This window comes from Martes martes (assembly GCF_963455335.1).
Source record: "Martes martes genome assembly, chromosome: X".
Classification (NCBI taxonomy): Eukaryota; Metazoa; Chordata; class Mammalia; order Carnivora; family Mustelidae; genus Martes; species Martes martes.
In genome coordinates, this window is record NC_137897.1 from 41167640 (window position 1) to 41455997 (window position 288358).

At 42.4% G+C, this 288358-nt stretch overlaps 2 protein-coding genes and 1 pseudogene across 3 annotated transcripts; all 3 read left to right on the top strand.

Moving 5' to 3' along the window:
• The first annotated feature begins 2184 nt into the window (after nucleotides 1-2184).
• LOC308337131 (P antigen family member 4-like) lies at nucleotides 2185-150475 on the top strand. Its single transcript, XM_080795164.1, has 5 exons — nucleotides 2185-2474; nucleotides 146435-146520; nucleotides 146992-147094; nucleotides 148976-149107; nucleotides 150366-150475. The coding sequence occupies exons 2-5, from the start codon at nucleotides 146443-146445 to the stop codon at nucleotides 150380-150382; spliced, it is 330 nt and encodes a 109-aa protein (XP_080651290.1). The 5' UTR covers nucleotides 2185-2474; nucleotides 146435-146442; the 3' UTR covers nucleotides 150383-150475.
• Nucleotides 116530-117909, top strand: LOC308359944 (elongation factor 1-alpha 1-like; annotated as a pseudogene). Its single transcript has one exon. The product of its transcript is annotated as an elongation factor 1-alpha 1-like (transcript).
• A 46629-nt stretch (nucleotides 150476-197104) lies between the features above and the next one.
• On the top strand, nucleotides 197105-200435 carry USP27X (ubiquitin specific peptidase 27 X-linked). Its single transcript, XM_080831285.1, has one exon. It carries the CDS (start codon nucleotides 197850-197852, stop codon nucleotides 199164-199166), a length of 1317 nt encoding a protein of 438 aa, XP_080687411.1. The 5' UTR covers nucleotides 197105-197849; the 3' UTR covers nucleotides 199167-200435.
• The last annotated feature ends 87923 nt before the right edge of the window (nucleotides 200436-288358 follow it).

Here is a 288358-nt window from a genome sequence, read left to right on the forward strand (position 1 = left end):
CTGGGTGGCTCAGTCAGTTAAGCATCTGCCTTCAGCTCAGGTCATGATCCTAGGATCGAGCCCCACATCAGGCTCCATGCTCAGTGGGGAGCCTGCTTCTTCCTCTCCCCTCTGCTCATGCTCTCTCTCACCAATAAATAGATAACATCTTTAAAAAAAAAAGTTATTTGAACTTATAAAAACTTTGACCTGACTGTTAGTCCAAATGGGGTCCTGGTCCTTCAGCCTCTCTCAGCTGCCCGGAACATTCTTCCTTTCTTCCTGGGGTCAAGGTGCACAGAGGCTCACTCCCCATGGTGCCCACACTGAAGGCACTCTGGACGTCTGCTTCAAGGTGGAAGCAGGAGGGGTTAGCCACCAAGTGAGCATCTGCTCAGGGATGCCCACACAATATCAGGTACATCCTGACTGCTGGAAATCTGGCAGTACCACAGGCACCCACAAACCCTCAGGTGTCCCAGTCTAGTGTAGGAGGCTCACACATATGTACAAGCACAACAAAGAAATGGAAAGGCGCCGTAGTATGTAGGTTTGAGAATGGAACGCTGGATCCAGATGGTCTTGGTTTGAATCCTGGCTCCGTGATTTCCCAGCTGTGTGACCTCTGGCAGGTTGCTAAACCTCTCTGTTTCTCAGATGCCTCATTTGTAAAATGGAGAAAACAACACTATCTACCTCATTAGGTTGTTGTAAGGAGTATAATAGGAGTTAATATGTATGAAGAGTTTAGAACACATCCTGACATATAATAAATGTTCAATAAATGCTTGGTAGTGAAAAAAAATACGAAGCATTGAATTAAAAGTCCAGCCCAGGGACGTTTAAGAAGGGACCCAAGGGAAAGGAAGGCAAAGCTGATAATAGCACTACCCTCCAAAGTTATTTCCTTACAGCTTTTTAAAAAAAGATTTTATTTATTTATTTGACAGAGAGAGATCACAAGTAGGCAGAGAGGCAGGCAGAGAGAGAGACGGAGAAGCAGGCTCCCTGGGGAGCAGAGAACCCGATGCAGGGCTTGATCCCAGGACCCTGAGATCATGACCTGAGCCGAAGGCAGAGGCTTAACCCACTAAGCCACCCAGGCGCCCTCCTTACAGCTTTTTAAAAAAGATTATGTTCATTTATTTGTCAGAGCACAGGCAGAAGAAGAAGCAGACTCCCCGCCGAGCAGGGAGCCCGATGAGGATTCGATCTGGACCTTGGATCATGACTTGAACCAAAGGAAGATGCTTAACCGACTGAGCCACCCAGGCATCCCTCCTTCCATCTTTCCTAAAGTGTGGTCCTATGGCTAAGTCCCCATCCTTGGGCAGGAAACCTGTCCTGTCCCAGGCCAGAGCTAGTCCTCCCCAAGGCTACTCATCTAGGAGAGCCCTGGGAGCAATGTGGAGACAGAACTGAGGCCAACAAAGCCCAGCCCCCATTCTTCCCACAGGTGTCAGACACTAGCCTCTTGGAGCTGCACACTTCTCTCCGCACGCGTGCACCCATTCTACCTGCTGTTCCCTGTTAACTGCGTGTTCTGTAGAAGGTGCTCCCCCTTGTCCCTGCAGGTAAAGGGGCCCATTCATTTTGTATGCTGTCCAGGTCTGGTATAACATGAACCCCAGTCATTAATTCTACTCTGCAAATCATTAGCTATAAATAGTCATTTAGTGTTTTCTCCCGGTAGTTTGTTCACCCCAAACTTGGACACGCAGCTGTGTGCACACGTGTGTTTCTTTGGCACACGATCTTATAAGTAGAATTGCTGAGTCAAAGGAGTCACTCATTCAACGAGCACCTAAAGAGTGCCTAGTAAGTGATGGACACTGCTCTAGGTGCTGGGGAGATATCAAGGAGCTAAAAGGCACACGTTCGTGCTTTGGTGGAGCTGACATTCCAGTGGAGGAAGTTTCCAGTTTTTATCTTGACAGATGTTGCCACAATGCTGTCCACAATTACCAGCATCCTCAGCCCGCTCCTGGAGTGGGAGCTTTGAGGCAGGTGGTTGGATTCCCTGGCCTTTGCCTCTGCAAGATCTTCAGGGTCAGGGCCGGGGACAGTCTATCTGGGGACGTCCGTGGGCAGTGTCTATGTGTCACGGGGAGACCGGAATAGAAGGGTCCACTGCAGAGCGAGGGGGCTGGGGGGGGGGGTTAGGAGGATGGTTCACGCGATATCTGCAAAGAACCTTCCTTGATCACACCACTAGGGGGACTACAGGAGGTAGGGAGGAACAGTCCAGGTTGGAACCGTCCTCCCAGGTAATACCCCTTCAGGAGGTAGAGATGGAACAGTCAGATCTGGGAGGTACCACTGCGTAGGGGGCGTCTATTCTGGAACAAACCATTGTGTGGGCTGGAGAGGCCCTAAGGGCTGCTACCACCCCCGCACAAGGGGATTGCGCACAAGCCCCCGATGGAGGCAGGAGTGGCACTTCCTTGACCGTCCGCAGCCCCCGCTCATTCTCCCGGTTCCCAGCCAAGTCCCAGGTAAGCACCCGTTATACCACCGAGACCCCCACCTTTCCCAGGCTTCCGTCGCAGCTTCTTCGGCCCCGCCCTTCTTGGTTCCTTGACTTTGAATCGGTGGCTTGCGCGTCCAGGGCCTAGCGATTGGATCCCAGGAGAAGGGAGCGGGCCCCAAGGCTCGTTTTGGGATCTCATTGGTCAGCCCGAGCTTTCGCCGATCCCATGGTTATCCGGTGCGCAGAAGGGACGTCAGCGCCGCCCCGGTCGCGCGCCCAGCTCCACTGGGCGCAGGCGCGGTGGATGCTTGACAGGAGTTCGAGGCCTGTGGTAGTGGGGCTTTCGTGATGGTGAGCAGGTTCGAATCCCGTCTCGGTGCATCAGTATGTTAACTTGTCAAAGGGACTGAAGGTGGTACTCCTTAAGCCAAATTCAGAGATTACTGGCTCGTAGCCATGCTCTGCCTCTTAGTGCAACGGTATTGGGAGCTGACTTAGTGTGTTCCCCGCTTATACTAAACTCAGTCACAAGCCCAGCAGGTGCGCGTCCCCCCGCCCCCCCCGCACTCTTTCTTGCAGCGCTTCCATTCATTCGTTCTCTCCACTGCTAAAATTGCATCGTCGGATTTGGGATTTAGGGAAATTTCACAGAACTCACTTTATTAAGCAGAAATCCTGTCTGGTCGACTACCCCTAACTCCAGGAGCACAGAACAGGGCTTCTTGGAAGAGCCCGGTCCCTCAGCAGTTGGTGCTTTTGGGATTAGATATCCCCCCATGTGGGTTTTCTTTTTGCTGTTAATTCCAGAAATACGTTAAGGACCTGAAACCAGGTTTATCTTGAAGCCACGCTTCAATCCAGTTTTATTTTTTAAAAGGATTTTATTTATTTATTTGTCAGAGAGAGAGGGAGAACAAGCAGGGGGAGCAGCCAGACAGAGGGAGAAGCAGGCTCCCCGCAGAGCAAGGAACCCAGTGGGGGGACTTGATCCCAGGACCCTGGGATCATGGCTGGAGCCAAAGGCAGACGCTTAACCCACTGAGCCACCCAGGCATCCCTGCAATCTAGTTTTAAAACTAAATATTAATATTTTTTAGGTGGGCAGCAAAGTTTATTGAGCGATAATATAAAGCTCCGGAAGAAGGAGGGGACCTGAGAGCGTTGCCTACCACATTAATTTTATCTAAAGGCGACAACAAACGCGTGTGTTCACAACATTATATCTCCAGCATTTCCTCTTGTGATGCATAATAAAGTGGGGGAGGCTATATAGTCAGAAATAAAAGTAAAGTGACAGTATGGGACAAAAAAAGCAAACTCTAAAAGTGAACGCGAGCATATGCAAATGAACCTAAATCTTGATCAAATTGATAACTCACAGAGAGAGTATTCTTCCAGATAACTTTCTCTGGCTGTGTTAATATGGGTCATCACACAGAGGAAGGGCTCCATCTGCCCAGCCTTCAGTATACAATTTTGTTTTCTTTCTGTCAAGATTTCTGAATGCTTCCTGTTTGTTTTAATCAGGATGCTGTCATTTACCAGAAGCTCATTTCTCTAGAACAGGGCAGACTGGGAAAAGAGTCTGTTTACATCTGTTACTTGTCTGAAATTGCCTTGGAATACAAGAGTCAGAACTCAAAGAACTTGGCAAGAAGGTGGCTGGAGCTGACTCACTCTCCTCTCAGGTCCCCTCACCATTCCAGCCCTTGAAGTAGACCAGGTCAGGCTAGCTGCTGTGGGCCATGACCCCATTGTGGTGCTTGTCATTAGCTCTTTCTTAGAATTCCACTCTGATCTCTCTTTTTCTATATCAGAGTGACTGCTGGAAAGCCATTATTTATGTAACTGCCTCTGCTTACGACTGTCTGCCCTATGGACTCTAACTGTCTGCCCTATGGCTCTAAGACCCCCACATTGGGGCGCTGGGTGGCTCAGTGGTTAAGCATCTGTTTTCAGCTCAGGTCATGATCTCAGGGTCCTGGGATCGAGCCCTGCATTGGGCTCCAGCCCTGCATTGGGCTCCCTGATCAGTGGGAAGGCTGCTTCTCCCTCTCCTACCCCCCCCCCCGCTTGTGTTCCCTGTCTTGCTGTGTCTCTCTCTGTCAAATAAATAAATAAAATCTTTAAAAATAAAAAAAATGAAATCCCCACATTATACTCCTCTTCTGGAGAATGCATAGGGACGGGACTGTTTACAGCTGTTAATAGCTGCCCAGACAAACCCCAAAGCCAAAAGCCAACACACCCTGCTGGGATTTTGAGTGGATTGTGTTGAATCTATAGACCAGTCTGGGTAGAATTAATATCTTAACAATACTGAGTCTTCTGATCTAAAAACATGGTATACCTGGCTACTTATTTATGTCTTTCATTTTTCTCAGCAATGTTTTGTAGTTTTCTGTGTCTAAGTTTTACACATCTTCTGTCAGAGTTATACCTGAGTATTTCCTATTTTTGATGCTACTGTGAGTAGAATGGTTTTCTTAATTTCACTTTCCAATTTGCCAAAATTTTGTTTAGAATTTTTCATTTTGTTAGCTTTTTTAAAAAGAGCTTCTATTGTATTTGCTACATGGATGGTCATATAGGTGATCATAATAACTTTTTACTTTTTATTTTCCAATATGGATGCCTTTATTTCTTTTTCTTACCTGACCGCAGTGGCTCTGACTTCTAGTACAGTATTGAATAGAAGTGATGAGAGTGGAAATCCCTGTCCTGTTTCTGAGGTCAGAGAGAAAGCATTCAGTCTTTCATCATTAAGTATGGTGTTAGCTGTGATTTTCCACAGATGCCTGTTATCAGGCTGAGTAATGTTTCTTCTGTCCCTTGTTTGCTGAGAGGTTTTATCAGAAATCAATGCTGAAGTTTTTAAAATGCTTTCTTCTACCTCTGTTGAAATGATCACATCATTTTTTTTTCCCTTTTCGTTTGTTAGCATGGCGAAAGAGCATAGGTTTTCAGATGTTAAACCAGCCCTGAACCCCTGGATAAAACCCTAGCTCTCATGATGTGTTATCCTTTTACTATAGTGTTGTATTTGGTATGCTAAAATTTTTAAATTTTGTGTCTGTGATTACAAAAGCATGGGTCTGTAGTTTTCTTGTCTAATGTCTTCGTCTGATTTTTGTGTCAGGGTGTAATGCCAGCCTCATAGAATGAGTTGGGAAGTACTTTCTCCTCTTTGGTTTTAAAGAATCTACGTAGAATTGGTATTTTCCCCCTTAAGTATGTGGTAGAATTTGCCAGTGAAGCCATCTGGTTATTTCTTTTTTAAAGACTTTATTTTTTTTAAGATTATTTATTTATTTATTTGACACAGAGAGAGAGAGAGAGAGAGAGAGAGAGATCACAAGTAGGCAGAGAGGCAGGCAGAGAAAGAGGGGGAAGCAGGCTTCCTGCTGAGCAGAGAGCCCAATGTGGGGCTCGATCCCAGGGCCCTGGGATCATGACCTGAGCCGAAGGCAGAGGCTTAACCCACTGAGCCACCCAGGTGCCCCAAGATTTTATTATTTTTAAGTCATCTCTATACCCCCCCAAGGTGGACCTTGAACTTATGACCCCAAGATCAAGAGTCCCTTGCTCTTCCCCACTGAGCCAGCTGCCCCCTCCCCTTAAGTATTTGGTAGAATTCGCCAATGAAGCTATCTAGTTACCTATTCCTTTTTGAGTGAGCTTGGGTAATTTTTTCTTTTGATGAGATTGTCCATTGTATCTAAATTGTCAGATTTATTAGTGCAAAGTTGTTCATATTTCCTTAATCATCCTTCTAATACCCATAGAACCAATAGTGCTATCATGTCTGTCATTCCTGACAGTGATCATTTGTGCTGTTCTATCTGGTAATTCATCATTGACTTTGGTCTCGTACCTAACTTGCCCCAAAGAAGAGGCTCCACACCCAGTCCTGTAAACTTGCCTGCGGATTAGCTCTCGGGTCACTCTGATCATCTGTCTCTCTGATCATCTTGGCCCTTCGCAGTGTGAATGGAACAACCTACTCTTCTTATGCTTCCTAAATTCCTAAACTCCTTCATCCTTTCATTCCTGCTAGAGTTTGGGCTCTCTTAAAGCAAGAAAAAAGGGTTGGCACCCCCCTCTTTTTTTTGGCATCCCTCTGGGTGCAGTGCGACACAGAGCTGGGTACACAGTAGGTACACAATGCGTAAGTGAGGACTGATCATCTCCGCCTATAATAAACATTTGGGGTTTTATTTTGACATAACTTCATTAACATCCAAGTTGGAGCTTTTCCCTCCATAAAAAGCTTCCTGTTTCACAGCAGCTGCAATTATTCACAAAGACTGTTATGGAGTGTGAACCGATTTAACTGAAGTCATCACGGTTGCTGAGTGAGAACCACAGAGTTAAGGAGAATTTCAGAGATGACACTATTTCACTTTGAGGGGGGTGGATACAGGGTCCAGGACAGAGAACCAGACTTTGCAGCTTTACGTAAGCCCAGCTCCTCTGAGGAAGTAAAAAATTCAGCTTCCCTCCTGACTGTTTGAGCTGGGCATTGGACTGTGTCCCAACCTTCAGAGATCTCTGGTTTCTGAGAAGAGGAGCCTTTTTGGAGAAGGAGAGGAGAAGAGACCTCTGTGACACCTGCTCTTGGATTCAGTCAGGGACCCTCTGATGAACCCTCGGGCTGAGGGCTGGGCTGCTGTTTCAGAGCCCACAGTAAAGCAGGAACTTCTGGTTCTAGTTGCTTCTTGCCAAAGCCTCAAGACACTTGAAAGGGGTGGGAGGCTGGCACGCAAAAAAAAAGAGATTTTGTGCAGCTTAGAGCATAGCATTGAAGGAATTGCAGAATCGGCAGCCACACAGGAAGGGGGTGCTGGTATCCCAGTGACGTCCCTAAAGCCTCGACCCCCTGGCAACATGCCAGGCACCCGTTTGGCATGGTTGTGGGGAGGAAAAGAGGTATCTGTCACCTTCTCCCCTTCCAGCAGGGATAACCCACCGCAGGCCAGCATTCTGAGGTCACCGTTTGATCATTTCCACAACCAGGGCTCTGGGAGGACAGATTTGGTTGGTGCTTTTGAGCCGGTCCTTGAAATGAGTTTGCGCGCAGGGTCTCAAGATGAATAACCAAGCGGTCAAGGGGGGCAGTATTGACTTCCCGGAGGAGGGGTATTGGCTGCACCGGGAGGCGGTAGCCTAGCTAATTCACCGTGAACCATCTCCCTTTCATTCAGTTATTCATTTTTTTAAAAGGGTTTATGCATTTATTTGACACACACACACACCCACAGAGGGCACAAGCAAGGGGAGTGGCAGAGGGAGTGGGAGTAGCAGGCATCCAGCTGAGCAAGGAGCCCAATGCGGGACTCGATCCCCAGACCCTCGGGACCATGACCCGAGCCAAAGGCAGACGCTTAACTGACTGAGCCACCCAGGCGCCCTTTAGTCAGATATTCAGCGCAACACTGAGTTAACTGCTTCTCAGGAATGCTCTTAATCCTCACAACGTCCTTTGAAGGGATGTGGGCCATTATGACCCCCGTTTTATGCATTAGGAACCAGGAGCACACAACACGTGGCCTGCTTCCAGGTCACACACTACCAGTAGAGCCAAGGCTCTAACCTTGCCAATGTGTATCCCGCAGCCACAGTCCTTCATTAATAATAGTAAGAACTAGCTCTTAATGGCACCTGGGCTCTGTGACGTTAGCTAATTCATTCCATCCTCACTGCAACAGTTTCAGGCATGTGCCATGATTTCCCCATTTTACAGAAAGAAACATTGAGGCGAGAAAGGTTAGGTTCCTCACCCCCAAAGTTACATAACACATAAATGGATCGGTATCCTGGCAGTCTAGTGCTGGAGCCCAAGTCCCTAAGCCAGGACCACCCCCCTCCCGCCCCCACCAAGGATGCCTCTCAAGGGTCACATGACAGGAAATGTCCTCAACTGCCTGCCCCGCAGCATAACCTGAGTGTTAAAGCTTGCCTTAGGGGAAGGGACCATGGGATTCCAGCTCTGATGTGTTCTACTGCAAATCGCATTCCTGGTTCTTTCGCAGGATTATAACCCTGCCTTTCTGACTGGGGGTGGGGTGATGGCACGGAGAGTATAACACAAAGGCGCAATAAGAGGCCCCAGCTATTCAAAAACCTCTCTCTCTTCTATCTCCAAATGAATTATTCCTTGTGTTAAAACCTCTTTCCCTAAAGATCATAACTGAAGAAGAAATATGGTGCCAGATTTATTCCCTAGCTGTCTGTGGTCAGCTTGCTGAATTGGCTCTGAGGCGGGGTGGAACACAGCACAGGGCAGTTTGGATGGGGCGAGGGTAATGGGGAAGTTCTGGAAGGAAAAACAGTCAGGAGGCAGTGGGCAGGGTACTGGGTACCGAGCAGGACAAGTGAAGAGGGAGAGGAAGTCTGCTAAAAGAGGAAAGAGGGTCCCCAGAGGAGGACACATAAGAGGTCCCCAATACATAGTGTTTCCTCCATCATCTCCCTGTGGCTATGGACCCTGATCTTAGGAAGCCCTCATGCCCAGGATTTAGCTAAACAACTGGGGAGGAGGGAGACATCGGGGCCACATGCTATCAAAACCCAGCTGGGGAATGAAACAATAAAACCATCTTGTTCCTTTGTGGACAAATTTCAGGCATCATCAGCTGGTGACTTTGGGTTTTTGCAAGGGGAGTGGCAAGTTGGAGCTGGTCTCTGGAGTTTCCTTGGGATCTCACAAATTCCACAGGCAGGAAAAAGCTCACTCTGCTGGATGCCCGGAAGTCTGACTATTCTCAACACCAGAAGTGGCAACAACCTGGACTGTATTTCTGATTTTGTTTGCTGCTGTTTGCAACCATACCTGCATCCCATACTGTTGTGGGTATGGCCTGGGGGCTGCGCGTTTCTGCACATTTCAGTGGCATTTGTTAGCAACAGTAACACTAGGACATGAGCTTTTGCAAGGTGGTAGGTCCTGTTCCGCTTTGTGAGTTGCTTGGGGAGGAGGGTTTCTGTCCTTAGACAGGGATCCCAGAACAACATGCCATTTATAGGCATTCAGCTCCAGATGGAGAGGGAAAGGTGCCATCCCACCTGACCTCCTCTCTGTGGGGCTGCCCTTGAGACCCTGTGCCTGGGGCCCAGTGCCCTCCCCCCACCCCGAGCTCTGGCTGAGCCCCATGCAAATATACACACCACAGCTGGGAGTGGGGCCTCTCAAACTCTCCATCTTCACGTGGAAAGCTGTGTAGCAGAGTTGAGAACTATTTATCTGCCAGAACTTCAGTGGTCTCGGTACTGTTACCATATGAGACCACTGACTACCTTGTTTCTGCTGTTTCTCAACCTCCTGGATGAAATCCATGGACTATCTGTGGAAGCTCAATTTTAAGCCCCCTGGTCTGTTTGTTACATAGGTGATGTAAGTGAATGGTGAATGATGGTGGTTACTCAGTGATTGCCTTTGCTCTGTTACGTTGCCCGCTGCATCCAGCTCTTCATGACCCTCTTTTTTTTTTTTTTAAAGATTTTGTTTATTTATTTGACACAGAGAGAGATCACAAGTAGGCAGAGAGGCAGGCAGAGAGAGAGGGGGAAGCAGGCTCCCTGCTGAGCAGAGAGCCCGATGCGGGCCTCGATCCCAGGACCCTGGGATCATGACCTGAGCCGAAGGCAGAGGCTTAACCCACTGAGCCACCCAGGTGCCCCTCTTCATGACCCTCTTGGAATGCCTTGATTACTGAGGATCTGGGGGCAGGGTACAGCGGAGATGGGAGGGGGAGGAGCTAAGGAACAGATTTGGGGTTCAGAAGAGAACAGTGTGAACCTACTGAACCAACAAAAGTGGAAATTATCCCAAGCCCCAACTCAAGGTTTACTTCAGTTTCATTAAAGCCATAGCAATGTCCCCTAGATTTTACTCTTGCCATGTAAATACAGATTAAACATTTTTTCAGTATGATAGAGTTTAGAACAATGGATTTTTAGGACTTTATCTTGCTTTACCATTCCTGTAACGCACAAGTTTAACTTCCCTTTGGAAATTGCACAATGCTCTTTAAAAATATATATTGTAAGCTTAAATTTTTTTTCCTACTACTTGTGTTACAATTGGCATTCCGTACATGGCACATACTTGAAGTGTAAGTGATTTTTTAAAAAGATTTTATTTATTTGAGAGCGAGCGAGCGTGTGCACAGAGGGAGAAGGAGGGAGAAGCAGACCTCCTGCTGAGCAAGGAGCCCAATGTGGGACTCTATCCCAGGACACTGGATCATGACCTGAGCCAAAGGCAGATGCCTAAGTGAGCCACCCAGGTGCCCCTAAAGTATAGGTGATTTGATGAGTTTTGGCATATACATACACCTGTGAAACCATCTCTACAATCGAGATAGTGAACGTATGCATCTCCCCCAACAATTTCCTCATCCTCCTTTGGAATTCTTCCCTCCCGGCCTTTGCTCCTACTGTCCCATCCCCATGAAACCACTGTCTGCTCTTTGTATTTCCTAGAATTTTATATAAATATAAATGGGATCATACTGTATATATTCTTTCTCATCTGGCTTCATTTGCTCAGCATAATTATTTTTAGATTTATCCTTGTTGTTGCTGTGATGTGCTAATTCCATAGCCCCATCTAGCAAGTCTCAAGTTTCCAATTTTACAGTCTCATTCCTTTGGCTAAAGGCTCTGATAACATTTATAACACACACACCCTTGGGATATGTAAAATTTAGACATTATCAACCATCCAGGTAAAGATCATGTCAGAACTTTGTTTTTGGAGAAGTGGTTTTGTTAGAAGTGTGATAGGGGTAAGGTGAAAAGAACAAGGCTTCTAGGCATATGAGAAGTGTCCCTGAGGGAAACCAGTAAAACAGGGAAGGGAGGCTGACTCCTGAAAACAAATGTTTCCTTCCAGCCTCCCAATGTTGTATGTATTTGCGAAGCACTGTAAAGTGCAATAGAATAAGGTGTGCCCAGAGGCACCTGGGTGGCTCAGTCGGTTAGGTGTCTGCTTTCAGCTCCGGTCATGATCTCAGGGTCCTGGGAGCAAGCCCTGCAAGCAGCTCTCTGCTCAGTGGGGAATCTGCTTCTGCCCCCCTCTGCCCTTCCCCCTACTCGCTCGCTCTCGCTCTCTCTCTCTCTCTCACACAAATAAATAAATAAATAAGATCTTTAAAAAACAAACAAACAGGGGCCCCCAGGTGGCTCAGTTGTTAAGCATCTGCCTTAGGCTCAGGTCATGATCCCAGTATCCTGGGATGGAGCCCGCACATCAGGCTCCCTGCTCAGCGGGAAGCCTGCTTCTCCTTCTCCAACTCCCGGCTGCTTGTGTTCCCTCTCTCGCTGTCTTTCTCTCTATGTCAAATGAATAATTAAATAAAATCTTTAAAAACAAACAAACAAATAAAAAACCAAGGTGTGCCTGTAGAGGGCTGGCCCTGCGGCTTTCCTCAGCTTACTTTAACTTGCCTGTCACAAAATTTTTCCGTAGGCACTCGCCTTCATTTGGTGAATAACTTGCCCAGCCTCGCCACTTCCCCTAGCTTTATAATGCATCTTTTGTATGAATACATATCGCTAAATACACTTGCTGACTCATGCATGCATTTCATGTAAGGTCTCTTTTGAAAGCATAGATTTAACTTCTCTAGACTATAACATAGGGTTGTTTCTTTACTTTCTAAATTAGGTACTTTAGTTAGAATGTTAAGATCTCCATTTTGTAGAACCATAACTATCTTGAAAAACTTTTGCATAACTATTTTCAAATGCTCTGACTAATCCTGAAGAGGTTTCCAACCATTATGAGAGGGGAGAAGCTGATCACTGCTATAAACATGGATTCATGCATCCTAATGGCTGCTTTACCCCTGAGAGGCCAGTTGCAAAACATGTAAGGCAACTCCTGAGCCCCACAGGTATATGGGGGTGAGGGTCGGTAACAAATGCCATAAAAGAGCAACAACAACAAACCCCGATGAGAGTATTAGGAACAGTCATTTTAATTTAATTATATTTTTAAGGATTTTATTTATTTGAGAGCATGCGTGTGCACACACATGCACATGTGCACAAGTGAAAGAGAGAGAGAGAGTGAGCACAAGTAGGGTGAAGGTCAGAGGGGGAAGCTGACTCCCTGCTGAGCAGGGAGCCCGATGTGGGACTCGATCCTGGGACTCTGGGATCCTACTCTGAGCCAAAGGCAGATGCTTAATGACCGAGACTCCCAGGCGCCCCCGGTCATTTTTATTTTAAAGCACTTATACCCTTGATCCGGGTGTCTCAGCCAAGTCTCTATTGACATTTGGGGCCGGATATTTCCCTGTTGTGGGGCCTTGTCCTGTGCTTTGTAGGATGTTAGTAGCATCCCCGACCTCTAGCCACCAGAGGCCAGGAGCACCTCCCCTGGTTGTGAACAATCAAAACTGTCTCTAGATATTGCCAAATGGCACCTGGGGGACAAAATCATCCCCTTGTTGTCCACTGAGAACCACTGCCCTAGAGTAAGAGGTTCTAAAAATTTAAATTGGAAAATAAAAAAAAACAGCTTTACTGAGATGTAATGCACATACCACACAATTCACCTTTGAAAAGTGGTTTTTAAATGTATTTACAAGGTCAAGCAACCGTTACAGCAATCTAATTTTAGACCAATTTTGTCCCCCCTGAAAGAAACTTCATGCCTATTAGAAGTCAGCCCTTATTCCCCACCACCCCAGGCAACCACTAATCTACTTTCTGTCTCTATGGACTTGTCTGTTCTGAACATTTCATATAAATGGGATCATACAACTTGTGATTTTTGTGACTGGTTTCTCTCATAATGCTTTCAAGGTTCACCCACTTTTTAGCATGTACCAGTACTCCATTCTTTTTTAAGGCTGAATAATATTCCATTGCATAGATAAACCACATTTGGTTTATCCATTCATCAGTTATTGGCCATTTGGTGTGCACCTACCTTTGGGCTATTTTTTTTTTTACTATTTTTGGATTTTATTTATATTCAAGTTAGTTAACATTTAGTGTGTTATTAGTTTCAGGGGTAGAATTTAGTGATTCATCATTTGCACAGAACATCCAGCACTCATTACAACAAGTGCCCATCACCCATTTACCCCATCCCCCCACTGACCTCCCCTCCAGCAACCCAGTTTGTTCCCTAGAGTTAAGGGTCTCTTATGGTTTGCCTCTGTCTCAGTTTTTATCTTATTTTATTTCTTCCTTCCCTTCCCTTGTGTTCATCACTTTTATTTCTTAAATTCCACATATGAATGAAATCATATGGTATTTGTCTTTCTCTAACTTATTTTGCTTAACATAATATACTCTAGTTTCATCTACATCACATAAATGGCAAGATTTCATTCTTTTGATGGCTGAGTAATATTCCATTGTATGTGTGTATATGTATTTATATGCATATATATTCCATATACCACCTCTATACATATATACCATATATGTAATGGAATATAATATACACACATACACACTCACACCCCCCACACACACACCACATCTTCTTTATCCATTCATCAGTCAGTGGACATCTGGGCTCCTTCTATAGTTTGGCTATTGTGGACATTGCTGCTATAAACATTGGGGTGCATATGCCCCTTCAGATCACTCTGTTTGTATCCTTTGGATAAATACCTAGTAGTGTAATTGCTGACTTGTAGGGTAACTCTATTTTTAACTTAAAAAAATTTTTTTTGAAAGATTTTATTTATTTGACAGACAGAGATCACAAGCAGGCAGAGAGGCAGGCAGAGAGAGGGAGAAGCAGGCTCCCCACCAAGCAGAGAGCCCGATGAGGGGCTCGATCCCAGAACTCTGGGATCATGACCCGAGCTGAAGGCAGATGCTTCAACCCACTGAGCCACCCAGGCGCCCCTATTTTTAACTTTTTGAGGAATCTCCATACTGTTTTCCAGAGTGGCTGCACCAGCTTGCATTCCCACCAACAGTGGAAGAGGGTTCCCCTTTCTCCGCATCCTGGCCAACATCTGTTGCTTCCTGACTGGTTAATTTTAGCCATTCTGACTGCTCTGAGGTGGCATAGCATTGTGGTTTTGATTTGTATTTCCCTGATGATGAGTGATATGGAACATTTTTTCATGTGTCTGTTGGCCATCTGGATGTCTTCTTTGGAAAAGTGTCTCCACAGAACATTGGTGTGGGGAGAGAGGAGGTGCGGGGCAGGGTTCCTGGGGACACAGCCTGCATTTCTGTGCCTCAGAGATTTCCAAGACCTTTCAACAAATTTTAAAAAATGAATGACTATTAGCTAATCTTACAACTTTAATCAAAAAGGAGGAAAGCAGTCTCTTCCTTTGTGCTGCCTGTGGAGATGGCAGCCCTCTCCTACTTGGTATCATGGCCGCCCTCAGAACCCTTGTGAAGCCCAAGATCATTAAAAAGAGGACCAAGCATGATCTCAGGGTCCTGGGATCGAGCCCTGCATCGGGCTCTCTGCTCAATGGGGAGCCTGCTTCCCCCCCACCTCTGCCTCCCTCTCTGCCTACTTGTGATCTCTCTCTCTCTCTCTCTGTCAAATAAATAAATAAATAAAATCTTTTTAAAAAAGATTTTATTTTTAAGTAATCTCTACATTCAACATGGGGCTCAAACTTACAACAACAACAACAAAAAGAGGACCAAAGAGTTCATCCGGCACCAGTCAGACTGATAGGTCAAAATTAAGCGCAACTGGTGGAAACCCAGAGGCACTGACAATAGGGTGCACAGAAGAATCAAGGGCCTGACCTTGATGCCCAACATCAGTTACAGAAGCAACAAGAAAACAGAGCACACACTGCCCAGTGGCTTCCAGAAGTTCCTAGTCTATCTCAGGTGCTGCTGATGTGCAACAAATCTTACTGTGCTGGGGCTGCTCACAGTGTCTCCTCCAAGAACCACCAAGCCACTGTAGAAAGAGCAGCCCAGCTGTCCATCAGCGTCACCAATCCCAGTGCCACGCTGCGCAGTGAAGAAATGAATATATAGCTCATGTGCGTGTCATATTTATGTTAATAAAACCGTAAAACTACCCAAAAAATGGAGAAAAGCACAAAACAGTTTGGCAATTGCTGTCTGCTTGTTTGTGTCTAGGGCACCTCCATGTTTTGTCTCCCAAATTAAAATCTTATTCTTTATCTCTTCCAGGCCCCATGTTTTGACTTGCATGCAATGTGTTTCTAGTTTGCTATCTCCTGTCCAGGTCCAGTTCTACCATCTGGATCTCTACTTTTACCTCCTCATTCCATGATAATCACAGGTCCCTTAATTGGTTCCTCTGCAGCCTCTTTCTAGTTTCTCCTTCTCTTGCCTATCTAGTCTGTCCCAGCCTGGCTAAACTTTAAAACAGCATTGCTGTGATTTGATCTCCACCTTTTGGTCAACCACAGGAATTCAAGTTAATTCAGTTCAATTCAATTCAGTTCAATTCATTCATTCATTCATTCATTCATTCATTTATCAGATATCTATGAGGCCCGGAATTTACCGTGCTGGGAATGCTGGAGGAGTTCCAGATATGCATTAGAGTCCCTGTCTTTCATTAGGACAGATAAGACAGTTAACAAAATACATCTGAGGTACTATGTGGTAAGAGCCATTGAAATGGTACAAGCACAGGGGCGCCTGGGTGGCTCAGTGGGTTAAAGCCTCTGCCTTCGGCTTGGGTCGTGGTCCCAGGGTCCTGGGATCGAGCCCCGCATCGGGCTCTCTGCTCAGCGGGGAGCCTGCTTCCTCCTCTCTCTCTCTGCCTGCTTCTCTGCCTCCTTGTGATCTCTGTCTGTCAAATAAATAAATAAAACTTAAAAAAAAAAACCATAAAAAAAAAAAGAAATGGTACAAGCACAAAGATAGTTAGAGATCTTTGCTGGTGGGTGAGATTGCGGATGTCTTTCTGAATGGGATGCACTGAAGAATTGGTACGAATTCTTTGCATGGAGATGGTGGTAGCAGGACATCTGGGGAGAGGAGGGCATAAACAAGGGCATGGAAATAGGAAAGCACAGATGATATAAGAGTCAAATAATTGAAGTAGATGAGTAATGAAAGATCAAGTAGTGCAGTCATGTAGACCAGAGAGAGTGGAAGGCTTTGAAAGCCAGGCCAAAGGGTTTGAAGTGTATGTGGTGGACATTGGAAAACAAGTGATCTGGGGTTTCTCTGTTATTACAGCATTCCTGGCTTGTTGTTAGGAGATGCTGTGATGCAGTTGAGAAGGTTCTAAAGAGAGGCTTTGGGAAATCCATGAGCCTCTGTCATGAACTCCCTTCATGATTTTTTCTGGTTGCTTTATCTCTTTGGACTGGGTTTTCCTTGTCAATAAATCTAAGTAGGTGGAACAAAATGATCTTCCCAGCATCTCTGCTCCTGATTGTAAGCATGGACCCAGAAGCCCTGATGCTATTTGAAGAATTAGGGATGTTGGGCTAAGGGCTGTGAAAAAATGGCAAGGCTCATTTGTGGGATTTCCATGGAGAAATGAGTCATACTTGGAAACACTGGAAAATAAGAAAATATTTGTTTATAGTCAGCCCAACTTTCCTCCTGCACATATTTTTTCCTTTAGTGGCTTCCTTCCCAACTTTAATATAGAAGCTTATAAAATTCTTCAGAGATGAAGCACATGTGCTTTGCCTCATCTTCGTATCCCTAGTGCATAGCACAGTGCCTGGCTCATAGCCTCTCAGTAAGACTCTGCTATATGAATAATTTCTTCCAATTTCCATCAAAACCTGCTTTCAGGAAGGAAAAATGTAAGCAAATTCATACTAAGGTATAAATGGCTGATAACCATTTAAATTATGACACCTATACTAATAGAAAATTTTCTTAAAAGGAATGGAATAGCCCTTTGCTAAAAACAAAATCCAGCTTTAATAGTGGCATACATAGACCTGAGGGAGGTTTCAGGATGGTAACATGACGTTCCTAGCTGGGTTCCCAGTCACTAGTACCTTTTTTTTTTTCCAAAAGGGGCCCCTCAATTTCCACCTAGAAGCTAAATCTTGCCTCATTCTCTACAAATGCTATCTGTTCTCAGTGGAAATTTTGGGAGCTCTGCTTGCTTCTTTTCTTTTTTTAAGATTTTATTTATTTATTTGACAGAATGAGAGAGAGCACAAGCAGGGGAAGCAGCAGGCAGAGGGAGAGGGAGAAGCAGACTCCCCGCTGAGCAGGAGCCCAACCTGGGGCCAGGTCCCAGGACCCCGGGATCATGACCTGAGCCGAAGGCAGACACCCAATCGACTGAGCCACCCAGGCGCCTCTCTGCTTGCTTCTAAATTGATTTCTGGGTCTTTTTAGCCCATTTCACTGAACTGGGCTTCTGTTCTGCTTCTTTAGCCTGAGTATCTGTCATGATGGTATATCCCTTCCCCTGGATGATCTCAGATTAGAGCTCTGTGTTTATTTCTTTCCAGTATGTCCTAATACCTTTCCCCAACTGACTACCATGGAATCAAGTTTTGGTTACCATAGCCAGTCCAGTACCCATAGTCTTGCCCCCTGTTGTAAGATGCCCCCAAGTCTGACTGACAACCTGCTTAGACTTCCAAGAGTCACATCCATATGTAGCCTGCTCCTTGAACTCTGCAACTATACCCTGAGAGCTAGGTAGAATGGTTGGCACTTCAAATTGGAGCTTTCTCTGCCACCTCACCCAACTCACCTAACTACTGACCTGGACTGCCCTCTGCCATTTGCTGCCACAACTCCTCGGCATTATATTTGCCTGGCCTCCACATCTGAAGGTGAGCCAGCTCCATTGTGAGAAGGGTTTAGTGAGTCTACTTCTAGGCTCTGGCATGTCTTTTTTTTTTTTTTTAGGATTTTATTTATTTATTTGACAGAGGGAGAGGCAGCGAGAGAGGGAAAAAAACAGGGGGAGGGGGAGAGGGAGAAGCAGGCTCCCTGCTGAGCAGGGAGCCTCATGCAGGACTCGATCCCAGGACCCCGGGACCATCACCCAAGCTAAAGGCTGACGCTTAATCACCAAGCCACCCAGGCGCCCCTCGGCTCTGGCTTGTCTTAATTGAACTAATATTGCCATGCCCTGGAAGATGGCAAACGAGGGCCCATTTATATGAAGCTCCTAATGTCAGACCCTGGAGATAATAGCTTATCCTGCCAGATTATAAAGAAAGCCACACGGCTAACATCTTCCTGTGGGAGTCACCTAGGCAACTGAGACTGCCTTGTTGTCACGAGATAATAATCTTGCATATGGATATTTTTGTCTAGTTAGACACCTTTTACTTGATTCAGATCTGTTTTATATTTCTCTAAAATTCTCTTCCTTGACACCCGGGAAAGTTGACTTAACTTCTGACTCTGATCTTCCATCTGCTTCCCTGTGTTATGTGCTTATTGCATTCAACTTAAGCAGAAATGAGTTTCATTGGCAGAAGGGCCCATTATCTGCACAGGGTAGGTAGATTTCTTTGTGGTATAATTTCAGGCATTCACAGAAAATTTCTACACTCAAACATTACATGAATGCTAACTGTTCCATCATTATTTCCATCTAAGCTCTTTACTTTTTTTTTAAATTATTTTGACAGGCAGAGATCACAAGTAGGCAGAGAGGCAGGCAGAGAGAGAGAGGGAGAAGCAGGCTCCCCGCTGAGCAGAGAGCCTGATGTGGGGCTCAACCCCAGGACCCTGAGATCATGACCTGAGCCGAAGGCGGAGGCTTTAACCCACTGAGCCACCCAGGTGCCCCCCATCTAAGCTCTTTAATGGATGTGGCTCAATTTCTAGCCTATGTTTTCAGAGACTCAGAGCGACTTGATAGAAGGAAACAGAAACAAGGCAAAAACTGTAGTTAGTAATTATTATGACTGCTGGACTTTTGGATCCTCCCTATCACACACTGATGTTTTTAGAGGAATTTATTAGCTTGCACAATTGGGAAATGCAATGTTCTATGCTTTGAGACACAGCTGGATCTAGGGGCTCAAATTGCATTATTAGGGCTCCTCATGTTTTCTTCCTCAGTAGGCAAGAAAGATCTCAAGGGGAACTCTGATTGGCTGACTTGTGTAATGTGATCTCCCTTTATCCAAATATTGTGCCTAAGAGGGAGACTGATGCCGACTGGCCAGCTTAGGTCACAGGAAGCCCAGCCTAATGGTCAGAAGGGGCAGACTTTTTGGGAGGGTCAATAGATTTCTTAAATTTTTTTTTATTTTAAAGTAAGTATAGACTTGCAGGAAATTACAAAAATAGGATAACCTCAGCCTCATCCAGCTTCTCCCAATAGTGACATCTTACCTAGCTATGGTATACTATCAGAACTGGGAAACTGACATTGGTATATTACTGTTAGTTAGAATATAGACCTCATTCAGTTTTTACCATTAAAAAACCCTGCATTTGTGTGTGTGTGTGTGTGTGTGTGTGTGTGTGTGTGTAGTTTTATGCCACTATCACAATCAAGATCCAGAACTGGTCCACCACCCCCTCATGTTACCTCTTTGTATTCACTCTATCACCACCCCTTCTCCAAACTGGCTGTACCATCGTACATTCACACCAGCAATGTATGGAGATCCAGTTTCTTTGTGTCCTCACCAGCGTTTGGTATTTATCACTATTTTTTTATTTCAGCTGTCCTAATAGGTGCCTGGTGATAGCACATGTTGGTCTTAATGTACATTTCTCTAATGGCCAGTGATGTTGAACATTTTTTCAGATACTTGCTTACCATCTATATTTCCTTTTTGGTGAAATGTATGTTCATGTCTTTTGCCATTCCTAGTCGGATTGTTTGCTTTTTATTGTTGTGCTCTGAGAGGTTTTTATATATACTAGATAGAAGGCCTTGGTCGGATATGGGGCCAGCAAATATTTTCTCCCAGTCTGTAACAAGTCTTTTCATCTTTTTTTTTTAAGGTTTTATTTATTTATTCATCAGAGAGAGAGAGCGAGAGAGAGAGAGAGAGAGAGAGAGAGCGCGAGCACAGGCAGACAGAGTAGCAGGCAGAGGCAGAGGGAGAAGCAGGCTCTCTGCCAAGCAAGAAGCCCAATGTGGGACTCGATCCCAGGACGCTGGGATCATGACTTGAGCTGAAGGCAGCTGCTTAACCAACTGAGCCACTCAGGCATCCCCCCCCCCCGCTTTTTTTTAAATTATACTAGGTATTTAGGATAGTTATACTTTATTTATTTTTTAAAAGATTTTATTTATTTATTTGACAGAAAGAGACACAGTGAAAGGGGGAACACAAGTAGAAGGAGTGGGAGAAGCAGGCTTCCCGCCAAGCAGGGAGCCCGATGCGGGGCTGGATCACAGGACCCTAGGATCATGACCTGAGCCAAAGGCAGACACTTAATGACTGAGCCATTCAGGCGCCCCATCTTTCATCTTTTTAACAGAGTCTTTCAGTGGAAACTGTCTTTAATTTTGATAAAGTCCAATCGTCAATTTTTCCTTTTAAGGATTGTGCTTTTGGTGTCAAGTTTAAGAACTCTTATTGAGTCCTAGGTCCCAAAGATTTTGCCTATGTTCTGATTCTAAAATCTTGTTTCTAAAACAGTTTTACATTTTACATTAACTTCATGATCCATTTTCAGTTAATTGTACAAGGTTTGTGGTTCAGGTTAAGATTTTTGTTTGTTTGTTTGTTTTGTTTTACTTGTAGATATCCAGTTGCTCCAGCACCATTTGTTGAAAAGGCTATGGTTGGGGCGCCTGGGTGGTTCAGTAGGTTAAGCCTCTGCCCTCGGCTCGGGTCATGATCTCAGGGTTGGGATCGAACCCCACATCGGGCTCTCTGCTCTGCCGGGAGCCTGCTTCCCCCTCTCTCTCTGCCTGCCTCTCTATCTACTTGTAATCTCTGTCAAATAAATAAATAAAATCTTAAAAAAAAAAAGGAAAGAAAAGGCTATGGTTCCTCCCTTGGATTGCTTTTGCATCTTTGTCAAAACACAGTTGGGTGTTATTTGTGTGGGTCTATTTATGGGTTTTTGATTCTGTTCCATTGATTATATCTATATCTCTGTTAATACAGTAATTACCTTGATTACTATAGCTATGTAGTAAGCACTTCATCAGGTAGAGTGATCCCTCCCAACTTATTCTTTTTAAAAAATCATTTTATTTTTAATTATATATTTTAAAATTAGCTAAAAAAACTAAATTTAAATTAAAAATCAAGTATGTTTTGTTTAAAATTTTATTTTAATATTGCTATCTTAAGGTTTGTGCCTTTCCATATAAATATTATTTTGTTTTATTTTACTTTTAAGATTTAATTATCTGAGAGAGGGAGAGAGAGCATGAGCAGGGAAGGGGCAAAAGGAGAAGGAGAAGTACACTCCCCACTGAGCAGGGAACCCTACACTACATGGGGCTTCATCCTGGGACCCCGGGATCAGGACCTGAGCTGAAGACAGACACTTAACTGAACTTCAGGCACCCCTCCATATAAATTTAGGATAAGCTTGTCTATGTCTACAAAAAACCTTGATAGGAAATACATTAAACCTATAGATTTGTGGAGAATTGGCATCTTTATTATTTTGGATCTTTCAATCTATAAACATGGCATATTTCTCCATTTATCTAGGTCTTTGATTTCTTTCATCAGCATTTTGTAATTTTCAGCATACAGGTCCTATACACACTTGTAGATTTTATAGTTATGTCTTGAACAGCATGGGTTTGAACTGCATGGGTCTATTTATATCTGGATATTTTACAGTACAGTATTGTAAATGTATTTCCTCTTATGGTTTGCTTAAAAACATTTTCTTTTCTCTAGCTTACTTTGTTGTAAGAATACAGTATATGATACATATAACATAACATGCAAAATATGTGTTAATGGACTGTTTATGCTATTGTAAGGCTTCTGGTCAACAGTAGATTATTAGTAGTTACATTTTTGGGGAGTCAAAAGTTATACAGAGATTTTCAACTGCACAGGGGTCAGCACCCCAGCCCCTGCATTGTTCAAGGGTCAACTGTATATCTAAGTATTTCATTTTCTTTGGCACAACCATAAGTGGTACTGTGTTTTAAATTTTGGTTTTCACAAGTTTGTTGTGTGTATATATATATATATATATATATATATATATATATGCAATTGGTTTTTGAGTGTTGACTTTGTATTCTGAAACCTTGCCAAACTCACTTATTAGTTCTGGGAGGAGGTTTTAGAAGGTTTGTTTGTTTGTTTGTTTTGTAGATTTCTTGGGATTACTTATACAGAGCTTTACAAATAGGGATAGTTTTATTTCTTCATTTAAAAAAAAATCTGCATAAGCTGGTGGAGCCATTCTGGAAAACAGTATGCAGGTTCCTCAAAAAGTTGAAAATATAGCTACCCTATGACCCAACAATTACACTGTATTTACCCCAAAGATACAAATACAGTGATCCAAAGGGGCACATGCACCCCAGTGTTTATAGCAGCAACGTCCACAATAGCTAAACTATGGGAAGAGCCCAGATGTCCATCGACAGATGAATGGATAAAGAAGATGTGGTGTATGTGTGTGTGTGTGTGTGTGTGTATGTATATGTATGTATATATATATATATATATATATATATACAATGGAATATTACACAACCATCAAAAATGAAATCTTGCCATTTACAATGACATGGATGGAGCTAGAGGGTATTATGTTGAGCAAAATAAGTCAGTCAGAGAAAGACAATTATCATATGATCTCTCTGATATGCAGAATTTAAGAAATGAGGCAGAGGATGATAGAGGAAGAGAGGGAAAATGAAACAAGAGGAAACCAGAGGAGACTCTTTTTTTTTTATTTGTCAGAGAGAGAGAGAGGGAGAGAGAGCGAGCGAGCACAGGCAGACAGAGTGGCAGGCAGAGGCAGAGGGAGAAGCAGGCTCCCCGCTGAGCAAGGAGCCCGATGTGGGACTCGATCCTAGGACGCTGGGATCATGACCTGAGCCAAAGGCAGCCGCTTAACCAACTGAGCCACCCAGGCGTCCCCAGAGGAGACTCTTAATCTCAGGAAGCAAACTGAGGATTGCTGAAGGGGAGGGGGGTGAAAGAGATGGGGTGGCTGGGCGATGGACATTGGGAAGGGTATTTGTTGTAGTGAGCGCTGGGTGTTGTGTAAGACTGATGAATCACAGACCTGTACCCCTGAAACAAATAATACATTACATGTTAATTAAAAAAATAAAAAAGAAATGCAGTAAAGACAAAAAAATCTGCATTTTAAAATTTATTCTATTTTTTCTTTTGCCTTTTTGTCTTATTCCACTGTTAAGAGCTTTAAGTAGAATGTTGAATAAGAAAGATGGGATAGGGGCGCCTGGGTGGCTCAGTGGGTTAAGCCTCTGCTTTTGGCTCAGGTTATGATCTCAGGGTCCTGGGATCGAGCCCCACATCAGGCTCTCTGCTTGGCGGGGAGCCTGCTTCTCCTTCTCTCTCTGCCTGCCTCTGTGCCTACTTGTGATCTCTCTCTGTCAAATAAATAAATAAAATGTTAAAAAAAAAAAAGAAAGATGGGATACATACATCCTTGCATTGTTCCTCATCTTATGGGAGAAGCAGTCAGTCTTTCTCTATTAAATACAATATTAATTACAAGTTTTTTATAAATACTCTTTATCAAGTCAAGGAAATTTTTCTCTATTCCTAGTTTGATGAGTTTTCTTTTTTTAAAAATCATGAATGGGTTTTGGATTTTGTAGATGCTTTTTCTGCCTCAATATCTCTTCTTAGTGAACTGCTTCTTTTACCATTATGTAATGTCCTTTGTTTCTAGTAATTTTCTTTGCTCTGAAGTCTACTTTTTTTTTAAGATTTATTTATTTGACAGAGAGAGAGAGATCACAAGCAGGCATAGAGAGAGAGGAGGAGGCAGGTTCCCTGCCAAGCAGAGAGCCCAATGCGGGACTCGATCCCAGGACCCTGAGATCATGACCTGAGCCGAAGGCAGAGGCTTAACCCACTGAGCCACCCAGGCGCCCTGAAGTCAACTTTAATATTAATACGGCCACTCCTGCTTTTTAAAAATTAATGTTTGCATTATATTCATATTTCTATCCTTTTACTTTTCACCTACCTATATGATTGTATTTGAAGTGGGTTTCTTTTCCTTTTTTTTCAAAGATTTTATTTATTTATTTGACAGAGTGCGAGAGAGCACAAGCAGGCAGAGCAGCAGAGGGAGAGGGAGAGGCAGGCTCCCCACTGGGCAGGGAGCCCGATGCGGGGCTCGATCCCAGGACCCTGGAATCATGACCTGAGCCAAAGGCAGATGCTTAACCGCCTGAGACACCCAGGTGTCCCTGAAGTGGGTTTCTTACAGACAGTATATGATTAGATTAATTTTAAAAATCTATGCTGCTAATATCTCTTTTAATTGGTATAATTAAACTATTTATATTTAAGTTAATTATTGATATGTTAGGGTACAAGTTTGCCATTTTATTATATTTACATGGTCATAATTATATTAACACTGATTATTGCTTTAACCCCAAACCATGATATAAATCTGTTGGGAAGATGGGAGGAAGGCAAAATATGTGTGCAAAATGCTGGAAGAAAAGAGGTAGATCTTTATCTTCTATAGTAGGAAGTCAACTTATAATAGATAAAATTGAAAATAAGAAATATCAGGGGGTGCCTGGGTGGCCTAGTGGGTTAAAGCCTCTGCCTTCAGCTCAGGTCCTGATCTCAGGGTCCTGGGATCCAGCCCCGCTGGATCCAGCCTCGGGCTCTCTGCTCCGCGGGGAGCCTGCTTCCTCCTCTCTCTCTGCCTGTCTCTCTGCCTAGTTGTGATTTCTCTCTGTCAAATAAAAAAAAAAGAAATATCAGTATAATAATAGCACTGATAAATAGAGGTAAATAATTTAAGGAAATAGTTAAAAGGGTTGAATGTGGTTGCCTCTGGGGAATGAGAATCAGAGATGGGTAAGAGTAGAACAAGACATTGCATTTTGGGGGGCACCTGGGTGGCTCAGTCGGTTAAGTGTCTGCCTTCGGCTCAGGTCATGATCCCAGGGTCCTGGGATCAAGCTCCATTTTGGGCTCCCTGCTTAGCGGAGTGCCTGCTTCTCCCTCTGCCTGCTGCTCCTCTGCCTGTGCGCTCTCTCTCTGACAAACAAATTCTTTAAAGAAAAGACATTGCATTTTTATTTATTTTTTTAAATTAATTAATTTATTTAAGATTTTATTTATTTATTTGACAGAGATCACAAGTAGGCAGAGAGAGGGGGGAAAGCAGACTCCCCGCTGAGCAGAGAGCCTGATGTGAGGCTCTATCCCAGGACCTTGAGATCATGACCTGAGCTGAAGGCAGAGGCTTTAACCCACTGAGCCACCCAGGGACCCCAGATACTGCATTTTTAAAAGCCTTAGAACGTACCACTAGACTTTTAGAACTTTATAACTACATTACTTGATAAAAATATAATTAGTAAACCTAAATTTAAAAATAATAAATTATTTTTAAATACAGTTTTCATTAACCCTGTCTGCCCCTTAGGAATTGTCTAGGTGAACTTTTAAAAATACCAATTTTCAGGGGCGCCTGGGTGGCTCAGTGGTTTAAAGCCTCTGCCTTCGGCTCAGGTCATGATCTCAGGGTCCTGGGATCCAGCCCCGCATCCGCATCCGGCTCTCTGCTCAGCAGGGAGCCTGCTTCCCTTCCTCTCTCTTTGCCTGCCTCTCTGCCTACTTGTGATCTCTGTCAAATAAATAAAATCTTAAAAAAAAAAAAGGTGTGCTTTAAAAAATAAATAAATAAAATAAATAAAAATACCAATTTTCAGGCCCACCTTATACCAATCAAGCTGGGTCTGGGGTTCAGGCATCAACATTCAAAACTCATTTCCCAGATTATCTGAACGTGTATCTGGGGTTGAGGATGGCCTTTGGTTAAATGTTAGACCTTTGGTTAAATGTTAGTGGTAGGGAGAAAGATAAAACATGAAACTCGCATGCCTGGGTGGCTCAGTGGGTTAAAACCTCTGCCTTCGGCTCGGGTCATGGTCCCGGGGTCCTCGGATCGAGCCCCGCATCGGGCTCTCTGCTCAGCAGGGAGCCTGCTTCCCCCTCTCTCTCTGCCTGCCTCTCTGTCTACTTGTGATCTCTGTCTGTCAAATAAATAAATAAAATCTTAAAAAAATATATTTTATTATACAAAGTGGCCCTTGGTACCTTCTCACATCCTCTCTTTGGGCCTCCATCAGCATTTGGTGGTCATAACTAATGGACTTATGTACCAAGATAGAAGATAGTGGATGTGTGTCTGAAGAAGAAGACGGGACAATCAAGAGACCAAAAGAGGGTCTATACTATACAGGTGTCCAGAAGGATGTACATTCAGGAAAGCTGCAAAAGTTAGAAGACACGTCTCTCTCATCCCAAGAGGTAACTACCAAACGTGCCTCTAAAGAGAATCATAGCATTTTTAAAACTGTACAATTTAGTGTGTTCTTTAGTATATTCACAAAAATGTGCAACCATCACTACTAACTAATTCTAGAACATTTTCATCATCTCCCAAAGAAATCCTATACCCATTAGCAGTCATTCCCCATTCTCCCCTCCTCCCAGGCCCTGGTCGTTGCTAACATCTTTTCTGTCACTATGGATTTGCTTATGTTGACCATTTCATTTCAATGGGATTGTACAAAATGTAGCCTTTTGTGCCTGGCTTCCTCCACTTTGCATAATGTTCTCAAGGTTGGACCATGTTATACCAAGTATTAGTGCTTTACTATGGCTGAATAATATTCTGTTGTAGTGGCACGCCACATTTTGTGTATCTGTTCATCAGCAGATGGACAGTTAGGTGATTTCCATTTTTTGGTGACTTAAATAATGCTGCTGTGAACATTTGTGTACAAATCTTTTGTGTGGACATATGTTTTCATTTCTCTCGGGTGTATACCAAAGAGCGGGATGCTGGGTCATATGGCAGTTCAATGTTTAACTTTTTGGGGAACCACTGACCTGTTTTCTACCGTAGCTGCAGCATTTTATACTCCCATCAGCAATGTATGAAAGTTCCCATTTCCCTGCCTGTCAACACTTGTTATTGTCTGTCTTTTAAATTATTGCCATCCTAGTGGGTGTGAAGTGGTATCTCACTGTGGTTTTGATACGCATTTTCCCTGATTCCTAAGGACAGTTGGGCATGTCTTCATGTGCTTCGTGGTCATTTGTAGATCTTCTTTAGAGAAATGTCTATTCAGGTCCTTTGCCAGGTTACCTGCAACCTGCATGGCAGGTCAACGCACAGCCTTTGTTGCAATTTTCCCCAAACCATCAGGAATTCATTAACAGCTGCCAGCTTCCCTCTTGTTGGCTCCAGCTTTCAACTCAGCACTCAACAGCGAAAGCCAAATCTGCTTCCCAAACCAATCACATAAGACCCGGCTTCTTAGTAGCCCTGCTCCAGCTTTTAAAAAAAAATTAATTTATTTGGGGGTGGGGGAGGGGCAGAGCGAGAGAGAGTCCTAAGCAGCCTCTGCACTGAACATGGAGCCCAAGGCAGGACTCTATCTCAGGACCCTGAGATCACGACCTGAGCTGAAACCGAGTCAGACGCTTAACGGACTGCGCCACCCAGGCGCCCCACAGCCCGCTTCCAGCTTTTCCTGCCAACAGCCTCCCATCAGACCCGAGAGACAGCATATGCAAATGGGCAGTGATCAGACCACATATAAAAATAAAACTTGGGGACGCCTGGGTGGCTCTGCCTTCGGCTCAGGTCATGATCTCAGGGTCCTGGGATTGAGTCCCACATCTGGCTCCCTACTCCGCTGGGAGCCTGCTTCTCCCTCAGCCTCTCTCTCTCTCTCTCTGTCTCATGAATAAATAAATAAAATCTTAAAAAAAAATACAACTTGGCTCTACAACCTACAGCAACCTGCCCAGGAAAACAGACCCTTATCAACAATAAACAATCCAGGAAGCCAGCCTGCTATAAATCATACACCTTCTGTTAACAACCAGCCCTAAATGGCCAGGACTTGATTAGTAACTGACAAGCTTCCTTCATTCTCCGGCTTCTAAATTCGTACCAACGGGAGAAAGCGAAGTATGTACCCCGAACCGATCATCTAGGAAGCCCTGCTTCTAGTTAATCTGCCTACAGCTTCCCCATGCCGATGGCCTCCAGTCAGGGCACGCCTGAAGCCTTCTCTCTCTTTTTTACTATAAAGCTTTACCCTCTCTGTCTGCCTTTGAGTCTCTGCTGAAAGGCAAGTGATGGTGTCTGACACCCTTGCTCTCAGAAGCTCAGAATAAATGGCCTTTGCTTTTCTCATTTGGTTTGTCTTCATTTCTTTCCACAGGGCATACCTGACGTCTTTCCTTTTTTTTTTTTTTTTTTTTTTTTACTATAAAACTTTCCCACTCTGCCGCCTGCTTTTGCATCTCTGCCAACCGTAATCGATGATGCCTGACTCCCTTGCTATAGCTAGTTCTAAATAAATTGCTTTTTTTTTTAGTTGTTGTTCTTATTTGGGTGGTTTTTGTTGATTTTCACAGTGGGACTGCCAGATAAAAAATAGGATGCCCTGTGAAATTTGAACTTCAGATAAACAACAAACAATTTTTAGTATGACTATGTCCCAAATATTGCATAATTGTGATTTGCTCAATCTAGAACCCGAAGCATATGTAAAAATGTAACTCCACACAGAATTCTCAGAGAGGAGCATCTTGACACAAGGCAGCCGAATAATTCTGCTTGGCTGAGCCCTTTGGTTTGCTAAATGCCAATTAAATGACACTTCTAGTTTCTGTTGTGTCGTGTTGTGTTGTGTTTCTGTACCAGAAAAGAGCTTCTCCTCCAATCAGTTCATGTTTTGATTTGTCTCTATCAAGCTGGGAGACTTTCAAGTTACTGTCTGGGCTTTAGCCCCAGAAAATACAAGGCATTTTATTCTAGAAGTCCTTTGCTCCATGTGTGTTCGTTAGAGTGGCTTCCGTGGTCCCTGCTGCCGGTCTCCCCGTGCTCTTCTGTGTGAGTCATGTCATTTCAGTTGCCCAAGTCCCTGGAGGTTCACGAAACCTTCATCATGACTTTATTTTTGTCCCGACCAGATGGCTCCAGGTTCCTGTGACTGCAAAGGAGTCTTTCGGATTATCCTGTTTATCTTTTCCAGTGCCCGGGGTAAGGGCAGATCTTCATGAAGCACGTTTGTCAGCAGGAGAAGCCGTTCACCACCACTGCTGCCTGGAAACCATAACCGAAGTTATTAGATTTCATATACGCATTCGTAATCTCCATAGAAAAAGCTGGAGGGGGATAGTTGGCTTGTTTTTTAATGCCCCCTGTGGAAAGGCAGCCCCTGACTGGGCTCCGCAGAGAGGAAGGGGACACTACAGGGGGCGCCAGACACCCCCCCCCCTCCCCGACTAAGCCCTTCTTTGCCTTTAAGGAGGTGGGCATGAAAAAGAGAAGCAGAATATCTTTAATGAGACAAATAAACCTGAAGGTAGGTGCGATGTTTAAAGAAACAATAAATCAAACCTGGCACAGGCACTATTTCACTGTGAAATTAAGGAATTGGTCCACAGGGAACACTTGGCTTTTATTTAAAAAATAATCTCCGCACATTCCCACACAATGGAAGCTCTCTTACGTGGGCCCAGGATAAAGCTGACTATGCCCTGGTCAGCGCAGGTTTTGAAAACTTGAAAAACACGCAGGAAGTCACCCAGTACAAGATTCGGGGGCCTTGATACTTACACAGGTGCACCTGTGCTCACTTGCCCAGCCAAACACATAAATCCAGGAGTTATGAATGACTCTTGCCAGGGGTTTCAGTCACCACAAACGTTTATTGTTCAAGATGCCGAAGGACTCACGATGGACACAGATTGTTAGATGACTGGTTCTCATTCCTAGGTCAGTTCCTCTTAGGGCCCTACCCACGCAGTGCAGAAGCCAAGTGCACTCAGGAACGGCAGGGGGAGCTACTTGGCCTTTATCCCAGAAAAACCAAATTTCCAACTTTGGGGATCTAGCTGGACGACTCTGCGCCTTGTTCTGGCGGGCCTCAGGAAACTCAAAGGCTACCAAAGTAGTATGCTTGCCTCATAAGCCAATCAGAGGCTTCTGCCTACAAAAGCCATTAGGACATAGTGCTGTCTGCGAAGAGTGCTATTATATAAAGGCAAAAACATGCTGGAAATACTGTCCTGTTTTAATCTAGACCTAGGAAAGCTAAGCAAGGCAGTGACAGATGAGTTCTGCGTGTGTTTGGGGGTGGGGTGGGTGGCGTGGGGAGGGAGTTAGGGTACATACAGAGTAAACAAAAGGAGAAGCCAGGAAGAACAAGGAACTTTTATGAAAGGGGGAGCAAAGTGGGTGTTGCAAGAGGGGATGTGAGAGAATGAAGAATAGAAAGGAAATGTCAGGGGCGTCTGGGTTGCAGTTGGCGAAGTGTCTGACTCTTGGTCTCTGCTCAGGTCGATCTCAGGGTCGTGGGATTGAGCCCCATGTCGGGCTCTGTGCTTGGTGGGGTCGGCTTGAGATTTTCTCTCTCTCTCTGTCTCTCTCCCTCCCTCTGTGCCTCCCCCACCTCTCTCTCCTCTCTCTCTAAAATAAAAATAAATCTTTAAAAAAAGGCGATGTCAATGATAGGGAACTGAAATCGCAATGGTAGCAGCTACTATAAATTTCCTGCTTTAAATCTGCTAAGTGCTCTTCACCAAATATCACGAGTAAAGTACACAACCCTGATGTGGGTATGGTCATTCTTATTTTACAGGTGAGGAAAGTGAGGCCCAAAGTGCTTCTGTCACTCAAGGTTTCAATCTAGGGTATTGACCTGTAACACATCATGCTGAGGAACTCGACTGGGCCCCAGAAGGAGCTAAGATGCGGGGTTCCGATGAAACAGAGGTCAGTCTGCCTCTGTTCCTCCACACCTTTAAATCTTTCTGCATTAAGCACCCCTCACCCTCCTTTGCCTTCCCACAATTTATTCATATCATTAAGCTCCACCATGGCCATATTCATTGTTTTTATTTTAAAAGGTTTTATTTATTTATTTGACAGAAAGGGAGAGAGCACAAGCAGGGGGAGCGGCAGAGGGAGAGGGAGAAGCAGGCTCCCCGCTGAGCAGGGGAGCTTGATGCAGGACTCGATCCCACGACCCTGGGATCATGACCCTAGTGGAAGGCAGACGCTTAAGCGACCAAGCCACCCAGGGGCCCCTTACCATGGTCATATTCTTGAAGTATTAGTTCATATGTGTATTTTATCTCCACAACCCCTACTGTTTCCTTAAAGGAAGGGATCTTGTCTTTCCTTCTGTATCTTTCCCAGAGCAGTGAGCTTAACACACACAATGGTTAATTGATTGATTAGGATTCCACCAAGCATTTCATGTAAGCTCCTTTCTACCTGTTACACTTTTTTAAAAAAGATTTTATTTATTGGGGGGCCTGGGCGGCTCAGTCATTAAGCAGAGTCTGCCTTGGGCTCGGATCATGATCCCAGGGTCCTGGGATTGAGCCCTATGTTGGGGTCCCTCCTCAGCAGGGAGCCTGCTTCTCCCTCTCCTGGTTACCCTGCTTGTGTTCTCTCTCTCGGTGTGTCTCTCTGACAAATAAATAAATAAAATCTTAAAAGAAAAAAAGAGTCTTAAAAAAAAAAAAGATTTTTTAAATTTGCCAGAGAGAGAGAGCAAGAACACAAGCAGGGGGAGCTGCAGGCAGAGGGAGAAACAGACTCCCCATTGAGCAGGAAGCCAGTGCAGGGCCCGATGCCACGATCCTGGGATCATGACTTGAGCATGACTTGAGCAGACGCTTAACCCACTGAGCCACCCAGGTGACCCTGTAACACTTCTAGAGTGCCTGATGTGAACACCTTCATCATCAACTTCACCTGGGAAGGCAGCTTTTCTGCAAATGTGCAGAATGCAGTGCTGGGCACTGGCACTTTTGTGATCTTTCTTAATTTTCTCTATGTGTATAGTGTACATCCCCATTTTTCAAGATAAAGAAACTGAGGCCCATAGAGGTTAGAATAGCATGTGTCCAAGTGTTAGAGTAAGCAGTTAGTCATTTTCTTAAGATTTTATTTATTTATGTATTTATTTGTTAGACTGACAGTGAAAAAAAAATCTCCAAGGTATATTGTGAAGTGACATAAGCAAGATTCAGAGTATTATGCAAACTTTATGTAAAGGTGTGTTTGTGTGTACATATCTAGAATACCTCTAGAAAGAGATACAAGACACCAGTAATCTTAGTTGCCTCTATGAAGGGAAGGGAACCAGACAGCATGGGGCATGGTGTGGGAGGGGGATGGTTTGGGATAGGGAAGGACAGTGGTGTTTTGTTATAAAAGCCCCTGGTGGGGCACCTGAGTGGCTCACAGTTGGTTAAGCGGCTCACTTTGGCTCCCCTGCTGAGTGGGGGTCTGCTTGTCCTTCTCCTTCTGCTCTCCCCTCCCCACCCCCAGTCTTGTGCTCTCTCTAATTTTATTTATTTATTTATTGGGGTTGGAAGGGAGAGGGAGAGAATCTCAGACTTCACACTGAGCACAGAGCCAGATGCGAGGCTCGATCTCAGGACCCTGAGATCATGACCTGACCTGAAACCAAGAGTCAGACACGCAAATGACTGAGCTAACCTGGCACCCCAGTTAGTTAGGTTTTAACAAAATGCCTGGAGGCCAGAGAACATGGTCATGCCTGCTCTGGGAAAGTCAGAGACCTGCCCTGGCAGCATTCCAAATACAAAGCCATAAGAAGCTGGATCAAACCAGACAGGCCCATGACAAAGAAAGCCAGACACCCTGACCAAGTAAAGGAGGAAAGGCATGAAACGGGCTCCCAAGAAATCCCATCCCCAAGTAATAATATTCCACCCGCCTTGAACAACTGTAAGTGAAAGATAGAGACTCAAAACCCCAGGGAGCTCACCTTTCCCCTGGAGCTCACCTGCTCTCGCATCTTGAGAGTGTACTCTCTCTTTAATAAGCTTTTCCCACTTGTGCTGCTCAATCACCATGTCTGGTCTTTCCTGGAATTCTTTCTTGCAACAAGAAAGCCTTTGGTGACATGCAGGGATTGGCTGGGTAGAGGCTTCAGGGCCTGGGGATCTATCTCCCCAATCCAACTGGTAACAAAAGAATGACCCAAAGACATATTGTTGATTATTATTGCACTGATTTGCTTGAACACAAAACACGAATAACAGATTGATTTTATCAAACTATGGATTTATCTAGAAGAAAGATGAGAGAGGAAAGAAGGAAAACCACAGCCATATTTGGAAATGGTGAACATTGTTTTCCTCTTGTGGGGTAAGCTGGAAACCAGCAAAAGGTCAACTGGAGGTGTTCTGCCCTTGGGCAGCAGACTGGGTCCTTGAGGGGAGCGGGGAACCAGTGTAGATGTTTATAGATTCCCAGGGGACCTTGGGAATTTAATTCCCAGCAATGTGTGACAGGCTGTGTCTGTGCTACATCTGTCACCGTCTTCTCCGTCTCAGCTCTGCTAACCAGATACCAGCAACTTTCCCAGAATTTTTCATCTACACCTCTCAGTCACTCAGCACTCAGCCGGGTTGACCATGATGGCTGTGGGTTCCTTCTGATGCTGATCATGAGTTAACTTTGGGATCATGGCTACGCAGCAGCATTTGAGAACCTGGACATTAGGGGTGCCTGGGTGGCTCAGTTGTTAAGTGTCTGCCTTCGGCTTGGGTCATCATCCCAGGGTCCTGGGATTGAGCCCCACATCGGGCTCCCTGCTTGGCTGGAAACCTGCTTCTCCCTCTCCCACTCCCCTGCTTGTGTTCCCTCTCTTACTGTCTTTCTGTCAAATAAAGAAATAAAATCTTTTTTTTTTAAGATTTTATTTATTTATTTGACAGGCAGAGATTACAAGTAGGCAGAGAGGAAAGCAGAGAGAGAGGTGGGAGGGAAGCAGGCTCCCTACTGAGCAGAGAGCCCAATGCGGGGCTAGATCCCAGGACCCTGGGATCATGACCTGAGCTGAAGGCAGAGGCTTTAACCCACTGAGCCACCCAGGCGCCCCTAAATAAATAAAATCTTAAAAAACAAAAAGAACCTGGATGTTAGATGGCGAAGGAGAGCAAAAAGCCTAAGGATGATCATAACAATAAGAAATGTTGAAATCTACTGCATGTCCAATTTCTTTGTTTGCCTAAGCCCAACCTGGAGAGCAATTCATGAGGATTAATTTTGTCAATATTGGTTAAGCAAGCAGCTATTTAGTTAATTGATTGTTCCACTTCTAAGGTATTCATTGGGTACAATAAAATGTGTTGCCCATTGCCCAGACTCCACTTTGGCTGGTGAGCAAATAAAACTGCTATCTGATAAGTTTATGCTCATTTATTATACTTTTAATGCTTGTGCTATTTCTTTTGCTGTTTGAGACAGAGTCTAATATAAATTATGGATAACATGATCTAGTTCAGGAACTCCTAGCTAGAGCATAAATCCTTGCACTAATCAGTGAAATAATGTCTTGGATACTCCTGGTAAGGGAATATGTCAAAATAGTAATAAAATGAGAGCACAAGGAAGTTCAGCTTTGAATGCCTGGAAAGGCTGAATGAGTATACTCAAAAAGTATAGGCATATTTTAATAAGGCAAGCATAGGAAATCCATCTGATTACACCAAAAGAACATCCCAGGGTGCACACCGAAGAGGCACAAACATATTGTTTATGGTATCACTGACAATGCCTTTCATGTACTCATGAGTGCATACCCTGGAGTTTAAATGCAGTACGTGTAGTTAAGGGCACCTGGGTGGCTCAGTCGGTTTAGTGTCTGCCTTCGGCTCAGGTCATGACCCCAGGTCCTGGGATCGAGAAGCCCTGCTTCTCCCTCTCCCTCTGCCTGCTGCTCCCTCTGCATGTCCTCTCTCTCTCTTTCAAATAAATAAATGAAATATTTTAAAATGCAGTATTTGTAGTTAAAAGACCTGAAAGGGTCTTTTCTGGTGTAGCTCTAAGGTGTTGTTTTACTGGGGTCTCTTCCCAACAACCCTAGTCACCCAAAGACAAATCATGTAAGGGTCTATCTGGGAATATTCTCTTTGAGAATGCACTTGCACCTGTTGAGCATATGATGTTGTTTTTGACAATATTTGATAAGCTAGAAGTGTTAATAAGGTGGAGCCTGATAGAGGAGGAATCATCATAATCTCATGGGTCCTTCTGGAATCATTTCACGTGAGGGCTTCTAAGGGTTTTGAGATGAAGGTCACATTATCATTAGAACTAATGGCTAGATTTTATGTCAGGGGAAATTAAACTTTTGTGGAAATTGGGATGATTTTGGTTTTAAAAGATCATCAGTCCATTCAGTTCTGTCAAAATTTAATAGGTCAATATGATCAAAGAAGTTTTTATTTTAATGGATGTACCTTACACAATTTTTAAGTATTTCACCTGTAAAGTGAGATTCCCTATCACTGGAGAGTAATGAATATACTGTCCAAGTGGAAAAACAAAATCTATTATTGGTTTCTGTTTGTTTATTTTGGCAATATATATTAGCCTTTTAGTAGGGGAAGACTACAATCCAAACATAAAACTAATAAACTATTACTCAAGTGTTGCAGGAATGGAAAAACTTTTCCTGTACCCTTTTATGTTCAGTGCATGGGGCTTGCAAATTAAACTGACAAAAGACAAATGAGCAAGACAAAACACTGTTTTTTTTTTTTTTTATTTTTTAGACGGGGGGGGGGGGGGGGGGAGGGACAGAGGGAGAGGGAGAAGAAGACTGCGCTGAGCAGGGAGCCTGAAGAACCCCAGGACCCCGGGATCATGACCTGGGCCAAAGGTAGACACTTAACCGACTGAGCCACCCGGGTGCCCCAGAGAGAGAGAATCCAGCATGGAGCCCAGCACAGGGCTCTATCTCACAACCCAGAAATCATGACCTGAGCTGAAATGAAGAGCCAGATGCTTAACCGATGGAGCCACCCAGGTTCCTCAACCAGTTCTTTTTTTTTTTTTTTTTACACACACAGTGTACATACATGCAGAAGTGCTCAGTGCTAAGTAACTCAGAAGGGTAGTTAGAATTGGGAGGCTTATATACCTGACTTAGAGAAAAGGGAGGGGGAAAAAGGCTCTTATGAAAAGAACAAATAGGTTTCTTAGGAAAGACAGGTTTTAGGAGAACAAATGGGAGCTAAGAAAGTTTGTGATGTTTGTTTATGCAGGTGCAAGTGGTCTTTCCTTTTTCTTCATGGCCATGAAACTTCCCTGGAGAGGGGATTTATGGTAGATTTACTCTTGGTCTCTCTCCTGGGAGTAAATCTGAAGCAGGAATTTATGGAAGCCTCAGTTACCAGAAGTTTCTGCCTTGAGTCAGATAATGGAAGCTCTGAGAGAACTTCTTTCTACATCTGTTGATTCTCAATTGCCTTCAGCCAAAAAATAATTTTTATGCCAGAGTTGCAGATTTTGGGGTGGCATATTCTATTCTTCTTCAGTGTTGTTCAAAATTTTGTGATTTGGGCTGAAGGGTAGCAGAATATGGCACCCTAAAATATGCCTCTTTGACATGCAGATTATTTTGAGCTGATTTTTTGTTTTTAAAGAAAAAGAAGACACAGGAGAATCTCTGAAAACAGAGCTGAAGGAAATTTTGGCAGGGAAATTTACATTTGTAAGGGAAATCTCCATTTGTAAGGGTGTCTCCCTCTTTGTACCAGGAAGAGAAGGATGATTTATTTTGGAGAAACTCACTTCAATGGAGAATATGCAGGAAGAGAAGGATGATTTATTTTCAAGAAACTCACTTCAGTTGAGAATATGCCTGACTTAAGTCTGCATAACAACCTTACTGTACTTTTCCTGGGAAGTTTCCATAACTGCTCCTCCCCCTCCAACACCTTTCTTTTGTCATTAGCTGAAGATGGTATTTAAGCTGGTGGCTTGGGCCATTTGGGGGAGTTTTATTGTTTTTCTGGGTATCTCCCATGTATATGTGAGGTATACATGTTATTAAACTTCTGTTTGTTTTTCTCTTGTTAGTCTGTCTTGTATTACAGGGAGGTCTTGGCCAAGAATCTAGAAGGGTAGAGGGAAAATATTTTCCTCCCCTACAGAGCAATTGAATAAAACCCATTTGAAAATGTTCAAATATTTTGTTTTGTTTGAAGGAGGCTCCGCATCCAGCATGGAACCCAGTGCAGGGCTTTTATTCACAACCCTGAGATCAAGACCTGAGCTGAGACCAAGAGTCAGCCACTTAACTGACTGAGCCACCCAGGCACCCCATTCAAATGGTTTTTGAGGCAGGGGATCTGAGCTCTGCTTTTCTTTATAGCTTTTCCTGGGTTATGATAATGACAGGGCAAGACTTGGCCATGTTTCTGGAGTAAAGTTCCTCACCAATATTTTCGTAAAGTTTGAGCCAATTTATCTTTACCATTGTGAATAATTTCACAGATAATACATTAAACGTCTGGAGATGGTCTCTGGGGACATTAAGCAGCCATCTTGGCGACACAAATGCCCATTATTGTGATGAAGGATAGAAGCAGAAAAATGTGCACTTTTAGCCTGAAAGGTTGACCTATAGTCTGCATAGTTTCAATAAGGATCAAATACGTGCTGGTTGCTATATTCTTAAAGGGTCTCATGACTGCTCGTAAATCTCACCAATAGTTAACATCAAACTGAGTGATAAGCACCAGAGAAATCTTGCAAAAGTAGTTTCACCAGTAGAAATATGAAGAAAACATTTATGATCTAATACTCCCCGCATGTCCCCTTCCCCTTGAGCACGAAGCATACAACCACCAGCTTCATCAGCACAAGTGCAGCTCTTTATGCCCATGGGTCCTGTCCCCATGCTACTTCAAGAAATTTACTAAGTTGCACCGTAAGGCATCTCAAGAATTCCTTCTTCACCTTTGAGCTCCATGATCCCACAACAATTCTACATATGAGTTTTGAGATGGCCACTGCTTCTTCTGAGGGGGGAAGGTTATCAAATTTGAATGAGCCTTTCAGGATTCATGAAATTACATCGGGCGAGCCCCTTCCCCCCCATACTGCAACAGTTGGCTCTGTTTCATTATAATGTTAAAGTCTCTGCCCTAGGAGAAGCATAAGCTTTATTAGCATAGGATGGAGGTGTAGGCGTGTTTTCCAAGTATGCTGGCACACTCTTATGCCCACATTTACATGCTCCAAGAGCCAGTATAAACTGGAGGTGTCTTGGGCTTTTCTCTCAGGTAAGGAATGCGGGGTCTTGCTTACTTTTGAAACAGCACTGGCAGTTTTTACCACTGATTTATTGTCTCTGATATAGTTAGACTAGAGACTTGGGAGTTTTCGAATTCTCTTTTTTCCCTTAAAATCCTGAACTACTGACGTTTTGCATTTCTTTGTAATTCTGACACCTCCTAGGAAGTTCTTCAAGAAGCGTGCTTGGACAGATAGGGCATAGGTCATGGAAAACAGCTAGGGGCCCCAAAGACTTCTCTTGTGTCACAAAAGCTATATCTCATCTTTCTTTTTCTGGAGATCCCCAACTCTTTCTGCTTTCAGCAGTCTTATGATGAGCCCCTGATTTTTGAGCAAGTTTGCTTTCATAGGAGGAGCTTAGCCCGGTTAGAAATGCCTGAAGGTGAGCTTGCTGTAAGGCCTGCTCAGAGGAAGGAAAGGACTACTGTCCTATGAAGCCCAAAGCCTGGGCTCTGGGACATTGGCCTTAGACAACTCATCAGCAGCTGAGTTCTAGCAATAGTGCCCAGCTGCAAGATAGGTCTTCAGCAGCTGTCTGAAGACCAGTGTTCTGATCATCAGAATGAATGCAAGTAAATTGGCAGGCATTGATATCATGATAATATTTACCAAACAATCATTTGGTTGTATTCTTTGTGTTTCGGTAATACTAAATCTATCTGGCATTCTTATAACAAACTATAGAAATGATCCCTAGTCTTTATCTGGCTTTCTTATAAATCGAGGAGATGCCACATATACGAACTACATCTACCAACACTATATTATACGTTGTCCTACATTTAACAGAGAATGTTATACACAGGTCCAGACTCTTTTCTATAGACATCTATTTTTTAAAACTGGCCTGCAATACAGCAGTTCATTTTATTTGATTTACTCCTTTTCAAAAATCTCTTCCCTCAGTGACACTGCAGCTGTTCCTTACCATTCTGTTATCATGCCTGTTTCTAAGAGCCCACTTTCAGGTCATTGCTTCTAATGGGCTGTAGGAAGGAACTGGACAAACAAGTGTTAGTTTGTTAGTAAGTGGTGTGTGTGGGGAGGAATTCCAAATCTGAACCAGGGCCCAGGGCAATGAAACAGTTCAGCTCTATAGCATGGGCTGTGTTAATGGGTATCTTTGAGATCCATGGCTTTGCGTGGATGTTTCCTGCCTCCCATTTTTTTTTTTTTTTGGAAGTGCCTGTCAGACTGACACCTCAGGACGATATCACCACAAACATTATTTCCACCAGTCTTGTGCAAGGCACTTGTCTGGGAATATCAAAGAAACACGGGACTCTCTGGATTCTTGGGAACTCAGTCTAATTTGGGATAGTAAATCCTCCTAAGAACAAAGTAACACGTTACACATCGGTCCACTATCGAGTGGTTCAACACTGAAGAAAATCATAAAGATTTCCTGGAAAAGATCTGTGTGGAATCAATTTTCTTTAGGAAAAGTGACAGATACGCGTACAAGAGGGAAAATTTCACCTTATTCCTTTCTAGGTTCTTTGCCTGGACTAATAATTAGATCGACATAAGACAGATTAACAGGAAAAAAACAAATTTCTTAAGTATAAGAAACCATTAAAAATACGAGACCCAAAGGGCTGCCAGGTCACTGAAGCTTATAAAATAGTTTGAGCTGAGGAAACGAGTAGGAGTCTGGGATACAGAGGAGAAAAAGGCCATTCACAGAAAGGCGAGAATAGATGGTTGGAGAACAAAGGTTGCCTTGTTATGTAGACACATTTCTTAGGTAAAAGGTATTGCTGGTAATAGCTCTCTTCCTGGTACAGGCCCACCATCCAATTGTAAATTTAGGCAGTTGAGGAGGAGGTAAAGTGCTTTTCCTGAATCTGCTGGATTTTGATTGCCTTCAACTTAAAATAATCCTTACGCCAAAAAGACATATTTTGGGGTGGCAAAATCTCTCATATGCTTTGGTGAGAGCAGGAGAAGGCTGTTGAAATATAATTTTCAGAGAAAGGTAAAATCATGACTCTCATACAGATTCAAAAGTCAACACATGTTAAGGAATTAATTTTACTCGTATTAAAGAGAACCAGAGCCTTCCAGTAGTTCAAGCAGTAAAACAGACTTTATTCAGGAACTACTGTATTAGGGAAAAAGAGAGCTCAGTATAGAACTGTGCTCAATTCCAAATACAACAAAGGCAGCTGGGTACTTAGAGCCTAGGAGCAGAATGAGGGGATCAGTGGATGGAAAATTACTGAGAGGAGACATCAAAAGGATAGGGAGACTTACTAAATTGAGTTAATAGGATTCTTGCTAAAAGCAGGACAGGATGATGGGCTATTTTTTTTTAATTTATTTATTTGACAAAGATCACAAGTAGGCAGAGAGGCAGGCAGAGAGAAGGAGGATGGGCTATTAAGGGTGGGGAGATTCTTGCTAAAATGATTCAGGATGTTGGCTACAACTGGGCTATGCAGGCCCCCCCCAAGGGTTTAGAGTCAACATCAAGGCCTCACTGAGAAGAGTGCTCAGGGAAACTTGACCAAAGTTCGGCCAAGGAGAGTGTCGGTCACTTCTACCACAAGAGAGAACAGGTGGATGTTATAATTGGTTCAAAGGAAAAGTCAAAACAGTACAGATTTATATGAAGTAAAGGAATGTTGAGGCAAGTTGCAAAGGTCCACAAAAATGGTTTTGCCACAGAAGGAAGGAAGTTAATTAGAATTGCTACCAAACAGGACAGATCTTACATATCTATCAGCTACCTACATCTTACAAAGAATTGCAAAGTAGCTCCAAGACAGAGAATAGGGCAGAATCTGATAGGCTCTAGGCGATACAGAGTTCTCCATTGAAACGCAAATATTTCTCCTTCAGGAGCTTCTGGCAAGATGAATGGAGGGTTAGGAGCAGGGAAGTTAAAAGGAGGAATTTAGGAAGAGTAAGGAAGTCACAAAAGGTTAACCCATTTGGTTGGATTTGAAATGTGATCAGTAGGGGATACAGTGGTTTTTTCAGGGTGAAAGAGAAGATTTAATTTCAGATTCTCTGAATCTTTAATGCATGAAGATCCCGTGTATGCATATTTGGTCCCAATGGCTTTAGGATTCCTATCTGTTGGTTCTAGCTGCTTCTAGCGCCTGTGGCCTCAGAACTTTTCACTGAGCCGGGTAGTCTCTGAAGTTGTTCATTAATGAGGTTTTTGAAAACCTTTGGACAGCTGGGAGACAAAGAAGATGAGAAATTTGTCTTATTCTATTTCTGCGTTGGCTTTGATTTTTAAAATAACTCTGTACTCCTTGTAAAGTTTCCCCTCAGAACAGTTTTTCCTCTGCACATTCTCTTTTTCTTCATCATGTTAATGGCTGCAGCTTTGCTCTGATGAGTCAAAAGAAGGACTAGATCTTCACGCACCACTTGCTGGAATAGGGATCAAATTATGGAGGAAGGGCCCCTAGGGGGGATAGGAAGGTGAGAGGAGGAATGGGGATACAGGTACACGTGGTGAGGGGCAGGGAGTGTAGGAGAGACATAAAAGATGAGAGCTAGGAAGGGCTTATCACAACAAATGGTTTAGTCAGGAAATGGGGGTAAAATTCCATTTCTGCTAGAACATGCCTGTTATGCCCCAATAATGGGTCCATGATTAAAGGAACGAGACTGATACAAAGCGAAGGTCAAGCAAAGCTTTATTTCGCGCCAAGCATCAAGAATCAAACTGACCGGCCAGGGCCTCGCCTCTTACAGAGAGGGCGACCCCGCTCTCCTTTACGGACTAGCTTTTAAGGGCAAAGGCCATGCGGTTGGGCCTGGCCACGCACAGGTGGCCAATGAAATTGTAACACACAGAAAGCTGCACAGTGATGCTAGGTGACCAATTGAATTACAACTTACCCTATAGTAGACATTTGACCTAGCCTATCACCTTGGTTAGGATTGGCGCCCAAAAGGCTCCCAAAGGGCGAGGCCCATACTCCTTGGTAGCTAGGGAGACAGTGTGCAACCCCTCACTGATCGGATGTCTCCACCTGGCCTGACCCACCCTTGTATCTGGGCTTTGTTACCTGCGGCTGGTTTCCGGGACTTGTTTTTAAGTAAGTCCCCTGGGGGAAGGGGAGCAGGGACAGTTTAAGGGTTAAACAACAAGGTTATTGTTTAACCTCAATGGAAGCCTCTGGCTAAAATATAAAAATATAAAATAGGTTCTTACAATGCCCACACTAATTTTGCTCAAAAGGTTTTTGAACGCAGCTTTAAGGGATGAAAAACTTCCTTGCTCCTCTTAGAGTCTCTGGGTAGGTCTGAAAATTAAACTAACAAAAAGATGAACAGGAGGAAAGCATACAAATCTGTTTAATATATGTTTTATGTGATGTGGGAGCTTTTATAAGGCCTGACATAACAGACCCGAGTATTTTTTTTAAACTAAGTTTTCTTTCTTTTCTTTTTTTTTTTTTTAAGATTTTGACAGAAAGATCACAAGTAGGCAGAGAGGCAGGCAGAGAAAGAGGGAAGCAGGCTTCCTGCTGAGCAGAGAGCCCCATGCGGGGCTCCATCCCAGGACCCTGAGATCATGACCTGAGCCCAAGGCAGAGGCTTAACCCACTGAGCCACCCAGGTGCCCCCTGAGTATTTTTATGCTGGGTTTGATAAGGAGTAGATAGTTGTTAGAGGAATATGATAGACAAAGGAGTATGAGGTACATGTAGTAAACTGAGGGAAACTTAGCAAGGTCTGTTCCTTCAGATTCTTCTCAGAATTCCTGTCTCTTCAGACATAAGGATGCTCCTTTCCTCTGGGTATAGTCGGCGCACCTCTCACATGAGGGCCTTATGATCTTCTTTAGGGGGGAAAGATGAGGGAAGTTGCCTCTGCTGTTTTTTTCATACTCCTTCAGCTTAAAATATTCCATATGCCAAGATACCATATTTTGGGGTAGTGTGTCCTGATCTCCATCACAGCCAAGAATCTTTATTCCCTTTTTTATTAAAAAATTTTTTTTATTATAAAAATGGTCTTTATATTTTCTTCTATAGTAGAATTCCCACAGAAACGTTAGGTTTTATGGGATTTGAGGGTATATTTAAGAATATTCACGGAGTCATTTTTCAAATGAGATATAATGGACACAGAACACTGTATATGTTTAAATTGTATAATGTGTTGATTTGATAAATTTATATATAACAATGTGATTACCACTGTAACATTAGCCCACACTTCTGTCATGTCACATAATTATTGAAGGGTCCGTGGACAAAAGGACGAGACCGATACAAAGCGAAAGTTAGGCAGGGCTTTATTTCGCGCCAGCACCGAGAACCAAAACCGACCGGTTGGGCAGCTTCTCACAAAGTGAAAGCGACAGCCCCCCTATCCTCATAGGCCAGTTTTTATAGAGTAAAGGCCATATAGTTGAGCCTGGCCAATGAGAATGTAGCACACAGAGAACGTCATATAATCATGCTAGGTTACACAGAGGTGGCCAATCGGATTACACCTTACCCTATGACAGTCATTTAAATCAGCCTATCACCTTGGCTGGAATTGGTGCCTGAAAGGCGGGGTTCACATTCCTTGGTGGGTAGGGAGGTAATAAGTGCGCTTTTACTGATTGGATGTCTCCACCTGGCCAAACACGTCCTGGTATCTGGGCTCCGTTATCTCTGCCCAGCCTGACATGTCCTGGTACCTGCGCTCTGTTATCGGGGGCTAGCCGGCCATATTTTACCAGTTCTGTTTCTAAGCGCATTCCTCTGGGGGAAGGGGGCAGGGTCAATCTAAGTTCACTACCTAAAATATCGGGATGGCTATTCTACAGGGATGAGGCCAGCACCGATCAAGTAGGCCCTTACAATTATCTTTTTTTTTTTTTTTTTTTGTGGTGAAAACATTTGAGATCCAGTCTCTGGGCAATTTGAAGTATATAATACAGTATTGTTGACTATAATCACTATGCTGTGTATTAGATCTCCAGAACTTATTTATCCTACATAACTGCAGCTTTGTACCCTTTGACCAACTTTTCCCCACTTCGCCCTACCCCGTCAGCCCCAGCAATCACCATTCTACTTTCTGTTCCTATGAGTTTGGCTTTTTATTCTTAATTTTAATTTTTAAAATTTATTTTTTAGTTTTTTAAAGATTAATTTGTTTATTTGAGAGAGAGCGCGAGCACACAGAGGGAGAGGGAGAAGCAGACTCCCCGCTGAGCAGGGAGCCTGAACCGGACTCCATCCCAGGACCGTGGGATCATGACCTGAGCTGAAGGCAGATGCTTAACCAGCTGAGCCACCCAGGTGCCCCCATGCCCCAGCTTTTTAAGATTCTACATATAAGTGACAAAGTAGAATATAGTACTTGTTTTTCCTCTGATTTATCTCACTTAGCATAATATCCTCAAGGTCCATCCCTGTTGTTGCAAATGACAGGCATTTCTTCTTTCTCATGGCTGAATGATACTCCATTGTATGTATACACCATATCTTTTTAATCCATTCATCTGTTGATGGGCACTTAGGTTGTTTCCATATATTGGTTATTATGAATAACGTTGCAGTGAACATGGAAGTTCAGATATCTTTTCAAGATGCTGTTTTTATTTCCTTCAGATATATACCTAGGAGTGGGATTCCTGAATCATACAGTAATTCAATTTTTAATATTCTGAGGACACTCCGTGCTGTTTTTCACAGTGGCTGTACCAACTGACATTCCCACTAAGAGTGCACAAGTGTTCCCTTTCTGCTACATCCTTGCCAACACTTGTTATCTCTTGTCTTTATGATAGCCCTTGTAACAGGTGTAAGGTGTGCCATGAGCACACTGTGAAGGCGCACACGAGAGTTGTGTCTTTCCACAATGTCAGCTTTATTCAATCATAAAGCAAAGTTAATCACAATGATAAAGCAGGTTCAAGATTCCACACTCAATGACATTTCACCATGTGATTCAACTTGGCTTCTTTATTTATTTATTTATTTGACAGACAGAGATCACAAGTAGGCAGAGAGGCAGGCAGAGAGAAGGAGGGGAAGCAGGCTCCCTGCTGAGCAGAGAGCCTGATGCGGGGCTCAATCCCAGGACCCTGGGATCATGACCTGAGCCGAAGGCAGAGGCTTTAACCCACTGAGACACCCAGGCGCCCCTCAACTTGGCTTCTTAAACAGCAGGATAGAAGACAAACCACACAACCAGTAAGATAACAGGTGTAGGAAGTTTAATGAACCAAACGCAGAGTCAGTCTGTGGGCACGCCGTTGAAATAAAGCCTCAGTCTGGGTCAGCTCTTGGCACTTACTGCTACTTACATTCAAGCAGTGAAGGATCTTGGTTCTGTTTGGAGATCAGTTGGTGGCACTTGCCTTTTTTTTAAGTGGTCAGACAGAGAGGGGTCATGTCTGAAGAGTCTGACAGTTTGCTGCCAAAATCCTTCCCTTTTAAAAGGATTTCATTTGTTTTGGGTCCCTGCAGACCTCCTCTGGTTCTGCTCATTATCAGTTCTGGGGTGTTGGCTGATGTTGGTCCTGGCAATACCTCCTAGCAGCAGTACCTTTAACTATTTGTGTCATTGCTTGACACAGGCCCCTGCTTGACATGAGAGGCTCCATTTTGCTCTCTATTAAGGTGATAGTTCATTGTGGTTTTGATTTGCATTTTCCTGATGACCAGATGTTGAGCCTCTTTTCATGTACCTGTTGGCCATTTGGATAGCTTCCTTGGAAAAACACCTATTCTGTTCTTCTGCCATTTTCCACATTGGATTGTTTATTTGCTTTTTGTTATCGAGTTGTATGAGTTCTTTCTATATTTTGGGTATTAACCTCTTTTCAGATATATGGTTTACAAATATTTTCTCCCATATCATAGATTGCCTGGGTCATTTTTAGTTAGATGACATTTCTCCTTTCTTTTTTGTGAACAGAGCAGGGAAAGCAGCATGAACCTCAAATATAAAGCCAGAAGGCTCAAAAACCATATTTGTATCTTTGGCTCCATTTAGGCAATGGTCACAGAGTACCCTTGGTATTCAGATGACACCCAACAAAGACTATGGTAGCTTCAGTTTGAGCTCACGAGTGACAAAGACTCTCTCCTTCACCAACCTTCAGTCAGGCTCCTCTGAGACCTCTTTTCTTTTCTTTTTTTTTAAGATTTTTATTTATTTATTTGACAGACAGAGAGGCAGAGAGAGAGATTGGCAGAGTCACAAGTAGGCAGAGAGAGAGATTGGAGGAAGCAGGCTCCCCGCTGAGCAGAGAGCCCGATGTGGGGCTCGATCCCAGAGCCCTGGGATCATGACCTGAGCTGAAGGCAGAGGCTTTAACCCACTGAGCCACCCAGGCACCCCATGAGACCTCTTTACAACAAGGACTTGTCCTTGGGCCTTGTTGTCAACCTGGCTAGTACAGTTGCAGCAAGAATCCTGCTAAGTCGATTTAGAAAGAATCCTCTCGACCTGTACCCCTGTGGATAAAAATACATTATATGTTTATTAAAATTAAAAAAAAGAAAGAATCCTCTCTCTCTCTCTCTTTTTAAGATTTTACTTATTTATTTAAAGACTTTATTTATTTGAGATAGAGAGAGTGAGAGAGAGAGAGAGCATGAGTGGTGGGCAGAGCAAAGGGAGATGGAGAAGCAGGCTCTCTGCTGAGCAGGGAGCCCGACATGGGGCTCCATCCCAGGACCCTGGGACCATGACCTGAGCTGAGGCAGATGCTTAACTTTCTGAGCCACACAAGTGCCCTTAAAGATTCTAAAGTAATCTCTACACACAATGTAGGGCTCAAACTTAAAACCCTGAGATCAGGAGTGGTATGCTCTACTGACTGAGCCAGCCAGATACCCTGAGAATCCCCACTCTTGGTATCTGATTACCCTGGGTTGCCTTTGGTAAGAATCCTGCTGAATCCCCCTACCCATGATGTTTCCTTTTAGTAATTTTCCATTTACCAACCCCTCATTCTGCTCATTGATTGTAATCTTCCCTTGTCCTTCTTATATTTGGAGTTGAGCCCAATCTCTTCCCTCTATTGTGATAGTCTTGACCCATGAAGGGGTCCAGAATAAGCTACTGTGGCATAAAAATTATTTTGAGAAAAAGGCATTTGAGTTCCTGAAATCTCTTATCTGCCTAAAAGCAGAGCCTCCCCAAAGAGCTCAATTGTCATAAATCCCCTTCCTGGGAGCAACCAGAGATGACTGACTCTTATCACTGGAGAGGAGAAGTCTCCACATCATGCCTGAACAGACATTGTCACAAACTACTGTATCTTCCATCTGTTCTCCTAAGGGCCTATTTATCTTTCCAACAAGTCATTTGTTTTCCTGTAAGTACCCTTATCCCCTACCCCCTCCTCTATAAAGACGGTATAGAAGCACCAAATTTTAAATCCCTCTTCAAGTTGTATTTTTCTGCAGTGTACAAACAGGAGTAAAGATTTGTTTTTACTCTTGCTCGTCTGCTGTAGGAGAGGAAAACAAGATCTCCTTCTGCCCTTCCTAGGGTTATTGGCTGGGGCTCTGCAAATTAGATCGACAAAAGGTTAAAAAGAGAAAAACAAATAGTTTATTAATGTGTGCACTTTAAATACATGGGAATAACTCACTGATGATTAACTCAAGAGAACACATTTTTAGAGAGGTGACAAGATAAAGAAAAAGGTCCTTGGGTTTCTAAGGGTGGCAAATTATGGGAAGGTAAACATATGAAAGAACTAATGGAAGATAAGGGCTAGTTAGAAAACTTTGGTATGTAGACTTTTCTCATGCTCTCTCTGGGCTGAGAAGTCTAGAGTTGTCTTTGGTGATTAACTTCTGTCCTTCCTGGTGGAGAGGAGAAGGGAAACATCTTTACAAATTTATGTCCTAATGGTAGACAAACAGAGGGAGGGCAGAGACCTTTTCTTCTCTCGGCTTCTTCTCAATTGCCTTCAGCTCAAAATAAATCCTATGCCAAAGTTGCATATTTTGGGGAGGTATATTCTGCTACTATTCACTGTATTTTGTCAATTTAATTTATAGGCTCCCAAACGCTGAAAGTAAGAGAGTAGAGGAAGTTTTTCCTCCCTGATGTATCTATTGAAATAGCCCTGAAGAAAGTCTTCTGTACCATGTTAACAAGTGCCAGAATAATTTTTTTTAACAGAAGGAATTTTAAGAGTCTATAAGTTATTTCCTGCCTCGGTTTCTCCCTTTTCCTTAAAAACACCCTTGTGTTATAAAAGCTTATTGTCATCTCTCTGGCATTATGCTACCGAGCACATGAGGTCAGTTACATTGGCTTGCTCATTTTACTGAATGAAATTTTGGTATTTTTTTTAAGCTGTCATTTTTGGTGGCCTTTTCTTACTAAGCCTTCCCAAGCCAGCCACACTGGAGTGTAGAAAAAACACTTTCCACCCATTTTCCTTGCTTTTTTTTTGAGTCAGCAGCAATGGTTGTGGTACACGTGTGAAGTTCCAAACAAGTAGTATCTAGTGAGAAATTAAGTGCAGGGTTATTTCCATGCTGGCTTTGTGGGGGATTCCACTGTGTGCTCGCATTCAAGGGATTTTTTTTCTTTTAAGATTTATTTACTTATTTGAGAGGAGGGAGAGACAGAATCTCAAGCAGGCTCTCCACTGATCGCAGAGCCTGATGTGGGGCTTGATCTCTTCACCCTGAGATCATGACCTGAGCTGAAATCAAGAGTCAGACCCTTAACCAACTGAGCCCCCCACACATCGCTCAAGGGCTATTTTGAGCACCCATTTGCCAGTCCTTGTGTTAGGCACTGGGATTAGAATTGAGGATGAAATCAACATTGTCCTTGACCTTCATAGTACTTACAGTCTGCACTCTATTTATTTATTTCAGAGAGAGAGAGAGAGAGAGCAAGCAAGCATGAATGGGGGGAGGTGCAGAGGGAGAAGCAGACTCCCCGCTGAGCAGAGAACCCAGTGCTGGTCTTCAACCCAGAACTGTGGGATCATGACCTGAACTAAAAGCAGACGCTTAACCAACTGAGCCACCCAGTTGCTCCACAGTCTATAATTTAGACAGAAGCCTGGGCCTCTATTCAGGTCATTTCTCTATGAATAAACATGAATAAAGGTTCCTTATGGCCCTTCTGGAGCCTGTAGGGAAGACAGACCAAGGCCCCCAAAGAAACGATTTCATTAGGGTAAAGTATAAAGAAAAAAGGTATGTAGAGAATTTTTAGACAAAGCTCATAAAGGAGATAACATGCAAGATTGATAAGTTAAAAAAAAAGGGACTATTCTAGAGGGAAAGTCTTAAGTCTTGGAAGAAAGAAACAGCATGGTATGTACAGAGGACTACAAAGAATACAGTACAACCATTAAAATAAATCACAGAGCAGGGAGTTCCTGGAGAACGGTAGTGAAAAGCAGGGAAACCAATGTCCTGGAAATTCTGTGTGTGCCGGGCTTGGTCTTTTGTCTGTAGACAGTAAAAGGTTTTCTGGCTATACTGTGAAGGAGAGATTTAAGGGAACTGTGCTGGTTATCTGCTGTGTATTCCACTAGATCCACTTTCTGTACTTTTTTCCTTTTTTCTCTATGCCCAACAGGCTAAGTCCTTAGAGACCACATTGCTGTGCTCTCAGAGCTCTGGTTATCTGTAACTGCATAACGAACCACCCCAAACCTAGTGACATAAAGCAAGCAAAATCATTTACTATTATCTCTCACAATCTAGGGGTTGACAGAGCTCAGGGAGGCAGTTCTAAGTTGAGGCTCTTTCAGGAAGTTTAAGTCAGACAGCTGACTGGTGCGGGATTCATCTAGAAGGCTTCCTCACTTGTCTGGTGGTTGTGCTGGCTTCCAGTTTGGACCTCTGCAAGGGCTTTTGCCAGAATACAGTCTGTATATGGCCTCTCCACGTGGCTTGGGGTTCCGCACAACATGGCTTCATTCCAAGGGCAAGCATCCCAGGAGAGAGAGCAGGGCAGAAGCTGCATTGCCTTTTATGGCCCAGCCTTAGAAATTATGTAGCATTACTTCTACCACATTCTATTTGTTAAGAGGTGAGTCATTAAGGCCAGCCATTATTTATATTTAAGTGGAGGAGAATTAGACTCCACCCCTTGATGAGGGGACTGTAAATGAATTTGAAAATGGTTTAAAATCACTTTATCGTCTAACTTCTGCTTGATTTTGGACAATGTGTGTGTGTGGCGAGGGTGGTAGTGGGAAGAAGTTTGAGCTCAATTGAAGAAGTGGTAGAAATCGTATTTACCCATGACTCTTCTTGTTCAACTGAAGAGATTCGATCATTTAAGATCCTCTCTTGGGGTGCCTGGGTGGCTCAGTGGGTTAAGCCTCTGCCTTTGACTCAGGCAATGATCTCAGGGTCCAGGGATCGAGCCCCGCATTGGACTCTCTGCTCGGCAGGAGCCTGCTTCCCCCCCTCTCTCTTTGCCTGCCTCTCTGTGTACTTGTGATCTCTGTCTGTCAAATAAATAAAATTAAATTTTAAAAAAAGAGAATGGTCGAGTTTCATTCTTCTACATATAGCTGTCCAGTTTTCCCAGCACCATTTATTGAAGAGACTGTCTTTTTTCCACTGGATATTTTTTCCTGTTTTGTCGAAGATTATTTGACCATAGAGTTGAGGGTCCATATCTGGGCTCTCTACTCTGTTCCACTGGTCCATGTGTCTGTTTTTATGCCAGTACCATGCTGTCTTGGTGATCACAGCTTTGTAGTAAAGCTTGAAATCAGGTAACGTGATGCCGCCAGTTTTCTTTTTGTTTTTCAACATTTCCTTAGCAATTCGGGGTCTCTTCTGATTCCATACAAATTTTAGGATTATTTGCTCCAGCTCTTTGAAAAATACCGGTGGAATTTTGATCGGAATGGCATTAAAAGTATAGATTGCTCTGGGCAGTATAGACATTTTAATGATGTTTATTCTTCCCATCCAAGAGCATGGAATGGTCTTCCATCTTTTTGTGTCTTCTTCAATTTCTTTTAGGAGTGTTCTGTAGTTCCTCGAGTACAGATCCTTAACCTCTTTGGTTAGGTTTATTCCGAGGTATCTTATGGTTTTTGGTGCTATAGTAAATGGAATCGATTCTCTAATTTGTTTTTCTGTATTTTCATTGTTAGTGTATAAGAAAGCCACTGATTTCTGGACATTGACTTTGTATCCTGCCACATTACGGAATTGCTGTATGAGTTCTAGTAGGTTGGGGGTGGAGTCTTTTGGGTTTTCCCGAAAGACTCCATGTCATCTGCGAAGAGAGAGAGTTTGACTTCTTCCTTGCCAATTTGGATACCTTTTATTTCTCTTTCTCTTTCCCACCAGTGCTCATTCTTGTGTCTCTGTCTACTCATTGTCACTACTTACTGTTCTTTGCCTTTGAGGGAGGGAAAAATAACACAGATGATCCTCCACAATCACATTTGTGTCTTTGCAATTTCTAACTCTCATTCTATGGTCCATGAGAGCAATGGTAGCTAAGCAATTTCACAGTGTACTCAGGAGAAGCTACAGGTTGGTCCAAGGTAAACAGCTGAGCAGATAATACAGAGATGGTTACTATCCCCAATCCCTGTATTTTTAATTATGGTAAAATACACATAAGATTTATCATCTCAACCATTTTTAAGTGTACAGTTCATTAAGGACATTCACATTGTTAACAAATCTCCATAACTTTTTCATTTTACCAAACTGAAACTTTATAATCATTGAACACTAATTTCTGATTTACCCCTTCCCCAACCCCTGGAAATCACCACTCTACTTTCTATGAATTTGACTACCTCTAAGTGCCTCATATAAGTGGAATCATATAGTATTTGTCTTTTTGTGACTAGCTTATCACACTTAGCATAATGTCCTCAAGATTCATACATGTCATAGCATATGTGACTTTCCTTTTAAGGTAAATAATATTCCATTGTATGTATATACTACATTTTGTTTCTCCACTCACTCTCAATGGACGCTTTCGTTGTTCCTGCCTTTTGGCTATTGTGGATAATACTGCTAGTCAGTACTTTCATGGGGTCTCTATTGCAAGGTTTGCATATTATGTATTTTTGGTCTGTATTCAGGTGTGGGGTCTCTGATGTATTTGAGGGTTTGTATCCCAAGATATAACTCTGAGGTATTTAGAATCTTTTTCAGTTGGAGTGCCTGGGTGGCTCAGTTGGTTAAGCGTCTGCCTTCGGCTCAGGTCATGATACCAGGGTCCTAGGATTGAGCCCCTTGTCAGATTCCCTGCTCAGTGGGGAGTCTGCTGGTCCCTCTCCCTACTGCCCCTACCTTGTGTTCTCACTCTCTCTCTCTCTCTCAGATAAATAAGTAAAATCATAAAAAAGGAAATAGAATCTTATTCAGGAAATGAGATTTTAAAATACTTTGATTATCTGTGTTCCAAAATTTAAGTCTGGGGTAATTAGGTTTTGTATTCAGTGTATGTGGTCACTGAAATTCCATAAATCATTCCATGATTTAGGTCTGATTTATTTGGGAGGTCTGGGGTCTTAGAACTTTTAGAGAGTCTGTCCAAATTTGGTTCTGAGGTATTTGGTGTTTGAAGCCAGAGTGTTAGGTCCTTGAACTCACTGAGTATCTGTGCTCTGATGTTTGAATCTGAGGTATGTGGGGTTTGTGTTCAGGTTGTACAGTCTCTGAAATCTTTGAAGGTATGTGTTTCAAGATATGAGTCTGAGGCAACCGAGAGCCTGTGTTCAGGGCCTCCTCTCTCCAAACTCTTGAGGTTCTGTCCCATCGTAGGGGTTCAGGTATTTGAGCATTTGCGTTCACTGTGTGAAGTCTTTGAATAATTTGAGGGTTTGTGTCACAAGGTTTGAGTCTGAGGTGTCCATGGGTCTTTGCTCAGATTCTCTGTGTTCCAAGTGTGAGTCTTAGGTATTTGGGTCTGCTTTCAGGGAGCCATGTCCCTAAACTCTTGGAGGCTCTCTTCCAAGGTTTGAATCTGGTGTGTTCAGAATTCTATTTTCAGGGTGGGATGTCTCTAAAGTGTTTTAAGGTCTGTCTTCATGTTTAAGTTGAAGTACTGGGGTGTCTTTGATCAGGGTGTGAGGTCTCTGAACTCTTTGAGGGCCTGTATCTAGTAAAGCAAGAATGAATCTAGATAGGACCCAGTCTTTACCTAAGGGCTGTCCTGTGTGTCTCACATATTTTTCTTTGCTGAATTATGAAAAGCACCTACTAGAAATGTGAGAACGCACCAACTGGAGCAGCACAGAGCCACTCTGAAGCCCTAGCTGCCACCCAGTGGTACAGTCTTAGGGTTCAGTCCATGTGAGAGGCTGCTCTGAGAACTTAAACCACCACTTAATCCTAGAGCCTCTGGCATCTAGGGAGGTTGATTCTGGGGTGGGTCCCAGATAACCAAGAAACTATCTGAGCTCTGCTCTTTAGAAGATTGTGTACTAATGATTCCTAGGGGCATAACCCAAACTAAACCAAGAGAAAAATCAACACACTTAATACCTAACTAAAGCCAGAGCCTAATGTTACACGGAAATGTCTAAATGAATGCAGAGTCTGATAGCCCAAGTGCTTGACATCCAGGAGGTACTCAATATATACAGGATAAATGAATGAATCCAAGGGACAGCAGAGTATGGGAGAAAAGCTTTTATTTGCCAGTAAAGGGCTCTGAACTTACAGTCTAGGTCTGCCTATTATACCATGTGAGACTTTTTATAGGTTAATTCACGCCCCTGAGTTTCAGTGTCTTTTTTACTTGCAAAACAGGCACCCTTATACCTTTCAGATAGGTTTATTGAGAAGCTATGGAAATGGCTTACTTAGACAAATGGAGGACCTAACGACAGTGCCTGGGCCAGAGCAAAGCAGTGCCTAAGGTCACTGTTATGAATAAATTATCACAACCCTTGCCACTAGGCAGTGCTATGCCTTTGGGGGCCGTGAATGTGTGGTGCTCACTCAGTCAGTGGTTTGCACTCCTGTGCTCCTACACTTCCCAGGGCTGGCATTTTCTCTGTTGGCTTTCATCTCCTGGAGCATCACACCAAACTTGACCACATAGTAACCACTCTTTTCCCAGATCAGCTATCATCGTTTCTGCAGTAAATCTCACAGTCAGGACACAGCGCCTATATTGTTTCTAATTTATACAATAATAAAACCAGGTAGGGATGTGAGGTCCATTTAGAGATTTGGAAGGTGAGGTGAGAGAGGCTAATAACTAACTTGCCCCAAGTTACATAGCCCACAAAGGGCAGCAGTTTGTAAGAGCTGCACGAAAACTTGAGCATGTCCATAGTAGGTGTCATCTCAGAAGGGACCACAAAACATGACACAGGAATAAATTCATGTTTCAGCTAGTGTGGAGCCCCAGTTTCAGAGCTACCAAGATTGGATGAATTGAGATCAGTGAGAAATAATGCAGTGTCAAGAGAATAGAGTACATTTATTTTTTTGCTGTTTTCAAGATTTTCTCTTTCGCTTGACTGTCAACATTTTTATTATGCTATGTCTAGGTGTGGACTTCTTTTTTTTTTGTTTTGTTTTGTTTTGTTTTCGTAAGTCTATCCCAGGGCTTCTCAACCTTGGCTGCATATTAGAATGACCTGGGGATCTTTTAATTAATTTATTTATCTTTAGAGAGTGAGGGAGGGAGAGAGAGAGAGAGAGAATGAATGAGAATCTTAAGCAGACTCCACACCTAGCATGGAGCCTGATTCGGGGCTTGATCTTACAACCCTGAGATCATGACCTGAGCCAAAAGCAAGAGTCAGATGCTCAACTGACTAAGCCACCCAGGTGCCCCTAAGTGTGGATTTCTTTGCATTTATTTTATGTGTAGCTTGTTGAGCTTTTTAGATGTGTAGATTAATGGTTTGTAACATATTTAGGAAATTTTTAGTAGTTATTTCTTCAAATAATTTTTCTGTTCATTTCTCCCTCTCCTCTTCTTCTGGTACTCCCATTATGTACATGTTGGTATACTTTGTTGTGTCCCACAGATCTTTGAGGCTATGCTCACTTTTCCTCATCCTTTTATCTTTCCTGTTCCTTGGATTATATAATCTTGAATGCTCTATCCTTGAGTTCACTAATTCTTTTTTTTCTGCCTGCTCAAATGTACTTTGAGCCCCTCTAGTGATTTTTTTAATTTTAGTTGTTATATTTTCAACTCCAGAATTTCCTTTTTTAAAAATAATTTCTGGGTCACCTGAGTGGCTCAGTGGGTTAAAGCCTCTGCCTTCGGCTCAGGTCATGTTCTTGGGGTCTTGGGATCGAGCCCCACATCAGGCTCTCTGCTCATCCTCTCTGCCTACTTGTGATCTCTGTCAGATAAATAAATAAATAAAATCTTTAAAAAAATAATAATTTCTATCTCTGTATTGATGTTCTTTATGTGATGAATCATTGTCATAAAACTTTCCTTTAATTATTTATACATGGTTTCTTTTAATTCTGTAAACATATTTATAATAGCTACGTTGAAGTCTTTGTCTGCTAGCTCCCACATCTGGGTCCCCTTAATGTAGTTTCTGCTGCCTGATTTTTTAAAACTGTACAACTCTCCTGCTTCTTTACATGTCTTATAAATTTCTGTTGAACACTAGGCATTTCAGACAACATACTGTAGCTACTATAGATTCTAATGAACTTCACACTCCCTCTGAGGCTTTTTCATGGTGCTATTTTCTTTTAGTTTATTTGTTTAATGTCTTGCCTGGACTAATTCTATAAAGTATATTTCCCTTATAGTGTGCAGTCTCTGATATCACTTTCCAGTTTTTTCCCCTTGTTTATTTTTAAGCCTAGCTTTCTAGAAGTTACCCCAGGTCAGCATAGCTTAATATTCAATCAAGGATTAGAGGCTGTGCTTATACTCCTTGAGCCAGGGATGGGGATCAGGGCACACTACTCTAAAATATGGCACCGTGGCATGTTGAATATTTTAAATTGAAGGAGTCTGAGAAAATGGCAGAAGCAGGCAGGTCAGTCTGACCTTTCCTTTATATTTTTCTCCTGAAGCAGGTCATCATAAGACTCTCATGTGAGAAGTGCCTTCCCTATACTCAGAGGAAAGTAGCATCGTTCTCTCTGAAGACAAGGGGATGTGGAGAAAAATCTGAAGGATCAGGCTTGCTAAGTTTTCCCTGGCTTACTACACTTATCTCTTACTCCTTGACCTATTGTGTTTTTCCATGGCTGTTCTTTTTTCATCGAACCTAGCATAAAAGTACTCTGGTTTAATGATTTCTTTTTGTTTTCATTTCCTTATGAAGGCCCTCATGTCATGTAAAACTTAAATAAATTTGTATGTGTTTCTCCTGTTAATTTATCCTTGTCAGTCTAATTGTTAGATCCAGTCAGGGACTCTAAGAAGATTGAAGAAGACTTTTTCCTCCCCTTTGCTGATGGATCTGTGAATTTTGTGGGGATGCTTTACATTCTGCCACATGTTCTAGGGGAGACTAGTAGCTCTCAAGGGTATGCTGCCGTTGCTTTTTAATGGGTGTAGCCTGCCACATGGGCACAGCCTCTTGACCTCTGGGGAGAAGTATGATCTTAACAGGGTGCTTTGGAGCTGTCTGTTTCCCTTTCTCACTGTTAAACTTCTGGGTGATTTGCTGCTTCGTCTTTTGGCCCTGGTTTCATGAAACCATTAGCCTTCTCTTAATTGTCTGACAGTAACATTACTATTGCTTTTGACTACACCTTAGGACATGAGTTCCTTCTGTGGGGGAGGAAAATATTTTCATTCTACCCTTTTAAATTCTTGGTTAAGGCCTCTATCATGAAAGAGAGATAAATAAGAGAAAAACAAACAGAAGTTTAGTAATATGTATGTATACCTCATGTAAACATAGGAGATACCCAGGGAAAAATAACTCCTGGAGATGGCTTAGATTTTAGGCCTAAATCCCATTTTTAATTAAAGACAAAATAATGGTGTAGGGAGGCCAGGAAAAGCATGGTAAACATGGATATAGTCTGTTACGCAGATTTAAGTCAGTGCCTTCTCCAGTGATGGGAATCTCTTATGATTTAGAGCCATCCTCTTCCTCATACAGAGATATACCCTTACAAGTAGAGATTTCCTTGCTAAATATAAATGTCCCTCACAAAAGGGTAACTTCTACTCTGTTTCCAGACCTTCCATGTGCCTGCTGTTTCTCAAAATAATCAGCTCAAAATATATATACCAAATATACTAAAAGGCATATTTTGGGGTAGATTTTCTGGTCTCCTGTACTCCACTCTGTTCTAAGTAAAATCAGCCTCTTGGCAGAGCTGTGGAGTTACCGGTCCTCTAGTCTTGCCTCTCCCCTTGGGCAGAACTTCTGTGCTCTTGCACTGAAAATAGGGCTGGGGACAGGGATGGTGGCCTGCTTTTCCTAGAGTGACACCTCTGTCCTGAAAGTGGGTGCAGAAAGGGACTGTAGCTCCTATCTTTTTCTGATTGTCTCTCCCTGCATAGAGCCACCACCCTGTGAGCAGGATCTGAGGGTGGGGTTTGCTATTGGGGCTCCAGTATTGCCTTGCTTGGGATACAGCTTCCTCCACACACCATGGGTGGAGGTGGGAGGGGGAAGGGAGCCCTGGTCTTCTCTGCCATGGACTAGAGCTTCTATAATATAGAACTTGTGGGTGGGAGGTGGGGGCAGATGAGAGATGCCTGCAACCCACCCCTCTTGGGGTACAACTGCAGCCCTAATACTGGGAGCTGTGGGTAAATGGAGCCCACATCTTCTTGGATGCACTTTCTTGGAGGTAGAGCTTCTGTAACATGGAGCTGGGTAGGGGCAGAGTTTGAGGTAGGAAAGCAGTTCTAGCTCAAATGCCAGACTCCTGCTGTTCTAAGTGTTTATTAGATTTTCTTGAATAAATGCTTCTCAATTTGCTATATGATCTTAGGTCATTTGCTTTCCAGAACTTTAAATGGTTGTGTTTTATAATTTTTTACCCATTGATTTTTTTTTTAATGGGGTGAGAGTCCACTGAGCTCTTCACACTGTCCAGAAGTCCCATCTGTCTTACGACTCTTTTTGAAAGTACCACAATCCAAGTAAATTAACAGATAAAATGCAGCAAATAGGGCGCCTGGGTGGCTCAGTGGGTTAAAGCCTCTGCCTTCGGCTCAGGTCATGATCCCAGGGTCCTGGGGTTGAGCCCCACATCAGGCTCTCTGCTCGGCAGGGAGCCTGCTTCCCTTCCTCCCTCTCTCCCTGCCTCTGCCTACTTGTAATCTCTGTCTGTCAAATAAATAAATAAAATCTTTAAAAAAAATAAAAAAATAAAATGCAGCAAATATAATAAAGGCTTGCATTCAGAAAGACTTTTTCCTATAATTGTGTCCATGCCTCAGTGGAACCTGCTGACGAGGATCTCTGTCCCAGAGAGAGCATAGTGACTCATGCTCTCTTTTGTCCTTGGAGGCTTGAAAACCCCTTTTTAAGTTTATTTATTTTTTTAGTAGTCTCTACACCTATTATGAGGCTCAGACTCACGACACTGAAATCAAGAGTCATATGCCTGCCCTTGTTTAAGGCAAGAGCAGCCTTAGAGTTCTCTTGCCTCTGTCCCTGGGTATATTCCTGCTTCTATAGCAACAGCTAGTTACTTGCCCAAGGATAAAGCCATCATAAACTGCAGTCAGTTGTCAAGGACAAAACACTCATGGCATCTGCCAGGAAGACCACCCAGCATGCTGTTTCATCCCTTTCCCTTGCTCATGCCGCACCTCCCCTGCTTAGTCACTCGGCAAACATCTGTGGTGCATCCATGAAGGGTGGCCTTGGGGCACAGCAGGGAAACTCACAAAGTTCTCCTCATGTGGGCTGACAGGCTGTCTCTCTCTTCATTTTTTAAAAGATTTTATTTATTTGAGAGAGAGAGAGAGAGCAAGAGAGAACACGGACGTGGTGAGGGGCAGAGAGAGAATCAGACTCCCTGCTGAGCAGGGAGCATGATGCTATGCAGGGCTCCATCAGAGGACTCTGGGACCATGACCTGAGCCAAAGGCAGACGCTTAACCAACTGAGCCACCCAGGCTGACATGCTGTCTCTCTCTCTTTTTTAAAAGATTTTATTTATTTATTTATTTGACAGAGAGAAAGAGATCACAAGTAGGCAGAGAGGCAGGCAGAGAGAGAGGGGGGAGGCAGACTCCCTGCTGAGCAGACAGCCCGATGCGGGGCTCGATTCCAGGACCATGGGATCACGACCTGAGCCGAAGGCAGAGGCTTAACCCACTGAGCCACCCAGGCGCCCCTGACATGCTGTCTCTTAAAAGGAATGGCTTTTTCTCTACTTTTTGCCTTCCCATTTATCCCTGACCTAAATGACCATTTCCCTTTCCTCTGAAATTCTGCGTTTCCTAAGATGGGGACTGAGCATTCAGCCTTCATCACTGGATGCTCCTGTGGTGAGTGAGCTTGTTTGGTCTTGCTCATTGTTCTCTGCAACTTGATGCCTGTTCTGCAATAAAGGGATCCTATCCTGGTTCTTTACCATTTCTAGAACACCTGTTTATTGTTTGGGAATTTTGTTTGACTGACTATCACATGCGTAACTCTGTCCTAAAACAGCTACTACGGGGGCTTAAGAAAATACCTTGCATTTGTATAGCACTTGTGTATAACATTTGTGTTAACGTGTGTCGTCCTGATGTTTTCACTATAATTCTGTGATTTCCTGAGGGCAAGTAAGAATCGGTATTTTTCCCCATTTTACATAATGGAACATTGATCCCACCAAAGGTAATTTTAGGGACTCATCTAGGGTAAGAATGGATATGAGGTCTCCCACCTCCTAGCCTTCCACAGGACTCTAGAATTAGGAAGTACCCTCCCATCAAAGATCGATCGGTACCTTAGGTTAGAACACGATTTGGTGTGCTGAGAGTTCTCTCAATCATTTGGGATGGGGTGAGAGACATTCAGCTGTCGGCTGAACTCTGCAGGTAACTTGCAGACTTCCATTTCCCTCCTGTATCCTCCTCTACAAAATCAGTAGCTAAGATGCACAAATAGGGTTTCTCTCTAATTGTTATATTTATAATTGCTGGCAGGCATTCCAGCTCCACTGCCCAGCTGTATGGGTCCCCACCTTCTGGACCGGACCAAATTTATCTCCTTTGATCTTGGTTTTCCTATATGTAAAATGGGGGCTAATACCCCTTTCTCATTTATACCTCAACAAGTCATAGGTTATAATATAGATGCCCTAGAATAAGACACGATGACCTGAAGTTAAAAGATCAGGACAAATGGAAGAGCCCACTTTAGCCCCAGCTCTAACAAGGATTATTTTCCAACTACCAAGGAATGGAGTAATTTTTTTTTGAGTAATTTTTTGCCCTGCAGCCTCCTGGAGGACTGATGTCTCATCTGTGAATTTGGTGCATAGTACTTCCAGCCTTATGCTGATCTCAATCTTGTTCCTCCTTCCTTATTGGATTATGCTAATATATTTGTATAGTCTGCTATTTTTAAAGTAGTGCCTTCTATATTATCGCACACAATTCCTAAAATAACTCTTGTGACTTAGGCAGGCCAAGTATTGTTATTTCCATTTCTCTCCTCTCAGCTTCTTCACCCCATCAGCACTAGTCCTTTTCCTGGAGCCTCACTGCATTACCTCCTCCAGGAAGCTTGCCTGATTGGAATCAGGGAGAGCATAGCACTCTGTGTAGAGGTGGGGCCTGAGACATTTGAATGAATGCATCAATTTAGGACTGCCCAGTAGAGTCACTGTCACTTGACAATGAAATATGGAGGTTCTGACCTTTTTTGGGGGGGGGGGATTGTTTTATCTAAGTACAAAATGCTAAGGTTTTAAAACATGACCATATCTGACATTTGGGGAATGGGCACCATAAAATTTTTACCATGTGATTACCTTGTTATTACATTAGCACCATTTTTTTTTATACCAAAGTGGGGAAATGTACAACTGCGAAGCTTTTTATTTCTATATAAAGCCTAGATGCTTTTAGTGGCACTCACTACTTCCTTTAAATGTGCTGAGAGGCTGGAAAGTTTGGAGACCATCTTTCAGCTTTGCTCTGGAGGAACTGTGTGATATTGTCTGAGATTTTGTTTGTTCCCCCCTCACCAGGAGGTTAAAATAATCCTTTTCTGTTTAGTGTCTATAGCCACAAAATGAAAGATGTATTTTGGGAAACTTGGGGGCAAAGGTAATTATTCAGATGATTCAGGCTAAAATCCATCATGCCATGAAGGGGGAAAACAAAGTGTACAGTTGGAGCTGAGCTATCCAGTTTGCGTGTTGGCATCTCTCAAGTTCATGGAATAAATTATTCCTTTGCTTGTGTTAGTAGAGAATTTGGGGGGGGAATCTATTAGTTTGTTAAGACTGCTAACTGAATGCTTTCAGGCTACTGACCTTACAACTGAAGGATAACAGAGACCCAGGGAACCTCTAAATCCTGGGAAATTACTAGGATTCTAAAGTTCTTCTACCTTCCAAGGGCACCCCCTAAATTACATTCAGAGTGAGGCAGGAGAAAAGGAGTGCTCACTTGTTTGAGTACCCAGTATGTGCTGGACACTGCACTGGGTGTTTTATATAACTTCTTTCCCCCTTTAAATTCTCACGACAACACACTGCAATCAGAATTTATAGATGAGAAAATCAAGGCTCAAAGAAATTCAAGTGCCCCAAACAGCTGGCCAACCTAGGATGAGAATCTCTAAAACTTCGCTAGTTCCTCAAATTCTTGAATCATCTACCACAATTACACCTGCTTCTGGAACATTCTAGGTGTAATTCAAGTTAGTTCAGTATCAGTTAGATTCATTATTGAGCACCTACAGTGTGTGGGCATAACACCAGGAGCTGAACACCCTAAGATGAATAAGTCAAGGCCCAAGCTGTTGAGGAATCCGATACGATACCAGGTGAGTCTGATACACATCTTCCTGACAGTAGTACAATGTGAGCAAACTGCTGTGGGATTGCAAAGGAGGTGTGGCTCAGCTGTCTCCTAGGAAAGTCCTTAAGGGCCACCATAGGAGGGAGAGGTCTAAAACTCCAGGGTCACCTGAACCCAGGATCTGTTTTCCTCCTGCACTAAGCCACGTGGTTAGATGGAGAACCCCACGTAAGTTAGTTCATGGCAAGAAGCAATGGTGCAGATCAATAAGAGTCTGGCATTTGAGCAGAGGGGGTCTGGGCTCAGATCCCAGCTCTGTCATTTACGATGTGTGTCATGTGGTGCAAGTTATTTAACCTGAGTCTTGGGGCTTGCTTTTCTAAAAATATTAGGATAAAAATGCCAGTTTCGTGGGATTGTTGTGAAGCAGAATCTCAAGATCCTTTACATTTTGGTTCTACTCTGTCTTCACCAATGTGGAAATATATGTCAATTTTTATCTCTTGTCCTCCAGACAGAGAGCCCTTTGAGGACACAGTGAGAAGCCAGAGCCAGTACACTCTACAATCTCAGGTGAAAAAAGACCAGACCCAGGAGGAAAGCAGGCAGGCAGGCACCATGAAATAAGCCAGAAAAAGATCAGCCCCAGGGTCTGGCCAGGACACTCAGATGTAACATCTCAATGATCTGTTGGAAAACAAACCAAACGGGAATTATATTTACCAGTGATATTATCTGGGTGCTGATGAAGAGGGGCAAACCATAAATATTAAGAAGCCGGGGCTGTGGGTGCCTGGGTGGCTCAGTCAGTTAAGCGTCTGCCTTCAGCTCAGGTCATGATCCCAAGGTCCTGGGATGGAGCCCCACATTGGGCTCCCTGCTCAGCAGGGAGTCTGCTTTTCCCTCTCCCACTGCCCCCTGCGCTCTCTCTCTCTTTCAAATAAATAAATAAATAAATAAATAAATAAATAAATAAATAAAAATCTTTTAAAAAAAGGTAGCCAGGGCTGGGAAGACAGGCAGAAAGGATTTAATAGCCAATCTAGTGAAGAAGGAGGCCAACTCTGAAATGAGGCATGCTCCCCAAAGAGGCAAGCTCCCCATGCTTCTGTGCTCTAGAAGTTAATGAGACAGATTGTCACTAGGCTGTTTTGCAGCTGGGCAAGGAGCTAATGAGACTGCAGATTACCTGTCCTCAGGCCAGCAGTAGCCATGTGTCACCAAGTAGGGAGGCCAGTGCCCCTCTTAGAACCATTCATCTGAAACTGTAGATATGATGTATGTTTGCTTCTCAGCTTCTTATTAGTGACATTGTCTCCCTATCTTGGCCAGGCTGCAATAGGAGACAGTTACCTGATTACCTAGCTAGATAGAGATGCCTCTTGGGAAGGCTGAAGAGGGGTTCATGGATAGAAAATAGAGACATGAGCACATGGGGCACAGTGAGAAGACAGATACTCTCTTGGCTTTGCTGTGTGAACCCTGGGTAACAGGTACATCCTAGATTACTGGATTTGGATGGATGGTGGGGGCAGGAGTGTATGAATACCTGAAATCCTTTAGATGGGGGAATGGGGCAGAGGGGGAGAGAAAATCTTATGTAGGCTTCACACCCAGCACAAGCCCGATGTGGGGCTCGATCTCATGACCCTGAGATCATGACCTGAGCTGAAATCGAGAGCTGGATGCTTAACCGACTGAGCCACCCAGGTGCCCCTGAATATCTGAATGTTTAACAAGCAAATAAAAGTCTGGCTTTATAAGTGACTTTGGCCATAATCACAGTTGTATTTGGGAATCGGGAAGACCACCCTTAGGTTCAGTGACTTGTTAGAAGGAATCACAGAACTCAGCAAAGCTATTATGCTCATGGTTATGGATTATTCTAGTGAAAAGATACAGATTAAAATCAGCAATGGAAAAAGGCTCATAGGACAGAGTCTAGAAGAGACTAGTTGTGAGCTTCCAGTTGTTTTCTCCCAATGGAGTCATATGGACAGTGATTAATTGTCTTCAGCAATGACATGTGACAACATATGTGAGGTATTAGTATTTTCAACTAGGGAAGCTCACCAGAACCTTGGGGCAGGGTTTTCATAGGGTGCCATTCATGTAGCTGTGGACGCCCATGTAATTAACCTTAGTGGCTCAGTCTCCAGCCTCCCAGGGGTCAAGCTGATGCCATATAATTCAAGGCCCCCACCATAAACCACACTGTTATCATAAACCGTTTGGTGTGACCAAGGCCTCAGATAAACAAAGATACTCTTAACAAGCAGGAAGTTCCAAGGGCTTAGAGGCTCTCTCTAAGGAGCTGGGCAAGGGTCAGACCTTTCTTTGGGGTTTTCAAGGTTTGCACAACCCAGATCTGCTGAGTTATCCTTTACTGCACAATGGCAGAAACACAGGAGTGCTAGTCCCCTTCCTTCCAGGAGAACAGCATTGGTTTGGCGTGTGGCTCGAGAGTCTAAAATATGTGTATGACTCTTTTCTGCCCAGCTGAAATCTGATGTGGATGCTGTGTTTGGCCGAGCTTGGTGGTAGTGTTCTGAAGCGGGAAATGCCCTAGATCAGGAGGAGGAAATATGGGTCAGCATCGGAGCTCTGTGCTAATTGACTATGAAGCCACAGAGAAGTCCCTCAACCTACTTGGTTCTAGCATCATCCCCTATCAGACAAGACTGATCTTACTTAATCTACCTCTTGCAGGTAACAACAGCCCATGCTGGGAGGATCAAATTACACAGTAAATGCAAAGTCAACTTGAAAATCTAACACAATACACAAGTGAGATATCTGTGATTAAAAGTGCTTTGCTGTTCAATAGATTTTCAAGCAAAAAAACACAATTCCTGATCCAGAACATTGGTTGGGGCCAGTAGTAATTTAAACAAAAAATTTTTTAGACCTTTTTAAAAAAAGATTTTATTTATTTCTTTGAGAGAGAGAGACAGAGAGAGTGAGAATACTAGTGCGGTGAGGGACAGAGGGAGAAGCAGACTCCCCGCTGAGCAGAGAGCCTGATGCGGGGCTCGATTCTGGGACTCTAGGATCATGACCTGAGCCGAAGGCTGAACCACCCAGGTGCCCCAAGACCTTATTCTCTTAAAAATATGTTTTATCATTTAACTGAGAGAGAGAGAAAGCAGAGAGAAAGCAGGGGGAGAGGGAGAAGCAGACTCCTCACTGAGCAGGGAGCCTGATGCAATACTCTATCCAGGCACCCTGGGATCATGACCTGAGCCCAAGACAGGTGCTTAACTAAGCCACCCGTGCCCTCGACTTTATGTTTTGAACAGTTTTAGTCACAGCAAAGTTGAGCAGAAGGTACAGAGAGTTCCCATATATCCCCTACTTCTATACATGCACAGCCTCTCTCACTTTCAAAATCTGCCACTAGAGTTTGCTCTATTGAGAAACCTACATTTGCTATATTGAGGAACCTACATTTACACATTATCACTCAAAGTCCACAGTTCACATTAAGGTTTACTGATGGTGTTGTACATTCTATGGGTTTGCACAAATGTATCATGACTTGTAACCACCATTATAGTATCATAAAGGGTAGTTTTGGCAACGGTAAATTTTACTTTGTTTACAACTTTAGGGGGCACTATTCACAAAGACTGCAGCATAATCACACTCTTTGGAATTGTGCACTGCGGAAACCCTGATCCTGGGAAGGATCTAAAAGAATCTATTTGGAAGTTTTTAGACCTATGTTTAACCAGGCTGTGCTAAAATCAGATTCTTGTAGGTAAGGTCATTTTTAGATTCCCCTATGTCTAAAGAGTGTGAAAAGCAGTTTACTACAAATTATTTGCTGTAGATAAGAATTATTGGGGCGCCTGGGTGGCTCAGTCATTGGACGTTTGTCTTTGGCTCAGGTCATGATCCCAGCATCCTGGGATCAAGCCCGGAATTTGGCTCCTTGCTCAGCGGGGAGCCTGCTTCTCCCTCTCCCACACCCCCTGCTTGTGTTCCCTTTCTCACTATCTCTATCAAATAAATAAAATCTTAAAAAAGATTATTGATCATTTTCCTGTGGAACTTTTTTTTTTTTAACCAATAGTCTTTCTGACACAGAAGGATGGAAAAACTTTGACTCTTGATGTTTAGAAACTCAAACACTGTGGTTCAGTTGAGAGATGCATTTGAGTGGGGGGCTCTTAGGCCCAAATCATATTATCACAAGTGGCTCCCTATTCCTCCTCCCAGGGTTCTTCTCTCACAGAGTTGACTTAGGGTAAAAAGGACAAGTCTTTCAGTTTTCAGTTATGAATTCGCCTTAGGGTGCACGAGAATGTTTCATTTTCATGATTCTTCTATCTTGTCGCCAATGGTAGCTGAGAGTTGATGACATTGAACGTATTATGCTACCAGATTTGAAGGACAGTGACATTCATGGTGTCATTAATTAAATTGCACTCATTTAACTGATTAGACAAAATGCAAATGTGGAAAAATGCTTTTCAATATTTTTTTCCTTCTTATTTATATCAGCCAGTAGAGATTCTTAGTTAGGACTTCTGCAGAAAGTATTCCATAAGCTGAGCTTTTCCTTCCTCTTGACCACTCACTATGTTAAATATCCTTTCCATTCAAAAGTTAGGGAAGGATAGTTGATTTCAGTCTTACCTTGCCTACACAATCTCCGTTTCTTAGATCATTGCCATTGCTTTCTCTGTGCTTTATACACAGTTTTTGCCATACTGCTCCTCTCACTAGATTAGGGCTACAGAGACTAACAAAAGTGGTGGCTTTTATTTTCTCCCCAAGAAGGCATTGTAAAAGAATATTTTTTCACATAATTTGTAAAAAAAAAAAAACAAACCCCGCAATTGACTTCATTTGCATTACTTAAAGAACTAATAAGACTTTTAGAATGTTTGGTCATGCATGTTAGTAAAGAAGTTTGATCCCTTGGGGAGCCTGGGTGGCTCAGTCGGTTAAGCCTCTGCCTTTTGCTCAGGTCATGATCCCAGGGTCCTGGGATTGAGTCCCATTGAGTCCCTCTTCAGGGTCCCTGCTTGGCGGGGGAGTCTGCTTCTCCCTCTCCCTCTGTCCCTCGTCCTTGCTCGTGCACTCTCTCTCTCTTGCAAATAAATAAATAAAATCTTTAAAAAAAAAAAAAAGGGATGCCTGGGTGGCTCAGTGGGTTAAAGCCTCTGCCTTCGCCTCGGGTCATGATCCCAGGGTCCTGGGATCTAGCCCCGCATCGGGCTCTCTGCTCGGTGGGGAGCCTGCTTCCTCCTCTCTCTCTGCCTGCCTCTCTGCCTGCTTGTGATCTCTGTCTGTCAAATAAATAAATAAAATCTTTAAAAAAATAAAAAAGAAAAAAAGAAAAAAATTTGATCCCTTAATTTTGTTTGTGTATTTCGAGTATTTTTTTCATTACTGATTCCTACAAATATCCCTTCTTCATGCTCTTGCTACTGTTTTTGAAATCACTCCTGCCCCTCTTGCTGGATGTCTTCTTCTTCCCACTCTACTGACCTTGCTAATTTCTAAGAGCCTAGAGTTCTCAATGCAGGACTGAGGAGGGCATAAGAGACCATTGAGGGTAGGATCAATTAGCATACCAGTTGGCATGTCCCTTAGAGGGAGGGTTCAGACAGCTGTTCTGGACTCTTGGTGATCTTCTGCCTCTACATACATGCCTTTATTTTTCCTTTTAATTAATTAATTATTAAAGATTTTATTTATTGATTTTTAGAGAGTGAAAGAGTGAGAGAGGGCATGTGCGAGCATGAAGCAAGCACAGGTGAAGGGGCAGAAGGAGGGACAGAATCCCAAACAGACTCCATGCTGAGTACAGAACACAACACAGAGCTTGATCCCACGACCCTGAGATGACCTAAGCCAAAATCAACAGTTGGACACCTAACCAACTTAGCCACCCAGGTGCCCCTGTTTTTCCTTTTAAAAGCACTGCTTGTCTTCTGCCCACCTCCACCAACTCTCTCACATTCCCAACAACATCAACTATTTGTTTTTAAATATAAATGTTCACCTTCCCATGGATCAAGAAGAGCCAGGAAAAAGCCAAACAGAAGGGGAAGAGGCCTGGAAAGGCACTGAAACCCTAAGGGAGATATTTTTTTTTCCTTTGGGAGAACTGACCTTCCAGAGAAAACAAATTAAATTATCACTCTCATCTTTTTGCTGTGATATCATTAAAGTGACATTATGTACTGATACCCCTCACTTTGTGTTCACGACCTTAAAGCCAAATTAATCTATTGTCACATGGAGTTAGCAAGTTTGTTAATGGCGACTGATCAAAAGCCTGAATTGTTCAAGAAAAGCAGCTTTGGACACACAAACAACAGGAAAAATTACCTAGTGGTGATGGAACATTCCTGCTTGCAAAGGAATAACATTCCCATCGTCTATTTTTGGGAACTTCTGCTCTGCTGTCTGAAGTGAGGTTTAAGTACCTAGAGAGAAGAAAATCCTCAATTAATATGGAGCATGTCCTACACGGTCTCACCAGTGTATTCATTTAGCTAGTGAGCATTTATTAAGTTCTGATTCTGAGTCCAAGCCCTTACCATACATTTTTCCATTCATAGAAGTAACATATGACTTGTGAGTATCTGCTGAGGAGTCATTTATGAAGAGTTTGTGGTCACTGCCTTTGAACAGCTTTTAGTCATGTCACAGAGAAAACGAATCAATAGCCATGTGTGTGACACAGTGTGACCACATGGGGTACTATTATAGAGAAGGAATCCCAAATGTAGCCTTGGGCAATCGAGGAGGGTGAGAAGGTGGCATCTAAGCTGAACTCTGGAGGACTGGACACAAGATATAGGGCTTAGCTTGGTAAAAAAGGTGGTCATTGCCATTCCAGGTGGAGGGAACAGCAGTGCACAGGTCCTGGAAAAGCATTACAAGTATAGATGCAATGCAAAGGCATTGAAAAGTTGTAGGGAAGAGTGGATCTGATCATATTTGCCTTTTAGAAAGCTGTCTCTCGTTTCAGCATGGAAAGTTGACCATGGAAAGGCAAACCTAGAGGTGGAGAAATGAAGTTGGTGGTCTTTATTTCTCCTGTGAAGGATGGTGGTAGCTAGCTGGAAGGTAGTGAAGTCAAAGATGGAGAGAAGTGAACATCTTCAATATATGCAGGTGACCCTTAAACAACACAGGGGTTAGGAGTGGCAATCTCCACCCTCCAGCAGTTGAAAATTTACATACAACTTTTGACTCCCCCCAAACTTACCTACTCATAGCTATTAGTGTAGGTTCCAGTGTTGACTGGATGCCTTATCGATAGCATAAACAGTCGATCAACGCATATTTTGTATGTTACAGGTATTATATACTGTATTCTTATGATAAAGCAAGCTAGAGAAAGGAAAATGTTAAGAAAATCATAAGGAGGAGAAAAACACCTTTACAGCACTGTACTGTATTTATTGAACCCGCGCAGCTCAAACCCGTGTTTAGGAGGCAGAAGAGTCAACCAGATTGGCTGGATGATTAGATGTGGTAGAGGGGCTGATAATGGAAAGACAGAAGTCAAGTGCAGAGCTTCTGGCCTCCAGGAGCTTACAGAATGCTTGAAGGACATAACCTATAAACGGAAACCTTGACCTACCCATTTAGTGTAGTGCAAAGAGCCTGGGCTTTGAAATCAGCCAAATTTGCCTTGAATTTCTGTCATACCATTGATTAGCCACATGACAGAGATAGACCGCTTAAACACACTGCATCTCAGTCTCCTTATTACCTTACAGGTGGTTATGAGCTTTCATATGTGAAAAGCATGTGTTACCTAAGAAATGTTCTATATATATTGGTAAATATTTCTATAAAATAATAATTATAATTATTACTCCACACCAGGAAGATAATACCAGTCATTATGCAAAAACAGTTTAAGACTTTTATGGGTTAATGTACATATTTTGGGGGTCAATATATATATATATATGTTAAAGGATATTTTTGCTCTTAAAAGATTTTGAGGAAGAGAAAACTCATTCTAGTGTGCAATTAGGAAAACAAATAGAAATATGTATCACGTTTCTGAATATCTCAGGGCAATGGGTTCCACACCTCCCCTCAATCAACGTTTTATCCCTATGATGGGCAGGAAGTTCTTCCACATATCTGACTTCAATCCCTCTTGCTTTATTTTTAGTCTGTCTGCTTCTGCCTGATTCTGTTATGTTTCTTCTTGCTGTTCCAAGTGTATCCTCTTGTCAGGGAGTGGGAGCTGCTTATTAATCTTGTCTCAGACATTATTGTGCTGGGGCTTTAACTGTGTTGTTCTGATTTCTTAGCTCTACCTGAAGAATATATTGTCTTATTTTCCTGGAATTGATGTTTCCTTCTCTATACAGCTTGCTCACCAATTTTCTACATAAACGAAATATTTACAGATTCTTTTTTCTTCCCTCTAAATGTTCCCTTCTCTGATGGAAATGTTTTAGAATTAGGTAGTAGCAATGGCTGCACAGCATAGTAAATATACCAAAAGCCGCCAAATTGTGTACTTTAAAATAGCGAATTTTATGTTATGTGAATTATATCTCAGTAAAATAAAATAGAAAATAAAATATTTTGGTTGTTAAAAAAAAATTGTGCTCTTCTTCTGCCATCTTTTTGGTGGCTGTCTTTTTGAATGGCTTGTATTTGTATGCAGAACATTGCCTAAGCCAGCATCATTGCAGTTCCAAGGAAGCCATTTTAGATCCTTGATAATGCAGAAATGTTCATCCCTGCTTTATTTTATTTTTAAAAGATTTTATTTACTTATTTATTTATTTGAGAGAGAGCGAGAGAGAAAGAGAGAGAGAGAGAGCACAAGCAGGAGGAGGGGCAGAGGGAGAGGAAGAAGTAGACTCCTAGTGGAGGAGGGAGCCCTATGCAGGGCTTGATCCCAGGACCCCAGGATCATGACCTGAGCTGAAGGCAGACACTTAACGTACTAAGCCACCCAGGCGCTGTCATCCCCACTTTATAGATGGGAACCTGAGGCAAAGAGAGGCACCTGACTAACCCAGAGTCACCCAGCTGCTAGACACCTGCAAAGAATGGATCAGACAGCACAATTGGGGGCTCCAGGCAAAGTGGACTTGGTGATTTCTGCTTTTAGAGTTTCCCCGAATCCCTTCTTCAAGGGTACCCACAGTCAGCTCTTGCTCTTTTCTAGTTTTCTTTCTTCTGATCAAATTTGCTTCTGAAAAGGATCTAGCCTACTTTCAGTGTATTTCAGAGCAGGTGCTACCATTCTCTAGGAGATTTTCCCTTAAATCCTTATCTGTATTTAGTAACCAGAAGGTATGGTTCCCTATAGGGAAAAGCAGGCACTAACAAGCTGGTAGGCAGCTCAGGGAGGGAATGTTCTGGGTTCTCCCCAGAGTTCTTCCAGTGCTGCCACATCACTCCATCTATTTTGTCTCTACCTAAAGCCAACTGTTTATCTGAGTAATGACTCTGTTCTTCCCCTCTGCTGTCCATGGTATTGGCTCTGAGGCTTCACTGTATGTGAGGCTGTATGGGGCAGACAGACCCAGTGTCTGACCCAAGCCTGTCCACAGACAGCTGGTAGACCCTGGTTGGGTTATTTTGAGCCTCAGTATCCTTATCTACAGTCTGGCCACAACAATCCTTACTTTATAGGATTGAATGGAAGCAAGTGTAGAGTTTCCAGGCCAGCATAGTGCTCGGATTGCTGAGCCTGGTAATTTCTCCTTTCTAGCTGCTTCTAAGTCAAAACCCCTGAGCTTGGCCCATGTTTTCATTGCAGTTTCTATCTTCGGTGCGAGTCCCTGAGGCATAAAAAAAGAAAAAGGAAGTGCTCTTGGGATGGCTGCAATTTGTAATGAGTCAGCATGCCGTAAGAAATCTTATATATGCTGCCTATACTGGGTTGAATTGTGTCCCTGCAAAAGATATATCCAATGGGCGCCTGGGTGGCTCAGTGGGTTGAGCCGCTGCCTTCGGCTCAGGTCATGATCTCAGGGTCCTGGGATCGAGTCCCACGTCGGGCTCTCTGCTCAGCGGGGAGCCTGTTTCCCCCTCTCTCTCTGCCTGCCTCTCTGCCTACTTGTGATCTCTCTCTGTCAAATAAATAAATAAAATCTTTAAAAAAAAAAAAAAAGATATATCCAAGATCTAGCCCCCCACCCCTGCCTAGTACCTGTGAGGGTGAACTTATGTGGACCTAGGCTGTGAAAATTAATAAAAGGAAATCTTGTTTAGAATGGAGTCCGGGGCGGGGGCGCCTGGGTGGGGCAGTGGGTTGAGTCTCTGCCTTTGGCTCAGGTCGTGATCTTGGGGTCCTGGGATCGAGCCCAGCATCAGGCTCTCTGCTCAGCAGGGAACCTGCTTCCATCTCTCTCTAAGCCTGCCTCTCTGCCTACTTGTGATCTCTTTCTCTGTCAGATGAATAAATAAAATCTTACAAAAAAAAAAAAAAAGGAAAAAAAGAATGGAGTCCAGGAGGTCAGCAGGGGGAGCTCTAATATCCTACTACTTGTCAAGTGCAGACCCAACAGGTAGACATGAACCTTGCATGTTACTCCAGCGGAAGGAAGATAGGCTCTCCTCCTCCCTTGGCAACAGCCCAGCAAGTGAGAGACTGTCACAGCTTGGCCCGTGAAAGGCCACTACACTTTGAACTCCCAGTTCATTTCAATGACATTTTTGTTTATAACAACCTATCCAAGTTCCCCCTTTCCTCTGTGAAAGAGTGTTCCTCTACTTTGTTCTGCAGACTTGCCTATGGTTTTGCCGTAGCCTGCTTGTTGCAGATGGCAAGTCTGTGCTATTCCTGAATAAACCTATCTTTTTTTAAAAAAAGACTTTATTTATTTATTTGACAGACAGAGATCACAAGTAGGCAAAGAGGCAGGCAGAGATAGAGAGGGGGAAGCAGGCTCCCTACTGAGCAGAGAGCCCGATGCGGGGCTTGATCCCAGGACCGTGAGATCGTGACCTGAGCCGAAGACAGAGGCTTAACCCACTGAGCCACCCAGGCGCCCCATGAATAAACCCATCTTTCCTGGTAAGATAACTGGTGGTTTTAACTTTAAGGCTAACAGGGACTTCTCGGAGTTTATTAAATTAAAGTGAGATCATCCTGGATTTAGGGAGAGCCCTAAATCCAGTGACTTATGTCCCTTATAAAAGAAAGGAGAAGGAGGTTTGAGACACAGAGACACAGAGGAGAAAGCCTCGTAAACGTGGAGGCAGAGACTGGAGTTATGTTGCTGCAATCCAAGGAAGCTGGGAGAGGCAAGGAAGGATTCTTCCCTACAGGCTTCAGAGGGAGCTTGACCCTGATGACACCTTGATTTCAGACTTCTGGCCTCCAGAATAAATTTCTGTCGTTTCAAGTCACCAAATAACAATTTGTTAATTGGTGACAGCAGCCATAGGAAACTAATACACTGCCTGAAGGAAGGACAATTATTCATTAATGGATATGTCCGGAGAAACTAACATGCATGTTTGCTAGTGCTTTCCCATCTGGGTGCGTTTAGGGCATCAGGAGAGGCAGGAAGCCTCCCAGTAACCATCTGTTCTCTCTCCCCATCTCCGGGCAAAGCTGCCACCTGCACAAGGATGGTCCCAGATTGTACGTGGTGGGGTTACCAACTGTGATGCATTACTTGGGACGCCCCTGTAGACCTCTTCACATGGAGGCAAAATAAACACACAGCTCTATAAATGTTCTCCCAGAAAGGTCTGGCCTGAAGCATGATTGCAATGGTGGTAATTACATCTCCCCAGGAACGCAAATTGCCAGTTACCATGGTGCTAAGCAGTAGCTGATAATTTTCTTCTTTGACCAAAAATGTCTTGAAATTGCCTTTGATGAAATAGGTTCAACATTATTTTCCTTTTGATGCATTGCATCTATCCATTGAAATGGAAGGAAGAAATCCATTACCAGCTTTCCTAGATAGATAGATAGGTGATCTTTATGTTGATCCCTCCGGACTCACAGAAGCCAATGGAAAGGAAAAGTCGTAATACTAAGTGCATATACTTTAAGGGGATGGCAATTAAGAACAAAGCCCTGTTAGCTTGCAGGGACAGCTTTGTGTCTCTGCCTGCAGGGCTGTGGGTATGTGTGTGTGTGCCAGAGGGAAGCTGAGGTGGCCAGTCCTTCTCAACTTCTGTCCAATAGACAGCTGCTTACCCCACTCCTCGCCACTGGAATAAAATCCTTTGACATACATAGCATCCAAAAGTGATAAAATGCACAGTAGACCCAAGAAATGATTTATGACTATGAGGACTCACAGCTAAAATCAACAAAGAAAGAGCTGGGTGGCTGTTAGTGTCACAGAGGTTCATTGTCTAACACACCAAAGACAATAATACTACAGATGCAGGGGTTATTCAAGCCCTCCCATTTGCTGGAAGCCACTTTGGTACCTCCTCCCTCGCCTCCGAAGTTTCCTTGGAGGGAAGAGGGAATGGAATGTGTGCAAGTTTTGACGTTTTGACGGTGAATTCAACCTCCTCTCCTTAGCAGAGCTTAAGGGCCTACTTCCCGGAATGATCCCATCTGATATTTACATAACACTGGATTCAGTCCATCCCTCTCAGAAGAATTTACCAGTCAGGTCTCTGTCCACGAGAGGACAACTGCAGAACACCTAGCTTGTTTTCTCACACAGGACTCTGAGCACTACTCAGCCTGGACATGCTCCCATTCAACACCTTTTAGTGGAACAAATTCATGCTAGGTAATAAGCAGTAAATATATCTATTATCCAATGCCATCTTCCACCAATCCCTGGATGAGTTTTGAAAATCTAATTAAAATGTTTGAATAAGAATTGGGGAGAAGAAACTCAGGATTCTCGTTGAATTCCTACTGGGTAGAATCAAGAAAACCTGAATGCCTTTGGAATTTTAACTTTGTCCATGAAATATAGGACAATCCAGGGTGTGTGTGTGTGTGTGTGTGTGTGTACACATGTGCACTCATACTGGAGGATACAGTGAGCATTTGAGTATTTATGTCTTGTAGTTGCTGATGCAAGATGACTTAAAGACTTGAAAATTTTCAGCCATGCAAGTAATGTATTTGTTTAAGTTGGACAAAACAGGGACAAGAGCCATATGTATGACTGGGAGAATGAGGTGAAGTCTGAAGAAGTTCCTGTGTGTAGCTCTGGGAAATTGATGCTGAGGAGAGCTGGGAATGTGCCTTTGCCTCAGGGCTGTAAATCCCCAAAGAGGAATTTGCAGGGTAATAAGAGAGCACTAACGGAGAGGGAAATAGGCAGAAAGGAGCTGAGGTGTGTATTAGTCAGCTCAGGCTACCATCACAAAATACCACCCAGTCTGTGGTATTTTCTTTTCTGTCTTCTGGAGCCTGAGAAGTCTAAGATCACGTTGTCTGCAGCTTTGGCTGGTGAGACCTCTCTTCCTGGCTTGCAGACGGCCACCTTCTTGCTGTGGGCTCATGTGGTGTCTTCTTTGTGAGTGCAGAGAGAGAGGGAGAGTGTGCTCTCTTGTGTCTCTTCTATTTTTTTTTTAATTTAATTTCAGATTTTAAAATTTTCAATCCAATATAGTTAACATATAGTGTTATATTAATTTCAGGTGTACAGTATAGTGATTCAACAATTGTATATGTTACTCGGTGCTCATCAAGATTAGTGAACTCCTTGGGGCGCCTGGGTGTCTCAGTGGGTTAAAGCCTCTGCCTTCGGCTCAGGTCATGATCTCAGGGTCCTGGGATCGAGCACCGCATCAGGCTCTCTGTTCAGCAGGGAGCCTGCTTCCTCCTCTCTCTCTCTCTGCCTGCCTCTCTGTCTACTTGTGATCTCTGTCTGTCAAATAAATAAATAAAATCTTAAAAAAAAGATAAGTGAACTCCTTAATCCCATCACCTATTTCACTCATCCTACCCCCCTACCCCCACCCCCTGCCACCTTCCCTGGGGTAAGTATCAGTTTGTTTTCAGTTAAGAGTCTGTTCTTTGTTTTGTCCTCCCCCCCATTGTTTATATTGTTTTTTAGATTCCACATATAAGTGAAATCATATGGTATTTTTCTTTCTCTGACTGACTTCTTTTGCTTAACATTATACTGTCTGCCTTCATCCATGTTGTTGCACATGGCAAGATTTCATTCCTTTTATGGCTGAATAATATTCCATTGTGTATATATACCACTTCTTCATTATCCATTCATCAATCAGTGATCACTTGGGCTGCTTCCATAACTTGGCTATTGTAAATAATGCTTCAGTAAACATAGGGGTGCATATATCTTTTTCAAATTAGTGTGTTAGTATTTGTTGGGTAAATACCAGTAGTGTAATTACTGGATCATATAGTAGTTCTATTTTTAATTTTTTGAGGAAACTCCCTACTGTTTTGCAGAGTGGCTGTACCAGTTTGCATTCCCACCAACAATGCATGAGAGTTCCTTTTTCTCTATATCCTTGACAGCACTTGTTTCTTGTATTTTGGATTAGTGTCTCTCCTTTGAAGTGCACTAATCCTATTGGATCAGGGCCCTGCCCTTATGACCTTATTTAACCTTAATGACCTCCTTGAAGGCCTTATCTCCAAATACTGCCACACTGGGGGTTAGGGCTTCAATATATGAGTTTGGGTGGGGCAGAGATGGGGGGAGACATGATTCAGTCCATAGCAGAGAGGAAACTATAGGCAGTGGAACAACTTCCCCAAGATACTGTGGGTATGTTGACTCCATTCCCCAGGGGAAATAAAAGCTCATTAGGCTGGTCCAGTTGCACAACATGCTGTAGAGAGAATCAGTTTCTGGCCATTTGGTGATGTGAGAAAGGGAAGGGCAGACTAAAAGCTCAGGTTGCTTGGGAAATAACATCATTTGGTGAATGCTTTAATCTGGTAACCTCTCTCTGTTTCATGATAGAATACTTGTGCATTTTTACTGGACAGATAGTACCAGGTTAGGAAGGAAGGAACGAACGAATGAATGAATGAATGAACAAAGAAATTAGAGCCAGTAGAACTGTAGAATTGCAGCTATAATCCCCTGGGGGGAGGGGATGGGGAATGAGAGGTAGTGCTTTCTCTTGCTCGTGAAAGCAGTTACTGGCAATTTGTCCTGGCTAGCGGAACATCTGATATCATGACTCCAGGTGACTGTATAATAACCAATCTAGGAATAGAAATGGAACCATTTTTTCTGCCTGAAGAAATTTTTTTTCTGTCCTTTGATGTAAAGGCCAAAGACTATTCACCATGCCACTGAGAATTATAAAATCTTTATGAAATATTTATCAAAGTTTTGAACTGAATGTGCGATAGGCAGGAAAGCTGGGCTAATTTAAATCCCTACTAGACCAGTCTTCATGAGGTAAAATGAGATATAAAAATTATGACTCCTGTGGAAGTCACCACATCCAATGCTGTGAGCTCATAGACAGCCACAGATTTTCATCTCCCTGGTGGCCAAATGGGAATCAGACAGTGGCCAAAGGGAATGCAAAGAAATGCTCCTCTCTTACTATGATTGTGTAGATCTCATGGGCTCTTCAAAATGGCATGTGGGTCAGTGTTTACTGGAGCCTGGACTAGCACATGTTCCTTCTGGCATCTTAAGAGAAATAATCTCCAGGCTTGATAGAAACCCTTGATCTTGCTTTGAAAACTTGGAGGTCAATGAATATTCACATTCCCATCTCATTTTCACCCTGATTTGTTAACCTGATCCTTGCCAAACCAGGCTCAAAAGGAAGCAGTTAGAACCTTGACCTTCTAATTTTAGATAAATACCAATCTCTACATTAAAAACAATACAAATATTTGTGAATTTATCATTGGGACATAGAATTGGTCCAGGTGATCCTCTTCTCTCAGCATTCGTATTTATATATTTATATATTTATATATGAAGTTTAAAATATTTATAAGGGTGTCTATATCTGTATTGATCAGTTGCTGTAACGGACAGAAGGAGGGAAAAAGAGACAAACTTACAGGCTATGTCATATCATGGTAGAATACAAGGCTCGAACATAGGTTCAACCTTACTGAAACCCAGCTGGTCTGACCTTGGGAAGGGCTTCCTCTCATTGAGCCTCAGGGCCTCCATCTGCAAATGCAGAGAATGAATTCATCTTTACTAAAGGCCCATCCAGTCTTTTAAATCTATAATCGGAAGTGTGGTGGTCAGATGCTCTTCCATACTCCACCTGGAGAGTGCATTGTGCTTTTATTTGCCATTTTGGTGATGGGGAATTTGAAGCCAGGCAAAGTTATGAGAGGCTCGGAGCAATTGGAGCTCCTCTCCAATTCAAGGCTCTGGCTTCTGGCTGGCTCTCCACTGTATTAACTGCCTTATAGGTGTGTGTTAACATCATAGCGGCCTATTCAGAATGCCATCCTGAATGACACCACTGACTGGGCCAAAATGTTACAGTATTAAAACATTGTGCAGAGTCTTCTTAATGAGATTTATCCTCCTAGAAAGCAGACATAACAGCAAGCATATAAAACACGTATAGTATCTTTAGTTCCTGACTATTACAAAAAAAGTTTGAAGAAATTTACACTAAGAACAGGAATAACAATCTTAAAAACCCAGGAGGAAAATTCGGGCAGAGAAGTCTCTGAGAAGCATCCCCAAACTACGGGCTAGGGAAAAATAGACCTCTCCCTCTTTCTTTTTCTCTCTTCTTTCTTTTTTCCTTCTCTTTCCCCTCTTGACTTGTATTAAGTTTTCTGTACTATTTTTCTCTTTTCTGTCCTTTTCTTCTTTCCCATTTATCTGGTTTAAGGTAAATTGAGTCAGGTTTCTGAAACTTAAAGCCAAAAGCATCCTAGTAGACACATTTAATTCTCGTGGGAGCTCATTAGGTATGAACTATTATTACCCTCATTTTACAAATGAAGAAACTCGGGCACAGAAAGGTTAAAAATTGCCTGAAGTCACACAACTGATAAATATGTGGAGCTGGGATTTTATTTTATTTTTTTAAAGATTTTATTTATTTATTTGACAGAGATCACAAGTACGCAGAGAGGCAGGTAGGGAGTGGGGGGTGGGGAGCAGGCTCCCTGCTGAGCAGAGAGCCCGATGTGGCCTCGATCCCAGGACCCTGGGACCATGATCGGAGCTGAAAGCAGAGGCTTTAACCCACTGAGCCACTCAGGCGCCCCCGGAGCTGGGATTTTAATCAATAAAGTCTGAATGGTGGGGCACCTGGGTGGCTCAGTTGTTAAGCAGCTGCCTTCAGCTGAGGTCATGATCCCGGGGTCCTGGGATGGAGCCCTGCATTGGGCTCCTTGCTCAGCAGGAAGCCTGCTTCTCCCCCACTCCCCCTGCTTGTGTTTCTTCTCTCGCTGTCTCTGTCAAATAAATAAATAAATAAAATCTTTTAAAAATGATTTTAAAAATAATTAAAAAGAAAGTCTGACAAAATTAACCATTAATTTATGTGCTCATAAGTGTGAAGTCAGATTTTAAACCAGGTCTGCTTGATTCAAACCCCAATGATTTTGACTTCCAGACTCTGCTACCTGTGATAAAAATGATGATAAATATCACAAGTGCCCTCTTTAATCCCCATCACCCATAGAGCCCAGACCCCCCACCTCCCTAGTGCAAGTCTCAGTTTGTATGATAAGAGTCACTTATGGCTTTGTTTCCCTCTCTCCTTTTATTGTGATGAGCCCTGGGTGTTGTATGTAAGCGATGAATCACTGAATTCTACTCTAGAAACCGATATTGCACTGTATGTTAACTAACAAAATTTAAATAAAAAATAAATTTAAAAGACGATGATGAGCATGATAATGACAATAACAGTAATGATTACTGTAGCTGACATTTATTTTTACTTTATTTATTTATTTTTAAAGATTGTATTTATTTATTTGACAGGGAGAGAGAGCGCACAAGCAGGAGGAGTGGCAGAGGGAGAGGGAGAAGTAGGCTCCCCGCTGAGCAGGGAGCCCCATATGAGGCTCAATCCCACTGACATCATGACCTCAGCTAAAGGCAGATGCTTACCGGACTGAGCCACCCAGGCGCCCCTGCAGGTCACACTTATTGAGCTTTTATAGCACATCCGCATTAGTCTAAATATGTCAAATAAATTAACTCATTTAATCTTCACAAAAACCCTGTGAGGTTAGAAATACTATGGGGTGTTTAGAAATACTCAGTTCTATTCATATTCATATACTGAGAAACAGAATATTTGTTTCTAAAAAGTTTTAATTAAGATATAATTCATATACCATAAAATTTACCCTTTTAAAGTGTAAAATTTAGTGATTTTTAGTATATTCATTATGTTGCATGACCATTGCCACTATATAATTGTAGAACATTTTCATCACCCCAAAAAGAAGGCCTGTATGAGTTAGCACTTCTATCCGCCCCTGTCCCCGCTGCCCCACCACCCAGCCCCTAGCAACCGCTCATCTACTTTCTGTCTCTATGGATTTGCCCATTCTGGACATTTCATATAAATGGAATCATACAATATGTGGCCTTTTGTGTCTGGTTTCTTTCACTTGGAATAGAGGAAAAACAGCTACCATTGATTGGTTGCCATGACTACGGTGTCCAAAGCACTGTTATCAGGAGCTTTGTGTGCATTATCTCTAATCCTCCCAATAACCTTGTGGCAGAGTAAAACTATTATCTTCATTTTAATGAGAAGACTGAGTCACAGTGCTGTTCAGTAACCTGAATAGAGTGCAACAGCTCATAAATGGCAGAGTTAAAATGCAAACCTAGGTCTCTCTGTATCCAAATCCCACACCCTTGGCACTCCATCCCTCTGCCTCAAGGCCACATGAAAATGTGGGATAGTAATGTGGTGGTCTTGAAGCTAGGGCAAAGGAGTCAAGTCAGCCTGATGGTGGTGGAAAGTACAGCCCCAAGCTCTCCCGGACTGGTGCCTGTCAGTGGGTGGGGAGAGGGAGCACGCCCTCCTGAGCCTGTGCTATAGACCTCAGCAAACCTGTCTGCTGAGGTTCTGCTTGACCTCTTCTCTCTGGAGCTCCCTTGAGGCCCCAGGTACACCCTTTGGTTTTACTCAGTTTGGATGTGTAGGTTGAAGAGCTTGTATGGTGGAATTTTGGTATTTCTTCATCTGACTTTGGGGTACAGATGGAATCATGATGAAGCAAGTCAACATATCTATGGAGGGAAGAAAAAGAATCAATGAAATTTCTTCAAGCATTCTCCAAAGTATGCAGCTCAAGTACATTTCCTTCTGGGGCTCACTGAATGGGCACCAGCTCCCCTTTTCTGAGTGGGCACCCAAGGCTGACAGCTCATATGTGTTTCCACGTGAGGAGGTCTTGGAGTTGCCATTGGTTTGGTGCACAGAAAGCCATTTATGCTGTTGATCTATACAGACACTTTCTCCCAATGTAAAATTCTTCAAGCTGTGCTCTGGTGGGATCTGGGATAATGCATTTTGAATAGAGAGGATCATGTCCCATTGATAAAGCTGAGATGTGCACCATGCCATGGTGATAAATTATTCTTTTGTTGGCGTTGGAGGATTTCACATAAAAGAAAAAGTGATATCTCACCGAGCGGAATCCTAGAATGTTAGAGCTGGAAGTGACCCCCAAGACTGAGTATTTAGCCTTTCTTGTTAGAGACAAATAAATATACTAAGTCCCAGAAAGGAGTGTGGCACAGAGCCCAGTTGTGTATGGTATCAATGTGGGTACCAATGAAACAGCCCACAGGGATCATGGTGCTCTGGCTGCTTTACTCAATGAGACCTTAACTCAGTGATCCCCAAATTTTAGTGACACACAAACATATCCAATGGTATTTTGTATCATAGACTTGTATCATAGGTTCTTCTGGTTCTTGGTGCTGCCGTTATCACTGGCTTTCTTTTGTTAAAATGTGCTCTTGTGGGGTGGACCCTGGTCACTACCCAGAGCACTGATGATGACTATGATGACAATGACAACATCATTTCAGAAAACCCCAAGTTGCAGAAATGACTCGTGTTCTAGTGGTTTGCAAGGATGCCTCAGGGTACCAGACCCCCCAGCTGCCACCTCTCATTAAAGTCATTCATCTAATGTGCCCCCTTCTCCTCCTGAAGAACCACTGAGTCAATCTGATGGGTGAGGAAACAGAGCAGGTCAGTCAAGCAGAACAAAAATACCCAACACTACGATTACCTCTCCCCATATACCAGCCCCTACAGTTCTTTAATTTACATACTGCACACAAGCAGATGTTTATACTATTGTTTATGAACAATGAAGAATTCAGTGATGTTTTCCATGCTCTATCTATGAAGACACAGAAATGGATACTACCTTTCTAGAAATAGTGCTTTCCAGAAGAGTTTGTTTCAATGATTTGGAAAATAGAGGTCCAAACAGCTCATTTCTTCAGATTGCTGAGCTGATTTGCTCTTGCTGCAACTAGAGGCCTTTAAGAGTCACTGCTGAGTTCTCAGATGAAGTGGGAAGCTGGCAGGAAAGAGGGTGTCTGGAGGGACATCTTTGTCTTTTTGACATTGAGGACAGTGTGTCTCAGGCTCCCCTTTTTAAGTTTTTATCTTGAGATAATTTTAGACTTACAAAAGGACTTTGAAAATGGTACAGAGTAGTTCCCGCGTGCCCTTCACCCAGCTTCCCCTTATGTTAACATCTTATATAAGCGTAGAATATTTATCAAAAGGCATTAACCTTGATACAATACTCTTAACTATAGAATTTATTCAGATCTCATCGGTTTTTCCACTGAAGTCTCTCTTCTGTTCCAGAATTCCACATTGCCTTTGTTGCCTTATTCATGTCATGTCTCCTTAGTCTCCTCCTTAGTCTGGTACAGTTCCTCAGTCTTTCCCTGTTGTTCATGACCTTGACATTTGTGAAGATTAGTGGTCAGGTATTTTGTAGAACATCTGCCAACTTGGGTTTGTCTGATGTTTTTCTCCTGATTAGAATAGAAATTTCTCATGATTAGATAGAAATATATTTAAGTTAGGGGAGCATTTTGGGGTTAAATTTAAGAAAGAGAATTACTTTTCTCTGGCTTCCTTCACCTTCCCTCAGTGTGCTCTGTCTCCATCTCCAGTCCTCCTCTCTCTATCCTCAGTAGCCAAGACTTTAAAAGTACTTGCTCTGTGTCCAACCCAATGGTAGAGGCATGAGCTATGAGGCATGCTATGAGGCATGCTATGCTATGAGGCATAGCAGAATAAAGGTGCTCCCCCCCCCTTTTCTTTCTTTTAAACAAGTGCCCTCAGTCTCCAAGAAGGAATTCCAATCTCTTACATCAAGACTGCAAGGAGGTGGCACAGTGCTCCTTTTGAAATGGTTTGAGAAGAGGGGCAATCCCTTTTGCATCATTACTTATTGTGTGAAAAACAATGATGTCCCATTAGCAAAATACTAAGTCTGCAGTTTTTTCTTTTCTTTCTTTTTTTTTTTTTTTTTTAGTTTTTTCTACTGAAGTCTGAGGGAGCTTCCTGAGCTCTCCACCTGGGTGATGAGATGTTTAGTCTCACAGGTTCTGATATTTCTTTTTTTTGGTGGAGGGAGAAACACTAACTCTTAGTTTTCTAGAATTTCTAGAAAGATGAGAAGTGTTATGAAATCAACAACATTGTAGCTCAGAACATGTTTGTTCCAATTTATGCCAGTGGCCAAAATTATCTTTTTCTGATCAAAGTTTAGGGCTCTTTTAAAATTTTTATTTTTTATTTAAGTATAATTAACATACAGTATTATATTAGCTCCAGATATACAATATAGTGATTTAACAATTCTTTCTTTAAAAAGATTTATTTGTTTATTTGAGAGAGGGAGAGAGAGAGCAGGGGGAGGAACAGAGGAAGAGAGAGAGAGAGAGGGAATCTCAAGCAGAATCCCTTCTGAGCAGGGAACCCAAGGTGGGTGCCATCTCACGATGCTGAGATCATGACCTGAGCGAAAATCAAGAGTTGAATGCTTAACTGACTGAGCCAGCCAGGCACAGAATTCAACAATTCTATACATTATTCAATGCTCATCAATTTAAGTGTGGTCTTAATCCCTTCACCTCCCCTTCACCCATCCCTGCACCTCCCCTCTAGCAGCCACCAGTTTGTTCTCTATATTTAAGAGTCTTTTTTTTTCTGTTCATTTGTTTTGTTTCTTAAATTCCACATACAAGTGAAATCATATGGTATTTGTCTTTCTCTGACTTATTTTACTTAGTATTATACCCTCTAGATCCATCCATGTTGTAAATGACAATATTTCATTCTATTTTATGAATAATATTCCACTGTATACACACACACACACACACACATACACATATATGTACACATACATACCATGTCCTCTTTATCCACTCATCAGTGGACACTTGAGTTGCTTCCATATCTTGGCTATTGTAAATAATGCTGCAATAAATATAGGGGTGCATGTATCTATTCAAATTGGTGTTTTCATTTTCTTTGGGTAAATAGCCAGTACTGGAATTACTGGATCATATGGTAATTCTATTTTTAATTTTTTGAGGAGCCTTTATACTGTTTTCCACAGTGGCTGAATCAGATTGCATTCCCACCAATAGCAACAGTGTACAAGGGTTCCATTTTCTCTACATCCTCTCCAACACTTATTTCTTGTATTTTTGATTTTAGCCATTATGACAGGTGTGAGGTGATATCTCGTTGTGGTTTCGATTTGCATTTCCTTGATGATTAGTGATGTTGAATATCTTTTCATGTTTCTGTTGGCCATCTGTATGCTTTCTTTGGAAAAGTGTTCATTTCCTCTGCCCATTTTTATTTATTTATTTTTTAAAGATTTTAAAAATTTATTTATTTGACAGCTAGAGGTCACAGAGAGAGAGGAGGAAACAGGCTCCCTGCTGAGCAGAGAACCCAATACGGGGCTCGATCCCAGGACCCTGGGATCATGACCTGAGCCGAAGGCAGAGGCTTAACCCACTGAGCCACCCAGCTGCCCCTCCTCTGCCCATTTTTAAATTTGATTATTTGTTTTTCAGGTGTTGAGTTGTATAAGTTCTTTGTTTATTTTGGACATTAATACTTCTCAGATATATCATTTGCAAATATCTTCTCCCATTCAGAGGGTTGTCTTTTTGTTTTGTTGATGGTTTCCTTCACTGTGCAAACCCTTTTTATTTTGGTATAACCCCAGTAGTTTAATTTTGCTTTTGTTTCTCTTGCAAAAGGAGACATATCTAGAAAAATACTTGTACAGCTCATATTAAAGAAATTACTGCCTATGTTTTCTTCTAGGAGTTTTATGGTTTCAGTTCTCACATTTAAGTAAAAGTTTAGGGCTTTTTAAAAATGCTCTATTGAAGGGGTGCCTGGGTGGCTCAGTCCATTGGGCATCTGCCTTCTGCTTAGGTCATGATTGCAGGGTCCAGGATAGAGCCCTATGTTGAGCTCCATGCTCAGCAGGGAGTCTGCTTCTCCTTCTCCCTCTTCTCCACTTGTGCTCTCTCTTTCTCAAGTAAGTAAATAAAAATCTTAAAAAACTAAAATGCTCTATTGAGCATTAAAGTTAGACAAGATGTTGTTCACATTGCTGCTATTTTACAGATGATATCGTTGAGGCCAGAGAGGGAAAAACAACCAATCACTCGACCAATGAATGCTGTATTTCCCATTTTCTAGGTGGTTAGTTTTTTACTGGTTAGTATAAGGGCATATAGATTTATAAGACATGGTCCCTATCCTTAAAAAGTTTAAAAATCTAGGGGCGCCTGGGTGGCTCAGTGGGTTAAAGCCTCTGCCTTCGGCTCAGGTCATGATCCCAGGGTCCTGGGATTGAGCCCCGCATCGGGCTCTCTGCTCAGCGGGGAGCCTGCATCCTCCCTTCTCTCTCTCTGTCTGCCTCTCTGCCTACTTGTGATCTGTCAAATAAATAAATAAAATCTTTAAAAAAAATTTAAAAAAAAGTTTAAAAATCTAGAACGGGAGTGATTACTATTCTGTTTAAAGTGACAATGATGGGGTGCCGGGTGGCTCAGTCGTTTTAACGTCTATCTTTGGCTTAGGTCATGAACCCAGGGTCTTGGGATTAAGCCCCTCATTGGGCAACCTGCTCAGCGGGGGTCTGTTTCTTCTCTCTCTCTCTCTTTCTCGTAAATAAATAAAATCTTCTAAAAAAATAAAGTGACAATGACAAAACAGTGTGTTATGATATTGATGCTAAGTGCCATCATAGTTCACAGATAAGTCCAATAAAAGCTCAAAAAAGCTTTAAAGAGGAAGTAAAAACCAAGTTGGATCTTTAACAACTTCTAGAATTTGGCGAGATAAAAAACCAGATCGTAGAAGGCCTGATTTATTGAGCTAATTTTCCAGTTTCTGCAGCTAGGTCGCAGTGGTGATGGGATTCTAACTAGGGTTTTTTGGAATTCAAATGGCTTATTCTTTGCTATGCCTGGATATTTCTTATTTTCACTCTGAGCTGGCCTTTCAAGTTGGTCTAATTAAGAGGCTACATTTATTTTTCAGAAACTGTATCCAGACCATATAGTGTTTCTGGTGTTCCTGTTTTAGAGTTGGTTTTCAGAAATACACAAAGAAATCAATCAGTCATCCCTTCTCCTTTTACAACCTGTTTGGGGTCCAGTGGTATTTCACCTTTGGATTCCCTACCTTGTTTTTTGTTTTTCTTTTTAAGATTTTATCTATTTGTCAGAGAGAGAGAGAGAGCGCACACACAAGCATGGGGAACGGCAGACAGAGGGAGAAGCAGGCTCCCTGTCAAGCAAGAAGCCCAATGCAGGGATTGATGCCAGGACCCCGGGATCATGATCTGAGCCGAAGGCAGACGCTTAACCGACTGAGCCACCCAGGTGTCCCGGATTCCCCACCTTTTTGACCAGATGTGATCCTAAACATCATCTGAACAGCTCCCCAAATGAAAGTTCATACTCAAAAGATACATTTTCCATAATGCTATAAATATTTGAAATACCTGTGCTTTGGGATTTGAAGGTGGTTTCAAAAAGAGGTGTTCCAGAAATGACAAAACTCATGTGTGAAATGAGTGGGGTGTAAATTGGTATGTGTGTTGGGGGGAAGGTCCTCCAATGTAGTGGATAATAGGAGACTGAGAGAGAGATGTCGAGTTTTCTCCCCAATCTTCTACTTCCTCAGTCCCTTGGCCTAAAACGAGACCAAAGGTTTTTAACCCTTATTGTTTGTTCTGTGAACTCCAATAACCCTCAGCTGCTGTTCTGATTGATGTGGAAAGGCAGGTGGAGAGGAAGTAGAGCCCCCACCCACACAGGCTCTAGCTGTGGGAAATTGGTCCAGGGGCACCTGAAGGGCCCTCAGAAACCTCTTGTAGGACGGAGTTTAAAAACAATTGCTGAGGGGCGCCTGGGTGGCTCAGTGGGTTAAGCCTCTGCCTTCGGCTCAGGCCAAGATCTCAGGGTCCTGGTGATCGAGCCCCGCATCGGGCTCTCCGTTCAGCAGGGAGGCCTGCTTCCTTGCCCCCCGCCTCTGCCTGCCTCTCTGCCTACTTGTGATCTCTCTCTCTGTGTCAAATAAAAAAAAAAATTGCTGAGATAATCCATGAGGTTTCTTAGTGGTTTTTTTCTCCATGAAGGATTCCTTGTATACCAATTCCTACCCTGTTGGACTTCAGTTTCCTTACCTGAAACTGAAGAATCTCTAAGGTCCCTTCAAATTCTAATAATTTGTATTTCTAGTGTCCTCTGATGACCAGGACTTGGCAGCGAGGGTAAGAAACCATGGCTGACAGACCCTCCCATACAGGTCTTCAACTCATTCCTGGTCGGGGCAGAGGGGACATGATCTGTGGAACTGAAATGCCCCAGCTTTCATTCTGGGTCCATTCCTCCCTGCCACTTCCTATGGTAACAAGCAGCAGATGCCACTATGCACAGGTTCCTTCAGCAAGTCCTCTGCCATGTTTTATTGCTTTGGAATTGCTCAACTGATGTGCACGTTGCTTCTTGCCTTCGCTCATTTCACTCATTCACAACAAAGATGGCAATCCTGCCAGGTCAACAGAACATAGTTTAATACATTGCAAATCATGCAACACATTCAACAAGTGTTTGCCTACCACATATTATATATTCAGAAGGCAATGGCCCCAAGAGGAGTTGAAAAAACAAAGTTCTGCCTGCACCATTGAGACAGAACTGGGACTGGACTTGGATCCCCTCAACCCTAACCATCAAATCCAGCATTCCAGGATAGCTGAAACTCTATACCCTTGAGTAGCATATCTTGTAGAAGTGCAGAGACAGGATGCTTATTGAAAGGAGGGACTTGGGATGCCTGGGTGGCTCAGTCCCTTAAGCATCTTCCTTTGGCTCGGGTCATGATCCCCAAGTCTTGGAATTGAGCCCTGCATCGGGCTCCCTGCTCAGCGGGGAGTCTGCATCTCCCTCTGCCCCTCACCCTGCTCGCATGGTCTTTCTCTCTCTCAAATAAATGAAATCTTTAAAAAAAAATAAAAAATAAAAACTTTAAAATCGTGATATTCAATGCTACATTATTAAAAACAAAACAAATGCACCTGTGAAAACAGAAGAGGTACAGCTCAAATCTTTTGGAGTCTGCCCAGAATAACTTTCTGATGCATTCCACATTTTTCTCATCTTATTACTCTTTCTTCCTGGGAATTTATTTTTATATTACCTAAACCTATCTTCAGCAATACTGTCCTGGTCTAAAACCTTCCATAATTCTCCATGGCCATAAGGTAATGTCCAAACATCCTCAGTTGTCCTTTGAGGCCATTTACAATGTGGCCACAACCTGCCTTTCAGTCCAATTCTCCACCCCTCTTCAGGAACAGAGCTCTGACTGTTGCTCTTTCTAAGACACATCTTTGTATATACTTCTGTGTTTAATGCAATTGAGAGATCAAGGGAATTTTAGAGCCAGGACTTTGAGGCTCATCCAACTTGGACGTTTTAAAAAGAAATTGGAGGGCACCTGGGTGGCTCAATTGGTTGGGTGACTACCTTCAGCTCGGGTCATGATTCGGGAGTCCCGGAATCGAGTCCTCTGTCGGGATCCCTGCTCGGCAGGGAGTCTGCTTCTCCTGCTGACCTCTCTCCTCTCATGCGCGCTCTCTCTCTCTCTCAAGTAAATAAATAAAATCTTAAAAGAAAAAAAAAAGAAATTGGACATTTTGAGGAAGAAACAGGTGCCAGACAGTATAACATGCTCCAGGTCAAAGAGCATGTTAGAGGTGATCATGTTACCAAACTAGGCCCTTGGGCTCACTAAAAAATGAAAATGGACAAAAGGCCAAATGGGAGTTTCAGGCAAGGCTTTATTGGGGCTTATGCTGGAGCACAAGGGAAACAGCACAAAGGAAACAATCCTCAGGCTGACTCCCCAAGGAGAGGTCAGGGAGAGTTTTTCAAAGAAACTTATGTGGGAAAAGGGTGGTCTAAGCATGTAGAGGCTGTGATTTATTCGCACCTGTGTACTTAAAAGATCATGCTTCTTCACACATCACATGTTTAATTAACATGTTAAATCTCCACCCTGGGGTGTGGTTTTTAGTATAATAATGAGGGGAAAAGTTGGTGAAAGTTTAGCACCGGGGTCCATCTTGGCACAGACTGGTTTGGTCTTGTCTTTGCCAGTCTTTGTAGTCAAGTCCCTCCTTTCTTTCTTTCTTTTTTTTTTTTTTCCAGATTTTATTTATTTATTTGTCAGAGAGAGAGAAAGAGACAGCACAAGCACAGGGCAGGCAGAGGGAGAAGCAGACTCCCTGCTGAGGAGGGAGCAGGCTGTGGGACTTGATCCCAGGAATGTGGGTTCATGACCTGAGCTGAAGGCAGAGCCACCCAGGCACCCCACGATTTACAAGTTTTTAGTTGAAAAAAAGTACCGATAGGGATGAAGAATTCTATTCCTACTTATTACACTTTTGGGGGATAAATGATGTATTTTATTTATTTATTTTATTTTTTAAGATTCTATTTATTTATTCGTTAGAGAGAGGGCACAAGCAGGGGAAGCTGTGGGCAGAGCAGGCAGAGGGCTTAGAAGCAAGCAGGGAGCCGCTGTAGGGCTCGATCCCAGGACCTGGGATCATGACCCAAGCCAAAGACAGACACTTAACTGACTGTGCCACCCAGTCATCCCTAAATGACGTATTGTAAATGTCTTCCCAGAGAAGAGGAGCCATTCAGTACAACACAGCATTGCTATCCCCAAGGAGTAGGGACTCTGGAGACAAAGCTCCAGCTCCTTTATGGGAATCAATTACATTTGAGGAATGAAATAAAGTGATCTGTTTAACATTTATTTAATAGAATAAGGTTTATTTACTTATTTTTAAGATTTTATTTATTTATTTGACAGAGAGATACACAGCGAGAGAGGGAACACAAGCAGGGGAAGTGGGAGAGGGAGAAGCAGACTACCCGCTGAGCAGGGAGCCTGATGTGGGGTTCAATCCCAGGACCTTGGTATCATGACCTGAGCCCAAGGCAGATGGTTAAGGACTGAGCTACCCAGGCACGCCAGAAATAAGGTTTATTGACAACTTCTAAAACAAAGTCTGGTTCAACTCCTTGCCAAACTATTCACCTTTTCTATGCTTTAATTTTCTTGTCTGCTGGGCTGAGCTAATCACATTTTATACCTCAGGGTTATAAGGATCCAACAATGTAATTTTTAAAAAGATTTTATTTATTTATTTGACAGAGAGAAAGATCACAAGTAGGCAGAGAAGCAGGCAGAGGAGGTGGGGGAAGCAGGCTCCCCGTGGAGCAGAGAGCCCGATGTGGGGCTCCATCCCGCGACCCTGGGATCATGACCTGAGTTGAAGGCAGAGGCTTTAACCCACTGAGCCACCCAGGAGCTCCCAACAATGTAATTTTTTAAGGTGAGAGTCTTCATTATTCAATTAATGCTGATAGGAAAACAGTTTCACAGTTTAGAAAAACCAATAATAAATGCAAACTTTCAGGATTATATTCCATGCCTTGTACCAGAATACATCCCAGATGAATTAAAAATTAGCATATTTTAAAAAGATACTTAATATAGATAAAGCATCTTCACCAACAGAGAAGAAAAAGAATAGGAAAATGGGCTAAAGACAAAAATGACAGTTCACTGAGTATAGTTGTTACGTGAAGTACACAGCACTCTGTCTTGGAAGTGTCATTTCTAAGGAAATGGAGATATGTGAGGATGTGCCCATAGGATTTCCTTCTAAAGTATTAATAGTATACATTGTGGAATTATGGAGGAGTTTGTTTATTGATCTGCAACTTCTTTTTTTATAAAATAATAAATATGTATTACTTGTATAATTATGTTTGTGGTTTTTTTTTTTTTTAAAGAAAAGTGGTCCTGCAAACCGTAAGAGACTCTTAATGTCACAAAACAAACTGAGGGGGGCCGGGGGTAGGGGGGTAGGGAGAGGGTGGTGGGGTTATGGACATTAGGGAGGGTATGTGCTATGATGAGTGCTGTGAAGTGTGTAAACCTGGCGATTCACAGACCTGTACCCCTGGGGCTAATAATACTTATATGTTTATAAAAAAAATAAAAAAAAAAGAAAAGAAAAGTGGTCCTGGACAAAATGCTGAAAACAAAGAATTTTCCTTCACTTTGTGAAATCTATTTCCTTTTCTATAGCACTCCATCCCTCCTTCCAGGCTAATTCCCCATGTGACTTCAAAGATTCAGTCCTAACTCTTACACACACCTGGTTCCCAGCCCAAGTCACACAGTTTCACTACCTCTCAGCCACTGTGGGACATCTGAACTTTACCAACTGCTCCCACTACTCATTGCTATTGGCTGTGAGGAGTGAATATAGTTCTACAAAGCAATATCCATTAGTCTAGAGACAAGTTAGAACACAGTTTCTGCTGACAAGGGAAATGGAACCAGTGTTTTCATCTTTGCATGAGAAAATTGGCACTGTGCATTATGATTAAGTGATTCCCATATCCCGAGTAAAATGGCATGCTTCCAGAGGGATGTGCACTGGGAAATCCCCAGCATTCTTGCCAGCAGCCTCCCTGGTTATTCCCTTGGAGGACATGACAAGTCTATTACAGCAGTCTTTCCAGCTGAGTCCTGGCACAGCCTCAGAATCCCGACCCAGGACTCCTGAGCACAGTGCTATATCCTAGCTCCTCAAAGCATGGTCTCAAAGATGCAGATAGTCAGGCCCCACTCCAAATGTACTGAATCAGGATCTCAGTCTCATTTTCAGGGATGCTTGCATGGTATACAACTGGCAGGGAATTACCTAAATATAACCCAATCATCCCATTTCACTGAGTATGGTTTGAAGTCACCTAGGATATTTTAGAAAAGGGTTTTACATACATTATCTCATTCTTCACAACAGTCCTACTAGGGCGATGCCATTATCTTCTTCATTTGACAAATAAAGGGAATTGAGACATGAGGAGGGGTCAAATATTCTGAAAGTCGCTAAGCCTAGACTCAAATACTCCAGGTACCATACGAACTTGTAAGGAAAATGATGTATGAGACAAGATCTTGGAATAAAGCTTTTCATAATCTTGAAGCATGCCCACAAATAACTTAGATGAAGAAGTATTCAGAACTTCCAAGGGGGTACAAGAGGATGTCATAAACTTTTGAAGGAAAAAGAGGTCACCTTCAAGTTCAATGATCAGAACAGCTTTCATGAAGCAGGTACATGTATTTATTTTTATTTTAGAGAGAGAGAAAGAAGAGGGGCAGAGGGAGAGAAACTCAAGCAGACTCCCTGCTAAGCAAGGAGCCTGACTCGAGGCTTGATCTCAAGACACTGAAATCATAACCTGAGCTGAAGTCAAGAGTAGGATGCTTAACCTGCTGAGCCACCCAGGTGCCCTTCATGAAGGTGCTTTTTAAATGTAGCCTTGAAGGATGTAAATAAGGGCACTGATAGGAAGAGATTGAATGAATTACACTCTTAAATAGGATCTGACATAGAGGAAATGCTTAGTGAATATCAGCTATTATAATTTATCTCTACTGTGTTATATTAGTTTCAGGTGTACAATATAGTGACTCAACGATTCCATACAACCTCCAGTGCTCATCATGACATACACACTCCTTAATCTCCACCACTTATTTCATCTGTCCCCCTATTCCCCACTCTGGTAACCTTCAGTTTGTTCTCAAGAGTCTGTTTCCTGATTTCTCTTTCTCTCTTTTTTTTCCCTTTGCTCGTTTGTTTTGTTTCTTAAGTTGTATGGCAACTAACTGGAATTAAAATAAAAACTTAAATAAAATAAAAAGAAAGTTGTTAAAAGTATAAATTTTCATGACATAATTAATGATTTGTGTACAACTGAGCCAGAAAATAGTTCAATTTAGATATAAATTTGTTAAAATGGTATGTATTGCATTATATAAAAAAACAAAATATTTGTAATGTGTAAATTTATGCTGTTACTCATCTGTTTTTTCACTCATTATGTTTTATAAGTTATAAAATATTTTAAAGGAAAAAATTTATCTCTACTGTATCTACCTGTGTGTGTGTGTGTGTGTGTGTGTCTGTGTGTCTGTGTGCTGTAACAGTTTATAATGTATATGGTGAGGGTCTCTATAGAAGCCACATGGTGGGTACAAATCCACCAAGCTTACCTAACCCAGATTTCAAATGTCTCTCCAGGAGGTCATTCTGAGAAATCTAAGACCACATCCCATATATGAATGCCCTCCTCCTGCTAGTCTGGTCACTGTCCAAAAAACCCACAAGAGGGATGTGTGATGTGACTTTTTGTAAACTCATCCACATCTTGCTGCTTAGCCCATGTAGGTGACTACATGGAAGTAGAGGGTGACTACTTCCTTCAGTCCATTCCCTGGGATTGAGGGGGTCACACCCACTGTCTAGGGGGAGTCACAGTTCAGTCCCCTGAACTGCTTTGTGGAGATCTCATTGCAGGGGATTCCTTCTGTGTCTTCTGACATCAGATATGGAATGGGTACCCGTCTTGTAGTGGATGGACACATTTTGTCCTCAGATGTTGGGGCCATCTCACCTCAAGCCTGACACCCAAATATCCAGGACTTGTGGGTTTTGGAGACTGGAAGACTTCATTTCAAAGCCTGGAGCCCTCAAGTCCTGGTTGTGTGACCTTAAGCAAGTTACCAATCCTCTCTGAGTCTCAGGAAAATGCCCACCTTGGAGGATATCTGTGTGTTTTAGTAATGTGTGCCAAGTGCCTGGCTTCTAGCCACCTTCAAAAAATTTTCTGAGCACCTGCCATGTGCCTGAGTACTGTTCTGGGTGCTGAGGACACAAGAGAGAACAAAACCAACGGAGTCCCTGATTTTATAGATTAGGTCAGTAAATACATATAGCAGAGAATGGCAAGTGCTGCATAGAAAGATAGGCCAAGCTGGAGGAAAGGGTATGTTGGGGTATACTGGGGGTGGAGGGATTATATTTAGGATGGGTGGGAAGGCCTCACTCATAGGGGTCATTAGAGCAAGAGACCAGAGCGAAGTGATGCTAGAGAGAGAGAGAGAGACACTCTGACTTCAAGGTTTTTATCCTGGTGGTTCTCTTCACCTGGGACAGTACCCCCAGATAATCCCATGGCTGATTCCCTTACTCCTTCAGGTCTCTCTGCTTCTTATTTCCTTCCTGGTGAGGCCTTCTCAGACATGTCCTTTGGAGAATAGCTGCAAACCACAGTCAGTCTCTACCTCCTCACCCTATTTAATTTCTATAGCACTCATCACCACCTGACATACATCTATTATGTATTGGCTTAATGCCAATACATCGCCAATGCCAATGTCTCTATTTTTTAAATATTTTATTTATTTATTGGAGAGAGAGAACAAGCAGGCAGAGCAGCATAGGGGGAAGGAGAAGCAGGCTCCCCGCTGATCAGGGAGCTCAATGCTGGGCTTGATCCCGGGATCCTGACAGACGCTTAACCACTTAACAGACTGAGCGACCCAGGCACCCCCCCCCCTTTTATCCTTTTACAAGCTGTCCCTTTTTTAAAAGTTTAAATTCAATTAATTAACATATAACAGTATTTGTTTCAGGGGTATAGGTCTGTGATTTGCCTATCTTTAGAAGAGAGAGGTTGGCAAACTATTGCCCATGGGCCAAACCCACTATCTGTTTCTGAAGATAAAATTTTATAACAATACAGCCACACCCATCCCTTTACATATTGTCTATGGCTGCTTTTGCATTTCAATAGCAGAGTTAGTAGTGAAAGAGACCAGATGACTCTCTTACCTTAAACTATTTGCTATCTGGTCCTATACAAGAAAAGGTTAGCTGACCTCTGTTCCAGCAAGGAACCCCTGTAGAAGCAGGAATTTTGTTTTGTTTATAGCTGTATTCCCAGGTCCCAGTGATGAGGGAGCAGAAGTCTGGCTGGAGACAAAGCACAAGCTGATACCCTGCAACCTCCCTCCACTCCATTCCTGGGTGATATATATACACACACATATACCTGATCAGCGGGGAGCCAGCTTCTCCCTCCCCCTATGCTGCTCCGCCTGTATATACATATATATATGCATATATATATGTGTGTGTATATATATATATGCGCCTGTATATACATATATATGCATATATATACATATATTATATATGCATATATATATGTATATACACACACACATATATATGACATTCTTCCAGGAAGCTCCAGACTATCTTAATGTTAATGCCTTGCTAGAGGGAAAAACAACCTTAACTTGACAATGGCAAGGCCTCCATATCCTTTGGTCCTCTTTAGCATATGAAAGTTCTTTTGAAAACCTCCCTTTTCCTTACCTTCCCCAACTCCCAAGTATATAAACAGTCACCCCTCACAACCCTCTTGCAGCAGCTCTTCTGCCCACAGGTCCTACCCCCATGCTTTAATAAACCACCATTTTGTGCCAAAGACATCCCAAGAATTCTTTCTTGGTCCTGGGCTCTGGACTCCACCCCACTGAACCTCACCTACATTCTAAAACCACATCACAGCACAGTGCTTGGCTCTATTTGGCATATAGCAGGCCCTGAAGAAATGTTAGTTTATTGAATTAATGGATGAATATAGGAGAAGAGTGATTGGAATAACCAGAAACGTAGTCCAGGCTTAAGTTGGATCATGAGTTATGCTAAAGGGCTTGGCTGTTGTTCTCTGATGATGGTGGAGGTGTCCTGTGAGGGTGAGGGTGAGGGAAATGCTACATTCTGTCAGTGAAGAGGTTAAATGGCTGTTTCTACTATGAGATCACTATTATTCATGACAACATGATGTTAGAGACGTCCTGTGACTGTTACAGAACCTGGACTGGGTCCTGACGGAAGAACCAAGTGGCACTCGGAGACTTTGGAGGATCGGAGGTTTATTTAACACCGGTGGGCTCAGAGGAGAGTGTTCTCCAAAGGTCTGAGCCCCGAGCACAGCAGGGAGGGTAATTTATACCCTTCTACTTCCACATACTTGGTACTTTTGGCACCCATGGGAAATGGGGTAGGAAGAACGAGAAGTCCCTTAGAACAATGGGCGGGACCTTTTAGTCAGCTCTGTCAGCCATCTTGGGTACAAATTTTCCCTTATAACAAGTATGGTCATGCAAGTACCATTTGTGGACATCTGGTAATACTGCTCAAGGTAGAAAAGAAGTTTAAGGTGATGAGGGAGCGGGAGGCTGGCTGAGGACAAAGCAAAAGCTGGCACCTTGCACCCCCTCTCCATCCGCTCCCCTCGGTGATGTGTGTGGCATTCCTCAGGTACCCCTGACTGCCAAAACAAATAGTTAACTTGCTGAGATCACAATCCTGCAAGACAGGAGTCTCCCTTGGTTTAACAAAGAAGTTACATTATCAATAGCACAATTTCCAGAGGCAAAATGACTCAGTTCCTCAAGCCTTAATGTCACCCTCCCCTCCATAAACAAAACTGAAGGAGGCTGGGGTAGAAGGAAATGTAAGTGAAGTTAAGTTTCTTCTATACCTAAATCTCACTAACAAAGACGCTCGATAGCAGGATTGTGACATTCCACCAGGAATCTCCCAACCATCTTGATGTTAATGGCTTGCCAAAAGACAACATTGATCAAGCCTCCCTGCACCTTGGAGGCCTCCTTTAACATATGAAAACTCCGTTCAAACCTGTTTCCTTGCCTTCCCCAACCTTGTAGACCTCTTTAGCATATGAAAGCTCCATCGAAACCTCCTTTCCCTCACCTTCCCCCAACCGCAGGGTACATAACCTGCCATCCCTCACAACCCGGGGCAGCAGCTCTTCCTGCCCACGGGTCCTGTCCCCGTGCTTTAATAAACCACCATTTGGCACCAAAGATGTCTCAAGAATTCTTTCTTGGTCATCGGCTCCGGACCTCAGCCCACCGAACCTCACCTAGGTTCTAGAACTTCATCAAAGGGAGGACACGTAGGGCCACAAAATACAGGATGTGAACCCTGCTTCTCCCATAGACTGGCTGTGGAGCCTGGAGGGTTGAATTAACTTCTCTATACTTTAGTAGTCCTCATCTCCAAAATGGAACATTAAGAGGCCCATCCTCATTGGTTTGCTTGTAAATTTAAGTGGGTTAATTACATAAAATGTTGGGATTAGTGTCTGTTGATGGGGTTTAGAATATAGATAAGGTTTGGTGGGGTAAGGTCTGGAGCCAATGACCAGGAACGAATTCTTGAGACATCTTTGGTGCAAAATGCTAGTTTTAGTAAAGCATGGTACAGGACCTGTGGGCAGAAAGAGCTGCAGCACCAGGGGCTTAAGGAGCAGTGATTATATACTTGGGAGTTAGGGGAAGTCAGAAAAAAGGAGGTTTCAGAAGAACTTTCATATGCTAAAGAGGATGGACCTACAAGATACCTACAAGATATCAGACACAATGCCATTGTCAAATTAAGGTTGTTTTCCCCTCTAGCAAGGTATTAGTATTGAGATAGTTGGGAGATTCCTGGAAGAATGTCACACATGTCCCACCCAGGAGTTTGCAGGGTGTCAGCTTTTGCTTTGTCTTCAGCTAATCTTCTGCTCCCTTGTCATCTGTCACTTAGTAAATTCTTAATGAATATTAGCTGATATTAGTGACTTTCCACTATTTTTTCCTTTTTTTTCTTTCTTTGTTTTTTTAAAAAATTAACATATAATGTATTATGTGCCCCAGAGGTACAGGTCTGTGATTCATCAGTCTTACACATTTTGCAGCACTCACCATAGCACATACCCTCCCCAGTGTCCATCACCTAGCCACCCCATCCCCACCCCTACCCCCCACACCCCGCTCCCCAGCAGCCCTCAGTTTGTTTCATGAGATTAAAAGCCTCTTATGGTTTGTCTCCCTCCAAATCCCATCTTGTTTCATTTTTTCCTTCCAATAGACACAGAAAAAGCATTTGACAAAGTACTTCTATTCATGGTAAAAACCTCCAACAAAGTAAGTTGAGAGGGAACATACTCAACAGCTAATATCATCCTCAATGGGGAAAAACTGAGAACTTTTCTTCTACAGTCAGGAATAAGATGAGAATGTCCACTCTTACCACTTTTATTCAACATAGTATTGGAAGTCCTAGCCACAGCAATCAGAAAGCACAATGAAATAAAAGGCATCCAAAAAGGTAAGGAAGATGTTAAACTTTCACTATATGCTGATGCCATGATACTATATATAGAAAACCCAAATCCTCCATGAAAAAACTGCTAAAACTCATGAATGAATTCACTAAAATTGCAGGATACGGGGTGCCTGGGTGGCTCAGTGGGTTAAAGCCTCTGCTTTTAGCTCTGGTCATGATCCCAGGATCCTGGGATCAAGCCCCGAAATGGGCTCTCTGCTCAGCGGGGAGCCTGCTCTCCCCACGTGCACCCCCCCTACCTCTCTGCCTGCTTGTGATCTCTGTCTGTCAAATAAATAAACAAATAAATCTTTAAAAAAATAAAATAATAAAGTAAAATCTCAGGATACAAAATTAATGCACAGAAATCGTTTGTATTTCTACACACCAATAATGAAGCAGCAGAAAGAGAAATTAAGAAAACAATCCTATTTAAAATTACACCAAAAATATTAAGATACCTAGGAATAATCCTGACCAAAGAGGTGAAAAACCTGTACTCTGAAAATTATAAAACATTGATGAAAGAAATTGAAGACAACACAAAGAAATGACATCCCGTGCTCATGTATTGGAAGAACACATATTGTTAAAGTGTATACTACTCAAAGCAATCTACACATTCAATGCAACCCCTACCAAAATAGCAACAGCATTTTTCAGAGAACTAGAACAAACAATCCTAAAATTTGTGTGGAACCACAAGGGACTCCAAAACAATCTTGAAGACGAAAAAGCAAAGCTGGAGTCATCACAATTCTGGACTTCCAAGTTATATTCCAAAGCGGTAGTAACCAAAACAGTATGATACTGGCACAAAAATAGACACCTAGATCAATAGAACAGAATAGAAAACCCAGAAATAAACCCCCAACTATATGGTTAATGAATCTTTGAAAAGGCAGGAAAGAATATCCAATGGGAAAAAGATAATCTCTTCAACAGATGGTGTTGGGAAAACTGGACAGCAACATGCAAAAGAATGAGACTGGTTCACTTTCTAACACCATACACATAAACAAATTCAAAATGTATTGAGTACCTAAATATGAGATCTGAAAGCATAAACATCCTAGAAGAGAGCACAGGCATTAACTTCTCAGACATCAGCCATAGCAACTTTCTTCTAGATATGTCTCCTGAGGCAAGGGAAAGAAAAGCAAAAATAAACTATTTGGACTTCATCAAAATAAAAACCTTCTGGGGCTCCTGGGTGGCTCAGTGGGTTAAAGCCTCTGCCTTCAGCCCAGGTTATGATCCCAGGGTCCTGGGATCAAGCCCCACATCGGGCTCTCTGCTCAGCAGGGAACCTGCTTCCTCCTCTCTCTCTGCCTGCCTCTCTGCCTACTTGTGATCTTTGTCTGTCAAATAAATAAATAAAATCTTTAAAAAAAAATAAAAACCTTCTGCAGAGTGAAGGAAACAATCAATGAAACTAAAAGGCAACCTATAGAATGGGAGAAGATATTTACATATGACTTATCTGATAAAGGGTTAGTATCCAAAATATATAAAGAACTTATAAAACTGAACACCCCAAAAATAAGTAATATGATGAAAAATGGTCAGAAGGGGTGAACAGACATTTCTCTGAAGAAGACATCCAGATGGCCAAAAGACACATGAAAAGAAGCTCAACATCGTTTATCATCAGGGAAATGCAAATTAAAACTATAATGCGATATCACCTCACACCTATCAAAATGGCTTAAGTCAACAACACAAGAAACAACAGCTGTTGGTGAAGATGTGGAGAAAAAGGGACCCTCTTGCAGTTGGTGGGAATGCAAATTTGTGCAGCCACTGTGGAAACAGTATGGAAGTTTCCAAAAAATTAAAAATAGAAATACCATAAGATCCAGCAATTCCACTACTGGGTATTTACCCAAATAATACTAAAACACTAATTTGAAAAAATATATGCAAACTTTTATTATTGCAACATAATTTATAATAGCCAAAGTATGGAAGCAGCCCAAGCGTCCTCAGTAGATGAATGGATAAAGAAGATGTGATAGCTATAGCTATAGATATAGCTATAGATATCTGCAATCAAATATTACTCAGCCATAAAAAAGAATGAGATCTTGGCATTCGTGACAACATGGGTGGAGCTAGATAGTATTATGCTAGATGAAGTAAATCAGAGAAAAACAAATACCATATAATTTCACATGGAATCTAAAAAACAAAATGCATGAACAAACAAAAAAAGAAATGGACTCTTAAGTACAGAGAACAAACTGGTGGTTGCCAGAGTGTAGGTGGATAAAGGGATGGGCAAATTGATAAAGGGGATTAAGAGGTACAAACTTCCAGTTATAAAATAAATATGTCACAGAAATGAAAAGCATAGGAAATATCAATAATATTGTAATAACATCATATGGTGACAGATAGTGACAGATAGTAATATGGTGAGCACCAAGTGATATATAGAATTTTTGAATCAATATGTTGTACACCTGAAACTAATACAACATTGTATGTCAATTATACTTCAATAATTAAAAAAATTAAGTATAATGTCTCTGAACATTTTTAAAATCAGTGTCCCAGGCTTTGAGGTTTCTAAATTGTGTCCCAGGGTGACAGGTGTTCTATGTTAGGAGATTCTTCACCTGGGTTATGAGGGCTTTGTCCTGCTTATGGGTCTATGTGTCCATATGCAAGATGCGAGTTCTTTTAGCTTTGGAGTTCATTGTTCAGAGCATGATGTATCTAGCGTTTTGAAGGCCTCTGAACAACATGGAGGTGTGTGCTCAGGGTGTAAAGTCCATGATTTCTGTAGTCTATGTCCCAGAGGATGATGTTTTGGGACTATTTCAGAGGCCCATGACCACAGTGTGAGTTGTCTAAGCACTTTGAAAAAGTGGCCCAAGGTATGAGGTTCCTGGTTAATTGTGGGCCTGTTTCCCAACATTTACAGTCTTTCACCTCTTTGGGGAATCTATATTCAGGCTCAGAAATCTGTAATTCTATTTTTGGGTCTTTGTACAGGATATTATATCTCTAAACTGTTTGCCTTTTTCCTGATGTGAGGTCTTTCAGCTTTTTGGAGGTTTGTGTTCAGGGTGTGATGTCTCTGAATTCTTTGGGGGTCTATGTCCTCAGTTTTGAATTTTCTGAGGTTTTCTGGATCTGCATTCTTGGTGTGAAGTCTCAGAACTCTATAGGAATCCTTGTTCCAGGGTGTAAGGATGCTGAGTTGTTTGGGAGTGTTTGGGGGTATGATTCCTAGGGTGTGAGTTCTGTGCTTTTAGGAGGTCTGGGTTTAGGGTGTGGCTTCTCTGGGCTCTTTTTGGGAAGGGGAAGAGGTCTATATAAAGATTTTTTAAGACTCTAAGCTGTACAGGCACACTGTGAGATTTCTGAATTATTTGACGGTCTATTTTCAAGTATATGTTTTCTGTGGCTATTTGGGGGTATGTGCCCCAGGGTATGAGGTATCTGAATTTCTGGTGAGTCTATTAAGCATGTATGGTTTGTGTAATTCCTGGAGGTCCATTTCAAACTTGTTGGGTCCCTGAGTTCTTTGGTGTTCTGTGCCCGGGGTATGAGCTTTCTGAGCTGTTCATGTGTCTGTGTCCACAGTGAGTTGTGGAGTTGCCTGGATGGACTGGTGCTTGGATAGCTCTCTGAGGTCCTTGGGGGTCTGTGCCCAGGATTTTAGGTCTCTCACCTATTTAGAGGTCTTTGTCTAGGCTCAGAGGTACATGGAGTTTATGTATTATACTGAACTCTTTGGGGATCTATTTTTTAGGTTGTGAGGTCTGGGTATTTAGAGGTCTATGTATCTTCAGTGTGAAATGGCTTCACTCCAAGGGGGCTGTTGCCCCAGATGTCAGGTCTCTGAGCTGTTTGTGTATGTGTGACCCAAGGCATATTAGTAGGCTTTTTGAGGGTCTGTGCCAGGTGTGAAGATTCTTTACTGTTTGGGACTTTCTGTTCTGGGTGTGAAGTCTGTGAGCTGCTTGGAGGGGGGTGGCCTGTGTTCAGTCCCAGGTGTGTGGTCTCTGTGTTATCTGTGATCTGTATCCACAGTCTGGCATCTCTGGGGGTCTCCTTCCATATTGTGAAGTCTCTAAGCTGCTTCAGGGTCTTTATCACAAGGTATTCCTAAAGAATTGTTTGGGGGTCTGAATCAACTCTGAAGCCTGGGACAGCAAGATGATGGGGGCACATCAGAAAGGTGAGGGAGGCTCTCTGCACTTGGCTGAATACCAGACTGGTCAGGGCAGGGAGAGAAAGCTTTCTGAGGGCTCTGAGAGTGGAGGTGCTTATGTTGCATTCTTCAGAAGGTGGGATAAGGGAGGAGACCCCAGTAACCAGGACTCCCCCATTCCTGCAGACATTGTTCTTGACCTGCAGATGTGGAAACCCCGGGGCTTGGGACCTGTCTCACCTTGAGTGACACAACCTTACTATTCTCAGAGAAACAGGTGAGGACTCAGGTAAACTAGGATGCCCTTGCTATGCAGACCCCAGGAGCTGGCTCTGTGGAGAGGGTCACTCTGTGAGTAAAGCTATGCCACAGGGAACATGCTGGTCAGAGAGGGTTTATGTGGGTGTCCACATCTGTCCACACCCTTGGCCATGCCTCCTTTTTTATCCATCTGTCATGGCCTGAACAAACCTCCAGGTCTAAAACTCCAGAGTGGCAGTACTCTGAGGTTTTTCTCACAGTCTCCATCCCCAAAAGCTTTAAAAGACCCAATGTTACTTTTGGACTGTTGGACTGTGTGCCTGCTAGGGGAGGGAAAGGGGCCCAAGATCCCAATGATGATAACAGAGCTGAATATCCACACTGCTCCAGGGTCCTGAGAGTGGGTGGAGGGGATGTTCCACCTGGGAGGGTCTAACTTTTCACCCACAATGTCCTCCACAGGTGCCCATGGGTCCCCTTCACCTCTTTATAGTGCCTCTTATTCTGCAGCAGTCCCCCAAATGGGGTGGGGGTGGGACTGGGGTGAGGTCTCACTCCCCACCCACCTTTCCTGGATCTTGGGGCCCACATCCTCTGGGCCTCATTACTCCCATATCTTTAATGGGCAAAAAGGCACTTATGTGTCTCATGCATGTCTGTCCTCCTTCCCCACTCAGGCCTAGGCCCTGGACTTTTGGGTTAATCCCTAAACCCAAGTAATTTCCAATATGATTAACATTCTTGTTGGTAAAATGCCAGACAAGTCCTCCTCTACTGGGCTATTCTTTGGGAATCCAACCTTCCTCAGCTGGCCCCCAAACACCTGGTCCTTACTCCAGGGCTGAGGGTAGAATGGACAGGGGTAAACAAAACATGCTTAAGGGGATAGCAAGGGATAATGTGGGGTATTATACATTTTATTTGGGGTAATATTGAAAAGACTCTCAAATGAGGTGATGTGAACAGAGCCTTAAAAATGAGCCAAGTGCTGGGCTGTGTAATGGGTGGACTAGACATGGCTAGCCAGTGCAAAGGCTCTGAAACTTGACTCCCCTGGGGCAGGAACACTCGGTTCGATTTTTGGACCCCAGGCTTAAGTCCCATGGAAGGGGCTCTGAACCACATGCCACGATGAAGTTTTGGGGCCAGCAACTGGAAACTGGGCCTTTGTTTCCTACAAAATATTCAGGGTTTGCAGTAACCCATTTCTGGATGTTGGGATGGGTAAATAGGAAGGGACAGTCTAGAGCGCATGAGACTTGATGTGGATAGAAGACTCCTTTGAGTGATTGGGAAAGGAGCTTTGGATGGAGCATTTCACTAATATAACATAGCAGTGGGGGGGATACAAGGATGGAATGGTCTATTGTTGGGTGAGGCTGTGCTAGACCCGTAAACTGTAGTTCAGGGAGGAGGGGAATCAACACCACTCCTGGTGGAGACAAGATTCTGACAATCCTATCCTCCTGGATTTTTTTTTTAATTGTGTTATGTTAGTCACTATACAATACATCATTATCTTGCTGGCTTCTACTTGGGCTCTAAGCAGACACCCACTTCCTAGTTTTGACACTCACCTGTTCTGTGACCTCTATCATTGTTCTTAGTCTACCTCTTCATCTTCTTGTCCACTTTGAATTGGCCTTAAGAGTGAATATCCAGGGGCGCTTGAGTGGCTCAGTGGTTTAAAGCCTCTGCATTCAGCTTGGGTCATGATCCTGGGGTCCTGGGATGGAGCCCCAAATTGGGCTTTCTGCTCAGCAGGGAGCCTGCTTCCTCCTCTCTCTCTGCCTGCCTCTCCACCTACTTGTGATCTCTGTCTGTCAAATAAATAAATAACATCTTAAAAAAAAAAGAGTGAATATCCAGGGCAGACACTGGCTCTGGAATGAGGGGAACAGAAATCAAGGATGTTCCTGGGCTCTGATTGGTCCTAGAGAATTTTCATGCCCCAGTTCTGCCCAGTTAAATAAGATTTCCAGAAGTGCTCAGAAGTCTTGCTTCCTCCCTCAGATGCTGTGCTGTCATTGGCTACTGTTCTTCACAGGCACCTCAGTAGCTGGGCTGGTCTTCACGACTTTGGAGGCAGGGATTTGGTGCTGGAGTGTGCATACATTTTGGAGTTATCTCTGACTCCTCCCTACCCCGTACCCCTGGAGGGATCAGCCAACTCACTCAACTGTAGACATGCCCTAGTGATTGGGGCTGACCTCGTGTGAGCTTCTACAGTCCTATGTTCTCCCATTCACCCCTAAACTCAGTTACAAGACCAGAAGCATTTCTTCCTCCAGTTAGTCATCCTGAAGTGCACTGAGGCACTCATCCATTGTCTTTACTTGAAACAAAAATTGGATTTGGATTTTAGGTGAACTTCATAGAGGTTATTTCATTAAACAGGAATCTTGCCCTGGTGGAAGAAGCAGAACAGGTGGTGCAGGGTTCCTAACCTCAGGGCACAGAGCCAGGAGGGCTCAGCTTGCAACAGCTGGGTGGGATGAGTGAGAGATGTGAGAATGTGAGGGAGAGGGCAAGAGGGATGAGAAGGTAAGAGGGAGGGAGGAAGAAACAATAAAAGCAAAAAGGAGAAGTCAAGAGACATCAGAATAAAAGTTCACACTTATGGATGCTTAATATGGGCCAGACATTGCTTTCAGTAATGCACAGCAAAACTCTAGAAGGAAATGAAGAGGATCAGGGTAAGCCACCTCCAAATATGTAGCTTTGGCCAAAGAATTTCTTTGAGCTGAAATACTTGGAATTCCTGAAATCTTTTATCTGCTTAAAAGCAGAGCCATTCTAAAGGACTCAAAAGAACCAAATTATTATAAATATTCTTCCTGGGAGAAACTTTTTTCTTCTTTTCTGAAGATAAGTAGGTACTACATCCAAACAGACATTGTCCTAAAGACTCTTATGTGAAAATGAATAAAGGAATCTTAATTCAAAATGGAGTTGGGAAGCAATTAAGGGAGGGTCCCACTCAAGTATGACTTGTTGTAGCTTATTTTATGTATCCCAGCAGGAAGAAGGAAGATTTTCTCCTTGCCCAGCAAAAACCCAGCCAATGAGAAAATACCACAACTCAGCCAGTGAGAAGCTGCCACCACCTCAAACTCTCACTCTCGTCCAATGAACTTTCATTCAAAACAACATTTCCCAACTCCCTCCTTTCTTCCATAAAAAGCAAGCTCCTCTCCTTCGTTCTTGGACCTGCCTATGGTTCATCATGGTCTGCATGCCCTGAATTGCAATTTCCCTGTTGTTCCTGGAAAAAAGTCATTTTTGCTGGTTAAATCACTGGCTATTTTATTTTTAAGGCTTACAACTAAATCTCCCATATATTCAACCAAGGGCCCATTTAACTTTCCAAAAAGGCATTTGCTTTTCCCTAAGTACCCTTTCTCCACTTCCTTTTCCCTTACTAGATTAAGTATATAGACTCCAAATTCTAGCCACCTCTTGAGTTACTCATCACTGAAAGCTCCCAAGTATATAGGATGCATGTGTTAATAACTTCTGTTTGTTTTTCTCTTGTTAATCTGCCTTATATCAGTCTGATTTGCAGGAACCAAGGCAAAGAACCTAAGAGGGTAGAGAGAGAAAATTTTTCTTCCTCTTACAGAAACTATATGATACATTAGTTGGTATTCTTGAGTGTGACATTCTGGGTAATTTTCCACTAAGTAATTTTTCCTTGCTTTATTATTTACTTGCATTTTTCTAGTTTACATTAATATTTTTTGTTTTTTTAAAATATTTTTATTTATTTATTTGACAGAGAGAGATCACAAGTAGGCAGAGAGGCAGGCAGAGAGAGAGGGGGAAACAGGCTCCCTGCTGAGCAGAGAACCCAATGCGGAGCTTGATCCCAGGACCCTGAGATAATGACCTGAGCCGAAGACAGAGGCTTAACCCACTGACCCACCCAGGTGGCCCTCATTTTTTGTTTTGTTTGTAATTTTATTTATTTTTAATTTTTGTACATAGCATAGTTATACTGAGTTTAGCATAAGTCTATTCCCACAGGCTTCCACACATAAGTTTACAAACACTTATATCTTAATGAATGAAGATGTAACTTGAAAGATGCATTATACACAGGGTAATTTCAAGGTTTCAGCACAGGGCTATTCACATATGCTTCAACACTACCCTTTACAAACACTTATCTAAAAGAAGGAAGATGCTTCTTGACTTTTTAGACATAGTGTTATTTCAATGAATTAAGCATATGGCTAATCCCATATGCTTCTACCATTTTGTTTACAATTAAAAAATGATTTTTCTAAAGGATACTTTTCCTAGCTCTCTAACTATTCCAGGGTAGTAAATGTTTTGATATCTTTGCCAGGTTAGAGATCAGTGAGTGAGCAGGAGTAGTATTTATAGCAAAAGGAAGATCGGAGATACAGTACGATTGCTGGTATGGGGAAGGACTGTAGAGGGGATAGAAGGTCAGCAAGAGTCTGTAAGTGTTCTGGAAAATGCCAAGGCAATACAGGCAAAACACAGGTCCCTAAGAAGAGACTGTGCATTGTCATGATAAGTTTCTTTATTAAGGCTTCCTAAACAGTCCCCCAGTTTTGGTTCCGGTGGCTTGTTTGATTAGGTCACAGTATGCACAGAGAGTACTATTTGTGAGCAATGCCAAGATCATGGGTTTAAGCCTCATCTACAGCACTTTTTACCTTCTGAGCAATTCTGAGGATGGGATCACTTGGATCACTTTTCTTGCTTTCTGGAAGGTTGTAGATAGACAAAGGAAAAAAATTGGAAATCAATACATAGTGAAATAATTAGACCCAACTTCTCCCCCAACAATACCTGTAAAGCCATAAGTAGAAAGTGAAGAATACCAGTTGTTGTTGCAGTGAGTTATGAATTACAGGTTTCAGTTTGATCACTCTAAAAAGAAACATGGAAGTGAAAGCAAATTATTAAGGGGAAAATATATTAGAAGAGAGTTAGAAGACTAGAGTTACTATTTTGTTATTAGAGTTACTAAACTATTTTTGTTAGTTACTAGACTAATTTGCCAACAGGAGACATAGTGACAGATGGTTTGGACTAAGTGGATATAGTAAACATGGAAGGAATTGGGCACATTAGGCAGGTATTTGGGAAGTAAAATGGACTGCACTCAGCAAGAATTTGGACTTGGGGTGAAGATGAGGAAAGTGTAAAATGTTGAAAGCAGGTTTCTGTGTTGGGAAATAAAATGGGTGATGGTGCTATTGACTGATAGGGATAATATGGGAAGACGACTATTTTGTAAGGAGTTACAAAATAGAAATTTTTCTCAAAAGGCTCACGGTCTAAATAGAAGTCAAGATAAGGGATTTTTCTCATGATCTATAGTTACATGTCCATATGAGTTTGAGACCCTATTCCTCTAAGCTCCTTGTATCCCTAATCTCATACACCCCTGTAGTGCCAGTATTGTTTTCAGTATATGTCTTTCCTTTAGAAATATGTACACAGAAAATACATGAATATAGTCCAGTGGAGAAGCTTCAAATGATATCTAAACATATGGACTACATTAGGCTATAATCATCTACCCTATTCTTCCCCACCTCACAGGTGACAAGTGGGATCAGTTAAAGGTGTTTTATTCCAGACATTTTTCTCTGCGCTCACACATCACACATACACACACACAGACACACACACACATATAAGGTCCCAATATGAGCATTACCCACTTACACTGCATTAATAATATGTCATGGAGAAATCCAGGCCAGTAAAGATCAATTCCCCTCATTCTGTTCTTCAGCTCACCTGTGCTCCATGGTATAACATGAACACTCATCACTCATTTATCTTCCCATGTATGCTGTTGACTATTAATAGACATTTAATGTTTTTACCAGTTGTTTTCTCCTTCTCTCTTGTGCACATAGCTCTGTGTGTGTGTGTGTGTGTGTGTCTGTCTGTCTGATTATATATTCTTGCAAGTAGGATTGCTTGGTCAAAGAGTTTGGTCATTCAGCAAATCCTTATTAAGCACCCACTATGTGGCTAGGAATTATTCTAGGAGTTGGGGCAACTTTAGTGAACAACACAGACAAATACCTCTAAGGGTGGAGTGACCATTTTTTAAACATTTTGATGAATCCTCTACTGTTGTCTCTCACGGGGAAGTTAATACGTGTTTACTGCTGTCCTAAATATCACTCCTGGTTTGGGGTTTCAGCAGCTGACGAAAAATACTCAAATAATCTAAGAGAAGGCAGGAAAGAGGGAAGAGAAAAGATAAACAAGGGGGAAAAACCCCAAATAAAACAAAAACCAGAGGGGACAAACAAAACAACCTCTCTTCCCAATAACCTGATAGCCCTGAACACAATCCTGTCACACTTACTCCACTAAATGTTAATGATATAAACAATGAAACATAAGAGATGCACAGAGTAGATAAAAAGCAAGGCCCTACTAAATGCTACACACAAGAAACACATACTTTAAATATAAAGATATGAAGAGTTTGAAAGTAAATGAATGGAAAAAGTTATATTATACACACCAAAAAATATAATAAGGATGGAGTGGATATTATAAACCAGATAAAGCATTCTTGAAGCCAGTAAAAGGAAAATGTCATAATGATGAAGGGATAATTCCTTAGAAAGATATAACAACTATAAATATGTACATACCTAATAATAGAACCTCAATATACATGAAGCAGAAGTTGATAGAATCATAGCAGGAACTTTGAACACCCTCTTACACGGGGTTATCAACAGAGACCCTATAGACATTAAAATGGCAATAAGAAAACAAAATGAATAACTTCCTGCCAACAAATTTGACAGTGAAGCCAGGGTGGGTGGAGGGAGAAGCCTGTGATGCAGGCCTAAATACAAGCCATGGCTGACCCCTTGGGCAACTCTTTTTTTTTTTTTTTAATTTATTTATTTGATGGAGAGAGACATAGTGAGAGAGGGAACACAAGCAGGGGGAGTGGGAGAGGGAGAAGCAAGGAGTCCGATGCAGGGCTGGATCTCAGGACCCTGGGATCATGACCTGAGCCTAAGGCAGACACTTAACAACTAAGCCACCCAGATCCCCCTGACCCCCCGCCTTGGGAAACTCTTGAATGTCCTATCAGAATGATCCCAGGTTAGGGCTAGATGGTCATGCCTTTATATTCCCCTATTGACCAGTCATTAAATGTAGGCCACCAAGGAAGGAGTGTGACCTTGAGTGAGGAAGCTCTCTGCACCTGATACAATCCCTGAAGGGACTGACAGCTGTCTGATGATAGCAGCCCTAGCACATGAAGGACTAGGCCCTTCTTGAAGGGGGATACGGGTGGTGTATCACAGGTCCCTTTATGAAAGCTTCTTTTCAAAACCAGATCAACACTGTATATAACATGACAGAATGGATTCAGGTGAAGAGAATTAAAGGCATGAAGATTTATTAGAATAATGGATGAATAAATAACAGCATTAATATCTACCACTGTGGGTCAGGCACTGTGGAAAGAACCAAAAATACTGAAAGAAGATATAGTCTCCGTCCCTGCTCTCAGTGGAAGGAGGCACAGCAGACAGCGTGAAATGAAATCTCACATAAAATATGTGTTATTATAATGCCACAGGAGTGAAGAAGGGTGAACCATCTACTGTGCCTTTGGCAGGGGTGGGAGGTGGTGTGTGAATGGGCTGGATTTCTGGAAAGGTTTTAGGTAACATTTTAGCATCTATAAGACCATGAAAGTTTTGTACAGGATGTGGTATTTGAGGCGTACTTTAAACATAGTCCTGATATTTTAATGTGGACTTAGAGTACAATTTGGTTTAGAAAAATATAATATACACAAAGAGTTCTTCTTCTAAAACAACAGCTAATGGAAGACTGTGTTACTATAAACAATATATTTTTCCTGGAAATGTTTTTCCTGCCAATTATGTCCTGCATTTTAAAAACAACCATTATATCTTCAGGACATTTTTCCCCTCAGAAAATATAATGGAAATCCATAACAAGCAAGGTTTATTTAGGACATTTGAATTTACAGACACTATTTTGGAAATGTGCTCATGATATTAAAAAATAATTTCCTACCACCCTTTGGCTATGTATATATAGGACCTCTCAATAGGAAATGGTACTTTGTTCAGTTACCTCAGATTCAAATCTTGGAACACAGGTCCCAAAGAATTCAAGACCTCACACCCTGAACATAGACCCCCCCGCCAAACCTCACACTCATAGGACCATGAAGATTTTGGAGACTTCACACCCTGAAGATCAATAACCAAATACAACATACAACTCTTGGAGCACTGACCCTCTCAAGTTCAGAGACCTTACACCCTGCGTTTAGATGCCAAAAAACAAAACCAAACCAAAAAACTTGGAAGCAAACTTGGGAAACAAGCCCTCAGAAAGGTCAAACTCCTCCATCCTTGAAAAGAGACCCCAAACACCTCAGACTCCAGTTTTGGAACACACGCCATGAGAATATTCTATGTCATAACAATCCGGACACACCTCTGAACATTGGTGATTCAATATCTGGTACTCAGACCTTCAATGAATGCATAGACCTCATACCTAGTACACATCTTACAAATACCTGAGACTTCAACCTTGACAGAAACCTTCAACAAGCTCAATAAACTTACTCCTTAAAAAAAAATCCATATAAGTTATATAAACATTAAAATAAGGCCCTATAAGATTTGTGAATATTAGGCCCAGAAAACAGACATAAAAGTCCTCACATATTGGAACAGAGGCCTTGAAGATTTCACAGAACTAAAACTCTAAACACCGATGTGCAAATACATCAAATTCATTATCATAGACCCTCAAAGACTTCAAACCCTTACTCTCAAAATATAGATGCACAAATACCTCAAAATCAATCCTAAAAAAACATCTTCAAGGAGTCAGATACCTCAGGCCCCACCTGGACACGTACCACCAAACACTTAAGACCTTGACCTGCCAACATAGACCTTCAAAGGTCAGAACCCTCACATGCTGAATATAGACTCCAGAAGCTCAGATTCAAAATTCATATAGAAGACTCGCAGTTTCAGAGTCCTCATACTCCAACCACAAATCCCTGAACTCACAAACGCAGATACCCTGCAACATCAGATGGAAACCTGGGAACTCAGTTCATCAAAATGTTTCAGAACCCAGACCTCACAGCCCTATAGAACACAATCAAAACTTTTGCACCAACATCCTTACAGTGTGGAGCAACCTCACACTCAGATCACAGACCCAAAATACTTCAGATCAAACTCTGGAGCACAGACAGTTAATAACTTCAGATACCTCTTATGCCTTGATCACAGACTCCCAGAGCCCCTGATTCAAACCTTGGCACAGACCCTCAAAGACTTCAGAGTCCTTATTCCATGAACATAGACCTTCAAATACCTCAGATTTAAACCTCTGAACATAGATTCTTTTTTTAAAATATTTTATTTATTTATTTGACAGACAGAGATCACAAGTAGGCAGAGAAGCAGGCAGAGAGAGAGGAAGGGAAGCAGGCTCCCCGCTGAGCAGAGAGCCCGATTCGGGGCTTGATCCCAGGACCCTGGGATCATGACCTGAGCTGAAGGCAGAGGCTTTAACCCACTGAGCCACCCAGGTGCCCCATATAGATTCTTTTTTTTTTTTTTTTTAAGATTTTTATTTATGTATTTGACAGAGAGAGACATAGCGGGAGAGGAAACACAAGCAGGGGGAGCTGCAGAGAGAGAGGGAGAAGCAGGCTTCCCGCCGAGCAGGGAGCATAATGTGGGGCTTGATCCCAGGACCCTGGGATCATGACCCGAGCTGAAGGCAGATGCTTAATGACTGAGCCACCCAAACGCCCCTGAACATAGATTCTTAAAGAGTTCAGACTTCACTTCCTGAACAGGGATTCTAAACAACTCAGACAAAAAACTTGGAACCTAGAACTTGAAACATTTCAAGAACCTTATTCTTTGAACACAGGGCAAAAATATCTCTGAAACTTGGGATCCAAGCTTAAGGTTTCAAAGACTTTACGACTTGATCACAAACCCCCAGTTACCTCAGATTTAAACCTTACACTGCAGACCCCAGAAAATTTCAGAAGGCCTCATACCCTGAACACAAACCATCAGTTACTTCAGACTCAAACCTTTGGACTGACCCTGAAATTTTTCAGAGAACATGAGGACACACCTCTAAATATCTGACTCAAAACATGGAATATATGCCCTTAGAGAGATCAGAGACTTCATACCCTAAATGAAGACTTCTGAACACCTGAGGCAAAAAACTTGGAACAAAAACTTTCAAAGAACTCATGGACCTTACTTCCTGAACACAGACCCCCAAATACCTCAGACCGAAATGTTGGACTTAGACATTCTAAAAGTTTAAAGACCATATAACCTGAAAGAAAACAAGTCTCTTACTTCCTAAGACTAAACCCTCAGAACAGAAGCTGGAAATCTCAGAGGCTTCAAACTCTGAATACAGACCTATAAATAACTCAGGCTGAATCTTGGGGACACAGATCCTTGGAAAGTACAGAGACCTCATGCTATGAATGCAAGCCTTTGGAAATGGACCCCCATTGGTTTTAGAGACCTCTCACCCTGACCAGAGACTCCCCAAACACCTCAGACTCAAACGTTAAAAGATATCAAAAGGTATGAGAGGCCTTACACTCTGATCACAGACCCACAATGACCCTAGGTTCAAACCTTACAACACAAATTTTCAAAGACTTCAGAGACCTCACACTGTGACCACAGACCACCAAATACTTTACAGTCAAAACCTTGAGCTATAGACCTTAAAGAATTTAGAGAAGTCGTATTCTGAATACAGACTTCCAAACCCCTCAGAATCAAACTTTACCACAGAGACTCTTAAAATTTCAGACTTCATACCCTGACTACGGACCCCCCCAAACAACTCCAGCCAAATCCTTGGGACACAGCGCCTCTAAAAGTTCAGACTTCACACTCTGAAAACAGACCCCAAATACCTCATATTCAAAACTTGGGAAAGAGATCCTCTAAAAGTTCAACACATGCTGAACACAGACCTCTGAATACACACATACCTTCCACCTCTAGCCAACCTTGAGGCACAGTCTGAAAAACAATTGAAGGACCTCGCACCTAGTACACAGACTTCTAGTTACTTCACATTTAAATGTTGGAACAGACCCTCAAGGAATTCAGTAAATGAGAGCACAGAATCCTATGTCAGGCTCAAACTTTCAAACATATACCCTCAAGAGGTGAGAACTTTCAAACACATAACTTACAACTTAAATGCAGACATTTAAATAACTCAGACAAAATTTTTGAAAGCATACCCTCAGAGAATTTAAGGACTTCACTCCTTGAACTAAGAACTCAAATACCTTAGACCCAAACTTGGGACACAAACTCTCTAAAATTTCAGACTTCATGCCTTAAATACAGACCCTCAAGATATTCACAGAACTTACACCCTGAGCACTCACTCTGTATTAATCAGATTGAACCTTGGGATACATCTCAAAGACTTCAGAGATCTTGCACTGTGAACACAGACCCCAAATCTCTCTGACTCAGACTTTGAGCCACAGACTCTCAAAGAGTTCAGAAACCTGAGACTTTGGGGGCACCTGGGTGGCTCAGTTGGCTAAGTGTCTACCTTCAGCTCAGGTCATGACCCCAGAGTCTTGGGATCCAGCCCAGTGCTGGGCTCCCTGCTCTGTGAACAGCCTGCTTCTCTCTTTCCCTTTGCCTGCCACTCCCCCTGCTTGTGTTTTTTTTCTCTCTCTCACTGTTGAATAAATAAACAAAATCTTAAAAAAAAAAAAAAAAAGAAATCCAAGACTCTGACTGTAGTCCCACAATTATGTCAGACTCAAACTTTGGGGCAGACCTTAATTTTTTTTTTAAGATTTATTTATTTATTTATTTGACAGACAGAGATCACAAGTAGGCAGAGAGGCAGGCAGAGAGAGAGGAGGAAGCAGGCTCCCTGCTGAGCAGAGAGCCCGATGCGGGGCTCGATCCCAGGACCCTGAGATCATGACCTGAGCCAAAGGCAGAGGCCTTAACCCACTGAGCCACCCAGGCGTGGGGCAGACCTTTAAAGACTTCAGAGAATTCAACCTTGAGCACAGACCCCCTAAATATCTCAGACTTAAATTGTGGAACCTGGCCCCTCAAAGATTTCAGAGACATTAGTCTTGAAAAAAAAAGACTTCTAAATACTTCAGATAAAAAACTGGGAAACAAACTCTCAAAAATTCCAAGGCCCCACTTCTTGCTTACAGACTCAGATGCAAATTTGGAACAAAGATCCTCTAAAATTTTAGAGAACTCACACCTTGATCAAAAAGCCCAAGTACCTCAGATTTAACTTACAACACAGACCTTCAGAATTTTAGAGATGTCATACATTGAACTCTCACCCAAATAATTCAGATCAAACCTTGGGGTACAGACCTCAAAGAGTTCAGAGATCTTATACCCTGAACATGAACTCCAAATACCTTACACAAAAATCTTGGAGCAAAGCCACTCAAAGTGTTCAAGGGCCATACTCAAAGATTTGAGAGACCTCATACCCCACACAGATAAAGTATTCAGAAGCCTCCCGCTCTCCACACCAATACCACATAACTCAGATTCAAACCTAGGGACCCAGAAATGGTAAATATCTGGGTAAATATAACAGATGATTCTTTTCCTCCTTGGTTCTTTTTTTTAAAAAATATTTATTTTTGAGAGAGAGAGAGCGAGAGCACAAGTAGAGGGAGGAGCAGAGGGAGAAGCAGACTCCTGGCTGAGCAGGGAGCCCAATGCAAGACTCAATCCTAGGACGCTGGGATCATCACCTGAGCCGAAAGCAGAGGGTTAACCAACTGAGTCACCCAGGTGCCCTCTCCTCGGTTCTTTAAAGTATGTTTGAGACTTAAAAGTAAAATTTATAACATTGTTTGGCTTTTTTTTCACAATGGATTTGCCACCAAAACACAGTTGTCATGAAAACCCTTACTAAATCTAAACCAAAATGGGAAAGGAAAAGACTTGTATCAACTTCATTGTTGTTGGACACATAGATTCGGGCAAGTCTACCACAAATGGCCATCTGATCTACAGATGTGGTGGGATCAACAAAAGAACTATCAAAAAATTGGAGAAGGAGGCTGCTAAGATGGGAAAGGTCTCCTTCGAGTAAGCCTGGGTCTTTGATAAACTGAGAGTTGAACATGAACATGATATCACCGTTGAGATCTACTGGTGGAAATTCGAAACCAGCAAGTATTATGTGACTATCATTGATGCCTCAGGACACAGAGACTTTATAAAAAACAAGATCACAGGCATATCTCAGGCTGACTGTGCTGTCCTGATTGTTGCTGCTGGTGTTGGTGAATTTGAAGCAGGCATCTCCAAGAGTGAGCAGACTCATGAGCATGCCCTTATGGCTTACACACTGGGTGTGAAACAACTCATTATTGGTATTAACAAAAGGTATTCCACTGAGTCACCTTATAGCTAGAAGAGATATGAGGAAATCATATCACCACCTACATTAAGAAAGTTGGCTACAACCCCAACACAGTAGCATTTGTGCCAATTTCTGGTTGGAATGGTGACAACATGCTGGAGCCCAGTGCTAACATGCCTTGGTTTAAGGGATGGAAATTCACCTGTAAAGATGGGAATGCAAGTGGAACTACACTGCTTGAGGCTCTGGATTGTATTCTACCACTAAATTGTCCAACTGACAAGCCCTTGTGTCTGCTTCTCGAGGACATCTACAAATTGGTGGTATTGGTGCTGTCCCTGTGGGTGGAGTAGAGACTGGTGTTCTTAAACCTGGCATGGTGGTCACCTTTGCTCCAGTCAATATTACAACTGAATTAAAGTCTGTTGAGATGGACCACGAAGCTTTGAGTGAGGCTCTTGCTGGGGACAATGTGGACTTCAATGTCATGAATGCGTCTGTCAACAATGTTCGTTGTGGCAATGTGGTTGGTGACAGCAAAAATGACCCACCAATGGAAGCAGCTGGCTTTATGGCTCAGGTGATTATCCTGAATCATCCTGGCTGAATCGGTGCTGGATATGCACCTGTGCTGGGCTGTCACACGACTCACATTGCTTGCAAGTTTGCTGAGCTGGAGGAGAAGATAGATCATCATTCTGGAAGAAAGCTGGGAGATGGTCCCAAGTTCTTCAAATCTAGTGATCCTGTCATCATTGATATGTTCTTGGCAAGCCTATGTGTGTTGAGAGCTTCTCTGACTATCCTCCTCTGGATCATTTTGCTGTTCATGACATGAGACTGATGGTTGCTATAGGTGTCATCAAAGCAGTGGACAAGAAGGCAGTTGGAGATGGCAAGGTAACCAAGTCTGTCCAGAAAGCTCAGAAGCCTAAATGAATATTATCCCCAATACCTGCCACCCCAGTCTTAATCAGTGGTGGAAGAATGGTGTCAGAACTTTTTGTGTTAACTGGCCACTTAAGTTTAATAGTAAGACTGGTTAATGATAACAATGCATTGTGAAATATTCAGAAGGAAAGGAGAATGTTTTGTAGACCATCTGGGGTTTTATTTTTGTATCTGTGTGTATGGCATTTAAGTCATTAGTTTTTAAACTCAGTACTTTTTAATGGAGACAGCTTGACCAAAAATCTGTCACAGAATTTTGAGACCCATTAAAACAAAGGTTTAATGAGAAAAAAATTATAACTTAATCTGTAGTTTTCAACATATGTAAATGTAACCAATCAGACAGCTACAGCCTAAGGAGGTAATGGTAAAAAGGCCTATAAGGTGGCAACGTTTCTTCATTTGAACTGAAATGAGAAAATATTGATTCTAAGTGGAATATGAACAGTTAAATATGTACTTTGTAATTCCTACTATAAAACCGTATACAAAGATAGAGTCAAACTTACAACAGATATATTGAAATGGAATACTGAAAAGTTTTAAATAACCCAAAACAAGGCAGTAAAGGTAAAACAGGAATGAAAAACAGAAGGAAAAAACAGAAAACAATAACATGGTAGGTCTAAATCCAAACATCAATAATCCATGAAATTTAAATGGCCTAACTACATCAATTAAAGGACAAAGACTATCAAAATGAAAAACCATGACCTAACTATTTATAAATGTAACGATACAGGTTGCATGAAAACAAAAGGATGGCTGGTTTCCGTGTAGAGATATACAGAGTTGGAAAGAGCATCACTTCCATCCTCACAAGAAAAAAGCTGTACAAACTGCAACTTAAATACTTTTCTTGAAACCATCATAGAAATGAGTTTTCTGGGGGGAAACAACTAACTTAAAATCTAAAAAGACAGGCACCTATAGGAAGACATAGCACGTGGACATTTGATTATCTGGGACAGATGCCTTCAAATGTCACATAAACCAGTAAGAAAATCCTTAACAAATTGCTAAAGGCTGAGTGTGTACTGGTGTGAAAGTGTGAAGGGTCCTAGGGGTTGCAGACCTGGAAGTTTCACACCTGCTTGCACCCTTTTCGTCTAGAACACCACCAGGTGCTGGCAGGGATGTTGAGGAGAATCCTGAGAAGACTGAGGAAATGGGACAGGAGGCACTGCTGAAAGTATACAAACCAATCTTGTCAATCTCCCACACAAAACAAAAGCTTTAATCTGTATGCTGAAAACTATCAAAATATGTTGCCTAAGATCACTGGTAAAAACCCACTTCAGTTGGGAGAAAAATATGGAAATGGCCATTGAAACTCTTGCCTACCCACTCTCGCTCTCTCTCCTAGGTAGCAAAAGCCTTCATCTGTGGGCAGCAGGACATCAAAGCTGGAACCTAAGTGCAGAGGTGGAAACCTACTGCAGCTGGGAGAAGGGAAGGCTAGGAGTGGGAGTGGGGAGTGAGAAGTAATCTCTATCCCGGGAGTAATAAGTGCTAGGCTCAGCACTCCATCTGGCAGAGTGGTAGAAACTCTTGTGAAGGCCACATAACCCTGAGACCCAAGTCCACAGTGCCTGCCTAATACTGAGACTTAGTAAGAATATCAGGAAACCTACTCCCTCACTTCCCACCCACGAACAAGCCTCAGAGAAAAAATAAGCATGAAATACAGCTAAGAAAGCTCTAACAGACAAACCTTTTCTAGGGAACAACACAATGGGAAGACCCAAATCCAAGTGCGGAGATCAAAACAAGGCATGAGTGGAAGGACTTGAAGGCTCTTGGTGCACTGAGGGTAACAATAAACTTAGTACAACTCCTTATTAAGTTAATACTATCCTAGCAGAAATACCCCTACTAAAATCCTAGGAGGAGTAACTGTATGCTCTTCTCCTAACATACACAATATTTACTTTAGTATCTAACTGTCCTATACAACATGTCAGATTTTCAACATAAAATTCTTTTGCATACAAAAAGGCAAGAAACATACAGTCTGGAGGCAAAGCCAAACTTGGATATGACACAGATGATGAAAGTATCAGAGAATTTAAAATAATTGTGGTTAATATGTTAAAGGTTCTAATGGAAATGGGAATAAGAGAGGAAGTCTTCTCTGGTGTCTCAATTAAGCCTTATTCTTAGGCAAGCACTGTGGGCATGTGTCTTGGGGGAGTGCCTTCACAATATTCCTGTCCCTTCCTCTGTGGGTAGAGTTTGTTTCCCCTGTTCACTTCTCCCAGCAGCATGAGTATACCCACCTCCCACTTTGATGCCCCAGCTCCTGAAGATGGAAGTTTTTGTTACTTAGGGAAGATAGGAAAGTAGGTCTGGGCCAAGTTTCCTTGATGACCTCCATTGCCTTCCCCTAGTTGTAGTGCAATTTTACCAGTGCCTGCAGATTAAGCGTTTTCATTCTGTAAGGGAGATCAGGGAAATGGGTCTGGGAGGATTTGGGCCATGGCTGTTCTCTTCTTGCTAGCACCACGGGAAACCTTTCTGGATTCTCTGTGTGAGTGTAGTGGTATTCCTGGAGGAAAAGCCTGCAAGAGAGTGGGAACCCGACATGGCTGAGTCCCTTGAGAGCTTCGAGTTCCCAGGCTAGGTCCCCAGGAATTCATCACAATTTTTTGTTTAATGTTCATAATGGCTTCTGCCCCTGGTCAGCAAATGTTCCAGTCCTGTGTCTTCCTGCAGGCACCTAGTTCCCTCCAGATTTTGGGAAGACATTTACTCTATGACCTCAGTTCTTTGATGAGTCCATGAAAACTCATTAATTTGGAATTCATCCAGTTTTTCCTTTGATGGGATAGGCAACATCTTTCCAGCTCTCCATCTCTGAACTGAACTTCTAGGTCATATGGTACGTGTATATTTAACTTTATGGGAACCTGCCAAACCATTTTCTAAGAGTGGCTATACAATTTTGTATTTGTGCCAATAACATGTGAGAGATCCAATTGTTCCACATCCTTATCAGTACTTAGTATTGTCAGTACTTTATCTTTTGGTCATTTAACAGGTATGTATTGGTATCTCTTGTGGTTATAATTTACATTTCCCAAATGGCCAATAATATGGTGCATCTTTTCATGGACTAATTTCCCATCTATATACCCTCTTTGATTTAGTGACCATGACTTTTTGCCAATTTGTAAATTGGGTTGTGTTTTTTTCTTGTTATTGAGTTTGGAGAGTTCTTTATATATCCTGGATGGAAGCCCTTTGTCAGATATAGGATTTTCAAATATATTCTCTTTGTAGCCATCTTTTTTTTAAAAGTTAGTATTTAATCATTTTAAGGACATTGAAGAGCCCTCATGAAAATTCAAACATGAGGTGGGATTTTATAATACACACATGCATCCTCAAAATCGCAGCCTAATCTTTCCTACTCTTGTATAATCCTAAGCCAGCCACCTTATCTTGGGCACTTTTAAGATACCTTGAACAAAAAATCAAGTGCTTTGCAGCTCTAAGTTCAGAATATTAGGTTGCAATATGTTTGACCTTGTAAAGAGGAGATTATATCCGTTCAAATTAATTATCTTCTGTGATAGAGAGAAAGGCCTTAAAGATAAACTAATAGGTCTTCAGTTATTCAGGCCTGAGCTAGGCTTTATTTCTATCCTTTAGTCTTATTAATGATTAGTTCTGTGGTTTAGGAATCATACTCCAAGGAATCCGAGAGTTCTATAGAGGATCCCCAGAGGCTGTCTAAGAGATCAGCAAGGCAAGGACAGAGATGATGAGCTTCTGGGAGACTCTCCTCTCTGGCTTCAAGCAGAGCAGCTGTTTTTTTATTATTAAGTTTGGCTATATTTTTTGTTTAATAAACATTTATATTTTGAAATGATTTTAGTTTTACAGAACAGTTGCAAAGATAATACGAAGAGTTCCCATGTACTCTTCAGTCAGATTCACCTAATGTTAATATCTAATATAAACATGGTACCTTTGTCATAACTAAAAAAAATTAACATTGGTACTGTGCTTGGAGTACTGCTAACCAAAGCACAGACTTTATTTAGATTTCATTAATTTCTCCAGTAAGATTCTTTTTTTAAAAACATTTTATTTTTAAGTAATCTCTACATGCAACATGGAACTTGAACTTACCACCCTGAGATCAAGAGTGACACGCTCCAGTGACTGAGCCAGCCAGGTGCCTCTCCACTAATATTCTTTAAATGTTCCAGAATCCAATCCAGGAAATCGCATTGCATTAGAGAAGATTTTCTTTTCATTCTTTTGACAGTGTCTTTCACAAAGCAAACGTTTTTTTTTTTTTCCCCTAGAGAGTTTATTTATTTATTTGACAGAGAGAGACACAGAGAGAGGGAACACAAGCAGGGGGAGCGGGAGAGGGAGAAGCAGACTCCCCACTGAGCAGGGAGCCAGATGTGGGCCTTGATCCCAGGACTCTGGGATCATGACCTGAGCCAAAGGCAGCCATCCAACGACTGAGCCACCCACACACCCCACAAAGCAAAAGTTTTAAATTTTGATGAAGATTGACTTAACATTTTTTTCTTATATGAATTGTGCTTTTTGTGTCATGTAGAAGAATCTGTGGACAAACTCAAGGTCTCCTAAGTTTCTTTCTTTAACTTTTATAGTTTTCTATTTTACATTTGGATATAAGCTCCATTTGGTATTAATTTTTGAATATGATGTGACATTTAAGTACAGATTCATTTTTGTTGTATATGACTGTCCAATTGTCCCCATACCATTTATTAAAAATATAGATTTTCCTTGCCTTACAATGGGGTTATGTCCCCAAAAAACCCATCAGAAGCTGGAAATATTTTAAGTTGAAAATACATTTAATAAACCTAACTTACCAAACATCATAGCTTAGCCTAGCCTTAAACAGGCTCAGAACACTTACATTAGCCTGCAGTTGGGCAAAATCATCTAACACAAAGCCCATTTTATTTCATTATTTTTTTGAAGATTTTATTTATTTATCAGACAGAGAGTGTGCACAAGCAGGTGGAGTGGCAGGTGGAGGGAGAGGGAGATGTAGGCTCTGCACTGAGCAAAGAGCCTAATGTGGTGCTCAATCCCAGGACCCAGGGATCATGACCTGAGCTGAAGGCAGACGCTTAACTGACTGAGCCCCCCAGGTGCCTCACAAAGCTTATTTTATAATAAAGTGTGGACTAGCTCATGTAATATATTGAATACTATACTGAAAGTAAAAAACAGAATGGTTGTATGCGTGTAGAATGGTTGTAAGTGTGCTGGCTGACTTAATTGCATGGCTGACTGGGAGCTGTGGCTTGCTGCTGCCCAGCATCACAAGTATTATACTACATATAGTTAGCCTGTGAAAAGATCAAAATTCAACATTCAAGGTACCATTTCTACTGAAAGTGTATCGCTTTTACACCACTGTAAACTTGAAAAATTGTAAGTCAAACCACTCTAAGCCATTGTACTACCCTGTAACATCATTTGTACTACTCTTTCTCTGTTGAATTGGTTTTGCACCTTTGTCAAAAACACAATTGGCCATATTTGTGTGCACCAGTTTCTGGACTCTTTTCCATCCCGTTCATCTATGCATCTTGATTACTGTCACTTTATAATAATTCTTAAAATCAGGTAGGTTAGTGCCTGGATCTAAGTTTTTAAATACCATTTCTCAATAAAAGGAACCAGGAATCCTGAAGAAATGGCTGATTCTAGGGCAGAAGATGAACCTGTATAATCTTGTATTGCCAGAAAGTAAGGAGAAGTTAAAAAACAAAAACAAAACAAAACAACAAAGAAGAGGAAGGCCATGTCATAGCACACAGGAGCCAGTGTGGAAGAGGTAGGTCTCAATGGCAGGACTGCAACAGTTGGAGCAACAGAACAAAACAATTGTATTGGAATAGAACCTAAGAGATAAAAAAAAAACTAAGTATACATACTGATATAAACGATCAAATAAATAAATAAATGGGGGAGAAGGGACAAATGTTCCTTACAGAAGAATTCCAGATAATAAATGTAGAAGGAATGAGTGAAACGGAAAATCACTAAAACCACTATTAAAACAGCAGAGCGGGGGGGAGACAAGATGGCGGGGAAGTAGGAGGAGGCGCCTTTTCAACCTGTACCCTAAAGTGAGCTGATTACCTACCAAAGAACTCCGATCACCCATGAAATCAGCCTGAGATCAGAATTATACACGTCTGGATCTCTACGGGCAGAAGACGCCAGTGGGCAGGTAAAGTGGAGTGGGAACGTCGGACTGATATCGGAAGATAAACAAAAGGGGGAGGGAGCCACCAGAGGCGACCGATTGGAATATAATACCCCAATACGAGAGTGCCCTGCATCTGGGGACCAGCGTTAACTTGGAGTCTTGTTGAAAGCACTCAAAAGAGCAAACGATCGCGCGCGGGGAAATTGTGGGAATCGGGGAGGCTAGGGATAGGGGCTTAAGTCCCCAGACCCAGGGCAGCCTCCCCTGGCGCTGAGCCAGAGAGTGCGGCGGAGAAACCTGGTCTTTGTCCCGGAGCCGCCAGTGCGCCCGAGAACGGGTGGAGTCCGGCTCCCGTGAGGGGCTGGGAGCCACACCAGACGGCAGAACGCGCACCTTACTGAAGATGGGCGTGTGCCTCACCCTCCCCTGAGAGAGGTGCACAAACGCCCAGCCTGGTGTTCTCGGACCCACGCGGCGATAGACCCACGCGGCAATAGAGCCGATAGAGCTGGAGGCACCGCGCCCCAAATCCTTCCCTGGGAGAGTTGCGCGCAAGCCCGGCGCTCTTAGCCCCGGCCAGCAGGAAAATCTCAGTGTGCGATCGCTGCTTGGAACCTCTCTGGCGCTCTGGAGCTGCCCAGACAGCCACAGCTGCCTTGGTTTTGCGTACAAGCAGGAGATCCTACGTCCCCAGGGACCGTGACTCAGAACCTGCTCTGCCAGCGGCCCAGCGGCTGCAGCACCTGCAGGGGAGCAGACTGAGGCTTCTCTCTGAGAGGGAGGTTGGGGTGCAGTTTTCTTTCCTCTAAACCTCCAAAAACCATCAAAAGCTGTCAAGGCGAGAGAAAAGAAGTGAACAAACATAAAAACCTCCAGAGAACAAAAACCTGAAAAAACTGTTTTTCTCAGAGCCCACCCCCTTGAGGGGGTCGGGAGGACTTAACTCAGGGAACATCACTGACTGAAAACCCACGTGGCAGCCCCCCCCCCCCCCCAGAAAACAAATCAGGAAAGAAAAAAAAAAAAAAGACTACAAGAGAACAACCACCACTACTTCATAGATACAACTTTTATTTTTAATTCTTTCCCACTATTCTGGTTCATTTTTTTTCTTTTTTTATATAGATAATTTTTTAACCTATTTACCATCACAGTGAGATGTCCAGTACATCAAATTCCATGATAAACTTCTAACCTGAATTTTTTGATACATACACATGTGTTTTTCTTTTGCTTTTCCATTTTCTTAATTTTTAAAAAAATTTTTAATTTAGTTTAGTCCAGTTTATTCCTTTTTTATTTTTATTTTCTAATATTCATATAAAGTTAAACTTCAAGGTAACCCCCTTTCTCCAAGCAATGCTACCCCTATAGGTGAACCAATTTTTAATCCCCCTTTTTCTTAGGAAAGTTGAGTCCTTTAACAAAGATATCAAGATACATCCAGGAAGAATCAAAATAACCTTCCTCGCCCACACCGAGAATCTATAACCATGCTCCCATCTTTTTCTTCTGCCAGTGTCTCTCTGTATTTATGTTTGTCCTGATAGTATATAAATCTTATACTTGGGGTTCTTCTTGACGAGGCTCCTCCTTTTTTTTGCTTATATATATATATATTTTCTCTTGTCATATACTTTTATCAGTCTTTTTGTTTGTCTGTTTTTGTTTGTATACGTCATAAATCTTACCCTGGGGCCCATTTGGGCTGAACCTTCTCTTTTATCTTCCCTTTTTTTCCTGTCTCTCTCTCTCCCTCTTTTTTCTTTTTCTTTTCTTTTTTCTCTCATTTGGGTGGGGAATCCTGAGTGCTCAGAAGCGTTCCAGGGTGCACCTTGACTGCACCACGGTCAATACATCCAGCTACATCTGTCCAGTCATCTCTCACCAAAATGACTAGGAGGAGGAATCCCCAACAGAAGAAAAATACAGAGGATGGGCCTTCTGCAACAGAGCTAACGGCTATCAACATAGACAATATGTCAGAAAGAGAATTCAGGCTAACAATTATCCAGGCAATAGCTAGGTTGGAGAAAGCCATGGATGACCAAACGGAATTGATTAGGGCAGAATTGAAAGCGACCAGAGAGGAGGTTCATAATGTTAGGGCAGAGCTGAAGGCCACCAGGGATGAGGTTCACAACGCTCTCAATGAGTTCCAATCGAATCTAAATTCTCTAAAAGCTAGGGTAACTGAGACAGAAGATAGAATTAGTGATCTGGAGGACAAACAAATAGAGAGAAAGGATCAGGAGGAAGCCTGGAACAAACAGCTTAGAAGCCACGAAAACAGAATCAGGGAAATAAATGATGCCATGAAACGTTCCAACGTCAGAATTATTGGAATCCCTGAAGGGGAGGAGAAAGAAAGAAGTCTAGAAGATATAGTGGAACAAGTTTTTCATGAAAATTTTCCCAATCTTGCGAATGGAACAAGTGTTCATGTACTAGAAGTAGAAAGGTCCCCCCCCCAAGATTATAAATTCAAAAAAAAAAAAAATCCAGGCACCTCATAGTAAAATTGAGGAATCATAATTGTAGACACAATCTCTTGAAAGCCGCTAGGACAAAGAAGCTCCTTACATACAGAGGAAAGCCCATCAGAATAACGTCAGACCTGTCCACAGAGACCTGGCAAGCCAGAAAGGGCTGGCAAGATATATTCAGGGCACTAAATGAGAAGAACATGCAGCCAAGAATACTTTATCCAGCAAGACTGACATTCAAAATGGATGGAGAGATAAAGAGTTTCCAAGACCGGCAAGGCTTGAAAGACTATGCAACCACCAAGCCGACACTGCAGGAAATATTAAGGGGGGTTCTATAAAAGAGGAAAAATCCTAAGAATAGCATTGAACAGAAATATAGAGACAATCGACAGAAAGAAAGACTTCAAAGATAACACAGTGTCAATAAAAACGTATCTCTCAATAATCACTCTCAATGTGAATGGCCTAAATGCACCCATAAAACGACACAGGGTTGCAGATTGGATAAAACGACAGGACCCATCCATATGTTGTCTACAAGAGACCCATTTTGAACCTAAAGATACACCCAGACTGAAAGTGAAGGGATGGAGAAGCATCTTTCACGCCAATGGGCCTCAAAAGAAGGCTGGGGTAGCGATTCTCATATCAGATAAATTAGATTTTAAACTAAAGACGGTAGTCAGAGATACAGAAGGACACTACATCATTCTTAAAGGGACTATCCACCAAGATGATCTAACAATTGTAAATATCTATGCCCCCAATATGGGAGCAGCCAATTACATAAGAAAACTATTAATCAAGATAAAGAGTCATATTGATATGAATACATTAATAGTAGGAGATCTTAACACGCCTCTCTCAGAAATAGACAGATCATCGAAGCAGAAAATCAATAAAGAAATAAGAGCATTGAATGACACATTGGACCAGATGGACCTCATAGATATATACAGAACATTCCACCCTAAAACAACAGAATACTCATTCTTCTCAAGTGCACATGGAACCTTCTCCAGAATAGACCACATACTGGGTCACAAATCAGGGCTCAACCGATACCAAAAGACTGAGATGATTCCCTGCATATTCTCAGATCACAATGCTTTGAAACTGGAGCTCAATCACAAGGAAAAGTTCAGAAGGAACTCAAATACCTGGAAGCTAAAGACCACCTTGCTTAAGAATGCTTGGATCAACCAGGAGATCAAAGAAGAACTTAAACAATTTATGCAAACCAATGAGAACGAAGACACTTCACTCCAAAACCTATGGGATACAGCAAAGGCGGTCCTAAGGGGGAAATTCATAGCCATCCAAGCCTCCCTCAAAAAAATTGAAAAATCCAGAATACACCAGCTGTCTCTACACCTTAAAGAACTGGAGAATCAACAACAAATCAAACCAACTCCACACGTAAGAAGGGAAATAATCAAGATTAGAGCAGAGATCAACGAGGTAGAAACCAGAGATACAGTAGAACGTATCAACGAAACTAGAAGCTGGTTTTTTGAAAGAATCAATAAGATCGATAAACCATTGGCCACACTAATCCAAAAGAAAAGAGAGAAAGCCCAAATTAATAAAATTATGAATGAAAAGGGAGAGATCACAACTAACACCAAGGAAGTAGAAACAATCATCAGAAGCTATTATCAACAGTTATATGCCAATAAGCTAAGCAACCTAGATGAAATGGATGCATTCCTGGAAAACTATAAACTCCCAAAATTGAACCAGGAAGAAATTGACAACCTGAATAGACCAATATCCAGTAACGAGATTGAAGCAGTGATCAAAAACCTCCCAAAAAACAAGAGCCCAGGACCTGACGGATTCCCTGGGGAATTCTATCAAACTTTCAAAGAAGAAATAATACCTATTCTCCTGAAGCTGTTTCAAAAAATTGAAGCAGAAGGAAAACTTCCAGACTCTTTTTATGAAGCCAGCATTACCCTGATCCCCAAACCAGGCAAAGACCCTACCAAAAAGGAGAATTTCAGACTGATATCACTGATGAATATGGATGCTAAGATTCTCAACAAGATCCTAGCAAACAGGATCCAACAGCACATTAAAAAGATTATCCACCATGACCAGGTGGGATTCATCCCTGGGTTACAAGGATGGTTCAACATTCGCAAATCAATCAATGTGATAGAACAAATCAATAAGAGAAGAGAGAAGAACCACATGATCCTCTCCATTGATGCAGAAAAAGCTTTTGACAAAATCCAGCATCCGTTCCTGATTAAAACGCTTCAAAGTATAGGGATAGAGGGAACATTCCTGAACTTCATCAAATCTATCTATGAAAAACCCACAGCAAATATCATCCTCAATGGGAAAAAGCTTGCAGCCTTCCCATTGAGATCAGGAACACGACAAGGATGCCCACTCTCACCACTCTTGTTCAACATAGTATTAGAAGTCCTAGCAACAGCAATCAGACAACAAAGAGAAATAAAAGGTATCCAAATTGGCAAGGAAGAAGTCAAACTCTCTCTCTTCGCAGATGACATGATTCTTTATATGGAAAACCCGAAAGACTCCACCCCCAAACTACTAGAACTCATACAGCAATTCAGTAATGTAGCAGGATACAAAGTCAATGTCCAGAAATCAGTGGCTTTCTTATACACTAACAATGAAAATACAGAAAGGCAAATTAGAGAATCGATTCCATTTACTATAGCACCAAGAACCATAAGATACCTCGGAATAAACCTAACCAAAGAGGTTAAAGATCTGTACTCGAGGAACTACAGAACACTCCTAAAAGAAATTGAAGAAGACACAAAAAGATGGAAGACCATTCCATGCTCTTGGATCGGAAGAATAAACATCGTTAAAATGTCTATACTGCCCAGAGCAATCTATACTTTTAATGCCATTCCAATCAAAATTCCACCAGTATTTTTCAAAGAGCTGGAGCAAATAATACTAAAATTTGTATGGAATCAGAAGAGACCCCGAATTGCTAAGGAAATGTTGAAAAACAAAAATAAAACTGGTGGCATCACGTTACCTGATTTCAAGCTTTACTACAAAGCTGTGATCACCAAGACAGCATGGTACTGGCATAAAAACAGACACATGGACCAGTGGAACAGAGTAGAGAGCCCAGATATGGACCCTCAACTCTATGGTCAAATAATCTTTGACAAAACAGGAAAAAATATCCAGTGGAAAAAAGACAGTCTCTTCAATAAATGGTGCTGGGAAAACTGGACAGCTATATGTAGAAGAATGAAACTTGACCATTCTCTTACACCGTACACAAAGATAAACTCGAAATGGATAAAAGACCTCAACGTGAGACAGGAATCCATCAGAATCCTCGAGGAGAACATAGGCAGTAACCTCTTTGATATCAGCCACAGCAACTTCTTTCAAGATATGTCTCCAAAGGTGAAGGAAACAAAGGCAAAGATGAACTTCTGGGACTTCATCAAGATAAAAAGCTTCTGCATAGCAAAAGAAACAGTCATCAAAACAAAGAGGCAACCCACGGAATGGGAGAAGATATTTGCAAATGACAGTACAGATAAAAGGTTGATATCCAGGATCTATAAAGAACTCCTCAAACTCAACACACACAAAACAGATAATCATATTAAAAAATGGGCAGAAGATATGAACAGACACTTCTCCAATGAAGACATACAAATGGCTACCAGACACATGAAAAAATGTTCATCATCACTAGCCATCAAGGAGATTCAAATCAAAACCACCTTGAGATACCACCTTACACCAGTTAGAATGGCCAAAATTAGCAAGACAGGAAACAACGTGTGTTGGAGAGGATGTGGAGAAAGGGGAACCCTCTTACACTGTTGGTGGGAATGCAAACTGGTGCAGCCACTTTGGAGAACAGTGTGGAGATTCCTCAGGAAATTAAAAATAGATCTTCCCTATGACCATGCAATTGCACTGCTGGGTATTTACCCCAAAGATACAGATGGAGTGAAAAGAAGGGCCATCTGTACCCCAATGTTTATAGCAGCAATGGCCACGGTCGCCAAACTGTGGAAAGAACCAAGATGCCCTTCGACGGATGAATGGATAAGGAAGATGTGGTCCATATATACTATGGAGTATTATGCCTCCATCAGAAAGGACGAATACCCAACTTTTGTAGCAACATGGACAGGACTGGAAGAGATTATGCTGAGTGAAATAAGTCAAACAGAGAAAGTCAAGTATCATATGGTTTCACTTATTGGTGGAGCATAACAAATAATATAGAGGACAAGGGTAGATGGAGAGGAGAAGGGAGTTGAGGGAAATTGGAAGGGGAGGTGAACCATGAGAGACTATGGACTCTGAAAAACAACCTGAGGGTTTTGAAGGGGCGGGGTGGGAGGGTGGGGGAACCAGGTGGTGGGTATTAGGGAGGGCACAGATTGCATGGAGCACTGGGTGTGGTGAAAAAACAATGAATACTGTTACGCTGAAAATAAATAAAAAATTTAATTAAAAAAAAAAAAAGTCCTGCATCGGGCTCTCTGCTCAGCAGGGAGCCTGCCCCCTCCCCACTTGCCTCTCTGCCTGCTTGTGATCTGTCTGTCAAATAAATAAATAAAATCTTAAAACAGCAGAGCAATAGTTTTTCTAGGCAAGTTCCCTGGATTCATACTAAAATTAAAGGCCTATACTTTGAGGAGAAAAAATATATTTGTATGGCCTCAATGTATTTTTCTCTGAATATTTGCTAGTTACCATAGCGATTTTTTTAAAGATTTTATTCATTTATTTGACAGGCAGAAATCACAAGTAGGCAGAGAAACAGGCAGAGAGAGAGGAGGAAGCAGGCTCCCTGCTGAGCAGAGAGCCCTATGTGGGGCTCCATCCCAGGACCCTGGGATCATGACCTGAGCTAAAGGCAGAGGCTTTAACCCACTGAGCCACCCAGGCGCCCCTACCATAGTGATTTTAACATATATCTGTAAATTCTTTTATATTCGTTTCTCCAGGAGTTGAAGCTTAACTCTCTTCTTCTTGGGTGTGGGCTGGACTTAGTAATGCACTTCTAATGAAGACTATGGAAAGGGAAAAACAGTAATTTTATAGTGGAGAAATCTGTTGGATACCACCTAAACCATGGGATCAAGGTTAATATCAACAGCAACACGTCATATTTATATAACATACTCACAGATATGATGTAACAAGAAGGGCATGTCACCTGAATGGTATTCTTCCCCCAAAGCCATTATCTTAGTTGAATCACAAGAAAATATCAAGCCCAGAGGCGCCTGGCTGGCTCAGTGGGTTAAAGCCTCTGCCTTCAGCTCAGATCATGATCCCAGGGTCCTGGGATCGAGCCCCGCATCAGGCTCTCTACTCAGCAGGGAGCCTGCTTCCCTTCCTCTCTCTCTGCTTGCCTGTCTGCCTACTTGTGATCTCTGTCAAATAAATAAATAAAATCTTTAAAAAAAAAGGAAAAAGTAAAGAAAATATCAAGCCCAAATTGAGGGAGTCTAAAAATGACCTGACAAGTACTTTTCAAAAGGAGGTAGTGTGAATTTCTTCAGCTTTCTTCTTTTTCAAAATTGTTTTCACTATTCCAATTCTTTTTGCCTTTTTAAAAAAGGATTTTGTTTATTTGATAGGAAGAGAGACAGAGCACAAGCACGGGGAGCAGGAGAGGGAGAAGCAGGGCCACCGCTAAGCAGGAAACCTGATGAGGGACTTGATCTCAGAACCCTGGGATCATGACCTGAGCTGAAGGCAGATGGCTAAGCACCTTTTTAAAATAAATTTTAAAACCAGCTTCTCTATATGCATAGAACATTCTTGCTAGGATTTTGATCAGTATTGTGTTAAATCTATGTTTCAGTATGGAGATGATTGATATCTTGACTATGTCGGGTTTTCAAATTTATGAACATAATGTGTGTTTCCATTTATTTAGGCCTTTTTTTGGGGCATGAAACAAGTGTTTATTTGCTTATAGTTTCTGAGGGTCAGAAATTCAGGAACAGTTTTAATTGTGTGGTTCTGGATAAGGGTCTCTCCTGAGATGGCAGTCAAGCTATCAGCTGGGGTGCATCTCCTGAAGTCCTTTTTTTTTTTTTAATTTTTATTTTTTAAATTACTTTTCAGTGTACTAGAATTCATTGTTTATGCACCACAACCAGTGCTCCATGCAATACGTGCCCTCCACAATACCCACCACCAGGCTGGCCCAACCTCCCACCCCCCTCCCCTTCAAAACCCTCAGATTGTTTTTCAGAGTCCATAGTCTCTCATGGTTCATCTCTCCCTCCAATTTCCCTCAACTCCCTTCTCCTCTCCATCTCCCCATGTCCTCCGTGTTATTTCTTATGCTCCACAAACAAGTGAAACCATATGATAATTGACTCTCTCTGCTTATTTCACTCAGCATAATCTTTTCCAGTTCCGCCCATGTTGATACAAAAGTTGGGTATTCGTCCTTCCTGATGGAGGCATAATACTCCATAGTGTATATGGACCACATCTTCCTTATCCTTTCATCTGTTGAAGGGCATCTTGGTTCTTTCCACAGTTTGGCGACCGTGGCCATTGCTGCTATGCACATTGGGGTACAGATGGCCCTTCTTCTCACGACATCTGTATCTTTGGGGTAAATACCCAGTAGTGCAATTGCAGGGTCATAGGGAAGCTCTATTTTTAATTTCTTAAGGAATCTCCACACTGTTCAAATTGGTTGCACCAACTTGCATTCCCACCAACAGTGTGAGAGGGTTCCCCTTTCTCCATATCCTCCCAACACTTGTTTGTTAACAAGTTGTTAACAAGTTGTTGTTGTTTGTTACTTTTGTCTTGTTAATTTTGGCCATTCTAACTGGTGTAATGTGGTATATCAATGTGGTTTTGATTTGAATCTCCCTGATGGCTAGTGATGATGAACATTTTTTCATGTGTCTGATAGCCATTTGTATGTCTTCATTGGAGAAGTGTCTGTTCATGTCTTCGGCCCACTTTTTGACATGATTATCTGTTTTGTGTGTGTTGAGTTTGAGAAGTTCTTTATAGATCCTGGATATCAGCCTTTTGTCCGTACTGTCATTTGCAAATATCTTCTCCCATTCCATGGGTTGCCTCTTTGTTTTGTTGACTGTTTCCTTTGCTGTGCAGAAGCTTTTGATTTTGATGAAGTCCCAAAAGTTCTTTTTTGCTTTTGTTCCATTTGCCTTTGGAGACATATCTTGAAAGAAGTTGCTGTGGCTGATATTGAAGAGGTTACTGCCTATGTTCTCCTCTAGGATTCTGATGGATTCCTGTCTCACGTTGGGGTCTTTTATCCACTTCGAGTTTATCTTTGTGTATGGTATAAGAGAATGGTCGAGTTTCATTCTTCTACATATAGCTGTCCAATTTTCCCAGCACCATTTATTGAAGAGGCTGTCTTTTGTCCACTGTATATTTTTTCCTGCTTTGTCAAAGATTTTTTGACCATAGAGTTGAGGGTCCATATCTGGGCTCTCTGCTCTGTTCCACTGGTCTATGTGTCTGTTTTTATGCCAGTTATTTGGCCTTTTTTGATTGGTTTATTCAGTATCTTACAGTTTTCAACATACAGATCTTGTTTTTTTTAATTTAAATTCAATTAGCCAACATATAGTACATCATTAGTTCCAGATGTAGTGTTCAATCATTCATCAGTTGTGTATAACATCTAGTGCTCATCACATCACTTGCTCTCCTTAATGCCCACCACCCAGTTGCCCCATTCCCCCCAACGCCTCCCCTTCCACAACTTTCAGTTTGTTTCCCAGAGCCAAAAGTCTCTCATGATTTGTCTCCCTAATTTCCTCCCATTCGGTTTTTATCTCCAACATACAGATCTTGTATGTATTTTGTGAGATTCAGATCTAAGTGTGTTAATATTCTGAATGATTGTAAGTATTTAAAAAATAATTTGGGTTTCCAATTTACATTGTTCATGTATAAAAATTCAACTGCTTTTTGTATGTTGCTCTTGTATATTGTGACCTAGCTAAACTCACTTATTCTAAGAAGTTTGTTTTGTTTTGTTTTTGTTTTTGTTGTTTCCCAGATTCCTTGGGATTCCTTTATAGACAATCATGTTGTCTGCAAATAGGGTGATTTTTATTTTTATTTTATTTTACATACAGGTGTAACATTAGTTTCAGGTGTATAATACAGTGATTCAACACTTCCATACAACACCCCGTGCTCATCACAAGTGAACTCCTAAATCCCTATCATCTGGATGTCCTCTTTGAAGAAATGTCTGTTCATGCCTTCTGTCCATTTTTAATTGGATTATTTGTTTTTGGGATGCTCAGTTTAATAAGTTCCTTATAAATTTGGGGTGTTAAAAATAGATCTACCCTATGACCCAGCAATTGCACTACTAGGTATTTATGAAAAGAAGGGGCACATGCACCCTAATGGTCATAGCAACCATGTCCACAATAGCCGAACTGTGGAAGGACGCTGAGACGTCCTTCAACAGATGAATGGATAAAGAAGATATGGTGTGTGTGTCACACACACATACATACATACATACAATGGAATATTACTCAGCTATCAGAAAGGGTGAATACCCACCATTTATATTGACATGGATGGAACTGGAGGGAATTATGCTAAGTGAAGTAAGTCAAGAAGAGAAAGAAAATTATCATATGGTTTCACTTATATGTGGAACATAAGGAATAGCACAGAGGACCATAGGGGAAGGGAGGGAAATCTGAAGGGGGAGAAATCAGAGGGGTAGACAAACCAGGAGAGACTATATACCCTGGGAAACAAACAGGGTTTCAGAGGGGAGGGTTATGAGGGGAGGTGGTAAAAGGGTGCTGGGTATTAAGGAGGGCTTATGTTGTGACAAGCACTGTGTGTTATACATAACTAATGAATCATTGAACACTACATCAAAAACTAATGATGTACTATACAGTGGCTAACTGATCATAATAAAAAAGTATCTATTCCACATTTTAATGTATTTCTTAACAATATATTTTTTCATAATACATTACTAGTGTTATTTTTATGTGTTCTTCTTTAAAAATTTTAGTATTTTTAATGACTTAATAAAGTAGCCAGTGATATTCTTCAAGTTGCATCATAGTTGATAAATTTGAAACTTCTTTAAATTTCCCTATATACTATCCTATTTTTAACCAAGAAAATGCTTACTTTACAGGCATCATGTATGTTTGTATGTATGTATATACACACATATACAAATGACTGTGTTATGTCTAAATCACCTTCAATTGCAAATAAATTTCCATTTCATTTGTTTCTTAAAGACAATTAAAAATAGGGGCGCCTGGGTGGCTCAGTGGGATAAACCTCTGCCTTCAGCACAGGTCATGATCTCAGGGTCCTGGGGTCAGCCGGCATTGGGCTCTCTGCTCAACAAGGAGCCTGCATCCCACTCTCTCTGTGCCTGCTGCTCTGCCTACTTGTGGTCTCTCTCTCTGTCAAATAAATAAATAAAATCTTTAAAAAAAGATTAAAAATAAAAAAAACATAAATTGTGAATACTAACCTTTTATCAGATACATCATTTGCAAATATCTTCTCCCATTCAGTAAGTTGTCTTTTTGTTTTGTTGACTGTTTCCTTTGGTATGAAGAAGCTTTTTTATTTTAATGTAGTCACAATAGTTTATTTTTGCTTTTGTTTCCTTTCCATATCTAGACAAATGTTGCTACAGCCAAAATCAGAGAAATTACTGCCTATGCTCTCTTCTAGGATTTTTATGCTTTCAGGTCTCACATTTAGGTACTTAATCCATTTTGAATTTATTTTTGTATATAGTATAAGAAAATGGCCAGAGAAATCCATAGTTATAGTCTAAGATTTCAATATCTCTTTTTATTTATTTATTTATTTTTTCAATATCTCTTTTTAAAAAATATTTTATTTATCCATTTGACAGAGAGAGAGAGAGGGACTGAGAGAGAGAGAGAGAGAGAGAGAGTACACAAGCAGGGGGAGCAGCAGAGGGAGAGGGAGAAGCAGACTCCTCACTGAGCAGGGAGCCCACTATGGGGCTCAATCCCAGGACCCTGGGATCATGACCTGAGCCGAAGGCAGATAACCAACTGAGCCACCGAGGTGTCTCAATATCTTTTTCTTAATAATTGATAGAATATATAGGCAGAAAATCAGCAAGGATACAATAGACAATTTGAAAGATGCAGAACACCAAGACTCACTTAGGAAGAAATAGATAACCTGAGTAATCCTTCATCTATTAAAGCAATTGCAATTTTAGTGAAAAAATGTTCCCACAAAGAAAACTCCAAGCCCAAATGGCATCACTGGAGAAGTATAACAAATACTTGAGAAATAAATAATAGTTATTCTATATAAGCTCTTCCAAAATATTGAAGAGGAAAGAATACTTTTCTGCTCATTCTATGAGGCCAGAATTTCCTTGATACCAAAACCAGATAAAGATAATAGAAAACTACAATCAATATGCCTCATAAATATAGATACAAAAATTCTATGGAAGATTTTAATACATTAAACCCAACAATATGGTGAAAAGATAATACATCATGACTGAATGGAATTTATCTCAATAATACAGGGCTGGTTTAATACTTGAAAATCGATCAATGAAATTCACCATAGTAATAAACCAAAAGAGAAAAGCCCATATGATTGTTTTAACAGCTGCAGAATATTGAACACTTTTTCCCTAATATCAGGAACAAGACAAAGATTTCCGCTCTCACCACTTGTATTCAATAGTATACTCAAAGTTCTAGGTTGTATAATCAGGTAAAATAAGGAAATAAAATGCATACAGATTGGAAATGAATAAGTAAAATTGTCTATCCACAGATGACACGATCATTTTCATTAAAAATGTGATGGAATCTATTTTAACAGTTTATTTTTTTAATTAAAAAATATGTTATTGATTTATTTGTCAGAGAGAAAGAGAGAGACAGAGTGCCAGCCAGAGGGAGAAACAGGCTCCCTGCTGAGCAGGGAGCCTGATGCGGGACTTGATCCCAGGACCCTGGGATCATGATCTGAGCCGAAGGCAGATGCTTAACTGACTGAGCCACCCAGGCACCCAGAAAATGTGATAGAATCTAATTAAAAGCTACTAAAATCAACAAGTGAGTCTAACAAAGTTGCAGGATTCAAGGTCAATGGAAAGAAATCAGTTTTATTTCCATATACTAGTAAGAATAAAAAATTGAAATAAAATCCAATACAATTTACAACACCATAAAACATATGAAATACATAGGGATAAATCTGAGAAAAAAAGTGATAGATATGTACACTGAAAACTACAAAACACCACTGAGAGAAATCAAGGCTTAAGTATATAGAGAGGTATATCTTGTTCATGGGTCTGAAGACTCCAAATGGTTAAGGTGTCAATTCTCCCCAAATTAATCTATGAATTTAACACATCCTCAATCAAAATCCCAGCAGTACTTTTCGTAGAAATTCACAAGCTGATTCTGAAATTCATATGGAAATGCAAAGGACCTATATTAACTAGAATAAGATTTCAAGAATTATTATAAAACTGTATCACAATAGTATGGTGTTGACATAAAGGTAGATAAATGGAACAAAGCAGAGAGTCCAGAAATAAATCCATGCACATATGACAACTGATTTTTGGCAAAGGCATATACAGGCATAAGAGCCAGCAAAGGCCAGCATGATGAAGGTAACTTCACCAGTTGTCTAACTACCAAGAAATATGTACATAAGTAGAAACGCAACCAAGAGAGCCAAGTCCAAAGCTGGATGAGCACAGGTGAGAAGCCTGAACACCATCAATGAAGACTGACAGCACAATTATAAATTGGGGATTGGTTGGCACAGAAAAGGAACTCTGGAAGCTTCTGTATAAGGAGGAGAGAAGAAGGGGGCAATTTCTCCAGGTGATGGAGCTGCCAAGAGGGATAAAACCTTCCTAGGATCCTCTCCATTGCTTCCAGTGAATCACCCCAAAATGCCAACACTAAGTAATAGCTATCTGAATACATGTGAATGTGTGTATGACAACTAAATGTGCATGAGTAGTATCTGGAATTTATAGATTGTTGGAGTCAAAGTTTAAAATGACATGCTTTGTCAATCAGATTATAGGAACTCTCTTTTGCAATCAGGAAAACTTCCTTCATGATTAGCATGCAGTTGATTTAAAAAAATTACCCACAGAATATTTATATTCTCAATCTACTCATGCCCTTACTGTACTCTACTGTTGGTCAAGGACACAAAAGAGAAGATGCCCCTCTCACCCATAGCCCGAATCTCTAGCCAGTGGTCTCTGCAGTTTCCAAGCATGTTATGACCTACCAGCATCTATGACTTAGCTCATGATGTTCCTCGTGCCAGTGCTGCTTCCAGCACATATGGTACTTAACACCACATCGCCTCTTGTGGATGATGGTCATGGGGTTGCTAAACTTCTCCTTGAGCTAAAGGATTCAAGGGAACTTGTTCCACGAGGCAACACAATGTAAAGAAACAACCAAAGGCAGTGGGATCAGACATGTTTAATTCCTGGAACACCTTGTCAGAGGGTGTGATGTCAGGCAAGTTGTAAATACTCTTAAGCCCCTATTTCTTCATGTAGAATTTTTTTCAAATCATTAAGGAATTAGGCAGGCAATGATTCATGAGGATGTTTGCTGCAGCATGGATGATAATCTAGAATGAATGTGTAAGACTTATATATATATATATAGATAGATAAATAGATCTATCTATCTATACACATACATACATACATATATATGGAAATATATGCATTAAAATGACAAAGAGAAGAGAGGATTTTTTTTTTTTTTTAATGAGGAGGAGAAGAGGGGGAAAGGTGGAGGGAAAGGGAGAGACGATCTTAAGCAGGCTCCACGCCCAGTGTGGAGGCGACATGGGGCTTGATCTCACAATCTTGAGTTCACAACCTGAGCCAAAATTAAGAGTCAGATACTTAACTGACTGAGCCGCCCAGGCGCCGCAGAAGAAAGGTTTTTAAGGAATGCTGGAATCCCAGGGTTGTTTCTCAATTCTCCCCTTTCTGACTTCATGTATTTTTTTACTATGAGCATGAATTACTTGAGTAATAATGTTCACCTTTATTATTTATCAAGAATGCAAATTCAGATACTAGCATGGGACCATTTTCTCCCATCAAAATAGCAGAAAAGAACTAATGTTATACCCAATAATTGCAAGGGTGGAAGAAAACAGGCCTTCTTGGGGCACCTGGGTGGCTCAGTTGATTAAGTGTCTGCCTTTGGCTTAGGTCATAATCTCAGGGTCCTGGGATCAAGCCCCAGGTTGGGGTCCCTGCTCAATGGGAAGTCTGCTTCTCCCTTTCCCACTGCCCCTCCCCCCAGTTGTGTGCACACCCTCTCTCTCAAAATAAATAAAATCATTTTTAAAACTTCTTTTTTAAGATTTTATTTATTTATTTGCCAGAGAGAGAGAGAGAGAGTGAGTGAGCACAGGCAGACAGAGTGGCAGAGGGAGAAGCAGGCTCCCTGCAGAGCAAAGATCCCGATGTGGGACTCGATCCCAGGACGCTGGGATCATGACCTGAGCCGAAGGCAGCCGCTTAACCAACTGAGCCACACAGGCATCCCAATAAAATCATTTTTAAAAAAGATTTTTATTTATTTATTCGACAGAGAGAGATAGATAGATAGAGAGAGAGATATCACAAGTAGACAGAGAGACAGGCAGAGAGAGAGGAGGAAGCAGGCTCCCTGCCGAGCAGAGAGCCCGATGTGGGGCTCGATCCCAGGACCCTGAGATCATGACCTGAGCCGAAGACAGAGGCTTAACCGGCTGAGCCACCCAGGCGCCCCATAAATAAAATCTTTAAAAATAAAAGAAAACAGGTCTCTTTATACACAAGCTGGAGTGTGAAATGGTTTCTCCTATCTTTGAGTTGTCTAGCAAGACAAATTAAAACCATTTAAAGCCCCCACTTTCCTTTCATCCAGCAATTCAGTTTCCAGGAATACATTCTAATATGAGAAAAGCATGCTACAGCAGAAGAATATGATGTTCATTCTAATTTTTCTTATAATAGCAAAAAGATGAGGAACAATCAACATAAAACACACACATAGACGCACATGTATCTGTTTAAAATAAACAATATTATACTATAGTGTTCTATGCCTTTTTGGTATTATTTAACCTTATTTAATGGACATCAGTATGTGCCAATATATGTTAATTTATCTAATTCTTCAATGGCTGCAAAATTTCCGTTGTCTAGTTTTCCTGCAACTCCTATGAGCAAATACATTATTGAACACACAGGCAGTTTTTGCATTCTTAGAATTGTTGTGTATATACCGTGGTCTACTTGGATGAATATACCTTTAGAACGAATCCCAAAAGGGAGATGGCTGGAAAAGAATGCTTAGGGCATTACTAATTGAAAGATACTGAGAGTGTCAGGAGTTTCTCATGAACCTCTAAACCTGCTTTCTCTCCTTCATCTAAAGGATTGGGGATGGGCTATATGAGCTGTTGGGGCTCAACACAGACACAACCCATAACACCCTAGCTATACCCTCTATTGTTCTCTCTCCAAGGCTAGCTGTTGGGATTTCTCCCAAATGCACATGAAGATGGTGGTTATGAGCAGTAACTCCCAGGTCTGGTCCATACGCAGACCCACAGGGGCAGTACCTAGGCCAGAAGAAGATGAGACAGGGAAGAACAGAGCACTCCCCACCTCCATCATTTCCTGAAGCACACACTTTTAGTCAGTATGTGACCCTACTCTTTCCCTCCTTCAGGTATTGGAAACAGGCTGGGTCATTACCCACTCACAGTACAGTCACAGCTGCCACCTCACCATGGCTTCGGCATGGCCTTGTGTCTATACATCCTTCTCATAACTGACCCAGGTAGCATATACCACATTTCTCCCGCTGGTTTTTTGGACAGTCTGAAAAGGGCTCACCTTTGGCCCATGTACCACCTGGGCCTTGGCCTAGGGTTGGACCTTGATACCTGTTCCACTCCAGACTGGGCACAGTCACTAGTCCCTATTCTTGATTATCACCTCCAACAATAGTAAATGGGTGGACAAAAAGTCTCTTTTCCTTCTGCTATGGTGAGGAAGGGGAGGGACAGGAATGGCAGAAAGGGATGCCTTTTGGCTCCCCTCAGTGGTCCTAACAACAATGCTATTACTTCCAGGTGTTAATTTTGCCCAGAATGAGATGACCTCATGCTGGGATTTAAATAATAATGCCATGAGAGTGGAACTGAGCAATTCTTAGTGACTGAATTATTTGTGAGGAGCAGATTTTACTTGTGCCATAAAACAAATAAAATGGAATGCTATCTACCATCTTCACAATGATACAAACAAGGTCTTGGGAGTACCTGACTGTCCTTGGTCAGAGTGGTTGCTCTGCCCTGATGTTGTCCGAGTATGAGGTTACTTGGAAGGCTTGAAGCACAGGGCAAATTGGATTTTTTTTTCTTCAGTTTAGACTCCAAGCTCTCACACAGACTGGACCCCATCTTCCCAGTGTCCTGAAGAAACTTGATCCTACCCAGAGAGTGCAGCTGCTGCCAATAGACAAAGCACCAAGGTCAGGGAGACAGCTGGGCAGCAGATAGTCTTTCCAAGAGATAACAGGAAATGACTAAGAGCCAATAAAACAGCGCACCCGAGGAGAAACATGAGACTGAGGCCAGATCCCACAGTTTATGCTGATTAAAGAGTATGAGACCTCAATCCTTCTCAGTAAATCTTTATTTCATACACAGGAAGATTATTGTAGGAATAGCTCCTGATTAGATATTAAAAGTGGTTATCCCTAATTAGTGAAATCAAGGAAAAATTATATATTCTTTACCCTTGGCTCTAAATTGACTCTAGATCTTATCTCTATGAGATGGGGAGGGTGAGAGGAAGGCAAAGAGGGAGGGATGTGGCAATCCTACTTCTGCCACAGGGGATCTTTCTAACTCTCAAAGAATGTGTGCTTCTCTAAAGGCAACCTGCAGAGTTTGGGAATGAAAGAAAGAAAGGGCTTTTGGTGGGGGGTGGAGATAGGCAAGGGCAGGGCAAATTCCTTTCTGTCTTGTAGGTGTCCACCTACCTTTGTTTGCCAAAAGCAGGAGCAGTGGGCTGCCTGTCCTCCTCCTCACCTCCCCTCCCCTCCCTCTTTCCCTGACAGTGGAGGACCAGACCACCTAGGTCATGGTGAAGTCTTTGGAGGTTTACCAGATGCAGGAGACCTACAGTCCTGAGGACTGCATTTTACCTCCTGTGTTACCTGTGGAGTACCATGTGTCTTTGGAGCCCTGGAACATGCTGGCTTCAGGAAAACAAATTATATTTATTGTCTGAGAGGAGTAGGAAGTGAACTTTACCAAATCCTCTCCTTTTGGGATCATGCGGCACATACACAATGCTACATAACCAGCTGTTTCAAGTTAATAACTTGAAATGTAAGCAGCACCAGTATGACAGCAGACATTAGTCAGTATTGCTTTTGATGGGTGGCCACATTCCATTTTCAAATGTGCCGCAGCTTAGTTATATAGCAAATCCATGACCATTCTTTTATAAATTAAGCTCCTTTGGAAAATCCATGTATCTAAATCTTTATTCACATCCAAGACCGTTTCCTTAACATAAAGTTTTATTATTTTTAAAAGATTTTTTTCATTTATTTGAAAGAGAGACAGAGTGAAAAAGATAGATCATGAGCAGGGGGGAGGGGTAGAGAGAGAAACAGACTCCCCACTGAGCCAGGAGCCCGATGTGGGACTTGATCCCAGGACCCTAGGATCATGACCTGAGTGGAAGACAGATGCATAACCAACTGAACCATCCAGATGCCCTAACATAAAGTTTTAGAAGTAGAAGTGCCGGGTTACAGGATATGTACAAGTTTTAAAGCTCATATATTTGAATTTAGCAATACTTTTCTTTACATTTTCTGGATTCCTCTCATGCTTAAAATGGCTTTGCACACTTTCAGAGCCTAAAAGCTTTCACACATCTCTGGGGGAGCCTAAGATTCTCTTGAGGGCCCTGGGACAGCTGCACTGAGGAGAAAGTTTGGAGGGCCAATTGGCAGGTGAAATGCAGGACTGGGAACAGTCCTAGACACACTGACATATTTTGGGGGTGGAGAAGGGAAGGACAAGTATTCCAGGATTCAGAAACAATGCCCTGTTCCAGGCAGGGCAGAGTCTGCTTGGTTGGGGAAGGCTGGATCCACAGCCCATGTGACACACACATCACTGCCCATACCCACAGGTGTTATTACACATACCTCCAAAGCTTGGGATTGGCTGGTGAAGTTGACTCCGCACAGGCTGTGTTCAGGTGGCAACGGAAGATAGATGCCATTTTTCTTTCCCTTTCTAATTCTCCCACAGGCTCTCTGCTGTCTCTCCGCAAGTGTAAAAGCGAATAGGGTGAATGCATGAGTGTGATGGGGACCCAGCAAGACTCAGATGGATCGGGGCAGAGAGATCTGTAGTCTCTGAAAAGGAAGTTCCTCCAGGTCATCGTCTTTATCCTCAAAGGTCCTCTGGCTGCCATGGCCCATGTTGTGGCGGGGCCAGGACAAGGGAGGACGGTGGGCTGCAAAGGGTCAGATGAAGTTGGCGGGAGTCTTGGGGGATGTTATTTGAGGTGTCTGGGTGCCAGAGGTATCACGTACTGCCGACAAAGGGCAGATGCAGGAATCCTCGGTGGGGTCCCGGATGAAGGGATGAGAAAGCCCCGCCCACGCAGCACATGCGGGATGCGGTGCGCATGCCCAGTGCCCAGCACTTTCCCATCAGCCACTGGTGCGAGAGCGTGTGCAAAGCGGTCCCGGTGAAGTTCCGTGCAGGTCGCATCATACTGTTGGATTTCTTTCTCGCTGTCTAAGACTCAATAGGTAGGTCTCCAGATCAGTCTGTTTAGAAGTTTAAATGCGACTGTGAGGAGGGAGCCAGTGGGCTTTGGGTGGGTCAGGACCATGTAGTTCTGGTCTCTGAGGCGGAAAGCCTTGGAGTTCTTTATTCTCATAGGCGTTGCAGCCACCATGGCTTTTGTCACAGTGGAGAACAAGTGAGGGTGGTGAGCTGTGGAAGGGAGGGGGCCATATGAAGATGGGGCAGAGTTCGGGGCATCATTTCATATATCTGGGTCTTGGAGGCACCAGGATCTGAAAGAGGGCATATTTGGGAATTTTCGGTGCAGCCTGGGTGGGGGGCGGGGAAAGCCATACCGCGTGGCATGTGCTGTAGCAGTGCGCATGCCCAGTGCTGCAGGCCTTCCCATCAGCCACTGGTGTGGGATGTGTGCAAAAAGCCCTGTGTGCAGAGCTGTGCCAGTCGCGTCTTTCTGTCCGGATTCTTTCTCTCGGAGACTCGATCATTCTCCCAGGAGCGTAAGTGTGAGTGAGTGAGGAAAGAACCAGCGGGCTTCAGGCAGGTCGGGGTGGTATAGTTTCTTGTCTCCGAGGAGGGAGGTTCCCGAGGTAATCGGGTTTCTCTTCATGCGTCTTGCAGTTGCCATGGGTTGTCTTTGTTGGGGGGCGCTGAGATGGGGGAGGATGGTGGGTGGGTGAGGAAGGGGGGATCAGATAAAGATGGGGCAAATCTTGGTGATGTTATTTGAGGTATCTGGGTCTTGGCAGCACCGGGAACTGCCAATAGAGAGCAGATTCGGGAGTTTTCGGTGAGGCCTCCGTGAGGGGGGCAGGGAAGCCCTTCCCCTAGGCCACTTGCAGTGCACATGCGCAGTGCCTAGCTGTGGTGAGGCCCTGGGTGGGGGGCAGGGAAAGCCTTACCGCGTGGCATGTGCTGTAGCAGTGCGCATGCCCAGTGCTGCAGGCCTTCCCATCAGCCACTGGTGTGGGACGTGTGCAAAAAGCTCTTCGTGCAGAGCTGTGCAGGTCGCGTCTTTCTGTCTGGGTTCTTTGTCCCGGAGACTCAATCATTCTCCCAGGAGTGTAAGTGTGAGTGAGTTGTGGTGGTTGATGTGGGGGCGTGTGCAAGGCCTTCTGGGTGCTCAAGCCTAGCAGGTCCAGTCTTAACTTGTGGATTTTTTCTCACTGAGAATCAGTAGGTCCGCAGATTAGTCCACCCAGGAGTTCAAGTTTGAGTGTGAGGAGGGTGCTGTCTTTTGGTGGGTAGGGGCAGTGTGGTTCCTGGTCTCTGGGGAGCAAGTTCTTTGAGGTTGTTATCCTCCTCACAGGTATGGCCACCATGACCCCTGTGGTGGTGGGGCTGGGAAAGGGGCGATGATGGGCTGTGGAGGGGAGGGTGCCATATGGAGATGGGGAGTCTAAGGGGTGCTATTGGAGGCATCTGAGTTCTGGAGACACCTGAAACTGCTGACAGAGCACAGAATTGGGAATGGTAGTGGAGAGGTGGACGGGGCTATATATTACAAAATCTCTTCATAGTGGGGAGTCCAATTGTGAAACTAAATCTTTTTGGGAAAGTCGTATGTCTTTTTTCAGATACTTGAAGGTCCCTTGTCTGCCAAATTGCTGTGAAACAGAGGTTTTGTAGACAGCCTAATTTGATGTGATTGGAAAATAAGCAGTGGTTATGAATTCAAGATTAATAAAAATTATTAAATTTTTTAAAAGAGTAATAAAAGATTTTTAAAAGATTAGTAATTATTAAATTAATAAAAATAAAATTAATAAAAACTATTTTTTTTGTTTTGGAAATCCCTACAAATGTAAAGAATTTATAATCAGCAGTTGGCTGTGAAGATAGTCCAGTGTAATTATTGTTTTATTACAATCTTCAGTTAATGATTTTCTACTTTCAGTGAGAAATATGAGTGCTCGAGTAAGATCAAAATCTAGAGGAAAGGGAGATGAAAAAAAATCTTCTAAGCTGGATGAACCTGGAGTTGTGAGTGCTTTAACATCTTACTTCCATTGCCAGAAATAATTTTTTATGAAAAGCCATTGAAAAAGTTGTTGAACCAATATAGATCTGTTGTTTAAAGGACTTCCTTGTTGAAAATAGGTGAAAAATTAATCCCATGAGAGAGACTGAGCAAAAAGACTTATTTTCTGTTGTTGCCTGTATATGTAAATTGGGCTGGAAATTATCTCTATGGCTTTCTTATTGTACTTTTTAATAAACAAATACCACATCTCAGAAAAGATTAGAAAGATTTCCCAAATTATTGGTCCTTGCAGATAATTCCTTTCTCAGAATATTTTCTATATAGAAAGAATAATTTTATTGAATACTTACAGAGAAGAGCATAAGAAAGATTCAGATTTATAATTATTTCTATGTAGTATGTATATTTGTGTCTTCTATTATGATAGTATTAATATCAATACTCTTTATTTGCACCTACCCTCCCCCAAGGCTAAGCAAACAGGTAAAAAAACACCTCAAAAAAAGGAGCCACCTACTGAGGATCCAAATATTGAGCCTGGACAAAAGAGAGAAGGAGAATGTGGGGTTCAAGGTTGGAGAAACATGTTATATTTCATTTTTTAGGCTCTATTAGTAATAGAAATAGATAAAGGGTTCCCTGAAAATTGGCTGGAAACCTGTTTGGTAAGGGAAAGGTATAGTTGCAGCTGACTACAGCCCCTCTCTGATAAGTTTTCCTTCTTTGAGCACTTTACCATCCCATATTTTAAATTATTTGGCATGCTTGGGGAATAGAATTCTTGCCAAGGCTCTAAATTAACAAACCAAGGGAAACGACATTAAATTTAGATAGAATTTATACTATATCACTAGTTAAATTTGGCCTTTTTTGAATGCTGTTTTCTGGGCTTAAGTCATTGCATCAAACATCTAAGCAAACCTAGATATATTTTGATTAGCTCTTATATTGTAATTTTTGAAATCATAGAGAAATAAAAATGTGAAATCCTTTTCTAGTTGCTGTTGGAGTCTTCAATATTTTTTTTCCTGAACCATAATCTAGTTGTCACATATATTTTTTAAAGATTGATTTACTTTAGAGAGAGAGGGGCTCATGTGTGAGTGGGAAGAGGGGCAGAAGGGGGAAAGAGAGAATCTCAAGCCGACTCCCTGCTGAGTGCAGAGCCTGATGTGGGGCTTGATCCCACAGTCCTGAGATCACGACCCAAGCTGAAACCAGGAGTTGGATGCTCAATTGATTGAGCCACCCAGGTGCCCCTAGTTGTCACATATTCTTTTTTTTTTTAACTTTTAACTTTAAAAATATTTAAAACTTACAGAAAAGTTGTAAGAAAGTACAGTGTATTCTTGTATCTTCTATGTCAATTCACTAGTTGCTAACCTGTGCCACATATCACCTTTTCCTTCGATAATAATACACATTATTATTGCTAAACCATCTGAGAGTAAATTTCAAATGTAAGCCATCTGAGCATAAGTTTCAAATATAACCCTTTATTCTCAAGGTAATTCAGTATCTGTTTCCTAAAAAAGGGGGATATTCTTTTACATAACCCCAGTACAATGATCAAATTTAGGAACTTTAACATTAAGAAAACCTTATCTAATATGTAGTCTGTTAGCCTAGTAATAACCCAGTTTTGTCAGTTGGCTTAATAATATCTTTTATACCATTATTTTTTCCTGATCCAGGATCCAACCCAAAACCACCCATTGTATTTAGTTGTCATCTCTCTTTTTCTTAGAAGTGTACTTCAGTCTGTCTTTGTCTTTCATGACTGACATTTTTTGGAGTCAAAAACAATTGTTTTGTAAAATGTTCTTCAGCTTGGGTTTGTCTAATCTTACTATTGGTAATGACTTTTTCAGTCATTTTTTGGGGCCTGCTTGGTGGCAGGTAATATACTAGATGCTGAAGATAAAAATATAAATGAGAGGGTGCCTGGGTGGCTCAGTGTGTTAAGCTTCTGCCTTGGTTCAGGTTATGATCTCAGGGCCCTGGGATCAAGCCCCACATTGGGGCTTGCAGGGAGCCTGCTTCCTCCTCTCTCTCTGCCTGCCTCTCTGCATACTTGTGATTTCTCTCTCTGTTAAATAAATAAATAAAATCTTAAAAAAATATATAAACGAGAGAATGATTTCTGTCTTGAGCTCACCATCTTGCCAGAAATTCATGTAAACAAATGGCTGATCTAAAAAGTATAATAATAGAAGTGTATATAGGTTACAAAGGTGACAACTAAGTTGTCTTAAAACAGTTTTAGAAAAGGAAACGCTTCATAGAGGAGATAATGTGTGAGAAAGACAACTCCACTTTCTAGCAGAAAACTTTTTAATGCTCAACGCATTTTTATACATCACATTTTTTGCAGTACTAACTTACAGAGCTGTATTTAGTAAGATTAATTTATGGTTTACTGCTTACATTAATAATTCTGTTTATTTATGTAAGAACCTGAATTGGAAGCTGAAAGCCAGGAAAAGGAAGAGGGTCTGGAAAAGACTGGGGGTGAGCGTGGAGATGGCCCTGATGTGAAAGGGAAGACTACACCTGATCTAGCATTTGCTAAAGTTCAAGAAGCTGGTAAGTTATCCATTAAGAATATAAGCCACGGGGTTGTTTTTTCCTGCAATATTATCATACCTTTGTAATAAATCACAAATATAAAGATTATTTGAAAGGTAGTTCAGACATCAAATGTTTGATTCAAAGATGGTGTCAGAGCAAAAAAAAAAATAAATCAAAGCCATGTTGTTGAATTATAAAATATGGAAGTATTACTTTGGAATAGAAGTTCTTTGAAACCCAATGCAAGTTGTCAAATACTTTTTATTTTTTATTTTTATTTTTATTGTTTTTGTCAAATACTTTTTAAAGTATATAAATTATTTAACATAGCCAAGTACCAATTGGATATCTAAACAACACAGTATATTGATTTTCTTTTTATTTGCCTAAGCTGTTTCTCAAAAATAACTATTTTTTATATCTTTTAGACACCATATGGATCTCTTTGTTTGGGCTTTTATAGGTTAGTGTGGTTAGTGTGCTTTTATAGGTTAGTGTGTTGATTTTTTTTTAAACTGTGAGCTCTACCAATGAGAAATGGTAATATTTTCCTTCACATTTTAATGTCCTCTATGATGGTAGTGTTGTATAATTAGTGTGATCTGTAATTTTTTTTTTTTTTTTTGGTGACCGTGTAATTATCATCATCTAAACCAGGCCACTCTTGAGAGTTAAAGGGAGTACTGTTGACTGCTTACACCAGGACAATAGATGCAAATGAACAAGATGGCCACCATACTATAAATAGACCATATAAAGATTGAGCTAGATCAACGAAATAATTTTGCGCAAAAGAGACAAACCAAATGGAATAATGTCCTTTTCCCTCTGTAGTTAAAACAGTTCCAAGTATGACATTATTATTTTAGCTGAAATGGATGATTAGGAGATTATTTCAAGTGAATGAATTTGAATGACACTGGGTTTACTTGTTTTGTTTTGCTCTTGGAGTTTCTACTTAGTTGATTTTCTTTTAACTGAAATCACTGGCATATTTTGCTCACTACTTAAAATTATCTTCAAATAAGCTCTTGGAATTTAATCTGTTCTGGGTTTGAGAAATCTTTTCTTCATACCACCAAAAGGAGTGATGCATTTAAAAAATTAGTGCTTATATGCTGAAAATGTACATTTGCATAGAAGTCTATCCACTGGTTAGGGTTCTGGTTTTAGTTTCATCTTATAAAACCAAGGCTGTAGTGTCCTCCGTGTACTTTTATTATTGTCTAAGTTTTGCTAAGTGATGTACCCAACTGTTACATTTATGTTTTAGGTGATGGACAGTCGTAAGTTAAAAAGAAGAGAAGCTGAAGCCACACATACAGTTTGTTATATTGATAATTTGGCTTAAATTTTCTCAATAAAGATTTAAAGTTTGCTCTGAAGTTGTCATGCATATCTTCTGTTAAATCTGTTCCTAGGAACCTGATATTATTATAAATGGTATCTTTAAAAAATTCTCTGTGTTCTGTTTAGAGCTGCTCTATGAAGGCTATTTATTTTTGTGTAATGATTTTGTCTGGCAACTTGGCTAAGTTTATCCTAATAGTGTACCTCTTCGTCCCTTTGGATTTTCTACATACACAGTCATACCATATGCAGATAGTAACAGTATTCTTTCCGCCTTTTGAATCTTTCTACCCAGTAATTCTTGTCCTTTACGACATTGGCTACATCCTTTTGAGTACAATGTTGGATAAAAGCAATGATAGTAGACATCCTTGTATATTCCTGATTTCTCTTTCAACATTTTCACTATGATGTATACTATAGATTTTTAAAAATTAGATATCTTCTATTAGATTAAGGAAGTTCCTTTTTATTCCTAGTTTGCTAAGGGTATTTACCATGAATATTTGTTGAATGTTATCATATACATACTCCACATGGATTGAGGTGATCTTAAGAGGTTTTTTCATTAATCTGTTAATGTGGATTCCTAGATAAACCCAGTTTAAGTCATGATATAGTGTCCTTTCCATGTATTGTTGGATTCCCCTCTCTAATGTTTTGTTCAGGATATTTACATCTTTGTTCATGAGTGAGATTGGCCCATACTTTATGTACTCTCCATCTTGGGTTTTGATATCAAAGTTATTCTGGCTTCAGAAATACAGGGACGTATGTATCTTCTTTTTCTGTTTTCTGGTAGAGTTCATCTAACTTTGGGATTATTTCTTAAGTGTTTGATAGAATTTATTGGTGAAGCCATCTGGACCTGGTTTTTAGGAAAGTTTGAAATTAATGATTTAATATTTTCTATTCTTTGGTCAGTTTGGCTTTTATTTTTATAGGGCTTTGTCCATGTTGTCCAAATTTTCATTATGGAGTTGTCCATAATATCCTCTCATTATTTTTGTAATGTCTGCAGGATCTGTAGTGATACTACCATTTTAATTCTTAGCACTGATAATTTGTGCCTTCTCGCTTGTGTTCTTAACCAGTCTCACCAGAGGTTTACCAGCATTATTAGGTTTTTCAAAATAAGCCATCCTTTGGCTGTGCTGATCCTATTCTATTTTTTTTTCTTTATTTTTATTAACTTTGTCTCTCACCCTTACTATTTTTGTTCTTTTTTTGTTTAATTTGCTGTTCTTTTCTTCTTATTCCTTGAAAAAATGTTCAGCTTACAGATTTTCAGCCATTATAATGTACACTTTTAAATTATAACATTCTTGGGGCACCTGGGTGGCTCAGTTGTTAAGTGTCTGCCTTTGGCTCAGGTCATGATCCTAGGGTTCTGGAATCGAGCCCCACATCAGGCTCCCTGCTCTGCTCTGCTTCTCCCTCTCCCACTCCCTCTGCTGTGTTCCCTCTCTCGCTGTGTCTCTTTCTTAAAATAAATAAAATCTTTGAAAAATATTAAATTATAACATTCTTCCTAAATAGAGCTTTAGCTTCATCTTATGAGTTTTGGTATATAGTATACTTGTTATTTAACTCAGAATATTTTTCTAGGGGCGCCTGGGTGGCTCAGTGGGTTAAAGCCTCTGCCTTCGGCTCAGGTCATGATCCCAGGGTCCTGGGATCGAGCCTCACATCGGGCTCTCTGCTCGGCAGGGAGCCTGCTTCCTCCTCTCTCTCTGTCTGTCTCTCTGCCTACTTGTGATCTCTCTCTGTCAAATAAATAAATAAAATCTAAAAAAAAAAAAAGAATATTTTTCTAATTCTCATTCTGATTTCTTTGAACTATGGACTACTTCTCATTGTATTCCTTAACTTTTAAACATTTGAGGGGCGCCTGGGTGGCTCAGTGGGTTAAACCTCTGCCTTCGGCTCAGGTCATGATTTCAGGGTCCTGGGATCCAGCCCCGCATTGGGCTCTTTGCTCAGCAGGGAGCCTGCTTCCCTCTCTCTCTCTGCCTGTCTTTGCCCAACTTGTGAGCTCTCTCTCTGTCAAATAAATAAATAAAATCTTAAAAAAAAAAGTAAAATTAGAAACTTAAAAAAAAAGAGACACAGCTAAAATGTAAGAATGCAGAAAATTTGAAAGTAAACGGATGGGCAGAAGATAATCTGCACAAAATAGCTAAAATAAGCTTTCAGATAAATAAGCATTACTAGAGAATAAAGGATATTTTATGTAGAAGAATTCAATTTGTCAGGAATATTTAACAATTTTAAATATGAACCTAATGTGGCTTCAAAACATAATGGAAAAAATGGCAGAATACAAGGAGAAAACAGCAGAGTAAGCAGACAAAAATCAGTGAGGAAGGATGTGTAAGATTTGCACATTGTGATTAATAAATGGAATAAATAAATAAATAAATAATAAATAATGGAAGTAGAACTGTGTATTCACCAACTAAATACATAATCTTTTCAGTGTAATTATTCTGTCAGAGGATCTATGCTGTATATTTCAATTGTCTGAAATTTTTTTGTATTTTTATGGCCCAGCATATGGTCAATTTTTAGAAAAATTCCATATGTGTTTGAAAAGAATGTGTATTCCCTTGTTGAATGTAGGTTACCTACGCTGCCTAACTTAGTGTTCCTACCCTGTACTTAATTTTAATGCTGTGGTCCCTTTGCTCTGACAAGGCAAGGACCCTTGGACAGTGGCTCAATTCCTGTGGCGTTTCTCAGCATCCACTTTGACCTTTAGGAAACGAGTTCATTCTTGCCATGTCAGAAAGTGATAGTAGGGCAGGTTCCTATGTTGCGGTTACTTTTCTCCCAGCTGTCCTAGGCTGCTGCTCTACAAGCCTTTCTCTTTGAAATTTCTCTAGGCAAAAACCAGGCATCAGTCTCCAGGGGATACACTTTACACTCTATAAAAACTTGGTCATCACACTCCATTCTCACTGCAACACTAGAATGGGTTTCGGATTTTCTATAGCTCAGAGCATATGGCAGGTGAAATGCCAGTCTTCCTTTCTTAACATGTTTTAGGTGTCTTTTAGTGGCTCTCTCAGATCTCCATTCAACTGATTTTAATTGAGGAGGGTAACATAACCTCCCATTCAACTCAGGGTAGGGATGATTTCTTTCACACCAGCCTCCACTAAGTTGATAACCCGCAACTTAGGTATTGTATTTTCCGTAGACTCTTCTTTAAGGGGTTTTCCAACTTCTAACCGTCTTTATGTAGACTGCTTAGGCTAGCAGAATGAGGAAATAGTTTTCCTATCTCTGTCGAATGTGAGGTTACTTACTGCCAATTGTTCTGTTGTCAGTAGGCATTTGGATATAATGAATTTAGGAGAGAGGTATAAATTTGAAGTTTCATTAGGAATGTAGAAAGCATTAGAAGTCATAGTGGATCAACAGGAACTCACCTAGGGAGAGATCATATATGGAGAAGAGAGCCACAGGCATAGTCCTGGAGCCCTCTACATAAGGAAGAACCTAGGATTGAGAAAAAGGACTACCAGAAGAAAGCAGGAAGAAACTAGGTGAATGTGTTATCAGGAAAATCTAAAGGAAATAAATTGTTGAAAGAAATAGTAAGAGGTCAAAAATTTAAAATGGTGAGAGGTCATGCAAAAAGGGTATAGGAAACTGTTAATCTGGCAAGATGGATGTCAGCAGAGACCTTTATAAGAGCTACTTTCAGGGGAGGAGGAAAGCCTGACTTGAAGAGGAGTAAGTTGAAATGGGAGATGAGTAAATCGATATAGTGATTATAGAAAATGCATTTTGATGGGGTGCCTGGGTGGCTCAGTGGGTTAAAGCCTCTGCCTTCGGCTCAGGTCATGGATCAAGCCCCATATCGGGCTCTCTGCTCAGCGGGGAGCCTGCTTCCTCCTCTTCTCTCTCTCTGCCTGCCTCTCTGCCTGCTTGTGATCTCTGTCTGCCAAATAAATAAATAAAAATCTTAAAAAAATGTATTTTGAGTTTTGATGTGAGGAAGAAGGAAATGGAAATTGAGCTAGGAGGCTGACATGAGGCAAGGAGGGGGAATTATTTTTCACCTGAGTGATAATTAAGGCATGTTTGTGTGCTGGTGAGAATGGTACAGGAGAGGATGGAAGACCTTGATAAGGCCATAGGGATGGGATCCAGGCACAAATGGAGGAGGTGGCCTTGGATAGGACTAGGGATACCTTTCCACAGTAATGTGGGAAGGCTAATATTGGAGGACTGAAGGAGGAATTTCTGTCTAAGTAGAAGAGGTAAGATTAGAAAGCAGACTGGAGACTTCTACTTGTCCTTTTATACCTTTCTATGAGTTTTGAATTTTTAAAAAAGATTTTATTTATTTATTAGCACAAGCAATGGGGAGGGGCAGAGGGAGAAGGAGAAGCAGACTCACCACTGAGCAGGGAGCCTGATGTGGGAGTGGATCCCAGGACTCCAGGATCATGATCTGAGCTAAAGGCAGTTGCTTAACCGACTGAGCCTACCCAGGGACCCCAGTTTTTGAATTTTGACGGGGACTGTTTCTGTTTTTCTAAAATGATAAAAGATCTGTTATTAGATTGGAAGAGTATTTTTGTTTTATTTTTTTTTTAAGTAGGCCCCCATGCCCAGCATGGAGCCCATTGCAGGGCTTGCACTCAAGACCTGAACTGAGATCAAGAGTTGGACACTTAATTGACTGAGCCACCCAGGTGCCCCAGAAAAGTATTTTTATTTTTTATTTTTTTGCTTTTATTTATTTGAGAGGAAGAATGAGAGAAGGAGAGAAAGAGAGCATGAGAAGGGGGAGGGTCAGAGGGCAAAGCGGACTCTCTACTGAGAAGGGAGCCCAATGTGGGACTCCATCCTGGGAGTCCAAGATCATGACCTGATCTGAAGGCTGTCACCTAACCAACTGAGCCACTCAGGTGCCCCGAGAAGTATTTTTAAAGAGAAGCTTATAATCACTTACTTGGAGCCATCTTGTGCTCCAAAGGGTACACATGAACCCCTAATGGCAAAAACCACAACTCTTATCTGCTTCCTTTCCTTGGCCAAGGTGCAACCATTATCTGACGAACAGATAATGGAGACATTCTGCTGGGGTCACGTTAAGATCCTTAGAGGCTCTGAGCCTTGAAAAGATTATGGAATGCCCTCCTTCCCATTTACCATATGTATTTCATGATAAGAAATTGATGGTAGGGACACCTGGATGGCTCGATTGGTTAAGCGTCTGCCTTCAGCTCAGGTCATGATCCTAGGGTTCCGGGATTGAGACCCGCATTAGGCTTCTTGCTCCGCGGAGAGCCTGCTTCTCCCTCTGCCTGCCACGCCCCCTGCTTATGTGTGTGCTCTCTCTCCCTCCTCTCTCTCAGGCAAGTAAATAATCTTTAAAAAAAAACTGATGGTAAAATGGGGAGCCTGGGTGGTGCAGTTGGTTAAGCATCTGACTGTTGCTTTTGGCTCAGGTTGTGATGTCAGAGTTGTGGGATCGAGCCCAGGGCCACACTGTGCTCAGCAAAGAGTCTGTTCTAGGATTCTTTCTCTCCCTTTGCCCCTCCTCTGTGTTTGTTCTCTCTTTCTCCCTCTCTCCTTTTCTACCCCTCTCTTCCTTCTCCCTGTCTAAAATAAATATTGCTGGTAAAATTTTTATATTTTTCCATGATGTTGATTTTGCTGTTTCTTTGAATAGCAAATTCACTTATCAAAATGTTCCTAATGATCTCTTCCTCCTTGCCAGAGGTCCCTTATTTGGCCATCAGGGTGACCTAGCACTGACTCCAGTCCTTCCTTCAGACATTTATCCTTCCCGGTCGATGACCTGGTCCTGGATTGTTATAGATGCAAGGAAATCTAGTACAGCCTGGACAGCATACTCCGTTTCCATGTCTGTCATGTGGGCACAGGAGAGAAGTGCCAGCTGGGTGGGAAGGGTGCCCTAAACTAAGTACCTCATGACCACAGGAAACCAATTTGAGGGTTTCGTTGCAGACCTCAAGGGCGGGATTTACGGCAAGGATGCTGGGGTGCTTCAGGGAATTGAAGCAAGAGTTGGCTTAGGAAGGTGAGACATCAGGGCAGCTCTGGGGTCCTCAGCTTGAGTCATTCTGCCCCTCCTACCATCATCTGTGGTGTGTGGCACAAAACCCCAGAGCATGGAGCGTATGGCACCCCGTCTGTCTACTTTATCTGAGGGGGTTTAACTCTCCCTGTACCCTGGGAGAACCAACACAGAGGCAACCTGATGGCAAGCAGGCGTCCTATCCTCCTTCAGGGCTCCTAATTATTATTTTTTAAGATTTTATTTATTTATTTGACAGAGACACAGCGAGAGAGAGAACACAAACAGGGGGAGAGAGAGAGAGAGAGAGAGGGAGAAGCAGGCTCCCCGTGGAGCAGGGAGCCTGATGTGGGGCTTGATCCCAGGACCCTGGGATCATGACCTGAGCCGAAGGCAGATGCTTAACTGACTGAGCCACCCAGGAGCCCAGGGCTCCTAATTCTTGACAACCAACTCCTGCCACTAACCCCGGGAGGCCCAGGCACCATCTCCTCCCTTTTAGGAAGGGTCCAGGCTGCGGGGCCATGTCCAGTGCTAAGCAAGCAGAAGTCCACTAGGGTATACTCAGCCAGCAGGGCCCCAGGAGCCAGGCGGTGTGTATCGGGCCAAGGCCAGCCATCCCAGGACTCAGGGAACGGACTCTTCCTAGAACACCCTCTTCTTGATCTTTGAACACTGGCTATCTCCTTCTTCACAGCTCTGTCCTGACTCCCTGGGACCAGCACCTGTGGCCACTTTGGCCAAGTGCCAGCAGCTCTGCGTGCAGGAGCTCTCTGAGGCCCCCAGACCCAGGCCAACCCCCTCTGCCTGCCAGCAGCTCCACTACCGACGCTGCTCTCCGCCCCCGCCCCTCCCCAACTCCCACCTGCTGCCCACCCGCCCTGCCCCGGGGCTCTGCCAGACTCAAGGGGCTTGGGGCAGTGTTTTCCCCTTTCTCAGCTGTAGGGGAGGTGCGGGCAGTAGGCACGGCCTCGGCCTCGTGGTGCCTTGTCCCTCCCGCTGCCCCCGGGCTGCTCAGCGTTCTCTGGGCCAGAAGGCCAACTGCCAAATCCTCCTCGTGCCCTCCCCCACCCCCCGCCCCCTGCCCGTGGCCTTGGGAGCCCGAGGAGGAGGTGAGGGGCAGGCACAGATTCTGCAGAGCACCGATAAGATGGGCAAAGGGACGTGCCTCGTCGGACCCAGCGGCCTTGGGAGCTCGGCCCCTCGGGATCTGGGGTCCAGGCCTGTCCCCAAATTGGCCCTGGGGCTTCGTCCTTCTCGGGAGGGGCAGAACCCGGGGTGGGAGGGGCGCCTGGCACGGGGCTGGGGGCAGGCTCAGCTGTGGAGATGATGGCCTATCACGGTTTCTGACTGCTCCTCAGGACCTGGCTTCTGAGGGGCCATTTCGCAGCCCCAGAGACGTTTCTGGCCTTGGCAATTCCTCTGTCTCTGGCCCCGCAGTGCTGGGGGAAGCTGCGTAGACGAGGGGAAGGATGGGGGAGGAAGATCAGGGTTGTACAAGGGGATACAAAGCCTGTTCTCCAGGAATAGTGTTGGGGTACAAGGTAATCTCTCCCCAGCAGCCTTTGCTGACGTGCAGTGTGGACAGTGCTCTGAAAGAGAATCAAAGAACAGATTGGGCCCTTGGTTCTGCTTCTTAAAACCACGGGTCTACCCTTGAAACGTAGGTGCTCCTGTTTGAGTCTCAACCTTTTTGCTTGTAAAATGGAGAGAATTCCTACCTTAAACCGACTAAGTGAGATTTGAAAAAAATGTAGTGTGCAAAGGCAAGAACTAGGTCTGTTGTTCCAAAGGCCCTGTGAGTGTTGGCTGTATCAAAGTCTGAATTTTCTCGAGGACCAGGGCTAGAGGCCAATATCCACCAGAGGTATGGGCCAACCTGCCTGAGAACCACCCACGGGCTTCCCTCACCCTGGGTCACATGTCCCCATTCCCTGCAGCTGATCAACAACCTTCCTCCCCAGCGCTCACTGTCACTTGGGGCTCCAGTGCGGCCCACTTGCTCTTTCGTGCACTTGGGAGTGCAGCCACTGTCTCACCCAGGGCCCATAAATGAGATCCTCAGCCCAAAGCAGCCTTGGCCTGCATCTGGATGGCCAAGATGAAATGCTAAGCAAAGATTCATGCTGTAGAACGTTGTGTGGGATATGACGCTCTGTGTGTGTGTGTGTGTGTCTAGAATATATGTATAAAATATGCTTGCATATTCATTTTCTATCAATATCAAGAGTAGCCAATTTTCGTATCTATGAGAATTTACGGGTGGGTACCCAAGAAACTAATAGTGGTTGTCCCTAGGCAACTAGGATCGTGGGCAGGGAGGAGAGAGGACTTTAAAATTCTTTGCCAGTCATTACCATTTTTACCATGTACTTGTCTTACTTTTATAATGAAGAAAACTTGAACTTGAAAGATAGAGATGAGGGGCCCCTGGCTGGCTCAGACAGTGGACTGTGCCACTCTTGATCTCGGGGTTAGGAGTTTGACCTCCCTGTTGAGCGCAGGGCCTACTTGAAAAGAAAATCTTATAAAAACAAGGTCTAGGGGCGCTTGGGTGGCTCAGTGGGTTAAAGCTTCTGCCTTCGGCTCCGGTCATGATCTCAGGGTCCTGGGATCAAGCCCCGCGTCGGGCTCTCTGCTCCGCGGGGAGACTGTTTCCTCCTCTCTCTCTGCCTGCCTCTCTGCCTAGTTGTGATTTCTCTCTGTCAAATAAATAAAATATTAAAAAAAAACAAGGTCTAGATGATAAATTGATATTTAGATACAAATGATAGAAAATGGTATATTGGATAGAAAATGCTATCTCGGACGGTGTGATGGAGAAACGATATGTCAATATGAGCCAGAGACAGGTGAGCAGATCTGTCCGTGTCTCCGTTTCCTCACATATGAAGTGGTACCTATTTCATAGGATTATTGTGATGATTAAGTGATAACCCATCAGAGCCCTTGGAACAGTTCCTGACATACAGTAGGTGCTCAATAAATGTTCCTTTCAGTGTAAAAATGGTGTGGAGGGGGACAGGCTGGCTTGATGTGATAATCTCTTTCGCCCTCTTGTGGTCAGTGTATGACATGCAGGAGTATGCATACCGGTAAGGCCTGTCCTCAAGGGTCTCTGTAGGTGAGTGAGTGAGTTCAGGCCCCAGTGGGGTGGTGAACCTATGACTTTTATCATTTTTTTTATTTTTTGGGGGGGCGGGGAGCCTATGACTTTTAAAATAGAGTAAGAGTTTATGTGAATAAATAACTTCATAAACAGGCAGGTGAGACTTTATAAATAGCTAGATGAGTCTTACAGTTCTCTACTCTGCTCATCTTTGCTCTCAGATCCAGATCCCCAGCCCTGACAGTGTCAAGGAGAAATGGTACATCGACTGCTTCTTGTTTTGGGACCTCTCTTTATCCATCAGACTTCTTAGTTGCAAGCAAGAGAAACTGTTCTAGCTTCTTGAAGCAGAAAAGGGATTTTGGGGGGTGCCTGGTGGCTCCGTTGATTGAGTGTCTGCCTTTTGGTCTGCCTTTGGACTCCTGATCCCGGAGTCCCAGGATTGAGCCCTGTGTCGGGGTTCCCGCTCTCCCTCTACCCTTCACCCCGCTTGTGCATGCACGTGTGCTCTCTCGCTCTCTCTCAAATAAATAAGTAAAATCTTTTTAAAAAAGAACAAGAAAAGGAATTTTTGTTAATGGCTATTGGGTAGAGCTCCAGAAAATCTCCAGCAGGGGACAGCATCTGGCTTGGGGGCTAGACAGCTAGAGCTGGATGCGATCCCACCTACTCTAAGGACAGCCACTGCTGAGATGAACCCCAGGACTGTGCCATTAGGACATCTACTGTAACTGCCTATGAGAACTCGGGGTCTCTAGTCATGCTCTACGATTTTCACCAGGTGTGGATTCCATTGGAAAATCATCTCCTCATTTGTCTCTCTCTTCTGACTCAAAGTCTTGATGGGGAACATCTGCTGGGCGGAGCCTAGGTGTGAGCTAGGCTGAGTTCTTCTTCCCACCTTAGGGAGGCAGCACTCTTGATGCAGGGGTTCCAGAAGTTTAGCCTACTCAGAAGAGGCCGAATAGGACAAAGGGCAACAGTTCTGTCGCTAGGGAGAGGATACTAAGCATGTGTGCTTCAAAATCCCATGTCCCTTCCTGTCTAGCAATAGGTTGTAGATATGGTCCAGGCACTGCTGACGATCTAGGTCTGTCTAACTCTGTTAAAGTCCATGTTTATTAACCAGTAATGCCAGATGGGAGGGTTCTTTTAGGCTGGACACTTCATAGAGGCAGGGACCATGTCTGTCTGGTTTATCACTGTATGCCCCAGCGGCTAGCTTGCTGCCTCAAGCCACGAATGAAGGGACAAGTTAAGCTGGCTACTTTGCCTTTGTAGTTGTAAATTTTCATGGAGGCTTAGGGGCCTGCTCTCAGGGGAAGCCAAGGGATACAGTTTGGGGGATATCTTGTTAAGTAAGAGAGATCACAAGAGAGGTGGCTTCCCTTGTCCCAAACTACAGCTTCATGTGGAGTTTCTGCCTCTCCTCCAGGAGGGTTCTGCAGGAATAGACACAGTCAGTGTCAAGTACAATCGAGTGGGGGCCACCAGATTTTACCGTTCAGACAGATGCTTTCTGGAAAAACTGCGCTCAGGACGTATTTCGAGGAGGAGTGTATGCACTATTCCGACAGTGGCATTGCTCAAGATCGCCTGGTCTGAAGGCCTATCAGAACTGAACTTCAACATCTAGCAGGAGGTGCCGCCAGCAACTTCAAAGGAGATCCGCTCTACTCATACTGAATGGCACGTCCCCGTCTCTGGCTCCAACTGTTGAAAGGCACGGGCCGCCAGAGGGAGCAGGTGTGCCTCCACGGTGGTGGATCAGGGCCCTTCCCATTTGAATCCCCCTCCTCCTCTGCTCTGGAAAACAACACTGCGGCTCAGCAACAGGGAAGCCAGCTGTGTGGGGTCCCAGCCGCCAGTCACCAACCCAGAGGGAGACGGGAAAGTAAAGGCCTGCCTTCAGGTCACATCCGCTGTAGCACTTTGGAACTTACCGGTCACTCAAAACCTGGCCTGCCGTCTCTCATCATTTCTGGGGTTCCCAAGACCCTCCACATGTCCACCAAATTCGATGGAAGGACTCCAGGGACTCAGTATCTAACTGTAGTCACAGCTAAGGTTTAGTGCAGCAGCCAGATAAGCAAGAAGAGCAACAAGAGCAGCAACAACAAAGATACAGGTGGGGTCTTGAGGCTTCCCTATGCTCTGTCCCTGCTGTGAGGGCCTTTACCGAGCCAGCTCTTCCTCCCGAGTGGAAAGGCACAATATGGAGGGGATGTTTTTGCCCAGGGACACTCACTCAGTGTCCAAGATTGTGTGTGTGTGTGTGTGTGTGTGTGTGTTTAACTGGGGAAATGGTCACTAGGCACCCTCTACCTAGCACGTACCCAAATTCCAGAGTCTCAGAAGGAAAGCAGGTGTTCAGCATAAATGACATTTATGCAAACAGGTGAGGGACAGTGGACCACTCTTATCAATTAGGGAACAGGTCAAGTGCCATATGTATTTTCCACTGCGGCTGTGACAAATCATCCCAAACTCAGAGGCTTAAAGTATACAAACTCTTATCTTGGCGCCCCAGAGGTCAGAAGTCCAGCCCAGCCTGACCAGGCTGAAACCCGGGTGTCGGCAAGGCCACATTCCTTTCTGGAGGCTCTAGGGCAGGCTCTGGTTCCCGCTCACTCAGGCGGCTGGCAGAATTCAGTTCAGAGGTCCCTGTTTGGTTGCTGGCCACAAATGGAAGGCCATTCCCAGCTCTCCAGGCCACCGCATTCCTTGGCTTTTGAGTCCTTTCTCCAACTTCAAAGCCAGATCAGTGAGTGGTGTTCATCTCAAGTCACATCTTTCTGGGCCCACTTTTGCCATTGCATCTGTCTTGGCCCCAGCTGGGAAAAGTTCCCCATTTTTTTAAGGACTCCTGTGATTAGATTAGGCTCGCCCAGATAATCCAGGATCATCTCCCCATCTCGAAGCCCTTAACCTTAATCACATCTGCAAAATCCCCTCTGCCAGGTAATGTGACATATTTATAAGTTCTCGGGATTAGGACGTGGGCATCTTCAGGCAGCCAGTATTTTGCCTCTAAGGGCCAAGTTCTAAGACGGCAGCCGAGAGGGAAAAAAAAAAGGCAGCCGAGAGCCGACCTTGAAAACAAGACTTTCTAAAGCCAGTGGTCTCTGCTGTATTTTTTAAAAAGATTTTATTTATTTATTTGACAGAGAGATCACAAGTAGGCAGAGAGGCAGGCAGAGGGTGGGGGGAAGCAGGCTCCCTGCTGAGCAGAGAGTCCGTTGCAGGGCTCTATCCCAGGACCCTGAGATCATGACCAGAGTCGAAGACAGAGGCTTAATCCACTGAGCCACCCAGGTGCCCCAGTCTCTGCTGTACTAACTATTTCCTGCACACCTGTGTGTATCTGAAGGGACATCATTAGTGATAGCTGACACCACCTAATAGTGTGTGGCCTCTTTCATTCTTGTAACGGTTTGAACTTCATGGACAGCTGGACCCGGGCCCAGCTCACAAAGACGCCATCCTGCTCCAGACACCCTCTAACCTTGGGGCTGCACAGGGCGGTCCCTTTCCCATCCTTCGACCCTGTTAGGAACCAAGGGCAAAGAAACTGTTAGGCCGTGGTGATTGTTAGCCCTGGGCTTGGCAGAAAATGGGTTCCAGTTTAAATTTTTAGCTATGGATAAAGAGCATGTTCCCTATTTTCTCTGATTCTCATTTCCTTATCTGTGTCTAAGTATCCTACAGTCTTACAAATTTAAATGAGAGAAGGCACATTCCCAGATCGTAATGGCTAGTGTGTAGGAGCTGGAATGTCCAGAGGGAGCTGAAACTCGATCGAAACCTCCTATTTCCACATGGAGCGTCCTCTTGGGAGAGAAGGAAGAAAAGGCGGAGGCTCACTTTTGGGATCTAGCGTGGTCTTTTCCCCCTCTTGAACACGTCTCTTTATTGACAAATTTATTTCTCCTTCTTTCTGTGCAAAGTGTGACATTGTGAATTATTAACCTTTGTTTTTGACCCCCAGCTCTAGCTTGCCCTTGTACTCCTGGCCCAGCCTCATTCACAGCAGGTCCAAGGCTCTGCCCCGGGGGAGAGTTATTTTAGCAGAAATGCAAATAGAATCAAAGAGCCCAAGATCAGCTTTTGAGTTTCAGGAGAGACTTCAGGAAATTTGCACAGAGAAAAATAGGACTGAAAGAAAGGCCCTTTTTTTGAGTTGTAGGATCTTAGGTCTTTGAATACTGAGAGATAAGGACCTGGTTATCTGCAGGCCTAAGAATATGAAGTCGGTCCCAAGGACTACCCTCTCTCTCAGGCTAGATAAAGATCCCAAAGACTGAAGGGAGGGCTGAGAGGGAGGCAGAGAGATACTGATGACATTCAAGGCCCAGGGAACTCCAGGCCCCATTTAAGACTCCACTGAAGCCTTAAGGAGAAAGAGTCTCCTCACTCTCTCTCTCTCCCTCCCTCCCTCTCTACCCCCTCCGTCCTTGCTTCCCTCCTCCTCCCCTTCCTCTTCCTCCCCACTTCCTCCTCCTCTTCCCCCATTCCCTCCTCCCCCCTGTCTTTCTGTCTCTCTCCCTCTCTTCCCACTGGATTTGGGTTCCCTCTCATCTCTAAATATCACAGTGGTATAACCTGGAGGACCAAAGGGCCACTCGATTAGCTTTTAGTCTGGGCTTTAGGACTGAGAGAGGAAATGAGACTGTGGTGTTATCGAAGGTCTATCACCAGCTCTTAGGGTGGGAGGGATGTGCAGCCAAGGGCCTGTATTATTAAAGACTTCGCGTTTACCTGGTGTGGACCCTCAGCAAACCACTTCAGGTTCTGTGAGCAAAAAGACACTGCTTTACTGGCTTGGTAGTCACTCTCAAGTGAAGACACCATTTCCTTCCGTTCCTAGAATACCCGTGAGGTTTCCTGACAGCAAGGTGACAATGTCCAGGCCACAACAGGTGACTAAAACACACCCAGACAAAGACCAAGCCCACTTGTTCTGGCATCCGTTGTTCACGGAGAGATGTCAGGTTTCCCCGTTTGTGGCTGGATGCGTGCCTGACCACGGCAGCGAGCAAGGAAGTGTCAGGATGGCATTTTGAGGGACCCACATTGGGGCAGATTGAAATTATTAACAACTCAGCGACGTCCAATCCCTTCTGCCTGCAAATTACTAACATTCCATGGCTTCTGGCTTAACAGTCCTCTGAATTTGGGGGAGCCTTCATGTAACCTCTGAAGAAAAGGAAAATGCCCCGAGAGCACTGTGTATCATGGTGAAAAACAAATGAAGGTTGTTCCTCCAGCTGGGCTGCCTGGATGTACGTCAGGAGCAACTGTGAGTCCCAGTGAATTCCAGGCAAACTGTAGCGCACAAGTTGATTTTTGTGCGTTTTTCCAAGGGGGAGGGGCTGGAGAGGTGATCAGAGTCTCACAGGGGTCCAAGATTGACGACATTTTTGCAGGAGGGCCTCCTGGATATGTACTTTATTAGCTGGGCGCCCGGTGAAAACTCATTTGCAATCCCCACGTAATGCCTTTCCTGCCCGTAGAGTGGGAAAAACAATACCAAGCACACAGAGTTATTGTGAGGAATTAATTAAGGTGCTTTGTACATAAATGGATTTTAAATGCGGGGTATTCCTGTGTTAGCCCTCCTGACCACCCCAAAACAATCCACGTTATTGAAGGGCGATCGGTTGGGATTTGAGATATCAGAGATACGCATTTTTGCAAAATGTATGTGTTTATAGTTTGTCCGTGATGTACCGACGTGTTTAATTGTCTTTTTTTCAAGGAATCACTTTCATAGATTATTTGGTCTTGTGTGCTTTAAAAATCATGATGATGGTGATCATAATTCCTCGTACTTGCATCGTCAGGACCTTACCATTTATCTCATCAGTTGTTGACAAAGCCCTCCTCTCACTCTTGTAAATGAAATGAGGCTATTGCTGGGTCCGCAGTGTTTGGTTGCCATGGTTTGAGTTCGTTTCATAAGCTGTTGCTTGGCAATCCCACGCGTCAGCTGGCTCTTTTTCCTCCGCACTCGCACCACACGCTGTCTGAAGGATAATGAGACAGGCTGGGCAAAGGAGGATGGCGGTCCCCAAGCATTTTCTATCTTCCCCCACAGTGCTGATGCCTGATAAATGTGTCCGGAGCACAGCAATGAAGTGGTTATGAACATGGGATTTAGAGTTATACAGACCTGCATTCAAATTCTGCTTTGGCGTCTGGCTCGATGTGACCTTTAGCTCTTCTCTTAGAAGCCTGTCTCAGTGTCCTCCTGTGCAGAGTGGGGGATGATAATTCCCAGCTCCTAGAGTGGTTGCAAGGATCAAGGGAGAAGATCCGTAACTTTCCTGGTTCTGCAGTAAAATGCTCTGATGGAGCAGTCAGTTTGGATTTAATTTGTACAGTGACGTCCCATTTTCCTTTATACATAGAATGAGTGGGCCCGCTACAAATCCATGGAGTAAAACAGGAATTTATAAATAATCAGGACCAAGGAAAAGAACAGGGGATGTGATTACAAAGGGAAGACGAATAGAGATGAGCAGATACAAAATACCCGAAGAAGATGTCCACTCTAGGCAGTGGGTAGGAAAGGCACCGTGCACCCAAAGGGCTTGCATTGGGGGAAGCCTGTCTCCTTCCTGGATAAACACATATGCATGAGTGTCGGTGTGCTGGTAAAGCAGCTCTCAGGGGGAGAAAAACCCTGTTTGGTAGCATCTGACAATTTCCATGGTGTAAATACTCCTACTATGGCTGATTTCAAGCTACCAACCTGATGTCTTTGAAAGGAATGTGAAGTTGGAAAGAGATGCCCCCCATCTGCTCTCAGGAGCCCAGTGGAACCTGCTCTAGTACAAAACGAATTCCTTCCCCAGGGGCAGCTTTATTGTTGTTGTTTTCTCCTTGAAGGACATTCCCAACAAGCTCCTGTCTGTTTTTAGTTTAGGGAGGTCTGTTCTCAAGACCGCTCTTCTGGCCTTCAGTTTTCCCAGACTGGAAGCACGTAGTTGAGGAAATCCCTGTTGTTCAGTGCCAGTGCACACCTTTGTAGGGCTGGCTTTTGTGTCCTTTCTGTCCCAGGACCAGGGCTCCATGACCTTTGCAGGATCCAGAGGAGACTCAAGGGTTGGGTATCACCTAGGTTAATGTCCTATTTGAGGCAGTGTCTTCTTTCAAGATTATTTTCTCTTTTCTTTTTTTTTTTTTTACATAACCCAACTCAAACATGCCCCCTCGTCATCGTCCTTCATATTCCTAGTTCTATGATGTACACGACCTTAGTATTTTTATATTAGTCACCAACCCATTTTGAAATTGATCACTTTTAAAGGTTTTATTTATTTATTTATTTGAGAGAGAGAGAGAGAGAATGAGAGAGAGAGAGATCATGAGAGGAGAAAGGTCAGTGGGAGAAGCAGACTCCCTGCCGAGCAGGGAGCCCAATGTGGGACTCGATCCCGGGACTCCAGGATTGCGACCTGAGCTGAAGGCAGTTGCTTAACCAACTGAGCCACCCAGGAGCCCGAAATTGATCACTTTTAAATGAATCTGTGCCACTATACGACTTCTCATCTAAGAGAACTTCAGTGTGGTGGTCTGGTTCTGAGAACTGGGGGGAGGGTTTGAACCCCCCAATGGACTGACTGGTTTCAAGTGTTGGTGATTTTCATTCACAAGAGTAAGTCACGTTGACCAGCTTCTGGTGAAACTATGTTGTATGTGTTTTACATTTTACATGTGTTCAATTTGTACTTCCTTCTCATTTAATATCTGACAGTGTGCCGTTGAATGGCTTCTGCAATCACAGTGCCCCCAAACATAGTGTTTCCCCTACAAATCAACTGAGAAGTACCAGTATGTTTATGTTTTACAGATAGCAAAAGAGAAAATTAGGTATCCCACCCTACAACTTTCTAAGGAGAGTCGGCCTCATTAATGGAAGAATTGGGGGGGTGTCTAGGCACAAAGTTATGAACCTCCATATAATTAACGGCTTGTCACAAATCTGGGGGGGGGAGTTTTCAGTAGTGGGTGGAGTGTGCAAGTTTGGAGGGAGAAGCTAGAAGAGACTTCAGTTTCCCTGAAAGAGTAAGAGGAGTGATCAGGAGGACCTGGGCAAGATCTGTGAGGGAGAAAAGGAAGCCAGGGCCAATGGCTGGCTGTTTGGGAGATGGTGCAGGTGGCAGGGAGGAGATAGGTCTGATTTAGGAGAAGAAATAATGTCTAAGGGGACTTTCAAGTTAAATTCTGTGGGGGCAACCCTCCTAACACATCTTCCTCTGGGAAATATTCATTTAATTGTATAGTGCTCACTGTTTGATGGGAATGGATTCTCTATGGTAACTATGAACAAAATCTGCTTTCAAGAGTTAGAGATGGAGAAGAACAGAGCCTGTGGGTCAGGAAAGCAGACATAGCTTACATACAATCTTGTGTAAATGAAGGGACATATTTGCTTGAAAAGACCTAGTGTTTGCCACTCACTGGTTAGGCTAGGATGGAGGGTATTTACTGTTCCTGGCTGGAGGACCATAGGCTAGGGTGGCATGGGGAGGACTCGGATGGAGTCCCATCGAAGGTGAGCCTGCAGGTTCCTGGAACTTTTCTTGGAACTGCCACCTGGGCTGGACTTCATGTTCTCTAGAGATTCTGCCTTAGAGGGACAGACCCTTTCTGGGGATAGTCTTGCCAGATCTGGAAGAGTAGATTCTCAGCAGGAGAAAAAAAAATCACTAAGATCAACAATTATTTCATACCAATGTTTTCAAACATTTGTATACCAAGAAGGAGCTTGGGTAGGTGTGGGACGTTTATTCCTAATCATTTGTACACTTCAGCCTTTGTGCCCAATTATTTAAATGTGGCTGGAGAGTGAGGGTGCTATTTTCTATGCACCATGAAAAAGTCTTAAAACTTTCCAAGTCCACTTTTACATTTTGGGCCAATTTTCAGATATTAAGAGGGTTTATTTCTCATTTATTTTCAGGAAATTGTGCCTCGCTGCCTTTTTACAAAATTAAAGATTTTATCTCTAGCTGTGATTTATTTAGAAGCTAACTGAAAAGGAATACAGAGGATGTGGCTGAGATGGCTTGGCATGAAGTCATGGCCGGTCAGGGATTACAGTTCTCAGAACCCCCCCCCCCAATTCCATCTAGGTAACTCATACTTGCTAATGGAATATAGGGGTTACTACATGGCCAAATAAGGGGTTGTGCCTTCTCCATGGTCTCTTTTTCCATTTGCCAGCTAAATGGAGGCAATGCTGGGGCCCTAGGCACGAGTGAGGTCATAAGATAGGAGGCCACCACCAGGCAAGAACATCATCACTGGGTTTATGGAGCAAGAATGAAACTTCTATCATAGATGAGTGGATGAAGATGATGTGGTACACCCCCCCCCAACACACGTACACGCTCAGAGGAATATTATGCAGCCACAAAACTGATGAGATCTGGCCCTTTGCAACAACATGGAAGGACTTAGAGACTATTATGGTAAGTGAAATAAATCAGAGAAAGACAAATACCGTTTGGTTTCACTTATATGCAGGACCTAAACAAACAAGACAAATGAATTAACAAAAAGCAGAATCAGACCTGTACATACAGAGAACAAACTGATGGTTGTCAGAGGTGAAGGGGGTAGGGAGATAGGCAACATGGGTGTTGGGGAACAGCAGAGACAGGCCTCCAGTTATGAAATGAATAGGCCATGGGAATAAAAGACACAGCACAGGGAATACAGTCAATGGTATTGTAATAGATGGTGACAGATGGTGGCTCTCCCGGTGGTGAGCAAAGTGTCACATGCAGAGTTGTTGAGTCACTGTGTTGTACACCTGAAACTAGTGTAACATTGTGTATCAACTATACTCAAAAAAAGAAACCTAAAACAAACCTCTATTATGTTTAGCTGCTGATACCATGTCATGGTTTATCTGTTGTAATAGCTAGTGTTACTTTAAGCAACAGAGAGGGGTTTTGGGGATTTCTCCAGTCATCAGTCCTGCAGAGCATGACCTTGGAAAATTCTCTGCCTTTCCAAATTCTCCAACTTTGAAATACATTTCAGAAAACCAGATAAAAATAGTGCCTGGGGCAATGGTAGCCCTGTGCTTGCAGAAGCCCGCAGTCTGAGCTGGGTCAGGTTCTATCAGGGTTGCCTCACAGGAAAGAGCACACAGGCAAAAGGACTGAGGCCTGGGCCCCCAAGGGGGTATTTAGGAGTTTATCGGTTGGAAAACACAATGCTAACAGGAAGGTGGTTGATAGGAGCCTAGGAAATGCAGCCAAAAGGTAGAAAACTCAGAGTGTAGATGAAACAGGGGACTCAGCCTCTACAAGTGAGTCTTCAAAAGTAGAACGATGATGGGATGCCTGGGGGGCTCAGTGGGTTAAGTGGCTGCCTTCGGCTCAGGCCCTGCTCCCAGGGTCCTGGGATCAAGCTCTGCTTCGGGCTCTCTGCTCAGCGGGGAGTCTGCTTCTCCCTTTCCTTCTGCTTCTCCCTCTCCCTCTCCTGCTCCCCCTGCTTGTGCTTTCTCTCTCTCTCTCTGTCAAATAAATAAATAAAATGTTTAGAAAAGCAGAGCTATAAGCAACAAAACAGCTGGGAATGATATGAACGCAGAGGTGGGGAGGGGCTGCTTTGGTGCAACTACCACTTGTATAGTTTGCATGGCCTACCGCCTTCTGTGTATTTCCCCTTGGGCTGCCCATGGCCCTCCCAATCCACCGGTCCTTTAGCTAATGCCTGGAAGAACTGCATATACAAGCATTCTACATAGGAGTGTGCCTTCCTCATTCTCTGATTGATGGGACACACTCTGGGGGTGGGGGTGTGAGGATGCAAGGAAAATGGGGAACAGGGCTGGTGAGCAGGCTGCCTCAGTTACCCCAAAGGGGCTCAACAGGTTGACTCTTGGAGCTTGGTGCTGTTCCACGTGGCCCCAGGGAGATGGGCAGAGCCCGCATGCCTAGTTCCCACATCTGGAATGCTTGAAGCTTGTAATAGGAATTATCTTTTTTTCTTTTGATGTCCCGCTCAAGATGATCCGTATATCCTCCTCTCTTCTCCTCAGCTTTTCCCTTTTGGACCTAAGCCTCTGGTGTCAGGGGCCTGGGAAAAACACAGTGAGACATTTCCCTATTAAGTCAATTTATTCTGAGAGGGGAGATGCAGAAACTGAAAGTAAATTCCACTGAGGATAAGGGCTTCTAATTACCCAGGAGAATGAGTTCCTGCCCCAACATATGAGAGACTCCTTTCATCTGGTCACTAGTCTGTGATCTGTGAGTAAAGAGGCTCTATACCTGATAGGCCTTAATGAGGGCTTCTAAAAATGAGAACAGGTTGCTGGGAGTCGGTGTCTGATGGGACACTGGTTTTAACATCTAGTAGAGAGTGTTCTCATAGGAAGAACTTTAATGTGATCGGCATGTTGATTAGTCAAAGTCCAGTTGTCCATGGAAGGCATTACTCCAGTTACTTGAACAGGATATGGATTTAATGTGGGGGAACAAGGGACTCACGAAATCTTCAGAAGGGCTGGCAGAGCAACTTCTAGGCTCAGCTGCTGGGAATGACTAAGTAGAACAAGCAAATGAACTGGCCCACCACGAAGACTGTCACCTCACTCAGGAGGCTGGAGAGTCAGGAAGTTTCTTTCCCAGCAGCTAGACTTGGGATCACACCGCCTTAGCCACAACACTGGGACCCAGAATCAGCCACTAATCTGGTGTCTCTGCTACCCTAGCCATGCTCCTGAGATCAGGAAGTTGTCATGATCTCTGTTTTTCCCCCGAGCCACACCAGGCCTGCTAGATTCATTCATGGCTGCATAATGGAGGCCTGTCAGAAGGCCACCTTTCTCCCCATTTGATGAAATTTTCAAAGCGAATTCTCATATGAGTATACCAGATTAACAGAACCTAAATTACATTCATTTCCTTGTTTCAGAGGAGTAAGAAAAGTGAGCTTTTCACTTTCCAGCCTCTGTCATAAAGGAGGGCACACTAGAAAGGGGTCAGCAGAGCTATCTGGAAGGCCAGTCTGTAGAGTTCATTACTCGTCATTCTCTGCCCAGAGAGACAGCCCTCACCCCTGCCCCTGACAGTCTGAGATGGGCCTTTCGTGATATGAAACAGGCCCAGTTAGATAAAGGTGTCAATTCTGCAAGCAAAACAAATAGTAGCAATATACTGTCACTGGGCTGAGGAACATTGTGCTGAGTGCGACCTGCATTGACGTAAATGATAGAGATAATCAAAAATATAACAAGGCTAGATCTATGAAGTGAATATTACTGTCTGGAAAAGAAATGAAAGCTTGGAAATGATTTTTGAGAAGCGACGCCTTAAAAAGTTGTGAGATCAGGCAACACTACATATATATATATACATATATTTTTTAAAAGATTTTATCTATTTATTTGACAGACAGAGATCACAAGTAGGCAGAAAGGCAGGCAGAGAGAGAGGAGGAAGCAGGCCTCTGGCTGAGCAGAGAGCCCGATGTGGGGCTCAATCCCAGGATCCCGGGATCATGACCTGAGCCAAAGGCAGAGGCTTTAACCACTGAGCCACCCAGGCGCACCCAACTACATATATTTTTAAGGACACAAACATATCCAAGACAATTTCCCCACGCGCGCCCCCCTCCCAGTTTTATTGTGAAATACTTCACATACATCACTGGAGAACTTTAAAGTATACAGCACTGTGATTTGATTTATATACCTTTTGAAATGATTATCATCATAGGTTTAGTCAAGATAAATTTTAAATATATTCAGAGTGCTTGTCTGTGGTGAAGAAAGGAGAATGAAAGTAGAGATGTGAGGTAAAGGTGAAAAAAATAAAATAAAATTTAAAAAAGAGAATAGAGGGGCACCTGGGTGGCTCGGTTGGTTGAGCATCTGACTCTTGATTTTGGCTCAGGTCATGATCTCAGGGTCGTGGGATCAAGCCCTGTGTCAGGTTTCCAGCTAAGTGCAGAGCCTCCCCTGCCACCCCTCAAATAAATAGATCTTTAAAAAAATTAAAAAGAGAATCGCCTGTACTGATTGATGATAAAAGTGTGCCAAAATCTGTGGGGCATGAATAGTTCAACTTCTGGTTTTGTAACATTGAAATAGGATATGTAAAAATGACCAAAAATGCTAACTACTGGTAGGAGGCATGTATTTCAAAAGAATTTGCAGCTGAGATCTTTGCCAAACAGAGTAGGAATAATTGACTTAAACTATATTTAAAATATAAACCTATTGGACAGGAGAAAATATTTGAAAACCATGTATCAGATAAGGGGTTGGTATCCAAAATATGTAAAGAAATCCTACAACTCAATAACAAGAGAAAAAGCAATCAATTAAAAAATGGGCAGAGGAACTAAATAGGAATTTTCCCCCAAAAGACATCCAAATGTCCAACAGGTACGTGAAAAGATGGTCAACATCTAATCATCAAGGAAATGCAAGTCAAAACCACACTGAGATGTCACCTCACATGAGTCAGAATGGCTAGAATCAAAAACACAAGAAACAACAAGTGTTGGTGAGGATGTGGAGAAAAAGGAACCCTTGTGCACAGTTGGGAATGTAAATTGATGTAGACACTATGGAAAACAGTATGGGGGTTCCTCAGAAATTAAAGCTACCAGGGACGCCTGGGTGGCTCAGTTGCTTAAGCATCTGCCTTGGGCTAAGGTCTTGTTCCCAGGGTCCTAGGATTGAGTTCTGACTCAGACTACTTGCTCAGTGGGGTGCCTGCTTCCCTCTCTGCCTGCCACTCCCCCTGCTTGTGCTCTCTTTCTCTCTCTCTCCCTCTCTGACAAATAAATAAAATCTAAAAAACAAAAACAAAAACAAAAAACAAAACTAACACTATTTAGTAAAAAAAAAAAGAGAGAGAGAGAGAGAGAGAGAGAGCTATGATACAGTCCAGCAACCCTACTTCTGGGTTTTATCCAAAGGAAATGAAAAACAGGATATCAAAGAGATATTTGCACTCTCTTGTTTTTTTTAAAGATTTATTTATTTATTTTTAAGAGAGAAAGCGAGAGAGTGAGTGAGCATGGGGGGAGGGGCAGAGAGAGAGAGAGGAGAGAGAGAATCCCTAGAAGACTCCCCACTGAGGGTCCTGTGGGGCCCTCTAGGAACCCACCACAGGGTGTGATCTCCCGACCCTGAGATCATGACCTGAGCTTAAACTCAGAGTCAGAAGCTTAACCAACTGAGCCACCCAGGTGCCCCTGCACTCTCGTGTTTACTGCAGCATTATTTACAGTAACCAAGAGATGGAAACAACCTAAGTATTCATCAGTGCATGTGGGGTGTGTATGTATGGAATGGAATATTATTCTGCCATGAATGAAGGAAATTCTTCCATCTGTGACAACATGGATGGACCATGAAGGCATTATGCTAAAGTGAAATAAGTCAGACACAGAAAGATAAGTACTTGCTTATATGTGGAATTTCAAAAAGCTGAACTTAGAAAAAGAGAGTAGAGTGGCTGTTATCAGAGGCTGGAGGGTGGGGGAATAGGAGAGATGTTGTTTAACTTGCAACTAGTAGATAAGTAAGGCCTGGAGATATAATGCACAATATCGTGATTATAGAAAATAATAGTGTAGGGGCGCCTGGGTGGCTCAGTGGTTTAAAGCCTCTGCCTTGGGGCACCTGGGTGGCTCAGTTGGTTAAGCGACTGCCTTTGGCTCAGGTCATGATCCTGAAGTTCCGGGATTGAGTCCCACATCAGGCTCCCAGCTCCGCGGGGAGTCTGCTTCTCCCTCTGACCTTCTCCCCTCTCATGCTCTCTCTCTCTTTCTCTCTCTCTCAAATAAATAAATAAAATCTTAAAAAAAATAAAAAAAAATAAAGCCTCTGCCTTTGGCTCAGGTCATGACCCCAGGGTCCTGGGATCGAGCCCCACATCGGGCTCTCTGCTTAGCAGAGCGCCTGCTTCCTCCTCCTCTCTCTCTCTCTCTGCCTACTTGTGATCTCTGTCTGTCAAATAAATAAAAAATCTTTAAAAAAAAGAAAGAAAATAATAGTGTATTACTATTATCAAATTACTAAGAGACTAGATCTTAAATATCCACACACACGCACACACACACAAACACAAAACGATAATTATGAGACATGGTAGAGGTGTTAGCTGATATGCTGTTGTGGTAATCTTTTTGCATAATGTAAATGTATCAAAACAACACGTTGTACACCTTAAACTTACAGTGTTACTTGCCAGCTATATCTCAATAAAAAATAAAGTAAAAATTAAATATCAAGATTAAAAGAAAGATAAATAAGTCCCCAAACCCTGAAAGACATGCAAATACAGAATTTTTAGAAAGCTTGGAAAATGTCATCCTGGGTTTGAAAATTAATTAAATGTTCAAATGAAAAGCCTAGGAATGTTCACATCCTCAATTGTGATAGAAAAGTGCACGGTGGCAAAATAATATCAGACTGATAAAAATTGTGCAAATAGAAAACTTACTGCATATGAAAGAAATACACAATGCAAAAATGAAACATTTTAAGTTCGTTTCTAAGAATTCATGGGGCGCCTGATTGGCTCGGTCAGGCATCTGACTTGGCCTCACGTTATGATCTCTGAGTCCTGGGATTGAGCCCTTCTTCTTCTGGCTCTGGGCTTAGCAGGGAGTCTGTTTCTCCCTCTCCCTCTGCCCTTCCCCCTACTCAAGCGCATGTGTGCATGCACGCATGCGTGCTCTCTCTCTCTCTCAAATAAATAAATAAAGTCTTTGAAAAAAAAAAGAATTCACAAATTGGAAAAGCACTGTGATGCCAGAACAGTAACATAAAATAACTTTCAAATGAACACAGTCAATAGTTACAAAAGCATAAAGTGCTGTTGGGAAATAACTCATTTTCAGACCATTTGCAAACTTAAAAGTTTTACGAAAACATCAAAAACAGAACAGAGAGAATAAAATTAGTTACCTTAAAATGAAATATAAAGAAGACGATCAGAAGAGCCACAACAAGGAAAAAACTCAGTAAGAATCTAAAACAAGTCTACTTATAAAATCATTAAAAACTAAACCCAAAGTCATTCAGCTTTACTGAAAGGTCCTAGTTATTGATTAGAAACATTTCATCTAAGATCAATTTACAATTTTACACTTGTACTTTGAGTCCAAAGCAAGGGAGATATGTACGAGTAGCTGAAACTCTGTTATGTTACTGAGTTTCACAAGCCAAGCAAGAAAGCTCATGTCAAAACTTGTAGCTTGGAAGCAATTTGGAAGAAAATCCCTTGGACAATAAATCGGTCACTCTTTCAAGAAATTCTTTTTTTTTAAAAAAGATTTTATTTATTTATTTGACAGAGAGAGATCACAAGTAGGCAGAGAGGTGGGCAGAGAGAGAGAGAAAAGCAGGCTCCCTGCTGAGCAGAGAGCCCAATGTGGGACTTTATCCCAGGACCCTGAGATCGTGACCTGAGCTGAAGGCAGCGGCTTAACCCACTGAGCCACCCAGGTGCCCTCTTTCAAGAAATTCTGCATCACTGACAATCCTGGAGGCACAGAGGACAATACTGTGTGGAGAGAACTTGGACAATTTCGATTCTGAGCTGAAAAGTCATTCAGAGTAGTCAGGTTATAGCTGTGAAGAAATGTCAGATATACTTTTAGCACAACGCTGGGTGTTATATGCAAGTAATGAATCATTGAACACTACATCAAAAACTAATGATGTACTATATGCTGGCTAACTGAACATAATTTTAAAAAAGGAAATACTTTAAGCAATGGATATTGCTTATTTTTTTTTGTACTGATAAGAATGACATATGAAGAGATGCTATGCCTACATAAGCCTAAAATAATTATTTCAATAAGTAAAAAAGTGTAAGTGCAAAGAAAACGTTATGGTAGGTTTAGTTGGCAGACTTTTTACTTTTTATTGTAGCATTGCATAAAATAATGGTACATCTGACATCTGGGTCTCCATGATCCCCAGGGACATTAATGAGCCCCACTTTCTTGCCACCTCCCATACCCTCAGCCCTAGCCAGCAGGTGAGAGCCACCACTGAGGCTCTGATGGCTTTGGTGAATAGTGAGTTTTCTGGGCTTCCCACGGAACTCGATCTTCTGACCTTATGTTATATCCATTTCAACATGTCCAATTCCTTCAGCCTCTGTAATTCTTTCTACCATCTTCCAATCAACTCAAGCATTTCCGCTGCATCCAGCGTACGCTTCTGCCTACTCCAGGCTTCTAAGAACCACCCTAGCAAGAAACATGCCCCACTCCTGGGGTGTTCTGCTAGGCTGTTAAGTCCACCTCTCGAGAGAGCACCCTCCAATGGATAAATTCTTGCCTTTTCAATGTTATGCTCTAGCTGCCTTGATCAAGTACCTCAAAATTCAATCCCAGGGCTACTCACCTGGCTCAGGCCATTATGTGCTAGCTAATTCTGCTCTTCTTACAGTACAGGATCTCTTTTCTTCCTTATCAGGCCCAGCATATCTTCAGTTGGATTACACTGGGATTTAATACAAGCTCTTAGCCTGGAAGCCAGGAGAAAAGATTGGGGCAGCTCCTGAAAGGGAAACTGCTTGTTGTGTGGGGCCAAGCCTCACTGGCATCTTCCAGCATGAGACAAGTACAAACTCTTTCTAGGGAAGGATGGGTTACCACTTCAATTTCAGGGAATTTCAGAGTTCAGGGAAATTTACAGAGCCAACCTCTCAGGAGTATCTGTGCAGATGTCTCTGTCCTATTTTTCAGGACCCAGGTTTTTTGTTGTTGTTATTGTTTGTTTTGTTTTTGTTTTCCAGCCGGGGCTCTGACTTAAGCATGACTGATTTGTCTGGGATGAGCATTTAATCATCTGGAGGCTCTTACTCTCAAGGCCTGAGTGTGCTCCTCTGATGTATCTGCTCTTCTACTGAAGGAGAAAAGGGCATCTTTATAAGCTATCAACGAGGTCCTCTGGCTCTTCTACTTTGCCATTAATTGCTTGCCAACAGCCCTGAATTCCATTATCCCTTTGTCGGGCATCAATACAAATTAGTAATAACTGGCCAACTTCACTGACCTATCTTTCAGATGCCAGAATCCATGTACGTGCAAGGGCATTCCCTTCCTGAAGACAGTACCCTGGTCACTACTGGTGAAATCTTTTGTATTTGGGTTATCACCTTGTGGAGACACTTGGGAAGCTCTGCACTAAGGAAAAATCAAAAAGAACAATCCTGACTTTCCAGTTGCAAATGATCCAGTAGGAAATTATTCCCAGGAATTCAATTTCCTCCTGTTTTTATTCATAATTCTTTTTTCTTTTTTCCTTTTTTTAAAAAAGATTTTATTTATTTATTTGACAGAGAGAGAGAGGGATCACAAGTAGAGAGGCAGGCAGAGAGAGAAGGGGAAGCAGGCTCCCTGCTGAGCAGAGAGCCTGATGCCGCTGATCCCAGGACTCTGAGATCGTGACCTGAGCCAAAGGCAGAGGCTTAACCAATGAGCCACCCAGGCACCCCCCATAATTCCTTTTTCAAGAGATTATATATATATATATATATATATATATATATATATATAGTTTTTTTTTTTGTAAACTTAACCCAGCTTCCCCCAATACTTAACATGTTATGTAAAAGAAAGTTGGCATTGGTGCAATGTGTGTGCCTAGTTCTACATCATTCATTCACATGTAGATTGGTATAACCACTGCCACAATCAAGATGCAGAATTATTCTATCTCTGAAAAGATCTTCCTGCTACCTCCCATCGTTATCCCCATTTCCTTCCTACCCACCATTCCGAACCTCTGGCAACCACTGATCTGTTCACTCTCTCTTAATTTAGTCACTTCAAGAATGTTACATTAAGTGGAATCATTCAGTGTGTGACCTTTTCAGACTGACTTTTCTTCACTCAGTATGATGCCCTTGAGATCCATCCAAATTCTTGCATGTACAGTTTGTTTTTTTATTGTTGAATAGTACTCCGTGGTATGAATATACCATAATAGTATTCCATGAATGGATATACCATTCACCTACAAAAGGACCTTTTGGTTGTTCCCAAGTTAAGCTATTACAAGTATAGCTGCTATGAACATTCAAGTACACATTCTTGTGTGGATGTAAGTTTTCATTTTCTTTCATTTCATTTGATAAGTTTCTCTGCATCTTTCCCAGCGCTGGTGTTGTGACAATTTTTTGTTTTAGCTGTTCTAATAGGTGTGTGGTGCTATGTCATTATGATCTTAATTTATGTTTCTCTAATGGATAGTGATATTGAATATCTTTCCATGTGCTTATTTGTCATCTGTTTATCCTCTTCAGGGAGCTATCTCAAGTCTTTTGTCTGTTTACTAATTGGATTTGTTTTTATTGTTGAGTTTTGAGAGTTCTTTGTGTTTTCTAGTTATGAGTCCTTTGTCAGGTATGTGGTTTGCAAATATTTTTTCCTGGTCTGTAAGTTATCTTTCACTTTTTAGAAGAGCCATTCCCAAAAGTTCATTTTTTATTTTGATGAAATACAATTTGCTGATTTTTATTTTATGGGTCATGATTTGGGTGTTATGTCTAAGAATTCTTCACCAAGCCGTAGGGCCTAAAGATTTTCTCCTATGTTTTCTTCTAAGAGTTTTAGAGTTTTACATTTAAATGTGAGATTTATCTTGAGTTAGTTTTTGTATAAAATTTGAGATCTGAGTAGAGGTTCATTTTTTTTTTTTTGGCCTATGGATATTCAATTGCTCCAGCACCATTTGGTGAAAAGACTGTCCTTCTGTAGAATTGCTTTCGCATTTTTGTCAAAGATCAGTTGGCCATACTTGTGTGAGTCTGTTTCTAGGTTCTTAATTCTGTTCCACTGATTATCGATTCTCTGTCATTGATCTCTATCCTTTTCCATTAATATGTTTCTCCACCAACACCACGGAGTCTTGATTCCTATAGCTATAAAGGAAGTCTCAAAATTGGTCAGTGTGATTCCTTCAACTGTATTCTTCTGTTTCAATATTGTTTTAGCTATTATAGTTTTTTTATTGCCTTTTTAAAAAAAGATTTTATTTAATTATTTGACGGAGAGATTGAGAGAGAGCACAAGCAGGCAGAGCAGAAGGCAGAGGGAGAGGGAGAAGCAGGCCCTCTGCTGAGCAGGGAGCCGGATGTGGGGCTTGATCCCAGGATCCTGGGATCATGACCCGAGCCGAAGGCAGCCACTTAACCGACTGAGCCACCCAGGAGTCCCTTTGATTGCCTTTTTATGTAAGTGTTAGAATAGCCTTGACTATATCTATTTAAAAACCCTGCTGGAATTTTTATAGGAATTGTATTAAAGCTACATATAAATTTGGGAAGAATTGACATCTTTATATGGTGAGTCTTCCAACCCATGAACATAGTATGTGTCTCCATTTATTTAGAACTTCTATGATATCTTTTATCAGAACTTTAAAATTATCAACATATGCATCCTGTGTGTGTTTTGTTAGATATATGCCTTGAGATTTCATTTTTGGGGACAACAGCAAAAGATATTGTGCTTTTAATTTTGGTTTCCAAATTATTTGTTGGTAATACGTAGAAATGTGATTGACATTTTTGCATTGATCTTGTATCCTTCAAACTTGCCAAACTTGCTTATTAGTTGCAGGAGTTTTGGGGTTTTTGGTAGATTCCTTGGGATTTTTTATGTAAATAATCATGTCATCTGAACATAGCGGCGGTTTTAATGATTCTTTCTGATCTCTGCTCCTTATTTGGTTTGTTTCTTGTATTATTGCACTGGCTAGAACTTCCTGTACTATATTGAATAGCAGTGGTTAGAATGAACATCCTTGCCTTGTTCCCAACCTTAGAGGGAAAATATTCAGTCCATCACATTAAGTATGACACCTATAGATTTTTTTTTGTAAGTGTTCTTTACCAAGTTTGGGAAGTTCCTCTATGTTCCTAATTTTTAAAGGATTTTTATTGTGAATAGTGTTGATTTTGTCAAATACTTCTCTGGATCAATTGATATGGCTATATGATTTTTCTTCTTTAGTCTGTTGATATGGTGGGTTACACTGATTTTTAAATTTTCAAGCAGCCCCTCATTGCTGAAACAAAGTCTACTTGATCGTGGTGTATAATTTTTGTATATATTGTTGAGTTTTTTGGCTAATATTTTGTTAAGGATTTCTGTGTCTGTATTCATGAGTGGTATGGGTCTGTAATTTTCCTTTTGGAGTGTCTGTGGCTGATTTTGTTATCAGGGTAACAGTGGCCTCATAGAATGAATTGGAAAGTATTCTTCCTCTTCTAGTTTCTGTAAGAGATTATATAAAATTGGTATTAATTTTTCCTTAAATGCTTGCTAAGATTGTCCAGTGAGACCATCTAGGCCTGGAGACTTCTGATTGGGGAGTTTTCATAGTTACACATTCTTTCCTTAATAGTTATGGGGCTATCCGAAGTATCTATTTTATATTGGGTGTGTTGTGGTAGTTTGTATTTTTTGGAGGAATTGGTCCATTTCATTTAAATTTTCATATTTATGTGTGTAGAGTGTTAACAGTTTTCCCTTATTACTATTATTTTTTGATTTCTTCAGGGTCTGCGGTGATATCTTTTGCTTCATTGTTGATACTGGTAATTTGTATCTCCTTTTTTTGTCAGTCTTACTAGAGGTTTGTCAATTTTATTGATCTTTTCAAATGATCAGCTTTTTGTTTCATTAATATTCTCTTATTGTTTTCCCATTTTCAGCTCTTTATTATTTCCTTCCTTTGCTTGATAGTTTTTCATTTTTTGAAGCAGCTTAGATTACCGATTTGAGACTTGTTCTCTTTTCTACTGTAAGCATTTAGTGCTATGAATTCCTTTCTCAGCACTGCTTTAACTGTGTCCTGCACATTTTGTTATGTTATTTTCATCAGTTATATGCATTTATAAAAAATTTCATTCTTCTTTGATCCATGGATTATTCAGAAATGTGTTCTTGAGTTTCCAAGTGTTTGGAAATTTTCCTATTGCCTTTCTGTTATTGATTTCTAGTTTGTTTTTGTTGTGATCAGAGAACATAGTCTGTATGATATTAATTCTTTTAAGTTTGTTGTGGTTTTTTAGTGGTTCAGGATATGGTCTATCTTGATAACTGTACTGTGAATGTTTACGAGGAATGCGCATTCTGCTGTTGTAGGGTGGAATATTGTATAAATGCCAATTGGATTCTATTGTTTGATAGCGTTTCTGAATTCTTCCTATGTCCTTGCCGATTTTCTGTATAGTTTTTCTATCACTTGTTCAGAATGATATGTTGAAATCTTTAACTTTCATTATGAATTTATTTCTCATTTTATTAGTTTTCTCTTCATGAATTTTGCAGCTGTGCTCTTGGGTTCATACACATTTCTGAGTGCTGTGTCTTCTTGGCATATTAACCCTTTTATGATTATGTAATAGCTTCGATAATTTTTTTATTAATAGACTTAATTTTTTCGAGTAGTTTTAGATTTAAAAAATATATCAGATAGTACAAAGTCCCCATGTATCCCTTGCACACAGTTTCCTCTATTATTAACACATGACATTAGTATGGTACATTTGTTACAATCAATGTACCCATATCGATATGTTATTAACTGGAGTCTATACTTTATTCACATTTCCTTAGTTTTCCCCTAATGTCCTTTCTCTGCCTCAGCATCGGATCCTGGATAACAGTTACATTTAGTTATTGTGTCTCCTTAACAAAATGGACAGCTTCTCAGATTTGGCTGTGACAGCTTCTCAGATTTTCCTTGTTTTTGGTGACCTTCACAGTTTTGTAGAGGTTAAGCATAGTGTAGAGTGCTTCTCTATTGGAATTTGCCTCATGTTTTTCTCATGATTAGTGTGAGATTATGGGTTTTAGAAGGGAAGATCTCAGTGGTAAAGTGCCATTCTCATGACATCATATCAAGATTATAACCATCTATGTGATGTCGACTTTGATCACCTGGCCGAAGTAGTGTTTGTCAGGTTTCTCCACTGCTTTACTTATTTACTCTTTCCAAACTATACCCTTTGGAAGGAAGTCACTATGCGCAACCCATAGTTGAGGAGGGAGCGCTCAACCCCCTTGAGAGCAGAGTATCTACAAAAATTATTTGGATTTCTTCTTCAAGGGATATTTGTTTCTTTTCCCCATTCATTAATTTATTCAAACATTTATTTATAACAATATGGACTCATGGATGTTTAGTCTCTGGTAATTTTCTTTGCTCCAAAGCCTACTTTCTCTGATATTAGTATAGCCTGTCTTGCTTTCTCCTAATTAATATTTGCATGACATATATTTTTACTTCCTTTTACTTTCAAACTACCTACATTGCTACATTTGAAGTGGGTTTCTTATAGACAACATATAGTTGGGGCATGTTTTTTTTTCTTTAATCTCCTATTACTTTCAACTAATGGCATTTTGACCATTTTGATCATTACATTACACTTTAATGTAATTACTGATAAGTTGGAGCTTATACCTGACATACTGTTTCGTTTTGTTTGATCTCTTTGTTTTTGTTTCTTTGTATTCTTTTTTCTCCCTTCCTGTGGGTTGCTTGATCTTTTTTTAAGAATTGAATTTTTATTTACCTGTAGTGTTTTTGAGGTGTCTCTCTTTGTATTGCTTTTTGAATTTTTGCTTTTTGGATCACTTTTAAAATTTTTATATGACATTATATGTACATGGAACATTATATATATGTTGTTTGTAAATATGTGTGTGTGTGTGTGTGTGTGTGTGTGTGTGTGTGTGTAGAGAGAGAGAGACACACACACACACACACAGGGACAAAGAACACAAACTTTCTTTCTAGGTATTACATTTTTTACACATACATACTTGTCACAGTCTACTGGTGTCAACATTTTACCAGTTTGGGTGAAATGTAGAAACCTTACTTCTTTTTAACCTACTTCATTTATAATATAATTGTTTTACATATGTTCTATGCATACACTGAGAATTATATCAAATAATGTTGTAGTTTTTTTGCTTCAACCATCAGACATAATTTAGAAAACTCAAGAGAAAAAGGAAGATCTATTGTGTTTACCCAAATTTTTACTCTTTCTGTTGTACTTTTTCTTCTTCCTGATATCATAATTCCTTCTTTTATAATTTCCTTTCTGTTTGGAGAACTTTTTTAGCCATTCACTCAGGGTAGGTTTGCTGGTGGCAAATTCTTAGTTTTCCTTTATCTGAGAATGTCCTGATTTCCCCTTCATCCTGAAGGATATTTTTGCTGGACAAGGAATTTTGGATTAATAGTTCTTTCCTTCAGCACTTGAAAAATGTTGTGCCAATACTTTCTGGCCTCTGTGGTTTCTAACGAGAAATCTTCTGTGATTCAAATTTTTTTTTCTTATAGGCAAGGTGTCATTTCTCTCACTGCCCTTTTATTTTGTCCTTCGTATTCAGAAGTTTGAGTATCATGTGTCTTGGCATGGATTTCTTTATGTTTATACAGTTAAGGATTTATTCATCTTCTTGAATCTGTGCGTTTATGTCTTTGGGAAGAATTTAAGCCATTATTTCTTTACTTTTTTTGAAGATTTTATTTATTTGTCAGAGAGAGAGAGAGAGAGTGAGCGCACAAGCAGGGAGAGCAGCAGGCAGAGGGAGAAGCAGGTTCACGTTCAGCAAGGACCCCAGTGCAGGACTCGATCCCAGGATCCTGGGATCAAGACCTGAGCTAAAGGCAGATGCTTAACCGACTGAGCCATCCAGGCATCCAAGCCATTATTTCTTTAAATACTTTTTCAGCTCCACCTTTTCTCCTTTCCTTTCCTAACTTTGATAATGCAGATGTTCAATATTTTGTTATAGTCTCACGCACTTCTTAGAATCTATTCATTTTCCCCCCTCACACTGAACTGTTCACACTGAACAATTTCTCTTGTTCTATTTTTGAGTTCACTGATTCTTTCCCCTGTCTCTTCCATTCTGCTGTTGAGCCCATCTATTATAATTTTCAAAACTCCGGTTATGATATTTTTTGGTTTTAAATTTTTCATTTAGTTCTTTTTTATGTCTTCTATTTCTTTGATGAGACTTGCTCTGTTCTTTTATTTGTTTCTATTTTGTTTGTAATTGCTTGGGAAAGTATCTTTGTTGTTGTTGTTGTTGTTAAAGATTTTTTAATTTATTTGACAGAGATTGAGAGAGAGAAAGAGAGCACAAGTAGGGGGAGTGGCAGGCAGAGGGAGAGGGAGAAGCAGGCTCCCCACAGAACAGGGGAAGCCCGATATGGGACTCAATCCCAGGACTCTGGGATCATGACCTGAGCTGAAGGCAGTCGCTTAACCAACTGAGCCACCCAGGCGCCCTTGGGGAAGCATCTATATGAACATCTACGTCATGTTGTTGGTGGTGTCTTTTGGTTGTCTTTTCTTATTCAAGAGGAGATTTTCCTGGCTTTTGATATAATAAGTGACTTTTTAAAAAATTGAAACCTGGACATTTGGGGTTTTATGTTATGAGACTCTGGATCTTGCTTAAATCTTCTGGTTTTTTTTCTTTCTTTTTTAAAAATCATGCTTCTTCTAACACTGCTCTGGCATGGGAAAGGGAATACCATTTCATTGCTGTCAGGTGGAACAAAAGTTGAGGTTCCTCAGTCAGCCTTCATTGGCACCTGTGGGGAGGGTTTTCTAATTACTGCTTGGCAAGGTGGGGGTTCGGGGTCTCTGCTGTGCTTCTGCTATTACCACTCTGGCTGAAAGGAGCAGGGATGCCTTGTTGTAGTTCCTCTTCTAACCTCTGCTTACAGCACAGTGTGGAGGGATTCTTGTAACTGCTGGATGGTGGTGAAAACACTGATTGTCCACTGGGACTCCTCAGACACCACCCCAGTGGGGAAAAGAGGAGAGATCCCTTGTTATCACCAGGTGGTCAGACAGTCCAGGCTTCCCATGTGGTATCCACGGATACTGTGTCAGACAGAGGAGGCTTGTTACCACTCAGGAGGAATGAAAGCTCTGCTTCCCAGCTTGCCCTACTCTGGAAGGGTAGAAGTCTAATTTCCGCACTTGGCCTTTGTTACCATGGGTGGTGCTGCAATTTATTTTTTCTGTGGGGCTTGTTTGGAGTACAGTGGCTGTTATCGAAAACTTTTCTATCTTGCAAGATTGCCCTATTCCTGGTCCTTTGCCTGAGAGAGGAGGCTTTTCAGGAGGTTTTTTGTTTTGTTTTGTTTTGTTTTGTTTTTACCTGTGCTGTTGATATCTCCAGGTTTTCTGCTTCTGCAGTCTTCAGTCTAGAATATATGAAGCGAAACAAAACCAAACCTCAGAGAACTCACTGCTGTGTCAGTCCTTGGTTTCTGATGTCTAGAGCCAGTCTGCCTTTTTCTGTCTACTTTCCAGTCTTCTTATGTTCATTTTATATACGAAGTTCAGGGTTTTTAACTGTATTTAGCAGAAGGAATAGGGAGAAATACACCAACTGCATCATTCCAGAAGCAGATGTTGTACTTGCTTTATTTTAAAATTTCATCTTAAGATGAAAATATTTAAACATAGTCAGAAGTAGAGAGATTAGTGGAACGAATACCCTTTACTCAGCTTCAACAATTTTCAACATTTTGCCCATCTTGTTTCCTTTATTCTCCCCACTGTGAGGTGTGTTGGAGTCTTTTAACTCAAATCCTAGAAATAATATTATCTCACTCAATGTGAGTGTGCATCTCTAATAGAAAAATGCTTTTAAAAAGAGAATCACAATGCCATTATCACATTTCACTAATTAACAATAAATCCTTGATGGACTTAAATACAAAAAATACAAATTCATATTTAAATTTCCCCAATTGTTTCAAGAGGTGTTTTTAAAACTGGTTTTCTCAAAATAGGATCCAAACCACATGTAACATTGTATTTGGTTGTTACCTCTCTTAAGTCTCTTTCAAAAACCTATAAATTTCCTAGGCCAGCCACAGAAAAACAAATACTGCATGACATCACTTACATGTGGAATCTAAAAAAGTCCAACCCACAGATGCACAGAGTAGAATGGTATTTTTCGGGGACCAGAAGGTGGGAGGAACGGGGACATGTTCGTCAAAGAGTAGTACAAAGTTTCAGTTATGCAGGATGAGTAAGTTCTGGGGATCTAATGCACATCATGGTGACTATAATTAATAGCACTGTAGCGTATACTTGAAATTTGCTGAGAGAGTAGATCTTAACTGTTCTCAACATAAGAAAGGTTAACTATGTGAGGTGATGAAAATGCTAATTAAGGGCGCCTGGGTGGCTCAGTGGGTTAAGCCTCTGCCTTCAGCTCAGGTCATGATCTCAAGGTCCTGGAATTGAGTCCCGCATCGGGCTCTCTGCTCGGCAGAGAGCCTGCTTCCTCCTCCTCTCTCTCTCTGCCTGCCTCTCTGCCTACTTGTGATCTCGGTCTGTCAAATAAATAAATAAAATCTTAAAAAAAAAAGAGAAAACACTAATTAACTTGATTGTGGTAATCATTTCACAATGTATACGTATATCAAAACATCATGTTGTACACCTTAAATACATACAATATTTACTTGTCAGTTAGACCTCAATAAAGCTAAAAAAGAATCTGTAAGTTTCCCATCTTTTTCTCATACTGTTTTAAATCCCATTTACCATTGAAGAAAACAGGTCATATTTTTCAATAAAATATCCCACATTCTGGGTTTGCCTGATTGTTTTTTAGTGGTGACAATGAACTTTTTCTTCTATCTCCTATATTTACCGTAAACTGGGAGTTAGAGGTAGACACTTGACTAGATCTGGGTTCAAATTTTTTTTAAATTTTTGGCATCAATATATCATAGGTGGTGCTTACATCAGGAAGCACATAATATCTAACTATCTTACTCTTAGTGATGCTATAATTGATCAGTGGTTTCAGGTGATAATCAGTTTGATCCCTCCATTGTAAAATTCTCTATCGTCATTTGCCTGAACATTTTTCATCAATTCATGGTCATTGCCCTAGATTAGTGGTTTTCAACCAGAGATAATGGTCCTCCGTAGGACATTTGACACTGTCTGAAGACATTTTTGATGACCGCAACTTGGACAGTCCCCAAATAAAGACTTATCTGTCCGCAAATACCAATAGTGCTAGGGTTGAGGAACCATGGCCTAGATTTGTTATTAGGGATTGTAAATGGTGATATACTAATTCTGTTATTCCTTTTGTGTTTGCTATCTGGAATTGTTGCATAAAGAAGAATATCACTATTTGGTTACCCTGAAATACTGTTCATAAAGGAAAGGCAAGATAAGTTCTTGATTTTTCCCTTTATTAATTTTTGCAATAATAATTTGGTGCACTTGTATCAGCCAGGGGTAACCAATGTTTTTTAATGTCACTTTGAAATTATGTATTTCATACATCTGATGCTTGATTAATGGTAGATTTTTTTGATGCGCTTATTGTCCCAATATAGGCAAGTGGAGATTCCCTTCCATCTTGGGTCCTGTGTTCCTTTGACAAGACTATATTAGTCTTTGATATGGCTCTTGCTTTTTGGCAAAAACAAGACGTTCTCAGCTCATTTTGTACATTTCTTGTGACAGACAGATGAACAACTAATTATTTCTTGAAGGAGGATTGACTTCTTTTGGTGGGAAATGATATTTAGAGACCACAATCTGGGCATTAGATATACTCATTGCTACTAGGTTGTCATTGCTCCTATGTCTTTTCAGTGGACAGAGCTAGGAAACATTTATTTTTCCAGAAAGAGAAAAATAAATAGATAAGTTCATAACATTTCTGTAAGTATTTTTATTTCCCCAACTTTCTTACACAAAAGTTGGCATCTGTATATAATATTCTATACTTTGCTTTTTCCAGTTAGCAATATATCCCAGATATCATTCCCATAGAGATAATCTGATTTCATAGTATTCTACATTTTAATTTACTAAAATTTTTTCCCCAGTTTTCCATTTTATGACTTCACTGTAATTTATTCAACTGGTCCCCTAGTGATTGACATTTGTTGGTTTTTTTCCCAGTCTTTTGTTATTATCGTGTTGCAATATAATGTTAATGTAGTGTTGCAATGAATGGCTTTGTGCATATGTCATCCTGTCCTTTTGCTGGTGTATATTTGGGTTAGATTCCTAGAAGTGGGATTACAGAGTCAAACAGTGAATACACATGTGATTTCTCTAGACATTGCTAAATTTCTCTCTGTTAATTCCAAATTTTAATATAATTTTGTTTGTATTGCTTTTAGTAGTTTTAAAAGAAACCAGATTTACTTGCAACCAGTAGTAAATAAGCCGTAGAGATTTAATGCACAGTATAGTGAATACAAGCAACAACTTTATATTATAATCATCAAACTTGCTGAGAGACTAAATCTTAACTATTCCAACCACAAAAAGAAATGATAATTATATGATGTGATAGAAGTGCTATCACATACAAAGGCAATCATATTACAACAGAGAAATGTATCAAATCAACATGTTGGGCACTTTATATTTATATGATTTTAAATGTCAAACACATTTCACTAAAAATAAACCAAATAAATAAAAACTTTTAAAAATTAAAAAAATTTAAAAGGAATAAAATTTTGAAAAAGAACACAAAGTGTGATCGGGATTTTTAACTACCAGTTTTGGTAACAAGATGTACCCTTCCCACGCTTCAAACTTGAAAGAGACATTTAGGACAAACACAAGAAGTCAGATTCCACACTTCAGTGAGTAAAATTGGAGAATGTGTTGTTGATCGTGCTTCTGTCAAAGCTCAGGCCCAGGGCCCTGCTGTGTCCCGCAGGGCTGACCTCCAGCACCAGACCCCGATTTGGGGATTCCCGAGTTTCCTTAGAGGACGGGGATACAAGGGTTGGTTGCTTGGCCAGATGCTGTGCTAGAACACAGGAGGCCATTCAGAGGCCGGAGTATGAAGCCGATAAATAAGAAGTGTAAGTCACAGGGGCAGAAGTCTGAAGGATGATAGAGTTGCTAAAGGCCCAGGGAAGCTGAGGCACAGGCTACCTCAGGCAGCAAAAGCTGCGGGAATGGCTGGTTAGAATAGGATACAGTGTAACCTACATCATTGGGGTTGATGTACATCCCTCACAACCATGACCTGGCTTTCTTGGTGAGCCTCCTTTTTTTTTCGGCCAGAGAAAGGCCCCAGCCACTAGAATCACAGATATATAGGCTACCTGGGGCTAGATGTGTACTTAAAGGAGACCTTGAATTCTTCCATTTTGTGCCCCTTGCACACCGCTCGGCCTGCTGCTTCCTTCTGTAGGGCTGGCACCTCCTGGATCCCGATGAGCCCTTTCCTCATTCTCCTGGTTGTTAGTGTGGCTCTGGGGATGCAGGGCATGAAGCCTTGTCCTGCTACAATGGCAAGTAGGGGCCTCTGAGCTGGATCCCTGGACATCATGGATGGGCCAGTAGGGGGGGCTATTCCTGAGCTTAGCAAAGTGGTCTAGGTGAGATGGGAAGAGCCCTCCTGACCAGCTCCTAGACCCAAGGGCTCTGGTGCTGAGTGTACTTGTCATTTCCCCCTGTCTTTAGCCCAGTGAAAACTTGCAGACCACGAATGGGATGTCAGGGGCCTGGATAAAGTAGGTGTCAGACCTCTCATGGTTGATGGTAGGTATCTTCTGAATGGGAACAGGTATAGAAGCGGGGAGTAAGCACAAGGAAAGTCAAGCTACTTGAGGATTTTGTGCTGCATTTGTACAGTGAGAATAGTATCAGTACCTACCTCATCAGGGTGTTAGGAGGTTTACGTAACTTAGTAAAATACTCCTAAAAGTGCCTGGCATATAATAAACCATCAATAAACGTTAATTATTTGATTATAATTATTGTGTGTAAATCAGGAATCATATCATGCCAATCCCTTCCTACTCCCCAGCCAAATGATTCCCACTGCTAGTGCGAGAATATTAAAAACCTTATACAATGGTCTGCAAGGCTGCAGGTGATCTGATCCCTGCTTGTGTCTCTGTCCTCATCTTATATCACTCTCCTCCTCCTTGATCACCAAACTCAAGCCATTCTGGCCTTATTTTCATTTCTTAAAATTATGAAGCTCCTTTTGGCCTCAGGACCTTTGCACTTGCTCTATGCTTTTGTAATCAGGAAAAAAAAGTTAAAAAAAAAAGAGACACTAAAATCCAGAATCAAGAGAAGTTTGAGAATATTGACTACATAATAATCTTAAGCATCATAAGGTTAAAAAATGAAATAAAATACAACAGTCAAATGACAAACGGGAAAAATATACTAGAGTATGACTGACAAAGGGTTAATAGCCTAGTGGTAAAGAATCCAAACTCTAGATTGATTCTGACCACTGGGTTTGAATCCCAGGTCCATCATTTATTGGCTGTGTGACCTTAAGCATCACTCAATTTCTCTGTGCCTCACTTTCCTCACCTCTAAAAGGAGGATGATAACAACACCGACTTCCTAAAATTGGAGTAAAGGTTAAACCTATTTAAGAGCACAACTCTTGGCATACTTCAGGTGCCATATAAGTGTCACTTATTATTGTTAATAAGAAGCCAAAAAATAGGCAAATGATGTGAACAGATAGTTCACATGAGCAGTAATACGAAATAGCCAATAAACATTTGAAACTATGGTCAACTTCACCCATAATGAAAAGCATGCATTCGTTTATTTCACAAATATTTAAATATGCATTAAGTGCCAAAGAGGCACTGGGAATAGTGAACATCTTACTCTCGTGGCATTTATAGTCATTTTTTATATGTGTGTGTAATATTTAACACATCATGTGGTGATAGTGTTTTGAAGGAAAAGCAGAGATGGGGTGTTATTTTATATAGAGATCAAGGAAAGACTCTGGTATTTAAGCAGCAATCTGAAGTGAGGGAGAAAGCATGAGGATTTCTAGGGGAAGAGCTTTCCAAGCAGAAATAACAGTAAAGGCACAGGCTTGGAAGCAGGAGCCAGCTTAGCTTTTTGAAGGAACAGCAATAAATCCAGTTTGTTTGGGGCAAGGCTGAGTTGAGAGGAAGTGAGGTCTAAGAGACTGTGGTCAGACTATAGGCTTTAAAGGCTAGGATAGGACTTGGGACATGACTAGGAGTGAACTAGAAAGCTTGCTATCATTTAGAACTGTAATCACCTATACATGACTGCGATCCAAATAACAAAGGCTCAAACAGGATGATGTTTCGAGTGTGTTATTGATTCTGACACTATCGACTGCAAGACACCCCATTACTGTATGTACCACCAAGAAAGGAAAAAAAATGCCACCAAATATAATCATAAACTGTCAAAGATTTCAGAGATGCTGAAACAAGAAGAGGTGTACTTCTTATCTTAGAGTTGGTAAAATATGGCTTTTTTTTTTCCTCCCGTAAGAATAGGTCCAGAGGCAATCCGTTTTCTGGTGGCAGGATGGCTACTCAGCTATAATCATTATATCCTCATTTTCAGGAGGAAGAAGGAGAAACTAGGAAGGGGGAATATGCCTTTTTTTCTTCTGTATTGATTTTGTGAAAGTCTCCCCCTTAAAACCCACTGGAATTTTTATTGGCATTGCAATGGCTGTGTAGATCCACTTGGAGAAAACGGCCTGATGCCCAATATAGAGTGCTGCATTGTAGCTCAATATGTATGTTACAGTCTCATTTATATTTCATAAAAGGTTAAATTATAAGAATAAAGGCGTAAGGATAAATGTATAAATGTATAAGATAAATACCTAAAATAAATGTATAAGAGAAAAGGATAAATGTATATAACACCCACTCCCCGTGCTTGTATTTGCATTGAAAAGTTCACAAAGCATACATAAGAAACTGTTAACAAGCAGTCATTTCAGGGGAATAGATTGGGTGTGATTGGCAGGAACAGGAGAGGCTTTAACCTTTTGTGTTATGCCTTCTTCTAAACCCTTTTTAAAAAACACAAATATTGGGGGCACCTGGGTGTTGTAGTCAGTTAAGCCTCCGGTTCAGGTCCTGATCTTAGGGTCATGAGATTGAGCCCCAAGATTGGGGCTGCCCGTGAAGTCTGCTTCAGATTCTCTGCCCCTGCCCCTCCCCCAATGTGCTCGCTTGCTCTCTCTCAAATTAAGTCTTTTTTTTTTCCAAGATTTTATTTATTTATTTGGCAGAGAGAGACACAGCGAGAGAGGGAACACAAGTAGGGGGAGTGGGAGAGGGAGAAGTAGGCTCCCCGTGGAACAGGGAGCCTGATGTGGGACGTCATCCCAGGACCCCTGGATCATGACCTGAGCCACGATCAGACGCTTAATGACTGAGCCACCCAGGCGCCCCTCAAATAAAGTCTTTTTAAAAAAGCCCCACAAATATTGTATATATTAGTGTTATGATAATAAATATAAACCAGCAAACTTAAAAGTGGAGTGTGTATTACCCGGGGATAGAGGTATTCTTTATTGGGTAAATTAGCAGAGTTTTAAGAGAATCAACTTCTACTATCCTCGAATTTCATATTTCATATTTCCTAAAATCAATCTGCCAGAGAACACATCTGTGGTGGCAGAATCAAGCTGGTTCTCTCTTCCATCTCCTCTTTCGCAATGGTCCTTTTTGCATTTTACAAAACAAAGCATACCTTTCACCTATCCTGATTCTTACTTGGGTGCACTGCCCCAAGGTATAAAATCCACAGGGCTCCAGAGAGACAGTGCTGAACACTGTTGTCAAGGGTGAAGGAAAAAAAAATCGCTCTAACAAATGAATGGGGATCAAATTCTTTTGCAATTCAGATGGCTTCGCATAAAACTGAAGGAAAACCCCATGGAGCTGTCAGCTGATAAATCAGGAAAAATAATTTTGAAGACAAATCATTGTGTAATCCTCCCCCCTGCCCCACAGATCTCCAAAGGAATTCAGAGACTTGAGTAACATTGCTAAAACAAATGTCCATTCCCTTTTAGTTATTTATATAACCAAGGTTCCTGTGTGCTAACGTTTAACCAAACACAAAGTAGAAAAAGAACTGATGCTGAATCCTGTCTCATTCTAGTGATAAGCAATATTTATCCATAGAGACACCCATTAACTTTTTTCCAAAAAGAGACTTCTATCTTTAATACATTTTAATTCTTACATTTAATAATTACCTATCAGAATTTTAATATACTTACAATTTTTTGCTCCATCATATTCTAATACTAATTGTCATAATAACTCAAGCAAGAGTAAATTTTGACACAACACTTAGAGCTTTAGGTTCACAGGAACATTTAAAAAGCATTTAAATAGAAAAATATATTTACATATTTTGCTGCAGGGAAAGATGATAGGATTATCAATAAAGTAATTTTGAGTGCAAAAATATATATTATGTGGGTAAAATTCTATTAGAATAGAATGAAGAACTTAGGGAGAAAAGGAAAAATGCACAGCTCTCAACCATCAAGAACTCGTCTGTGAATTTTTAAAATGGATGATGGTGGCTCTCCAATCATTAAGGTAATTAGGTTCCACTAATTTCTTTTCTCTTTTTTAAAAAAGATTTTATTTATTTATTTGACAGACAGAGATCACAAGTAGGCAGAGAGGCAAGCAGAGAGAGGGGGGAAGCAGGCTCCCCGCTGAGCAGAGAGCCCGATGAGGGGCTCGATCCCAGGACCCTGAGACCACGACCTGAGCTGAAGGCAGAGGCTTAACCCACTGAGCCACCCAGGTGCCCCGGTTCCACTAATTTCATGTAAAATTGTAACCTAATAATTTTGTTTGTGAATGTTAGTATTTGTCAGGATTCACATTATTTGCAGCTGACATTTTTGATGCAAAATTTTAGATGTCAACACAAAAAGATGTGTAAAGGAGCCCAAGGTTAAAAAATATTTTTAGAGTGTATTTAGATATAAACCAATAGTTTTAGAGAAACGTACAAAACATATGTTCAAGGAAGTGTCATATACTCTTTTGCCACCTTGTGGTCAGAACCGTGTTCAACCCCAGTCGTCTCAACTATAACGAGGAGGGGTCTCTCCTAAGTCAGCCCCTTCTGCTAGCCTTCAGTCAGATCTTTGTGAGCTAGACGCAGTGACATTTGCCAGGACTGAATGGAGACACATGCAAGCAGGCTGACGCACCCCGCCCCCCGCACGTGATTCACTGCAAAAGCAACATGCAATCAGGAAAAAAACGTTAAGGAAGTACAACAAAATTTTGACTTTTCTCATGAGGACTACTTAAAAAAAATCAAATGTCAAACTGTTTCCGATATTTTTTTTTCTTGATTCTTTTGTTTTTGGTGCCTCTTCTCTGCTGGTGACCCAGACACTTCCTTAATCTGCCTTTTGGGGAACCCAGCCCTGATTGTGGCCCTGGAGCCAGGTTGTTTGGTTCTGCGCTGTCCACAGCTCCCAGTACAACACCCAGCTCTGGGCTGGAGCCGAATACCCCTTCGCTGGGTGAATGATGGCAGAGCCTCCGGACTTCTAGAAACTGCTGGACATGTGGGCTTCTGTGGGGGCTTGATTGGGAAGGCAGTCAGGTTGCCATGGTTAGTCGTCAGGGGTGGAGGGTAGACAGTCTTAGGCACAGGGAGATCTTTTGATCTTTTTGATGACTGTCACTTTGCGGAGGTGGGATGACCGTACCCTCTCCAGCCTCACTCTGCTCCATGACCTCAGTCATTTTCAGCAGCCGCAGCAGCGTGGGGGCGGAAGGGGGGAGCAGGAGGATTCCTTCAGTGGGTGTGCTAGTTGCAGTTCCTCCAGTTCCAGGCCACAAAGGGCAGGCATTTATTGGAAGGATGCTGGGGTGCTTCAAGGAATTGAAGCAAGACTTGGCTTAGGAAGGCAGGGCACCAGGGCAGCTCCTGGGGACTTTAGCTGTATGGGAACCAAGCATCCTATCCTCCTTCAGGGCTCCTAATTCTTGACAACCAACTCCTGCCACTAACCCCGGGAGGCCCAGGCACCATCTCCTCCCTTTTAGGAAGGGTCCAGGCTGCGGGGCCATGTCCAGTGCTAAGCAAGCCCAAGTCCGCTAGGGTATACTCAGCCAGCAGGGCCCCAGGAGCCAGGCGGTGTGTATCGGGCCAAGGCCAGCCATCCCAGGACTCAGGGAACGGACTCTTCCTAGAACACCCTCTTCTTGATCTTTGAACACTGGCTATCTCCTTCTTCGCAGCTCTGTCCTGACTCCCTGGGACCAGCACCTGTGGCCACTTTGGCCAAGTGCCAGCAGCTCTGCGTGCAGGAGCTCTCTGAGGCCCCCAGACCCAGGCCAACCCCCTCTGCCTGCCAGCAGCTCCACTACCGACGCTGCTCTCCGCCCCCGCCCCTCCCCAACTCCCACCTGCTGCCCACCCGCCCTGCCCCGGGGCTCTGCCAGACTCAAGGGGCTTGGGGCAGTGTTTTCCCCTTTCTCAGCTGTAGGGGAGGTGCGGGCAGTAGGCACGGCCTCGTGGTGCCTTGTCCCTCCCGCTGCCCCCGGGCTGCTCAGCGTTCTCTGGGCCAGAAGGCCAACTGCCAAATCCTCCTCGTGCCCTCCCCCACCCCCCGCCCCCTGCCCGTGGCCTTGGGAGCCCGAGGAGGAGGTGAGGGGCAGGCACAGATTCTGCAGAGCACCGATAAGATGGGCAAAGGGACGTGCCTCGTCGGACCCAGCGGCCTTGGGAGCTCGGCCCCTCGGGATCTGGGGTCCAGGCCTGTCCCCAAATTGGCCCTGGGGCTTCGTCCTTCTCGGGAGGGGCAGAACCCGGGGTGGGAGGGGCGCCTGGCACGGGGCTGGGGGCAGGCTCAGCTGTGGAGATGATGGCCTATCACGGTTTCTGACTGCTCCTCAGGACCTGGCTTCTGAGGGGCCATTTCGCAGCCCCAGAGACGTTTCTGGACTTGGCGATTCCTCAGTCCCTGGCCCCGCAGTGCTGGGGGAAGCTGCATGGACTAGGGGAAGGACGACGAGAGGGGAGGAGACGATGAAGGGGGTCAGAGCTGCGATTGGAGCCGAGAACTGGAAGCGCCTTAAAGAGACTGCGCGGTCCCCGCCCCCCTTCCCGCCAGCCTCAATGAATTAGAGCTGTGTTTCCCAAACTTGCCTGATCATAAGAATCCTCTCGGGCCCCAGTTAAAGATACAGGTTCCGGAGCACCTCCCTTCGCGAGTCTGATTCAGTAGGTCTGCGGGTGGAGCCGAGGAATCTGTAATTTTAACACGCTCCCCACGTGATTCTCGTGAACAAGCAAGTTTGGGAAATACTGAATTAAAGGAAACGGGGCCTGGCTGCCGAAGCGGCCTCCGCTAGGGGGCTACGGCGGGAGGATTCCCGGGGGGCGTCGCCTGCTTCCGCCGCCGCCTCCTTCAGTGAAAGTCCCTTTTGGGTCCAGCTGTCACAGCCGCCGCGCTCCCTCAGGCCGGGCGGGGGACACCCCAGGTCTGCGTGGCCCCCGCGCCGCCACGCCCAGTGGCCGCCCGAGCCCTGCGAGCAGGGGGAGGAGCCGCCGCCAGTGGAGGCGGAGGAGGTAGAGGAGGCGGAGACGGCGGAGACGGCGGAGAAGGCGGAGAGGAAGGTGGAGGCGGAGGCGAAGGTGGAGGGGAAGGTGGAGGCGGCGGGGAAGGTGGAGGCGGCGGGGAAGGTGGACGCCGCCGGGAAGGTGGAGACCGCGGAGGGTCCGGGCCGCCGGCTTGAGCTCAAGCTGGAGCCCGAACCCGAGCCGGTACCGGAGGCGGAGCAGGAGCCGAAGGGGGAGCCGAAGCAGGAGCTGGAGGATGAGAACCCAGCGCGGAGCGGCGGTGGCGGCAGCAGCGACGAGGTTCCTCCCCCCACCCTTCCCTCCGACCCCCCGCGGGCCCCCGATCCCTCTCCGCGGCGCAGTCGTGCCCCCCGCCGCCGACCTCGGCCGCGGCCACAGACCCGGCTCCGTACCCCGCCGCAGCCTAGGCCACGGCCCCCGCCCCGGCCCCGGCCCCGGCGCGGCCCTGGGGGCGGATGCCTGGATGTGGATTTCGCTGTGGGTCCACCAGGCTGTTCCCACGTGAACAGCTTTAAGGTGGGAGAGAACTGGAGGCAGGAACTGCGGGTGATCTACCAGTGCTTCGTGTGGTGTGGAACCCCAGAGACCAGGAAAAGCAAGGCAAAGTCGTGCATCTGCCATGTGTGTGGCACCCATTTGAACAGACTTCACTCTTGCCTTTCCTGTGTCTTCTTTGGCTGCTTCACAGAGAAACACATTCACGAGCACGCTGAGACGAAGCAACACAACTTAGCCGTAGACCTTTATTATGGAGGTATATACTGCTTTATGTGTAAGGACTATGTATATGACAAAGACATTGAGCAAATTGCCAAAGAAGAGCAAGGAGAGGCTTTGAAATTACAAGCCTCCACCTCAACCGAGGTTTCTCACCAGCAGTGTTCAGTGCCGGGACTCGGGGAGAAGTACCCGACCTGGGAGACGACCAAACCCGAGTTAGAACTGCTGGGACACAACCCAAGGAGGAGAAGAATCACATCGAGCTTCACCATCGGCTTAAGAGGACTGATCAATCTCGGCAACACGTGCTTTATGAACTGCATCGTCCAGGCTCTCACTCACACGCCCATCCTGAGAGATTTCTTCCTCTCTGACCGGCACAGATGTGAAATGCCAAGCCCTGAGTTGTGTCTGGTCTGTGAGATGTCATCGCTTTTTCGGGAGCTGTACTCTGGAAACCCATCTCCTCACGTTCCTTACAAGTTGCTGCACCTGGTATGGATACACGCCCGTCACTTAGCAGGATACAGGCAACAGGATGCCCACGAGTTCCTCATTGCGGCCTTAGATGTCCTGCACAGGCACTGCAAAGGGGATGACGCTGGGAAGGCCGCCAACAATCCCAACCACTGTAACTGCATCATAGACCAAATCTTCACAGGTGGCCTGCAGTCCGATGTCACCTGTCAAGCCTGCCATGGCGTCTCCACCACCATAGACCCATGCTGGGACATCAGTTTGGACTTGCCTGGCTCTTGCACCTCCTTCTGGCCCATGAGCCCAGGGAGGGAGAGCAGTGTGAACGGGGAAAGCCACCTGCCAGGAATCACCACCCTCACGGACTGCCTGCGAAGGTTTACGAGGCCAGAGCACTTGGGAAGCAGTGCCAAAATCAAGTGTGGTAGTTGCCAAAGCTACCAGGAATCTACCAAACAGCTCACCATGAATAAGTTACCTGTTGTTGCCTGTTTTCATTTCAAACGGTTTGAACACTCAGCCAAGCAGAGGCGCAAGATCACTACCTACATATCCTTCCCTCTGGAGCTGGATATGACACCGTTCATGGCCTCGAGTAAGGAGAGCAGGATGAATGGACAGTTGCAGCTGCCAACCAATAGTGCAAACGATGAGAATAAGTATTCCTTGTTTGCTGTGGTTAATCACCAAGGAACCTTGGAGAGTGGCCACTACACCAGCTTCATCCGGCACCACAAGGACCAGTGGTTCAAGTGTGATGATGCCGTCATCACCAAGGCCAGTATCAAGGACGTTCTGGACAGTGAAGGGTATTTACTGTTCTATCACAAACAGGTCCTGGAACATGAGTCAGAAAAAGTGAAAGAAATGAGTACACAAGCCTACTGAAGCGATAACGCAGACCTCCCTGTCATGGGAGATGGCAACACCCGTCTGACAACTGGCATCGAGATTTAAAGGACCTACTTGTGTGGCCCACGGGCCCGACAGAGTAAGAATTGAACAGTACCCAGTGTCTGAGAGGTCCTGGTTGGAAGAGAAATAGTCGGGGCGGGAGAAGAGGCTCTAGTCTAAGCAGTCCCTTGAAGGAAAATTCAATGGCTGGAATGCTCTAGGCAGGGAAGGCAGGAGCAGGGAAATCCCGACACTGGTACATATCCTATATTCCTCCAAAAGATTGTGTGGGAAAGTGTGGGGTGGGAGGGGGGTGGTGTGGGGGGGGTGTGTGCCCTTGTAACCATAAAACATCTTTCTCCATGGGTGTTTCAGCTTCAACTGACCAATCACATAACAGTTATATGTTTGGCAGTGGGGGTGTGGGTGGAAAGAAAAGTATACAAATGCAGCCCATGACGTATATGGGTATGAAAGCGGAAAAGTGGAGGAGGCAAGGATATCTCATTGACAAACACCTTTGCCAGTTTCTTTGTATTCGTGATTTTTTGTGCTATTAAATGCAGTATTAAAAAAAAAAAAAGCCCGTGGGGCTAGTGAAAGGAGAAGAAAGAAGGGGGCTTGTATAAGGGGAGCGATTTCTCCAAAAGTAGAGAAGACAAAAAAAAAAAAAATCCTGTAAGATAAGCGACCAGCACAGACAGGCCTCAGCTAAGAGTATAGTGTGTGAGTGTTAAAAAAAAAAAAAAAGCTGTATGATATACTTGAGCAAATCAACGAACCTCTTTGCGATTGTTTTCTCATCTGTACAATGCAGATAATTCCTACCTTAAAGGGTTATTGTTAAAGATTAAATGATATAAAATGTGTCAAAGTATAAAGTAAAAGGCTTGGAACTTTGTAGGGGCTCAGTAAACGTTTGTTGGATCTGAAACTTCTTTGGACCAGGACCATAATGCATCAGAGGTGAGGATCAGTCCTCCCTGAGACCTGGACGGAATGGACACGCATCGTGTCACGTGCAGTCTCTCTTTCTCTCTCTCTCTCTCTCTCTCTCTCAAACACACACACACACACACTTATAACCCCCCAACACTGTCTACCTGGATCCCTAAGGCAATGGAGTCAACTTTGGTCCCCATATAAGCGCATTACGACCAGTGCCATGCCAGGGGAGGGGGAGAGTGCCCCAACTGTCTCCCAAAGTCATTCCGTCCATTTGGAAGACCATCGTGGTGTTTTCATGACTCAGCACCCTTGTGATGGGACTCTCAGGGCCAGTATGCTGCCAGGCTTCCCCATGAATGTGTTTGCTGGCCCTTGCCTTCCCTGAGCATTATGCCTGTGGCTATAAGATTCATCTGCAGGCATAGATCCATAGGACTATTTTCCAAAGCTCGCCGGTCTGCCAGCCCAGGGATATTGATGGAGTGGCACCTTGGTCTCTAAGCCAGAACAGATAAGACAGATGAGATGTGCCCAGGAGGGGGTGAGCACTGGCGCTTCCTTCTTTTCTCTCTAGTGCCAGGTACAAAAGGACCTATAACCTAGAAAATCTTGGGGGGAGGGAAACTGGATCAGACCCATGGGGCTTGGATCCACTGGCTCTGGTAAAAGGCTGGCCCCCCACCCTCACCCCTGGGGCTTCCCAAGTCTACTTTCTGGTCCACTCCTTTGGGAATACAGATTTATTTCTGTGGTTGTGGGGCTGCATACTCGGCCCTGGCCCAGAGTAAGAGATAGTCAAAACACTTAACTGGGTGAATCAATGAAGAAATACACCTTCCTTTCATAACCGAATTTTTGCCAACATCCAGGGCCCATGATCCTTCAGGAGAATATGTCAAAAGTGTTATTTTCGGTATCTTGTAGGATGGGGGAGATCAAACAATGAGAGGCCTCAGGTGTCACTTGGCAACTTAATGCAGGGTATCTGACCACCTCTTGGGAAGACAGCCATGTCCTTGCTCCTCATCTCTGCCACAGGAAGAGCTCAGGAAGCCATGTGCCACCAGCCTCTGATTGCTTGCAGAAACTCTCTTTTGCATTTTTCAGCTTGTTTAGTTGGAAATAGTTTAAACCCAGGGCTAAGTGGCAAAAGTAAAAATAGTATAGAGAACATCTGTATACCCTTTACCAGATTCACGGATTGCTAACACGTATGCACACTCCTAAGCGTGTGTGTGTCTGGACCATATGATGGTAAGTTACATGCATCGTAGCCCTTTGTGCCTAATGTACCTCAGCATGCATTGCCTACCAATGGGCATGTTCTCTACATCACGGTATATAGGTAAGAGTGTCAGTAAATTTAACATTGATCTGGGGGTGCCTGGGTGGCTCAGTCAGTTGAGCGACTGCCTTCGGCTCAGGTCATGATCCTGGGGACCTGGGATCGAGTCCCCACATCGGGCTCCCTGCTCAGTGGAGAGTCTGCTTCTCCCTCTGCCTCTGTGATCTCTCTTGCTTTCGTTCTCTCTCAGATAAATAATAAAATTAAAAAAAAAACACTGGTCCAATACTATTATCTGATCTCCTGTCTGTACTTCAGTTTTGTCTGTTGGCCCAATGACATCCTTAAGAGCGCTCCCCTCTCCATCGTAGGATTCAGTCTAGAGTGAGGTATTGCTTTTAGTTGTCATTTCTCTTTAGCCTCCTCTAGTCTGGAACACTTCCACAAACTTACTTTGTCTTGTATGGAATTAGCATTTTTAATAGACTATTCTTCACTTTGGGTTTGTCTGACACAGAAAGTGTCTTTTAAGTACCCTGCACTCAGGAATAGTCCTAGGAGCTAGGAATGGCGCGAGCGGGCTGGGGCTGACCCACCTGTCTTCGCTGGTGCAAAGCACGACCACCAGAGGGAGCAGCTGTGCCTGGCTCTTCCTAATGGAAGCACACACCTCCTCTAGGAAACACCATTGTCCCTCAGCAACAGGGGAGCCATTTAAGCCCAGCCCTATGCCCCTACCTGTCACCAACCCCCAAATTGAGCCACTGAATGTAACAGCATCAGCCAGGGCCCACTTGCAGATCACACCACCGTGGGGCCCAGGGTACCAGTGTATTAGGCAGGTATGTGTTACCTTGAGTTCCAATGCAGAGTCAGGCATGTCTGGCCCCTTGGGTGGGTACTGCTGTGGCGGGGTCTTCTTGGCGGGGGTGGGGTGGGGTGGAGTGGGGAGACCAGGACGGAATGCCTTTGACGCCTTTATCAACGTCCCCCCCCCCCCCCCGCCCCGTGGTGGGCACAGAAGCAGTGGGGAGGGGAGCAGGGAAGGAGTGAGTTCTTAAACAGCTTTGGGGGCAGCGGGCAGGAAGCTGGGGCCCAGACTAAGTAAGGAAAAACATGGGTTGGGTCAACAACAGATGGGGTTGTGACTTTCGGGTGACTTTCAGACACATCTGGGCTATTTTACGTGACGGCTGGGATTCCGGTGTGAGCAAATGTGGGCTAGAGCTGGTGAAACTCAAGCTAATGTTTAACTCCGACTCCATCTACTTCCACAAGCTGGGAAGGCCAGGGGAACTCGGTTCACACGTAGATTTATGATCTGGGCCCCAAAGGGCACAGATAGCAGATGAGTGCTCACAACGGGGGTCTTATCCACCCAGAGAGCTCAGAATGAGAGACCAAACAATGCGGCCCTTCCCTTTCACCCCTTGTACATGCCTCCCACAGTTTTTTGGCCTAACCTGGTTGAAAATTCAGGACCCCACCAACTTCCCATTTCCTGGAGTAGCCAAATGCTGAGACTTACTCTGGCCCACAGTTCACATATGCAACTGCCTCACTTCTTCCCCATCCACGGGGAATCCTGATCAGGGATGTCATCAACCAAGAGGTCTTTTCCAATCAAGAAAAAACAGAGTGGCCCCCTTTACAACTCGTGTTCTCATAATGCAGTAGAATGGAAGCCAGCAACCTGTGTTTGTGCCAAATGTATATTCACACCCAGAAGTGAAGGCCCACGTCCTCTGAGACTATGAAGGTCAGGGCCCACAACTATATGTCATTACACACTGACCTTTCCAAGCAGGTGATCTGATACCATTTTTAAACTCTTGTATTAAAGTGTATCAATTATATAGGAGAATGCATGTATCATAAGGGTACAATTCAGTGCATTTCTAGGAAATGAACAGATCCCTGCAAACAACATCCAGGTCAAGAAACAGAACATTGCCATCATGAGGCCTCACTTCTGCTTCCTTCCAGTCAATAATAACCCCAAAGAGGAATCCCTATCCTGACTTCTTCCACTATAGATGTAGTACCTGAGTGTTGCTTTTTTTTTTTTTTAATGCCTTCTATGAACGGAATTGTTCAGTTTGTATACTTTTGTGTCTGGCTTCTTTTGCTCAACATTTTAGGGGCTTCAGATCTGAAGTCCTTTTGTCAAGAAAAATTCTGGGGAGTGTCACTGTTTCTGTCTAATGAGCCAAAAGTGAGAATCCATACTCCTCCTAGTGATTGCTGACATACTGAATCCATTCAAAGGGACCCAGGCCATCGCAAAGTTGGACCTTGAGAGTGTGTCTAATCTCAAGTATAAGAAGATGGTGAACAGAAAACAGCCTTCCAGAGAATCTTGGGATAATTTGCCCCAGAAATGTTGCTCTTGGGCCCTGTTCTGTTTAATAATCTTGGACCCCAGCCCCAGTCCAATAGCTCCTGAATGGGATACCCTATTTTGGTAAATCCTCAAACTTATATGGGCAGCAGAGTCACCTGGAGGGCTTAATGCATAGATTGTTGGGTCCTGCCCCCAAAATTTCTGATTTCAGTGGATCTGGGAGGTGGGGCTCTAGAATTTGTATTTCTTTTTTAAATATTTTATTTATCTATTTGACAGAGAGAGAGAGAGAGAGACAGACAGACAGACAGAAAGCAAGAGAGGGAATACAGGCAGGGGGAGTGGGAGAGGGAGAAGCAGGCTTCCTGCCAAGCAGGGAGCCCAATGCGGGGCTCGATCCCAGGACCCTGGGATCATGACCCGAGCCAAGGGCAGATGCTTAAAGACTGAGCCACTCAGGCACCCCAAGAATTTGTATTTTTAACACATTCCCTGGTGATGCCTCTGGTTCTGGAATGGCGCTTTGAGAACCAGTCTTCTCTTCAGTTCGTTTTCACACTGGGGTCCTTGGAGCCCAAGGACTCTGTGAAGATGCTCCAGGGAGCAACTTGGAGAGCACCCAAAGAAGAAGGGGGAGGGTACATTGGTGAAAATCAGGAACTCTTACCCCCGCTTTTGACCAGAGCAGCTCCCTTGTTATTTATTTTAGATCTTGGGGTTCCAAGTAATACTTGAAGAAAAAGTTCTGCCCCTAAAATTTGTAAAAGCTGAAAATCGCAGCGCTAAGGAGCTGTAGACCCTGAGGGAACGATGTCTTTAAACTACATGGGTGGTGTATCTGGGAAATAATCCAGCGTGCTCCGGAGACCTGGCCTCCTGTGTGCCCTTAAACTAGATGGTCCTGGGGGGGGAACGTGATTTCCTTGGAACTTAAAGAGGTGCCGATTTATGAGGATGGAAGTGATAAGGGAAAATGCTTAATTATAAATAAGGTGCCAAGTCATATGAATAAAGAATATTTTTTTTTTCTGGCAAGATAGCACACTAAGATGACATGAACAGCACTCACCAACTCCGAACATATAGTAACACGAGATACACCATAACAAAAGTTTGCATTTATAGCTGACCGTGAAAAAAAAAGTAAAATCTGCAGAGAAACAATAAGGAAAAATTAAAACCAGGCTAGTTATTGTAAGCAGACACTGTAGTCGCCCATCCTGGTGTTGGTCCCTAGGGGCGGGAGCTTAGAGATGAGAATCTAAAGCCCACGTGGGTACTGGCAACTGCACCTCAAATCCACCAGAGCCCGAGAAGCTGTGACTCAAACCTCCCAATAAAGCCTGTGGTAGCTCCTCTGTCTGTCACAACGTGTTTGGAAAGTGAGCAATGAGAAGACATACACTTTCTCTAAAGCCACCATGAGAAATCAAAATCCCAGGCTTACGTTGTATGTGGATGTGGGGGTCTAAGCGCACCCTGTTGTGTGTTACGGAAACCACGCGCTGGAAGATTAAAATAAAAACGGGAGCAGAAGCATTCAAACCTCTAGAACCCCAGCAAGAGCCAAATATTGTACCTCTTTACAGCCCAGAGCAGGTGGAACCTCACAGAAAAACACCTGAACTGCGGGACAGGGGTTCAGAAACAGACAAAAGAAATTTTGTACTTGGAAAGAAATGGCGCCGCGGTAAAGGAGTCACCAGTTGCCACAAGGAGTAGAATGAGCATCCCCAAGAAATCCTGATGGGGGCGCCTGGGTGACTCAGTCGTTAAGCAGCCGCTTAACGCTGGCCTTGGCCCAGCGACCTGGAATCAAGCCACGCATGGGGCTCCCTGCTTGGTGGGGAGTCTCCTTCTCCCTCTCCCACTCCCCCTACTTTTGTTCCCCATCTCGCTGTCTCTCTCTCTCTCTGTGTCAAATAAATAAATAAAATCTTTTTAAAAATGAGAGAGAAATCCTGATGGGAACTATTTCTCTCTCTCTCTCTCTCTCTCTTTTTGAGAGGGAAATAAGGAGATTAAAAAAAAAACCCAACCAACCAACCAACCTAAAAAAGTTTAGCAATAATAGACTATCATTAAAGAACCATTGAAAGAAGGGCACCCGGGTGGCTCAGTCGGTTGAGCAACAGATCAAGTCCCATCCTGTATCGGTCTCCCAGCTCCATGGGGAGTCTGCGTCTCCCTCCGACCTTCTTTTTTTGTTGTTGTTGTTCTAAGATTTTATTTATTTATTTGACAGACAGATCACAGGTAGGCAGAGAGGCAGGCAGAGAGAGAGAGAGAGAGGAGTAAGCAGGCTCCCCGCTGAGCAGAGAGCCTGGTGCGGAACTCGATCCCAGGACTCTGGGATCATGACTTGAGCCGAAGGCAGAGGCTTAACCCACTGAGCCACCCAGGCGCCTGTCCCTCTGACCTTCCCTGTCATGCTCTCTATCACTTTCTCTCTCAAATAAATAAATAAAATCTTAAAAAAAGAGAGAGAGAACTTATTTAAAAAATAACTATTGAAAGATATGCTTCAGGAAGAAGGAAATTGAAATCAGGTAGAAGGGGTGAAGAGGTGGCAAGGAATAGCGAACAAAAATTGGTAGATGTGTGGAAATCTGAGTAAGCATTAGGTGTATGAAACAGTAATAATGTCGAATGAGCTGGAGGTATAAAAACAAGCTGGCACCAAAAACATTGGAGCAAAAAACATCTAAGACAGCAGGAGGCTATTAATATTTAAAGCATTTTAAAGCTCTCGTATTGTTTGAGAGAAAGGTACGGGTATTGCCTGAATTCAGATCTTGTTAAGTCAAGTATAAACGTTTAAACATTGAAGGATGTGGGCTTCTAATTTCTCGCAATGGCGGGCTTGGTTCTTTGGTTTGACTTGCCTGTTGAAGTAATGGAATATGCTGCATAAAATCTTTCAGAACGACTTTAAAGGCCCTGATGAGCTGATAGGACAGAGGGAAACTTCTAGGCCAAATTGGGATGAAAGCTTGTAACCACACAAGTAAGCAGAATATGGGCGCCCCCCGCCAAAGCCAATTTGCTCTGAGGGTGTTTGCATCCATCGCTCACCTGAGCTTTGATTCAGTGGCCACACAGAGCTAGACAGAGAGAGAGAGAGAACTTAAGGCTTAGGGCCAGCCCAGGGTTGGAATTTAACAAGAGAACCTCTCCACAATGAGCTGAGACCCCCAGGGGCCTATGTCAGCTGCATAAGGGCAAACCAGAATGCAACAGACCCCTGGCCCAACAATCCCAGAGAAATTGTAAAAAGGCTGCCTTGGCACCAAACAGAAGTCTCTTGCCAAAAAGTAAGGGGAAAACAAGAGGAAGGGGTGCATATGTCTTTTTGAATTGGTGTTTTCGTTTTCTGTGGGTAGATACCCAGTAATGGGATTACAGGTTCATGTGGTATTTTTATTTTTAAGATTTTTATTTATTTATTTGACAGACAGATATCACAAGTAGGCAGAGAGGCAGGCAGAGAGAGAGGGGGAAGCAGGCTCCCTGCTGAGCAGAGAGCCCTATGTGGGGCTCCATCCCAGGACCCTGGGATCATGACCTGAGCTAAAGGCAGAGGCTTTAACCCACTGAGCCACCCAGGCGCCCCACTGTGGGGTAATTCTTTGGGGACCTTGTGAATAACCCCCCCCCCAGTGTGTTAGTTTCCTAGGGCTGCCATAGCCTAATACCATAAATTGGGTGGCTTGAATAACAGAAATCCATTTTCTCATGTTTCTGGAGGCTAGAAGTCCAAGAGAGAGGACAGAGCCTGATGCAGGGCTCGATCCCAAGACCCTGGGATCGTGACCTGAGCCTAAGGCAGAGGCTTTAACCCACTGAGCCACCCAGGCACCCCTGGTATTTTTATTTTTAATTTTTTTGAGGACCCTCCATACTATTTTCCCCAATGGCTGTACCAATTTACATTCCCACCAAGAGAGCATGAGGGTTTCTTTTTCTCTACATCCTCGTGGGCACTTGTTTCTTATGTTTTTGATTCTAGCCATTCTGACAGGTGTAAGGTGATATCTTGCTGTGATTTTGATTTGCCTTTCCATGGTGATTAATGATGTTGGCATCTGTTCATATGTCTGTTAGTCATCTGGATGTCTTCTTTGGAAAAAATGTTTGTTCAGGTCCTCTGCCCATTTAAAATTATTAATTTATTATTTTTTAAAAAGATTCTCCAGTAAGTTTAATTTGCAAACTATTTGTATTTTGAGTTTTATTGGCTTACATTGTTATAGAGAAAAAATGTATGTAATTTTGAACACTGAGCTATTTATAATTTTAATATGATTTCACATATATTTTGTTTATTTCTAATTGACCTTCAGCTCTTAAGTTTATTATAAGTATTCTTGCCACCTCATTCCACCCTGTCAACTGAGTCAAAGAGTTAAAGATACATGCACAAAACACACATGTAAACAGATACAAACAAGCCTTTTGTAAAGTAAATAAATATTTTGTGATGTAAATAACTGTTCCTTTTTGGAACTTTCTATACCCAGTTGAAGTGTCTTCTGAAATTGGGATATTCACACTTACTAGACACAATCTTTATAAAGCAAGGTGTTTATCTCCTTTTTGTAAAAGATCTTTTTTTTTTTTTAAGATTTTATTTATTTATTTGTCAGAGAGAGAGAGGGAGAGAGAGAAAGCACGAGCACAGGCAGAGGCAGAGGGAGAAGCAGGCTCCCTGCCAAGCAAGGAGCCCGATGTGGGACTCGATCCCAGGACGCTGGGATCATGACCTGAGCCGAAGGCAGCTGCCTAACCAACTGAGCCACCCAGATGTCCCGTAAAAGATCTTTTTTTAAAAAAGATTTTATTTACTTATTTGACAGACAGAGATCACAAGTAGGCAGAGAGGCAGACAGAGAGAGAGGAGGAAGCAGGCCCCCGGCGGAGCAGAAAGCCCAACGCGGAGCTCAATCCCAGGACCCTGAGATCATGACCTGAGCTGAAGGCAGAGGTTTTAACCCACTGAGCCACCCAGGTGCCCCTCTTTTTTATTTTTTTATTTGTGTGAGAGAGAGTGCACACAAGCAGGGGGAAGGGTAGAGGGAGAGGGAGAAGGAGAAACAGACTCCACACTGAGCAGGGAGCCCTAGGTGGGGCTCAATCCCAGGACCCTGGGATCATGACCTGAGCCGAAGGCAGACATTTAATGGACAGAGCCACCCAGGTGCCCCAAGTGCTTATTGCTTTGAAACTCAAGTAATTCTTCTTCTCTTATTTTCTTTTAAAGATTTTATTTATTTATTTGAGAAAAAGAAAGGGCACAAGCAGGGAGGGGGGAGAGGGCAGAGGGAGAAGGAGAAGCAGACTCCCCACTGAGCAGGAAGCCCCATGTGGGACTCAATCCCAGGACCCTAAGATCATGACCTGAGTGGCAGGCAGATGCTTAACAAATTGAGCCACCCAGATGCCCCTCAAATAATTCTTGAGAGGAATATTTTTCTTATTGATCTAAAAAGAATGGCATGTGGAAAGCCAAAGAGGAAAAATCACTTCAAATGGTCAAAACAGAAGAAGACTGAAAAATAATATATTTACTAGCATAGGGAGACAAATTTTAAGTATAGATTCTATTGATAATACTGATATTCAAAGGAATAGCTTTGGATCCATTGCCAAAACTTAGATTTTTCTCCGTCGGTTAAGGCCAAGAGTGTTGGTTTTATTTAGGAAGATACATTAAGTCTTTGAAGTAAGAATGATTGGGTTGTACAACTTAATTTCTATGTAAGTGACAGAATATACAAGGTATCAAATATAAACAGTAGTATAGCAAGAAAATAAACTAGCAGAAACAGTTACTCAACCAATAGCAATAATTAAGACCACCATTTGAAAGACCTCCTCTACACAAAGAATGAAAACATACTGTTATAAGATTTTACAGCACACAACTGGATTCAATCCTAATTCATAACTGTTGCACGTCTTTCTTCTTCAGTATGAGTAGACCCATGTTGTCTCCTGTCAATTCCTTGTGTTGATTATGTGAACCATCACAGGCAGGAAAGTTTTTGAACGCTAAAACCCACAATAAGCTGCTTTAGTAAGACACAAATCTTTGGGGTACGTGGGTGACTCATTCGGTCTAGCATCTGCCTTTGGCTCAGATCACGATCTCAGGATCCTGGAATCGAATTCCACGTGTGGGTCTGTGCTCAGCAGAGAGTCTGCTTCTCCCTCTCCCTCTGTACTCTCTCTCTCTCTCACTCTCAATTAAAAAACAATCTTAGAAAAAAAAAGACACGAGTCTTCAGTTTTTTTGTTTTTGTTTTTTTAAATTTATTTGACAGACAGAGATCACAAGTAGGCAGAGAGGCAGGCAGAGAGAGAGGGGGAAGCAGGCCCCCAGCTGAGCAGAGAGCCCAATGTGGGGCTCGATCCCAGGACCCTGGGATCATGACCTGAGCAGAAGGCAGAGGCTTTAACCCACTGAGCCACCCAGGCGCCCCTTCAGTTTTTTTTAATCACCATTTTGGGATTTTCCTTTTGTATATTAAGATGAATCAAGCTATCCTTCTGTCGTTTTTGATTCTGTAGGAATGGACAAATTGCAAGATAGCCAAGTCGTGCAAGTACACCGATGAAAGGCAATAATCGAAGCCATTCTAAAACTGTGAGCTGGGTGAACCTGGTAATGCTCTTGGGATGGGAGCTGTTTTAAAGATTTTTTTAAAGATTTATTTAAGAGAGGGAGAGAGAGAGAGAGAGAGAGAGAGAGCACACATAGGGGCAGAAGGAGAGAAGCAGACTCCCCGCTGAGTGTGGAGCCCAACATGGGGCTCCATCCCAAGACCCATGAGATCGTGACCTGAGCCGAAATCCAGAGTGGGAGGCTTAACTGGCTGAGCCACCCAGACGCCCCTGGGGAGCTGCTTTAGATACACAGGGAGCAGCACCTTCATGGTAGGGGTCATGCTTTCCAGTACTGTCCTTGCCAGCAACGTCTACTCCTCTCCAGCCCCCCACCACTCTCCAGTGCAGCTGCCGGGTCTTCAGGGGGAGAACAGAAGTGGCAGGCATGCATCCTGGTCAGGGTTCTGGAGCAGGCAGATCTCTGCCCATTTTTTATCAGATTATTTGTTTTTTTGTGTGTGTGAAGTTCTGTAAGTTCTTTATGTACTGTAGCTATAAACCCCTTATCAGCTCTATCATCTGCAAATATATTTTCCCATTCAGTAGGTTGTTTTTGTGTTTTGTTGGATAGTTTCCTTCTCTGTGCAGAAGCTTTTTACTATATGCATTGCAGCACTATTTATAATAGTCAAGATATGGAAGCAGCCCAAGTGTCCATTGATAGATGAATGGAAAAAGAAGATGGCATATATATATGAAATCGAATATCATATATATATGAAATGGAATATCATATATATATGAAATGGAATATCATGCAGCCATAAAAGGATGAAATCTTGCCATTTGCAGCAATATGGATGGATCTAGAGGGCGTTATGCCAAGTGAAATAAGTCAGGTAGAGAAAGACAAATACCATATGATCTCACTTGTATGTGGAATCTAAAAAATAAAACAAATGAATGAACAAACAGAATCAGACCTATAAACACAGAGAACAAACTGATGGTTGTCAGAAGAGAGGAGCATGAGGGATGGGCAAAAATAGATGAAAGAGAGTGGGAGATACAGGCTTCCAGTTAGGGGATGAATAATTCATGGAATAAAAGGTACAGCATAGGGAATAAGGTTAATGATATTTTACACACACACATATATATATTTCCTAGCCCCTAAGTATTAATACATACATTTTTTTTCAAGCGTAGTTGGAATACTAACCACATTCTAGGCTAGAAAACAAGTCTCAATACATACTAATGTATGTACAATACATACTCAATACATACTAATGTATTAGTATGGATTGATTCATTCAGAGTACCTTCCCTGATTACAATGAAATTAAGTCAGAACTAAAAAGCAACCATAACAGCAAAAACTTGTAAAAAGTTTTTTGGAATGTTTAAAAAACACTTTTGTATAACTCATGGATTAAAGGCAATTCATAATCTGAATTAAGAAGTATTTAGAACTGAATGGGGCGCCTGGGTGGCTCAGTTGGTTAAGCGTCTGCCTTTGGCTCCCTTCGTGATCCTGGAGTCCCAGGATCGAGCCCTGCATACACGGCTCCCTGCTCAGCGTGGAACCTACTTCTCCCTCTCCCACTACCCTTGCTTGTATTCCCTCTCTCGCTCTCTCTTTCTCTGTCAAATAAGTAAATAAAATCTTTGTAAAATACCACAAACAGCTTTCTACCAATAAATATAAAATTATAGATGAACAATTTTCTAGAAAATATAACTTTGCAAAACTTATTTAAGAAAAAATAGAAAGCCTAAAAGATATAGACAAATACAAATCTTCTGCTGAGGTGGGAGACTGGCTGATGATAGGGGAGAGGAGGCAAGTTCTGGGTCTAATTGCTTCTTCTTTTCTGGGGGAAGGAACTGACCCTTTAATTTATTGAGGGCTTATGACAATGTCAAGAATTGTGCTAAACCCTATACATGCATTATCTCTTTGAATCTTAACAACTCTTTGAGATTCTATTATTATAATCTACATTTTATTTTTTTATTATTTTTTATTATGTTATGTTATAATCTAGATTTTTAAATTAAGACAGAATGCACATCCTATAACATCCCCCCTTTAAAGTGTACAGTTTGGTGGATTTTAGTTTAATCACAGGATTACACAACAATCAGCATTATCTAATCCCAGAACATTTTTATCATCCCCAAAGGAGACCCTGTCCATTAGCAGTCACTCCCATTCCCCTTTCCCCTCAACCCCATGCAACCATTAGTCTAAAACCTGGCTCTATGGATATACCCATTATGGACATCTCTTATGCATAGCATCATACAATATGTGGCATTTCTTTCACTTTGCATGTTTTCAAGATTCATCTATGTTGTAGCGTGTATCAATACTTCATTCCTTCTGTAGCTGAATAATGTTCCAGTGCATGTATTCGCCACATTTTGTGTTTCCATCCATCAGTTTAGGGTCATCCCCTTCAAGTGGAAAGCAGTCAGCTTGACAAAAACTTTCTACCACAGTCGTAGAGGAACCCAAATATGGGCCAAGTGGTATGGGACAGGGCATTAACATCACCCCATTCAAGAGAGTTTGCAACAGACCAGCAGAGTCTGAATATAATAGAGAGTGCAACTGTGTTGCTGGAGACAAGATCAGTATACAAAAATTAAGCAGGCTTACCTACCAGCAACCACCTATTAGAAATTTTTTTAAAACTTTAAGCAACAAAATGCATAAGGTTTCTAAGGGTTATCTAACAAAAGATGCAAAATGTATATGGAAGATGTTAAAATTTTCCTTGTAGGGGTGCGTGTGTGGCTCAGTTGGTTAAGTGTCCAAATCTTAGTTTTGGCTCAGGTCATTATGGTTGTGAGATTGAGCCCCACATCGGGCACTGCAATCAGCGTGGAATCTGCTTCAGATTCTCTCTCCCTCTCCAGTTCTCTCTCTCTCTCTCTCTCTTGAATAAACAAATAAAATCTTAAAACAAATAAACTTTTTATTGTAACATGTAAATATTACCTTAAAAATGGAGAAATATGGCATGTTCACGGATTTTAAACATCTCACTCATGTAAAATTCAAAGTTAATCAATAAACATCCCCAAAGGTTTTTTCATCTAACTAGAAAAACAAACTTTAGGATTCATATGAAAAAACAAAGGTCCATAGACAGCCAGAATAATTCTGAAGGAGAAGAAGGTACAGGACATAGACAAATAGATCAATGGAGCAGAATAAATAATCCAGAAAAGAAAATCCACATATATATGGAAACTTGGTATTCAAAAGCAGTAGCATTACAAATTAGTGGGTAAAGATAGGTCATTTAATAGATCTGCTGGGGCAACCCACATGGAAAAATTTAATTCAGCCAGTAATTGTCATCATAACCACCCCCCCTCCACAAACTTTCAGATAAAGACCTGTATGTGAAGAAAACAGGATGTTTAAATTTTCTAAAGAAAATACAGGAGGGGGTGCCTGGGTGGCTCTGTCAGTTTAGCGTCTGCCTTCAGCTCAGGTCATGATGCCAGGGTCCTGGGATCAAGCCCCAAGTCAGACTCCCTGCTCAGTGGGGAGCCTGTTTTTCCCTCCCCTCAACCCGCTCACGCTCTACCTCTAACTCTCTCTCTCTCTCTCAATAAATAAATAAAATCTTTTTAAAAAGGAAATATAGGAGAATATTATAACCTCAGGTTCTCCTAAACAGAACACAGCAAGCAAAAAAAGCAACACAAAATATTTTTGATATAACTTGAAGCCAACAAAATCTTATTTGCTTTGTATAGAAATTCTATACAAATCCCATCTTTCTATTTATATATAAGTTCTATCAGTTCTTTGAAGAATAAAGTTTTATTTATTATTGCAAGAGCAAATTCTGTTAATTTCATACAAGCTGTTAATTTTACATCAAAAACCAATTAAGAAATTTCAAATAGTTAAATAGGGACTTAGGTTGGCCTTTAACGTCAATATTAAGAGAACATATTAGCTAGACAATTTTAGGAAAGTCATTATATGCTTTTTGAGCTAACTGATGGCTATGTTATTTTACATAATAGTCCAAGGCACAATAACAGATATTTGATTATATAATAATTTTATTATACAAAGATAAGAATTGTTTGCCTACAGAGCATTCATATTAAAATAATTTTTAAGATTATATTTAATTTTTAGCTACTGAATTCCATTTAGACTATAAATCTTTTAAGAAAAAGCCTTATTTGAGAATTTCTCATATCTTGTGGAGACAGAGTAAAAGCAAACTGTCATCTTTTCCATTGTCAAAATTTCACGTGATGGAAAAATCCCAAAACCTTGTGCAGTATTCACTATAAATCTTCAGTTCATCATTAATAAAGATTATAAAGAGTTCAAAGAAAGGGAAACAAGTTAGAGAAAAATGAGGATCCCCTCAAATATCTCATTCTTTCATTGATCTCAATTGAAAGTGAGTATTCAATACTGAACATAAGCGCTCTAGTCAGCGTAGAAGGAGTCCAGCTGCTGACAGTGTTGAGAAATTCGTATTCTTGCACTATGTCCAACTGTTAAAAGTCCATTAATAAAATTGTAATAGTAAAATGCTTACTAATAACATTTCGGAAGTATGGGACACCTGGGTGGCTCAGTCAGTTAAATGTCTGCTTTCGGCTCAGGTCGTGATCTCAGGGTCCTGGGATGGAGCCCTGCATCGGGCCCTGCACTCAGTGGGGAGTCTGCTCCAGAATTCTCTCTCTCACTCTGTCCCTCTCTCTGCTCATCCTCTCACTTGTTCTCTCTCTCTCTTTCAAATAAATAAATCTTTTAAAAAATTAGAAGTATTCTTGTATTCCAGGAGTTTATTCTATGATAATGATACTTGGCTTTGGCTTTAACTTTGACTGAGTGCCATTCATATATGTTCTGTGTATCTCTTTATCCAGAATATAAAAATCTCTTTTATAAAGCAGTAAGAAGGATGCACAAGCCAATGGAAAAAATGAGCAACAGATGAATAGGCAATTTGCGGAAGAGGAAACCCAGCTGGACAATATTCAGTTGTACTAGCAATTAGGAAATGCCAATTAAACAATACCAATTAACCATTCTCATACTCATCAGATTGGAAAATTTTAAGTCTGAAAATACCGAGTTGGCATTGGCAAGGATGTTAGAGTAATTGGGATTTTCATATACTGCTGGCTGGAATATATTGGTACCACTTTAGAGAACAGTTAGGAGGGGGTTTTTTGTTTTTTGGTTTTTTTCTCTCACAGGTTTTGAGAGGGACATGGTACCAGCCAGCTACTGAGCTTCTAGGCATAAACCCTAGAGAACTCTTGCATTCAGAGTATTGCTTTTTATAGTAAAATTTCCGCCAGTGAGGGAAGGGATGAACAACTGTTGGTATCTTAACACAATTGAATGCTTTATAGAAATGAAAATCAGTTAACTTGATCTATATGTACCACCTGGATAAACCCTACAGACATAATATTGAGGGAAAAAAAAACAAGTCTGGGGTTGATACGTAGAGTTTGATGTTGTTTATGTAGATGTAAAAATTATACCAAACAGTACAGTTTTTATGGCTGCATAGTGGAAGTATAGAAACATCGATAGGAAGAATAAAAACTAATTTCAGAATCGTGGTTACCTTGGGGGAGGGGGCAGGGGAAGGTATCTGAAAAGAGTACAAAGGGGGCCTCATCTGTATCCGGAACATTTTATTTCTCTTTTTTTAAAAAGATTTTATTTATTTATTTATTTGTCAGAGAAAGAGAGAGCACAGCAGGCAGAGTGGCAGGCAGAGACAGAGAGAGAAGCAGGCTCCCCTCCTGTGCAAGGAGCCCGATGTGGGACTCGATCCCAGGACCCTTGGATGATGACCTGAGCTGAAGGCAGCGGCTCAACTGACTGAGCCTCCCAGGCATCCCATGGAACATTTTATTTCTTTAAAAAGAAAAACAATTTCTGTAAACATGACCCAAATAACAAAATTTAAGGTACATAGGTATTTGTTACTGTGTTCTGTGCACTTCTCTGTATGTCTGAAATATTTCATTACAGAAGTATGATTTATTGGTCTAACCCACATAAGCAATGCCAAAAGACTGATAACAAACTGAAAAATAGTTACAACTCATATCACACAGGGTTTATTTTTCTGAAATACAAAGAACTCCTACAAATCTACACGAAAAAGAGCACAATAAAAATGCGGGCAAAGAATATTGATAGTTCACAGAGAAAGAAAAAAATTCGCTCTTACACATAAATGATTCTCAACCCCAGTCATAACGGGAGAAATGCAAATGAAGACCAAGTTGAGATGTCATATAAAGTGGTGAGGATGTGGACAGACAAGACAGAGGGATATCATTTGTAGCCATTAAACTGGTACAGCCTCTGTGTAGAGCCATTAGTCATCTATCAAAATTACACATTCACATACTTATACCAGGCAATTCCATTGCATATTTTACCCTGCCGATATACTTGCACACATGCGAAATGATGTATGAACTTATTTATTGCAACACTGGGGACAACCTAAGTGTCTATCAACAGAAGTCTGGTTAAATAAATTATGGTACCTCCATCCAATAGACTAAAACGCAGCTGTTAAAAAACAAGTAAACTCTTGGGGCGCCGGGTGTCCCGGTCAGTTAAGCGTCTGACTCTTGGTTTCTGCTCAGGTCTGAGTTCAAGGTTGTGAGATGGAGCCCTGCGTCAGGCTCTGCGCTTAGCGGGGAGTCTGCTTGACTTTCTCTTTCTCTTTCCCTCTGCTCCTCGCCCCTCCGTGCTCTCTCTCTCTCAAAGAAATAAAGAAGTCTTTAAAGAAACCCAAACTCTTTATGTATTCATATGGAGTAACTGGCAAGACGTATTACATGAAAAAAAGCAGAGTGCAGAATAGTAAGCATGAAATGCCACCATCACCTGTGAATATATTATCTATCCCAGAGATACGGTTTTAATTATGTAAGCTGTATATGTGTACCTAGCATTAATCTCTGTCCACAAACTTGTGTGAAATAAAGATAACTAGGTTTTCAATAATTCAGTCTAATTTCTGTTCCTGAGCCCTCACTTCCCCACTAATCCTATTTCAGACCTATCCCCATCTACCACCCATGACCAGATGTTTTTAGATAGTGCCAGAATATTGGAGATTGGCAGCTGGTCCTCAGTCATTTGTCCACATAGTTTGCCACTGAGTAAATCTTGGCCCTCACAGTTCCAAGAAATCTCGTGGCTATCTGATGAATCTATGCCATGTTTGGGACATGTAACTTTCTTTCTTTTTTTAAAAAAAGATTTTATTTATTTATTTGACAGAGACAGAGAGAGCACAAGCGGGGGAAGCAGTGCACAGAGGCAGAGGGAGAAGCAGGTTTCCCTCCGAGCAGGGAGCCTGATGTGGGACTCTGTCCCAGGACCCTGGGATCATGACCTGAGCTGAAGGCAGACACTTAACCAACTGAGCCACTCAGGTGCCCTGGGACATGTAACTTTCATAATGTTCCTATCATGCCATCTGCTGAGATACACCACACGGCAATATAGAAAAAAGTATGATCATGGCTCATTAGAGAGGTAGATGAATATAGATAGATAGATAAATAGGTAACTACTGTGTACCAGACACTATACTGAACACTGGGTATATAGCAGTGAACAAAACACATGAAAATTCCTGATTAAACAGACTGTGTTCTAGAGGAAAACGAGAAACCTGGACTCCACAGTACTTTTATGAGGAAGCTAGAGTGGAGGTTGAAGCCTGTCTTGCCGGTGGAGTCCCAGACAGGATTTGGAGGTTGGTAGGAATGAAAAGTGAGATTGAAAATAGGGGAATGAATTATAGTTGAGCCTATTTCCCCGCCCCGACCACGCTGGCTGCCCCTGGTTGCAAATAACACACAAGCAACCCAGCAAAAACTGGGAGGCTCTTTTATAAAGATATTGTGTCGTCAAGGGCTTGAGTCACATGTATCTGATGAATCAGCGGCAGGGGCAGGGAAGAGGTGGGGGTAGGGCAAAGGGAGCATTCCCCAGGGGGAGGAGTATTTTATCACCGATACTATTTAGAATTGCTGATGCTTGGGGATAAAAAGCAGACTGACTTTTAGTTGTTTATTATTATTATTTTTAAATTATCTAAGGGCAATGCACCCCTTTATTGCCTCACCATCCTGTGCCGAAAGCTGTTCCCTCCACCTTTGCCCTTGGTAAGGAATGACAAAGATAGAGGAGAAATGTTCTCCTAGAACAAATAAGCTGATATAATTTGAGATAGACTATTTGGTACAATAAACCTATGTCAAGGATGTGGGATGCTTTACAGTGTCTTCGATAGACAGCCCATCAAAATAGGAACAGTAATCCAAAAGGAACCCGTTGAAGACTATGCATAGAAACTGGTGGAGAAGTGAGGAAAAGAGCAAGGAACATAAGAGACAGGCAAACGGGGGCGCCTGGATGCCTCAGTCCATTAAGCGTCTGCCTTTAGCTCAGGTCATGATCTCAGGGTCCTGGGATATAGTGCAGCATTAGGCTTCCTGTTCAGCGGGGAGTCTGCTTCTCCCTCTCCCCTGCTGGTTCCCCCACGCATGTACTCTCTCTCTCTCAAATAAATAAAATCTTAAAACAAACAAACAAAAAGAAACAGGCAAAAAAAAAAGAAACAGGCAAGTGAACAGTATACATGATTAGAAGGTTTACTAAGGAAACATTAGAAGTATTACAGATATCATGATTGTATATAGCTATTATAAATATAATAATGATATGTAGTTATTATAGGTATCATGAAGGCTCTTAAAAAGAGCACAGTCAAGGGGCACCTGGGTAGCTCAGTCTGCTAAGCGTTTGCCTTTGGCTCAAGTCATGATCCTAGGGTCCTGGGATCGAGCCCCCCCACCCCCCCGTATGGGGAGAGGGAGCCTGCTTCTCTCTCTCCCCCTGTCTGCTACTCCCCCTGCCTGTGCGCGCTCTCTCTCTCTTTTTCTGTCAAATAAATAAATAAATATATATATATTTTTAAGTAAAATATTTTTAAAAGGGGGGACATAGTCAGGAAATACAAGGGTTCAAAGAAGACACGTCAGACAGGAGGGGATTAAGAAAACAAGTTCATAAATCTCAAAACAAAATAGAAAACAAAAATAAATTACAAAGCCACATGAGAAGCAAGCAAGTGATCAAACCCCACAACTGAAACATTGTGAAAGGCTCAAGGAAGTGACACTGAACAAAATTGAAAATATCAGTAGCTCGATGATGATAAAACTAAAGCTAATAATCAGGTAGAAGGCTCTGATGTGCAAAATTCTTCATCCCATCTTAGATACATAATGGCTGGACACATGGAAATAAAATATATATACCCATGTTCAGAATTAAGAAAGGGAAATCTCCAAGTATCAGAGACAAAAAGGGAAGGCAAAGTTAGATCAGCGACCTTGAGCTGAAGCGGAAAATGACTTAAGAGGGCATCAGATTTTGGCATACTCAAGCAGCAATAATGAAAGGGAGGTCTGGCGACCCCTGGGGATCTCCAAGATCCTTTCCGGGGCCCATAGAGTCAAAACTATTTTCACAATAATATTGAGACTGTATTTGAATTTATCACTCTCGAGTATACAGCAGAGGTTTCCTGAAGCTACTTGACCTATGATATTAACAACAGATTGAAAGGAGATTGACTCCAGCTGTCTTCTATTAAGCCAGACATGATAGAGATTTGCAAAAATGTAAAACAATGAGATTACGTGTTTTGCACGTTTTGAGATATAAAGTTTATTTTTTATTACAAGTATGCTACTTATTTAACATGTTTTCAGCATTGTTTTTAAACAAATTGACGAATTAATATTAAAAAAATTTTAATCACTTTTAACTTCCACTGAGACAGAAACTGATAGATATAACCCCACATAAAAATTATGTGGGACGTGTAAGAATTTTTTATTTTTATTTTGAAATTGACATATAATAAAATTGGCTTTGCTGACACACTGTTTGGTGAATTTTAACACTTGTGTATGTTCATGTAAACATCACCGCAACCAGAATAAAAAAAACAGTTCTTTTACCCCCAAAACTCCCTTGTGCTAAAAAAAACAGACCCTTAACTATAGAGAGCAAGCTGATGGTTAGCAGAGGGGAGGTAAGTAAGGGATGGGTGAAATGGGTGGTGGGGATCTCCCTGTGTCCCTCCCCTGCCTCTCTAAAAATATAAAATATGATAAAATAAAACAAATGAGCCTATTAAAAAAAAAAACAACACCTCCCGTGTGTTATCCCTTTGTCATACTCCCTGCCCCACAGGCTGACTCTGAAGCCCTGACAACTACTGATCCGTTCTCTGTCACCGTTGTTACCTCTTTTTGAAAATAGAATCATATAATACGTAAACCTGTGAGGCTTGATTCTTTCAGCATAATGCCTTTGAGATTCATTCAAGTTGAGATCCATCAATAGTTCATTCTTTTTTATTGCCAAGTAGTACTGCAGTTTGTTTATCCCTTTACCTGCTGGAGAACATTTGGGTTATTCCTACCTTGGGGCTATTACAAATCAAGCTGCTATGAACATTCATGTACAGGTTTCATGTGAATATTTCTCTAAGGTAAATACCCAGGAACGAGAGTGCAGGATCATATGATGAGTATATGTTTAACTTTAGGAGAGAAAAAAACCCCTTTCAACTGTTTTCCCAAGCGGCTATAGAACATTTTGCCATGCTGAAGAGCAGTATAGAAAAGTTCCACTTGCTCTGGATTCTTGCTGGCAGTTGGTTTTGCCAGTATTTTTTATTTTACTTAAAAATTTTTTTTTATTTTTTATTTTCTTAAAGATTTTATTTATTTATTTGACAGAGAAAGATCACAAGTAGGCAGAGAGGCAGGCAGAGAGAGAGAGGGAAACAGGCTCCCCACTGAGCAGAGAGTCCGATGCGGGGCTCGATCCCAGGACCCTGAGACCATGACCTGAGCCGAAGGCAGAGGCTTAACCCACTGAGTCACCCAGGCACCCTATTGTACTTTTTAAAAAAATTATTTCCTCTCTCTTTTTTAAAAATTTATTTTATTTTGTGTTTATTATTATTATTATTATTATTATTATTATTTCAGAGAGAGACCATGAATGAACATGAGCAGGCGTGGGGCAGAAGGAGAGGGTGAGAGAGAATCTTAAGTAGACTCCATGCCTGGAGCTCCGTCAGGGGCTCAATCTCAGGACACTGAGGTCATGACCTGTGCTGAAACCAACAATGTGTTGCTGAATGATTGAGCCACCTAGGCACCTGCAGTATTTTTTATTTTAGCCATTCTAATAAATGTGTAGTTGTAGCTCATCATGGTTTTAATATGTATTTTTCTAATGGCTAATGATGTTGGAAATCTTTTTATGTGCTTATTTCTATTCATATATCCTCTTTGCTGATGGACTTAAGTCTTTTGGGCATTTTCTAATGGAGTTTTAATTTTCTTACTGAGTTTTGAGAGTTCTTTTTTTTTTTAAGATTTTATTTATTTATTTGACAGACAGATCACAAGTAGGCAGAGAGGCAGGCAGAGAGAGAAGGAAGGAAGCAGGCTCCCTGCTGAGCAGAAAGCCCGATGTGGGGCTTGATCCCAGGACCCTGGGATCATGACCTGAGCTGAAGACAGAGGCTTTAACCCACTGAGCCACCCAGGTGCCCCGAGAGTTCTTTATATATGCTGAATACAAGTCCTTTGTCAGGTATGGGAATTGCAAATGTTTCCTCTTGTCTGGAGCTCCTCTTATCATTCTTTTAACAGAATAGAACAAAATATTGTGATTTTTTAAAAAGATTTTATTTATTTGCCAGAGAGAGAGAGAGTGCACAAGCAGGGGGAATGGCAGGCAGAGGGAGAAAGAAGCAGGCTCCCTGCTGAGCAAGGAGCCCAATGCTCCATCCTAGGACCCTGGGATCATGGTCTGAGCTGAAGGCAGATGGTTAACCGACTGAGCCACCCAGGCATCCCCAAACTGTGATTTTCATGAAGTCTAATCTGACCCTTTTTCCCTTTTATGGATCATTCTTTTGGTGTCATGTGAAAAAAACTGCCTAACTCCAGGTCATGAAGCTATGTTTTCAGTTAGAAGTTTCATGTTTTATTTTTTATATTTACATCAATTTTTTATTTTTAGTTAATTTTTATGTAAGATGGGAGGTTAAGGTTGAGGTTCTTTTTTTTTTTTTTCAGTACATGGAAATTCAGTTTTTTCCAATGTCATTTGTTGAAAAGACTTTGCTTTCTCAGGGCACTTGTGGGGATGAGGTCCGGGTGTTTTTTGGAAGGGACGGATCACTACATTTGACACCTGAAACGACTATTACACTGTATGTTAACTAATTGGAATTTTAGTAAAAACTTGGTGAGAGTGAAAACTCTATCCTTTTTCAATTGAATTGTCTTAACACCTTTGTGAACGATCGATTGGTCATACTGGTGTGGTTCTATGTCTGGACGCTGTCCTGCATTGATCTGTGCGTGTGTCCGCTCACCAGTACTGCACCGTCTTGATTTCTGCAACTTCATAGTAAGTTCATGAGGCCATGAGGCAGGAACTGATTTCCACCTATTAAGCCATGAGCCACCCTTGCACACAAAGGGAACTAGTAAAATGTCACCCACAAGACCAGAAATATGGCAAGGAAATTCACCATTTATTCAGGAAGATAAGTGGAAAATAGTCACCTCTGAAAAAAAAGGGCGGTGCTTACAATGAACAACTTCAAAATCATCAGAGAAATAGACAGGTATATTTTTTTAAAGTGATTGATCCAAAAGGAGGGAGGGATGGAGCAGGGAAAAGAAGAAAATATGGTTCAAAGAAAACACAGGGACTCATTTTTTTTCTGATCACGATGGAGTAAAAGGATCTGGGTTTAGCTTTTTGTCTTAAACAACTAAAAATAATGGATAAATTATAGAAAACAATGGTTTTCAGGCATTGGACATCAGGCAGCAAAGGACACTGGCCCTTGAGAGAAAGGGAACAAACAAAGTGAACCCTATGATTACTTCTGCTTACTGTTTGGAGAGTTTTCAGGTCATAGCACAGGCAGGGAGATTCTAAAGAGAGCCTGGCAGTCTCCCTGAATCAAGAACACAGAATGGAAAATTCAAGGAGCACAAGGTTATTAGATTTGCAGCACAGAGTAGTGAGTGAGTGTGTGTGTGTGTGTGTGTGTGTGTGTGTGTATGTAAAATAGAGTAAATGCCACAAGCTCAAGCACTTTGGAAATTCGCAGAAGGTTCTCCTTGGGTCTTCAGCTAGTACTGAGCAGCGCAGGTGTATAAGGAAACTACCCGAGGCTAGGGAATGCATCGCAAGAAATGAGCATGGAGAAAACATCCTGGAGCTCAAACAGGGCTGGGAGGGGTTCATCTCCCCCATATCCAGCGTGGAGAAACCTTGTAATACACGGGGTTTTGGGTACAGTGCTCAGAAGGGTAGTGCCTCCGTAGAGAACACTATTAGCCATAAATGACTGCTATGATCTACTGGGAAAAAATTAAAAATAAAATTTCCTGCCAGTCCAGGAAATCCTCTGCTTGAATATAGAAAAGATAGAAAACAGGTTTATTACTGAATAAGCATTAAACCAGACTGTGATACATTACAGACAATCCGCTAATGAGATTGCAAAGCCAGAAATAAATCCCATTCTTATGGATGTAATTTATTCATTACATACATGTTCTTAAAATAAATGGTAAATTGTCCTTATGTAAGAGGACCTGAAAGCACTGTTTGCTATACACTCTTCCATAGTTCATTCGAAGTTCACCTGGTAATTGGAGTAGCCATCTGTGCTGGTTAATTGCCTTTATCTAAAGGAAAAAGAAAACTTCTCTTATTTCTACAACACGCAGGTGCTTACGGCTTAGAGCAAGGTGCTTAGGCTAAAATCCCAGGATGACAGAGAAATACGGGGGCGCTATCTTCCTTGATGTTTACATTTCAAAGAGATGGCTCCCAGTCCCTTAAGAAAAACAGTTCTGGGTTCCAAGGCTGGCAAGAAGCTTATTCCGTCCTCAAAAAGATTTACATGCATATCAAAGGGACAGAGGAGGGATTCACAAACACCACATTTCTCAGGAAATACTCTAAGAAAAAGTAGGGAGAAAAGTGCTCTTTCCTTTTTGGCAACAGGGGAAGTTCCATTTTATTTTTGTTTACCCTTCCAGATTTTACCTTACAAAGGTTAAAAGCAAGACTTGAAAGGGTCAGACTCTTGCCAAATAACTTGCCTGCCTCCCAGAAAAAGCTAAAAATTATTCAAAGAAATACAGAAAAGTTCAGTACCAAACAACATGAAACTCACAATTTTGGCACCCAATAAAAATTTACCAGGTATACAAAGAAGCAGGAAAATATGACTTATAATAAGAAAACTATAATCAACAGTAATAGACCCCAAAATGACACGGATGATAAAATTAGTAGACAAAGCCATTAAAATAACCGTTAAAACGTATTTCATATATGGAAAGCATATAGGAAAGCCTGAGTACATTAAGTGGAGAAATGGAAGATATAAGTAAAAATCCACATTGAATTTGCAGAGATGAAAATATGTTTATAATATGAAAGCAACAATATGACTCAAAAAGAAACACACAGAAGAAAAATCTGAAAATAAATGAACAGGACATTAGTGACCATGGGACACAAGCAACCTAATACAGTTACGATTCTCAGGAGAGGAGAGAGAGAAGGGCAAAGAAAAATTATTAGGAGAAATAATGGCTAAAATGATCCCGAATATGATAAATCCTTAAGCTCACAAATCCAAGAAACAACAGACTCCAAGCACAAGAAACCTAAAGAAAACTACAGTAAGGCACACCAACGTCAAGTTGCTCAAAAAAATACCGGTAAAGACAAAAAAAAAAATCCTAAAAGGAACCAGAAAAAAGACACATTATGTGCAGAGGAACAAAAATAAAAATGATTCATATTTTTCACCAGAAACCAGATAAAGGCAGAAAACAGTGATGCAACATTTTTAAAGAGCCGGAAAAAAAACAAACAAACAAAAACCCCTCAACCTAGAGTTGTATGCCTACCCGGCAGTAATATTTTCAAAAAGAAGGACAGATAAAGACCTTTGCAGACACACAGAAGTGGAAATAATCCTTCACCAGCAGCAGTACTACAAAAAAAATGCTAAAGGATGTTTTTCAGGGACGCCTGGGTGGCTCAGTCATTAAGGGTCTGCCTTCGGCTCAGGTCATGGTCCCAGGGTCCTGGAATTGAGCTCCACATCAGGCTCCCTGCTCAGTGGGAAGCCTGCTTCTCCCTCTCCCACTCCCCCTGCTTGTGTTCCCTCTCTCACTGTCTCTCTCTCATCAAATGAATAGATAAAGTCTTGAAAAAAAAAATAAAAATAAATAAAAGGATGTCTTTCAGGAAGAAAGAAAATACCAGGTGGAGGGGCGCCTGGGTGGCTCAGTGGGTTAAAGCCTCTGCCTTTGGCTCAGGTCATGATCTCAGGGTCCTGGGATTGAGCCCCGCATGGAGCTCTCTGCTCCGCAGGGAGCCTGCTTCCTCCTCTCTCTCTGCCTGCCTCTCTGCCTGGTTGTGATTTCTCTCTGTCAAATAAAAAAAAAAAAAAAGAAAAAAGAAAATACCAGGTGGAAACCTGGATCTGCAAAAAGAAATTAAGAGGTTGAGGGGCACCTGGGTGGTTCAGTAAGTTAAGCATCTGCCTTCAGGTCTGATCACGATCCCAGAGATTGAGTCCCTCATTGGGCTCCTTGCTCAGCAAGGAGCCTGCTTCTCCCTCTGCCTGCTGCTCCCCCTGCTTGTGCTCTCTCTGACAAAGGAATAAATAAAATCTTAAAAAAATAATAAAAAAGAAAGGTCTCAAGTAAATAACCTAAGCTTTCATTTTAGGAAACTAGAAAAAGAGAAGCAAATCAAACACATTAAACAGAAGAATAGAAATAATAAATATTAGGGAGGAAATCACTTATTATAAAATTAAAAAAAAAGAAAAAGAATCAATGAAACCAAAAGCAGGCTCTTTCAAAAAAATTAGTATAATTAATAAGCCTCCATTCAGGGGCTCCTGGGTGGATCAGTCGGTTAAGCATCTGCTTTCGGCTCAGGTCATGAGCCAGGGTCCTGGGGTCAAGCCCTGCATCGGGCTCCCTGCTTAGTGGCGAGACTGCCTTTTCCTCCTCCTGCCACTCCCCATGCTTGTGCTCTCTTTCTCTGTCTCTGACAAATAAATAAATAAATAAAATTCTTAAAAAAATGATAATGAGGAAATATTATGAACAACTTGATGCCAATAAATCCAGCCACATAGATAAAATGGACAAATAATATGAAAGATACAAACTACCAAAGTCCCTGCTAGAAGAAATAGTCTAAACTGACCCATAACTAATAAAGAAAGTAAATTTTTTGAAAGGATTTTATTTATTTATTTGACAGACAAAGATCACAAGTAGGCAGAGAGGCAGGCAGAGAGAGAGGAAGGGAAGCAGGTTCCCCGCTGAGCAGAGAGCCCAATGTGGGGTTTGATCCCAGGACTCTGGGATCATGACCTGAGCCTAAGGCAGAGGCTTTAACCCACTGAGCCACCCAGGTGCCCCGAAACTGAATTTTTGTTGACAAACTTCTCTACAAAGTAATCTCCTGGCACAGATGGCTTCATTGATAAATTCTACCAAACATTTATGGGAAAAATAATACAAATTCTAAACAAACTCTTCTAGAATACAGAAGAGGGATACTCTCTAACTAATTATATATGACCAACATTACTCTAATGCCCAAATGAGGCAAAACAAAAACAAACTATAGACCAATATCTCTTCTGAGAATAGATACAAAAAAAAATCAAATATATCATGAACAAGTAATTCATTTCAAGAATACCAGGAGGGCTTACTTTTTGAAAACCAATTAATGTAATTCACAATATTTAAAGATGAATAAAATAACAAACCATATGATCATAGATTCAGAAAGAGTATTTTACAAAATCCAACATCCCTTCATGATAAAAATTCTCAGCAAACAAGGAAAAGAAAGGCACCTTCTCAATCTATTAGAGAATATCCACAGAAACCCTACATGTAACATCATACTTATGATGAAGAACGCAATACTTTGACCCCAAGACTAGTAACAAGAGAAGAATATCTGCTCTCCACTTAGATTCATTACTCTATTTGGGGTCCTAGCTGATGCAAGAAAGCAAGACAAAGAAATAAAAGGTATACAGAGTAGAAGCAAAGACGCAAAACTCTCTTTTTAAGTCAGATGACATGATAGTCTACAAAGACAATGCAAAGGAATTCACAAGAGGCTATTAGGAGGGGCGCCTGGGTGGCTCAGTGGGTTAAGCCGCTGCCTTCGGCTCGGGTCATGATCTCAGGGTCCTGGGATCGAGTCCCATATCGGGCTCTCTGCTCAGCGGGAAGCCTGCTTCCCTCCCTCTCTCTCTTTGCCTGCCTCTCTGCTTACTTGTGATCTCTCTCTGTCAAATAAATAAAATAAATCTTTAAAAAAAAAAAAAAAAAAGAGGCTATTAGGACTAACGAGTTTAGCAATGTTTAGATCAATATACAAAATAGATCAATATACAAAAATCACTTGCATTTCTAATTATTATCTACAATATCAATACCAATATCAATCAGGAATTGAATTTAAAAATCTATACTATTAACTATGGCATAAAATACTTAGAGATAGAAATCTTACAAAGTATGGACCGGTTCTGTGCATTGGGAACGAGAAAACATCAGTGAAAGAAATTACAAAATACCTGAATAAATTGAAAGGTATATCATGATCATGGATATGAAGGCTCAATATTGCTAATTGTCCATTGTCTCCAAATGCAACTAATGATTCAATGTAATCTCAACCAAAATCCTATCAGAATCTTTTTAGAAACTGACAAGCTGATTCTAAAACTCACATTAATTTCCAGAACTCCAAATAGTCAAATACTTTTTTTTTTTTTAAGGAAAATGCAATTGATTGATTGTGGAGTTGGATCTTAACTTTATTTAAAATTTTATATTTTGTTCAATAGGGATTTTTTAAAAAAAAATTTTATTTATTTATTTGACAGAGAGAGACACAGTGAGAGAGGGAACACAAGCAGGGGGAGAGGGAGAGGGAGAAGCAGGCTTCCCACGGAGCAGGGAGTCTGATGTGGGGCTGGATCCCAGGACCCTGGGATCATAACCTGAGCTGAAGGCAGACGCTTAATGACTGAGCTACCCAGGCGCCCCATCAATAGAGACTTTTTACATTAATTCTGATTTTTAAAAATACTATATTAAACTAGTATTTTATTACTGAGATTTTGGTTCCTGTATAAATCTTTTAAATCTTTTTCCAGCTTGATTGAAATATAATTGATATATAACACTGTGCAAGTTTAAGGTTTACAAGGTAATGATTTGATGCACAAAATTTTGGAAAAGGAAAATGAAGTTAGAATATTTATGATGAGTGACTTTTAGACTTATTATAAAGATACAGTAATCAAGACGGTATGGTATTGGCATGAATATAGGTAAATAGATCAATGGAACAGATTAGAGTCCAAAAATAGGCCCACAGAAATGATTTCTGACAAAAATGGAAAGGCAATTCATTAGAGAAAGGACAGTATTTTCAATAAATAGTGTTCAAATAATTAGATCTCCAAATGCAAAAAAAAAAAAACCCAAAACTTTGATGCTTGCCTCTTTCCATTTATAAAAACTAACTCAAAATCTCCAGATGGTCATACACCTAAATGAAAAACCTAAAGCTTTAGAAAAACCTAAAAAACCCCAGAAGATATAAAACTTCTCTAAGAAAACATTGTAGAAAAAATGTTTTAACCTTGAGTTTGGCACATATTTCTCATATATAACACTGAAAGCATGGTTCACAGAGAAATAAATTGGACTCTATTAAATTTAAAGCTGTTCTTTAAATTTAGGAAATTTAAAGGAAATTTAAATTAGGAAATTTAGGAAAGTGAAATGTTAGGAAAGTGAACAGACAAACCTCAGACGGGAATAAAATATTTGCAAGTCCACACTTAACAAAGGACTTGTATCCAAAATATATAAAGAACTTTCAAAGCTGAATAGACCAGTAACCATTAAATAAATTAAATGGATAGTTTAAAAAAAACACCAAAAAACACAACTCCCCTTAAAGAAAGTCACAAGACCAAATGACTTTACCATAGTTTTTTTTTTTTTTTTTTTAATCTAGCCTTCAAAAATATAACTTCAACTCTGGTGGTGAATAAGAAAAATGTATCTATTTTTTGAGCATAGAATAATTCCTTTTTTAAGAGATTTGAGAGTGTGAGCAAGCGAGAGAGAATCTGAAGCAGGCTCCAGGCCCAGCTCAGAGCCCACCTGGGGATCTACATGGGGCTCAGTCTAAGGACCCTGAGATCATGACCTGAGCTGAAATCAAGAGTTGGATGTTTAACAGACTGAGACACCCAGGCGTCCCATGAGCCTAGAATAATCTTGATACCCAAACCTGACCACGACAGTGCATAAAAAATTTGTTATAGGCTAATCTTGATTTTAAGCATAAATAAAAACTCCTAGGTAAAATACAAATGGCTTTATTTCCTTACATACATTAAAAAAATACGAGCAAGTAGGGGTGCCTGGGTGGCTCAGTTGGCAAGCATCTGCCTTTGGCTCAGGTCATGATCCCAGGGTCCTAGGATCAAGCCTTGGGCGGGAAGTCTGTTTCTCCCTCTCCTACTCCCCCTGCTTGTGTTCCCTCTCTCACTGTGTCTCTCTCTGTCAAATAAATAAATAAAATCTTAAAAAATATATGAGCAAGTAGGGTTTATCCCATTATTTCAAGAGTAAGCTTAATTAAAGGATCTGTTAATGTAATTCACCACATTAATAGATTAAAAAGGAGAAAAACCATATGATCATCTTAGTTGTAGGAAAAGAAATCAGTAAAATTAAACACCCATTCATAATTTAAAAACAAACAACAAAATGCAATGATACAGAGGTGAAAAACGGTATCTACCTTAAATTTACAAAACTAGGCATTACCTAGTGTCATTGTCACCCAATATTATACTGCAGGTTCTAACAAATGCACTAAGATAATAAAAAGAAAGAAAACAGGAAGATTGGAAAAGGAGGTAAAAATAATTCACAGACGACACAGCTGTCTATGTAGAAAATCTACAAGAATCTATAAATGAACTATTAGAATAAGAAGTCAACAACGTTGCTAGGTACAAGAGTTTCATGTAAACGTCAATAGAGTTCCTACAGTAGCAACTAGCAGTTAAAATATAATTGTAGGGGCACCTGGGTGGCTCAGTAGGTTGAGCCGCTGCCTTAGGCTCAGCTCATGATGCCGGGGTCCTGGGATTGAGCCCCACATTGGGCTCCTTGCTCAGCAGGGGGGTCTGCTTCTCCCCCTCCCTCTGCCTGCTGCTCCCCCTGTTTGTGTTCTCTCTCTCTCTCTCTGTCAAATAAATAAACAAAATCTTTAAAAAAATGTAATTGTAAAGGAAGATCTCATTTGCAATGGAAAAAACCTATAGGAATAAATCCCAAACCGTTATTTTACTTAAAGTAATATACATGATTTCAAATTTATTTCTATCTAATTATCTATACTTTTATGTCCACTTAATCAAAACTTTTAGTACCTACTATGTGCCAGGCACTGTTGTTAGGACCAGGGATGTAGAGGTGAATGTAGAGGTTTTGTAGCTTCCACAAAACTTACATCCTAGCAGGAGTAAGTGATAATAAATAAGGTGAGTAAACTTTATAGCCTTGGAAAAAGTGCTTGAAGAAAAATAAATCAAGTTAAAGGAATAAATGACAAAGGCGGTGGTATTTTAGAAGGAGTGGTAGAAGGGAAGGAGAAGACCTGAGCAGGGACCCAGGTGAAGTGGGAAGCTTGCCAAGGCACTGGGAGGGGGTGTGAGGAGGGGTAAGTCGGGAAGGGAGAACTTTCCAGGCAGAGGGAGTGGCAAGTGCAAAGGCCCCAAGCTGGGAACAGCATGGCAGGTCTAAAAGTGCAACACAGGGGTGCCTGGGGGGCTCAGTCACTGGGCGTCTGCCTTCTGCTCAGGTCATGATCCCAGGGTTCTGGGATGGAGCCCCGCATCGGGCTCCTTGCTCGACAGAGAGCATGCTTCTCCCTCTGCCTGCTGTTCCCCCTGCTTGTACTTGTTCACACACACACTCTCTCTCTCTGTCAAATAAATAAATAAAATCTTTAAAAAAAATAAAAGAGCAACATAAATTTAGTGTGTTTAGAGGAGAATTATGGAAGGAATAGGTCATAGAGCCTTTCTTTTTAAAAGTTATTTTAAAAATTCAAGTATAATTAACATATAGTGTTATATTAGTTTCAGGTGAACGGTAATGATTCGACACTTCTATACAGGACTCAGTGCTCATCAAGGTAAGTTCACTCTTCATCCCCCATCCCCTATTTCACCCATCCCCCACCCACCTCTCCTTCGGTAGCCACATTTGTTCTCTGTAGTTAAAAGGCTGGTTTTGTTTGCTTGTCTCTTTTTCCTTTGTTCATTTGTTTTGTTTCTTAGCTTGCACCTATGAGTGAAATCATATGCTTTTGACTTTCCATGGAGCTTTTCTTGTAAGCCATGGTAAGGAGTACACATTTTTGCTTGAGCGAGAGGGGTAAAAGCCATTAAAGGGTTTGGAACACGGCAGTAGCTCAATTTGGTTTGTGTTATGAAAGGATCACTTTGACTTCTGTGTTGTGAATAGCATATAAGGTGGCAAGGGTAGAATCAGGGGGGCTAGTATGGAGAATATTACAGTAATCTGAGTTGGAAATCATGGTGTTTAAGAAGCAAGGTAGTGGTGGAGGAGATGAGAAGGGGGTAGGATTCTGGGTATATTTTGGAAAGCAAGCCAAAAGGATTTGCTCATAGATTGGATGTGGGGTGTGAGAATAACAAACAAACAAAAGAGAATAGGGGATAGAATTAGGGTTACAGTTATGGCCAAAGTATTTTGGCTTGAGTAACTGGAAGGGAGTTTCCCATCAACCGAGATGGGGCATGTTGGGGATAGAACAAATGCTCAAGGAAAATTCCTTGAAAAATCAGGGGTGCAGTGTTGAACATCCTAAGTTTGAGACATCTGCTAGACATCTGAGTTGAGATGTCAGGAAGGCAGTTAGATGCATGATCTGGAATTTAGGTGAGATACTAGGTTTAGGGAGAAAAGTTTGGAAGTCAGTGTCTATTAATGCTGAATGAAACCATAAGGCTGAATCAACTCACCTGGGGAATGAACACAGAAAAGATGAATAAGAACCCTTAGGTAGTTGAGCACCCTCTTAACCATTTTGTTCTAGCACAGGTAGGTTTTGAGATCTAAGTGGCGGACTCTACATTTTTTTCCCATTCACTTTGAGATTTCCTGTTTGTCAGTGTCAACATGTTTCCTTACTTGTGTTGGAAATGCCACTGTGTCCCTTCTGTCTGCCATCTTCAGCCTCTCTTTGCCAGATCAATTAATTTCCTTACCTGCGGTCAGTCGCCAGCCCAGTCCCAGCTCCTGAAATGTTTCATACTGGAAGCCCAAAGGGTTTCAGAAATATCAAGATCTTAAAAAAAATTGCAAGATCTTCCTCAGTGGGCCTTAGGACTGAGGGACTTCCCTGTTGGCTGGGAATAAAATGCCTTTCTCTGGGATGCTACATCTCCATTAGTAGGAGTGAAGGCCAAGACCTGAACGCTTACCCATTTCTCCCTCTCAACACTCACACATTGGCCACCACTTGCTGTCTTAATAGTACCAGAACCTAGTTCTTTATGTCCTTCAGCCTTGTTTATGTCAGTCATCACAAGACCCTAGGACTCCTGGGTAACCCTCTGCTCATCTCATGTTCGAATCCCATACAACTTTGTGTATTTACCTAACATATCCCCACCTCTTAGCCCCCTCCAGATCCTGAAATCCCCCTACTGTGCCTTCTGGAACCATAGTCCTGCTTTGCTCAGGACTATTCCAGTTTATCCATGGTACACCCTTGGCCTGACCAATTTTAACATGTGGCATTCTCAAATGTCGCAGATCAGATAATATATTATACAGTCAAAATAGTTAGCAAAGTTCCCTCTAGTCTTTCCCTGTTTACCAAATGCTTCCCTTACCTTCTTGATCTGACTGAAATCTGGATCTACCCAAGGACCTTATAGCCCGATCCCACAGCTTGTGGTCCCTCACGACCACTTCCAAAATCATTCTCCCTTTCTTCTAATCGAAAATCCCCACCTTTGAATTCCCTGTCACAGAATATATTATTTATATGATATAATATGTAATATATATATGACTATATTTTTGTATCCTACCTTGGGGTAGTTCCCTATAGACCCTTAGGTGCCCCTCCAATTTCTCAAAGATTTTTGCTTCCGTCTCACTGTCGCTTTCTCCAATGAATCCTGTTCTAATTCTTTGTGATTTCAATATCTCAAAAACTGATCCTTCCAACAGTCCAGGCTCCAATTTCTTGAAATCCACTCTTCCAGTTTTGTCTTCTACCTAATCACAGTCATTTGCCTCCATCATGTTATTACCAATAATTTCTACTCCTCTCCTCTATCCCCGGAGCTGAACATGGTTGGAGAAAAACAGAAAATGACATTTTCTCTTTAAATTCAAGACCACGAACCTGAAGTGGGCATTTAATGTTGCCAGGAAATCACATAATATTATCCTGGTCCATTTGCTCTCCCGGTTTCCTAGACAACTATTTCATATCTTCTCGTCTCCTTTCAAACCTCTAACACCTCCACACCCGTCCTCACTCTCAGCTCCTGACCTTGCTTCTGATTTCACTGAGCAAGCAGAGACAATTAGAAAACAAAGCCCACAAATTTCCACTGCTGCATCTAACCACCTGCCTAAATCTATGGGTATATTTTACCCTTTTCTTCTGTGACTGTGGATGAACTGCTCTGCTCCCAGCTGAGCCACCCCTCCACTTTTTGCTTGGCCCCATCCTCTTCTGGCCGTTCTCTCCTCTGTTCCCCCTTCTCCCCCTCCACATGTTCTTTTCCATCAGCTTCACCGTGCTATTAGTACTCCCACTAAAAGATTTAAAATGTCTTCTTTTGAGCCACTTTCCCTTGCTCACAATTGACCCTATGTCTCTCTTCTCCTTTATAGCAAGCTCCTCACTGGAATTATCTGTACTTGATGTCTACAGTTCCTCTCCTGCCTCTTTATTTTATTTTTTAAAATATTTTATTTCTTTATTTGAGACAGAGAGAGAGAGCACAAGTAGGGCAAACAGTAGGCAGAGGGAGAAGGAGAAGCAGGTTACCCACTGAGCAGAGAGCCCAGGGCCGGCCTCGATCCCAGAACGGTGGGATCATGACCTGAACTGAAGGCAGCCCCTTAACCAACTCAGCCACCCAGGCTCTCCTCCCCTCTCTTTATTTTTAAGATTTTATTTATTCATTTCAGAGAGAGAGAGAGAGAGAGAGAGAGAGAGAGAAAGAAACACAAGTGGGGAAGAGGGGCAGAGGGAGAGAGAAAAACAGACTCCCCACTGAGCAGAGAGCCTGAGGCGGGGCTCCATCCCAGGACCTTGAGATCATGACCTTAGCCAAAGGCAGACAACTAACTGAGCCACTCAGGTGCCCCTCCCCTTCTTTTAAAGTATTTTTATTTTGAAATAATTATAGATTCACCTGAAGTTGTAAAATACTAGAGAGGTCCTTTGTAAACTTCGCCCAGATTCCCCCACAAGTCATATTTTACAATCCATAGTAGAATATCTAATCCAGGAAACTGACATCGGGACAAAGTATGTGAATAGTTCTATGTCATTTTATCACATGCGTAGATTTGTGCAACCATTGCAACCAGGATACAGAACTGTTCCATCACCATGAAGATCTCTCTGCTACCACTCCTTTGTTGTCACACCCACTCCCCTCCCTCCACCATCCTTAAGTCCTGGCAACCAGTAATCTGTTCTCCATCTCTATATTAATTTTTTTTTTCATTTTGAAAAAGTTAAGTAAACGGAATTCTATAATATGTGACCTTCTGAGATTGCCTTTTTACATTCACCATAATGTCTTTGAGATCCATTTAAGTTATTGCGTGTACGATCTATTTTCCCCCTGCCCTCCTCTTTCCATGTGTGTTACACAAAAAGGGGGTGGAGGGGCGCCTGGTGGCTCAGTAGGTTAAGCGTCTGCGTTCGGCTCAAATCATGATCCCAGAGTGCTGGGATCAAGTCCCCCGTGGGGCTCCCTGCTCAGCGGCGAGCGTGCTTCTCCCTCTGCCATTCTTTTCCTCTCTCTCTGACAAATAAATAAATAAAATCTTTTTTTTTTTAAAGGGCGTGGGGGTGCGGGTGGGAAGTAGCACATGGAGGTGGCAGTGGCAGCATCCATGGGCTCAGGATGAAGTGGGCTGTGACGACTTGGGTCTCCATCAGGGGGTCTTGTTGCTGATCTTTCGTCCAGCTCGAAGGGCTCCATGGTAGAGAGGTAAAGGTTGCAGCCCGGCATGGATGAAGTGGGCTGTGACGACTTGGGTCTCCATCAGGGGGTCTTGTTGCTGATCTTTCGTCCAGCTCGAAGGGCTCCATGGTAGAGAGGTAAAGGTTGCAGCCCGGGTGAGGCTGGTCTGCAAAGAGCTCTGTGGGACGTCATCATCCACACGCCGCGCAGCAGCACTGTGGTCTGCGCCGTCCACACGCTGCAGCCAGCAGCAGCAGGTCTTGTCCTGCATGGGCAGCGAGAGCCAGATGCCACCATCCAGTGTGAAGAACCACGCGGCGTGCCCTCTCCCTCACACCACTCACTTTTTCTGGGCCCCACAGTGAACCCCCCTTCTGCCGGGGATCCTCCAGAACAGGGATCCTGCCGCCTTGGAATTCTGCCCCGTGCAGCAGGCACATGCCCCCAAACTGTCCTTGGCTTCCGACAGGTACATGTACACCATGAAGTTACTGTCTCAAGCAGACACGCTGAAGCCCAGCTGGGTGTTGTCCACTAGGAAGTCCACGCTGACCACCTCCGGAGGTCTGGGGTCCCGGGACTGGAGGTTCGCCATCTTGCTGTCTTCTCGGTAGTGTAGCTGGGAGGTGCTCCGCACGAAGCCAAGCGGGGTGAAGAGCTTCACGCTGATCCTCTGGTGGAAGGATCTCAGGATTTCAATGAAGCCGGTGTCCCTCAGCTCACCGACTTCCAGGCTCCCCCAGGAAACTCTCCTGGCCAAGGACGCACACCAGGGGCCAGTGACAATGACACTGAGTGACGGCGCCCCGTCTGTTCCTTCTCATACAGGACCTTGAACTTGTTCTAGGTCATATGGTAAGCGTATGTTTAGTTTTTTCAGAAACTGCTAAACTATTTTCCACAGCAGCCGGGCCATTTTGCTTCCCACCAGAAATGTCTGAAATACGGCTTCTGCATATCCTTGCCAGCATTTAGTATTATTGCTGTTTACTTAGTCTGGCAGTCCCAGTAGGTATGCAGCGATCCTTCATCTAAACCCTAATATGCATTTCCCTGAGGGCTGGTGTTGTTGACCATCTTTTCATATGTTTATTTACCCTCTGCATATCCTTTTCAGTGAAATGCTTCTTCCTGTCTTTTGCTCCTTTTCTAATTGGGTTGTTTGTTTTCTTTTACTGTTCAATTTTGAGTGTTCTTTATATATTCCATTCTTTTAGCCCTTGAAAAGTGCTGTGCCACTTTCTTCAGGCCTCCATGGTTTCTGCTGAGAAATATGCCAATGGTTTTGTCAGCCTAAGTCAGGTGTCATTTCTCACTTGGTGCTTTCAAGGTTTTTACTTTGTCTTTACTTTTCAAAAGTTTGATTACCATGTGTCTTGGCATGGATTTGTTTGGGTTTATTTTGTTTGTGATTTGCTCAGCTACTGAATGTGTAGGTTGATGTCTTTCCCCAAATTTGGGAAACTTTTAGTTATTGTAGCTTTCCGTCCTAAAATTTCCATTTGGTTCTCCTTAATATCATCTGTTTGTTTGTCGAGACTTCCTATTTTTTCATTGATTTCAAATCTGTTCTGGAACCACTCTTTGAAGCATTTTTATGTCGAATGCTTTAGAAATCCTTGTAATATAATTCCAACATCAGCGTCACATAGGTCTTGGTGTCTGTTTACCGATTTTTATTAGTAAGATTTTCCTGTTTCTTGTTATGACAAGTGATTTTTATTTGTATCCTGGAAGTTTTGGTTGTTACGTTATGAGACTTCTGATTTTTTATTTAAAAAGATTTTATTTATGTATTTGAGAGCGAGAGCGAGAGAGAAAGAGCGTGGGCGTGCTTGCACGCATGCAAGCAAGACAGGGCAGGGCAGAGGGAGAAGGGAATTCCTCCGTGAGCTGGGAGCTCAACCTGGGGCTTGATCCCAGGACCTCAAGATCATGACCTGAACTGAAGTCAGATACTTAACCCACTGAACCACCTAGGTGCCCTGCAACTTTTGATCTTATTTAAATCTTCTGTTTAGCTGATCTCCCCTGATACCCTGTCAGGAAGGGAGTGCCACATTGTTACAGCTAGTTGGATGTAGAAGACAATATTTCCTACCTTGTTTTCACCATGGTCAGGAGAGTCACCTGGTTACTATTGGGAATAGGTGAGAATTGAAGCTCCCCGCTAGGTCTCCATTGACACCACTCAAGCACTGTGTCATTCATCAGGCTCCAAGGTCCCTAGTCAGTTTTCTTTCTGTTTCTCTTTCAAAACCTTTTTCACTTTGTTTTATATATACCATTCAGGGGTTTTACTTAGTTGGAGGAGGAGGGATAGGTGCGTTTGCTTCATCTTATGAACTGAAATGTCTCCTTTTCCATTTTCTCCTAAACCCATTCTTACCCAACTTCTATCTTTCATGGCACTACCAAAATTGGTCTTGTCAAAGTCACCAGTAATTTTCACATTGCCAAATCCAGTTTTGTCTTTATTTTTACTTGACCCATCAGCTACATTAAACTCGGTTGATCTCTCTTTTTTAAAAAAAGATTTTATTTATTTATTTGAGAGAGAGAGAGAGAGAGCGTGTGCGCATAGGCAGGGGGATCAGCAGAGGGAGAGGGAGTAGACTCCCCGCTGAGCAGGGAGCCCACCGCGGGGCTCCATCCCAGGCCCTTGGGACCATGACTGGAGCCAAAGGCAGACGCTTAACTGACTGAGCCACCCAGGCGCCCCTAAACTTGGTTGATCTTTCTTCCTGAAACACTTTTTTCACTGGTGCCTGGGTGGTTCTGTTGGTTAAGCAGCCCACTCTTGATTTCGGCTCAGGTCAAGGTCTCAGAGTCCTGGGATCGCGTCCTGCATCTGGTACCCCTGCTCAGTGGGGGGTCTGCTCCCTCTCCTGCTGCCCCTTCACCCCCCTCTCTCTGTCTCAAATAAATAAAGAAATCTTAAAAAAAAACCACAACACTTTCTTCACTTGTTTCCAGGGCACCAAACCACTCAGGATTTTCTTCTATCGCATGGTTTTTCTTTCTTAGTTTTCTTTTCAGTTCCTTCTTGGCTTCCTGATTACTTCCTGTAGAAGTACTCCAGGGTTCCGTCTTGTCCTGGTCTCTCCTGTGTCTCTTTCTCCCTTGGGCATCTGATCTGATTTCGTGGCTTTAAACGCCATCTACTGTCAGCCTTCAAATTTGTATCTTTGGTGCAAAACTTGGCCCTAAATTACTATATACAACTTGTATATCCAGCTGCCTATTTAATATCTCCACTTGGGCATATAACACATAATTCAAAATGTAAAATGTAAAAAACAAAACTTCTGATCTCCACCTTCCCCAGAGCTGCTTGTCCTTCATTATTCCTGGTTGCTCAGGCCACAAACCTTGGGCTCATTCTTGACATCCCTCTTTCTCTAACACCTCACATCTAATCCATCAGCAAATCCTGATGGTGCCACCTTGAAAGTAAATACACAGTCTGACCAATTCTGATCATCCTCACTGCTATCTCTTTGGTCCAAGCTACCATCATCTCTTGTCCGGATTGCTGAAAGAACCTCCTAACTTGTGCTTCTCTCTCTCACTGAACACAGTAACCACGGCAATCCTTTTAAGAGAGAAGTCAATCAAATCACCCCTTTTTTGAACCCTTCCCATGAGTCCCAAGCCGAGGCTCAAGCAAGAGTAGAATCAAAGTCCTGTGCCAGCCTCTGTGATCTGTCCCACCGTGAGTTCTCTGACCTCATCACCAACCAGTCTGTCTCTCCCATCACACTAGCCTCCTCACTATTCCCAGTCACACCAGGCATGCTCCCTTCTAAGAGCCTTCACACTTGCTTTCCCTCTGCCTGCAGTACCCTTTCTCTATGTTCCCACATGAGCTATTCTCATGCTTGCTTCAGGTTCTTTTTCAAGTGTCAACTTCTCTCAAAGCCTTCTCTGACTCCTCTATTTTAAATTGTAACCCACCCTCCAGATCTCTCCGTACCCCTTTGCAGATTCTTTTTTACCTTACCTCCGACATATACTATATAATATTCTTATTTATCTTGTTCATCCTCTGTCTTCACTGCCCTCCAAAGAGTAGAAGCTCAGTGAGGGCATGGACTTCGTTGTTGTTCACTGCTGCATTTTCCGTAGCTGGAACAGTATGGCACATGGTAAGTCCCAGTGTATAACAAATGAATATGTAGTCTGACTTTGGTTGCAGTGTCCAGTTCTTTTTTTTTTTTAAGATTTTATTTATTTATGTGCAGGGAGAGGGAGAGAGATAGAACACAAGGAGGAGGGCATGGCAGGCAGAGGGAGAAACAGGCAGGGAGCCTGATGTAGGACTCGATCCCAGGACCCTGGAATCATGACCTGAGCCGAAGGCAGACGCTTAACTGACTGAGCCACCCAGGCATCTCTGTAGTGTCCCAGTTCTAATTGGTAATGGCTGCTTCATTTTTCACAGACTTGGAATCTTATAGTTTTAAGTTATTATTATTATTTTACCTCCGTGACATCTTAGAGTCAACTTATGTATTTTGCGACTGTTGTTAGATTCTGAAGGTTGCCAGAATAATAGACCAGTAGTAACAAAAAGCAGAATGCATTCTTGTCATATTTGTATCTGCTTTAATAAATCACCATTCTGGGGGTGCCTGGGTGGCTCAGTGGGTTAAAGCCTCTGCCTTCGGCTCAGGTCATGATCCTAGGGTCCTGGGATCGAGCCCCACATCGGGCTCTCTGCTCAGCAGGGAGCCTACTTCCTTTCCTCTCTATGCCTGACTCTCTGTCTACTTGTAATCTCTGTCAAATAAATAAATAAAATCTTAAAAAAATAAATAAATCACCATTCTGCATATTCTAAAGCACAGTCAGATAAAGACAAATACCACATAATTTCACTCAAAAGTGGAAGTTAAGAAAAAAAAACAAATGAACAAATGGAAAAAAGAGAGAAACAAACCCCCAAACAGACTCTTAACTACAGAGAACAAAGAGGTGGTTCCCTGGGGTGGGGACGGCTTGGGTAGATGGGTGAAATAGTGAAGATCGAGAGTACATTTACCTTGATGAGCATTGAGTAAGAAATGGAATTTTCGAATCACTATACTGTACACCTGAAACTAATATAACACTCTGTGTTAACTATACTGGAACTAACATAAACAAATGAAATGACTGACAAAAATATATTAAAAATGAGATAATCAAGCGAAGGGATAATACAGATAGGAAAAATAGAACGTAACTCGAGCTGAGGTTAATACAAAACGCGATCTGTAAGCTTCCATTCACTTTTTTTTTAGGACTTTATTTATTTACTTAACAGAGAGAGGGCCATAGAGCACAAATGGGGGAAACAGTACAGGGAGAGGGAGAAGCAGGTTTCCCACGGAGCAAGGAGCCCAATGCGGGGCCTGTTCCCAGGACCCTGGGATCATGACCTGAGCTGAAGGCAGCCGTTTAACCGACTGAGCCACCCAGGCCCCCTTCCCATTCACTTTTGGCTCTGAGCTGTCTAGTAGCCAAGGCAAAAAGGGAAAGAGAAGAACTGGCAAGCAGGATTCACGGATCCCATTCCTGAGAGCAACGCCCTCCTCCGGGGAGCCATGTTCTTTAGCCCACCAGTAGATGGCGGACATTTCACGTGATTAGATTACAGAGCCTGCCCTTTCATACTGAGCCTGGTGTCAATAACAACATCCATTCTCTGAATTACGGGCCTGGTTATTTAGAGCATTTACTTCTTAGTGCAGTTCCGGGGAGAAGCTATTATTATCCCCACTTTAGAGATACGGAGACTGGCTCAGAGATAAAATCTCTTGCTCAAGCCTGGATTCCACACTGGCTCTTGTTCCAGACTCTGCTTTTTCTATTGCCACGCTGTCAATCTGCTGTCATTTGGAAAGCTAAGGCAGGTTTCCTTTTTTTCTGATTGGTGGAGCTCTTGGGAAGCTGTCTTTGACCTGAGGGCTTTCTTTGTGCCTAAATTCAGGCTCTGACCCTAAGTAGCTGTTTCAGACTAGGCAAATCACTTAATCTGCTTGCCTCGGCTTCCTCCTCTGACAAATGGGAGTGCTAACATTTGCTCCACGGAATTCTGAAGGTGGTGTGAGGATTGAGGCGGGGAAAGAGAGGTGAAAACACTCTGCAAAATAGAAAACGCTGTAAGAATGATGAACCGAGCATTTATTTTACTTATTTAAAGACTTTATTTATTTGAAAGAGAGGGAAAAGGAAGAGAGAGGGAGAGAGAGAGAGAACACATGGGTGAGGCGAAAGGCAGAGGGAGAAGCAGACTCTCCACTGAGCAGGGAGCCGGACATGGGGCTCGATCCTAGGACTTAGGGATCATGACCTGAGTCGAAGGCAGATGCTCAACGGACTATGGCACCCCTAAACCCAGCATTTATCAAGTGCCGACTATGAACTGGGCACGGTGGCAGTGCTGGAAGGCAATACTACTCAAAGTGTGGTCTGTAGCCCAGTACCAGTCCACAAACTGTTTATTAGTGGTCTGTGACAAGAAATTGAGAATAAGTGTTTCAAAACCATAATGATTCGACAGAGTAATTCTATGTTGAATATAATCATGAAAACACCGGGCTTGAATTTTGTATGTGTGTGTTTTGATTTGATATTGCTAGTATTTGATTTCTATTGTATTTCATCAAAGTATTCGTACACCATGGGTTCAGGAGGAAAATGGTCCTTCCTCACAAATGGTTTGAAAAGTACTGCTTCGATGAATAGAAAGGAAATAGAGGATGTGGGCTGTGTCCTCAGGGAGCACTCATGCTCATGGGTGAACAGGTGTCACAGTGGTTCTGAGACCCCACTGCTGTGATTCCACCTGCTTCGACTCCTTCACGGAACAGTAGGCTACACAGAGCTAGATGTGCCTACAGATTAGAGACCTGCGAGTCCTCAGATCAAACAAACTCTCCTATTTGCCGTCTCAAAATACCAGCAGCTTGAATCTAGATAGACTCGGACTTCTCTCAAATAGAGAGCAATCTGATACATGATTTTTAAAAAAATATATCTTATTTGTTTATTTGTATGTGTGTGTGTGTGAGAGAGAGAGAGAGAGCGCCCAAGCGGGAGAGCAGCAGGCAAAGGGAGAAGCAGGCTCCCTGCTGAGCCAGGAGCCCCATATGGGGCTCGATCCCAGGATCCTGGGATCATGACCTGAGCCGAAGGCAGACGCTTAACCAACCGAGCCATCCAGGCATCCCTGACGCATGATTTTTTAAGAGTAAAATTTCTCATGGAAACCATCTGTGAAAAATTATGCTGGGCCCAGTTAGAGAACTGTAAAGACTGGGTTTTGTATATCATAGACTTTCCAGTGTATGCTCACAGGCTAACGGCATCTTTCTGTAGCTGGTACTAAGGCAATAAGCTAACCAACGGTCCTTCAGTCTAAACACTATTGTTGATGGGCTATTCAAATGTTTTTCCACATTACTTTTCAGATATATAATTGAATAGGTAATACGCTTCCGTGGCACAAAATTGAGAAAGTACTCGGCTCCACATCTTGCTTTTTCATAGATCTTTATGTATGAGTACATAAAGAGTTTTCTCATTGGGTAGACTTACCAGTATTTATTTGGTCAATCCTCTATTGATGGATCTGGTTGCTTCTCATTTTTTGTTATTTTTTAAAAGATTTTATTTATTTATTTGAGAGAGAGGGAGAGAGCAAGAGAGCACAAGCAGGGGAGAGAGGCAGGCAGAGGGAGAAGCAGGCTTCTCACCCAGCAGGACTCCATCCAGTACCCTGAAATCATGACCTGAGCCAAAGGTCATGATCCCAGGACCCTGATCATGACCTGAGCTGAAGGTCACTTATCCGAGTGAGCCACCCAGGCCCCCATCATTTTTTGTTATTATACACAATGCTACAGTGAATAACCAGCCTTGCACACATAACAGTTTATACCAATGCAAACATAACTGGAGGAGAAATTCATAGAAATAGATTTTTGGTATGAAAGTCTCATGTATTTGTACTTCTTATAGTTATTGCAAAAATTGCCCTCAATTGACTAGTTGCCCTCCCATCAGCAATTTATGAGAGGACTTCCCCATCCCAGCTTTGTCAACACAGTGTATTGCCAGTGTTTTTATACTTTACCAATGGTATCTCACTGTAATTTTCATTAGTGTTTCTCCAGTCATGAGGTTAGTTACCATTATTGACATACAAACCCTTTGTTAATTTTGATGCTCAGCTGTGCAGATACAGGGCAATTACAAATGATCCCAGATCACTCTGTTTTCAGAATTTCCTAACCTACTGCTTCGATGGATCCCCCAAACTAGAGGACGTTGTTCATTTCCTTTCATTCTGCCCCATTTTCCCAGAACTGTCTAAGGCATTTCTGGGGCACCCCAGATATTTTATTTTCAAACCAGTATCCCTGTGGGCTAACATGGTGCCTGGCACAACAGGAAGGGTTCAAACAAACTGTGGAACAAATAAATTAAGAACAACACCAGAAACATTCACTCACTACTTCATATGGCTATGTACTTATGTAAGTTTCAGTCTGTGTTTGTAATGACGATTTCAAAACTAAAGATAGGGCTGCTTTAGACATGACATTTGATATACCACAGTGAGCTATTGTTCTGGTGCTTTTTCTTTTGTGAAATTCACTTTCAAGGGCTGCCTTTTATTTTATAGAGAAGTTTACTGTTTTATTCTTTCTTTATAGTTAACTTTTAAGAGCACGTTGTGTTTACTTTTTGCTTTATAAGACCTGACATGGCTTTTGACCCAATCTGTTGACCACTATGGAGGGTGGGGTGGGAACGTTCTTAAAAATTCCTTCCACGGAGGTGGGAGGAAAGCAGAGGACTCATTTATGTTGATTTAGCTACACTCTTTTGGCCAGATTCCTTTGTGACCACGTACGCTCACTTGTGGGACACCTGGCCAAGGATCTCGGGGGGAAGAGAACACAGAGTTAACAGAATCTATAACTCTTGATTAAATTATTAACTTTGCTTCATTAGCACTACATTCTAACCACTTGGCAAGGTATTGTTGTATAGGCATTTATTACTCGCCACAGAATTAGCTCCTGCAAGTCTTGTGGAGCCAAAGGCTGAAGGAGAATTCATCATTATCATTATCATCATTAATAGTAATACTAACTGACATTTATTGAGTGTTAATCTTTTTCTATTTTACATCTATTAGTACCTTGTATCCTATCATCCCGTTTTACAAATAAAAACCCTGCAACAGAATGGAATTAGGTAACTTGAACGAGGTGACACAACTATTAAGTGTCTGAGTCTATTTGGTTCTGAGCCCAGGCAGTCTGGGTCCAGAGCCCATTCTCATAACTGTTTTGTTTTGCTGTTTTAACTGTTTTTCACAAAAGGTGAAATAACCTTTTCCTCCAACCTGTCAGCAGTCAGTGGCGACACCAAGTGGTAATATTTGTGTACTGCAGCCCTGTCCAACTTGACAATCACTCTTGCCCAAGCTCTCCCAAATAAATTTATATTTGCTCACTCAACAGAGGTAGCTTCATGACAAGTCTGCTTCCAACCAGATTGCTATCCTTCAACCTCTCTTTTTCTTGTCTCAGAGGAAAAGGCATCTTTTCCAAGGTTAGCTTCTATTTTGCATCACATTTCTATCTCCACGTATTTTACTCCATTATTTATCCCTCCCTTTTCTTGCCTCTTCAGTTTCTGTTTCACCAGTGGCTCTTCCTGCTCAACCTACAAATAAGCTCTGGATTTTCCTATCTTGCAATGACAAAACCAAACAAATGAACCTCTCTTTCAACAATCACCCCAGATTCACTTTTTTTAAAAAAAGATTTTATTTATTTATTTATTTATTTATTTATTTATTTATTTAAGGGAGAGCAAGAGAGAGAGAAAGCATGAGAGGCGGGAGGTCAGAGGGAGAAGCAGACTCCCAGCTGAGCAGGGTACCCGACTCGGGACTCAGAGCTTGGGACTCGATCCTGCGACTTCGGGATCATAAACTGAGTGAAAGGCAGATGCTCAACTGACTGAGCCACATAGGTGACCCCTGCCCCGCCAGATTAACTTTTTTAAAAAAAGGTTTTATTAGGGGCGACTGGGTGGCTCAGTGGGTTGAACCTCTGCCTTTGGCTCGGATCATGATCTCATGGTCCGTGGGATCGAGTCCCGCATCGGGCTCTCTGCTTGACGGGGAGCCTGCTTCCCCTTCTCTCTCTGCCTCTCTGCCTACTTGTGATCTCTCTCTGTCAAATAAATAAATAAATCTTAAAAAAAAAAGGTTTTATTTATTCCTTTGTGTGTGTGTGAGAGAGAGAGAGAGCGTGGGCGCTCAAGCCGGCCGAGGGAGAAGCAGGCTTCCCGCCAAGCAGGGAGCCCAATGCGGGACTTGATCCCACAACCCTGGGATCATGACCTGAGCCAAAGGCAGCCGCTTAACCGACTGAGCCACCCAGGCATCCCCAGATTCAGTTTCTTTTATTTTTTTTTTTTTTACGATTTTATTTATTTATTTGACAGACAGAGATCACAAGTAGGCAGAGAGGCAGGCAGAGAGAAAGGAGGAAGCAGGCTCCCGCTGAGCAGAGAGCCCGAAGTGGGGCTCAATCCTAAGACCCTGGGATCATGACCCGAAGCGAAGGCAGAGGCTTTAACCCACCGAGCCACCCAGGTGCCCCCCAGATTCAGTTTCTTAAAGAAGAGTTCCAATAATGGGATTCTCTTGCTCAAAAACTTTAATTCTGTCTCAATCACTTTCTGAATTAAGTACAAATCTCAGTCTGACATTCAGGATCCTCCAAAATTTGGCCTGAATTTCTGGCTGTATCTCCCTGACACTTCCCTACCCTAAGCTTCAATCATACAGGACTACTCACACGTCCTCATAGGTGATTTCCTTTGCACAAGTTACTATCTCCACTTGGATTTACCTTTATCAGAGGACTCAGCATAACTTTCCCTGGATTCTTTCTAGTTACTTAAGGGTATCTCCCACGCACCCCCCACCCACCTGTTACACTGTGAGTTCCTGAAGGCAGGAACTAAATGCTACCAGGTGAGAAAGTAAAAATCAGCTTGGACCAAGAAAACAAAAATCTGGCTATTCATCAGGCTGGAGTAACAGACACAGATAAAGCCAGCTGCAGATTTTATAGGGAACAATATTTCTCCCAAAGACACAGTGCAGCTGTAAACTGATAACAACCCCCTTTGAGTGACCACCGCCTTTTCTTTATTCAGCAAGAAACTTTGTTCTCTACAATCACAGACTATCAGAGACTTTGCTGTTTGAAATCATACCAACAAGAATAAAACATCCCACATTTGTCTGGAGGACATAAGGTTCTTGGACCCGAAGAGGCAGCCTTGATTTCCTCTCCAGGTGTAGAGCTTTGGATAAGGGGTATCTGGACACAACATTCCACATCTATTTTTACTTTGTGGTTTCCAAGGAAACAGTCCTCTGGGTTCATTTCACAGTCCAGACCTGATGTTGACCCCTTCACACAGTCCTGCTTCCCGCTTCCCCAAAACAATCCTTCATTTAAAATCTATCTAAACTCCACCATTCCCTCAAATTCTGTCTGTAGTGACTGCTTTTCTTTGTTGGCTGAAGTGCCCCATGGTTTCTCTTGTGGGTGGTCTTCTTCATTGCAGTGGTCAAAAAGCCTGACTTTTAGATTACCTGGATTGATTATATGGATTCCAATCTCAGTTCTGCTGATAACTAATTAGCAGGATCACCTTAAAAAGCCAATGCACTCCTCTGGCCTATTTTCTTTTCTGTAAAATGAGGGGCTATTTCTTACAATCCTAGGTAGACCTGGGTTGGACGCTCAGTTCTGCCACTTAAGTGAGGCCTGTGATTTTTGCTTTTTCTTTTCTTTTTTTAAAAAAGATTTTATTTATTTATTTGTCAGAGAGAGACAGAGAGCGCACATAGGCAGGCAGAGGCGGAGAGAGAAGCAGGCTCTCCGCCGAGCAAGGAGCCCGATGTGGGACTCGATCCCAGGACTCTGGGATCATGACCGGAGCTGAAGGCAGCGGCCCAACTGACTGAGCCACCCAGGCGTCCCGATTTTTGCTTTTTCTGAGCTTCCATTAAAACCGCTGTGTAGATTATCCAGTGTTGCAACGAAGATCCAGTTGATTGTTAAAAGCATCACTATATTCCATCACTATTCTTACTCCTCTTATGTGAGCTCAGACAAGTTACTTAATCTTTCTGTGTCTCCGTTTTCTCATGAATAAAAGTGGAGAATAATAGTACGTACCCCAGTGCGGTTATTGCGGGCATTAAATGAGATGAAAATGAGTTAAGGGCTTAGAGCAGTGCCTGGCACATAATTAGAGGCTCCAAGTATGTGAGCTAATGTAATTAGTATTAGATTACTACTAGCTGTTCGGTGGACCAGAAGTTCAGGATAAACAGTTCCATTCTAAGGACAAAACCCCAAAGAACCGTAGCCCAGGCTGGAAACGGTGAAACATAATGGAGCGTTTCTTTTTCAAAAGCAATTGGCACGCCCAGCACTGGGTTAAGGACCCGCCCAGTCCTCATTAAATATGGCAGCAAGCGGAGCCGATCTACTGCGGCTGCGCACGCGGAAACTCCTCCTTCGCCGCTTTCTCCGCCCGGCCACCTCCCCTGCTCGCCTCACCCCCCGCCCGGGCTGGGCCGAGGTGCCGGGAGAAGGCCGGCCAGGGCGCGCACGCGCAGACCTTGGCTCTGCTTGGCCGACACTTGCGAGGCGCCTGTCACATGAGCCGCGCGCCCGCTCCGCTCCCCCTCCTCCCGGCTGGGCTGTGAATGAAGCTCTGCCGGCTACGTGGGGCGCTAGCTCAGCTTGGTGTCCTGGACGCCAGAGCCGTCTGAGCGCTCGGCCGGCCGGCGGCCGACAGGGGCTCCGCCGCCCCCGACCTCGGCGACAGGTAAAGACAGATGGGCTGTCGCTTTCCCAACAGGTCCTTCTTGGGCCGCTAGCCCCCCGGCCGGCTCGCTGAGCACCCCCGGAGCGCAGCGACACGGTAGAAGCGTTCCGCCGCTGGCTCGGCCCCCCGGAGATGGGGGTTCCCCTTGCCCGGCCACCGCCGCCTGGCACTCGGAGGAGTTAGACCGGCTAGTTCTAGCCAGTGCAGGGCGGCATCTTCCCGCGAGCCCTGCCCTATTCTGCGAGCCAGGGTCCCTGCGCTGTCCCAGCGAAGTTTTCTCGCGGAGTGGCGCCAAGCCCGTCCCGCTTTTGAATGGGGGGGAGGCTGGCTGCAAGGCGTCCCCTTTCCAGGACTGGGGCAGAGTGGTTTTGGTTGGTGAAGCTCTGTCGAGGCCCCGTTCTTCTTCCTCCTGTTCTGGACTCGCAGGTTTGTGTGGGTCTTTGCGAAGTGGACTCCGGGCTCTCAGAAAAGTCGGTGCTGCGAGTTTTCCTCCCCCCACCCCGCCCCCACTTAACGCGGGTAGCTCGTTCTCTCCAGGCTTTCTAGGCTTGCGCTGGAGCGCCTTCACCGCGAAGGGGAAAAGTTTACCTTCACGCTGATGCAAGTTTACCTTTCTTAATATTTCAGAGCAAATCAGTTTCCTGGAGTGCCAAGTGAAGTTGTCCGTGTGCCGGTGAGATAACGTCAGTGTAAGCTACCCTGAATAAGTGAGGGAAATCGACAACCGTGGAGCATAAAAATCCAGTAAGAATCTGCTTTACAGTCATCTTCATATATTTATTAGCAACTACCCGGGTTTAACTTCAGAGATGTTAAATTTCGCCTGGTCCCACGAGGCGCGGACCACTACTTAACTGTACACGAAATAAGGGGGGGTGGGTGGGAAGACAAACCGAAACAAACTGTCCCAGGTTCCAGATAAGTCATCAGAGAGCTTTTTCCTGGTGAATTCATCATTGGACTTGTGAGTTCCTGAGTTTTCTTGGACTTTGCGAACCTTTCCTTATCCAAAGCATTGTTTTTTCTCTATGGGTGCTTTTGGGACTAGTGTACACATTGACACTCTTGTCCTTAAAAAAAAAAAAAGTCATGAAGAAAGACCAAAATGATGAGTCTCAAGTTCGTATTAGTCTTCAGTGTATGCGCGTTAGCGTTTTCACTTCGAGGGTGGAGGTGTTGCTGGTCTGAGTGATGGAAATAGCAAAATGTAATTTCATGTTGATCAACTCAAAAAGGTGAGGACTTTTTCTTAGACAAAGCAGATGGCTTGTATGCTAAATAAGGAAGACCAGTTTATTAATTAAGAACTTAAGTGGCCAGCACTTTGTTTAATATATTAAGCCTCTGAATCAAATGAAGTAGATACTTCCTTTGCCCCCTTCTCATTCCTAGCTCCTTTCCTATCCTTGCAAATTGTATTGCCCCTAAGACTGAATTGGACGCTGTAAATTTAGGAATTAGCTGAATTAATTTGGTTGTATTTAAATTAGCATTCTGTTTTTACATTTTTTTTTGTCTTTGGTTCTTCTTTCCCCTGAATATGAAAGCAGTATATGCTCCCTATAGGACATTGGCAAAGTGTGGGAAAGTATAACGAAGCAGAGAGGAAGAACCATGACCCAAAGGGCATTGCTCTTAACTTTTCTTTATTATGCTTCCTTTCTTTTCCATCCCAATACAGGGGCTATTCTAAAACTTGAAGTATTACAAAATTTGTTTTCCTTTCTACTAATTTTTGAATGTAAAGTTGGTGTTGCGGGGGGGTAGGTGAGGGCATTGGATATTATGTGGCTCTTCATTCCCCACACTGTGGAACTTCAGGGTAGGAAAGAACATTTAGTGGTTATCTCACTCAACCACCCATCTTTTGAGATTCTGAAACCCATTTACTGAAGATCCAGTGATTCATGCAGAATTGGACAGCACTCAGTGTTTATAGTAACTGACTCTAGATCTTCCCATTCTTTTTTTTTTTTTTAAAGATTTTATTTATTTATTTTACAGAGATCACCAGTAGGCAGAGAGGCAGGCAGAGAGAGAGAGGGGGAAGCAGGTTCCCCGCTGAGCAGACAGCTCGGCTTGGTCCCAGAACCCTGGGATCATGACCTGAACTGAAGGCAGAGGCTTTAACCCACTGAGCCACCCAGGAGCCCCCACGCCCCGCCCCCCAGTCTGTCTTTTTAAAGCCATACCTTGCTGGGCGAAACTTGACATTGCCCCTGTCTGCATATCCTTGAAAGAGAGGTTCAAAGAGGGACAGGAGGTAACTTTTAAGGATTTGAAATGTTTTTTTTTTTTCATTTAGGTATTCATTTTTCTGTTCACATTTTCAGGTTCAGGGCGTGAGCTGCTTGCAGGAAACAAGGCCACGCAGCTGCTGTTCCATTTACATCCCATTCAAGCCTCCTTATAAAACTGGAGGAATTTGGGAAACTGAGTGTGTGACCCCCAACGTGGGAGAGGACAGGATCAAGATGGCCATGTGGCAGGGTAAGAGATCAGCACTTATTTCTCTGACTGGTTTTTCCTCCTTCACTGTCCTCCATCCCAACCCAACCCCCCAAGCCAGTGGCAGGCAGCCAGCTGTTTCTTTAATTTAACCCTTTGTCTCCACAAGGACAAAGGATATTAATTTAAAAGAAGTTGCTGCTAGCTAGAAGTTTAATGAATTTTAAGGTAGGGGTGGAGGGGTAGGGAGAGGGAAGTAAGCTGGAAAATGTAATGCCAGAAGCATTTTCAAACAGCTCCCTTCGTTTGAACATGTGCTTGTGGGGGGTTATATGTGAGGAAACAGAGGATTTTTTTTCATATTTGTGTTTTCCATTTGTTTCCGGCAAATTCCTATCGTAAGGTTCCCGATAGTGGGGGAGACAGATGTCAGCACCTCTCTGGCTTCCTCTTCCCCATAAAGACTTTAAAGTGTATTTACTGTTATAATGTTTATATTTGGTGATACAAGGAAAATTCCTATTTTAATAATGTGAACTACCCAAGAGCAAAACTGAACGATATCTTGCCTGATGGGTTTATATCTCTTGTGAACCTGAGAATTCCTACCACATACGAAGTTATTTTTTATTTTTGGTGGGGATGAGGATTGTGCCTTTGGGAGACTATCAGCATTTCTGGGGGTATGTGGGATTTTTATGTTTCTCCAAAGGCATGTGGGTTTAAGAAATGATAGACAAATGCTGCCCAAACTGGTCTATGACCCACAAAAGGTTAAGGACCACTTAGGTGGAGCAGAATATGCAAGAACTTGAATAGCTATAAATTTTCAACAGGTCGTTTGTTGGTGGTCTGAAGTATCTGTTGAAACTGTCTCCTGCTGATTATGCCTTCAAGTGTGAAGGCACACAAATGTAACATAGTTTTGATGTACAAGGATCGTCGGTTTGAAGATGTTTATTGAAATGGGATTTGGGGATGCCTGGGTGGCTCAGTTGGTTAAGCATCTGCCTTCAGCTCAGGTCATGTGGGATTGAGCCCCACATCAGGCTCCTTGCTCAGCGGGGAATCTGCTTCTCCATCTGCCTGCCCTTCTCCCTGCTTGTTTCCTCACACTTTCTCTCGGACAAATGAATAAAATCTTAAAAAAAAAAATGGGATTTGGCCTGTATTGCTTTGCTTGGACAAACACAGTGGATGCTGATCAGGAGCAGTTTGGAAATTCCTGTTCAAATCCCGAGACGTTCTTTTATTCAACAAGCGTAGTACCGAGATGCGTAAAAGAGGAGACCTAGAGGGCTCCTTGTCTTATGGGAAAGAGCGACATCTAAACAAATAATTGTGTTAGGTTGAATTAAGTGTTGGGATAGGGAGAGGTGCAAAATGTGATGGAAGCCTAGAGAAAAGCATGCCGAATTTTGAATTTTGAGCTGGTCTGAAAAAAGTGAGTGGGAGTTTGCCAGATGGGCAAATGAGAGAATTGCATTCTGGGCGGACAGAGAAGCACTGTTTGGGAACTTCCAAGTTACTCCGTTTGCCTTGTGTGAGATGTGTGGGCCACGACCTCGGATGAAGCTGGGAAGGTAGTCAGAGGCCAGATAATAAAGAACCTTGTATGTTCTAGGAAGGATTTTACACTTTATCCGGGAGACAAAGATTCTAAACAGGGAAGTAACATAATCAGATTTTGTTTTAGAAAGATTACTTTGGCAGCAGTGTTAAGGTGGAGTTGGAGCTGGAGAGAAAGCAAGCCAAGAACCAGTTGGAAGGTTTCTGGTAGAGTAGTTGAGGGAAGGAGATGGTGGTCTGAGCAGAAGCGGGGGCAGCAGGGGCAGAGAGCCACGGGATGAATTCTAGAACTGTCCTGTGACTGGATGTGGCGGGGGGGGACAGCCCAGGCCGACACCCAGTTAGGGTGTTTGGGGCTGGTGATGCCAGCCACAGAGATGACCATGGGAGGAGGTCACAAGGGCATGGGGATGATGGGAAGTTAGGGTACTGACTTTGGTTTGGCCTCTTTTGCTTGGGATACCTGGGGGCTGTCAGGTCCATGATTAAAAGATAGTGCTGGGAGTAGAGAACTGAAGTTGGTGCAGGTGGGGATCTAAAGTTTTGTTCCGAATGACGCAGAAAGAGCTTGTGTTTTTTTCTCTGTTTAATGGGAAACGTCGTTAGTAGTTAATGATTTATTTATTTTCTAATAAAAACATTTTAATGGGTGCCAGTTCTTAATAAAATGGCCCATTTTCTTAATAAATAATGTATTTTGCTCTCTCAGCCCTGAAACTGGATCTGCTTAAAATGACATGGAGTAAAACCGAATTTTCCTACCATTGGTGAAGAGGGGAGTATTCCCTATAATTGCGACTTATTCTTTGTTGTTGTGCAACCTCTGAAGTGACAAGTGTAGTACAGTGATAGTGTGGCTGGCTGTATGGTATAATAGTTAAAAATACGGTTTTAGGTTCGCTTCTGCTGGTTCTATCACGTGATAGCTGTGAGACCTTGGGCAAGTCCCTTAACCTCTCTGTTTCTCAGATTTCCTCAGTTTCCTCCTTTGTAAAATGAGAATAATAATAGAACTCATCTTATAGGGTCATTTTGAAGATTAATCTATGCAAAGCACTTAGGACTTCGTAAGTACCGTGTTAAGTGTATGCCTTTATTCTTAGTAGTAGGACATTTAGAATATTGCCCAGCATATGGTAAGTGGTCATTAAAATTTAGCAGTAGCTGCTGTTGTTACTACCATTACCATGGCTACTACTTATATGACTACTGCTATTGTTGTCACTGTTATTTTGCTCTAGCCTGAGGTGGGCCCGAGGCCCTATTCTGTGGAGGGAGTTTCAGGTTGTCCTTGGAAGCCCTGCCCTGTGGTCATCTGTTTGGGTCTTTAGGTAGAGGTTTCAATTCTTAGAAAACCTCTAAAGCATCCTTAGAAAACATCTAGCCCAACCCCAGAGGTTAAGTGACATGCCCATACTCAGACAGGTTGATAGTGGTGACAGGACTAAAACCCAGGTGTCCTGGTTCCCTATTCCAATTTTCTTTCCATGGGCTCATGGAAGAGGGAATGTGTGGGTCTGTTCTCAACTCAAGGAAGCTCTGAGTCAGTTTCTAGAGCTAGTTGAGGAACTCTAAGAGCCAGAGGAAGCCAAGTCTTAGCCTCTGGGGTCAATGTTGTGTAGCTCCTCCTTGGAGAATATTTTTTTTCTTTTTTTAAAGATTTTTATTTATTTATTTATTTGACAGAGATCACAAGTAGGCAGAGAGGCAGGCAGAGAGAGAGAGAGAGAGAGAGAGAGGAGGAAGCAGGCTCCCTGCTGAGCAGAGAGCCCGGTTGCGGGTCTTGATCCCAGGACCCTGGGATCATGACCTGAGCCGAAGGCAGAGGCTTTAACCCACTGAGACACCCAGGGGCAGCCTTCCTTGGAGAATTTTATCCGAATTCCCATACCTCTTAAACATGGCCGACATTATTGACTTCATTTGATGAAGCCCACTAACACGTTTCCTGGTTCCTTTAAACAGAGTCTACTGGGCCAAATTTAATATTTTTGGTAACTCAGGGTCATCATCAATACCATCAGTTTTCTTGGTCTAATGGTCCAGAATTATTGACAAGAGGACTAGCCAGTTTGGGGTGAGATGAGGTTGGAGATGTGTGGTCGGGTGTTATTTCTTTATTTGGTTGTCATTAGGCACCAGCTTGCACCAGGCACTGTGCTGAGCCCTGGAGGTGCTGTGGTTAGTAAAATGGGTACGGTCTCTGCTTTCATGGAGCTTGCCAACTAGGATAAAGGGAACATTTCAAATTCACGAAATGATTTATTGAACAAATGTCCCGAAGTAATTTGGAAAAAATGACACCAATATAAATTTAGAAGATGAAAATAGTGTTTCTTTTTAGGAGGGGGGTGCCTCAGAATTGTCCGTAGTGCTTTTAGAAAGATGCCTGCTCAGGTCTTAGGCCCCTGAATTGTGGTTTAGTCTTGGGACCTGAGCATTTAAAAAAACAAACAAACAACAAACCTCTGTAAGCAATTCTGCTCTGTAATTCTGTTTGGGAACGGCTACATTAAAGAATTAAAACTTTTTAAAAAAGAGATGGTAATGGAACTCAGAAATATAGGAGAATATATAATTGTCAGGTAGGGAAGGTATTTGTATGCATAATATTAAAGGTAAAATAATGAATAAAACAATATAATCAACTATATGAAAATTTAAAAATTCCTCCAAAAACCATACAGTTAATGAGAAAACTGGAAGCAATTGCAACAAGACTCATTATTCTTAATACATAAAGACTTACAGAGCAATAAGAAAAACATAAGTGTTCGACTAGCAAAGGATGGGAATAGGAAAATACATAAAAGAAGAAATCTAAATGGCCCATTAATGTGAAAAATGTTCTCAGTGGTAGTCAAAGGAGATTTAGGATGGCATACCATTTTCTCCAATATAATTTGCAAAAATTAAAAAGGAATGACAAAACTCAGTGCTGGCAAGGACATGAGGAAGCAGGCATTCTGATACACTTCTGGTGGGAACGTGAGTTTGGCAGTGTTTATCAGAAGCTTTAAAAATCATATTTACCTTTTGACCCAGCTTTGTTTTTTTTGGGGGGGGGAATTTATCCCAAGGAAGTAATTAAGGATGTGCACAAAGGTATGTCAATAAGGATATTCATTGCAGCATTTTTAGAGTGGGGAAAAATTGGTAACGTTTGCATTCTGAAAGAGCGATACAGTGGAATACTATAGTTACCAAAAAGGATAATGTTGAGTTCTCCTTATTAACGTAGAGCATAGGTCCATAGTGTGATGTTATGTGAATGGTGGTGGGGGAAGCAGATCCCAGATTATCCATAGTTAAAAGTCTGGGCTCCAGGGATGAAAGGCACAGCATAGGGAATATAGTCAGTGGTATAGTAACACACTGTTGCATGGTGAAAGTTGCGTGGTGGCAGTTGTGTGGTGACAGATGAGAGCTATACTTGAGGTGAAGCACAGCATAAGGGATAGACTTGTGGGCTCACTGTATTGTACACCTGAAACTAATGTAACATTGTGTGTCAACCATACTCAAAAAAAAAAAAAAGAAAGAAAAGAAAAGAAAAAAATGTTGGGATGCCTGGGTAGCTCAGTTGGCTGCGCATTTGCCTTCTGCTCAGGTCATGATCCCGGGGTCCTGGGATCGAGTCCCGTATCAGGCTCCTTGCTCAGTGGGGCGCTTGCTTCTCCCTCTGCCTGCTGCTCCCCCTGTTTGCTTGCTCTTTCTCTCTGTCTCTCTCTCTCTGACAAATAAATAAATAGATCTTAAAAAAAAAGTCTGGGCTCTGGGCTTAGGGATGGGTTGAAATCCCAGCTTTATCAGCTGGGTGATATTTGTCAGTAAGAAAGGGAAAAAATAGCGGTGAACCCAATAGTTCCCAACTCGTACACCCACTAGGATCACCTGGGGAGCTCTTAAACCCTCCCAGGTGCAGGTCTCACCCATCTGATTAAAAGCCATAATCTTTGGGGACTGGATGCAGTCTTCAGGAGTTTTGAAGCTCCCCAGGTGACTTCAGTGTGTAGACAAGTTTGGGAATGGTGGAGCTAACACAGAGAGGGTGGGTGGGAATATGAGGAAATCACAGTGGCTGGCATGTGGTAAGTAGTCAATACATGGTAACTATTATTAGTAACATAATTAATAATATGACCCCATTTTTTAAAAGATTTTATTTATTTGACAGAGAGAGAGATCACAAGCAGGCAGAGAGGCAGGCAGAGAGACAGAGGGGGAAGCAGGCTCCCCACTGAGCAGAGAGCCCAATGTGGGGCTCGATCCCAGGATCCTGAGATCATGACCTGAGCCGAAGGCAGAGGCTTAACCCACTGAGCCACCCAGGTGCCCAGTATGATCCCATTTTAATATATATGTTTGTGTCTCTGTGTGTATGATATAAAGAAAAATCGAGGGGATGTACACAAAAGTATTAAAAAAGAAATTACAGTTGATTTTTTTTTTTGCTTATTTGACAGTTGTTTTTGCTTATTTGTATCTTTCAGTTTTTCTGTAAATAATATGGATTCCTTGCTATTTTTTTAAAAAAGTGTAACTTCTGAAGGAAATCTGATATATGTGCACAGCTTTACATACTGTCATATTTATAATAGTGAAAAACTGAAGACATAGTTTCCATAGTAGGGGAATGTGAGTAAATTATGGCAGGTCCACATAGTAAAACATCTGGCCATTAAATATCAAGACTCATGCTGAGAAAAATCTTCATGATACAGTGGAAAAATATGGTACTATTCCATTTCTGTCTTTTTAATTTAAGTGTGGGATTATATATATTTCTGTGTGTTCACACGTTACATATACGCCTGTGAATGTAATGATAAATATGGAATGGAAGGAACCAAAGTTGTTAAAGTGGCTATCTCCAGGTAGTAGGATGCACTTTTTTCCCCTCTTTTTCGGTCTTTTATTTTCCAGATTTTACACAATGAGTATGTATTACTTTTATAATAAAAAAATAAGTTATTTGAAAATGCAATATACAACAATAGCATCACGAATGAGGAGTGAATTGTGTGGGCTTCTGGACAATTTCTTCAGGCATCTCTGCCCTCCCCCAACATTAAAAAAAAAAAGAACCCAAGACCCCCAAGTGTTTGGTCAGAGCAGTTTTTTTGCTACTAGTACTTCCTCAAGTACTCTTGTGATTTTTGGCCGTCTCTCCTATTGACTCCAGAAACTCTTTTGGGAGTGAGAGTGGGGATGGGCAGGGAGATTGTGCAAAATTGGGAAATTACCGTTCATCTGATGTGGGATTACATAATAAGGTGAGGTAGCAAAATATGTCGGGGTAAGCATGAACATAAGGCAGAGGAAAACTGTAGTAAAACAGATAGTAGCAATGAGAAACTCCCGATCTAAAGGAAGTATGTTTTGACCTCACAGATTTTTTTTTTCTTAGCACATCACAGTGTATTTGTAAACACTCTGGTGATTTAGTTAACACATGGAGGCCGGGGGAGCATCACAAAGCAGTTAGTGGATTGATGACAGAGCTTCAGTGTGAAATCAGGATCGCTGTGTGGCTTGAGAGTTCGACCACCATCATCTGAGAGAAGCCATCTGTTCCTGCCTGTTGACCAAAACGTTAGTATCTACACAACTCTCAAACAAAAGTCATGTTGTTAGAGCAGGAGTAAGGACACAGAGCATCCTGCCCCTTTTTCTCTTTATCTGGCAGAGTGTTTCACCTGTGGCAGGTCCAAGAGAAGGGTTCTTCAGTCTCTCTTCACTGTCACCTCCTACAGGTTCTTAGCGGGGCAGAAGAGGTGGGGGGATAGATGGGGAGTAAGCAAAAATAATTGTCCAGAAAATATTTCTCTAAGAGCCAGCCATTCCTTCTCAAGCAGACGGCTGTGGAAGGAGCATGGGCCTTGGAATCTGACACATCCGAATCCAAACCCAACGCTGCCAGGTGGTGGCCAAAGTTACCAAACTCTGAAAGCCTCGCTTGTCTCATCAGCGGGTCAAGGGTAGGTAGCCTCGGGAGACAGACTCCCTGGGTTTGTATATTGGCTGTCTCTGCTAGCTGTGGGCAAGTTATTTTATCTCTTCGTGCTTCACCTTCCTCATCTGTAAAATGGGTTAAGAATAATTATACCTACTCACAGGAGGATTGGGAGGGTGAAATGAGGTAATACATCTAGAACCTTGGCACACTGCTGGCCACTTGTTAAGCACTCACCTTTACTATTTTTTTTTCATTCATTTATTGGACAGACAGAGGTCACAAATAGGCAGAGAGGCAGGCAGAGAGAGAGAGGGAAGCAGGCTCCCCGCCGAGCAGAGAGCCCGACGCGGGGCTCGATCCCAGGACCCCGAGATCACGACCCGAGCCGAAGGCAGAGGCTCAAACCGCTGAGCCACCCAGGTGCCCCTCACCTTTACTATTAAACGTGCAAAAGGATATGGCAATATTTGCCTCTCATGGTCATGCACAAGAGTGAGAATCACTAAAACACTTACCTGTTGTAGCTGTTCTGATTGTATTATAATTGTGGCAGAAAAAAAATCAACTTAGTCTTCAAGGGATGTTTTTAAACTGGAAAGGATCTTTCAAGGTGATCTGGTTCAAACATCTCATCTTTCATGGGAGGAAACTGAGGCCTAGGGAAACCGATTCTGGGTCACAGAGCTGTCGCATGGTTCATCGAGCCAGGACGAGGCCCCAGCTCCCGATAATCCGCTCTGCCTAGCGTGCTTGCTGTCAGTCTGTCTCCCTGTTTAGCCCTCCTACAGTTACACTGTCTCCCTTAGGCCTGGCTATTTTATAATTTTCTGCTAAGTGTTAGCCTTCCCCTCCTACGCATTATTGTGACTTTGAAAAGATTAGGGTGGTTCCCCCCCCTCCCCCAAAGAATTGTTTTTTTTCACTGAGGCTTCCAGAGTATGTTTGTTTTTTTCTTCCAGTCACTCTCTTGACATTTTTGAAATAAACTATAGGTTATGTTTTAACCAGAATTATGATTCAAAGCTTCCTGTTTCATGTAATGCTATTCTGTGTGTGGCAGGATGGGGGGAGGGGGGACTAGAAAGTTTCACTCTGGGTGGCAGCAAATGCCAGATTCTCCTTCTTTTTTCTCCCTTCTGTATTTATCGACCCGTGGCCAGACCAGAGAAGCTGTTGAGGAGTTAATAGGATGAGGTAACCCCCTTAGTAATGACATATTTTGATGCTTTTCAACCCAATACCATTCAGGCATTAGGTAGCATTTTATTATATTTGTTTAGGACTTCTGCCCTGACTACTTCCATGAAGAGCAACCCAGAAATTACAACACAGAACCGTTAGAAATAAATCCAGGAAAGGGACTCTCCAGTGGAAATGAAATAGCTGTTACGAAGCATGTGAGATACTCAGGACACTGAGTTTTTTCCTTTTTCTTCCCTTCTTCTGGCTCACACACAAAAAGAGAAGCACACTAAATTACATTATTATTATTGTTATTATTTTAAGTTTTTTATTTTAATCCTAGTTAATTATATAGTGTCATATTAGGTATTTTAGGTGTACAGTATAGTGATTTGATACTTCCATACCTTAAATTACATTATTGACATCTTCTGGCCCCAAAGAGTATTCAGATATAGAGAACCCTCCTGGTCCTGTCTGTGCTGAGCCTTCTGGTCCTTCCACCAGCCTCCTTTGCCCTGGCCTGGGACTACCTGTGGCTCAGCACTGAGTATTCCCAGGTCAAAATCGTAGTTTTCCTATTTAGCTTGAGAGTGGCGAGGGGTAGGTGGGCACGGGTATCGCCACTATCCAGATTTCCAGCTCTGCCAAGACCTCAGGTTCTGTACCCTGGCAGTAAGTAATAATAATAATAGAGCCTCATTCTCTGCACTGAATGATTGTGCCACCATTCATCTGGCTATCAGAGCCGGAAGTCTGAGAGGCGTGGCACAGCCCTTTGCTCCTCTCTGCCTGCAGTCGCCTCCTGATGGCCTACATCATTTCAGTAGGTTTGCATTCCGGCCAAGTGTCTACTTTTCAGCCATCAGCTCAGGGTCATCTCTTCTCTGTAGTCTTTCCCGTCTGGTAAAATGAGCCGCCTTTCCCTTCCTTGTGTGTTTCTCCGCTGTATCATATACCCCTTGAGGGCATTGGCTGTATTCGTTCGGTACTTTTTTTTTTCGGGTCTGCTGTGTGCCAGGCACAGCATTGGGCAGGTGCTGGGGTTTATAGCAGTGAACACAAAAGTCCCTTTTCTTGCCCTCCCTAAGCCTTGCAGCCGTGTGGGGGAGTTGCATTGCAAACAAATACACAAATATTTCACTACGAAGTATTATGAATACTAGGAAGTAAAGTCCTATAAAAAGAATAATAAAGGAAACATAACTTATTGGGAGGAGGAGTCTGGGACGAAGTTACAGGTTCAGCTGAGATCAAAAGATGATCAGGAGTTGTCTAGGCAAAGAGTTGGGGGTGTGTGTGGGCGTCCCAGGCAGAGGAATGAAGGGGAAGTCCCTGAGGCTCAAGAACCTGGCTTTTTCCCCAGTGTGGTCCGCTGTGGCTGGATGATGGTGAATGAGAAATCCAGGAATATGGGATGAAACTGGAAGGATGGGGAAGGCTCTGGGCACACAGGGTTTGTAGGCCATGTTACTAAGTATTCTCAGTGCAATGGGAAGCCTTTGGGGAAAGGTCAGATGAGGCAGGGCAACAGTGAATGAGGGGAGGGCCTCATTCATCTTCATATACTGACTACCTAGCAGAGAGTACCCAGCACATACTATGTGTTCATGGAATCTTTGTGAGTAATAATGAGTAATAATTACCTTGCCTTCCTACCAGGATGGCCATGAAGGTTTAATGAGGTAAGATATGCTAAGGTGTTTTGCAAAATAGAAAATGTTAAATAAGTGTCATTCTAGATGTGAGTCACTGGATGCTGTGTGGTGATGCTTATCAATGTTCACTATCAGGGGATGAACCCCGATTCTCTGTTAAACTAGCAATCTCTCAGTCAGATTATCCCATACCACAATATGCTGGTGTACTGAGTCTTACATATTCAAAGTGTGCCTTCATGGCCAGTGACTTTAATTACGCAGGAGTGGAAACCACCTTATATCCCATTATGTTGCACTTCTGATGTTAGTGATCATTGTGGGTGATGTTGCCAGGAGCAGTGTGGGTTTCTCTTCTACACTGAATTCACTCAGTAAGTCTCCAGACCCAAGGAATTCGTTATTTAGGACCTGGATTAATGCTGAGGAATAGTACCCTCTGAACTTGGCATTTGGATGAGGGCAGAGTTCATCACAGTGAGGTGAGGTGTGGCCGCTACCCACTGTGGTGTTTGGTTTTCTAGGGTGTGTTAAAATAAAAGATGTAACAAAATCATCAGCGCTTCGCTATTTTTTTTTAAGATTTTATTTATTTATTAGAGAGAGATCACAAGTAGACAGAACAGCAGGCAGAGAGATGGGGGGAAGCAGGCTTCCCGCTGAGCAGAGAGCCCGATGCGGGGCTCGATCCCAGGACCCTGAGATCATGACCTGAGCCAAAGGCAGAGGCTTAACGCACTGAGCCACCCAGGTGCGCCAGCGCTTCGCTGTTTTTGCATTAAACATCTTGTTCCCTATTTACAGTACAGCATCATTAGACCAGGTGATTGCTTTCAAAGCCCCTGTCTGTGCAGTCAGTGGGAAAATAAATTGTTAGGGCCCATTTGGAGGGCAGTTTGAAAGTCCTTATCAAAATATAAGATGTGTATGTCTATTGTCGCAGTGAATCTGGTCTAAAAAGGAACTGCACAAAAGTCACTGTTCATGAGGATGTTAGGTGTTCCATTGTTGTAACTCTTTCACTCTTGACAGTCTTGGTGCCCATCACGAGAGACTGGTTGTGTTAATCATGGCATACATACACACTCAGTGGGATGCCGAGCATTGCGTTAAGAAGAATGAGGTAGATGTATGTATCATGAAAGGGAATGGTGTCCAAGATACATTTGAAGTGGAAAAATGGGTGCAGAATGATATTGTATGATCCCATCTGTACAATGGAAAGGGGGGGGCTGAAAGGATAGACAGATACGAGTTTGTATATATGTATATTTACATATGCATAGACATTTTCTGGAAGGATACATGAGAAACAGTTATCAGTTATTACCTTGGAAATTAGGGGTTGGAAGGGCAAGGGGTTTTCATTTTCACTTGATATCTTTCCATATTGCATGCCTTGTTTACAGCAAGCCAAAATGCCTTTAAATAATAAAATTGAAATAAAACCTATACCTCACTTGATTCTTTTCTTGAACTATTATACTAAGGAATAAAAAGTTATGATAATGGTTGAGGCAGAGTCTGGGCAAATCAAGGGCCTCTGTAAGCTGTCAGGGAATCATCATGGCCAGGGGGCTTAAGGGAGCTGTGGTTTTGTTAAAGCTTCATTTTAAGAAAGTGAGAGAGGGGCGCCTGGGTGGCTCAGTGGGTTAAAGCCTCTGCCTTCGGCTCAGGTCATGATCTCAGGGTCCTGGGATTGAGCCCCACATCGGGCTCTCTGCTCCGCAGGGAGCCTGCTTCCTCCTCTCTCTCTCTGCCTACTTATGATCTCTGTCTGTCAAATAAATAAATAAAATCTTTAAAAAAAAAAGGGCAAGTAAAACAAACAAAAAAAAAGAAAGTGAGAGAAAATTAGGTAAAAAAATCATGATTTTATTAGGTTTTCCTTTTTTTTGATGAGCAGTTTTAATTATGTCATTAGTTTTGATATGTGGGTATTTTAAAACCTAAGTTGCACAGTAATTGTATTCTAGGCCACAATTAAACAATTAAATGTCTTCGTGTCTAGATAAATAGCTGTTGTTCTTGTTTGACTTGTTTAAATATTGTTAAGTGAATGCTAGGCTACAATTTCTTGAGCTTTTTGCCCAAGGTCCTGATGAGAAATGCAGGTATAGTCTTAGTTTGAAATGAAGAGGATATAAGTTGCTATCTATTTACATAATAAAGTTTCTATTAAATCCTCAAATGTTTTAAGCTCATTTTCGCTTACTCCCCCCACAAAAAGACCACTTTTCCCTGAGGTATGAGAAAAGGAATGTTCAAATGAATGTCCTTTTGATTTGCTATAATGAATAATTCCTTTACTCAGTTATATGTTTAGAGACCAGAGTCCCTAGGTTGTCTTAAATGACTTTGGTTTGCTAATATTTGGAATTTTATCCAGTGGATTAAGAAGCAAGACAGGTTTTATTCTTGGATGTATAATTGTACCTATAAGCTATAATTGGGCTGGTGGCAGAGACTGGAGTGATGGGAACAATTGTGAGAAAAGAGAAAGGCTAAGTAATTTCAGGCTATAGATTGGTATAGAAAGAGGGGACCCATAAAGACTGTACCTTTTGAGAGATTTTCTGCAAGTGGAAATGTATAGCATGAGGAGCTGCCCGGAGTGTGGTTTGAGGTTGAACCTGAACCTAGACCTGGATGTTATCCCTAGAGAACCAGACAGGAAGGTTCTTGTCCTTGCTGGTGATCAGAGAAGCTGTTAGAAATGGTCCCAGCTTGGACTTGGCATAAATGAGGGAGGAACTGAGAGAAGAAAGCAGACATCCTAGAAAGAGAAGACCCTGAACCATGAGTGGGCTGGACTTTGTATGTGCCGACCCTGTACCTGGCTGCCTCATGTAGAGAATGTTGACAGGCCTCACTTCATAGTAAAGTATTCTCATTTGACTGAGGTCAAGGAAGGGAAGAGGAAAAATAATAGCTATCATTTATCGATTATTTACCATGTACTTTCTCCAAGTGCTTTATGTGGATTCTGAGCTTATAACTGATAGAGCCTGGGTCCAACCAAGGCTGTCTGCCTGAAGAAGCGGTGCTCTCGGCTCTTCTGTATTCCTAAGTCCATTGCTCCAAGAATTCCTGCTCTGCCATCACCCCCAAGACAGTCAGGGTGGCGGCCAGGTATGAAAGAGGAAAGCTTTCTATTAGAGTCCCCTTGGTACTCTAATGATGGTACTAATGAGCAAGTACAACGATCTCAGGAGAATAAGACAGCAGACGCTTAAATAAAGTGTGGATGGAGGAATGAAATGCAAGTCTGTGGCCAAAATTCTGGGTTATTTCTGAATTGGAGTAAGTCATTTAGTGACTGTCTTCTGTGGGGAAGACACTACTAGGTGTCACGTGTGCGACTGAGAGGAAACAGAAGCAGACACTGTCTTCCCCACAGCTAGTCTCTGAGGCAGTTAAAACGTGTGCACAAATTACAATGACCCAAACTAGTGTTAGATACACATTAGAAGAGAAGTTTAGGATGCCATAGGACTTAGACAAAGGGGAGGGGGAAACATCTGAGACAGACCATGTAGTAGGGGGAAAGTTCTTCTATAGTTGCTGATGTTAGAGATACAATTTCAGGCAGGAAAGCATAAGGTACATTTGAGGGAATGGGAAAAAAAGTATCATGCCAGGCCTGTTATATTTATGTGCATTGTCTCATTACATCCTTCTAACAACCCTTTACTGACCACACGATTTATTGTCAAAACTCAGGCACTTCTGAGAGTGAAGTGTGGTTTGCTAATCACATAGGGTAGGCATATAGACAGGGACAGACTCAGAAAAACCAGGATAGATGAGGCAGTTGATACTATCCTTAGTTAACAAATGAGAGAAAGGAGGTTCTAAGTCACACAGCTAGGAAGCGATAGATCCAGAATTTGAAACCAACTGCAGCCCCCAAACTAAGAGATCCATACTTTATTCTGTAAGCAATGGGGGCAGTTGGGCTTGGAGCAGAGAATGCCACGATTATTACTATGCAAGACAGGTGGGAGGCAGATACCACAAATGGGGAGATTAGTTAGGAGATTGCCCAGAGAGATTCAGACAGGACATTACAGGGGTCTTGTTATAAGCTGTTGACTTCGGGGATTTAAAGGAGGGGATAAATGGGAGATACATCACAAAGGAAGAAGTGACAAACCTTGACTACTGGTCAGCTTTGGAGGGAGAAGAGTAAATGATGACTCAGGATCTCAAAATTCTTCTAGTGAAAACATCACATTAGCCAAAAGTAGCCATCGTAACCTGTAAAGGTTATGTGAGTTTTCATTAGCATTCTAGACTTAAGGGAAAATCTGTTTCTCAGTACAATTGACTTACTGACTTATAATCATAAACAAATTATTTGATCCTCCTTTGCCCATATTTACTTATCTGTAAAATGTAATGTTGTCACTAAAAACTCTCCAAAATAGCAGAGCTTGTCTGAGTGGTTTTTTTTAAACCTCTTTAACTTTTATTTTCAAAATTTCAAGTGCTTGTGCTCAGTAACGTGAAATTGAATCCCAGCATTGAGTACAGTCACTTTTATATTCTATTGGCAAAGCAATAATGATCATATCGGTAACGATGTGTTGTCTCCTGCTTCTGTGAATACCTTTAACTAATTGCCAGATGAATTCTAATGCCTGCTTTATAACATTTTTTTCTATAGTTGTTTTAAACTGCTTTTTAAAATATTATGATTTGACTTTTTAATATGTTTATCTTAGCTCCACAGATACTATAAAAAATACTCGAAGGGGGCACCTGGGTGGCTCAGTGAGTTAAAGCCTCTGCCTTCAGCTCAGGTCATGATCCCAGGGTCCTGGGATCGAGCCCCGCATCGGGCTCCCTGCTCAGCACGGAGCCTGCTTCCCTTCCTCTCTCTCTCTCTGCCTCCCTCTCTGCCTACTTGTGATCTCTGTCTGTCAAATAGGTAAAAAAATCTTTAAAAAAAAAATACTCGAGGGGCGCCTGGGTGGCTCAGTGGATTAAAGCCTCTGCCTTCGGCTCGGGTCATGATCCCAGGGTCTTGGGATCGAGCCCCACGTCGGGCTCTCTGCTCAGCAGGGAGCCTGCTTCCCTTCCTCTCTCTCTGCCTGACTCTCTGCCTACTTGTGATTTCTGTCAAATAAATAAATAAAATCTTTAAAAAAAATACTCGAGGGACAGGAACGTGTATGTCCCTTTATTCTTCCTAATGCCTTGGAGACACACAGGAAATATTTATTAATTTGATTTGACCAGTTCATATGGCACAATAAGACTGCTTCTACTTTTGTTTTATACATTATATTTTGTTAATACGGTCTCAAATAGCATTGGGTTTTTGGTAGCTACATCTTACTCTGAGCTCATAATGAGCCCAAGGCCTACTCTGTTCTCCAAGTATATATCTGTCTCTCTCTTTTTCTTCTTCTTAAAAAACAAACAAACAAAAAACCCTTTCTGTCTTGGCTTTTACTCTTTTTAAGCATTAATGTAGTTAAATTGTTATTTCTTGTTCCTCTTGTTAGGTTTAGCATTATCATACATATTTCATAAATATCTTTAAGTAATTAAAAAAATATTGCTTGGTGTATTAGTGTTCTGTTGTGGCATAATAACTGACCACAGATTTAGTGGCTCAAAACAGTACCTGCTTATCTCAGTTTCCATGGGTCATGAGTCTGTCATGGCTTAGCTGGGTCCTTGCTCAGTTTCTCAGGCTGCATTCAAGCTGTTGGCTGAGATCACAGTCTCATCTGAGGCTTGGCATCCTTTTCCAAGTTTACGAGGCTGTTGGCAGAATTTCGTTCTTTGCGGTTGGATGGAGTATGAGGTTGGAGGATGGCTCCTTGAGGCCACCTGTCGTTCCCTGCCACATGGCCCTCTCCGTCGACACTTCCAGCACAGCAGCTTGCTTCAAGGCCAGCAAGGGATGGAGTCTGTGTCATGCCGGCAAGAAGGAATCCCATGCGCAGTGGTCTCGCCTTACCTGTGGTTGTGCCTTCCGTGGGTCCAGTTTTCTGGGATCAGGTCAGTTTGGAAGCAGATGATCTTCTCTCTGACATGTAGCCAGAAAGTCAGTTCACCTCCTTTCATCTCATCATGTAGGCATGTTGTCATCTCATGACATCACAGGATAAAAGGGGTAAGTGTAGTACAGTAAGATATTTTGAGAGAGAGCACATTCACAAAACTTTTATTGTTGTATATTGTTATAATAGTTCTTTCATTATTGTTAACCTCTTATAGTTAATTATTAACCTCATATTAACCTTATTATTAACTATTAACCTCTATTGATACATTAAACTTTATCACAGGTATGTATGTATGTATAAGAAAGAATATAGTATATATAGGGTTTGGTATTATCCATAATTTCAGGCATGCATTGGGGGTTTGGAACATATCCCCCATAGATGAGAGGGGGGACTACTGTGTACACACACACACTCACACACACACACACGCTTAATCATGGGGGTAATCTCGCATTGCCATTGCTGTATTCTGTTGGCTAGAAGCTAGTTACAAGGTCCCTCCACACTCAAGGCAAGGGGATTATACAAGGGCATGAACACAAGGAAATGGGCATTATTAGGGGTCACTATTAGTGTCTGATGCACTTGGCATAGAGCTGAAAGAGGCTAACTGAAGACTTAGCAGCTTACTATTAATCCATTAATGGACACTCACTGGGTAAGGCTGTCTCTAGCAGCTGTGACTGTGACTTTACTGTCATCCAGCAAATGATTTTTTTTTCATCTTGCTTACAAAGATGTAATGAGAGATGATGTTCAGTAATCTGCCTAAAGTCATCGCGTGGGGCCTTTGAGATAGAGAGCACTGGAGCAGGAGTAGAATTGTGGAGAGGGGGATTTCAGTTTGGATGCCTGTAAATATCCAAGTATAGATTCATCTTCTCTGGGTCTGGGGCTTAGAAGAGCGTTTGGGCTTAAATAGAGATTTGGGACTCTTTTGTGTATAGATGGTTAATGGAGCCTAGGGTCTATGTAGAGTGTGAGTGAGGAAAGGTGGAGTTCTGGGGAAATCCAGGTACTCTGAGTGATTCCCCTGACCTTCAGCAACCCCCCAAAAAAGGAAGCAAATCATCTAGTCTCAGAGGAGAAGTTGGCTTATTTTTGTTTGCTTCTGTCTTCCTTTTTCCTCTCTTCTGTCTATTCCAGATACTACTTATCCCATTAGCCCCTTTTTCTCCTGGTATCTTCCTTTCCACTGGACCCATTTGCTAGCCTGTCCATAAACATGTGATCTCCCTTTGCGGTGCCCCCTAGCTACCAATACCTGTCTAGCTAGCCACTTAACCTTTCTGGGCCTCAGTTTTCTAAGATTGAGGGACATGACGTAGGGAGAAGGTTATGATTTTTAAGTAGCCTCTTTCAGATCGGAATTGTCTTGCCATGTTATTGTTCTCTCCCTTTCCCTTTTTGGTTCTGTTGACAGTTCAGTTCCTTTTTGAAACTTCCCTCCCTTGGCCACAGAATTATTGTACTCTCCTAGTTCTCTTTCTGCCTGCCTCTCCTGCTGCTTCTTTGCTTTTGCTTTCTTCGGCCCGCTAATTCTGCCCATATTTGGGAGTGTCAACTTCTTTGCCTTTTCTCTCTTTATATTCTCTGCCTCTGAGATTTCATCTTCTCTCCTGGCTTTAGCTTTTTTGATTTTCAATTATAGAAGTAATACACAATTACATGTTTATCTTGAAAAGATGATATAGAAGCATCTTGAGCCAAAAGTAAAAGTGTCCCTTCAACCTCCTCCTCACAGGTAACCACATTTGATCATGCTGGTGTCCTTTCTTCTAGGGGTTGAGTCCCAGACCCATAAATTGAGCCCTAAACTATAGTTTTCTCATCTGTGGCTGCAATCAAGATACCGTTATGCTTCACTCTCAGCATGACAGATTTAGTTAGCTGAATGACTTTGGGCATGCGGTTGATGTGATTCTTTCTGTGGTTGTTTCTATTCTGTGGTTCTTTTGTGTCTAATATGTATTTCTTTCTGTGTCCCCACACATTAAAGAGTAGATCTTCCCTATATGTTTGGGTGATCCTATTATTTTATGGCTGATAAGTTCTCAATTGGCTTGTATGCACAGACCCAAGAAAAGAGAATAACACTGTCAAAACTTGAGACGAAAAGGTGGTTGAATAGGCATAGGGCCCAGTCATTGGGAAGCAAACTTTGATCAGTAAATTAAAGCCAGGTTGCTACCATTAAAGGACTAAATCATGGGCTTTAAAACTTAAATATCTTAATCTAAAATATTAGCTGCCAGCACCACTGTTTGCGTGGAAACATTTTGACTCTGTAAAAGATGTATGGATAATCTCTGCACTGTAATGGGTCATTTTACAAAATTACTGGCCACTATATGTGTACTAAAAGCAAATTAACTGGAAAGGTTATGCCTTTTGACGGTCCAGATTGCTAATGGAAGTTGATCACTCCATATCCTATTAATGAGGCTGTGTGACCAGTAAGGATGCACTGAAAATTGCAGGTCTCTGTATAATCTTTTTTTTTTTTTTGGTCTCTGTATAATCTTTTTTTTTTTTTTCTCCGTATAATCTTAATTACAAAGGTGTTTAGGGTAGCCGTGGTGGGGGATCCATAGTAGTGGTTCTCACCTGGGAGCAGTTTTGCCCCTCCGCAATGTGTGGAGGCATTATTGGTTGTTACAACTGTGGGGGATGTTACTGGCTTCTAGTGGGTAGAAGTTGGGGAAGCTGCTAAATATCTTAAAATGCCCAGGCCAGTGCCCCTCCCCCCTGGACAAAGTTACTTGACCCAAGATGTCAGTGCTGCTGAAGTTGAGAAACCCTGCTCCAGGGCATTTGGGATTGGGGGGAGATCCATGGAGGTGGTCCCTGATACCCCTTTGTGTTTATGCTGATATCCTGTAGTTCTTAACCTTGGAGGATATGATGATTGGATCTCAGTGACAGCAGCATAAATATCACGTAGGTGAACGTTACTTTTCTAGGTATTTTAATTACTTGGTTATTAATGGAAATTATCTCCAAACTTTGTCCTCATTTTTTTTTTTAAGAGGAACTTATGGCCAGAACACTTAAAGAGAGAAAAACAAGAATGCTAACACCTGATGTCATTTCATCTTGAGTTATTGCTCTGGCTTACTCCATTTTAATTCTTAGTCCGGAGAATATTACAGGTGACCTTATCTTAAACTGAGATTATAGCTCTGGAGTTTAAATGGGTTGTCCAAGGTCATATATTGATTGGATCATAGAACCTGGTCTAGAAATCAGATTTCTTGATTTCTAGGCCATTGTTCCTTCAATTCTGCCATTTTTTCTATATTGCTGCTTCTCTGCTTTGAGTCTCCTGAAGATCTGGGTCAAGTATGTCAAAGATTGGGTGGTCTCAGGTGCTGGCCATTTTGCAGATGTATGCAAGAATATTCAACCTTACTGGTCATCTAAAACAACGACAGCAGCAACAGCAAAAATAACCCAAAATAAGGCAAAGTGAAACTTCAGGAGTCCTACCTTTTTCACTGATTAGCATGGATGGAGTATGACAGCAAATGGGGGACAGAGCCTCAAGGGAGTGGTAGGGGTAAAAGGGTGTTAGCATAACACCACTGGATGGCATTTCTCTTAGCTGCCATTTTGAAGAATGTTGCCTTTTGGGTCAACTCCCAAACTCCATTTGGCTTGCACTTTGGAATCTTCAGTGGGGAAAAAAAAGATTTTCCATTGCTCCCAGCTGCCCTGCATGGTTTAATAGACAACTGTTTGAAAGAGAATAGAAGCAGCATTGATTTACTTCATGAGCTTGGGAAATACGCTTTGTGTCTTCATGTGCTCAGTTTCTTCAACTAGTAAATGGAGGAGGATGATGATGAAGGTAGTTGATGTTTATGGAGGACTTATAATTTTCCAGGTACTATTCTTAAGCCCTTTTATGCATATTATTAAAATTCAGTACAGCTCTATAACATAGATGCCGTTTTTCCCATTTTTAAATTGAGGACGCTGAGGCAGAGAGGTTAAGGTACTAGCTTTTATAGCTAATAAACAGAGCCTGCTATGAATCGAGGTATGCTGTTCATGGAAAATACACACCAGATTTCAAAGAATTAATATGACAAAAAGAATATATAGCATTTCAGTAATTTTTAAAGTATTGATTACATGTTGAAATGATAATGTTTTGGGTATATTGGGTTAAATGAAATTTATTTTTAAAATTAATATTACCCTATTTCTTTTCATTTTTTAAAAAAGATTTTGTTTATTTATTAGAGCGAGAGAGTACAAGCAGGAGGAGCAGCAGAGGGAGCTGGAGAAGCTGGCTCCCTGTTGAGCAGGAAGCCCGATGCAGGACTTGATCCCAGGACCCTGGGATTGTGACTTAAGCTGAAGGCAGATGCTTAACTGACTGAGCCACCCAGACACCCCTCTTTTCCCTTTTCTTAATGTGGCTTCTGGGAAATTTAAAATTACACACATGGCTGGTGTTTTTATATTTCTTTCAGAAATGGCCCTTGTTTTATCAAGCTCCTGGAGGTGGGTGATTTCTTGCCCTATTGTGTAGTTGAGACTAAAAGCTGAGGGAGGTTTAAAACTTAAATCTTTAGGCTGAAGTTTGCTGCTGTGGTCAGTAAGTGTCTAAGGTAGACATCAGGCTGATTCTCTAATGCTTGCTTTATTAAGAGGTGGGGAGGGAGGATGCTTTTAAACATATATAAGTTCTAAAATTTTAATCTTGTACACATCTGTTGAATAACTGTGTAAGACACTTGATAATGTGGCTCAGATAAAAATCAGTGACTTGGACTTCGCCATCAAGGAGCTTATAATCTAGAAAGAGAACATGTACACACTCGACTCTACATTAAATCATATGTAATGAGTGGTAGAAACAAAGCACTTGGAATCCTAAATGAACAAGAGGCCATTTGCCACTACGGTGAGGAGGAGGGAAGGTATGGGAAGGAGGTGACATTTGAGCTGGTTGGAGAAAGATGGATAGGAATTTAATAGAGGTCCCCTCTGTATTCAAAAGGGACTTGCAGAAATAGGGGACATTGAGCTGGCATGGTTTTCTGCTTGCCAAAGGAAAGCTCTGCATCATACAAGAGGGAGAGAGGCCTGATACATTGAAATGGAGATTTTTAAGGACCCATTTATGTTGTTACGCCTTGCACAGCAGACCCCTTCTTGCATATACATACAAATTTCCAGTCATGAAACAGACTACTTACCTAAGTCTTTCTGATTTCTGATCTCCTGGATCAGCCAGGCAGCAAGTGTTGCTTAAGCACAGAGCTTGTGCCTATGCATATGCTTTTAGGTATGTATTGGCAGGCAGATAAATTGTTTGTGAACTATGGTTACAGTGGGCCAGCCTTGAAATTAGCTTTAACATGAATTTATTCTTCTAAGTTGTTGTCTGATATCTCAAGCAAATAATTAATAGCATGGGAGGAGGAAGTACAGGGGCAGAAAGAGTCCAGAAATGTTGCTCTAACGAGATTCTCCACCTTGAAATGGAGGAAGTGGAAAAAATACTCTCCTCACCCCCCACCAATACTACTGTATTGAATTCTGACCTTTCCTTCCACCTGCCAGTTCATTCATCGAATTGATTTGTTTAGGTTTGTGTGGAAGTCATTTGGCATGAAAAGACTTTGGGATATTACTTTCAAGATAAAATCCAGAAAGGAAAGGACTCTAGAGCCTTATGTATGTAAGCCTTAAGTATGGGGACTGCTGACTCTGTACTTGCAGTGCCTTTGTCTTCTAGGTGGATTTTTGTTTGTTTTATGCTAATAGAGTTTTGTCCCATTATGTAGAAGATGCTCCAGTGAGTCCTGCTTTCAGGAGAATATCATACAGTTCATTGGCTTTTCTTTTCCTAGAACCCTAAAGTGTTAAAGCTACAAGGGGATGTTCTTGTAGAAGATTATGAAGTCCCTAGAAATGGTAATCCATCTGTCCTCTTAAAAAAATGTAATATGTTCTTACTATAACCAGGAAGAAGTGGGGTTGGGGAAGGGGGGATTGTAATCCTAATTATTTCTTGTCTCTGGCTTCACAAATGTCAGGAACGGACCTGTTTCTCACCGTAATATTTATGATTTTAATGACATTTAAATCTTGACGCCATCTGGCATTTCCTTTGGGATGAGCTAAAGTAGGGGTGCCTGGGTGGCTCAGTCGGTTAAGCATCTGCCTTCAGCTCAGGTCATGATCCAGGGGTCCTGGGACTGAGACCCCTGTCAGGCTCCCTGCTGAACAGGGAGCCTGCTTCTCCCTCTGCCTGCCGCTCCCCTGCTTGTGTGTGCACACTGTCTCTCTCTCTCTCTCTCTCTCTGACAAATAAATAAAAAAAAAACTTAAAAAAAAACCCCCAAACCAAAAATGAATTCCACCCCCAAATGTTACCCCTGTTGTTTTATAAATGGGGAAAGTGAGCCTTAAGTTGTAATTTATCCAGAGTCACTGGGCTGGCTAGTGGTAGAGCTGTTTCTTATGACTGACAGACTAGTGCTCATTCTTTTGAGACACATAGATTTGGGCTTGACTTTGGGGTCTGGTACTAACTGACCTTTCACTGGGTATGTAAAACCCGTCTCTGATAATTAGACAGGAGAATCCTGCCCACCCATCTCCCCCTGCACACCCATCCGCCCCTGCACACCACCCACTGTTTCACCCAGGGGGCTGCATTTTCTAGGTTCTGCCCCTTGGGGTCAGGTCAGACCTCATCCTCGTGCTGCAGCCTGGCTGTTGCCCATGTTTATAAAGCAGTCAAAACTTTACTGCCTTTTGTATCAAATTCTGCTTTTTTAAAAAAGGCTTATTTATTTATTAGAGGGGGGATGGGCAGAGGGAGAGGGAGGGAAAGAGGGAGAGTGAGAATTTTAAGCAGACTCCCCCTGAGTGCACAGCCTGCCACCCGGCTCAATCTCAGGGACCCATGAGCTGTGATCTCAGCCAAAATCAAGAGTCGGATGCTTAACGGACCGAGCCTCCCAGGCACCGCACAAAGGTCTGCTTCTTAAACTCCAGCCAGAACCCTGGAGATGGGAACACAAATGTCTGTAGAAACCCAGCAAAGCCCTTCCCAAGATGAGTACTCTAACCCCTGAGCTGTGGAGCCTTCTCTTCAAAGCACTTTTATTTTACAGGGTCCGCATGTTTGTTTGAAGGCTTCTGACAAGCTGTTCAGACAGTACCCGCTCCCAGCTCCCTTGAGATGCCATAAACGTGGCCATTGGTAAAAGTCTGAAATAACTTGGCTGCTTCTGAAAACAGGTTGCTTATTTTCATGACCTTGGTTTATTTTCCTCTAATTTATTTCTCAGACATGTATCTAGATTTGACTCAGTGTTTTATCATCTGTCTCTTCTTCTAACCACGTACTGCATATTCCAAAGATAGTTCAAGTTAGCGACTATTAAACTGACTTTCAACCTGGCAGGTTTCATTCTTTTTTTTAATCTTTAATGAAGGAAAACCCTCCTCTATTTCCCCAGAGGTAGACATCTCAATTTATGTGGTTCAGGCAGAGAAAACCTGTTAATTAAAACTGTCAAAGCTTAGTGAGCTTTGAGATGTCAATGTATGTTGCATCAGTTGATGGGGGCAGGGGTTGGGATAGGAAATAGTTCAGAATACTTTTGTGATTTGGTTATGATGACACTAATCTTCTGGTGGATTTTCAAACTGCAGATTTTGGAAGCCAAAACTGACCCAGATGTGTCTAGAATTGAGCTGCTATCTCCAAAGTCTGTCTTAGCTCTATTAATGCTGTTGCTTTCACTCACAAACAGCCTATTTTAGGGCCTTATAGTTAATATTTTCTGTTTGTTTTGCTTTGTCTTAGTTGTTTTCAGCGTATGACCTTTGTAGACTGAATAGGCAATAACATAGCTCATTTTGTAACTACATATGTTGCATTGTGCTCCCCCACCAACCGCGGCCTCTTAAATCTAGGATAAAACCATCACTGTGGAAGTATGGTGAAAAATATTCTGCAGGAAAAAGCAAAGGAGAGCAGAAGTTTAGGGAATCACATAAACAGCCATTGCAAGACTAAATATAGATGTGGAAGAAAGATTTTGGACAGCAATGTCCCTTACCTTCTTAGTAAACTATAAATTTTTAAAAATGGTTCTTCTTCATTGACATGGAGGGAATGAGAGGGTATAATGCTAAGCAAAATAAGTCAGTCAGAGAAAGACAATTATCATATGATCTCTCTGATGTGAGGAATTTGAGAGGCAGGGCGGTCGGGGGGGGCAGCAGTCGCGGGGGTGAGGGTAGGGAAGGAAAAATGAAACAAGATGGGACTGGGGAGAGAGACAAACCATAAGAGACTCCTAATCTCAGAGAACAAACTGAGGGTTGCTGGGGAGTGGTGGGGAGGCATAGGACTGATGGCTGGCTGATGGACATTGGGGAAGGTATGTGCTATGGTGCGTGCTGTGAAATGTGTAAGCCTGATGATTCACAGACTTGTACCCCTGAAGCAAATAATACAGTATATGTTATTTAAAAAATGGTTCTTCTTCTTTTTGTTTTTGGACCAGAGCCACACCACTTCTAGGAGGGCATCAGTTTGTGTTTCCAGTCCAAACCAGCCCATCCTCCAAGATTCCTAGAATCCTGTTATCTTAGGTTTGATCTAGTGCAGCCGCTGACTCAGGGTAGCGGTCTGCTCAGCCTTGCGGTGGCCTTACTGGGTCATCGTTTCTGTTACCCACAAGTCGTGGTTCTCGAGTGGGGCTGTCTGAATTTGGATTTTGGCTCTGACACTTGACCAGCTGTGGTTTTGGCCTTGGGCCAGTTATTTAACCCCTCAGTGCATTAGTTCTCTCGTCTGCAAAATGGGGATAATGGTACCCACCTTACAGGACTCTTGTGAAGATTAAGTCAGATAATGAATGTAGAATCCTTATTACTAGCACAGTCTTGTTGCTGTTACCGTTACCGATATTCCATTGACATGAAGATTGAAATGTTCAAAAATCCTTCCTTATTCTGAGCTGCAGTCTCTTTGTAATTGCTAACCATTGTGCTGCCCAGAAAAAAATCTACCCCTTCCCTGACTGGCCAGCTCTCAGGTATTTGGACAGGGATGGAGTTGTCTCCATCATTGTGAAAGCAAACCGAATTGTGAAGTGTCGTGCTATCTACAATGGAGTATTTAGTATTAGTATATCGCGGTCTATATTGCAGTTATTATCTAACCTGTCCCTTCCACCTGCCACATCTCATCTTTTCCAGGCTAAATATGTTGGGTTCCTTCTAGTGTTTTTCACATGGCAGGATTTCCAGATATCCATCTTAGTTGCCTTACTTGGGATAGAGTCTCCTTTCTTCATGTTTCCTTTAAAACATGGCCCCTCGGGCTTGACTTGGGCCTGTATATGCAGTGAGAATCATGCAGAGCATAGTGATAATGTAATATTTACCTCCTCCCTCCCCTCCCTTAAAAACCTATACTTTGTTAATGAACTGGAGTATTGTGTCATTGAAGGGAGTATTACCATTCTTTTGGCTAAAGGCCCTTTTCAGATGCAGTCCCATTAAACCTGTTAAATATTTTAAAAAGAGCATTCACTTATTTTTTTCACCAGATAGTTTTTTGGACCCACTTCTTTGTGCCAGGCACTGTGCTGGGTGCTGGGGAATACAACGGTGGGTTCTACCTTTGTCTCTGTTATATTTAGTCCCCATCTAGCCTGTTGGTATTTTTGGATTCTAGTTCTATTTGAAAACAGATTCACTGGGTCTGTATTGTATATCATTCATGAACTTGGTGAACATGTGCTCTCTGTCTTCTTTAGCTTGTTGGGTTAAAAATGGCAAAGCAGTAGTGCCAAGTACAGAGCCCTGAGATGAGCAACTGAATCTCAGTTGTACCAAATTGCTGTTGGTATAATCCATAGAGCTTAGTTCAGATTGTGTGTAGGTGTGTGTGTGTGTATAGCTGTGTGGAGTTTTAGCACATGTGTGAGTTTGTTTAACCACACCATCAGGATACTCAATTTTACCATCACTACAAGACTCCTGTGTTCCACCCCTTTGTAGCCACATCCCTTCCCCCTCCTCACACCTACTCCCTGACAGCTGTTGGCCGTCTCTAAAATTATGTCATTTCACAAATGTCACATAAACGGAATCATGCGATATACATCCTTTTGAGATTGGTTTTTCTCACTGAGCACAATTTTTTCTAAGGTTCATCCAAGTTGTTGTATTTATCAGTAGTTTGTTCCTTCTTATTGCCGGGTAGCCCTCTCTTAGCATTCTTTTTGAGTTAAGGTTATTCTATCAGTCATGAGTCAGCCTGCCCGTATAACAGTGCAGGGCACGTCTCACTGCTTTAGATGCATGTGTTTTATGGGGAGAAATGTCTTCAGTGACTTACTGAAGCTCAGAAACACTTAGTTGACAGCATTCTCTCAATCGCCCCGTCTTGCTACCTGATCACTGCTCATAATCACCAGCTGAGCACTCCACCGAAGACGGGTTGTTGTTGTTGTTGTTGTTGTTTTTCATCAAGATCAGCAGGCTTTGATTTCTGAGCTGTCTTAGAAATGTCTGGATTTTGAAAGTTGGGCTGTTGTCAAACTATAGTCTTCCTTCAGTTTGGTAGTGGGCCATGATTTTTCAGAGATTACCAGCAGTGGCTTCTCGATCAGGAATGTTGGTTATCTCAGTAACACGGGGTATTCTTGATGGGGGCCCATGGGCCCACATTCATCTTCAGCTGCTTGCTGTTCTCAATATCTCAGCATCTGTTGGGCCCCAAGGAACTATTATTCATGTTTATGCTACCGTTTCCAATTCGAAAATTATCCTTGTGATTTAAGTGGAGTAGAAATAGGAACCCAGTCATCTCACTGGTGGTGTTGCTTGCTTGCTTGTGCTGTCACCTGTTCGCATATATCTTCTATTTAGGGTCAGTGATCTTACCTTGAAAAATCCAGGGTTGCTGTAGCTACATTAGTTCCTGTAGCCTGCCAGCCTGTTTCCTGTGTCGCTCCATTGTGTTCGTTAGCTGTTTCTCCTTTTTCTTCCCCCTCCAAGAACATGGAGAATTGATGATATTATGAAAACTCCCCTCCCCCCTCACAGATGTTTTATTCTTAAACAGTAGTCCACTGAAGAGCCACTGTGGTCTCTTGTAGAAACTTTCACTCCCAGTATCTGGGGAATATATTGGTACCTATCACTTTTTTTGTCCTTGGGCATTGCTGAATAGTAATTGAGATGACATGGCCCTATTTCCTAAATTTTCTTTCACTTCTACTTTTACCAGTCAGTTCTTCTTTCTTGATGAAACTCTATGTTGTAGTTCCCCTTGCTACTTCCTTGGCATCCTAAAGGATGAAATGTCCCTTTGTAAGTTCAGCACAGCCATGTCCGTTTCATAGGCATATCGTCTCGTGGCTGACACTCCCTTCTAATATATCCTGTGCCCCCCAGAACTCTTGTTCTTTGGTCATTCTTTGGTCAATCAAGAAATGTCCATATATCCTCAACCCTTTTTCGGGATCTCTTTGTCTAGATGACGCTATGTTTTTCACAGAAGCTGCTCATTGTTTTAATTTCTCAGCCTCAAAGCTAGCTTTGAGTGCCGGGACATTGTTCAGCAACTTTCCTTTCTCTTTATTCTTTAATGTACGTGCCATCAGGTATTATACTGACTGTCTTCACTGGTGTAGACCAACCTTTGGGTTACTCGCTCACGTTCTTTGAGGCCTCTGGCACCTAGGTTAGTATTCTGTGCTGTCCTGACTCCTGGCATTGTCTTAGACCATGTCAGCGGCCACACGGGTACATCACCAGATGCTCCCACATAGCACTTCCTGGAACTGGAACTGGAACTGGAACTGGACCTGTTCTACTTCTGATATTTCAAACTCTGAAATGCAGCTTTCGACAATGTCTCTCTAGCCCTCCACATTGCCTGTTCTCTTGCTCTTACCTCATTGACACTTCCCAGTCCCTTTTCTTTTTTTCCTTGACTCTCAGTCCTCTCTGCCTCGACCGTCTTCCCCACTCAATCCGCCATTTCCCACCCACATTCAACTCGGCCGGCCATTTGATATTAATCCCCAACAGTATCCTCAGTTCCCTTATGCCCCTCTTGTTTCCCTGCACCTGCCCTGCCAATCCCCAGACCTAGATGGACTTTAGCATCTGTTTTCTGCTGTCCCGTTCCCAGGCTGCCGAGTGGTACTCAGGGAAAATCGTCTCACCATGCTGATTATATCCATGACCAAATTGTGATTTCTGACCACAGCTGGATGCTCAACGGCTGCTCACTAATCCTTTTTTACACATTCCTAGTTGGTTCCTTTTCCAGTTTCCCACAGCATCTGTTGCATTTTCTTGCTATACCCCTTTGGTGCCCCAATTTAGCCCTCTCTATCCCCAGCTCCCCTCAGCAGATAATGTAGTTACATACTTCCCCGAAAAGATAGAGCCCATTGGTTACAAAGTCTTCTCTTTCCCTCAGAAATGCTTATTTCCATGGCTACTTTTATCTTCATTCTTTTTGTATTGTCTTCTCCAAGGCTAACCCATCTTTTTGCATATCCTTGGATGCCTCCTTACAGATACTCTGTTCCATTAATCTCTCCTTTCTCTCTCTTGTATCTTTACTACTTTCTCCTTAAAGAGCTCTTTTTCTTCTGTCTATAGACATACCTAAGAATCCCTCTTCTACCTACTTCCCAAGCATCTTTTAATCCTACCATCGTCATAGACTAATGGCATATTTTTTATACTTCATCTTTCTGTTGTCAACTCATAGAATTTGCCTTGTACACCCTTCCCCCTATTAAAGACTGACCTTTCGTAGGTCAACAGGGACTTCAAAATTCAGATTGGGTGGATTGGATGCCCTGAGACTCAGAAAACAGAGGAGGGAATGGGTGTGTGTGTGTGTGTGTGTGTGTGTGAGAATATACGGACGTATGTACATACATACACATACACAGAGTTGCCCATGCCTGTTTAAGAGGGGAAAAGAAGTATGAGGGAGAGGGATAGAACTCAATACTGTACCTTTCTTCTGTTCCATGGAAGTTCATAGCATGATCTAATAGCATCACTTCTTTCTCTTTGCTTTTATTCTCAACCAACTGTTATTCACCATGTTTTCACCATCTGGTTTGTTGAAGTCCATAAGAAAGTACCACCATTTTACTATAAGTGGTGACGATAATGATGATGATGATGATATTGTCCACCTTTTGGGTGCCCACTGTGTATCACACCCTGTGATAGATACTTAAATGCATTATAACCTTTCATCTTCGTAAAAGCTTAGTGGACTAAGTATTCTGATACCCATTTTATGGATGGGCCAATGAAAGTTCAGAAAGGGTAAGTGTTTGAGCCAGGATCACATGCCCAGTGAGAGGCAGCACAGGGAGTTGAGCCCTGGTCTGCCAGGCTTCAAATTTCTCTTTTTACTCTACTCTCCTGACTCCTATGATCTAGTACCAGGTGCCATCTCACTAGCTCTTGGTGATGGTAACTGTGAGATCATATTTGCTTTCCTGTGTTGCAAGTACCCTGTGACTTTGTTACTGCTCCTCTGTTAAATCGGTCTGTGGACTTCTTCAGCCCTAGGAATGACTTTGAGCTCTTTTTCCAGTTTTCTCCTGAAGAATAGTAGGTATCTCTTCCACTCTGGTTTTTCTTTCTGTGTCACATTTTTTAAAAAAGATTTTATTTGAGAGAGAGAGAGAGTGAGCGAGAGAGAGGGAGAGAGAACAGAAGCTAGGGGAGAGGTCGGGGGAGAGGGAGAAGCAGACTCCTCACTGAGCAAGAAGCCTGAAGTGGGGCTCCATCCCAGGACCCTGGGATCATGACCTAAGCCGAAGTCAGATGCTTACAAGACTGAGCCACCCAGGCACCTCTCTGTGTCACATTTTTATTGGTATTTTTACCCTTCCATTAACCTTTTTCTTTGAGTCCCTATTCATCATGTAATGAGTCTGTAGAAAAATCATTTTTTTCCTGGTCTGTATGAAATTTTCTCTATCCCTTGCTGCTGGAAGTCCATCATTCTGAGATCTTAAGTAATTGTCCAGAAAACCACATCATCTAAGTAGCAAGATATTCTTTGCCCGTATCTTCCCTTCTAGTCAAAAGTTATGACCTTCAACAGGCGGAAGGGGTGAAAAGCTTCCACAGTGCCCCTGAAGTATTCAGTTTTTTACCCAGGCTTTCAGAGTCTGTAGATACAGTCCAGGTTCTTCTTGGTTGTATGTTTGTTCCCAGAGCTAAAAATTTGCAGGACTAAAAATAAACTGGAAGGTAGGTAGCATGCATGTCCCTCTCAGTGAAAGAGTCAAAAATGTCCAGGATGGGAGAATCAGCTGGGACTGAAAAAAAAAAAAAAGGCAGCTGTGATGTCACTTAGGAGGACAGACACAGATAAAGACAACTGCAGACTTAACAGGAAACACTGTTTCTCCCAAAGTCATGCAGGAGCTGTAAAAAGCCATAAAGACACCCTCTTTCAGTGACTACTGCTTTCTTGTCGATGACGCCCCACACCCACTGAGCTATATGTCCCTCTATTACTGGAGACTCCCAGTTTCTGAGCTTGCCTTGCCTCAGAACAGTAGCCAGTCAGTCTCTAGTTCATCCTAGCTTCGAATCTTGCCTCAGAGATAATAACTAATCCAGAACTGACCTCTGCTTTCCTTGTATCTTCCTCAGAATTATTCAGCAGGAACCCCAAAGATACTTCCTTCCTCCCAATTGGTTCCTTCCTTTCATGGTTCCTCTGGACTCCCTTCCCTTATGATGAGTAACTAAATGTGACTTTGTTAGACTACAGACTCGTCCTTGTTGGTCTCTGGCCGATTAAGCTTTAAATGTCACTCTCACCTTGAGAGAACGTCCCCAAAATGAAAATTTAGCCTATTTGATTAAGTTCAAGCCTAGCCCACTTCCATATTTCCTGCCTTGAGGATGAAGGCCCCACCCCGCTCCCTGGCTCAGCCCAGGAAAGGTGCTGGTAATAGACTAATATGATGCCATCTTAGCTTAGCGGCAATAGCATGAGCTAAAACCCCAGTATTAGAACAATATTAGGGGCTTGAGATACCCAGTTCAGTACGATCCATGGTGGTGAAAGGGAGACAGACTTAATGAGCAGCCAGATAATGACTCCAGAAGGAGGTGAGCAGTGAAAGAAATGAGGGACACTCGTTGGCTTGAAAGTTATTTTTAAGGAAGTGTTTGAGTTGGGGTGGGTTAGCGGGGCAAGACCAAGTGCTTCTGGGTAGAGCAGAATGTCTCGTATAGAAGGAGGGAAGGCAGAATGAATGAAGAGTCCTGTTGGAACAATAGCCCTTCTCTTTTGAGATTGGAGAAACAAGGAACAAGAGGCTTGCATTTGGTGACCTTTCTTCTCAGTGAAGGATATGGTCGGAGGGCTGGGGAGAGGCTGATTGCAACCGATGGCCATCAGAGTAACATAAACCTAGGCTAGAAGGGAGGAGCAACAGAAGTGTCTAGCAGTACCCAGGGCAGAGTGGTAACTACTTGGCGGTGGCTTTATTTGTTTCCTGTGGGGAAGATGCGTTCCCCTTCTGCTCACCTGGCCCACTCAGAGCAAGCAGGTACTACTTTCTGCTTGACTCTGGTCTTACATTAAGAAAAAGGGACTACAGTTTCCCTCCTTAGAAGGGATCTCAGGACATATATTACAGACCACGTCAGTATTGTCCTCGAAAGAGAGATGACAGGTGACTTCTGTCAAAGTTACCCTGAAGACCTCTGTGGTTTCCCAGTGAGGCCATTTAGAAGAGGGCCCACATTCTTCCTGTTTGTGGACCATTCAGTCTTACCTTTTTGCTAAATAAATTTTTTTTTCTAAGTAATCTCTGCACCCAGCGTGGGGCTCGAACTCACACCCCAAGATCAAGAGTTGCATGTTCCGCCAACTCAGCCAGCCAGCTGCCCCAAGTCATGTTTTTTAACTAATTATCACCAGAAAGTGCTAAGGAATGCCTGCGTGGCATCATCATTTTGGCTGAAAGCAAAGTGGTAAACTAGCACCTTTCTTATCTTGGGCAACTTCAGTGAAGTTGGCTAACGTTAGGTGGTTAGGCTGTACTTCTTTTGAGTTTTTTTTTTAAAATTTTATTTATTTATTTGACAGACAGAGATCACAAGTAGGCAGAGAGGCAGGCAGAGAGAGAGGGAGAAGCAGGCTCCCCGCTGAGCAGAGAGCCCGATGTGGGGCTCGATCCCAGGACCCTGGAATCATGACCTGAGCCGAAGGCAGAGGCTTTAACCCACTGAGCCACCCAGGCACCCCTTCTTTTGGGTTTTTTATTCCCTATTTGGATGTGATGCATGTTGCATTTTTAACTCTGACTTTAAAAATGATAGTATTAAGTATGGTAAATTTGTCATGGTCTAGAAGAAAAAAATATATATATATATACGTTTTAAGATTTTATTTACTTATTTGACAGAGATCACAAGTAGGCAGAGAGGCAGGCAGAGAGAGAGGGGCAGGCAGGCTCTCTGCTGAGCAGAGAGCCCGATGCGGGACTCGATCCCAGGACCCTGGGATCATGACCTGAGCTGAAGACAGAGGCTTTAACCCACTGAGCCACCCAGGCGCCCTAGAAGAATATTTGTTCCATAACCATTTATTGAGCACCAGCCATGTGCCAGAAAATGTCAAATGATGTTTTGAATAATTGAGCTGCTTTTGTTCAAGTCAGAGTGGCAAAACTATTTACAAGTTAAGTTCTTTAGAAAGAGCTATCGAAAGAAAAGTAGTTGAGAGAGGACACCGTGAAAAGAAACTTCATTAATCCCATCCAAATGTGAAGTAAAATAAGTGTATTTTAGCAAGAGGTGCGACTTGAAATAGATTTTCCAGTTATAGTTTTAGTGAACAAGTAGCAATTTAGTGCCAGGCTCTATTCTAAGCATCTTACAAATATTAACTCATTAATCCTCACAACAGCCCTTTGAGGCGGATACTATTTTCAGTCCCATATAATAGATGAAGAAACTGAGTCACACAGAAGTTTAGTAGCTTGCCCAAAGTTAACAGGGCTGTTAGGTCTTGATGTTGGGATTTGAATGGGGCAGTCCGTTTCCACAGTCCACGCTACCTGTGCTGAGCTGCAAATAGGTTCTTTCTTGAGGGACTCATAAGGGTAATTTGTTCCAGTGGATTTGTCATGCCCCCTGAAATCCTGCTTATGCAATTGATGTATTTATCAAACTCCTTTATCCCTGTGTAAAGATTTTTCTACCCAACTCTAATCCAGATTATAACAAAGTCTGAGTTAATGGTATTTATTTTTCAATTTTGTTATTTTTTGCTATGTTTTTGAGTACTCATTCTGTGCCAGACACTTGTCTCCAGGTCTCATTCTTTCAGCCATCACACTGTTCAGTTCCTCAAGCCCTCCCTTCCATTGTTCCCTCAACAGTAGATTCCTACAGCCCTCACGCGGAATGACTCTCTTGAGTCAGTGTATTGGTGACCCAGTTTCCAAAGTTCAGGGAAAAACCTGAACTTTTTAGTCCTTGTGTCTAAAGACACAAGGTCTAAAAATTGTGTCATGTACCACAAAATATATGTGTTGTCCGGGCCCCCTGCTGTGGGATTGAAATAAATCAGTCACAGTCAAGTGTTGCTCCTTCCACTTGGAAGGTGAACACATGAAATCCTCTTCCTCCTCAGCTTAAAACCAGGAGCATCGAAGTAGCAAAGGGGCTAAAGAATCTGCTTGGGCTTGGTCTAATGATTTGTGGGATTTTGTTTGGCCTTGAGAATATGTGATTTTTATCTATTTTTTATCAGCTTTATTGAGACATGGTGATATACAGTAAATTGCACATATTTATAATCTACAAGGTGATAGCTTTTGAAATATATATAGACCTGTGAAACCATCACCATAATTAAGATAAACTGTCCTTTACTTCCAAAAGTTTCTTTTCAGTCTTGCATCTTTTTTCTTAAGATTTTATTTATTTATTTGCGAGACAGAGAACACAAGCAGGGGGAGTGGCAGGCAGAGGGTGAGGGAGAGTGGGGCCCAATGCGGGACTCGATCCCAGGACCCTGAGATCACGACCTGAGCTGAAGGCAGCTGCTTAACCGACTGAGCCACCCAGGTGCCCCTTCCCGTTCTTTTCTTAATTCCTTCCGTTTACCCTTCTCAGCCAGCCACCAGCCAATCTACTTTCTATCACTATGAAATATAAATTTTAATTTGCATTTCTTAGAGTTTTATGTAAATGGAATCATATAGTATGTAGTCTGTGTTGTTTGGCTCCTTTTGTCCAGCATATTTATTTTGAGATTCATCAACGTCGTAGGTATCAGTGTGTTGGTTTTTATTGTTCTGTAGTATGGACATACCACAATTTGTTTCCCTATTCCCCTGTTGATAGACACTGGAGTTGGAGTTCTTTTTGGTTTTTAGCTGCTATGGATAATGCTACTGTGAACATTTGTGAGCACATCTTTTTATGGACATATACTTGTATTTCTCTTGGGTCAATAGCTAAGATCAGAATGACTACATCATACGGTAAGCGTATGTTTAACTTTATTAAGAAACTGCCACCCCATTATCCAAAGTGGTTGTTGATGGGAAAAATGGTAGAGTCAAAGACTTTCAGTTGCTCCTCATCCATACCAATACTTGATGTGGCCAGTGTGTTTAATTTTAGTCATTCTAGTAGGTGTGTAGTTGTATCTCACTGTAGCTTTAGTTTGTCTCTTACTTTTAACTTGTGTCATATTTTAAGTGTTTTTTTAATACATAGCATATAGTGCATAAGTTCTTGCTTTTTTAAAGTCAGTCTGTATATATCTGCCTTTCTTTGGTTTGTTTAGACTATCTACATTTTATTTTTATTTTTTTAGACTATTTACATTTTAAATATAACTCTTCATACAACTCACCTGTTTGAAGTATACTGTCTAATAATGGTTTTTTAGTATGTTCGGAGTCGTGCAGCCATCACCACAATCTTATTTTTGAACATTTTCATCACCCTGAAAGAAACCCTGTATCCATTAGCAGTCAGTCTCACTCTCCTTTCCCCCACACCAGCCCTAAGCCAGCCCTAATCTACTTCTTGTCCCCATGTATTTGCCTATTCTGGAAATTTCTTTTAAATGGATTCCCACAGTGCGTGGTCTTTTGTGACTCGCTTCTTTGACTTAGCATAATCTTTTCAAGGTTCATCCATGTTGTAGCATGCGTCAGTCCATCACTCATTTTTTGGCTGAAAAATATTCCATTGTGTAGATATGCCACATTTTGACAGTCAGTTGGTGGACTTTGGTGGTGTTTCTGCTTTTTGGCTATTATGAATAATGCCGCTATGCACATTCACATCTAAGTTTTTGGGTGGCTGTATGCTTTCAGTTCTCTTGGCTATATCCTGAGGAATGGAATTGCTGGGTCGTATTGTAATTCTGTTTACTCTTTTGTGAAACTGCCAAAATGTGTGTGTGTGTGTGTTTTTCCTAGAGCAGCTGCATCGTTTTCCATTTCCAGCAGCAATGTATGACGGTTCCAATTTTAACACATCCTTGCCAGCACTTGTTATTGTCTGTCATGGGATGTCCTTTCCATTTATTTAGGTCTTGTTTAATTCCTTCTAAAAATGTTTTGGAGTTTTCGGAGTACAGATTTTACACTTCTTTTGATAAAGTTATTCCCAAGTATTTTACTATTTTTGATGGTATTATAAGTGTAATTTTTTTCTTAATTTCATTTCAGCTTGTTCATTGCTAGTGTGTGAAAATGCTGTTGATTTTTTGTATGTTGACCTTGTGTTCTGCAGCCTCGCTGAACTAATTTATTAGGTCTGATAACGTTTTGGTGAATTCCTTAGGATTTTTCTACATACACGATCATGTCCCCTGTATTTACAGATAGTTTTATTTCTTACTTTCCAGTCTGGGTGCCTTTTATTTCTTTTTCTCGCCTAATTTCCCTGGCTAGAACTTCTAGTAGAGTACTGAATAGAATTGGTAAGAGCGTACATCTTGTCTTTTTCCTGATTTTAGGGAGAAAGCATTTGGTCTTTCACCATTAATTATGAAGTTAGCTCTGGGTTTTTTGTGTAGTTGGTTTTTAATCATGTTGAAGTTCTCTTCGACTCCTAGTTTATTGATGGTTTTATCAGAAAAGACCCCAAATCGCCAAAGCAATCTTTTTTTTTTCAAGATTTTTATTTATTTATTTGACAGACAGAGAACACAAGTAGGCAGAGAAGCAGGCAGAGAGAGAGGAGGAAGCAGGCTCCCTGCTGAGCAGAGAGCCTGATGCGGGGCTCGATCCCAGGACTCTGGGATCATGACCTGAGCCGAAGGCAGAGGCTTTAACCCCCTGAGCCACCCAGGCGCCCCAAGCCAAAGCAATCTTAAAAAAGAAAAGCAAAGCTGGAGGCATCACAATTCCAGATTTCAAGCTATATTACAGAGCTGTAGTCATTAAGATAGTATAGTGCTGGCACAAAAACAGACACATTGATCAGTGCAACAGAATTGAAAACCCAGAAATGTACCTATGACTATAGGGTCAACTAATCTTTGACAAAGCAGGAAAGAATATCCAGTGGAAAAAAGTCAGTCTTCTCAACAAACGGTGTTGGGAAAACTGGACAGCTATATGCAAAATAAGAAAGTGGACTACTTTCTTACCACACACACAAAATAAATT

Excerpts from the sequence above, each read along its gene's own strand:
- LOC308337131 (XM_080795164.1), top strand. The coding sequence starts at position 146,443 with ATGAGTGCTCGAGTAAGATCAAAATCTAGAGGAAAGGGAGATGAAAAA. Across the intron at positions 146,521-146,991 it reads AGCTGGATGAACCTGGAGTT|GCTAAGCAAACAGGTAAAAA; the intron begins GTGAGTGCTTTA and ends CCCTCCCCCAAG. Across the intron at positions 147,095-148,975 it reads AGGAGAATGTGGGGTTCAAG|AACCTGAATTGGAAGCTGAA; the intron begins GTTGGAGAAACA and ends TATTTATGTAAG.
- USP27X (XM_080831285.1), top strand. The coding sequence starts at position 197,850 with ATGTGTAAGGACTATGTATATGACAAAGACATTGAGCAAATTGCCAAA.